General features: G+C 40.0%; 24 protein-coding genes and 2 pseudogenes across 26 annotated transcripts in view; 13 read left to right on the forward strand and 13 right to left on the reverse strand.

The window, feature by feature from the left end:
- Positions 1 to 2365: 2365 nt before the first annotated feature.
- On the reverse strand, positions 2366 to 10724 carry LOC146479630 (glutathione hydrolase 1 proenzyme-like). Its single transcript, XM_085110463.1, has 8 exons — positions 10525 to 10724; positions 8374 to 8816; positions 7685 to 7883; positions 6373 to 6677; positions 5916 to 6052; positions 4752 to 4942; positions 4065 to 4305; positions 2366 to 3347 (listed from the first exon to the last, which is right to left on the reverse strand). Exons 1-8 carry the CDS (start codon positions 10581 to 10583, stop codon positions 3081 to 3083), a joined length of 1842 nt encoding a protein of 613 aa, XP_084966589.1. The 5' UTR covers positions 10584 to 10724; the 3' UTR covers positions 2366 to 3080.
- Positions 10725 to 17530: 6806 nt separating this feature from the next.
- On the forward strand, positions 17531 to 18812 carry LOC146479631 (BTB/POZ domain-containing protein 6-like). Its single transcript, XM_085110234.1, has one exon. The coding sequence runs from the start codon at positions 17531 to 17533 to the stop codon at positions 18794 to 18796; it is 1266 nt and encodes a 421-aa protein (XP_084966360.1). The 3' UTR covers positions 18797 to 18812.
- A 5666-nt stretch (positions 18813 to 24478) lies between these two features.
- On the reverse strand, positions 24479 to 26057 carry LOC146479632 (BTB/POZ domain-containing protein 6-like). Its single transcript, XM_085110235.1, has one exon. The coding sequence runs from the start codon at positions 25802 to 25804 to the stop codon at positions 24533 to 24535; it is 1272 nt and encodes a 423-aa protein (XP_084966361.1). The 5' UTR covers positions 25805 to 26057; the 3' UTR covers positions 24479 to 24532.
- A 9181-nt stretch (positions 26058 to 35238) lies between these two features.
- Positions 35239 to 37103, reverse strand: LOC146479633 (BTB/POZ domain-containing protein 1-like). The gene is made up of 2 exons (XM_085110236.1): positions 36217 to 37103; positions 35239 to 36041 (listed from the first exon to the last, which is right to left on the reverse strand). The coding sequence occupies exons 1-2, from the start codon at positions 36461 to 36463 to the stop codon at positions 35980 to 35982; spliced, it is 309 nt and encodes a 102-aa protein (XP_084966362.1). The 5' UTR covers positions 36464 to 37103; the 3' UTR covers positions 35239 to 35979.
- Positions 37104 to 39528: 2425 nt separating this feature from the next.
- LOC146479634 (BTB/POZ domain-containing protein 6-B-like) lies at positions 39529 to 40299 on the reverse strand. Its single transcript, XM_085110292.1, has one exon. It carries the CDS (start codon positions 40297 to 40299, stop codon positions 39529 to 39531), a length of 771 nt encoding a protein of 256 aa, XP_084966418.1.
- Positions 40300 to 40455: 156 nt separating this feature from the next.
- LOC146479635 (BTB/POZ domain-containing protein 6-like) lies at positions 40456 to 43336 on the reverse strand. The gene has a single exon (XM_085110464.1). It carries the CDS (start codon positions 43250 to 43252, stop codon positions 41945 to 41947), a length of 1308 nt encoding a protein of 435 aa, XP_084966590.1. The 5' UTR covers positions 43253 to 43336; the 3' UTR covers positions 40456 to 41944.
- Positions 43337 to 43384: 48 nt separating this feature from the next.
- Positions 43385 to 44903, forward strand: LOC146479636 (P2X purinoceptor 7-like). The gene is made up of 3 exons (XM_085110238.1): positions 43385 to 43937; positions 44093 to 44240; positions 44699 to 44903. The coding sequence occupies exons 1-3, from the start codon at positions 43730 to 43732 to the stop codon at positions 44901 to 44903; spliced, it is 561 nt and encodes a 186-aa protein (XP_084966364.1). The 5' UTR covers positions 43385 to 43729.
- Positions 44904 to 44923: 20 nt separating this feature from the next.
- LOC146479637 (uncharacterized) lies at positions 44924 to 47118 on the reverse strand. Its single transcript, XM_085110237.1, has one exon. It carries the CDS (start codon positions 46802 to 46804, stop codon positions 44924 to 44926), a length of 1881 nt encoding a protein of 626 aa, XP_084966363.1. The 5' UTR covers positions 46805 to 47118.
- Positions 47119 to 63831: 16713 nt separating this feature from the next.
- LOC146479638 (glutathione hydrolase 1 proenzyme-like) lies at positions 63832 to 93804 on the reverse strand. Its single transcript, XM_085110472.1, has 11 exons — positions 93676 to 93804; positions 89249 to 89287; positions 87821 to 87886; positions 86844 to 87094; positions 79004 to 79300; positions 76956 to 77151; positions 68919 to 69223; positions 68328 to 68464; positions 67212 to 67402; positions 65604 to 65844; positions 63832 to 64757 (listed from the first exon to the last, which is right to left on the reverse strand). Exons 2-11 carry the CDS (start codon positions 89275 to 89277, stop codon positions 64491 to 64493), a joined length of 1980 nt encoding a protein of 659 aa, XP_084966598.1. The 5' UTR covers positions 89278 to 89287; positions 93676 to 93804; the 3' UTR covers positions 63832 to 64490.
- Positions 70879 to 72988, forward strand: LOC146479639 (uncharacterized). Its single transcript, XM_085110493.1, has 2 exons — positions 70879 to 71359; positions 72036 to 72988. Exons 1-2 carry the CDS (start codon positions 70879 to 70881, stop codon positions 72164 to 72166), a joined length of 612 nt encoding a protein of 203 aa, XP_084966619.1. The 3' UTR covers positions 72167 to 72988.
- A 6364-nt stretch (positions 93805 to 100168) lies between the features above and the next one.
- On the reverse strand, positions 100169 to 118123 carry LOC146479640 (glutathione hydrolase 1 proenzyme-like). Its single transcript, XM_085110495.1, has 12 exons — positions 117896 to 118123; positions 117303 to 117375; positions 113668 to 113706; positions 112811 to 112870; positions 111584 to 111735; positions 109808 to 110104; positions 107117 to 107315; positions 105210 to 105514; positions 103726 to 103862; positions 102689 to 102879; positions 101144 to 101384; positions 100169 to 100679 (listed from the first exon to the last, which is right to left on the reverse strand). The coding sequence occupies exons 3-12, from the start codon at positions 113694 to 113696 to the stop codon at positions 100413 to 100415; spliced, it is 1878 nt and encodes a 625-aa protein (XP_084966621.1). The 5' UTR covers positions 113697 to 113706; positions 117303 to 117375; positions 117896 to 118123; the 3' UTR covers positions 100169 to 100412.
- An 84-nt stretch (positions 118124 to 118207) lies between these two features.
- On the reverse strand, positions 118208 to 139157 carry LOC146479641 (glutathione hydrolase 1 proenzyme-like). The gene is made up of 11 exons (XM_085110494.1): positions 139012 to 139157; positions 136916 to 136954; positions 135600 to 135650; positions 133732 to 133910; positions 131568 to 131864; positions 128740 to 128935; positions 127797 to 128101; positions 125629 to 125765; positions 123167 to 123357; positions 120743 to 120983; positions 118208 to 120028 (listed from the first exon to the last, which is right to left on the reverse strand). Exons 2-11 carry the CDS (start codon positions 136942 to 136944, stop codon positions 119762 to 119764), a joined length of 1893 nt encoding a protein of 630 aa, XP_084966620.1. The 5' UTR covers positions 136945 to 136954; positions 139012 to 139157; the 3' UTR covers positions 118208 to 119761.
- A 4570-nt stretch (positions 139158 to 143727) lies between these two features.
- LOC146479642 (gametogenetin-binding protein 2-like) lies at positions 143728 to 162651 on the reverse strand. 2 transcript variants are annotated; one of them, XM_085110496.1, is made up of 17 exons: positions 162337 to 162651; positions 162163 to 162237; positions 161626 to 161735; positions 154590 to 154666; positions 154013 to 154079; positions 153538 to 153588; positions 152857 to 152904; positions 152498 to 152546; positions 151820 to 151881; positions 150890 to 150970; positions 150669 to 150791; positions 149881 to 149926; positions 148518 to 148646; positions 147544 to 147926; positions 146698 to 146902; positions 145819 to 145929; positions 143728 to 144791 (listed from the first exon to the last, which is right to left on the reverse strand). In XM_085110496.1, the coding sequence occupies exons 1-17, from the start codon at positions 162424 to 162426 to the stop codon at positions 144621 to 144623; spliced, it is 1878 nt and encodes a 625-aa protein (XP_084966622.1). In that variant the 5' UTR covers positions 162427 to 162651; the 3' UTR covers positions 143728 to 144620. The 2 variants fall into 2 exon arrangements, with proteins under 2 accessions (XP_084966622.1, XP_084966624.1); XM_085110498.1 differs by having other exon boundaries at positions 144470 to 144791; positions 149881 to 149923; positions 162337 to 162577.
- A 2599-nt stretch (positions 162652 to 165250) lies between these two features.
- On the forward strand, positions 165251 to 167141 carry LOC146479643 (synaptosomal-associated protein 29-like). The gene has a single exon (XM_085110500.1). It carries the CDS (start codon positions 165251 to 165253, stop codon positions 165989 to 165991), a length of 741 nt encoding a protein of 246 aa, XP_084966626.1. The 3' UTR covers positions 165992 to 167141.
- Positions 167142 to 170914: 3773 nt separating this feature from the next.
- LOC146479644 (SH2B adapter protein 1-like) lies at positions 170915 to 179995 on the reverse strand. Its single transcript, XM_085110499.1, has 8 exons — positions 179217 to 179995; positions 176794 to 176895; positions 175651 to 175763; positions 174927 to 175081; positions 174693 to 174827; positions 174140 to 174286; positions 173529 to 173731; positions 170915 to 172652 (listed from the first exon to the last, which is right to left on the reverse strand). The coding sequence occupies exons 1-8, from the start codon at positions 179847 to 179849 to the stop codon at positions 172281 to 172283; spliced, it is 1860 nt and encodes a 619-aa protein (XP_084966625.1). The 5' UTR covers positions 179850 to 179995; the 3' UTR covers positions 170915 to 172280.
- Positions 179996 to 186807: 6812 nt separating this feature from the next.
- On the reverse strand, positions 186808 to 194745 carry LOC146479645 (RPA-interacting protein A-like). The gene is made up of 8 exons (XM_085110512.1): positions 194605 to 194745; positions 193485 to 193670; positions 191861 to 191945; positions 190508 to 190619; positions 189629 to 189692; positions 188837 to 188898; positions 187778 to 187862; positions 186808 to 187038 (listed from the first exon to the last, which is right to left on the reverse strand). The coding sequence occupies exons 1-8, from the start codon at positions 194707 to 194709 to the stop codon at positions 187009 to 187011; spliced, it is 729 nt and encodes a 242-aa protein (XP_084966638.1). The 5' UTR covers positions 194710 to 194745; the 3' UTR covers positions 186808 to 187008.
- A 64-nt stretch (positions 194746 to 194809) lies between these two features.
- Positions 194810 to 218046, forward strand: LOC146479646 (protein CASP-like). Its single transcript, XM_085110501.1, has 28 exons — positions 194810 to 194916; positions 195074 to 195184; positions 196958 to 197005; positions 197548 to 197626; positions 198114 to 198172; positions 199876 to 199954; positions 200113 to 200180; positions 200553 to 200685; positions 201387 to 201453; positions 202703 to 202751; positions 202905 to 202976; positions 203079 to 203108; positions 205377 to 205442; positions 206238 to 206312; positions 207022 to 207075; positions 207443 to 207495; positions 208208 to 208265; positions 208626 to 208674; positions 209144 to 209194; positions 209349 to 209485; positions 210372 to 210429; positions 211734 to 211831; positions 212263 to 212379; positions 213534 to 213626; positions 213885 to 213941; positions 214108 to 214188; positions 214823 to 214887; positions 216641 to 218046. The coding sequence occupies exons 1-28, from the start codon at positions 194851 to 194853 to the stop codon at positions 216675 to 216677; spliced, it is 2010 nt and encodes a 669-aa protein (XP_084966627.1). The 5' UTR covers positions 194810 to 194850; the 3' UTR covers positions 216678 to 218046.
- Positions 218047 to 222610: 4564 nt separating this feature from the next.
- Positions 222611 to 232801, forward strand: LOC146479647 (BTB/POZ domain-containing protein 2-like). Of its 2 annotated transcripts, XM_085110503.1 has the most exons (2): positions 229556 to 229690; positions 230708 to 232801. In XM_085110503.1, exons 1-2 carry the CDS (start codon positions 229556 to 229558, stop codon positions 231914 to 231916), a joined length of 1344 nt encoding a protein of 447 aa, XP_084966629.1. In that variant the 3' UTR covers positions 231917 to 232801. The 2 variants fall into 2 exon arrangements, with proteins under 2 accessions (XP_084966628.1, XP_084966629.1); XM_085110502.1 differs by lacking the exons at positions 229556 to 229690; positions 230708 to 232801 and adding an exon at positions 222611 to 225438.
- A 6860-nt stretch (positions 232802 to 239661) lies between these two features.
- Positions 239662 to 286895, forward strand: part of LOC146479648 (BTB/POZ domain-containing protein 6-like) — a 74632-nt gene continuing 27398 nt past the window's right edge. The window contains exon 1 of the mRNA XM_085110505.1: positions 239662 to 241297. Within this exon, the coding sequence (XP_084966631.1) occupies positions 239836 to 241179 (1344 nt within the window). The 5' untranslated portion in view covers positions 239662 to 239835 and the 3' untranslated portion in view covers positions 241180 to 241297. The remainder of the gene's footprint in view (positions 241298 to 286895) is intronic.
- On the forward strand, positions 246211 to 252126 carry LOC146479649 (BTB/POZ domain-containing protein 6-like). The gene is made up of 2 exons (XM_085110511.1): positions 246211 to 246592; positions 250530 to 252126. Exons 1-2 carry the CDS (start codon positions 246226 to 246228, stop codon positions 251477 to 251479), a joined length of 1317 nt encoding a protein of 438 aa, XP_084966637.1. The 5' UTR covers positions 246211 to 246225; the 3' UTR covers positions 251480 to 252126.
- On the reverse strand, positions 248434 to 250495 carry LOC146479650 (uncharacterized). Its single transcript, XM_085110264.1, has 2 exons — positions 250268 to 250495; positions 248434 to 250111 (listed from the first exon to the last, which is right to left on the reverse strand). The coding sequence occupies exons 1-2, from the start codon at positions 250417 to 250419 to the stop codon at positions 248434 to 248436; spliced, it is 1830 nt and encodes a 609-aa protein (XP_084966390.1). The 5' UTR covers positions 250420 to 250495.
- On the forward strand, positions 257975 to 259595 carry LOC146479651 (BTB/POZ domain-containing protein 6-like). The gene has a single exon (XM_085110504.1). It carries the CDS (start codon positions 258000 to 258002, stop codon positions 259281 to 259283), a length of 1284 nt encoding a protein of 427 aa, XP_084966630.1. The 5' UTR covers positions 257975 to 257999; the 3' UTR covers positions 259284 to 259595.
- LOC146479652 (BTB/POZ domain-containing protein 6 pseudogene) lies at positions 263037 to 264788 on the forward strand (annotated as a pseudogene).
- On the forward strand, positions 268764 to 271009 carry LOC146479653 (BTB/POZ domain-containing protein 6-B-like). Its single transcript, XM_085110508.1, has one exon. The coding sequence runs from the start codon at positions 269066 to 269068 to the stop codon at positions 270386 to 270388; it is 1323 nt and encodes a 440-aa protein (XP_084966634.1). The 5' UTR covers positions 268764 to 269065; the 3' UTR covers positions 270389 to 271009.
- LOC146479654 (BTB/POZ domain-containing protein 6 pseudogene) lies at positions 279397 to 280867 on the forward strand (annotated as a pseudogene).
- Positions 283701 to 285103, forward strand: LOC146479655 (BTB/POZ domain-containing protein 6-B-like). Its single transcript, XM_085110510.1, has one exon. The coding sequence runs from the start codon at positions 283701 to 283703 to the stop codon at positions 285015 to 285017; it is 1317 nt and encodes a 438-aa protein (XP_084966636.1). The 3' UTR covers positions 285018 to 285103.

Genomic DNA, 286895 nt, shown 5'->3' on the forward strand with positions numbered 1-286895 from the left:
AGTATGGAGACGCCATGTTTGTGTCCCTCTGAGGGGCACAAACATGGCGGCCGGAAATACGAAAAAACATCTGGAGTTCACTTTTGCCCGAAAAGAGGTTAGTTTGCCCTTGTGAATTTTGGAATGTTTAGATTAATATTTCTCCTCAAACTTAAATTGTTTAGAATGCTGAAAATCACCCGAAGAGTCATTCTTAAGATACGGAAAAGCTCTGTCACAGCCGGTCCTCCTTATGTCACGCACGATGGAAACTCGGAAATTGAAACTGTTCTATTTTCAAAAGGAAGCACGACATGGAGCTAAGAAATTGTGAACAGACATATTTTTAGGTAATCTTTCCTTGAATGAAGGTAAAAATTTTGTAGGCCTCCCAGTTTTGAATTCTAGAATTTGGTGACGTCACGTGAAAACCGAGAATATCTCCGTTTTCAATTGCTCACGTTATGCAAAACTCGCTCCCAGGCTTTCATTATTGAGGAAGGGGATCTGGGTTCGATAATTACTCCGCTATTTTGTTTGGTCGTCATGGCGAAAAATAGCGCACAGTTCACATGTACTGACGACAAAGCAGAACTCCTGTTGAAAGTTTGAAAGTAACTAACGAGTACAAAGTAGTTAAAGTCAGTAAAGCCAGTGCTGCACTCCGTGTATACCTGCCAATTGAACTCTCACGGATTATGCTTGAGCCTCACTGACCTGCGGACTAAAGACATCGATCTCACGCATCAAGGACAAAAGCTTTCAAACGTCTACAACTGATCCGTTTGAATCGTAAGTGTTCAAAAGTCAAAAGTCCTGAAAGTCGTCGGAATATCTTCAGACATTTTCGGCATCTTTCGAAAGTCTTCGGAAAATCATCGGAAATCTTCGGAAGTGGCTCAGACGTTTTCGGAAATCCCGGTCATGACGCGACAAAAATCTCACGCGTTTGACTCAGAAAAAGTTGGCAGGTATACGAGGTTCACCATTTTGAATCTTAGCGCCCAAGTGAAATTTCGCGACAAAATAGTAACCGTATTCAAATCGATGCGGTTAACCGTATCGTTTTGAAAACGCTTCACTTTTGTCAGCGTTTTAGAATCGACACGGTTTCGGTAACGGTCTCGACCGGCGTCCTGTAAACAGAAGGTTTAACCGCATAGAAAGAGATGCGGTTACAAATGAAACCGCGTTCGTGTAAACGCTGCCTCATGGTCTACAGGAGTTCGAATGATCTCTCGTTGCTGACTAAATACAAAACGTTCCTGCTTTGTACAATAATGTGTCGATCACACGGCTCCTCAGTGCCAGAGTCAGTGCCGTCAGTTACGCCATATCCGTTGCAAAATTTAGGGCAACGAATTTACTTCGGAAAGCGAAGTTTTCTCCACTTAAACTTCTGAGCCCCTAGTCATTTGGCCCGCAGTATGTGCAAGTAAAACTGTCCAACTGAAGACGGCGGCGACGCCGGCTTGAAGGGTTTTTTTGGCTAACCAGAGTGAGGCACTCCAAGAAAACAGTTTCTTATACAATCAAATACAACTCCTTTAAATCCTGTGATATTTTGTAATATTTCGCAACAGTGACAGCTCAAACAGCAGAGTCACCGGACGGAAAAGGGGGCGAGAATTGGGGATACATGACGCGGAAAGTTAGTACCCCTGTCCCTCGTGTCTCCGGCTCACCCCCGCTTCTCCTCCCCCCACCCCCAACCATCCCCGCCAAAAAAAAAAAGTAATAACATAGAGAGAGGGTGACCAGTCTCCTTAGCAACCAACCTCGTTCCGAAAGGGGAAAGACCCTGGGAACGAGGTTGCTTAGAAAACATGTTTAGCGCGAAACACGAGGAGAGGGAACTATTGCCAAACCGGCAGAGATAATGAGACGCCAAACGCCTTTCTGCAGTCTAAGCTCGAGCTCACGCCTACGTTTTCGTTTTATAAAATATTTTTATCCACCTGCGGTAGCATTGATTCGTGTCCTTTCCTCCTCGGCTGGAATTTATCAACAGTGCAGACTCGTTTTAATTTCATAACTCATGCGGTCGATTGTAAACGACCTCAAATAATCCAGAAGAGTTCCCTATCACGTGTCCTTATAGTAATACGCTTTCACAAATGGACGATGCGCTTAGGCGTTTTCAAAATTCTATGCTTTTAAAATATTCAGCTTTCAAAGGGTTCTGTTTCCAGAAAGTGTTAAGTGCATCTACGGTCAGAGTTCACTTTTCAGTTTGGTTCATCAACCGAAATGGCCCTTAGTAAGTGCATGTATAGAAGGTCTAAGCGTTCACGAGCTTTGTCCATCAATTCCACCCCAAACGTACGGAGCCCTGTTTACATCGTAAAGATAGAGGTAATGTTGGGACATCAAAAGATTCAAGAAGTGAAATTTATCTATTCAGTTTAATTTAATTGCCCACTGTAAGTTTAACCTACGTAAACTGTAAGAATGCGATACAAAATCTACAAGTTTAGAAGTTCTTTTTAAAAAAAATTAAAACCTCTGTCGGCAGGAAAAGGTTTCTGGTCCAACACACAGTGCACATAGTTCTTCGCGTATATCAACAAACAAGTACAATCAAGTTTAGAGTACCGAAAAAAATTACGCTTTTGCTTAAGTTTTTTCTTTACTACGCTCCGTGATTGGTTAAAACAAAAAAACTCGCACCATTTTCTCAACCAGTGCCGAAAAAGAAAGACCAAAACTGACCAATCGTGTTTTGGCCGCACGCGTTTTCCCGCGCTTGGCGCCGGTAACATGTATTTAGTTCGAATTCTGATTGGGTTCATTGCGCTGTTTACGTCTGTTGTAATTGACTAGAGTAATTTTAATTTGTTTTTTCCGATTTTACGTTACTCAGTTGAAAAACCCTCACATTTTCTCCTGGTATATATTCTTTGGTTGCATCCAGTTCAAATCAGATAAGCTACAGAGAAACATTTTACAGCGAGCTGCAATTAAAACTCGGTAGACATGCTCCCAAAACGACCTTTGACTAGGAATGTAACAAAGATTATTTTCGAACATCGAAATTTACTTAAGATGATTAAGACAGTTAAACAAAAAACGAGCTGCGTTTATACGACTTTTAAGGCTACTCAGTACCCGGCGGCCCAGCCGTACTTCCTGGGGTCGGATTTTCCCGTCAGCGTGCCATCGTTGTTCCTAGCAACGGCCTGAACCACAGCGAAGCCGCTGATGTTCCTGACCTCGTGCCCAAGCCCCTTCAGTCCTGTTTGGATGGCCAGGGGCATCTGATAATCTTTGTCGATGCGAATGTACATTGGCAACAGTTGATGGTGCAACCTGGGTTCCACTACAGCTTGCGACAATGTTCGGTTGAACCACAGGTAGCTCATCATGACCTAGAAGACGCACTATTGTTAACAATTCACTGATTTAGGAAAAAAAAAAGCGTCGATCAGTTTGATGTGTTAAGCTGGAGGGGGAGGGGAGGGAGAAGTATGCTTGTGTGGCAAGAGAGGATGATCATCCTCTCTTGTTGTGTGGTGCTTTGTGGATTTGCACCCGGGGTTCTCTAAAACATGACCAATATGGTTCATTCTCCATACCCAGTTTTAGCACTGATGTCACCTAGCTAAAGCACAAAACACACTTAAAGTTTATAACGTTAAATGATAAATCTTGCTCATTTCTCTTTCTCTCTTTATTTCTACTGCGTTAGACTGAAGGAACCATAGCAATACCCAGTTTCAAGCCCGAATTCGCCAGCTAAAACGAAAATTCGCACTTTACAATGCTGCATCTCTCGTTCTACCTTATCTCCTTTGACTAATGGAAAGAAATAGACTCGCCCCTATACTTTCTCGCTATTCCCTTCAAGCCATAACGTGAAAAATTTCAACCTTAAAACCACCGAGTTCAACTATTTCCACTATAAAGGAAACAGAAAAAGAGAAATCAAAACATTCAAAGTTGCTATCAGTTTTTTTTTTTCGGGAAATTGAAGAAGATAGTTGGCAACTTCCAAAATCTCGTCAGTCACTTTTCGTTGGTTGTTTCAAGTGGGTCGTCACTTCAAGGAATTTTTATTAGTGAACCTATTTACCGTGTCATCTTACCAAGGAAATAGCGGTTGTTATTTTAGTTCCTCCAGAGGCTCCGATAACTAACCGAGCCACACCATCCTTGTCCAAAAATATCGCGGGTGCGGTTGAAGATTGGGGCCGTTTTCCAGGGTATATCATGTTGGACTCTGAGGGTTCTACACCATACGCGTTTTTCTTTCCCGGAATTGAAAAGTCGTCCATTTCATTGTTGTAGATTATTCCGGTACGAGTAGATCGATACTTTGATCCAAAGCTGACAATAAAAATCATGAAAATTTTAATACGATTCAGACTTCTACAACACTGAAAATTGGATTTTATTATCGCCTATTTTTGAGTATAAATTTTCTGCGCACCGCCATTTTGGATTCCATGGGGTCATATGGTTGCTCTTCTCGGCTCGGTTGCAAAGACTTCTTGAGATAAATGGGAGTTTACTTCTGTAGGTTAATTGTTCTCTGCTTTCCGAAGGATTACCTAGCGTCCTATATGAGTTTCCTCTCCTAAGCGTTCGAGAATCCTTCGGAACGTTAACGCGGAAAATGGTTGTGGAAAACACCCACTTATCTTGAGATGTTTATACAACCTTCACCTTTTTCTAGCAATTTAACGTCAATTTGTTGTTATAGAGGTTCCTTTCAAAGATCAAAATCCTACACAGTTAAGTGTTGACAACTTCGCAACACCCGTCATACTTACAAGAGATTTATCGTCGTGGTTGCAGAAACAGCGTCTCCGTTCTCAGCGATGACTGACAAGTGCGAGGTTCCTTCATGGCTAGAGTTGTGATAATAATCGCCATAGTGCTTGTAATCTGTAAAAGTCATATTGTCCAAAATCTTCTGGCGTAATGACTCGGCAAATTCTGGGTTGGTCATGTTCTTGACAATCTACAACAAGCCATTGAAGTTGAGTACTTAAAAATTAGATATGATTATCGCCTATTTTGGTTCTTAATCGCCATGTTGGAATTCATGACATCATACGGTTGCTCAGTTGTTTCACACAAAGCGGGAACCTTATGACGTCATAAAATCCAAAATGGTGGTACACGAGAAATTTAACAGCGAAAACAGGTGATGGTCATATCTAATTATTAGCACACTTGAATGATATTTCTACTTTTCAAACTAAAATTTAGAATTTAGACAGAGAGAGATTTAGAATGATCACGAAACCGCGGTTTAACCTATTTTTGCCGCTCGCTGTTTTTTGTTTCTAGGTAAAATTGAGTAGTTTTGCGTTAGCATCAAAAATCAAAATTATTTTTCACTTTTCTCATTATTTTCAACAGTTAAAGTCAATTTGTTGCCAGCGGTACCAGCTTTTAAGGTCTACTATAACCAGTCATTGATAGTAATCATCACTAATTCCTCCTTACAATAGAGCGGTTTCCAATTGAGTGTCGTAAAACCAAAACCAAAGTAATTACTTTGGCCAATCGCAACAGATGTAAACAACACAACGAACCAATCAGAATTCGAAGCAAATACATGTGACTGGTGCCAAGCGCGGGAAAACGCGTGCGGCCAAAACACGATTGGTTTTGGTTTGGATTCCCATTAGTTGAGGAAGTGGCGGGAGTTTTGTTAACCAATCACGGAGCGTAGTAATGCAAAACCAAAGCAAACGCGAAATTACTTTCGTCACTCAATTGAAAACCGCTCTATGGCAGTACTTCATCAAATGTGTAGGTTGTGAAAAATGATCACCAAAGATAAAATGGTTCGATTTAAAATAAATTCTCCCAACTAGTGCATAAGAAATAAATAGAAAACAGTGTGGAGAAAATGTATGCTGATATTGGGGCTGAGCTCTGGCCCCTGCCACCACCATTAAAAACTGCTGAGGAATCGTTGTTACCTCGGTGACATTAGCAAAGTCCTGGTCTCCCAGTAAAGCTCTGTAGGCGTACGCAAACTTGAACGCCTCCACTATACGGTGGTATGTCAAGGTGGAGTTTTTTGTCCCTTCTCGGTCTGAAGGCTTCATGTTGTAACCTTAAGGATATTAAATAAATGAATAAATAAACGAAGATAAATCAGTGAAGTAATGGAATGCTGACAAGGACAACAACAAAAACTAACGAAAATATCTGCCTAAAAGACATAAATTATGGTATAATAAACACAACAAATTAAAGAATTTGTTTAAGTGAATTCGGCCCCAAACAAGAGATAAGTTGTTGAGCAACTGTCCATACGAATTTTGACCGCGTTTTTTTAATAAATAGACCTGGAAGCTAGTACTCTTTTGGGAACGAAATTCCTGCTCGACAGAACAACAATCTTGCGTTTTTCCTCTATTCAGTCTCGCTTACCTTTCAAAATATTAAGGATAAGGCTTAGCACCACCCCACTTCCCGGGGGAGGTGTGGAGTACCACGAGTAGTTTCCCATCGTGCCTTGCATGGGCCGCCGGAATTTAGCTTTGTAGTTCTTTAAATCATCCAGGGTGAAAATTCCCCCGCCATCTTGACTGTCTTGAACGATATCCTTGGCTAGTTCGCCGTTATAAAAATCCTCTGGGTCGTCGCGGATTCGTTCGAGGGTTTTGGCAAATGTGGGCATATACAGAGTTTCTCCTAGTTTCTTCAGTTCACCGTCTTTGTTAAACAGAAGCGCCCTTCAAACAAACAAGTAATTCAGCTTACCACTTCAATATCACTCACCTATCGTGAATCTCAGTTTAAAGGTCCTGTTAATCTTATGTTGAACTTTCTAACTTTTGTATAGTTTCCTTTATATAGTGCTGTTCATTATGCTTGCTATAAGATGATTTTACTCTTGTTTCTGTGAAAAAAACTGATGTGGCCATTCAAATGCCTGTGAAAACATGTGCAAAGGAATGACTTTCCTGTATGTCGTTTATGATGGTGTACAAGTTTACTGTAACTTTTCTAAAAGTTACTGAAAAGTCTGTGGATGAAATCCTTATAGGTCCCACTACCTACTAACATATATCCATTCAAGTGAAAGTATTTGAAATAGTTGAGCATGCAGTACTTTCCTTTGGAACTGTCTATTACGCTGCACAAGAAGACATTGACTTCTGGGTCTGGATAAAATCCTTAAGTTTCACTCTTCAAAAAACCTGGTGAGAAGTCCTTTGGTATGGCCTTCTTTGTTTTGGAATATTTAAAAGTTGCTTCCATTTGGTTTCTTTACTCTCGAACTTAAAAATCTTCAGCAAAGTACAGGTCTTGAATCAGTCAAAACAAGCTTAACTGGGCACTGTCACGGAGATTTTGCTGTAAGTTGGCCAATTAAAACTGCTCAAATATTTGACAAAGAACCTCTTTTCTAACATTAAATTGCCCTTACAGCATTAGGAGGAAAATATGATATAACTTCTCCGTGAAAGAATAAAATATAATTAGTTTTTTTTAAAGCAATCAGTTCCAAATTACTCAGAAGGACCTTGAAAAAATTGGCCAATTTTTTCAAGCTGCAATCCATTTTCATCCTAGCCATCCGCAGCCACAGATGAATGAAACTAGCTTCTGTGCACTAGTAAGGTTATTGATAACAAAATTGAACCATTATTTTAACGTTTGCAACTATACAAATATGTTTCCTGGCTATTCAAAGTGACACCAAAAATATACGACACTGCCCCTTTAACAAGCTAACCTATGACCAGGATCTTTCTTGAGAAGTGGTGTATAACGCGTTCGTGTCGCAGCATAGTGAGCGGAGTAGCCGAACGGAAACCCGTTTCTCGCCATGTCGATGGAAGGCTGTACAAGATATTTCCATTCCATTTTGCCGTACTTTTTCCAGGCTTCGTAGAATCCTTTCACCTCCCCAGGTACCCCGGCAGCCGTCGCACCTATTCAACAGATAAATACAAAAGTTACGCTAGAATCTCAAGCTCCGGCAACACACATCCGTGTTCTATCGGTTTATTTTTATTTTTATTTTTATTTTTTTATTTAGACTCTATCAATCTCGTACCCAGAGTCCTCCGGCTTTTTGGTCAGCGGGTGGTCGCCAGTAGAGACTGGACTGGACTGGGCACTGTAATTTTTTAACCGCAGGTCTTCTGCGGTAAAACAATGGCAGCCGTTACGGGACAGCCAATCAAAAAGTCCCTACTGGCGATCACCCGCTGACTAAAAAGCCAGAGGACTCTGGGTACGGGATTGGACTCGTACACGTACAGTCTCAAGTAAGAATACACGTTGACGGGCAAAACAGACTTTTGACTAACAAAGACGGATCGAAACGCAACAATCACTCTTTTCCTTTTTCTGAGAGTCATATCAAGAACCGTTCCAGATTCTCAGATGGCCAGATTGGGTGATAACAACATAACTTACCTAATCTAGAGTCCATTTTCCCCCCGACATACATTGTTCTGTTGGCCTTGCCAGGAGCTTCTTCACGGAAGTCGATAACCTCCACAAAATTTGTGCTCTTGTTATACACAACAATAAATCCCCCACCTCCGACTCCAGCGGAATGCATGTTGTAGACTCCGATGCAAAACAGTGAGGCAATCGCCGAATCCATAGCTGTTCCCCCTTTTTCCAGAATATCCCGCCCAATCTCCGAGCAAGGACCAGCGTCTGATGCCACAACGGCGTGTTTATAGGGGCCATCGGCCCCCGGGGGCCCGGTTGGAGGGGGGTTTATAGGTTTTGGGGTTGGAACGGCTGGTTTGGACTTCTTCTCCCTTGTGAAAACAACAGCTAATGCAATGATGATTGCCAGAACTATGACGGCAGCCAAGACAGCAGCAATGATTAGCCACCTTTTTGACCTAAAAAAGAAAAAGGAGAAACATTTTAGTTGTTTGAACCGCAATTCGCTAACTTGCAAAGCTCGAGGAAAGCGCAGAATCGCTATTTCGAGAAGTTCGCGGTTAAATGATGATGATGATGATGATGATGAATTAATAGACCGCGAATAGTCTCTTGTTTTTGTTCAGAGATAGCTGAGCGAAGCTTCTGTAGTTGGACGTTGTTGTTTTGTCTTTTGAAAAGCGCAGGTTGCTATAGAAATTATTACGCATAAAGCATCAAATTCACGTTTACATTGTAATTAAATGCATGTAAACATATACACACAGAAATTCGCGTTAATTAAATGCATGTAAAAAAAAAACTTTTCGAATATTCGCGTTAATTTTATAACGCGTAGATTTTGTTCGCGTTGTTAAAATGTTTCGTTATATTCCTATGATATGGTAAGTAAAAAGGAATCTCTTCTAGTTTGGAAAGACTTCGATCATTTTGTTTATGTAGCACACGTGAGCAGATGGCCGGGTGTGAACGCAGACGTAGTTCCGGCTGTCGCTTCGACAGCCGGAAGTACGTCTGCGTTCACAAGCTAGTGAGCAGAAAGAAACTGTTTATTCTGTTGATATGCAAATGCTGTAGGACTGTTGTTTTGTCGCAAGAGTTATCGAACAGCTAATCGCTAATATATCAGTAAACCCGCGACTCCGGTTATACAAAAGTATAAGATCAAAATCATAAAGAAATATTAAAATCGAGGAAGATACCTACACCAATTCTTGCGCGTTTCTCTGGGCCCGAGAATAACGCCAAGAAGTTACCCAAATCAATACTTGTCGGTACATCGCAGAGATGTTCTTCAGTAAAAAGAATTTTGACATGAAATCTGCAAGTATGAACCCAGACTAGTACACGAGTAAGTTTACATGCCGTGAGAAGACTGAGAACGGTTTGAAAGTATTACACTGATAAAAGAGACCGGCCAGAACTCGAATGGACACGACTTCAGACCACCATGAATGTTTTCATGAAACAGAATGGTAAATATGGTAAATGACTGATTGATCAGTATACCGGTGAGAAGCACTACGTCGGTATTATGTTTAATATGGCAGATATGGCACTGCTGGAAAAAGCGAGAGATGCAGAACCAAAAACTGATTTCTTCCCCGCTCAAAAGGAGCTAGTCTTTCCCGTAAGGGAGACATGCAGTTAAAAGAAGATAAACATACAAGAGGTTGTTCAGATTTAAACAGAGCCGCAAGCACTGACAGCGCCAGTATGAAAACCAATCGGAAGTCGTACCTGGGTGATTTTGACCGTACCTGACCGATTTGAGATGATTTTCCGACCAGTTTCATATGCACACTGTAGCAAGCGTCAGTACGGAGACCGATTCCATGTGAAACCTGTGTAAGTTGGACGGCCTAGCTATAGTTCCTTGACTCAGTGATAGGCTCTTGTCCGCCGTGTGAAACTCAACACACTGTAAGCGATGTACGGTTGTTTTAACAACCGTACATCGTAATAACCGTACATGAAAAAGGCGATTGCTTGTATAATCACCTGTTAAACTGCTTTACTCTCCGCGAAATCGCCTTTTAGCAGCTCGACGACATAATTAAACAACAGTATTCTTAGTAAGATATAAGCAGCATCGGTGATTTTTGCATCGAGGCATCACAAAAACATGAAGCAGATAATCATGACTGACAACTCTGACTATGATACCTTTTGTGCTGGCTGTCTTCTTCAGTAAGTTTGTATTTGACGTCCGGATTGGAATTCATGTTGATCCCTCGGCGTTTTGAGGCTGATGCCAGATAAACAGTAAACACCGCTGTTTTTACCGCTGCAAAATCTAAGTGCGGAAATTAACTGGCGCGTGACAAATTTTATCCCAGGTATTAAACTTGTAAACTAATAATACACCTTCGCAAAGCGCGGGCACAGACACTAAATATTGCCTTAATAACTTTGTGTTTGACAAAACAGATGCAACTTGAACCTGTCGCAAATGTTATTCTTATGCAAAACGCTTTGTACTTCAAGGTATCTATTTATCGGCACAGATTTTGACACTAGGCTGAATTATATTTCATAGTAAAACATTTTTAGAGATCATTCGTTTGACGTGGAATAGGCCGTTTACGTGTTGCCTCATTACAAAAGCAAGGCTTAGTGCAAAGCTTTTGACGTAAAAATTAGTTTTGCTTGTATATGAATACATACATACTTTATTTAACGTGCACGGAAAAACATACTTAGCTATTCGCTAGTTTCCAGGTGCTCCACGATTTAAAATTAAGTAATGAACAATCATGATCTCTAAAAACATTTTTAGAGATCATTCGTTTGACGTGGAATAGGCCATTTACGTGTTGCCTCATTACAAAAGCGAGGCTTAGTGCAAAGCTTTTGACGTAAAAATTAGTTTTGTTTGTATATGAATACATACATACTTTATTTAACGTGCACGGAAAAACATACTTAGCTATTCGCTAGTTTCCAGGTGCTCCACGATTTAAAATTAAGTAATGTACAATCATGACTATAAAAAAAAACTTATTTACATCGAGCTTGAAATTGAAATTTAGAATTTAAAATTAGTCGGAAAATATCAAAAAATTCGACAAACTAAATGTGATAAATTATAAGTCAACGGGTATTAACATGAAAATCAGTTTGTCGAATTTTCTTCCAAAAGTCTTTTGAACCTGCCACGGAACGAATATCTCGAGGAAATGTGTTCCAGTGCTTTGAATTATCATGGGATTTTTGACCTCTTTTGTTAAAAATGGTGAAATAAGACTTTCACTTTGCTACGAAATAATTCTAGAACAACGAGAGGAGAGAAATCAACTCAATTCTTGACAGGAACAACACGTCTCTGTTCTAGCGCATTTTGGAAACAAAAATACAAAAACTTGAAAAACATTAAGCCTAATATTTTTCAAGTTTCAATCCATACCGGCCTACTCTGTCTCTGGCCAGAGGCACTAATCGACAGTTTTATTGCACTGGGATGATAATTTTTTAACAAAACTAGTCAATAACTTTTTGTTTCTGTTGTCAAACAAACATTTCTGGGTTTTGAAATGACATCAAATTTTCGTGATACTTCCCCTTTAAGTCCGTATCTGGTAGTGTTCACTTTAGGTATAGAAAGAATTGGTCGTACTCTGCTCTCTCTTCAGTTATAAGATTATTAAAGCTGGATGGGGCCTTGCCTTGATGAAAAATAACTTTAAAAATAAAAACTATGCATGAAGCCTCGCTTTCATAATGAGGTTCAAAGCAACTGATCCCTAAAAACGTGCGTGCAGTTTACTGTACAGGCTAAAATTAATCCCTTCAGGCGACTGATATATCCGAATTCAAAGATCGTGTGATCTGCATTCCATATGTGCAACACTAGATTTTCCTCAAAATTACATGCAGACTTTACTCGAGGAACAAATATCGATCGCGGATCGATTTGTAACGTGACAGCTTGTCCACATAGATTAAGGAAATCAAATAATTGTATACTTCTATGAAAGAAGTGTAAACCGGTTTATTCAAACGCATTGCATCCTTCCTATATATAATATTTATAAAATTATACAACCGTAATTTTACGGTAGAATTCTCAAAACAAAAAACACGCACACACACAAAAAAAACAAAAACAAAACTACAAAATACACACAAAACAACGTGTATAGTATTTGCATATCATGATCAACAGAATAAACGTTTCTTTTCTCTCACTAGCCTGCGAACGCAGACGTATTTCCGGTTGTCGCTTCTCTCCGCCGGAGAGAAGCGACCGGCCGGAAATACGTCTCCGTATTTGGAAGAATCTTTACTGATTAGGCATCAAACTCGAATCAAAGTTCAGGTAAATCCAGGATTAGCTTAATCGAGCTTCAAACAACTGGGCCCAGATGTCAGACTTGAGTACTCGATTATTCAAAAACCGTTAACTGAAAATCGATAGAAATTCGAAGATGGATTGTAAAAATCTAAAATGGTAAAGGTGCGATTTTTATCCAAGCCCTGCATGAAAGGAAATAATAGAGGCAATGATTACTTTGGGGACAAGCAGAGGCGTTACACTTGTAACAACAAAATATCATAATCTTCTTTTATTAGTTATTGTAACTTATTCCCTTAGTTCTTTTTTATTTTAAACCTCTTCATTTTTGGTTCCTCACTTGTCATTAATTTCTTAACATCATGACGTAATATGGAGGCCAACTAGAAAATCGGATGGTTAACTTGGCCTCCATCCTCAATCGCTACCTGAAAATTATTCAAAATAAATTAAACAAAATTTTACCAAACAAGAATATGGAATGTAATTATAACAATCTTTCTAATTAATCATGAGGAAAATAAAGGTTGTTGTTGGATCCAGAAAGAGGGAGCCAAAAAAAATTGTGGCGAGGGCCAAGAAACTTTAAAAAAAAGCAAGAAAAACGCGAGGGGCGGGGCCCTCTCGCACTTAGCGCACCTCCCCCACTCCCCCCCCCCCCAAAAAAAAAAGTCCGCCCCTGACAAATGATTACATAACGGAAAAGGATAGGATAGGATAGGATAACTTTATTTATACACGGTTTTTCCATCAGCTGCTTAGATTATTATTATCAACTAACTATCTATCTACCTAACTAGGATTATAAAAGTTAAAAAATAATAAATCAAAGCTAAACAATAAATGCTGCTTTTCTTAGAGGCCGTGTTTAAAAATCTTACTTATAACTGTGGCGTTTTAATTTAGTCTTAAAATAATTCAAGGAAGTTGCTTGCCGTAATTCTATTGGCAAACTGTTCCACAACTGAGCTCCACTGTATGAGAAACTTTTCTTTAAATAATCAGTGCGCGGTTGTGGAAGAGTTAGCGTGTCTTCAGTATTCCTTAAATGATAAGAATTCAAATTATCGCGAAAAACGATCTTAAATATTCAGGTGTCATGCCATTTAAAGTTTTATACATCATAATTGATTTTTTATCCAATCTTTGATGACAGAGGTTTCGCCAGCTAGTGCCCGGAACAAATCATCCAAGTTGCTGATCATATCCAGCGGACATCCATGGCCCACAGTTTCATACAGTCAGCGGCTCGACGTGTGGGCTCACGCAGTTTTTCTTTGCCTTTCATAAAATGCGTAAAAATCCGTAGAATTAACTATCAAGCGACAAAATTATATTATTTAGCAAATATTGAAATAAACAGCAAGTTGAAAAGAATAAAAACCCGTGTTTTCTTGTTATTGCATTATTGCGCAATCATTAGCCGTATTGTCACACCACTTTGTCACGCGAAGTCACACTCTGTTTGGAATAAGCGCGAAACCACTGGAAAAGTTGTACAGCGTACTTAGAAGTGAAGCAAAAATCTGTCATGTAAGCTGAACATAAACTGAACAGTTTCGACATGGCGGCCGAAACAAGACATGTTTTTACCGATATTTAAACCGCTTGGGAACAACGAATACAACTCGTAAGGCATTGTACCTGCGATTAAAAGTAAACTTACAAATCTAAACTTTGGAAGGCGATTTTTGGAAACTGACCAGCGCTTCTGAGAGAGAGACAAGTTGAGAATGTGTACACGCACTCCGGCTCTGGCTAGACAATGAGAAGAAGCAAAGTATGGCGAACCTGGCGGTTTTTACTGTGAATGATAAAGTTGTTCAGGAACCGCGAGGAAAGTTCAAAAGCAAATAATAATACGGTTCGACCGTTACTAGATATAATTGTCTCTACGTTCAGATTTGTGGAACGTGGAAATGTTGTATCGTTCTGACTTGGAAAAGACGAATAAATCAAGGTAGGGCAAAATTCCACTTATTTCTTTGTTGAGAATTTGATCGGCGTTTAAATTTTAAGACTGGATTCAGCGCGTGTGCGCCTGCGCGGCGGCCATGATGTATGGAATTGTAATGGAATTGTTGGAATTGTAATGGAATTGTACGCCATGCAAAATGCGGGCTGCGCGATTTTGAAGCTTTTGAAGCTTATCAGACAGGCCTTTGCTACAATTTCCCCACACCTCATTACAATAATCAAAGTGAGGTTGAACAAGAATATGACAAACATTGATTAAAATATTAAATGGCATTAGATGTCTTATGCGCTTAATTGCACCAATGGCGGAAGCAATCTTTTTAGAGATATTTTCAATATGACATCCCCAATTTAAAGTTTGGTCGATGTAGACCCCAAGAGATTTGGCTGATGCTACCTGTCCCACAGCCATGTCATTTATAGTTAGAGAGGGTCTCTCTGAAATATTCGATAACTTCTTGCCTAGATGCAATTAGCATAAACTCCGTTTTTGTTAGATTTAAAGTAAGCTTGTTGGCTGATAACCAAGTGTACGCTTTGCTTAGATCATAATTAAGACAATTATTTAAATGGTTAACGTCAGTACTAGCAAACGTCAAGCTGGTATCGTCAGCGTACATCCTAGTCTGAAAACTGCAAGCAATTCGGTAAGTCATTGATATATAACAAAAATAGAAGAGGTCCTAGAATTGTTCTTGTAAGCATTCTTGTAAGAGTTTTATACGGAATGAAAAAACAACTGGATTCCCCCATTCGGCAATAAATACTGAATACATTACAATAAATAACATAAGCACCACACTTCACTAATAACATAAAACTGTGTTGAGGCAGACACATAACTCGACTATCGGTTGTTATCCATTTTTGTCAATCGATAACAATCGATTGCCGTAATATCAATTGGTTTCCGATGTCAATTTCTATCAAGCATTTACGTCTGATTAGACGATGCGTAACACTGCACGTTTGATAACAAATGTCGGATGGGTCGGAAAGTAACTTGAATGTTAGAGCAATGATTCCTTCGAGTGCGCGCATTGCAGATTCTCCGGCAGTCAAATTCCGCTATGCTTATAGGATGTTTTATTGTCGTATTCATTGAACCAGTGCCAGTCCGGTTTTTACACGTACCACCTTTTTTATAGGGAGGGGGAGAAGAATTGGACCGGTTATACCAAAAAAATTCCTTCAAAGGTTTTCGGGAATAAAAGAGTCCATTCACCGCACAACAGGGTAATCAAAATGTTCAAGAACATTTCACGCATGACTTTTCGTTGCGAATGAAAAAAATGTGTACAGGACGGACATTTGCTCAAAACCTCCCTTCTCAAAATGAAAAAGTTATTTTTACTATCGACATCAACAAATCGTCCGAATAGTTCGAAGCTGAAGTCAAACAGAGAAAATTATTGACCTTGAAAAAAGATGTCTTCATCATAGCATGCAAAGTTTTCTCTTCGATCGGATGTCGGATGGAGTCCTGGACGATGAATAGAAAAACATTTCCTCAGCATTTATTTACTTAATTAGGGTTTATAATTTTGGAGTTTTACCCTTGCATATACTCTCATTTCCATAATTCTTTAAAAATAACTTCACACTTGACGGAAGTCTTTTAGCAAAAGTCGCCGTCTGGAGTCTAGAGTTCGCTAGAGTGATAATTCTTCTTTGTTTCAATTGTCAACGGATACATTGTGAGCGTCACGTTGTTGGCTGCAGGCCGTATGCGTGAGAAAAATGGCTTCGTCTTTTATATTCTGAAATAGAAAATAAAAAAACAAAAACAGACCCCAACAAAAAAACCACGAAGTTGGTGGTATTGCGTAAGAAAGCCAAATATTTGGCGCTGAACCCTGACAGAAAAATGCAAAGATCGCTTCTCAGTTCCATTCTTTCCCATTCCGCGTCGTCCACACCCATTCTTTACGCAGCTCCACCGATGAAATTTTCCCACATTCCTACGAGCCATGAGGGCTAGACTGAAAGTGATGATCGACTTATGCTATAACTTAACTTGTTTCGGCTGTGTTAGCGACAGGAAGTCTTATACTTTAAGTTAAGAAAAGGTTGATTTCGACCCGAAGGCCGCGGCGATGAACCGTGTAAAAGAGTTGAATATTAATGGCATGTCACTTACTTTTAGTATTAAAATAGTTTTCCAGTCCTGCGTAATGTTACGTTATTTTCGTAAAGCTTAAGGTCAGCATCAGATAATAAATTTGGGAACTAATTTCCGTCCCCGTTCCCAACAACTTTCTGCAACTTAATTTTCAGCTTTAGATTCCGCGTACAGATCAACCTATTTTAGCCCGTAAAAACAAATATGCCTTAAATGGCCGCGGCACAAAACGATCTGGAAACACAGAGGACAACATTAAGACTATTTTCCGTAAATGTTCTCGTTCGGCGGAGCAAAAATAGCCTAAGAACACAGACGTATTTTCGACTGTCAATTCTCTCCGCCGAAAAAGAGCTCTCATTTGAATTTGAATGTAGTTTTTGGCAAGTGTTTCTTTATTCGATGATTACATAATATGCGCATCAGATGGATAATTAATTCTTATAACCTTGAGAGGCTGCCCGTGGCCTGTTTTGTTTTGCAGTTATAAATAAATACCTGTACGTATATGATTATTTTTACCCCGCGCTTACAACTTCCTTTCTTAATTAAAAGTCATCATAATCAAATCATATCAGATTGATCAATGTTGCTTACACTAACACTAAGGCGTACATTTTCTTAGTATAGAAAACTCCAAACTAACTCAATCGGCGCTTAATTACGGTATAGCCTCAATGAATTGCCGCAATCACTCTCAATTCTCCGTCGAGCCATCCGCCAACCGCGTCTCTAACAAAAAACAAAGTGAATGAGTTCAATCTTTTGAAAAAGATATCATGGCTACAGAATTCTGGCAAACGACAAGACCTAGCATCAGAGAGAGAAACAAGTTTATGCTCAACAACCATCTCTTCAGCGATGTGCAGTTTGTGGTTCGTCAGAGCGATGGTGAAAGTAAGCAAGTGATTCCAGCTCACAAGTTTGTGCTGTCGATTGGCAGTGCAGTGTTTGAAGCCATGTTTTACGGTGAGCTAGGGGACACTAGAGACTCTATTGAGCTGCCTGACTGTGAGTACGAGAGCCTGTTGGAGTTTTTCCGCTACCTGTACAGCGATGAAGTGAATTTGAGCGGAGGTAATGTAATGGGAGTGTTATACTTGGCGAAGAAATACATGGTACCTTCAGTGGCTGAGAAATGCACGGACTATCTGCAAAATAATCTGGATCCATCAAATGTGTTCGTCGTCATGCAGTTTGCTCTGGTATATGAAGAGAAGGACCTGATCGATCGATGCTGGAAAGTAATCGACGAACACGCAGACGCAGCTGTTAAATCGGATGGATTTGCGACACTTGAGAGGTCCTTGCTTGAAGATGTTGTTGAGAGAGATACTCTAAATATCAGAGAAGTTGAATTGTTCAAAGGAGTGGTCGAATGGGCGTCAAAGAAGTCAGAAAAACGAGGCATCGTGGTTGATGGGCACGAAAGAAGAGGAATTATCGGAGAACGGATCCTAAAGGCTATACGCTTTTCCGAGATGAAAGAAGACGAATTTAATTCCGTGGTCGTGAAAAGCCAACTACTCACGTTTGACGAGGTAAAAAACATAACAAACCGTTTCAAATCGATGTCAAGTTTTTGCGAGGAGTTGTCAGTGATCACAAGATGCGGTCCTTCTCGTCGCCCAGATCGTCTTTGCAGGTTCCCTTCAGCAAAGTATGGTTGGATTGGCTTTGAAAGGGTCTATTTCTCCGTGGACAGTGACATAAGGTTCCATGGAGTGTACTTGTTTGGCAAGGAGGATAGTTCGCATTCCGTTGGGCTTACGCTTAAGAAGACAGAAGAAAAAAACATTCTTTCCTCTACAGAAGGTAAATTTTTATCTCTGCGTCACGAGTCAGGGGACTATTTTGGGTTTGACGTTTTATTTCAAGAACCAGCATTTCTGAGGAAAGACATCGTTTACTGTCTTCACGCCGTTATCAACGGTCCTAAGACTTGGTACGGTGTCAATGGAAACCGTGCAATTCAACGTTCTGGTGTGACATTTACTTTTTACGCTACAGAAGGCCAATTAAGTGAGTTCATTTTTAGCTTCTAAACAAGTGTAACATAGGCTTTTGTACATCGGATGTGACATTCACTTTTTACGCCACAGAAGGCCAATACTTTCAGCCTTTAAGGGAGAATAATGTGGGCTTCTGTACATTATGCTATTGGTTCATCATCATTTTTTTCCCACTACAATGATCGGAATCGAATCGGTGACATTTACTTTTTACGCTGCTAAACTATAATGCCAATTTAGCGAGTTTATTTACAGCCTTAAAACGAGTGTAATAGAGGCATTTGTCAGTATATCGGATGTGAGATTTAGTTATGCTACAGAACTAGAAGCCGAACGGCCAATTTAGTGTGGTTATTTTCATCGTTTAAGCGAGTATAATACGGGCTTTTGTACAATGTACATCAAGTGTGACATTTACTTTTTACACCACACAAATTAAGTGAGTTCCAATTAAGTGAGAGCCAATTAAGTGAGTTCATTTTGAGTTAGTGTAATAAAGGCTTTTGTACAAGACATTGACTTCAGCAGCCTGTACTGAAGAATTTTTAAGCGTTTAGAGAGTTTTTCAAAGTTTTGAACTCAGTTATTGTCGTTGAAACTCTTGTATAACTTTTTACTTAGTCTTACCTTATATTCTTTTACATTTACTCGTTACTTTATATTTAGTAATTATTTATAGACGACCCGTCAAGCTATCAAGCGTTAAATTTATCGAGTTGAAATAAAGGTTTTGGTTTGATTTGATTTGATTTAATGCTTTTGATTCATTACTTAATTGCTCCAACTTAATGCTTTCTTTTTTTTCCACGACAATAATCGTCATCTGATGTAACATTTACATTTTACGCTTTCGAACTAGAAGGCCAATTTAGTGAGTTTATTTTCGGCATTAAAGGCCCAGTGCAGACGCCGAACTTTTCATGAGCCGAACTTAATTTAAATAAAAGTTGGCCCAAATTACGAAAATCCCGCCTTTTGATTCAGACGCCAAACTAATTAGCCAAACTTAATTTACTTGAAGCAAAACCAATCGAAATGTCAGGAGTTTTTTCTATGTTTTAATTTTTTTTTATTTGAAATACGTTATAATAATTTATGCATTAGGTTCGGCTCATGAAAAGTTCGACGTCTGAATCAAAGCCGTTCCAAAGCCGAAATTCCCGGCTGAGCCAGGCGGGAAGAACGGCTGAGCCGTTCCAAATTGAAACAGCCGTTCTCAACTGATTAAGACGCCGAACTTTTCATGTACTTAATTCGAGGTATTAGGTTCGGCCAAGAGAAGATGAAGGTACATCCTCTCTTGGTTCGGCTCATGAAAAGTTCGGCGTCTGAACCGGGCCTTAGACCGTAAGAATCAGCCGTATGAATCAGTTAGGATCGACAGATTTGTATTTGGGTCGACCCGCCGTTCTATTCGACTGCGCCAGTCGAATAGAGCGACAAAAGTACGCCTTCGATTTATACGTCGAACTTTTACGTGTGCCGAACCAAATTGAGACGTAAGGTATAAATTATATTAATTATAGCTATCCCAGAGGTCTGCGCGTTCCATCAACTTGGTATGCGCAGTATGTTCAGTCTGAACAAGATGTCGGGAAAAGAGGAATGTGCTTGTTCTTCTTGTTTCGCAGCAACTAAATATACTTGTCTGAGATGCGAAAGATTTAAAAAAAAAAAGATTCTATTCTTGATTTGCACATGCACTTCAAACCGACAGAAACTTTCCAATACAGGCTATATCAAAGGCGTAGCCTCAGAACAAAATCTTCAAAAACAACATTTGAAGAAAGCATTACTCTATTCAAACAGAGATTACGCTGCAGAGGTTACCTCGATAATCTTTTAGATAAAACTCTTTCAGAAGTCAATTTCAGCGAAAGAATGTCGGTATTACAAAAAAAAACAACAAAAAAAACCGCCCAAAAACATTTTGCCGTTTGTTACGGAATATCGCCCTTCTGTGCCTAACCTAAAACCATTCAGATGAGTAAGTGGCACTTGATAATCAGCCTCTGCTAAGAGAGATCTACAAAGACCCTTTCCTGCTTTCGTACAGCATAGGGAGATCTTGAAAGACGTACTCGTAAGAGCAAATTAGCTTTGAAGGTCTTCCTATCGTCCAATAGGAGCCGTGTTTGGTCTGTCTTCATTATTTACTAAACAAGCTCTTCCATGTCAGAATTCATATTTTCCGCCATTTTGAAACTCGTTGAGTAAAAACAACAGCCGCTGACCACGAAAATCTATTTTCTCACTTCAGCTTTAAGTTCGACTTCAGTTAGGTTCGACGTCTGAATCAACTGCCGAACTTAATTATTTGGGTCGACCTTAATTAACAATTATTCACCGAAGTGGAGGTGAATAGTGGTGGATATCTACCGAAATAAATACAGTTGAACCTCTCCACAACGGCCACAATGGGGACAGAAGAAAGTGGCCGTTGTGGAGAGGTGGCCGTTATGGGGAGGTAGGGGTGTAATATGACACCTTTTTTTTCGTGGTTATTGTGCCAAGTTCATGCTTACTATAGCCTATAATGGCAATCCAATCTTAAATAATATATACAGATAAAATACACAATAAAACGTAAATAATGTTTCGAATCAAAATTCGACAAAATGTTAACAAGAAGAAACGAGCAAGGTTCGCAACATTCGCTGTATTATTGTACACAATTTATGCTTACTGCAGGACATAAATGGAACACAATCAAAATACGTATATCATTAAAATGGATATAGAAACGTAATGTTCCGAAGACAAATGTCGATCACTGCATCAACTTATAAAAAAGGTTTTTACAAAAAAGAGCTGTACTGGCCGTTGTCGAAAGGTTATTTTGGCAGTTGGGACGCACTTTAGTGGCCGTTGCCGTTGTAGAGAGGTTTAAACAAGAGGTAATGTATGGACTGTCCGCTGGGACAAAAAAAAGTGGCCGTTGTAGAGAGGTGGCCGTTGTGGAGAGGTGGCCGTTAGTGGAGGTTCGACTGTACCACACAAGCTGAATAACTAGCGGGCCAAAATTCCTTTATTTTTGACACTGTACCGACAAATGGTGGGAAATTTTAAAACCACGCGCGCCGCGCGGTAAGCGATTTCTTGTTGTAGAAAGTTCCGTCTCGCTTTTTTGCAAACAATTAAAACTTTTTGAGACACTTATTTAGTTGCTAAGGTATCATTTCTTTAACTGTTGTGTGAAATTCGTCTTGATTTCGAAACCATGCTCCTAAACATTAGATGTTTCATTGTCTACATTGAAATTATAGTGCTCGGCAGTTTTCGTAAACAAGGCATTGTAGTTTCATTTTTTGCCTTAGAATATGAGGTTGGAAAATTAAATAACTTACCATTTAATACCTTCAAACTAAACTTTGTTGCCATTTTTGTATTTTTCGTAACAGCTGCATCGTTTATCTAAAAAAATTCCTTCTCTTCGGTTGCTCGGAGGTGAGTAGTACTTGGCTAATCACCTCCGAGCTAGCCAATCAGCGCGTGCGAAAGGCACTATTCAGTTGTGTGGTATATACTAATTAACAATTAGACGGCGAGCTCGAGGTTTCTATCGGCTGATATCAAAGGCGGTAGAAACCGTGATAATATTGCGACAACTAAGCATAATTTTTCGCAATTCCTGCCCCGAGCGATTCTAGCGTGATTTTTGCCTTGCCACTTTTTTTCTTAGCCAGCAATACGTAATAGAGGGCGCCTGTACATTTTACCACAATACCTTTTGAACCTAACAGAGCCAATAGGCACAAAGAAAGCCGCATTTTTGGTGACGTTCGTCCCTGTACTAACATTGTGTATGCTAGGTTTGAAGTTTTTAGACCTTTTCTCTGCGTTTTTATAAGCATTTTTAAGGTTTTCGTACGCTAAAGCCTGGTTTACACGTACGACGCAAGCACAAGCATAGGCACAAGGATGTTTACACGTGCGATAAGCATAAGCATAAGGTGACATACGCAAGCGCAAAAGCATAAAAGTGTGGCACAATCGCACGACCGGACTGCCTTTTGGCGCGAAATTTGATTCCAACATGACGGACTAGAATGAACGCTGACTTGTCACTGTTTTTCAGTTCCCTCTCCTTGCGTTTTGTGCTTATGCTACGACGCAACGACGCAAGCACAAGCACGAGAGAATAAAATCATCCCATTCTCTTGTGCTTGTGCTTATGCTTGCTTCGTACGTGTAAACCAGGCTTAAGAATAATGGGTAAATGTACAAGTCACTATCTCTTTCGGTACGGTGGATCACTCATGGCATTATTGCCACCATTAGGACTACTCACCGAAGATTGAACACTCATCAGTTGGCCCTTACATGTGCTACCTTACTTAATACTACTACACAATTCAAAGAATGATGCAATCGATGTTTACAATACCAGATATTCCAGAAAATTACATGCAGACTCTAATTCGAGGAACAAATATCGGAAATTTTCAGTAAAATATCGAGGATCGAGTTGTAACTTGAAACATTTTGTCCACACAGATTAAGGAAATCAAGTCATTGTAAACTTTTATAAAAGAAGTAAAACGATTTATTCAAACTCATTATGATCCTTCCCATAATATTTACAAAATTATATAACAGTTATTTTACGGTAGAATTCTCAAAACAAAAAACAAAACAAAAAATACAAAATACAAAACACACACACAAAAAAACGTGTATACCAAGCATTTTATGAGCGGCTTTTTTCGGTATAGTAGCCCGATCCGATTGTAGTCGGAAGGCGTGAAGAAAACATTAAGTTGGAGCATTCATTAGTGGTGGACCAAAATTAAAGCATAATGCACAAAAGCCTATATTATACTCGCTAAAATGCCGGAAATGAACTCACTAAATCGGCACTCTAGTTCGAAAGCGTAAAAAGTAAATGTTACATCAGATGACAATTATTGTCGTGGAAAAAAGAAAGCATTAAGGTGGAGCATTTTAATGGTGAACCAAAAGCCAAATTAGACAGTGTAAAAAAGCCTATATCACGCTCGCTTTAAGGGCTGAAAGTGAACTCATTAAATTGGCCCTCTGTAGCGTAAATTTAAAAGTAAATGTCACATCAGATGCCGATCATTGTCGTTGGAAAAAAAAAGAAAGCATTAAGTTGGAGCATTGATTTAGTGGTGAATCAAAAGCATTAAATCAAATCAAATCAAATCAAATCAAAATCTTTAACTCAACTCGATAAATTTAACGCTTGATAGCTTGACGGGTCGTATATAAATAATTACTAAATATAAAGTAACGAGTAAATACGAGAGAATATTAGGTAAGACTTAGTTAAAAGTTATATAGGTGTTTCAACGATAACAACTGAATCCAAAACCCTAAAAACTCTCTAAACGCTTAAAGATTCTACAGTACAGGTTGCTGAAGTCAATGTCTTGTACAAAAGCCTTTTTTTACACTAGCTTAAGGCTAAAAATGAACTCACTAAATTGGCCTTGTGTAGCGTAAAAAGTGAATGCCACATCTGATGCACATTGTACAAAATCCCATATTATACTAGCTTAAAGGATGCAAATAAACTCACTAAATAGGCCCTAATCTTCTAGTTCTGTAGCGTAAAAAGTAAATCTTACATCCGATATACAAAAGCCTATATTACACTCGTTTGAAGGCTGAAAATAAACTCACTAAATTGGCCTTATTAATAGTTCAGTAGCGTATAAAGTAAATGTCACATTCGATTCAGATTATTGTGGTGGTAAAAAAAAATGTCACATCCGATGTACAAAAGTCTATATTACATGAGACAGTTTAAAGGCTAAAAATGAACTCGCTAAATTGGCCTTCTGTAGCGTAAAAAGTAAATGTCACACCAGAACGTTGAATTTCACGGTTTCCATTGAGACCGTACCAAGTCTTAGGACCGGTGATAACGGCGTGAAGACAGTAGACAATATCTTTCCTCAAAAATGCTGGTTCTTGAAATAAAACGTCAAACCCAAAATAGTCCCCTGACTCGTGACGCAGAGATAAAAATTTACCTTCTGTAGAGGAAAGAATGTTTTTTTCTTCCGTCTTCTCAAGCGTAAGCCCAACGGAATGCGAACTATCCTCCTTGCCAAACAAGTACACTCCATGGAATCTTATGTCTGTGTCCACGGAGAAATAGACCCTTTCAAAGCCAATGCAACCATACTTTGCTGAAGGGAACCTGCAAAGACGATCTGGGCGACGAGAAGGACCGCATCTTGTAATCACTGACAACTCCTCACAAAAACTTGACGTCGATTTGAAACGGTTTGTTATGTTTTTTACCTCGTCAAACGCGAGTAGTTTGCTTTTCACGACCACGGAATTAAATTCGTCCTCTTTCATCTCGAAAAAGCGTATAGCCTTTACGATCCGTTCTCCGATAATTCCTCTTCTTTCGTGCCCATCAACCACGATGCCTCGTTTTTCTGACTTCTTTGACGCCCATTCGACCACTCCTTTGAACAATTCTACTTCTCTGATGTTCAGAGTATCTCTCTCAACAACCTCTTCAAGCAAGGACCTCTCAAGTGTCGCAAATCCATCCGATTTAACAGCTGCGTCTGCATGTTCGTCGATTACTTTCCAGCATCGATCGATCAGTTCCTTCTCTTCATATACCAGAGCAAACTGCATGACGACGAACACATTTGATGGATCTAGATTATTTTGCAGATAGTCCGTGCATTTCTCAGCGAGCGAAGGCACCATATATTTCTTCGCCAAGTATAACACTCCCATCACATTACTTCCGCTCAAATTCACTTCATCGCTGTACATGTAACGAAGCAACTCCAACAGACTCTCGTACTCACAATCAGGCAGTTCAATAGAGTCTCTAGTCTCCGCTAGCTCACCGTAAAACATAGCCTCAAACACAGGACTGCCAACCGACAGCACAAACTTGTGAGCTGGAATCACTTGCTTACTTTCACTTTCACCATCGCTCTGACGAACCACAAACTTCACATCGCTGAAGAGATCGTTGTTGAGCATAAACTTGTTTCTCTCTCTGATGGTGGGTCTTGTCGTTTGCCAGAATTCTGTAGCCATGATATCTTTTTCAAAGATTCAACGCATTCACTATGTTCGTTAGTTGCCGGAAATTCGGTTGGCGGATGGCTCGACGGAGAATTGAGACTGATTGCGGCAATTGAGGCTACCGTAATTAAACGCCGATTGAGTTGGTTTTGAGTTTTCTATACTAAGAAATATACGGCTTAGTTTTAGTGTAAACAATATTGATCAATATTAATTAAAAAGTCAAAAGTTGGCTCGAGACAGTTCAAGCAATCAATCGACACGTGTTGAGACTGAAAATACCGGTCGCGCGCACTAGTGTACCATTTTTATATTAACTTATTAAAATAAGTTAATACATTTACTAAATCATGTTATGGTCATGTTCACGACTTGATTTCTTGATATGATGAGTTAATAAGAAGGGAAGCTATAAGCGCGGGGTAAAAATAATCATATACGTACAGGACGCGGTATTTATTTATAACTGCAAAACAAAACAGCAACAGGGAGCCACTCAAGCTTAAAAGAATTAATTATCCACCTGATGCGCATATTATGTAAACATCGAACAAAGAAACACTTGCCAAAAAATATATTCAAATTCAAATTACAGCTCTTCTGTATTTGACAACTTCACGTATTGAAGAGTTTTTTAGTATTTAAAAAGAAAGGTGGATTTCCACCGTCGTCGTCAATTTTACGGGCATACGAACGTGAATCTAAGAAGCTTTACTTACATACTATGAGTAAAATAAAGGACGATGTGTGAGCCGCTTTAATTCGCAAACGGAAAATTGAACAGCGCTCAACTTTTTGGAATAATCTGCAGAATACCCGGTCACTTCAAGGCTGTACCCCCCCCCCCCCCCCCCAAAAAAAAAAAAAAAAAACGTGGATACGTGGCGACGCACTCACATGGCTACGTGTCTACATGGGCTACGAGGTTACGGGGCTAAGTGGTTTCGTCGCTACGTGGCTACGAAGCTATTGTTTTAAATGTAGCTGTATATTTTTGAGGTGACCCATGTAGCCCACGAAGCCCACGTAGCCACCGGTTGAGGTATAGCTTTAAAATGGCCGGGTATCCTGCAGTTAAGCCATTTTTACGCCACAACGAGAAAATTTACGGAAAATGCGTGTTCCCAGATCGTTTTGTGCCGCGGGCATTTAAAGACATATTTGTTTTTTACGGGCTAATACAGTTTCATCTATACGCGGAAGCTTAAGCCAAAAATTTAAGTTGCAGAAAGTTGTTGGGAACGGGAACGGGATTTTTTCCCGAATTTACTGGCTGTGGTTGCAATTGACTTTAACTGCTTTACGAAAATCACGTAACATCACACAACACTGGAAAACTATTTTAATACTAAAAATAGGTGACATGCCTACATTATAATTGCCTCTTTTACACGGTTCATCGCCGCGGCTTTCGGGTCAAACCGCGGCCCCGCTGCAGTTGTCGAAACACTTACCGCGACAAAAAAAGTTCAAGACTTCCTGTCGCTAACAGGGAACACGTCCATTTTCGTAAAAAAAGTTAAGTTATAGCATAAGTCGATCATCACTTTCAGTCTAGCCCACATGGATCGTAGGATTGTGGCAAAATTTCATCGGTGGAGCCAGTGCGTAAGATGGGTGTGCAAGAAGAGAATGGGAGAGAAGCGAGCTTCGCATTTTTCTGTCAGGGCTGAGTGCCAAATATTTGGCTTTCGTGCGCAATACCACCAGCTTCGAGGGTTTTTTTAATCAGAATATAGAAGACGAAGCCATCTTTTTCACCCACCCAACGGCCCGCACCCAACAAGACCATTTCAACAACGTGACGCTCACAATATCCGTTTACAACTGAAACAAAGAAGTGAATTATCACTCTTATCTAGCGAACTATAAACTCCAGGTGATTTTGGCAATAAGACCTCTGTCAAGTGTGACGTTATTTTTAAAGAATTATGAAAATGAGAGTATATTGAAGGGCAGCACACCAAATTATAAACCCTAATTAAGTAAATAATTGCTGATAAACATTCAACATGAGGAAACGTTTTTCTATTCATCGTCCATGACTCCATCCGTCCGACATCGAAGAGAGAACTTTGCATCCTATGATGAAGATATCTTTTTTTTCAAGGTCAATAATTTTCTTTGTTTGTCTTGTTCACTACAAATAAGCAGGGCTTTAGCTGTTGTGTGTGAGAGAGAGAGTGGCAACCTTATTTTGAGGAGGGAGGTCTTTCGCAAATTTCTTTCCTGCCCACAAATTTTTTCATTCGTGACAAAAAGTCATGCGTGAAATGTTCTTGAACTGGTTTGCAAGATATTTCTTTACTTTGTTGTGCAGTGCATGGCCACTTTTATTCCCTAAAACCTTCAAAGGAATTTTTTTTTGGTAATTGTCAAACTCGTCTCCACCTCCCTGTAAATATGATGGTCCGTGTAAAAACCGGACTGGCACTGGTTCAATGAATACGACAATATAACATCATACAAGCATACCGGAATTTGACTGCCGGCGAATCTGCAATGCACGCACTCGAAGGAATCACTGCTCTAACGTTCAAGTTACTTTCCGACCCATCCAACATTTGTTATCAAACTTGCAGTGTTAGGTATCGTCTAATCAGACGTGAATGCTTGATAGAAATTGACATCGGAAACCAATCGATATTACGGCAATCGATTGCTATCGACTGTTATCGATTGATAAAATTGGATAACAACCGATAATCGAGTTATGTGTCTGTCCCAACACTATTTCAGTTATTAGTGAAGTGTGCAGTGGTGATTATACCATTTATTGTAATCAAGAGAGGATGATCTCTTGTTGTAATGTATTAAAGGGGAAGTAACACGCAAATTTGCTGTCATTTCAAAAAACCCAAAAATCTTTGTCCGTCAGCAGAAACATAAAATAATTGTCTAGTTTGTTATAAATTATCACCCCAGTGCAAAAAAGCTGTCGATTAGTGCCTCTGGCCAGAGACAGAGTAGGCCGGTATGGATTGAAACTTGAAAAATGTTAGGCTAATATTTTTCAAGTTCTCGCATTTTTGTTTCCAAAATGCGCTAGAACAGATCACGAGTTATTCCTCTCAAGAACTGAGTTGATGTCTTTCCTCTCGTCATTCTAGAATTATTTGGCAGCTGTTGAGGGATTTATGTCATCATTTTTTACAAAAGATACCAGAAAACCCCATGATACTTCCCCTTTAAGCATTCATTGCCGAGTGAGCCCAGGAATCCTGTTGTTTTCTCATTCCGTATACAACACTTACAAGAATGTTCTCCGTTATGTAATCATTTGTCAGGGGCGGATTTGGGGGCGGGAGAGGGGGCGAGGGGGCCGCCCCTCGCGTTTTTCTTTCATTGTTGAAAAGTTTCTGTTATCGTATTTTCAGTGGTATTTCGCAATCAATCGGGTTTTTTTTAATCCTTTTAAAGTCTGTCTTCCGAAGCTATAACTTTTGGTCCCAAATGCTCCCAGAATTCTGTAAGCTCCATGAATGTGAATTATTCATTGGAGGGAGGGGGGGGGGGGGGGCTCCCTTAGGTAATCATTCCCTCTATTATTTCCTTTCAGGGCGTGGATAAAAATCGCACTTTTACCATTTTAGATTCATACAATCCGTCTTCGAATTTCTATCGATGTTTAACGGTTATTGACTAATCGAGTACTCAAGTCTGATTAACATTATGTCAAGCGCACGCCAACATTGTGAAGCAGGGGGAGGGGGAGGGGGGGGAGAGTACTCGAGGTTTTGGGTGCTTAACTGATGTATTACTTGAACATATGAAATATGGAATTTATTAAATTTCAATGGCCAGTTTTACTGAAAAGTTATTGCTTTGTTTGTTTGTTCGACATATGCATCCGAACTACTGCAGTTGTGCCTCAGCAGGACTAATTTTTCCATCTCTTCACGGGATTAATCAATTATCCATTCATTTTTTGTTATTGAAACGCGCAAACGGTGCGCTTCCGAAAACAAATAAATATGTGTTTGCTGTCTAGCCTTCGTCGCAGACGTATTATTCATATCGGCGGCGCCGGTTGGCCGGATTAAGTCCGCGAGCTCTCGTCTTGAGATCAGCGCAAGATAAGTCAATTTAAAAGTTTCCTTCTGAAATTAATTGCACATTAGGGTGACATCTATCTAGCAAAAGATTTATCACACCCAAGGTTAGACCGGCTTACCTTTTGCGCGGGGTGTCCTCGGTGCTTTTGTATTTGACCTCAGGATTCGATCCCCTTCTCATGTTGATCCCTGTATGGGGGGTCCTGTATTTTTCAGATGATATTAAATCAACGCAAAGAGGTCTCGGTTTGTAATGCAGCAAATTCTAATCCAGCAAATGGCGCACGAGCGATTCTCCCGCATAGATGCAAAAACAACTGACAACTGAACTGATCCGGCCGTATCTCCTTACTTGGCCTTGTGTGCCTGTTAATAATAAAATAGGCGGATGGCCCAGGGACTGGGGGAGGAGGGTGGAGGGGGGGGGGGGGGGGTAGAAAAGTGGGTCCGGTTTTAAAATGTGTATCCGTCAAGAAGTCCCGTCTGGAGATGGAAAATCACAATTACATATCTTGGTCTCAAAATTGATGGAGGAAATCATGATGGTTTTTTATCTGAAAATCGGTAAGGAGTTTTTAGGATCCGTTGCCCGTCGACGGGTGTCAGGTGTCTAGCCGAGTGCAGGAGCTAGTGCTTTCACCTTACTCTGACAGTGCCTCATGATTTTTAATATAATTTCTCATTTCAAAAGAAATTGTTCTTGAAATCATTCGTTTCCATGGAATGTGAATATCATAAATAAAGTTCGGTGACAGTTTTACCAAAGTTGAGTATTTAGGGACCGGTCATTATTTATCGCCTGGGGGGGGTCGGAGTATTTAGGGGGGGATCACATGGTTTTTTGAAGACCTTTAGGGGGGATCAGCCGTAATTGACAAGCATAATGGGGGGGATCAGACCAAAAAAAAAAGGAATTTTAGGTCGCGTCGGGACCCCGGGTGAGTGCATTTGTAAATACTTTGGTAGGATTTGCCGCTAGGACTCTAAACCCCCAACCATATATTCAAGACCACGTTCAGTTGTATTTTGTATTATGTAACCTTTATTCTAGCCCAGACACAAAACCCAAACCCTTTTACAGACCCTCCATTTTGTAAAAAAAAGTATCACTATCGTAGTCTAACATACACGTTGTTAATCAGGCACGATCTATTGAAATTAGAAAGGTAATCAAGATTTTGAGAATGGAATACTTACAATTGCTCAAAATTGTTTCATGACGTTTCAGTTTGTTTTATAGAGAATCGTAATCTAAAATCATAAACGTTCATTATTTTAATACGCGGCCGAATGAAAACAACAAATAAAAAAGTGTTTATTTTGGTGAGGCTGTATCTTGTTCCGCTTCCGTGTCAGAATCTTCGGCAGCCCTCTCCACTGGCTCTTGCACAGTCTCCACGTCAGATTCATCGGAATCCTCCCCCGAACTTGACCCTCTTTCAGCACCATTGCTGCTATTCTCTTCGTTCATTCTGGCCACTACCACTTTCAAATTGCATGCCAGCTCTGTTTCAAACACGCCTCTTTCCAAAAGCCATAGCAGAGGATCCAGGTGGAGACGCTTGACAAATCTCGCAGTGAATCCTGCATTAATACTTGAGACACATTTGTAAGTATTCTTTTCGAGTGAATCGAAAACCTCTTTAGCTACCTCTTTTGAGGTAAGTTTTTCTAGGAGAATTGCTGCTCGCTGACGTAACCTTTTCTCCTTGATTTTTTTCACTTTTCTCTTGTTTTCTTTTTTTCTTCGGGATAGGCCGTTGTTCCCCATGGGAGATGGGAACTTTCTCTTCAAGCTCATGAGGGTGGTCGTGAGCGCATTGGAGGCTTTCTGCAGCTCTTGGTGTAAGGCCTTCACTCGCTCTTGAGCTTCCTGGAAATATTTGAGCTCATCACTTGCAAACGGCCTTAAGTTATGCTCTTCTGTATAAAGGTTCTTTCGTCTGTTGTCGATAAATGAGAGCAAATCGCATGCTGAATTAAAGGCCTCATTGACAGCGGTCAAGGAGGACTCACACTTCGCGACATCACCACTGCCCTTACATCCATCCACGCCTGACATGAACTTCGTGATGTTTTGGCACACTCCCCAATTCTCGTTTCTAAGCAAGTTGTTTTCTTTATCGGAAAGGGCTTTTATCTTTGTGTTTAACTGCCAACGCATTTGCTGTTGTTCTCACAATTTTTACACACATAGTGCTCTTGTTCTCGATAAGGAAACCCTGCAAGGTATCGTTACTACTATGGACTCAGAATGGGATAAAATTTGTCTTAGAGTTATATTGCGATCCATATTCTCTAGAGAAGAAATGACAGCCCTAGGCTTCGATCCTGACAATCTTCCGTCTATGACGGAGAGAGTTAAATTCGTTGTTGAAGAGGTAAAAAATGCTAATGAGGCAGCAGCCGACCTCGTTGGGTTACGCTTAAATTTCAAGAAGGAAAAGCTGGAAAAGGAGATAAAAGAGAAGGAAAACCTTATTCAAAACAAAACAAATATTTGGTCATCCAAAACGTTAGAAGAAATCCAAAGCGAAGTACAAAAACTCAAGGAAAAAGTTGAAGACACGGAGGGGCTTCTTCACAGCCAGCCCACCGAAAGCAATTATCAGAGAAAACGCCAAATGCTCAAGCGCCAAGCTTCAAGCCTTATCGAATCTAATCGACTGAAGAGGCGAAAGTTGTCAAACCAAGGTCCGAAGCCAAAGCTAGATGAGGAAGATGAAGACTTCATTGCAAAGGCAATTGAGGATAAATCATCCTATCATGGTAGACGGCATGATACGGTTCTCTATACCGGCCAGAGGGTGAAGAAGAAAAACCTTCTTTCAATCGCCAACTACCGACTAGCTCAACGTGGAAAGAAATTAATTCAATCCGCTACAACAGTATACAACAGGGCGAGACCGAGAAACAAAAGAAGTCTCCAAGCGAAGCGCCATTATGGCAAAGGCCTATTCTGTTGGAAAAAGCCACCAAAAGGCGAAGAAAACACAAACGAAAACACTCACTACCAACGAGCACACGTAAAAAACATAAAAAGACGATTCTGGGGTGCCAGAAATTCCAGCGCGAGAAAGTTTTGTTTCATGAGAAGCACCGATGACAAGGCTTACCTTAGACCAGGTACATCTGAAGGTTTTGACAAAGCCAGAAATCTTAGGATCTTAACATTATCAGATCACACTAAAGCAAGGAAGTTGCCAAAGTACGACTGGCCTGAGAAAATGGTATACGTGACCCCGGGTTCTCACCGTGTTTTTACGAAGTCAAGTGTAATGAATGAAACTGAAGAGAAGCTGATAACTGAGAACGATCGCCACTATGTATTTGTCAGGCCCAAAGCAATAGTGGGATCGTCAGGCACTGTATGGGCCAGCGAAACAGTTCGTTTGCGACATGAGGATCCATCAGCTTTTGAGGTTGACGAACCGACACCTGGCAGTCCACAGTACTCACTGGGATTTCGTAAATGCTGCGCGCGACTACACGATGACCTCTTTCTTTATTATGATATGACAGAGTCAGATGACCTAGACAAAATATCCGGAGAAACAGGAAGTAACTGTAAATTCTTCACTTACGAAAAAGAGAGAGCAGAGCACTTGAAATTAAGGATTGACAATTTGTTGCAGTTTTGCGAAGACACAGAAATGTCGGAGCACAATAGGGCTCTGTTTGCTAGTCAGATAATACCAGTCACGAAACGCATTTTAGATGCCATTGATGATCTGTTTAAAGAGGAAGTCGATTCAATGGAAAAAGATGCGAGAAAGGACAGGATTTTAAGGGTAACCAGTTCATGTAAACATGGTCTAGACTTTCTCGGAGATCTCTGCCTTCCACCTGTAAAGCCACGATGGGCTGACCTTACAGATGCTGGTCCGGGCGTAGGAGTTTCCAACTACGAAGTTAGATTTCGAGACGCCGAGTTAGCAAGGGTTCACAATTCCGATTATAGAGTGCGATGTCATCGTTCGAGGGGCGACAGCGGGCAAGGTGAAGCCGAAAGGACAAACTCGGCAATTTCTGATGCTCTTGTGGATGGCGCAACTCTAGAGTGGGAAAAATATAGGAGGTTTGAGGATCTTTCAGAAGAGGAAATCAAACAACTGTCTCTCCAGTCATACGAAGAGTACGAAAAGAAACGGATGGAGAAAAATGCCTGGTATGTCTGTAGTCAGGTAGCCGAGAGAATTGATGATGCCCCTGTCCTTAAAGATTTCATCAAGAGCAAAGTTAGCGAGTCCCCTGATGAATTATTCTTTTTCAATTCTGTTTACCTCGACAACTATCGGGGTGCATCAGAACGAAACAAAGAGCAAGCGCCCGGTGCAGCATACTTCCGAAAGATCGAATCGTTTATGGAAGACCACTATATTCGTGGAGAACTTTTTATGGAATTCTGTCGTGATGCCTGTAAAGAGTCAAGAGAAGAAAGTTCCAATCTCTGTTCCTGGTGTTCTAACAATAGATGGGTCGGTCCAGAAACGGAAAGAATTCCGCAACCTGTACCAGACTCAAACAATCCTGGACATTTCATGGATATCTATCAGACGGAATCGACGGGCAGGACACCAGATGATTACCTTCCAAGAAAATGTATTAAATATCTGTACGAGGAACATTCTGACAGTATCAGAAACGATCAGGATACCATGAAGAGCTTCTGCTCAAAATATAATGTGGAAGAGAAGCACGTCATTGCATATGTTAATCATTTGAAGGATATTGAGATCCGAAAGGACATGAGAACAAGAGCAGCTGAGGAGCGAAGAAGGCAAGAGGCCGAACGAACGTACAAGGACTTTCAATGGGATAACCTCATCGAGGGTGGCAAAGTTGAAAAGTTGCGGGTAAGAGAACTAGACCTGTATCTCAACAAGCATGGTTTGACGACTGTGGGTCGGAAACTTGACAAAGTTAAGGCCATTCGATGTCACTATTACCGACAGAATAAAGAGACTGTGATAACAGAAGAACTGTCGAGTGATGAAGATGACGTGGAATCCGAGGATGAAGAATCCGAAAGTGAAGAGGCAGAGAGCGACGATGACTATGTTTTCGTGGATTTGGATGAACAGCCTGAGATTGGCACTTCCGCGACAATTCAGTTCGTATCTGACAAGCAAATATCTACCGTTGTTGTTCAAGGTCCATGAGACGTAAGTACCACTATTAAAGATATCACTTGCATATTCAAAAAGTTATTTGGCGGTGGCTGGGAGAAAGGGGGGGGGGGGGGGATCATGAAACTTTCCACTACTAATAAGGGGGGATCTTTAAAAAACTAGATACTCTACGGGGGGATCACGTAAATGCTCCGATGTGACAACAAAAATACTCTGACCCCCCCCAGGCGATAAATAATGACCGGTCCCTTTAAAAGGGGCATTATCACGGAGATTTGCTATATGTCGATCAAAACTACCCAAATGTTTGATAAAGGAACTTTTCTCTAACATGATTGCTCTCAGAGCTCCTGGAGGAAAAAATGGAATTATTTCTCCATCAACTCAGTTTTTAACAATTTTTTTAAAATACGCAGGAGAGACAGACTGGAGCTAGATTTGAAAACATTGGCCATTTTTTTTTCAAGTTGCAATCCATTACCATCCAAACAATCAACAGCCAAAGATGTCAAAAATGAACGATTCTATAAGTAGGCGACAATACCTCTTTAAATCTGTTCATAATCTGATGCTCTCCCCTTTTTTTCACTATTTATCAAACCAAACTTCACTGAGCTAGACCCGGAACAACGAGGACCAGATCGTTTGGTCGCTGGAAATCCCACGGGAAGATTTTCCACTAAATTGATGTTTGCTTTGAACTTTACTTCGCCGAGTACGAGTATTTTACTTTTGAGAACGACAGAGTTAAATTCCTCCTGGGTCATAAGGGGAAAACGTATTGCTTTTACGATCCGTTCTCCTAAAATTTTTCTCATTTGCGGTCCATCTGCCACGATGCCTTGTCTTTGTGATTGTTTTGTTGCCCACCTGATGACTCCTTTGAACAATTCAACTTCGCCAATACTCAGGGTATCTCTGTGAACTACCGTTTCAAGTAAGGACCTCTCGATTGTCACAAATGCATCTGATTTCACCGCCGCTTCTGTGTGGTTGTCGATCATTTGCCAGCATCGGTCCACAAGATTTTTTTCCTCATATTTCTCAACCGCTGGGAGAATGCTGAAAACATTTGATGGATCTAAATGAATTTTTATATATCTCATGCATCTATCTGCGAGTGAAGGCACAATATATTTCTTAGCCACGTATAACACTCCAAGCACATTACTTCCGCTTAAATTCACTTTATCACTGTACATGTAACGAAACAATTCCAACAGACTCTCGTACTCACAGTCAGGCAGTTCAATAGAGTCTCTAGTCTCTGCTAGTCTGCCGTTAAACATAGCTTCGAACACAGGACTGCTAACCGACAGCACATACTTGTGAGCTGGAATCACTTGCTTACTTTCACTTTCACCATCGCTCTGACGAACTACAAACTTCACATCGCTGAGGAGATCGTTGTTGAACGTAAACGTGATTCTTTCCTTGATCGTGGATCTTGTTGTTTGCCAATTTTCTTCGTAAACGTCTGTCATGATATGTGTTCACTCCGATTTGGTGGGCTTCGTTGAAATTAAATGTCTCAGTCAACTTGCAAGTCCTGTAACAAAACGACGGAATGTTAAAGTGGAGAGGGTCCCAGTAACGTTTGCATCCGGATAACTCGTGACCTTCAAAAATTAAACGGAGTAAGTCACGCAATACAAGCATCAAGAGTTTCAGTTTCCGGTTGGGATTGTAGTGTATTGTGGGATGGAAAGTGAGCATCATTCTTGAATATCGGCCATATTTCCTCACAGTATGTTTCAAGGTCTTCTCCTTGATGATATTTGCTTTCTGAACCGGCGACGAAATAATCGAATGCACACTTCGACTACAGAACTGAATTGCTAACACTATCTGCCGATTTTAACACCTGTGTCATAAAGCTACCAAAATCACGAAAACATTTTGGGAGAAAAATTCACCATTGCAGACTGACTTCCAGTCCAGACATTATCGTCGACACCTTCATCCTGTCTGTGATTCAATCCTAAGGAAGTGTCAGTCGAAGAATCTATTTTGAGGCACTACAATCGTGGACAAAACGGTTAAGAAAACGTACCCTTCCAAGCGTTTTTACAAGCAAACAATCGAACGACCATATTTCCCGCCCCCTCTCCCCCCGACTCAATGTTGTTTGGTGGGTCACGAACAGTTTCCCGGCAATCAGCACTTCCCAAATCAACATTGTACAGGGGGAGGGGAGGAGAGAGAAGTAACTTGTAGAAATTCGAGGGGAGGAATAGTAAATAATTGTTTTTTGTGGGCCGCGTTCAGATATCTTAACGAGATTTGTCCACGATTGTAGCTGTAGCGCATAAAATTCACTGTAAAATATTCCATTGTCAAACTTTTCAATAGATTTTCCCAGGACTGGCAGTGGGAATACATGTATCGGAAAAGCATGACACAGTTTGTTGTCGGAAAAGTATCGGAAGTAATATAATAAGTGCGTGACTTGTAAACAAATCAATTAGCTTAGGATTTCACTCATCATGAAGACGTCAATCTTGTAACCTTGGTAACCGCAAACTTAGAATCTTTGTGGTTTTGTGATTAGAAGTTAGGAACAACGCGACGTGAGAAGACGGTTGTGACTATTGTCACTGAACTGAACTGAAACTATTGAGATTAAAGAAAGTGAAACAAAACTACGCGAGTGAATAGTGTTGCGGTACCGGTATGCCAACAATGCAACATTTATTAGCCCATTATCGCCTGAGTGATATTTTACAGTTTGTTGGGATGTCTGCATTAATGTAGTAATGGCCGGTAATTCAGTCAAGGCACACACTTTCAGTTTTGCGTTTCAGGGCTTGCGTTCGCCTACCAAAGCAAAGATGTTTAAAAGTAGCTTTATTTTCAGATTCTACAGTTTATTATTAGCTTCTCAGTGATATATAGTGTTCTAGGATTTCTCAGTAAAAGCGGCAATCATCCATTTTTTATAGCGTTTACCAAACGATGCACTTGACGTGTTTCATCCCCGTGCGGAAAAGAGCCCGTTGCAGAAGGATATGGTTAAAGTTTATGGTGACAAACCCTCTGGAGCTCGGGGTTGTACGGTCTTTAATACTTTTCACTTTTAAAGAAATGATTGCACTTAGGGGGCTTTCCAATTGTCAGAACTGGCCGTCATGCTCAACCTTTTTGCAAACGGAATACACCAATTTGAACGACAGTATATACACCCCACTTCTTATTTATTGTTCCAAATGGCGCGCACCACTCTCAGAATATGCCATTTTGAAGAATTCTAAGAATCAGTCCTTTAAATTGGTACACTCCAATGATTTATGGACCGAACGGTCTGGCCGGCTAGTTCTGACAAATTGAAAGCACCCTTAGTAAACACCGAGGATGAACAATTTAACGAAGTTAGTAAAAGTATTTACATTCGGCGGAACTAAGCAATGAGTGGCAGTGACAAAGAATGTAAATATTTTCCTGTTGGTATCAACTGTCGCGTATTAGAATGGTGTTAATTGAATCTTTTTTTTGTTAGTGTATATAAGGGTTTGTCGGTTGTAATTTATTCATCTCACGGCTATCGAACTTTCAAACTTTAGTTTTCAGAAGTTGGAATTTTGACACTGGAGCCTCGTTTAATATCTATATTTTTTTCTATATCTGTATCAGTGGAATTTTTACTACATGTTTTACTATAGTCTGTTAGTTAACCTCTAACCCCCTGAGGTTTGTGCGGCTGCATTTGGTTGGGGAACACGCTCCCATTTTTCCCACTGGGTTTTTGGGTTTTCGTATCAGGCAGACGCACATGTTTAGCCCGAGATCTACCCTTTTCATCTTAATTTGTTACTTTTCATGATTTTAGCATCTATTTAATTTGTATTTATGCATGAGGACGGCATTAAACACTCTGGCTCACAGTTCGAGCTGCACACCCACTCCTGTGATTGAGTCGTGATTATAAATAGCAATTAAACTAACCGAATTCGCTAACTTATGGATCCGTCCACCACCCTCTCTAGGCATAGAAGCAAACTTCATGTTTACGTGACAAGGCTAAAGATAAGTTCATTAATTTGTCCCTCTGTGGTATCCGTTCCATCAAGAGAGAATTCCGAGTCTTCCGAGTCTTTCAAGTTAAATGTCACACCAGTGGTCTGGCCTTGTGTACCGTACCAAGACTCGGGGCCAGAAATATGCGCTCCGAGAAAGTATGTGGTATCTCTTTTCAAAAATATTGGCGCTTCAAAAAGGACATCAAAGCCGTAGTATTCTCCTGATTTGTGTCGCTTAGATAAAAATGTACCCTCAGTTGAGGCAAGTAGTCCTTCCGCGAAATAATCATCGAGCGTAAGAGAAACTGAGGAAGAACTCTTCCTTCCGCCAAACAAGTAGACTCCATGAAATTGTATGTCGCGGTCCACGGAAAAGTCTACACTGGAACTGCCATTAACCCAGCCAAACTTTATTGAACTAAATCTGCAACAGCGAATGATGTTAGCAGAGGGAGTACATCTTCTAGAGACTGGAAGCCCCACAGGACAACTCTGCGATGAACTAAGTGTTTGAATTTTATTAGTGACCTCCGTTAACTGGGTATTTTGTGGTTGAGGAGTACAGAGATAAATTCTTTCTGGTTCATCACTGGAAAGTGCATTTCCTTAATAGTTTGTTCGCCGATAATTCTTCTAAGTTCTTTTCCGTCTGCGACAATGCCTCGTTTTTCCGATTCTTTCTTCGCCCATTTCACGATCCCTTTAAACAAGTCTATGTCTGTAATTTCCAGAGAATTTCTGCGTTCAACCAACGCATCAAGTAAGGATCTCTCGATTACTGCAAATGCATCCGAATTTACCACCGTTTCTGTCTGTTCAGCGATCACTTTCCAGCATTGATCCACCAGGTTTTTTTCTCCATATGCCTCTGCAGCTGGAATGATATTTAAAACATTTGATGGATCTAAATTATGCTGCAGAAATCCCATGCATTTGTCAGAGAGTGAAGGCACTATGTGTTTCTTCGCCAAGTATAAAACTCCCACCACATTACATCCGCTTAAATTCACGTCATCGCTGTAAATGTAACGACAAAACTCCAACAGACTCTCGCGCTCGCAGTCAGGCAGTTCAATAGAGTCTCTACGCTCCGCCAGCTCACCATAAAACATGGCTCCAAACACTGGACTGCCAATCGACAGCACAAACTTGTGAGCGGAAATTACTTGCCTACTTTCGCTTTCACCATCGCTGCCACGAACCACAAACTTCACATCGCTGAAGAGATGGTTGTTGAGCATAAATGTGGTTCTTTCTCTAATGGTGAGTCTAGTTGTTTGCCAGTCTCCTTGTAACACAGACATGGTGTCTTTACGATGCAGTGCACTTATTGAAAATTGAAGCTACGTTTACCAATTAACGAGGCAGAACGACACCGAAAGGCGGAAAATTTTACATATTAAGTCACGCGTCTCAAATGAACTCGACAGATCAGAGACAATAAAAATATGTTAGTCACGCCATCTAAAATTTTATTTTATTTTCCTTTTGTGTATCCAACTTGAACAAAATATGCTCCTGTGTTCCCACATCGTTTTCTGTCCTTTTAAAGACATTTTTGTGCAACTGCGTGATACAGATTGGTCTGTTCGGAAGATTTAGCTGACAGAAAACGTTTGAGTTACAGTAAGTATTTAGGAAACTGAATTTCATTTCCCGAATTATATTTTTTGATACGAACTGGTCAAAGGTTGTTGGTTTTACGAAAATGCCAGCAAATCTTTTTCCCGCATTTTTAAAGACATTTTTGCTCCTTCGTAAACGGATTGATGAAGTAATAGTTTTCCAATGCACGGAAGTTTGAGCTTAGTTTTGCCAAAAAAAAGTATACATTTTCTTTACGACTAATTCCCGAAATTTCCGAGACGATTGACACCGAATTGAACCTTTCGGATGTCCATGTTCACCACTGACCATTAAAGAAAAATAAGGGAACTGGTCATAACAAGTTTGCTCGAAGAGTACCCACCTTGTCTGGGATTGGGAGGTTATCGAAGACACCACCTATCTCATGGACGATTGCCAACAAAATTTTATTCAACGGGCTTGAAAATTTGAGTTGACACAGAAATACTCAGCTTGCAAGAGTCAGCATTGCTACGGATAAACAAGAAAAGTAAGGTCATTTTTTGTCTGCTGGATATTTGAGGAGTGGCTATACGATGAACTGATATAATACCATCTTCTGAGGTTGGGGAAGGAGGATGCAGGCGGAGACCACCATCTATTTTGAGGTTTGGTAGCTCCCGTACGAGCTAGTAGTTTTGATCATCTAATAGTTAAGATAAACAAGTTTGTGGCCAGACATACTGAAACTAAAACTCATCAGTAAAATGCGTAATAATATGGCGACAGATCCCTTCCAAGGTACACAGAAGATACGACAACCCAACGTTGAGATAAATGGCTAATTTATGGCTATAATTTGGTATTTTGAGCTGACTAAAGTGAATTTCCCATCAATGCAAAGTCAATGAAATGAGTTCACGTTCATGTTATCCAATAGTGAGCTTGGGTGGCCTGTGAGTTGTCCATTCTTTTCCATGTCTTAAAAACCGCAATTCCACTCCATCCCGAACAATTTCTGGTAGATATTGCAACACAATTGATGCTAAAGCGAGAAGGACAACTGAAAGATTCTAAAATTTCTGGTTTCACTAAAAAAAATGTGGCTCTTTTATTTTATGCTTATTGCGCGCATTCCATACAGATCCCTGTTAGTGGTTGTGCCTGTGTAAAGCGTCGGTCACCTGTGCCCTTTCTAGGGTCGTAATAAAAACGTTTTTCCATTCGACCAAACAACAACAACAACAACAAAAACAATCTGTAACTAGGATAGTAACCCTTATGGGTGATGGGCGTATACTGCAAATAAATGTTACCATAAACGATTGTCCCGCGGCCGCCTATGAACTTAAGAAGGGGGAAATTGGAGAGGGAGGCGAGAGATTAGGGAGAAGAAGGCGGGTTGAAATGGCTGCAAATGAACTCGCCAAATTGCCCTTCATTAGTAGACCAAAAAGTTAGAGTCGCATCAGAACATTGGACGGAATGCTTGCCTTGAGTACCATACCAAGATGGTGGACCGGAAATGCGAGCCTCAAGGCAGTACACTCCGCCTTTCCTTAAAAGTATCGGTTCCTTAAACAGTACATCAAAACCGTGATACTTCCCCGAAGTGTGCGGGACAGATAAAAATGTTCCTTCCCTGGAAGTAAGAACAGTTCCAATTAAGTCATTTTTTAACGTAAAAGAAATTGAATAATCATTGTCCTTGCTACCAAAGACGTACACTCCATGAAAACGTAGATCAGTATTTCGGCTCAGGGAAAATGGTAAACTGCAGCTTTTTCCATTATTTATCCAGCCAAACTTCACTAAGCTAAACCTGGAACAGCGTCTCCGAAGACCAACTCTTTTGGTCTTTGGAAATCCCACTGGAAAATTTTGCACAGAATTGAGATCTCTCTTGTAGAACACTTCGCTGACCTTGAGTATATTACTTTTAAAGAGAACGACAGAGCTAAATTCGTCCTGGGTCATAAGGGGAAAACGTATTGCTTTTACGATCCGCTCTCCTAAAATGGTTCTCATTTGCTGTCCGTCTGCCACGATGCCTTGTCTTTGTGATTGTTTTGTTGCCCACCTGATGACTCCTTTGAACAATTCTACTTCGGCAATACTCAGGGTATCTCTTTGAACCAGCGCTTCAAGTAAGGACCTCTCGATTGTCACAAATGTATCTGATTTCAACGCCGCTTCTGTATGGTCGTCGATCATTTCCCAGCATCGATCCACAAGACTTTTTTCCTCATATTTTTCAACCGCTGGGAGAATGCTGAAAACATTTGATGGATCTAAATTCTCTTGTAAATATATCGTACATTTCTCAGCGAGTGAAGGCACCATGTATTTCTTAGCCAAGTACAACACTCGCATCACATTACTTCCGCTTAAATTCACTTCATCGCTGTACATGTAACGAAACAATTCCAACAGACTCTCGTACTCACAGTCAGGCAGTTCAATAGAGTCTCTAGTCTCCGCTAGCTCACCGTAAAACATGCCTTCGAACACTGGACTGCCAATCGACAGCACAAACTTGTGAGCGGGAATCACTTGCCTACTTTCGCTTTCACCATCGCTCTGACGAACCACAAACTTCACATCGCTGAAGAGATCGTTTTTGAGCATAAATGTCGTTCTTTCTTTGATGTTGAGTCTAGTTGTTTGCCAGTCTTTTTGTAACACAGACATGGTGTCTTCACGATGCGGTAAGCTCAGTGAAAATTGAAGCTACGTTTACCAATTAACAAGGCAGAACAACACGGAAAGACGGAAAATTTTACATATTAAAGGAGAACTGAAGGCTATAAGACAGATTTTTTTGTATCCACAGATTATGGCCGATTATTATAGATACAACTATAATAAAAGGTAAACAATCGAAAAAACTGAGAATTTCGATGCGAGAATAGCATAAAACGAAGGGAATTCCTCAGATTTGAACGTCCGCCATTTTGTACAGATTCTCTTCCGGTTACTTCCAAAAAAGGAATGCGCGTTGTCGCGTTATGACGTCACTGCGCTCATGTGTTGTTGTTGCACCCAGACATTGCAAAGGTTTTGTTAGGGCTTTGTGCCGAGAGAATTTCGTGTCGTTTGTATTCCAGGATATTTTCGCGAATACAGTTGAAGGGACCGTGTATTTTAGCGAACGAAAGCGAAATTTTGATGGCGGCGGCTGAGATTGAACCATATTCTTTTGAACCCATGCGAGACCACTCGGATTCCGACGAAGATTTCACTGAAAATGCGGACGAAATAAGACGAGGAAACACTCTGTGGTGTAATTGTGGACGTTGCGAAAACTGGGAAAATCAGCAAGAAAGAGAGTGCCAATGTTGCCAGGAGATTGAAGAAGCTGTAACGAAAATATCAGGTGAAATCATTTATGTACAAAAAATGCGAATAAATTTTTTTGTTGATATTTGTATCAATCGTCTTATTTCTTTTATCAAGCTTAATATGTTCCGAATTGTACAATTATTGGTGTTTACCAGTGCTGCAATACATTGTTTTGGTTATTTGGATCAGATATGGAGACAGATCTTCATCCCCTTCGTTGTATTACCGAGCATCCTAGTTTCAATACAATATGCTTGCAAAGAGAAGTGCTGGAGACTGCCATTGTTGGCTTGAGCCAGACGCGCGGGACAAGAGCACCACGAGAAATGAATTATATGTAGGTATCCTGTCTGCCGGTACACCTGTTACTGTTTGTTTTAGTTTGCGGGTTCTGAGAAGAGTCATAATCTTGCTAATATCAAGCTCATAACAGTAGAACTGGAAGCCATTTAATTATAAACATTGAATGCGTGACCTTACAGTTAAATATTACCAACAGTTCGCATTATCGTTGGCCGAACATATCAACCAGAATCTCCTAATCAGAACTTACAAACGTGCCACAAGTTTATCCTTAAAACAGTTTACACAGCGCCTAACTCAGTGATCTTTGCAATCAAAGGCAGCCGCAAGGTAGTGCCATGATTTCAATAACAGACTGAACTGCTTGTCAACAAGTTACACTACAAGCATACCTCCTAAAGTTTGTTGTGATGTTACTCAAAATTGATCGGGAGAGTTGATGCCACCGACCCCTAATACGTAAAATGATGTGTAGATATTTCTTCTTTACAGAAATTATCGTTATGCCGCATATCGCCAATTTACTTGGTGGATACATAACAGACTGGGGAGGTATGTCAGAAAGGTAATTCCTGCATGCGTTGTAAAGGATATACGAGAAGCCTATCCTGATGCAGACGGAAATTACACTGGATTTCGTACACCTGACGAAAGTTATTCCGAAGTGGACTTATCCTGGATACAGGAAATTGTATGAAAGGAGCAATAAAACTTTGTTCAGTTTGTTACATTATTTGTATTAAAGCGAGATCTGTGTCTCTCTAGCAAGTTCTCTTTGGGTGGTCTTGCTGTAGGAGCAATGTTTGCTGCAGCAGGCTTAGCGGGAAGGGGAGGCACTTCAATTTGACCTCTCTTAAATGCAAGGAGATCAGCCATGAGATCATGCAAAAACTGGTAAGACTTATCCTTGTACTGAGGCTTTGCAACCCAGCCAGGACTTCCCTTGGGATGGACAAATTTGTGTTTTGCCACACCCTCTTTGGTCATGGCTTGGGTACGTCCCACATTATGATTGTGGTCAAGAATAGCAAGTTGAGTGCGTGCTCTCATGCCATGATAAGAGTAATGATGCAACTTATGACAGTATTTCTTTGCCATTAGACCGTGATACATCTCCAAGATGCCTGTGTGGATAAATTCTGCAAGCATCGCTATATCCTTTAAAAGAGACTTGTTCCAAGCAACCTCCTTCAGAGCATCATGGGCGGGGCTTCCAACTTTTAGCCACTGCTTCCTTCTCTCGGTTTCTTGTGGGATGGGTGGGTGGGCACACCGATGGAAATGCTGACAACCCTCCCAGTGGTGTATGTTTGCCGTGTGATAAACTATAGATTTCCATCTTTCCACACACTCAGTACCATTGCCTTGTGAAGTCTTTGCACACCACCAGAGGTGAGTTATGATGGCATGAATCCATGGTTTGAGAGCAGCGCATGGCTTTGCCTGGGCCTTTTTGCTCAATTTTTTTTTTACCGATTTAGCCATGTGCCAAACATCAAAGTTGTGCTTGATGTTTGGTCGTTCCTTTTTCAAGTGTGCTCTTACTTGGATATGCCTATCTGTTGCAAGTTTTGCAATGGCCACATTTTCTTCTTGTAAGTGGTCCAAGCAACGCTTCAGTCCTTCCAATTCCATCCCGTTTGAGTTTTTAACCTCTGTCACTTGAACTAATGAAAAATCTAGAACCTTTGATGACTCTGTGTCCACTATACTGTAAGTCCCGTATTTCGCCGAGTGTCCTGGACTATCACAGCGACCATCGCCTCCTGCCACAACCTCCTTGTTCCTAACTTCGCTTAACGTTTGCGCTTGATGTTCAGTGTACATTTTGTCAACAATTGGGAACAGATAGCTTGTCTGAGTTTCGTTGTAACTTCTTTCACTGAAAAATTGCATGTTTGTTGCTTTTGCAACACTGGCAACACTGCCGTAAGAATTTCCAGTGAACAGTATTCCAGCGCTAAGCAATAAATTTCCCGCTGCCATTGAACTAACAAACGGTTGTGTTTGCCACCGCAATGGCTTTTCGCAGCATCCAAGATTTTCTATTGTGGCTAAGGACCCTTTACTTTTAAGTGTTAGGTTTTTTACATTGCGTCCGCAGTTTGGACATTTGACACATTGAGAGAAAAGCTCTTTTAATTTACTCTCAAACACTAAGAACTTTCGCTCTTCGTGGACATCACCGCAGTTGTCGTCAAGCCAGTTGTTGGACTCCCTTTCTTCCTCGTCATCGTCAACTTCACTTTTTTTAAACAATTTAGTATCCTCGGAGTTGTCTTCAAGGTCAGAATTTTCTTCACCAAAATCGCTGTCGACGTCGCTTAATTCGGACTCATCAGAATCGGACATTTCCGTCAGCCATTCATCTTCACTTTGCTCCTCTTTGAAACTGACTGCTATTTCAGAAAAATCTAATTTTCTTACTGACTGTTTAGGTTGGCAAATAACATCTTCATTAGGGAATGAATCCTTGGACGATGCATAGCTGTGGTCATTTGATACAGCGTGGCGGAGGTCAGCTAAGGAAATCGATTTAATTTTCTGAGGGGAGTTTTGGGTATGTGGCATGTCTGTCTGGCATGCTTGATCCACCATCGTAACTTCGGTTTGGCTATAACAGTCATTAACCAAACATTTCGAAGAGGCTTGTATTTTTCTCTTTTTTCTTGGCGGTTTTTGCGTTTTGACGGATGTACATATGTGCGACGTCGCAGCTGATGTCACGAAATCTCCGTCTGGTTTCTGTGCGGCTTCTGAATTTGCATTACTGCTCTCCAAAATTTGATTTATAGTCTGTACGATTTAAAAACAAATGAAGAATTAAAGACCATTTGCCAATAACATTGAAACTTATTTAAACGAAAGGCGATTTTATTGGTAGATTATAGTAAATACACAGTTGTTCGAGGTTTTCTATATATAGCATGAAACGCGACTTACTTCTTCATGAAACGCTTTCCGTTTTCGGCGCTCACTGGCAGGCCTTCGGGTTGATCTCCTCTTATGTGCGAACAAGGTTGGAATCGCATCATCTTTTAAGTTGCGTTTTCTACCACTCTCAGGCATGAGTTTCGACCGTAAGTCTTCTTCGAAACACGAAGACTCAAAATGCGCTGAACATATGTGGCTATGTGCCAGTGGCGGCATATTTTTTCTCTTGATTTGGGCCAGCCATTCACTCAGTCGGGTTTCATCTTTTAAGGGAAATCGATGGAAACTTATTCCTTTCTTAGTATCTCTGGGAGACCTATGTGAACAATTTACAACAACGCAATGAACCATTTCGGATCTCTGTTATTGAAATTTGGCGCGTTCACGACTGAGCGCAGTGACGTCATGCTTGGTACCCACGCCTTCAAGATGGCGGACAAGATGGCGGACGTACATGGTGTAGTTTTACGGGCCTTTTTTTCTTGTAAAACATGCTTGAAATGGGAAGAAAAATAAAAATACTGCAACATTTACTCAAGGACTATTGTTTTCTTTGTTTTGAATTTCTTAAAAAAAATGAGATTTTCACCTTCAGTTCTCCTTTAAGTCACGCTTCTCAAATGAACTCGACATCTATCATCAACCATCTAATTAACAAATCGGCGGCAGTTTTCTATGGTCTATACTCTTACAGACCATAAAATGACGTCAAAAAATGTTCAAAACTCAAGTGGAACCACGAGCCGCAGGCGAGTGGTTTCACTGCCAAGTTTTGGACATTTTATGGCGTCATGTCATGGTCTATAAGAGTATAGACCATGGAAAACTGCCGTCGATTTGTTTTTTACAATAACATGGAAAAAGTACGAGCGGAAGTGACTATTTTTTTTCCTTGAGAAAGCGCGCGCGTTACGTCTGACGTCGTTTCTATTATCTGTGCTCTTATAGACAATAGCTACGAGCCAATCAGCGCGCGGAAATTTGGACAGTTATTGGTAAAACTGATTTCTTCAATTTTATTTTCCTTTTGGGCATCCAATTGGAACAAAATTATTTCCTGTGTTCCCACATCGTTTTCTGTCCTTTTAAAGACATTTTCGTGTAACTGCGTGATACAGACTCATCTGTTCGGATGCTTTAGCTGACAGAAAACTTTTAAGTTGCAGTAAGTATTTAGGAAACTGAATTTTATTCCCCAAATTATATTGTTTATTATATAATGCGAACTGGTCCGGCGAACGGTTGTTGGTTTACCTTTTCCCGCATTTTTAATTAAGGACACTTTTGCTCCTTCGAAAACATCGAACTGAACAATTGAATATTCATGTTTCATATCAAATTCACCGCTAACCATTAAAGAAAAACAAGAAAACTGGTCATAACAAGTTTGTTCGAAGAGTGCTCAACATGTCTAGAATTGGGAGGTTATCGAAGACACCACCTATCTCATGAACATAACGAACAAGTGGTTGGCAAGTGAGTTGACACAGAAATATTCAGGTTGCAAGAGTCAGCATCGCTAGATAAACAAGAAGAGTGAGGTCATTTTTTTCTGCTGGATATTTTCAGGGGTGATTATGCTATGAAGATACCATCTTTTGAGGTTGAGGTTGGAGGCGGCAGGCAGAGACAACTATCTTTTTTGTGGTTTGGTCTCATCTAATAGTTAAGAAAAAAAACGTTTGTGGCCATACATATTGAAACTAAAACTCATCAGTAAAATGCTTAATATGGCCACAGATCCCTTCCAAGTTACACACTGAAGACACGACAACGCAAAGTTAAAATAAATGGCTAATTTATGGCTATATTCTGGCATTTTGAGCCGACTGAAGTGAATTTCCTATACAAAGTCAATAAATTGACATCATGTTCATGTTATCGGATTGTGAGCTTGGCTGGCCTGTGAGGCATCCACTTTAATTTTTGAGAGAGAACGACAGCGAAAGGTAGAAAAATTTTCACCCAACGCAGCCGATCACAAAACATCACATACGGGTGAAAGTCCTTTCTCGTTCCCAGTGCCAAACATTGTTTGTAGTATTCAGTCCCTACCGGCTGACGTGGTTCCAAAAGCTTGAAAAGTTCTAGGAAGCCTGTTCCTCAATCCTTTTTCTCGCAGTTTGGAAGACAGAGATTAAAAGAAAAGATGGCCCAGCTCACAAAGAAGAATAAACCAGTTTGTACCGGCTGTACCATGTGGGGCCAGCGCTAGCCTTACTGGTAACATTTACAAACACTCTTCAGTCTCTTCAGTTTATTTTATTTTGCTCTTAAGTATATCATCAGATTTTCGTTGCGTTTCTGTCATAGAAAAAAATAAGTGTTGTTCAACAGCTTCTATTCCATCCTATTGATTAACCACATCCTAGAATCTCAACCTTAAGCTTAAATAAAGTGATTTTATTTACCTATTTATTTTCTAATTTATTTTCTTTAAGGCGGGATCTTCTGCAGATGTCCAACCTATGTGTATATTAGATTAATTGACATCAAGTTATTAGACAATGTTCGTAAGTTACGTCATTAGACCAATTTCAACGTTGTTGTCTTGTAGTTGACAATTAAGGCCCTGTTCATATGAGCACGGTTGACCGGGCTGGCCCAGTTTCCGAGATCTCGCCTCACCACTAAATCCTTTGTGAAAATTTAGATATGTTCATATGAGAGGGTGGGCTGGCTAGGTTGCCGAGATCTCGGTTTTTCCAACTGGGATCTCGTTAACTGGGCTGGAAATCTTTCTCATGTAAACACTTCAGCCAGGTTACCAAGCAATCTCGTTTTTTTCAACTACGCATGCCTTGTACGGTGGCGGCAAATGAGCAAATTTCTTCCGTCCTCGAATTCGAAGAGATTCCGTTGGGAGACAGAGATGCTAAGCCATTTGATCGACTGTTTTAATACTTGGCTACAACTGAGTCAACAGGGCGGCTCGGATGACATCATTTTGTCTCATTCTACTGTATTTTCCATATCGTTAGTATCCCATGTATGTACTTCGGCATTTAGCTGAAGTAACACAGCTACACGAGTTGACAAAGCTTTGATTGGTGCGATAGTTATGACTTTGCCTTTCGCCATGTTTATTTTCTTTCTCGGAATTTCGCGCCAAAACTCGTCCCCAGGATCTTAGCACCTTTTCTCATCTTGGTAACCGGGCTGATATCTCTTATATGAACCCAAGACAAAATTAGTCCCGGTAGCCGGGCTCATATGAAGAGGACCTGCTAAAACGTGCACCAAGATAAGCGCACGTGCAACGAAACTGAAAGCACGTGCACTTTGTCAGTTTGAAAATTTGTCATTTTCTCGCTATCCTCCCTCTCGACACTGCTATTTTCTAACCTTGAAATGTTGCAAACTAAGTTTCCTTTCAAATTTGCATTTTTGTGCTTCTCCTCACGTCCCTCAACTACAGTTTTCATTATTTTTTGCCATTTCCACATAAGAATGCAGATAACAAAGACAAGTAAAAACATACAACGATTGGGCCAATCGTTGTATGTTTTTACTTGTCTTTGTTATCTGCATTCTTATCATGCAATTTGAATTGCAAATATATACTGCTAAAACTCATCTTTAATTCATTTCTCATCTTCTTGCACATGGCTCCGTTCGCAAAGTTAACCGTCCACTTAATCCTTGTTTCGAAGCTTTTAAGGACTATTATCTCTATCTAAAGAACTTCAAGTCGACTGCAAAGCGCTGGGGAACCACAAGACTGTAAAACTAGCACCACTAAAGAGAGAACGACGCAGCGAGCAAGGCCGTTTGACCGGTTCATCAATGCTGTATCAACGAAAATGAAACGTCAAGGAACATTCATTCTATGACAGGTAATTTCGCTACGACGTATCAAGTTTTTATCAGTTAATCTTGAAATGTTGCAAGTTAATTAGTTTAATTTTCGTGGCCGGTCATTCGTTTTGTTAAATTTGTTAAATTTTGCTTCAATAATTAAGAACAGATGAACTAAGTCACAGCTCAATTAATATCATCAACCATTTAAGTTTCCCGGAAAGTGCAAGCCAGGCGATTTTTGTTTATTTTTGACAATATTCGATTGTTTGCTAAACGTTTTGTCGTTAATTGAACCTATGTTGAAATTTAGAGCGCAACACTGAACAGGATGCATCAGATTGAAGTAAAGTGGAAGTTCAACACAAAGCGAAAGAAGAAGCGTCAATCACAGAAGGTGAGTACCCCATTCCCTTGTTTATTTAGGTTGCTTCAAGTCAGGGTAGCAGAAATGTTCGCAGATTTTATTTGCCGCTTACGTTTCTGGTACTAAATACCAATGAGAGTCTGCCATCTGCTGGCTTTGACCAAACGATTGAACGGACATGGTCTCATTGGCAGAAAGGCGCGCGTGGGTTTTTCATGGTTTGGGGGGTTGAGGTTTCCAAGGACAGGATTTCGCCTAGTGAACAAATTGATCCGGGCATTCAGCCCTCACATGCCAAGTACTGTTTTTATCTAGAGCACTCTGTTCCCTTTTTTGATGGGTTTTGTTGGTATGCAACTGGTCTGCACCCCTCTACAGCCCACACTTCCTCGTCCACTGTTTAAATCGTCCTTAAACATGTTCTCTGCCACTAGAATCTTGACTAGTGCCTCACATTAAGAAATTATTCTTTATGATAGGAATTAAATTCAAGGAGATGATTGACCGGGGAAGGAGAAAAGAAGAAAATCAAAGATATTGCTGACAATGGTGAGTTTCGATAAAGTTGTTTTTGCCTTAAGGACGGTGCCTACTAATACCGAAGTATTTTTGTGCGGCTTATGACAGTGCGGGAAAAGTAGATCTCAGCAAGGCCTATTGGAATCCAAAAAGAAAATTAGGGGTAACCACGCACGCAAATTGACGCTTAATTATTTCTGAAAAATGCCTGGTTACCCCCAATTTTCTTTTGAGATACCAAAAGCATTTGCTAAGTTCTGCTTTCTCCGTATAGTTTTAAACCACGAAAAAATATTCCTGCATTAGAAGGCACCACCCATAGGAAACCTGAGTATCTCGCGATGCGCAGAACGTATGCGCAGTAACAATAGTAGGCACCGTCCTTAAAGGACCCTAATCAGTCTCCGCCATTTTTGATGCCATCGAAATTATTGATATTGCATGGTGAAGTGAAATCTTATTGCTTTACTGCAAGTTGTGTTCCTGAAAGTATGTTTCATTATCTTTAGTAGTTTCACAGTGATTTCGTTCATTTCGACATGCTCCTAATAAAATATAATAGCCAAACTCTCGCATATAAACAAAAACAAAGTTGTGACTGACTAGGGCCCTTTAAAGGAAACCTCCACTCTCGAAACATGTTAAGGTTACATTATCGAAAATACAATTTTCTTTGAAATTCCTTTGGAAATCATGGAAATAATATTTCAGTGTCGGAAAAAACATAGTTTGATTATCGGCTATTTTCGCTTTTAAATTTCCCGCGCGCCGCCATCTTGGGTTTCATGACGTAATAAGGTTGCTCAATTGTTTTACACAAAAGAACTTCTGCTGAATAACAATAGCGGCAACCATTACACGTCATCAAATTCAAAATGGCTGCCCCCAGGAAATTTAAAAGCGAAATTTGTCAATAATCATATTTAATTTTTACAACACTTGAATGTTATTTCTACGTTTTAGACAAATATTTAGAATTTCGCCCCTATTTTCAACGCTTACCCGTCAATTTGTTGTGAGAGTGGAGGTTCCCTTTAATATTAGCTGAGTTGAGTTGCTGAAGATGGTTTTCGAAGCTGACGGCCCGAAGTTAACGCGTCGCGCTTTTGCCCGGTTTAAATCATCTTCCACGTTCTCTTGTCGCGTGGCCTGTGCGTAAGAACTCTCATGAGTATCGATACCTTACGTCAATGACACCGAATATTAGTGTGACACATTATTTCATTTAACGATTTAACGTCAATTTGTTTGGGGGAGTAGAGATTCCCGATCCTTTCATCACACGCTCAAACTTTCTTGGACGCGATATTGTCTGCTAATGTTACCCTCGGTCTACGCCATGAGTCTCGGCCCTAAGAAAAATGGGGAAATTTTCGAAATCTCGTTAGTATGAAGCATCATGTAATTCCTCCGAAATTATTTCGGGCATGCGGTGAATTCAAATTTTTGCAAGAGTTCTCTGCCTACGTAGCAGTCGTTTTCTCCTTCCAAACGGGCATGAGAAGAGAAAGAAAGCTACTGGAGAGAAGTGGAGGGGAGGGGAAAGGAGGAAAGAGGAGGGGGAGGGGGAGGGGAGGTGAGGAGGAGAACAGAATTCCCAAATCACGCAAATCAGGCTTGTAAAATTTTCGCGAGTAAGATTACCATGTTATTCGCGTATAAAAAACAACTTTTTGTCGAGAAAGGTGTCCAGTGAATGACCAAAGGTATGGGATAGAGTTCATTGCCACCCTGCTTTTGTGTCTTGAACACCTCAGTGCTCAAAGCAATATGGACAACAGCTCTGATCTGGGAATGAATGGCCTTAGAAGCGTATCCTAATGCCCTGTAGATTTCAGTCAAGTAGATACACTGTACCTAAAACGACGCGTGTCTATACTCACAGTAACAAAATCACCAGCGACCAAATCTTCGTGGAGCTCTACATTTACTCATAAAACCCTGATTTAGTCGGGGTTTGCAGATTTTAAAGTTATTCAATTTATGACGTCGTCGATTTTTATCATGTAAAATGTTTTTGACCAGTAACTGTTGCAGAAAATAAAATAAAAACTTGCATTTCCGCTTATACTAAACTAGTTTTAGCCCCTTAGTTTATTAGATTTAGCTTTGTCTGACCGAAATATTGGGCAAACGTATTAAAATAACGGCTGCCAAACTGGCCTTGTATCTTGAAAGTTAATAAAATCAAAGACAGTTTACTAGAGTTATTTCGAAAACTAAAAGAGAGATAACCATAAAATCTGGGTTTGTCAGAGGACATTTTGTTCAGGTTACATGTCTTCTTGTCGATAGAGACGTTTCCGTGGACTGTTCAATTCCGTTTCATGGAAGAAAAAAATGGGATATTCCTCAATTGCGTATCAAAAATTTAGTCGTTATCGCTCTGATAATTCTAGTTATTAAAAACTGGATCATTGTATAATGCAATTCCAGGAATTTTATTGGCTTAGCGGCCATGGTATATGAGCCATTATACCCTGCCAGAGAAAAAGAGACCATTAAATTGTCTTCTAATTGTTCCTTGCGAAGCGGAATCGGCAAAATCTAGCAATATTTCGTGATTGTTTTAATAAAACAATTATTCCACTTGCGCTTATTGGACATGAGATGATTATAGCCTTTCTTTAGGGAGAAAGAGAAATGATGCAGTTGAAAACGCTCCGACATGCCCTTCAATACCCCCTACCCACACCGGAAACCAACCCTAAACAATGACAGGTAAATGGGAGCTCTTTCATCCTTATTGGGACTCCAGTTTCTTCGTAGCTGCCCAATTCAAATGTAATCCGCCGTAGCCAAAAAGATGGCAACTGGTACATTTACCCATAATTCTTAGCGTGCGAAAACCCTTAAAAAGCTCATAAAAACGCACAGAAAATTGAGAAAAGTTGTAAAAACTCCAAACCTAGGATACGCATTGATGTTGGTACACAGACGAATTTCGCCAAAAATATGGCTTTCTTTTTGCCTGTCGGATGTGTTAGGTTCGCAAGGTATTGTGGGAAAATGTACAGCCGCTATTTTTTTTTTCGTAAGGGGGATTTTGGCCGTGCACATACCAAGGGTTTGCACGTAGTTAAAACAAGTGCTAAATGCATTTTACTACATCCCTGTTGACTTAGAGCAAAAAGTAAATAATATGTCCAAGAGCTAGACTAGTCGTCGCCAAAGCAAAATTAATAGATTTTGAACCTTAAATGATGAACCTTGTTGGCTGAAGCGATATAAATAAATGTGATTAAAATTTAACTTTCTAATTGCAGATTTTGCTTAATTTTCAAGACGCTTTGTTGATGACAAGCCTTGACGACACAAGCATGGGCACAAGAGCAAGTCAAGCACTTTTTTAGTCAACAAGGTAGAACACAGGTATTAATTATTTTCCAAACGCCGACTAGGATCAATTTTCTTTCCAGTGAATCGAACTTTCTGTAAACACGAAGGCGCACTTTATCAAAAGGCCTCGATTAGCATTTTATTTTCCACGTGAATTTTCAACGCATTTTTTGTATTTTTTATCGCTTTGAAGTAATTTCACTCTTGGTAATTATAAGCCACATTGTTTAGATCTGGCGACAGAACGGAGGAAAATGTTGTTTTCTTCGTTGAAGAAACTATGAATTTTATGGCTGAAGCATGTTCGCTTTAATTTAAAATTATTGAAACTGTCTGCAGGTTTGGTCAACTGCAGAACTTTGAAATTCTCGAAATCTGCTTTGTTTGGTCGGGTTTTGAAAGCAAATATGTGTTTCAAACAATGACTTGATATATAAAAAGCAAATTCATACCGAAGCGACCGTAACTGAGCAAAATTCTTTGTGTCAATGTAAACTGGATTCGAATGTTCTCGCAGTTGTAGGCTACTTTAAGTCTTTTTCTTGACGGTTAATTTCAAATTTTAGTGTACAGCCGGGTTTGATAGAAGAAATCGTGAAAAGTTATATTCACCGGTAATTATAGTCAGTTAAGAAACTTTTTTATATATGCATTTTGCTAATTTTTTTACGTGAGCCAAAAACATTTTTAAAAGCAATCTCGGTTAAAACCATGGATTTCAAAATTAAGATTTCGACGAAATCACATGCTAATATGTTTGATTCGCTCGATATAACATTTCATGAAAACGTTTTGTTTAAAGTGCGCCTTCGTGTTCATTTTGCGAAGTTTAGAAAACTAACAGTTTTTCTATGAATCAATTGCACGATGTTTTTGGTAAAATTAGTTTATCGAGAAATGAAAATTTCCAGCAAAGTCTACGATATTACAATCGTCCATGCCTTTATCAAATTTGATTGACTTAACGCATGTTCAAAATTAATAAATTTTTGCGCAACTTAATATTTTTGTTGCTAACTTCTGTTCAATTTTGTGTAATTTTCCCGCCAAAAGACTTAGAAAAAATACGGGCGCCTAAAATACGCATGCGCCTTTTTTTTTTTGGTTTTTGTTTTTCATAGCCAATTTTTATATTTGCATTTAGTAAGTAAACTCAATGATAACACTATAATTAAGAACTTAAATTCAATAATAAAAGTCACAATCAAGTACACAATTGTTTCAGTTTCATTGTGTCCTTTATTTTCTGCCTTATTCCATGAATACTTTTCCTAATTAATTTAATTAAAGGGTGTGTACAAAACATTTTTCCTATATATACTAAGTCTTTTGGCGGGAAAATTTGGAGAAATTTGCACAGCGTTTCCCTTGGCAACAAATTTGGTCAAGAAAATTAAAGGGGTACTCTTTGAACTTTTCTCGCTCACAAAAAAATTCAGAGAGTAATCCTACAAATTTTGCCCGCCAGATAAATATAAACCACGTCGGATAGAAGCTTAAGCAATTGTCAATTAATGATCAATTCCTAGGAAATTTGAAAAGCGAAAGTTTAAAATTTTCAACGAAACGTTCGTTTTAGTGAAGTTTCATTTCCCAGGTGGTTTTTGCTTTAACAGGTCTAAAGTCAACTTCACAAGGCTAAATAAAGTTTGCAAACTTGAGTTGTCAAATTCAAGTTGGCGTGAAAGAACATTGCAAAAACAGCTTCCAAACATGCTGAAAAACTGTTGTTGTTGTTTTTATTTTTGGTGTGTGTGTGTGTGCAACGTTTTAACACGCCAAATCGTATTTGACAACACGAGATTGGAAACCTCAGTTTGCCGAGCGAAAGCGACTTTAGAAATAAAGAAGCGACATGGCAATTCAAGACAAAATTTTGCAACAGAAGAAGAAACGTTTTTGGATTGCAGCGAAATGCCAATTGTTTCAGGGACGTTTTAATTTTGAATTGATACTTCAATGTCTTTTCCTTCAAGCTGTTACAAAAATGTCTAACTTGCAATGTCGCTTTTTGTGACCTTGTTCAACCAGCAGAGTACTAAACTCCACGTCGATATACAGTGTTACACAGGACAAGACGTTTGTAGTGAAAGCATCTAGAAAATGATACATGTACAACCCTCAACCAAATTTCAAAATTATTCTGGTTTGCGAGTATCAAGACAATTCGTCCTAAGTGATGTTCGAAATATTTTTCAAGCCTCACCCAAATTTGAAAATTATTCTTGTTTTCGAGTATCAAGACAATCCTTCCTAAGTGATGTTCGAATTGTTTTTTGCTCTATTTTTCGTTTCTTTTCTCAGATTTTACTTTAGTGATCGTCAAAGACAATTTTCACGGGTAATCCCTTAATTGGCTCCTCTTGTTCTAAATCTTTCTGGTCAAAATACTAAAAAAAAGTTTCGTAGTTCCTTGGCAAACAATCTGTTGTTATTGTTATTTAATTTTCACTAATCGAGATAACCGATACCTTGCTTACAAGTTTGGTGAATCGATCTTGTTTAAGCAAATTTCCTTTCAACTATCAATTAAAAGAAGTTCTATTCATTCTTTAGTTTCACACAATTTTCACCCAGTTTCAGCACTGTCGTCCTTAGTAATTCTGTGTTTATTTGCTTTTTTTTAATTCGTCGCAATTTCTGTATGTCTTTTCCCCCTTCGTTTCTTTGCAAATTCTTATTGAAAATTTAACGTTTGAGCTTTCACCCATTCCTCTTGTCCAATGCAACACTAACATAGTTAAACAAAGTCTTAAATATAAAATACACTACTGAAACTAATGTCTGGTTGAGATAATGCAAACAATTCAAGCCTAAAACAACAATTAGACTGAGAGAGAGCCAAGGCCTAAACGCAAAAAACCAAATTTTTCATACATTTCTTATCTATAAGGTAGAATGGTTGTTTGCTTTTCTGATAATTTGTCAAGTTTATTTTCTCGATTTCTGACCACAAAAACATGACTAAAATCTGGTTCTTTCCGGAACACCAAGAAGATCCTTACATGCGACCGAAAGGTTCAATTTTGGTTTGTAAGTTTTCATTTTCATCCATATGATTTCTCATTTTGTTTCTTATTTCTGCAAATTTCTGCAAATTTCTTATTTCTGCAAATTCCAGAACAAAAGATAACCTTTTAAATGACTTTGTAGGGATTCCTTGCCACATAAGCCTATATTCCAACGAACGACTTGTGTAGGAATTCGCAAAAAAGTCTTACTTGAAAAAACACAAATTTCACTGGGGTACCAGAAAATGTCTGGTATGAAAAACATTTCTGGAGTAGGACTCCACTTTCCTTCAAATAAAATTATAACATTTTTGATATTTGAAATTTGCACTAATAGAAGCAGTAAATAGTCAAATGAAGGAAAAGGAACCTTTACAAATTGACTTGCGGTTATTAATCAATGGAAAGTGTTGACTGCCCTTGAGGAATTTTAGTTTCTTTTTTCGAATTTTCACATATCTGGAAACTCCAAAATCCAGTTTCAAATATTCTATTGCAATTGGGCAGCCGTAGGATGTATCTTTTCAAAACTTAAAATACATGGTTAGTAGAAATAAATACAAATGAATCCATGCATAATCTTGTATTCCACTTATGTGAAAGTCAAGTTTGATTCAAATTATTTAATTTTGTCCCTAGCCTTCCTTTCAAATCATAGTAGTTAAAAGAACAAAATGGTAAACGGCATAAAGCCCATTTTCATGAGTTGAATGACTAAATGCTCCCTAAATGAGGTACAATTGCCTGAATATTTTTTTTCAAGGAAACATAGCACTTTTAATTCAACAGTTTTTTGCGACCCTAAACCTTTTTCCCGCCTAATTCGAATGCCGAAGACCTTTAAAGGCGTTTTCGTAAGTATTACTTCCACCAGACACTAGTTTACTACCTGTTATAATATCTCAAGAGAACATAAGGGATTAAAGAAGCTTTTATATAAATCTATTGTCACATTTCCCCGAACGTTTTTGCTTACAATGGAAATAAATGATTTGGTTAAGTCACTTCAATTATTTGCTCATTAGGTACGTAATTTTGTACAAGGAGAAATATAGGGAGAAATGCTTATTTGCATCAGCTTTTCCCTGCAACAATTTGGTTATACAGTTTTCCCTTATTGTTAGATAAGGATTCCCGTTGGAACCTTACGTTCCCTTGACAACTACAAAAACTTACAAGGTGCAACTGCCAGGTGCCATGTCTAATGGTCTTTTATGATTCAGAGCTAATTTTGAGAGCCATGATTAAAAAACATCCAAACAGAAGAAAATAATATTTTCAACGCTGATGCATTCTTTGTCGTCTTCCCCTAAGGCCCCTATGAAAATCTGAAATTGAAGGTCACGCAAAATCTCCGCGTTAAAACTCACAAGGAAAGGACCTTGTACACGCTTGATTACTCCCAATCTAGGTAATCCTGGTTTTGAAATTACAGCGAGGCAGTACCTAATATAACTAGCCAAATTGAGAACAGGCTTGAAAACCCTATTTAAACTGGGTATCCCAACCACACCCCCACCACACCCCTATCCAAGGTATCCTAAATTCCACAAAACGTATATGACACAAAATATTTAGTTAGCCAAGAGACGCCCGAAATCGTTTTTCACCGTAGTGGAATTTAGTAGCCAAATTTTGCAGTTGCCGTTGAATGAGCAAGACCAGAAAAATAGATGCTTGTATTTATTCAGCGTTACTTTCAAGTTTTGCCACTCCTTGTCGTTTTTTGTAATTCTCAATCCTCTTTGATGAATTTTGCGTCACATTCTTCACATGTTCAATGACTATCCCTCATAAAACCCTCCAGATTTGGACCCCGCTGATTTAAAGGGGAGGAGTGCCGCCCACCACCCAACCCCCACCTATGATAACTCACTTTGGTCATTAACAGTCAGCGTTTTAAACGATTTAGTATAAATGCACTTTCTTCCGGTTTTGAAACGTTTTGTCCTGTTACATTCGACATGGCAGTAATATTTTCGTTTTCGTAACCATGGTATCTGGCAGTTTAACCTTGTAGTATAACTAGCTGATAAAGAACCCAAGTTTGAGCGATCGCTGTCTTGCTTATCAGCACTTTCGTTGTCGATTTTGAAATCGGTCAAGATGAAAAGATTCGTTGAAGTTTCAAGTTCTAACAAATGTAGAAATTTACGAAGAATTGTATATTCAACTGATCAAAGGAAAACATTTACGTGAAAGTAGAAGATCGCTCAAACTTGACGTTAACTGTTCGCCTCAATAAAAAAAATCTCTCTTTATGGACGACTGCAGCTAGTTTATCTGCACAAAACCAAGAAACGCAACCCCCATTTCCAATGGTTTAACAGCAACAACAAAAAATCGGTTAACTTTGCGAGCTGAAGTATTTTGGCTCAACTGTACGAGAAAATGACGTAAATTTGCTTCAGGGGCCTAATACCTCCCAATCGCCGTCAATATAAAAACGAAATTTTAAGCCTTATTTCCCAAAATTCTTCATTTAACTTTGCGTCATATGACCATCGTCCATCAGAGGTATTTTTTTAGCAAAATAACAAATCAATTTCCTTAGCTTAATTTTTATCCCGTTTCCTGCAGTCCATTCCTTGCTCCGTGATTCTTTTCGTCTTCTTGTGCAATTGTTCGATCCTCTGATGACTTCACCTTTAAGAGAGAAATAAAAACAAATGAACTATTTTTCAGAAAATACTTGTTACTATCCATGCTAAGGTATAAAGGCTTTCCTTCCTAGCTGTCGAGATTACTTATAGTTTGCCTCTAGAGGTAAATTTATGAATTTGACAACCAAATTTTCAATGACGCTTTTAAAGAAGTATTTCTAGAGTTCATTTTCAAAGCCTTCAGAATGTCAGCGAAACTAAAATACGAAATATTTTCATTGCAAAGAAGCCCGTGAAAGCCCAAGATGCCACGTCAAAGCACGTGCTCAGTATTTCGAACAAAATCGCTAGAACGTTGAACGGCGAACAAAACCAACTTCCTCGCAGCCTTTTCCATTCTTTCCTTCTCTTTCTCAGGATATAATTTTGTGTGATAGCAACTGAAATTGAGCGTTCGCGAATTCTGGTACTTCGGTCAATACGTTGAACTGAATCTGTTCAAGCTAGCGGACCAAAATTCGAGGACCTGCTCGCCTACTACGAGTTCAAAAGTTTGTGGGCTGAAGTCCTATGAAAATATACACTTACCATATGTATTTGTTTGTTTGAAGCGAAGTTGTCTTCCTTCCATTTCGGTACATTTTCAAGAGCAGAGTTCGTCCTCACACGTCTTCACTTGTCGGCAAATTCGTTACTTTGACAAGAAATGTGGAAGATGTAATGAATATGGATTACATGTTGCAACCAATCAACAACTCTGCTAACAACGTCACTAGTGCGAGTTTTGACAAGAATGAATGCCTCAATTGATATGTTTATGAATTAATATGATATCGCGCTTGGCCGTGCTAAACACCGGCCTATCCAGTGGTTCCTAAACCTTTTTCCAGTTTGTGCATAAACAACATTAATTTTGCTATAGAAACAAATATTTCTGAAATATAATATTTTCAAACAGAAAATTTCGCTTCCACCATAAAGTGTACTGTGTGTAACGACAAGGTTTGATTAAACTGTTATTTAATCACTGAGGGGGGGGGGGGGGGGACATATTGCGATCAGTTACTGATCAAGCTTTACAAAAGAAACGAGTTGGCTGCACAACGAAACGTATATATTACTTGGATATAAATACATAGAGGAAATTATAGAGGATATTAATTTAATTTTCGAGTGGTATAAACAAGCTCGCATAGTTCGTCACATCTTCCCTTTCACGGGCAACCTAAAGACAAATGAATAAGACAGAAAAAATAACGACATAACGTCTTCTCTGTCTTGTGGATCTTCTGATGACAGTTGTCGACACTTGCTCGCTCGAAACGCCTGTTTTTGGCGCCGATTCAGCAACGGGAAGGGGGGGGGGGGAGGGGGCAGCGCAGCAGATGGAGCCTCAGGGAGGTGTCGCCATGGGTTCAGCCACAGGGCACTGCATCGCGGGTTCAGCCAAGGGGACTCCCACCGCTGACTCAGGTCGAGTGTATTGGACATGAGTGACTTCTTCCGACGACTGCGAAGAAAAAGGCTCATATCAAGTCTCGTTAGCACGCCAGATATCTCTTTGATTTCGACGGCTAACATTTCCGTCGACTTAAACATCATGAGATCAGGTTGCAACTTCTCCCAGACACACACCTCGTTTCCAGGTTCCACTCATCGACCGAACACGAACAGTCTCGCTAGGCGATTAAGGGTCTTCCAAGCAGATATCTATTTAGTCGTGATGGTCCATTGACTGGCCCTGACTAATACACTGGAGTTCTGGCGAAAACCAGTATACCAGGCATTCGATACAACACATTTCATCATATCCCAGCGCTAGCTCCAAAACCAAATTACAGCCGGTGACAAGGGCAAGGTCAATTTAAAGTTAGCACATCTCAGTACGTACAAAGTGAATGACACGATGCGCCGTAGGATTACACTGTGCGGTTAAAATGTAAATACAGCAAAAAAACAAATTAAAAACGTACTCCGAAGCATAGATAGATGCGTTTTATTTAAATCAACCTGGAAACTCAAGCGATGAATTGCGTTGACGTTTAGAAACAAAATTGATAAAGGAAAGGTACACATAAGCTATATAAAAATAGAAAAAGAAATTCCTAATATTAACTATATTCTATGACAAAATGAATAAAAAAGGAATTCTTGAAGCGGTCCGTTCGATATTTAGGTATAGCCCTTCGCCTTGTAGCTATTGACGCAGGTCATACTTGACTATATTTTCTGGCGGAAAAAAGCTGTTAAGTCTACTACTTGGGTTACTTAGATTGCAAAGCTATGTACAACATACTCTTTCACTTAGCTTTGTATTGTACTCAATGAAGGCGACATTGCCTTAAAAGGTCGGAAAATTTGAATCAATTGCAAATAGCTTGGTTTTTTATGTAAAGTGTTGCATTTGAGGTCGTATTTATAGTCAAACCTCCGCTGATGCGGAGATCCGCAACAAGCGGACGCCCGTTTAAGTCGACACTCCGAGATGTGGTCCCACGGGTCCAGTGTCATTCGAGTGCACAGCTCAACGGTATTTATCAGAAATCGAGTTTTTTTGTTGGTGAATTTTGATCCCACAGCTGCATTCGTTAACAATTTTACCAGAGGTCTGACTGTATAAAGGAGCTTAAGACTTGTAAACGGTAGGCAGCTAAGAACACTTAACAATAAAACTTTGAAAACATATCGGCACTGGCATTTGGCATCACTACGTCAAATGCAAGTTTGCCAACACCAGTAGAGTATGTTTTCAAAAATGGAGAATACTTCTATTTCTTGCCAACAACTTAAATGATTTCCAACATGCTTGCTGGCTACTTGTTTTTGCAGGCTCGCACACGGCAACTTTAACCGGAGTTCCAATATCAATTTGCCAAACTTTGCAAAATCTTGGTTCAACGTATAGCGATTTCTAAAAATGTACCCTCTCATGAAAAATTGTAAAAAAACGCACAAGACAAGTTTAGCAAGTAAAACAAACGATAAGCAAATATGAATGACGACTGAAAAAACGTCGCTCAATCGATTAGAGGAATAAACTAGGACTACAACTGCTCAAACCTACGCTGTTTTTATTCCCTCTTAGTCTAAACGAAAATCAAAGAATTGCCTAACGACAAGATAAGTTAATGCAGTAAGATCCAATCGTACATATATGTTCGATTTGGGATGTGTTTAAGGAACAATAGCTGCTAAAATCTGCTAAAAGCTGTTTGGAGGACAGTAGCCGCTAAAATGTAGGAAGTTGAACAGCTCAAACCCAACCACGCTTTACAGACACCTCGTTATTACAAACAGTTTTTGTGGTCTCCACCCACACGTAGCTACACGTATTATTAAAACTAACACTCTCAACAAGAAAATTCCTTTTAAAACAGACATTTTGGCTTGTCCCAAAGATATCCGCAAATAGCGGGATTCGACTGTATTTACGTTTGGTGGAAACATGTTTGCATTAACTGAACTTGCACATGATTTTAATTATGGCTGCATTACAATCAAACCACAATAAACTTCTACATAAAATATAAACGCTCGTTTCATGATAGTATCATGGCTAAGTCTCTAAAGTTAGAAGTTTCCTAAAATATCCTAAAGGCTATAGCTGGTCGGGTACTTGGGTACCTGGCATATTTTTTAGAAGACATTCTGTTCTAGGAAAACTTACACGTCCTCGCTTACTAAGGGTAACATATTTGTTATTATTTCTTCTTTCAAAATCCCGCTGCATAAGACCTCTTTCTGGGGTCAGCCTTGCCATAAAGTTTCCCATCAGCACTTGTGGCCGCGGCCTGTACAACAGCATAAAGGCTGATGTTCCTAACCTCGTGCCCAAGCCCCTGCAGCCCTGTTTGGATGGCCAGGGGCATCTGGTAATCTCTGTCGAGGCGAATGTAGTTAGGAAGCAACTGATGGTGGAGCCTGGGTTCTTCGACAGCTTGTGAGAGGTTTCGATTGAACCACAGGTAGTTCATCACAACCTAAAACAAGAAAATTAAGAAAATCGGCATTTAACACAATCAGGTTTAAATTACAGCCATATTTCAGTTAACGTTGTCGTATTTTAAAGCCTCCAGCTTACGACTAGAAAGCCAAACTTGATGCTTGGGTATAGATTGAAATCGGGTAATTTGGCTGTGCGTAGTTGTGCGGTGGTTTGCGTCAAAGGATGGTAGAAAATACCATAAACATTTGCCTTGATGTAGAGCCGGAGGCATAACTAGCGCTGAGTTTATTAAAGTTATCAATAATTAAAATTACCTAAATCACTTTGCGGTCTTGTCGGGTAGACTTTCGACAACGTTATCGAAATAACTATAAATCGGAACTGGACCAATCTTTCTCACGCGATTCAAGATCTGATAATGGCGCTCTATGAAGTCCAACCATTCTTGAGAAACAGAAGAATTAAGTTGAAAGGGAAGTATCACAGGGTCCTTTGGACCTTTTGTGCTGAAAATTAGTTCACTTCACTTAGTTCAGTATAAAATAATTCTAGAACATCAAGAAAAAGAGATCAACTGAATTCTTTAAAGGAACAACTCATGACCTGCTCTAGTGCATTTCCGGAACGAAAACACGAGAAACTGCAAACAGTTAGCCTTACTCTTTTCAAGTTGCAGCCCATTCTAACCCAGTCCATCTGTGTCCAGAGACACTCATCAATAGTCTTAGTACATTGGGGTGACAATCTACAACAAATTTCAAATTACTTTTAGGTTTTTTGTTGATAAAAAAAAGCGTTTTTAAGTTTCGATTGATCAACACCAAACTCCCGTGATACTCCCCTTTAAGTTGAAAACAAGTAGGTTTACATGAAATCTCACCAAAGAGGTGGCAGTTGTGATTTTCGTGCCGCCAGAGGCCCCGACAACCAGACGAGGAACGCCCTTACTGTCCACAAAAATCGAAGGGGTCATTGAAGACATGGGGCGTTTCCCAGGTTTGATATAGTTGCTCTGTGACGGCTCAACTCCAAAAGCGTTCTTTTTCCCAGGAGTGGAGAAGTCATCCATTTCGTTGTTGTAAATTATGCCAGTGCGCGTAGAGCGATACTTTGAACCAAAGCTGACGAACATAAAGACATAAAAAGTTAATTAATCTCCCTCTCGACCGCACTTGTTATCACTGTAATTTTTTTCGTAACCCACAAATCTTAGGACGCTTTTAATTTGTCAAAAGTGGCCGGCCAGACCAGTCAGTTCATAAACGGTATGTACCAATTTTAAGGATAAGTTTTATCCTAGTCCTTCGCATTTCTCCAAATGGCGCCTAAAATTTTCTGAGTGATTATTTTTCAAGATTTTGTAGCACCATCCCTTCAAAATGACGCATTCGATTTACAGACTGGCCGACCAGATCAGCCAGTTTTGGCAAATTGAAAGCACTCTTAGTCATTTCCGTTGATGCTGATGACCGCTGCGTTCACATAAATCCGACGAACAACCACTTTTATAGATGTAACGCGTTAATACGACCACTAAAATGCAAGGTGGTTTATAGAACAGTTTTCAATTGAGTCTTAAAAAAAACAAAGTTATTACTGGCCAATCACAACAGACGTAAGCAGCACAATGAACCAATCATAATTCGAAACAAATACGTAACCGACGTCAGTAAAGCACGGGTAGAAATAGGGACCCAGCCCCACACCCCACCCAAAATTCCGTGGAGTACCCCCTCCCGGGTGGGGAGGAAGGAGAGGGTGGCTCCAATACCAATGCATCGATCACAATTTCGACTATCGATTACGGTCGCAATACTTTTCACAATTATTGGTAGTTTCAATAGTCATCAAAGAATCTCCTGCAGCCCGTTTCACGTGTTTGAAAAATACATCCCCTGTTTCTTGTTCACCAGTGTTGTCACCCAGCATAACCATGTAACCAGGAGCCGTAAAAATCAATTACAACTTTGCTTCTGTGTTAGTTTGATAGAAACTTGTTCCAGGGCCTTATCTGAATAAAGGAGATGGCAAGTAGTTGCGCTGTATCATAATGCAGGGTCTGAGATTGAGTGAAGTAAAAACTTACAAGATTATCGCAACAGTATCGCGATGGTATTCAACTATCACAATACTATCCAATTTCGTACCCAGAATCCTCAGGCTCTTTGGCCAGCGGTTGGTCTCCAGGTAAGACTCTGGGGAAATGGAATTTTTTTTACCGCAGGATTTCTGCGGTAAAAACAATGCAAGCCGTTACGGGGCAGCCAATCAAAACAATTTAAATACAATTCCAGTTCCCCAGAGTCTTTCCTGGTCACCAACCGCTGGCAGGAGAACCTGAGAACTATGGTACGAGATTGAGTACTATCGCAATAGTCAAAATGACATGACCTTAAGTTTAATAGGCACCCCTAGATTAAAGTGGTTCTGAGTTTTGCGTTTGTGTTTTGGGCACTGTCAAGTGGTCCAGAATTAGACGCATACTTACTAGAGGTTAATTGTATTCGTGACAGAAACTGCATCCCCGTCCGGCGAAATGATGGACAGGTGCGAGGTTCCTCCATCATTGGCCCTCGAGTAAAAATCTCCGTAGTACGTATAGTTGTCAAAGGTTCGATTATCATAAATCTTGTGCCGAAGAGATTCTCCAAAGGCGCTGCTGGTCATATTTTTAACAACCTGATACAGAGAAAAAACGGGAAGGTTCTACTATTTCATATGGGGAAAATATTATGGCTCTAGATTCAAACATGCATCATGACAATGACGGAAGAGTTGAATGAAAGAAATGTGATGTTACTTTTCACGCGGGGTGAATAAATAATAGACAAAGGCATGCTCGGAAAAAGAAAATCATAGTTCTCGTCTCTCAGAGCAGGACTCATCGGAAACGAACTTTCAGCGACGACCCACTTCTTGTAGCCTGTGATGAGGGGATGTCAATGAGGGGATAGCTTTAACAGTTAACGGTTAAATTTTGCCGATTTTGACGGTTGACGGTTATCAAGCGGAAATTTCTTCTATGAGTTAAAGTTAATGTTAACTTTTGTGGTTTTTGATATTAACAATTGCGTTCTGGAGGTTGCTTTTTAATCAGAAACACGTTATCAATGTAGTAAATCATTAATATTTTTAAACCGGAAGTACTTCCAGACGGAAGTGATGTCAGTTTAGATGCAAATGCTGAGTGAGCGAGACCATAAAGTGAGTATCTTTGGGAACATGGAAACCTGTTTACCAATCAGTAAAACGACTGTTTGAGAGCCAGAACTCCGGGATAAGCAGCTGAGATAGGGATATTTGAAAGAACTTGAAACCATTTGAAGGCAAATAATAACTCCTTTTTTGACGGTTGACGGTGGAAAAATTGCCCTTTTTGACGGCTGTTTGACGGCTGACGGTTAACCCCATTGAGTCCCTCTGTGAACAGGCTCCCAAGGGAGGAAGGAGAGAAAAATCGAGCTCGGCCTGGGGGAGACGGCCTCCAGGCCGGATTTAGCACAGAGTATTGAAAATGTTGGTTACTAAGAGAGGGGAATACCGGAGTACCCGGAGAAAAAACTTTCGGAGCAAGGACGAGAGCCAACAACAAACAACGGCCCACCTCCGTCACGTTCCAGAAGTCTTCGTCCCCAAGCAGCGCCCTGTAGGCATAAGCAAACTTGAACGCCTCCACTATTCGATGGTAAGTCAGAATTGAACTGTTAAGGTCTTTGCGGCTCGCTTCCGTGAAATTATAACCTGTATACAGAGGAGATAAGAGATTTCTTGGAACAGTATTTCGGGTAAATCCCTTTTGATCTGCCGACATCAGAAGGGTGGCAGGTGGTTGGGGAGACCTCGGCTCAAGAATAGCCAAGGAAATGAGCTAATAGTGAGATTTAGAATTAGTTTACCGCAAACGGCAGAAATGACTACGTGACCATGTTTATCCTACATTTCCAGCTCGCTATTTTCAGTTTCCCAGTAAATTTAAGCAGTTTTGTGTTAGCATCAAAGGCTAGAATTATTTGCCCTATTCTCAACTATGTACTCATTTTTTCAAGAAGACATAAACGCAAATCTCACGTTTCCCGTTCGCGTAAACGCTATTTTAAATCTCTCTAATACTGAAGAATGTAACGTTTAACAAGGGGAATGAAAGAAAGGAATAAAATGCGAAATTCAGGAATAATTTCCTCTACCCTGTATTTACCTTTCAAAATGTTCAGGATCAATGAAAGAACAGCTCCACTGCCTGGGGGTGGGTTCGTATACCACGTGTAGTTTCCCATTGTTTCAGAAAGCGGTGTTCGAACTTTGGTTCTGTAGTTTTTCAAATCTTCCAGCGTTATTATACCTCCGCCTTCTTGAACATCCTTCACTATATCCTGGGCCAAGCTTCCGTTATAGAAGCTGCCTGGGTCATCGCGAATTCTTTCCAAAGTTCTCGCAAACTTAGGCATTTTTAGAACGGTCCCCAACTTCTTTAAGTTTCCTTGGTCATCTATGAGAAGTTCTCTAACAGTAAATAAAAATCACAGTGTAATATTTAAACGGGAGGTATCACGCAAATTTGTTGTTATTTCAAAACCAAAAAATGTGCATGTGTCTGTCAGGTAGAAACAAAGAAAAGATTGTCAAGTTTGTTATATGATTATTGCCCAGTGCAATAAAACTGTCGATTAGTGCCTCTGGCCAGAGACAGAGTAGGTCGGTATGGATTGAAACTAATATGTTTTTTGAGGCTATAATGTTTTCAAGTTCTCGCATTTTTGTTTCCAAAATGCGCTAAATCAGATCACGAGTTGTTCCTTTCAAGAATTGAGTCGATTTCTTTCCTTTCGTCATTCTAGAATTATTTGGCAGCTGATTGAAGGTCTTATTTCACCATTTTTAACAAAAGATACGAAAATCCCATGTTACTTAATAGCTTCCCCTTTAAGCGATAAACTTGGTCTCGGAGACCCAAAAATTTGATTCCTACACTCTCCCCACAACAGAGAGTTATTTATTATGAAGTCTTCTCAAACTCATTAATAATTCATAAAGCCAAAACAAAGCAAATTACTACCGTGAAGGAGGTCTAGAAATGTGATCTTATCATAAAATTTTGTGAACTTTTGCTTCGAATTTCGAAAAGCTATATCAAACACTAGAAAGTGTTTCCTCCTATTTTCAAAAACCTCAAAGTTAGTTTAAAAAAAAACCATCGCCCAGAATGCAACGACATATCCGGGACCTTGACTACGCCGCCGGCGGTAAATTTAAAAGGTAATCAGCGAAGCGGGCGTCAAACAAAAGAGAAAATGATCTGAAAATGTTGAATATGGCTAGCGTTTTTCGAGTTTTCGTCCAAACTACTAAACATTTCATAGTTTTATCATATGGCTTTTACAGAAGAGGGATCAATAAAAAATATTTGACCATTGTCGACTTTTTAGTCCTTCTATAAACTCTGGCTATTTTAATCTAAATTTTGGCCATTTTAGTCACCAGTGGGTATGGGAAGTCGCTTTTGATTCACATTAACACTGGATTTCTGTTGAACTAATACCGCAATTTCTGTTTTATTATGTGGCTATGCCAGTCAAGCTTTTAAGGAAGCTTCATATAAATTTTCGTATGATTTTGACGGTTGGAAGTTCTAGCTTTAACAAATTTTCTGAAACATCTAGTCTGATCTCTCTAGTTTTTGCCTTTGGTGAATCCCATGAGAACGCACCTGACTTATTTCAAAACTCCCGCGAGTATACTAATGTATTCTAAGCTCCACCTCCACGAACAATAGCGCGTGTGGCATCGCAATTAACCATTCAAGTCGAAACGCTACCGCACAATTACTTTAATCTTGAATCGTTGTTAAATGTTTTCGAGTTTTGTTTCCTACTTTAAGGTACTTTGCAGAAGAATACGAGCCAGTCGTATTCACGTCACAAAGTGAGCTCAAATAAATAAAGGCATCGCTCTCTCTTAAACTCTCTAAAAGAACTTTCCATTATAACATGCTCTAAAAACTTTGTTTTAAGCGACAGGTTTGTTTATGCGTAACCACTGACGACGCGCATCCCAGTCTTTTTATTGTTGCACATTAAACTAATTTACATACACCATCTCCTGCCGCTGCAAGTGTGCCGCAGAAACGCACGAGAAAAGTTCAAAATCTGATATTGAAAATGTGTTCCGTGCAAGAAATGCAACGCGTTGATCGGGAGCTCTCTTCAGAGCTCGAAGAATCCCCGATCAATCCTTCTTTCTTGCACATGTCTGTGCCATTATTGAACGGCTACAACCCCTTGTTCTATCTGCAATTGAACGGAGAGCCTCTTTGGGAATGGAGGAAGCTTCGCAGTCCCAGCAAATTATTCGATGCGCTGCAATACAACTTGTCCAGGATCGCCGGTTATAGATTGTCGTCCTCTTCTCGCGGTCGCGTTGGCATCGCCGTGTACAACAGGGTTGAGTACGTCGCCAAAAAAGTACGCGACACTAAGATTACCAGTCATCGACGTCAAGCATTAAGATCACAGTACTGGTGTTCTATTGCTCTGCATCCGAACGAAATTACTCATGGTCCAGGAGAGGTGATAAAAGAGCTGAAAAGGAACGAAGAATTGCTGATTAAAGAATATCAAAGATTGAAAAATGAACTAGAAGGTAAGAACTTCATTTCAACCTAGTTTCGCCTTTAATTGAGTGCTACATGCACATGCCCAAAGAAACCACTCTAATTCTGATTTAACAATGGGCTATCATGATCCATGAAGGCGAAAGCAATAATACTGCTTTCATGCAACATAAAAAAAATAACCAAAATAAAATATTAAAAAAAAAAATTCAACACTAATCGGATGAGGCAAAACTATGAAAAGACTAGTAGAGACGGCTCAGTTTGTTTCAACATTCAGCTTAGCCCATTTCATTCTTGCTGCAAACAGGCTCACTAACAGTTATAGTTAAAATACAATCAGAAACACAGACAACATCAAAACGTTATTTCAAGTGGAATGAATTACTATACTGTCAAAAATAAAAACAACAGTGATCACAAAAATTTTTCTCCTCACAGTATCAATACAGCAGTCATAAGAAAATGTTGTGAGAATTAAGGAAGTGTTCCCAAAATATAACTGGTCTTGAATTTTAGACAGTCTGCCATCTAGTACTACAGGAAATGAATAGAGTCCAGTAAGGAAAATCTGTATGTCGACTTAACAGCCTGGTTTCACATTGGACATCCAATATTAACTTTATGAACCATTTCAGCCAACCTTGGAAAAATGCAGCTCTTTATAAGTGGGTTTTTACTGTATTACAATTTTTTTTCTTTAAGATAAAGCATCACAGCTTTATGAAGCTATGGCTGAGCTGAGAAGTGTCTCTAAACAGAATAGCCATCAAGGCAAGAAGACCGATGAAGTTGGGGAGCGACAACAACAGCGACATTTGAAGGAAATGAAGTAATTAAGCATACCATTTTTTTATTCCTAGTCTGCACAGCATTTTATTTGGAGACAATTTTCTTCATTCACTAATAATTATCAATGAATAGTGATATTTAACTACAGTCAACTCCCGATAACTTGAACCTTAATTAAGGCGAGGTTCAAGTTAACAAAGGTGTGAGTTATTGGGAGTTGACTGTACATGATACTGTTATGATGAACAAGAGTCAAACTAGTGAATAAAATACAAATACAAATACAAATACAAATGCGCCGAATATTGCTACTTTTAAGCGAAACATGTTTGCCAGGTTTTTTAATTAACCCTATCGGTAAGAATTTTTGTAGTTTTAGCTTTTTTGCTTTTATCATGTTTTTTATTTTTTATCAATTTGAAGTTTTTAACCCCATCGATGATCATTAAGTCTTTGTAGTTTCAGCTTCTAGTTTGAATTGCTGTTTTTATCATTTCGTAATTTTGTCTTATATATTGTATTTTTTAACCTTTTGTATATTTAATCTTTATAGGACCTTACTGAAAACCACATTTAGTGAACGTAAGCCTCCTAATAAAAGATTATTATTATTATTAAATGCACAAATTAACATTGTAGAGGTTTAGAGGTAATGTCCTTTATTCTGGGAAGAGTAATACAGTATATCACTTTATTTAGGGATCTACATGCAGAACACCTGATCCTATTTCATATCCAAATATGTGATTATGATTTTCTTTGTAGAGAGAAAGCAAAGAAAACACTGTGGTTTGCTGAGACCTATGGGTTTAGTTATATTTAAGAATCTGAATGTATTTTTCAAGGGGCGGGTGTCATTCGGACAACCCACACGTCCCCGCATGTACTAAGGTTTAGTTGTAAGCAATAAATATGTTTGTTTATAAGATTAGTTTGATTTCTTCCTAAAAATGACGCTAATAATAGTCATGTCATGTCATCGTCGACCATTGTCAGCCACTAGAACATGGTAGAAGTTTTCAGAATGTCAGTTTGCCTGTATATTACCATTTTATGTCATTTGTATGCAAACGATAGACAAAACTTAGGGACCGTTCATTTTTTATGAGCAGGGGGGGGGGGGGGGGGGGGCTGGTGGGATTTGGTTAATTGCCACTACGAAACTGTATGACCCCCCCCTAGCATGCAATTTTTTTCCACATGGCCCCCCCCAGCAGAACTATTTTTTTCTGATGGCCCCCCCCCCCCCCCCTCCCGCCCAACCAGAAACAAATCATACTCCTAACTTTAACAAAACGCTTATGTGCTGTTTATATCAAAGATAAACGTAATTGTTACTGTGATTTCTTTACAGTACTATTAACAAGTAACCGTTCTCTACTTAGGTAAAGATTTCTCTTGTTTAAAAAAACGTTTTATAGATAGCAACACGTTTACGGCAACGACAAACCCTAAATTTCCATTTAGATTCTCAAAGAAACTATAAAAATTAATCAAGCAAATGGTTAACGTGAAATTACTCCCCTTCGAGTAGAAACAATTAATACACGTACAGATCTGACTAACAAAATACGGATCGAAGCATACCAATCAACGATTACGAGTCATATTAAACAGAAAAAAACAGCGGACGCACAGATATCAGTCGCGTAGGTAAGGGTTAGATAGGGGTGTTCGTTGAGCCCCAAATCTTGCTTACTAGGGGGGTCCGGGGGCATGCTCCCCCGGAAATTTTTGAAAATCTAGGTTCCCAGAAACCTGATTTCCTGCATTTTGAGACCCATTTTAAACAAATCACAAATTTGTTTTACAGCAGCTTTTTGAGCTATATACATCATTCCTACGGCATAATTGTTTCAACTTAAACAAGAAAGTTCAATGTACATTCCGCGCCCTGTCGAGTTCTGATAGCTATTCGATCTGCTGATAGTCATACACCAAGCTGGTAAACTGCATCATTCTCGGGTGTAGGCCTTCGAAAAAATTGACTATCTCGTCAAAATTGACAGGCATATCATATTTGATATGCATTAGAACCAGGGCAGACATTCTACTCTCTCGCATGGTACACCTCATGTAATTGTTCAACCTCCTCATTAAGTGCTTTTTCTTCCGCCATTACTGATCTGTAAAGGGGGTTCGTTCGAACCCCTCGAACCCCCCCTCCTACGCGCCTGGATATTAAAGTACTTCTATTAAAAATGACAGTTACAAGCTTTTCTGAAGATGGCTTACGGCTCAGATTTACCGTCAACTGAAGTCACCAACAACAGTTCTATTATTAAAACTAATCTGGATGTTCACACTAGGCATACTACTGAGTCTACTGATACTCCTGGGTTCAAATAATTTACTAATCAACAGTCTTTATAAAAGTGAGTACTATTAAAAAGAACATTAAACAATCTATTGATATAGTTCATAGTACAACCACTTTGTAGAAAACTACTCCCCCAAGGATGATTCAATAGTGAGACTGATACGTTTTTATATTAATTTGAACTTGTACAAACATAGGTGCCTACCTCAGTTTATATTCATTATTGCTTTTCCAACAGATATGCTTCATTTCCTCAGTTGTTGTTAATATAAAATGCAGATTTCGACCTCAGTATGTAAAACAAATTAAAAGTGGTTAGGAAAATCGCATTAAATAAAATTGAAATAATATTCAATTTCTTCATCTGTTTCTGTGTTGAGCCACTTTCAATTTTCCCTACTAGCCAATTATTTCTGGTGACCCCCCCCCCCCCCCTCTTTCACTCATTTTTTTTTGGTAGCCCCCTCCTTTAGTGCCATTTTTTTTCTCGTGGCCCCCCCCTAAATCCCACCAGCCCCCCCATGCTCATAAAAAATGAACGGTCCCTTAGTTTCGCAGCTGCTCTCACAAAAACACGACACGAACGAAAAACAAAATAAAGTTATAAATACTTAGATGGACTAGTATAGCATTCCCGGATATATATGACTAATTATAAGGAATATAAGACCTACCTTTTCCAGGGTCTTAGACGTTCCAAAGGCTCAGAGTTTCCACATTTCGCACAGCGACCCACCATTTTGTTTCTGACGTAAACTGTGCGCGCGCAGAAAATCTTATGTAGCAACCGCTTGGAGTAATTATCGTGGTTTCTTTTTGTTGAGCTGCCGCGCTCTGGGGACGAGAGGTTACAGTCCAGCGCGTATCGCCCACGTTGGAATTCGCACTGAGATTATTTACCATCAGCATGTCAAACCCATCAGAACCAGATGAGTCAATAACGGTAATGCGGCTAAATTTCTTATGTTAACTTTTGGCTACAACGCCGTATTTTGGGATTAGTCTTGAACATAAAACAGTCTTGTAATTTCACCAAATATTTCATTTTTCAGCTCACATTCACAGACAGCCAAGTTGCTGATTTACTAGAGGAGCTGGGATCGTATGTGGAGGGGCATTTGGCTATGGCGGACTCTGTAAGTAAAATTTGCTCATTTAAGAAGAATATTTAGTGAAAATGACGACAAAACTTTGTAAGCAAAAATGAAAACGTAAGAGCTTTGTTTCACTGAGATTTTATCACAGCCGGTTTGTTTAGCATCCTCAGTTGTGAATTACAGAACTCTGACTTGTGAACAATTACACATAGCCCTTTAATAATCGAAAATGACATGTATCTGGATTAGAACTTTTTAACTTAGAAGTGTTATGATCTGTCTTGGTTTTTAGGACACACCACAGATGGATTCGTTAGAAAGATGGTTAGTATGTTGTGGATTTATTCTTTGCATTTAGAATTAGTGGTGGTCATCATTTCCGGAATTCATCATAGTGTTTTCCCAACCTACTTCTCGGTGTTTGGAAATCGGAGGAAACCAGGCTCTTCCTCGTGTTTGATATATTACTTGAAGGATGTATTTTAAAAGAGCAGCAATATTTCTAATCAGGTTTCACACTCAAGAGGTGAAGATGAGTGTGTTTAGACCAAGTTAAAGTTTTTAAACTACTTAAGGATGATGCCTCCTAACACAGAGATATTTTTGCACGGTTTATGACTATGCGGGAAAAATGGTTCTTAGCAAGAGTTATTGGAAACCAAAAACAAAATTGGGGTGGAACGACCGCAACACATTTTTCAGAGATACTTAAATAAGCAACAATGATTATAAAAAGCTTTAAAATATATAATAATGTATGGTATTTTTTCCCAAATCAAAGCCAAGTTAAGTATCGCTGAAAAATGAATGGTTACCCCTAACTTTATTTTTTAAAATGCAATAATCCTTGCCAAGATCTCCTTTTCCCGCCAAGTCCAAACCACACAATTTAGCAGGCACAGTCATGCGTATCTCGGACCATCCAAACATGCGCAGAACGTGTGCGCAGAAGCAAAAGGACACACAATCCTTAAAAACCCTCCAGAAAGCAGATGATTTGAATAAATAGCTCCACAAGGCCTAACAGTGAACTCGACAGCAAAAGAACCAAGGACATACTCGACAAGCTCTATGTGAAACCAGCACGACTTAACTGTTATAAACATTCTTTTTTCGTACGAACTGTGAAATTATGGAATGAACTACCTGGTGATATAGTGGAAGCTGATAGCTTTAAGCATTTTAAATCTAAGCTCAAAATGTATTTAAATTTTTGACTCTAAAGATCTCGATTTATGTATAATTATTTTTGTTTTTCTTTTATTTGAGGGAGTTTTCGCATAGGGCTAACCTCCAAACTTCCTTTTCTAGAAGTACTTTTCTTCTTAGTTTTATTTGTATATATAGTCTGCTTCTGGAATAAATAAAGTATGTATGTATACTAAACTTCCTAAAAATTATAACCTCTGTTGTTACCTTAATCCGGTATCATTTTTTATCCATTTTAACGAAGACCCGCTTGCAGCAGCATGAGCGGCGTAGCCAAATCGAAATCCTTTCTTTGCAAAGTCAATAGCAGGTTGAACAAGTTCCTTCCACGGTAATCTGCCATACTTCTTCCAGGCTGTGCGGTATCCACTCACTTCTCCGGGAACGCCTGATGCGGATGGACCTGTGGCAATGATGGAACAACGATGGAACAATGATGGAACAATGATTGGACAATGTGGGATAACTTCGTCATACCGGTAGTAAAGTTTACCCTTTTGTATTGCAGCTTACTTCAAAATACACCAGGCCCTTTTATTTTTAATGCACTCTTTTTTCCCTAGAATCTTGAAATTTTGAAACTAAGCAGGGTCTAGCAATTTGAGGTTGAAAACGTTCTTCTTTAAGTTATATTCTTGTAAAGGGATCCAGATATGACTACTCTAAGCACAAACGACCTCAATGATGAACAATGAGAAGATATGACAACACGTAGAAATTTTCTAGCTGTCTTGGAAAGTACACCACCAAAGCCACTACTCTTTAGGCACGTTTTTGCTAGTAGCCTTAAGATAGATTGAACAGCTAGAATCGAACCCAGATTTATCAACACTCATTTTATATGGATACGCAAAGAGTAGGGCATGGAGTTCCCGGTGTGCTGGTCTGGTCTTTGTGCTGTTTCATGATTTCATGGGTTGGGTGCATAGGATGAGGTCGCTAATGGACATATGCTGATGTAAACCGAATTTGAATACAGTCGAACCTGTTAATAACGGCCCTGTATTAAGCGGCCACCCTCTATTAAGCGGCTAGTTTTTAAAGTCCCGATTGTTTGCTCATACAAACGCTGTATTTCTTACCTGTATTAGGCGGCCACCTCGCCACCCTGTGGCAGTCCTATGTTTGTCTTTCTTTGTTATTTTTACCTGTATTAAGCAGCCACCGTTGAATGGAAACTAAGCCATACGTTATTTTATGCTGTATTTTATTGTGTTTAAAATGCGATCCAGCATCACTATAAAGAAATAACATGTGCAAAGCTACTGTAAACTGATACTCGGCCGTTTATAGTTGACGCTTTTCAGATGTCCGCAATGTGCTGAAGTACAGTACCATATCACGAACGCTAAAAAAAAGTTTGTTTTGAATATGCTTCACTCTTTAGCAAGAAATTCCTCTTAAATTAACTTGTTCTTCAGCCATGTGACATTGAACATTGAGCGTAACAACTATGAAAAGACGGACTGGGATATTTTGTTGTGAACTGTAAGTCATAGAAATAGAGCACTGTGCTCCGTAGAAGAGTAGAGGACAATTTATTGTATAGTACTTTTACACAATGTTACGTATATTATACCGTTAAGTTACAAGTTGTCACTGAACTTTGTTTAAAGTATTGATCACTTGAAAGAGTATTGATTGTCCTATTGTTTCCTTGCATGAAGTGTTTTTTGTATGATACGCCATTAAAATTGACATTAGACCACGCCCATTGAGTATTTTTAATGATCCTGTATTAAGCAACCACCTGTATTAAGCGGCCAGTTACTCAAGTCCCGAGGGTGGCCGTTATATACAGGTTCGACTGTATATATAAATAGAAAATGCGGTATATAAATGCATTACAATTACAATTTTCGCCGTCCAGAACCGTACATAGTCGCCTAAAATTACAATTAATAACTCAACACTATTGTCTGTCATCTATACTGCATCTACGAGCGGGCTAAATTTCGAGGAATCCATTTTTTCCAGGTATGCAACCGGCATACCTCAAGATGTTTTTCCCCACCCTTCGGGGGCTTAAAAATATACACCAATTTTGATCCTGATCATGCTAGGTAAACGTCTATATTTTACTGAACTTTGTGTCAATTACCATACATTTTTAACCTTGAAACTAGTGGAAATAATCAGAACATGAGTGAATCGCTTATAATTCCGTCATCAATAAATCGTAAAGCAAAAGAGGGTGTTCGTTTCTAATATCATATTATCAACAAATATTGCCCCAGGTTATGAGTTTATCTTACCATATCTAGAGCTCAGACTGCTGTTGACATACATTGTTGAGTTTGCTTTCCCAGGGGCCTCTTCTCTGTAGTCAAACACTTCCACTTTATTCGTGCTTCGATTATAAACCGTCATAAACCCACCGCCGCCGATACCAGCAGAGTGCATATTGATGACTCCTACACAAAATAGGGCAGCAATAGCAGAGTCCACCGCTGAACCGTTTTTCTTGAGAATGTCTCGGCCCACCTCGGAACACAAACCAGCGTCCGCAGCAACAACTCCGTGGGTATAAGGTCCATCAGCTCCTTCAGGAACTAAGTGGAAGATAAGCTCAACATAATTATTTGCTTTATAGCGAACTAGTGGGTGCCTACATTTAACAATGGATTAATCTTACTATTAACTAATGCACCTATCAATGTTTTCCCCGACCCGGGGGAGGGCGGGCATACACGGGCATTTGACTCGAGTTCTCATCCCGTGGGTAGGGATTTTGATTTTATTTGACATAGCCTGTTCCAGGCTCCTAGAGAGAGGCGCGAAGGAGAGTGCGAGGGGACGAAAACGAGGGGGGAATGGGGGAGAGAAAAAGAGGGAAAGAAGAGGAGCCTGTAATCATTTTCTTAAACACCTCATGCCGGTATACCAGCTCCCGGTATACCTTCTGATTGGTCAGTTTGACAGTTCACACATCACACGAAAGATATCGCCAAAGAATCTGAAAGAGTCAAAATGGCGAGTGTGTCACACGCGCGTGGTTTTGATGAGTTTAATGCAGTTTTAGAGAATTATCTTCGAGATTTTTCGCAAGTTAAAGTACTCAGGAAGGAGCAAATAGCTCTCGAAAGCGAGAGACAACAATGATAAGCTTTGAAAGACGAGGATCTGTTACACCCATATCCGTGATAAACAAACATCCTGCGGCAATTTAAATCTTCCCGCAGCGATATACACATGATAGCATAAAGAAATATTAATCCACGGATCCTGTGTCTTCACCGATAAAATTTATTTAGCGCTACCTGAAATCTTGCAGTCAATCCGAGCTGATAAACTTGAACAAATGATCAAAAGGGAAGAATGTCTTATACAAAAGGTAAATCGCTTAAAGACATGCTCGTAAAAGCAAAACTGAAAAGGCTTTTATCAAAACAACAGACACACAGTGGGAGTCGTGCAGGTCTGTTAACCCCATTTTAACATTAAACATGCCATAAATTCTGGCCAGGGTCTTTGCACAAGTGAGACAAAAAAAAAAGCTGGAAAGCTCTTCGCTCTTAAAAGCGTGCGAAGACACAACCAAGCGAAGACACAACATCAGCCAACACTAGAGTCTAGTCGCTCGATAACGTCGCGTTAATAAGTTTCTTATTTCGAACGGCGTTGAACAAGGACACCCGGGGAACTTTCGTTCCAAGACACGCCAATTTTTTGGCAAAATCTACAGGATTTTGAGGGTTGAAATCCCAAACCCGGAGAACCTTTCGGTGCCGCGACATCGAAGCGTTGTATGGACAACCGCGCGAACTCGAGAACTCGCGCGGGTAATCGAGACCCGTGACAATGAAAGGTTTGACATTTTGTCATGTTGACACATTTTGGAAAAAGTGGGCGGCATAAGGTGTTTAAGAAAATGATTACAGGCTCCTCTTCTTTCCCTCTTTTTCTCTCCCCCAGCCCCCCTCGTTTTCGTCCCCTCGCCCTTTCCTTCGCGCGTGTCTCTAGGAGCCTGGAACAGGCTATATTTGACATCACGGGCCATTCTCGTCCCTAGAGCCGCCTGGTCCTCTTAGCCGCTGGAGGCTGGGCACGAGAACCAAGTGGCTCTGGGGACACAGGATTACGGAAGTCCTAGATTCTAGGACTTGCGGTATTCATGTATGAAGTCTTGAAATGTCATTAAATTTAGTGAGAATAACATGGCGGCTGCCAGAGGCGATAAGGTTATTGAGATACTGGCGAAAGTTCTGCGTCTTCTTATTTTGGAAACGATTTCTCTTCGTAAGCAGCTTGGGAACGCAATTAGAATTATTCTCGAGAAAAGGAGGGATGTGTCAGGTGTCTCTGCCTTCGACAAATCCTTGATATTCCAGCTTTTGCCCTTTGTTTTGACTCATGGCTGGAGGTCAGTGACTCCATCATTTTGGTCGCATCGCCGTTGAATGCGCTGATGCGGGATCAGGTATCAATCTTGACAGCATGAAACTACCATCTGCAATGATTCTTTGAGGCGAATCGTTAGACTTCTCTGTATCCCAAATTGAAGGAATATTAAGTGTATTTAAGTTTATTGGAAAGAAATAGGAAGGTTTTGGACAGTGTTGAGATTAGGGAAAAGATCAAAGCAGCTGTAGTTCATGAGGCACATCTCATTGCAGAATGGTAACAAGTTTTATACTATTTCTTTTCACAATAAACATATAGCTACTCTAGAACTATATACTTTGTGATCAGCTCAAATCACACTATACAAACCTCTGAGGGTTAATCTGTCATTATATTAAAGTTGTACAATGTTATGCAAATCATTAATGGAAAAATGACTACAGTACGTTCGCATTTTTAGGATGGAACTGCTGTTTCAAGGGCTCGATTTATACCTGACACAGATGGACCATCTGATGGATCATTCAATAATTTGTTTCTATGATTATTACACCTATTTTAAAACCACTGGTGATCCTTGCAATCTGATTGGCTCTCAACAGTGTGGTTTATTCAAGAATCGCACTATTTTTTATCTCCAAATCGCATCCCTTTAGCGCATGAAAATAAAGTGAAATAATAATAACCACTTAAAAATCGGGTTTCTTGAAGCAGATCAATAAATATTAACATTAACAAAAAGAAGTGTGATGGGTGTAATAAATTATTAAATATTGAACTTTGCACTTCACTCAGTTCTATTAACAATTATGCTTTTAATGATTTTAATACATGAATTCCATTAGAAGGATATATAATCTGTGCCCATACTGTTATACACAGATGACTGATTATCAGACAAACTAGTAACACTCCATCTCTATTATTTATACCTGCAAATTACTGTAACTACTATACAGATTCATCGGGTTGGATTATCCATCTCTGCCATAAATTCACCCATTTTGACTTCAGCACTCATTAACTCATTCACTTATCATATTACACATTGACATTTGTGTGTTTAATCATGTTATGTGTCTGTAGCCTTCAGGAGACTTAGTTGGGTTCAATGAGTGTTCCAAATATTAAGTAAATTAAAAAGTTGTTCTAAAACAGACCAAATGTTGAATGCAATAAATTATTTAACCCTCTCCCCCTCCCCAAATAAAAAAAAATCAGAAGTTGCAAAACAACTGCATATTAAACACTGTTGATAATTAATAATATTTATAGGGAAATAATTATTTTTAGACCTGTTTCTAAGTATGCTAAGTGCCATGTTTCCAAATGCACTGACAGTAAGAGCAACAGAGAAAACAAGGGATATAATTTCAAATTCCTTAGGGATGGTGGATCCTGTCATCATATCATTGAATTGAACTCAAACAGAAAGAACGTATTTTACACTGCTGCTAGATACCAACATACATGAAATAGAGGCCTTTTCAGTGCTGCCTTATCAGTCGCAAAGCTAAAGGAGCTGAGGAGCTGTACTTTATTACAAGTTAGAAATTTGTGAGGAATGCTCCAGCCATGTGATCGCCACTTGGGCGAGAAGCAGTTTGCACCGATAGGCTCGGGAAATTTGGCCATTCAGTGGCGTAGAACTGCGAGCTCTTTCACTCTTGTCTCAGCCAACGAAAGCTCCTGCGAAGATGGACTCTTTTCCATTTAAGACTGCAATTCGTAATTTCTTTTATCTTGTAAAAACTAGGTTGACAGAGTTTGTTAGGAAAATTATCATCGAGCGAAATTTCCCTTCCCGATAAAAACCCTAAAGACTTTTGCCAACTCCACACCGTGTTCCCTTCACGAAACTATCGACAGAGTGGTTTCTAATTAAACCCGTTTGATCATAATACCCAAAGATGTTAAAAAATTTGCCAACGGCTTTTTTCAGAGAATCTTTCGCGATTTTTTAGCGTCCGCCATCGTGCTGCATTTCATTTTGTAGCTACTTTTATTTTTCGCGCCAGGCCGCCAGTCGCCCGTCCCACGCTCTGCCGCTAACATTTTCACTTCCGTTTTTGATTTCTATTGTTAGGAACTAGCCAATCAAATCCTGTGTCCCCAGAGCCTCCTTTCCCTCGTGCGAAGGCCCCGCCGGCTAAGAGGGACAGGAGGCTCTGGGGACGAGAATGATCACGGGCGATTTGACATTTACTGGTTACCAGTCTCCAATCTGTTTTAGGAAAGTGCCGATCGCTCGATGGAAGATTTACCGCGTCGCAATATATATGTTTGTATGCAGCTTTTTGTGACGCAGATGGTACATTGTCGAGTTTCCGTTTTAATACGTTTTAATCTTGTTGTTGTTTTATTCGTCTGCGATCGAAAGTTTTTATCAGTTGAGAACCGAAGTGAGAGGAACCGAGCTGCGGGTGTGGAACCGTGACTTTATATAAGTTTTATAAACTTCTTACCTCACCTATTGTGGTAGAGACAGCCCGAAAAGTCAAACAAGTTGTTCTCAACTTATACTGTTCGGGACACATCGATTCAATGAGCTCCAAATGGTTAAATGATGTTCAGGATAAGATACACGCTGACTAAAATACGCAAGAAAGTACCAGTCGGCCGACCAATAGTCTCCGGTAGCAGTGGCCCAACCGAGTGTATTTCTAGCTTTGTCGATTCACTTTTACAACCGATCGCAGTTAGTCAAGGATCATATTTTGAAAGACACTACCGATTTCATAAATTTCATCAAAAACACGCCTATAACGGACAACACTTTACTAGCTACACTTGACGTTAGTTCAGTCTCTTTACACAAACATCCGTCATTCTGAGGGAATGGACGTTGGCTGCTGTCAATACGAAATACACTATGGGCCAGAACCTCCAATTCCCTTAAGTCGATTAAGTTAATTAATACGACTCATTTTAGAGCAGAATTCTTTCAAATTTACTGAAAGACAATACGTTCAAATTCACGACATCGCAATGGGAACTAAAATGGCCGTCGCCTTCTCCGTCATTTTCATGGCGGATCAAGACTAGAACGACTCCTATCTGCTAGTCCTTTCAAACCCCCTGTATGGAAAATTAGATGACGTCGTCAGTTTGTGGGACATACCATCTAGAGAAATCCGAGATTTCGTTGACTTCGCTAACTCTTTCCATCCCACATTAAAATTTACATATGAGCTGTCATCTACAAATGTTGTTTTCCACACTAAGGTCTTCAAAAGGCCCACGATTTTCAACTCTTAAATTATTAGATGTACACACTCATTTTAAACCAACCGAAATGTTCCAATACACTCACTTCTCCTCCTGCCACCCTTTAAACACACAAAAAAGGGTTTATTAAAGGAGAAGCACTTCGCCTCCTACGGACTAACTCAGTCCAAGAGAATTTTGAGCAAACGAGACTTGAAACTACGTAGAACAGAGGCTATACTGAATCACTTATTGAAAATGTTCTTAATGAAGTTCAATTCTCGAACAGAAATGAGACTCTTCGGACAAAACCAAAGAAAAAGAATGAGTGTTTACCGCCACTACTTACAATCCGGCTTTACCAAATCTAAAAAAAAATTCTAATGAAGCGCTGGCACCTTATTCAAAACCAGCTTGGCTTCGCAAAAATATTTAAAAACGAAGCGATTGTAGCTAGCCTCCCACGCAGTCGTTTTCAGGGGACTCATGGGGAGGAGGTAATACGAGTCCCCTAAAAATGACTGCATGGGAGGCTAGATTGTAGCCTACAGGAAGGAAAAATCCCTCCCTTGTCCGCACAAAACTCCTTCCACCAAAACAACAATCATAAAAGACCCAGAAGCCCTACCTTTACAGTAATATGTACAATAAGGAACGGTTTACCCACCGTTACATCACAAAGCGGTAATTACAAATTTGTTTACTTAATTTAGTTGATCTCCCGACTACGAGCGTAGAAACTGAAGACTTGAAGACTTTATTAAAAAAAAATGTCTACTGGTCTTCAAGTTCATGTTTGTACAAGAGATAAAATGCAACACTTTGTTATTCTCTCTGCAGAAGAGTTCAAAGATTTAGATTGCTAGCTTTATTAATATGTTTATCACACAAAGGTCAAAGTTGACTTGTACATGTATTTCTAGAGTGAGCATTTCATAGTTTCTATTAAAACCAAACAGGAGCATTATATTTCAAATTCATGTTTGTACAGGAGATATGGCAGCAATAAAATGCGCATTAAACAAGAGCGTCTTAGTTTGCTCAAATACATTTACCACTGCCCAAACCCAGGGGTGGGGGGATTTGACCACAAAGTTGCGCCCAACAGTAGGGACTTTTGACACGAAAAAAATGAAAATGTCAAATGCCCGTGGGTATGCCCGCCCTCCCCCGGGTCGGGGAAAACATTGATAGGTGCATAATCAACAGGCCATTTCCGAGTTGCTTTCTGAACCTCGTTATGGAAGCGAGGCTAAGTGCAAATTGTGAAAATTAGTTTTCATTCATATGCAAAACAAAATAATTTTCGTATGAAAAGCTTTGCACTTAGCCTCGCTTTCGTAATGAAGTTCACAGAAAATCGGAAATAGTTTATTGAGAAATATTGATCTCGATTACAGGCCTTTTCACATTTTTAAAGAGAAAAGCACCCTGATTGAGATTGAACAAAAGTTCAAAGACAATACCGGAAACCGAAAAGACGGAAATGGCATCAACCTCTGTTTTCTCTTGACCACTGCATCGAGGTGCCGATCCTTAAATCGATAACATCAACAGATTAAGAATTGCGTCTACGACAAACGGAAAACGGCAGAAATGACCACGTGACCATGTTTGTCCTTCATTTGCCGCTCGCTATTTTCAATTTTTCGAGAAAAATTAGTAGTTTTTCGTTACCATCAAAGGCCAGGATTATTTTGCACTATTCTCGTATATTTACTCATTTTTCAAGAAAACATAAACGAGAATTTCACGTTTCCTGTTCACCTTAAAAGCGATTCTTAATCTCTATTGACAGGAACCAATTAGTTGTCGCTCCAAGAAGCTTCACCCAGCGTTCAAACATGTGGACGAATGCAACGTTTTCACCATAATTTTGCCAAAGTCAAATACGAAAAATGAGGAATTCTCTCCACTATAAGATAAAAACGTCCGTCTGTTACTACAAAGTTAAGCTTTTTAAGATAGATGCTTAAGTACGTCAAAGGTCAATAACAGCGAATAGCCACCAGTTTCAGTTTTTGCAATGCACTGCAGCCAGCATAATTTATACTTTGAGACCATAAATTGTGACAGTTTCTTCAAGTTCGAATGAGCACTCTCAGTTCACATGTTTTCCGCCTGCATTTGCTTAAGCCATTTTCGCCCCGGGGGAGGATCTAAAAGGCTTTAGGTGGGGGTTTGCTGCTGGGACTCTGAAAACCCCATACCCTAAACCAGACCAAGTTCAGGTGCATTTTGCAACCCTATACCAGACTCGCAATTTTCTTGAAACTCGGTCACTATCACTCAGTCCAGCCACAACAAATGTAATCTTCTACATTTACAACAACAGCTAAAACACGTTTAAGAAAATGTCAATTCCGAGGAAAAATAGTCTAGACTAAATTCTTCAAGCAATTGATCAATTTCCTGGAAAATGATACCCTATTGTAGACCAAGACTCTTTGATTTCTATAATTCTGTAAACGGTTATAAGTAGAAACGTCCGTCCCGTACGATAAGCCGGTCTTTTGCATTTGGTAAACACCTCTTTTACCTTACCTGCTGTGGGCAGTGGTGGTATAGGATATTCCGTAGTGAGAGAGATCGTGGTGCGTACAGTGGTGGTCCTGTTATCTCTAGGCGATGTTGGTGTTGAAGATTTCGTCGTGAGGGCTAAGGTGGTTGTAGTAGGTACAATTGCAGACTGTTCATCTTTTTTCTTTGTTAGCACCACGATAAGCACCACACAGAGGATGATCAAAAGAACAACCGCCACACCAACTGCTGCGAATATTTTGAACCTATTCGAACTGGAACAAAATGAAACAAAAGACTCAAAATATTTCGCAAATGACGTTAAGCAAAGTTAACAATCTACACAAACAAGATCTCCCAAACTGCACTAAAAGTTCCTGAAATCTGTCCAGAATTAAAATCAGTCGCCACTTGCACATAAACCTACCAACCTACCTACTGTGAAATGTTTTCTTGTTTTCCGAACTTTAATAAGTTTTGGTTCATATAATGGCGCTCATTACCAACCTAGTTACTTTTATTATACAGCTAAGGACAGCTGCCTAAGAAGGGAGGAACGTTACACGGGATATTTTTCAGTTTCACTCAGTTTACGAAATATCGCAGCCTTCGTAACCATCAAGTAAACATGAGTAAAACGTATAGGCCTCGAACACCTCCCGTTCTTTCGAATACGAAACGAGCTTCAGTTTGCATTAAAAGGCGCGAAGAATAATATCTTTGGAATTTCCCCCATTTGCTAAGCTTACGGCAAGTGAAACTGACTGTTGGCTGCGGGTCTTATATGGCAATGTTCTTTAGTAAAAGCTCTTGAGTTCTATCTGTAACAGAATGAGTCAAGATCTGCAATAAACACTATGTTCCTTGAAGAAGATCTGGTCCACTTGATGTAAAACAGGGCACCTCTCGCTCAGCCACAGAGCCAAATTCCCCAAAAGCCCCCGTTGCACAACAGAATTAACCTCCTACTGCATTTGAAAATGAAATTGGTTGTATTTTACCTGTGGCTGTATGTGATTACTGTCGTTGTGACTTCCTTGTCATCCTCTGTAACCTCTTTTAGCGCTCTGTAAATGATGAAAACCAGCACAAAATTTTAAATGTTTCCGTCTTCCGGAAGACAACGGTAAACGAAATTTTTTAACACATTTGAAGTCACTGCAATAATTTATATTCACGCTTGTGTGCATGATCGAGTGACAGTCAGGTCAAATATTTACTAATTTTCAGGAACTTAGCTGACATTGTTGTGGAGATAACGCTTCAGTCAGTAAGCCATTTCCGAGTAGACTGTTCACAGTCCCCCTATTTTTCCGTGGGATTCTCGAGACCGGTATGCTTCGATGGAGCTGCCGCCATCTTGGTTTGTAAAAGCGCGCGCGATCTGGGGAGAGTGTCTAAACTACCGAGGGGAGGGGAGCGGAGTACTAACACCCACTCCCGCTCCCCTCGGTAGTTTAGACACTCTCCCCAGATCGCGCTCGCTTTTACAAACCAAGATGGCGGCAGCTCCATCGAAGCATACCGGTCTCGAGAATCCCACGGAAAAATAGCGGGACTGTGAACAGTCTAATTTCCGAGTTGCTTTAAATCTCAATATGAAAGCAAGACTGACTACAAAGTTTTTATTATGAAAACCCATATCAATAACATTAACCGGTTGCTCACTTAGCACCTGTTAACGCTCTCTGAAATTTAAAAAATAAATATCGGGGTTCGGGGTTCTTGTTCACTACAAAAAAGAGAGGGATTTTAGGTAGGGCCAACTTTGTTTCAGAAATAACGCCGGTGAGTTTTCTTTTTTCTTTTTTTTTTTTTTACGTTTTGCTTGTTTGGTGTTTTTGCTTTCTTTTGCCGAAAAAAGTGATTCTCGTTCAGTTACTTTTCTAGTTTTCAAATTGATCAATCTTGAAAAACAAAATATTTAAACCTCTAATACTTGACTTCCAATGTAATGCAAATTGCGGGAATAGATCTGAAACATGTACAGTGATGAGATTACCCGCCTTTCACCAATTTTTCCCCATGTACAAATCACGAAATCGCCATCATATGCAGTGGGCCCAGTTTGTTGCACGCTGCGTAGCGAAGCGTAATTCCCGTGGGGTCTTCTGCGTTTTGCACCACATGAGTGACCGAGGGAGAGTTGGCACGAGAGCGAAGAATGGGATGAAAGAGAGAGGGGAGGGGGTCGGGGGGGGGGGGGGGGATGGGAGAGAGCTTCTATGAGTTTGCTATTGGTTCTCGTTTCTATTCCAAAAGGCTTTTTCCTAGATTCTCCAGGTGGATGTTTTTCGCTCCACAACTGAAAATAACTTAATTATAAATTTTAGTTCGACCTGGAAGCAGCGGATGGAAGTGAGCCGTTCTGGGGCTTTTCACAGAAATTATCCTGAATTTCTCATTATTTCATTTACATTGTTACTTACATCTGGCTTTCTCCCTTCTCTTTGTCCATTTTTTATTGCCTAAAAAATAACATAGTTATCAGTGATCTGCGATCAAGCAGTTAATTGAATGTTAGTATTAAACTGGTTCAGTGTCAGGTCGGTCATAAAACAGAAACAGGGTCAGAAACAGCTACCGCAAATTGTTCAAATGTCACAGCAATTACTGCAAACTTTCATATAAAACACTCACAGGAAATTGTTAAACGTTGACTGGAACATTTTGAAAAAAGAAGGCCGCGACGAAAATTAAAACTTTCTGTAATGTTTGATTTGACATCAGCAGTTTGAGGTTTCGTTTGCATTGTCATGATCTGATAAATGCCACAGTTCGGGAGCTTTGTGAAAATATACCCGCAACCATTTCGTCCTGTTCGCTTTCTCCGCGCCATGGTTTTCTGCTTGCTAAGCCTTGTGAGCGAGCATGCTCCTTATTCCAGCCGAAAAAACTGGTAACCAGGTCATCACGACGGTCATCTCGATAAACGTTTGCGCACGCGCAGTATTGGTGTTATTTTAGGCTGACTGAAAGAAATTAAGACGAGCAACTTTTCGACTAACCTAAACCGCAGGGTAAGATATGCCAAAATTCCCTCGTCTTAGTTTAACCGCGGCCTAAATGTCATTGTTTTATTGCATTTATACGCTGTTAAAAACCGCGGCTTATCGGTAACATTTCTATCGCATTAATGGTTTTATTGCATTGGATAAACAATCTAGTCGCCAGCAAAACCTCTTTTCCTTTAATGTGCTGTCGAGACTTGGACGTCAAAAGGTCAAACTTAAGTTTTTCAAGTTCCCAATGTAATTTAATTTGCATTCAGTGATATCACAGTTTGGCCGTTTCGCGGTACACCTTTCGTCCCCCCCCCCCCCCCCCCAGCCCGGGGGATCTCCCATATGAAAGTGACGGAGCCGATAGTCGGAACTTTTGAGAACAACCCTTAAAAAGTACCAGAATTCTGTTTTGTGGGCGTGCTCCGAACAATTTTTTACTCTTTAGAGGTAGCAACTCTAAACCAATGCACTGTTTGACATTCCTTCGAATGCCTACCCCTCGTAAAGATTCTTGGAAGTATTGTCATACTTCCTCACATAATTTTGAGCTCAATACTCTAAAATTTTGATCAGCAGGGATTTTCTGAAGCAAAAACAGGAAAGATTTATTGCTGTTCGACGTTTCGGGGTCATCGTGACTCCATTATCAAGAGACTAGTTAAATCATGCAAATATGGAAAGGTACAAGATAAGCATACCTAGTTGGAATAAACGGCCTCAACAAACACCTTGGCGCGGATGGAATCCGTTTGCACGTTCAGTGTTGGTTTACGCCTGAAATGAAATACCTGAACGCTTCATCGAGCGATTTCACTTCATCGTGAAATGTAGCGGCAAATTTGATTGCCTAGTAAAGAAATGCTATACATTCGCATGTGTAAACCAACACTGAACGCGCAAGTGGATTCCATCCGCGCCAAAATGTTTGTTTAGGCCGTTTATTGTAATTTATGCTTATCTTGTACCTTTCCTTATTTGCATGCTATTTAACAGTAGTCTCTTGATAAGGGAGTCAAGATGACCCCGAAACGTCGAGCAGCAATAAATCTTTCCTGTTTTTTTATAATACTCTAAAAGGTACCACTTTACGTCTGACGGACCAAACCACGAATTTTAACCCCTAAAAGTACGACGATTACTCCTGTCACTTTTCAGTGGGAGTCCCCCCCCCCCCCCCCCCCCAGCGGGCTTTCTTCACCTTGACGATCAATCCATGCAATTCTCGGTTTTCACTGTCACGCCATTGAAAAAAAAAATCGAAAACATTCCATGAATGAAGTCAAGAAATTGACATGGTATAGAGGATAAATAAATAAGGCATCTGTCCAAGTGTCAGGTCTGTGCGGCATTCCGTACTCGAGTTATTTGACAAAATGTTCCACATAAATTTATAGAGCTTAGTATGGAGACGCCATGTTTGTGTCCCTCTGAGGGGCACAAACATGGCGGCCGGAAATACGAAAAAACATCTGGAGTTCACTTTTGCCAGTTAAGAGGTTTGTTTGCCCTTGTGAATTTTCGAATATTTAGAGTAATATTTCTCCTCAAACTTAAATTGTTTAGAATGCTGAAAATCACCCGGAGAGTCATTTTTAAGATACGGAAAAGCTCTGTCACGGCCGTCCTCCTTATGTCACGCACGATGGCAACTCGGAAATTGAAAGTGTTCTATTTTCAAAAGGAAGCACGACATCGAGCTAAGAAATTGTGAACAGACATATTTTTAGGTAATCTTTCCTTGAATGAAGGTAAAAATTTTGTAGGCCTCCCAGTTTTGAATTCTAGTTTTGAATTCTAGAATTTGGTGACGTTACGTGAAATCCGAGAATATATGATCTCGACTAATCTTCTTCAAATGGATCAGTGCCAACCTATTGATGGCCGCATTTTATTTGATACCGCAATCCGACAGATATCTCGTGATTTATCGTCAGCGTTAATGTTTCGTTATGTCAGTAAATGTAAGGCGAAGTGTCCTCGTTTCATCAAGAAAACAGAAAGACAAACGAACAAAGAACTTGCCTAAGTGAAAACTTAATATTACCATCTGAATAAACTCTTTAAATTTCATGAGTTGTTAATAATATCGTAAGATCAAAGCAATGTGACAGATACCGAAAATTCTCGGCAATCAGAGTTGGATGAAAATCTAACAATGCAACCATTATGAATTGAAACAAAATAGAAAATAAAAGGAAACTCTCGAGTAAAATTGTAAACTTGATCGAAATAATTCGTTATTAGCTGATGTTCCGTTTACTATGCTGGTTTATTTTATATCCTTTAAAGAAGTAAATAAAACTGATGACGTTTTTAGTAACCCGAGGGTCAAATAATTCAAGTGCTGTTTAATCTATTTATGAACTTGGCTGCTTGCCGATGTATGATTACATGATTGTTTTGTTCCTTTGGGGTTTTCTTGCACGTTTATTCTCGCGTCTTTTTGAAAGAAAATATATTTTTGACACCATATTTTTCTCAAAATCTGTCTTTGGGTACGGGTGAGGTACTTAAGGATTCTTCAGCTGTTCATGCATGAGTGCATGAAACCGAACTAGACAGCCTACTTGAAATGAAAATGAGGGCCAGGACACCGTGACGGAACACAGTAGTTATGTGAGTTCAGAGTGGCCTGCTGGTTGTTGTATGTCATTGCTTGTACAAAGTTCTGGGGCCAAATTCCGGCGCTCTCTCGCGTAGTTCTCTAGTTTTACTTTACTATCCCAAGCAAAAATAAGGGAATGCTCGTAAACAAGGATAATTCAGTCAGCTCTTCGGCTGCTCGCCGTACGTTTTAGAATTACCTCTACTCAAAACTATAATCTGGATATCTTGTCCTCTGTCCTAGGCATGTAATCGAAACATAATGTAATTATGTAATGTGACGTCACAGAGCTGAGATAGCGTGATTGGGTCCCCTCCTCATTATATACGCGCCAATAATGGATTGTGATTGGGCCGTTTTTGTTGAAGACAATCAGAACAATAGATCCCTTCTAGGAGAAAGCAGAGTTTAATGCAGGTTTAACGAATGATTTATAGCTACCATGAAGAATGTACCGGGCCCAATTTTAGACACGGTCTGCCCTCAGGGCATCCTGCGTAATTAATGGATTTGCATCATTCATGTCTAGATGACTCACACGAAGAGATGTCTGCTTTGAATAGCTGAGTTGATTTTAGTAGATAAGTGTTTTTGTTTTACCACCAGCATTTGAGGTAGTAATGGTTCTTTTGAGACTCTGTATCCGGCGGCAGGTCTAAGACTTTAGTCGATAAAGGACAAATAGCTGCGAAAATAAACTGTCCTCTTTTAATATCGTGTTAGACATTCACAGCTTCCGCAATTGAAACTGGCTTCAGTGACAACGAAAACAACAAGAAAGCTTGAAGTGGCCTGTTTGACTTTTTAAAGTCAAAAATGCAAGATACACATCCTCTGTTTGGAAAATCATCGTGCTGCATGTGGCTATTCAGTAGCAAACACATTAAGTGTGAAGTACTTTGGAGTTCATGTTTAAGGGAATGGCCAACCTCAGCACAAATTTCCGTTTACAGGCTTATTAGCAGCGGAGATATTACTGGCGTCCCCGATTGGGATTATCAAGGGCCACGACCACTCTTTGAATTTGAATGCACATACTTGAAACGTGCGCAATATAAAGCATAAAAAACATATCATTACCCGGGTCTGTCTGCTGGAGTGATTACAACCAGCGCACTCGACTCGACGAAACTGTTACTGAAAAAAGCGATCAAGTAGCATGTCGAGTGACATGGCTCTTGCACAGCCAACATAATTAGTTTTGCTCTGATTTTCAGCGATACTTTTACAGCAAAAGTCCACCCACCTTCAGTGCTATAGTTTCAATGTTTTGCCAGTTCAGTTCTATTTCCTACACCCGTCGTTAGCTATCTTCTGCGTGCTGCTGAGAAACTGGAGGCGTGAACAACTTCGACGCAAACACGGGTCACACAATACTATAGAGGGCCACTGGGTTATCAGTTTCCCTACTGTCATGTGCTACCCTCTTAACATAAAGTCCATTGTATTGTATTGTATTGTATTGTACTGTATTTGAGCCGTTTAACCACAGATAAAATTATAGAATTTGTAAACGAAAACTAAAGATACATTCGATGAATACGTCAGACCTTTTGTAATACAAACGCAAACCCTCTTATCAAATTTTTTTTGCATATATATTACGTAGGCCGATCCGGAAAAAAATTTGCTAATGCTCTTAGCCACTTTTTCGGATAGATTTCTTTTCTGCGTCACGAGTGATTTAAATTTACTGAATTTGCCAATGAATTGGTCATTAGAAGAAGCGAAAATGTTATAAGTAAAAAAAGTGAGATGGTCGAATGCCTCGGGGTAATTGGGTGGAGGGCTAATGCCCGACCCCCGGGATGGACAGTGCGGGGAAATGCCCTACTGTTGCCGGGGGGGGGGGGGGGAAGCATAGCTGGAATTGACTGATGCATTCATTACTGTTTGAATGCATGACACGCGGAAAACTGATTTACTTAATAATTCTATTCTGAAGCATGTGCATCAGACATTTGGCCGCGGTGAAATTGTGAGACAACTTCTGTCTCGTGGACAAGACCAGCACTCTTATCATTGTTGAAATTGTCCCGATTAAAATCGCGAAATCGTGTGTGCTGTCAAAACTAATTAAGTAGACTTCAGAAAAAAACGTTTTTGTTTTTTTACTCTTTGGTCAAAACACCAATCTCGTCCCCAGAGCCCGCGCGCGTTTTAGGCCAGCGGTGGCCACACGTCCACGAGCTCTGGGCTAATCAGACACCGGAAGCAAGGATCCTGCTTCCGGTTTAAAGGGGGATATTGCTGACCGAGAAGAAGACAGCCTCTGGTAAAGAGCATCAAAGGCCAAGAAAACGAGTGAAAAAGGTGACAACCTCCATTTGTCCCGTCAAAACGCTGTCAAAACTAATTAAGTAGACTTCAGAAAAAAACGTTTTTGTTTTTTTACTCTTTGGTCAAAACACCAATCTCGTCCCCAGAGCCCGCGCGCGTTTTAGGCCAGCGGTGGCCACACGTCCACGAGCTCTGGGCTAATCAGACACCGGAAGCAAGGATCCTGCTTCCGGTTTAAAGGGGGATATTGCTGACCGAGAAGAAGACAGCCTCTGGTAAAGAGCATCAAAGGCCAAGAAAACGAGTGAAAAAGGTGACAACCTCCATTTGTCCCGTTTGCCAGTGATTGCCATTTATGTGACGGACTTCGAAAACAAAACAACCAAAACAATGGCTGCGTAAAATCTGGGTTTGTCGGCGATACGGCCTCTCTCTACCGCGACAAATTCATTTTGCACAATTTCAGATCGTTTTAGAAAACCAAACATTTTCCACAGGCAGGGGCAAAAACACATACATAGGCTATACCGATTAGAAACCATTTGTTGTACTATACTCATTTGGAATTAAAGTAAGCTTGTTTTCGCCTGTAAATTTAGTTTTTAAAACTTTAAAATGGGGGTGAATATACGCAGTCTACGCAGTATAAGTCAATTTTTTGTTATGACACCATGGTAAAGCTAATAGCGAAACGAAAATAGAGGCTGGTCGGAGGTTATATAAGCTTCAACCCGAATTAACTAAAACAGGGTAAAGATTATCAAACAACATTCGAGAAACTTCAGCAAGATACGGTTCCTAGCCTGATTGCCGTCGACGACAAATAGCAACAATTGTTTACAAATTTAAGCTTAATTTTTTCTGCCGTGAAATTTACAAACGATAGGTTTCACAAGATCAGCTTTTGCTTACCCAGATACAATGATCCCAGAATAAATACAATAAAATAGTAGAAGTACATTTAATAACAAGACACAACGGCTGTAAACGTTCAACCAAAATAACCAGCAACTTAAAAATCTAAGTTTCACAGAAAGATCGCCAATTTTTTTTTTCAATTTACAAACTCAGTGTAAGCCTAAGAAACTCATCCTGAAAAAAAATATTTTACCTGCACTCGAAGTGGTTTATCAGTCCTATAAGCTGCAAACTTACAAAGCACACAAATAAACTGTTGTGTATAGAGTGACAACGATCGCTATTCCGGCAAGTGTTAATATTTTTGTCTTTCTGTCCGTCCGCTTTCTGAACCACTTTTTGGGCCACGCATTCTTGAATACTCCGTTGGTTTTCCTTGTTCAAGTTCAATTATGTTTCTGCTGGGCTGCTGACAGGATATATGTCCCTGTTCAACAAAGTAATCTTCAATAAATTCTGTTCCAGTCAGATCAACTTGCAGACTACGCGGTGCGAATGGATTACAAGTTTGCTTCTTTCAGTTCCTTCAACAGCACGAGAAAAGCTGTTTAACTCTTATCCGCTTTAGACAATGTTAAGAACGATTTTAAACGGCCATCATTGACTATGAACCACATTTCAGAGTCGATAATTAGAGGAGTTTTTCCGAAAATTGTCAGGTCCATTGTTAACTCGACCGTCGCAAGTGTCAACTGTCATTCAGCTTTGTCAAACGCTGCAACATATCGGAGAGGTTTCCGCGCCTTTTCCGTTTAGTCATGTGATTTGACTTGTTATCTTTTTCGTGTTTAATCACTGCAAAAAAAAGCGTGTGAAAATTTAGTTGCATTTCGATTCTATGGCGGTTTTTGCTTCGATATCTTTGACAGTCACTATTTCATTTCTTGTTTGAAACCTCCGAAGACACTTTCGGTAAAATGTATTAGCCAATCAGATTTCGATTTCCTGGATTTTGACATTGATTACCCAGAGGTCTTGCTTCCTTGGTGCTGACCAAAAGGAACGCAGCCTCTGGGAACGAGATTGTCAAAACACACAAGGAATAATTACTCTACCAGGAATGACGTCACCCATACTAAAAGCATTCCATTGCACGCTAATGAGATTCCTCCGCAATTTAGTCATTAATTAAAGACAATAGCCTATCACGTTATCCACGTTAATTAGCGTGTTCCTCCTCAAATTAACCAGGAAGAGACCCAATTTATTCCGATTACATATACTACTAACGTTGGGTGGGAAACGGCTGCTGGCGTCCGTCGTTTAAATAGTGATTTGAACTAAGTTTTACGCAACTGGACCCAAACCCCAATTACACGATAGTTCAATCCTCTTCTGGGCCCAGTTGTTCAAAGCCCGATTAAGCTAATATTGGGTCTGAGCGTCAACTTTGAATGAAGACTCTTCAAAAAGATTTTTGTTCCTCAGTTTTGGCTTAGACTAACCACTAATTTAAAATTAGCTTTTAACATTTTTAATTAATCTCGGTTAATTGTTAATCGAGGATTAGCGTTAATCGTCTTTCAAACAACCGGACCTTGTTCTATAGTTCAGGGCCGGGTTGTTCAAAAGCCGATTAATGCTAATCCACGATTAAAAGTTAATCCACGTTTTCAGCTCGCTCGTTAAGAATGTTTTTAAAGGCTAATTTCAAGCTCAAGGTAAAGTAAAGTCTAAGTCAAAACTGAGGACCAAAAATCTTTTGGAAGTATCGTTATTGATTAGTAATTAAACTCAAACCAAAGTTCACGTTAATCCAGGATAAGCTTTATCGGGCTTTGAGCGACTGGGCCCAGATAAAGACGAGCTGAGTAATTCCTCTTTCAAACCTTATGTCCTAGTTAAAAACAGAGAAGATAGTGACACTGAAGATGGTGACATGCCCCTAAAACCTTCTTCGGTTGGCATGACCTATCATCAATATAACCTCACTTTATTGTGGGACAGGTGGTACTTAAAGCCCTGGAGCCAGATTCACCAAGCCCTCCTAAGATGTATCCAAAGTGTTGTTCCTTGACAAAGTCTATTGTTGCAATGACAAAAGCCTTTAGTTAAGAAACAATATCTAAGATATATTTAATTGACTTAGTAGGGCTTCGTCAATCTTTCCTCCGAGTCTAATGTCTCACTGGTTATCATTTATTACTTTATTAACGAAGTATTTCGTTCCTTGGTAAGAGCTCGGGGTTGCATGGGGCATTTAATTTGCAACCTCGGCGAGTGGTGGGTCAGTCAATGTTGACCCACCAGAAGCGGTTAGTAATACAATTCTACGTATTGGACATTCTCAAATGCTCCGACACTGCCCCGAATATTTTTTGAGTTGTGCACCCAAATAAATCCCATGCTACCTGCACCACAAACAGGTTAAGTAATAACCAGGTGCACAGAGACCTTGGGACGGGTTCCATAACCACTGTGTCAAGAACGCTTGCTGTGACCAGACAAATTGAGGACCTCTGAAGAATTAATGCTAGGGAGAGGATGCACAGGTTATAGTAAAGTAGTCGTTCGACCATCTTCCCAATGTCTGGATAAGGCCTCTGCTGCGGCGGTAGCACCACCAGTCCTGAAACTGTGAGATGCATAGAGCCTTTTTGCTATCAGATGCACCATTGGGTCAAAGTGCGTAGCACAAGAGGCCAACTTATCAGACGGAAGGGTGTCTGAAGCGTGAACTAACATTTCCTTGACCTGCCAGAAAGTGGCCATGTTCATAAGAGGGCATCCTCTGAACGAAATGCCCCATCATTATTCATCTAAATCAACGTACTTAGTCTAACTCGGTCTCAGTACTTGGTCTGTTCCTCCAGCATCGGTAGCATTAGGCCAAGTCTGGATTCCCTGTAAGAGACTGGGCTCTAGTTGATATTCCTGATAGCCTCCATCTTGAATATATATAGGGTCAGGGGTTTTTTCCCGATCCTACCTTTAGGACACCATCCGAGAAAGAGGATGTGCGTCGAGTGACGAATTTGAAGATTGGATGGGGCCTGTTCGTTGAGAGACAAAGGATTCAGCTGCCCATTCGCTTCTCCCTTCCAGCAACTTAGCCAGGTCCTGGACATGATCGTGGAATCCAGAAATGTTGCAGGTGCTCCTGAATTTTCGCAATTTGCTCAAGAAACAGGAAGGCGAGGATTTACATTTTAAATTTCGTAAGTGCCTTAGTTTTCATGTTCTAAGATATAGTGGGCCAGTTGAGTCTTCGTGCAAGTAGCCACGAGGTTTCGCGCGAGGTTAAAAGAACAGGCAATTCCTTGGGATGCAAACAGGTGGGGTGGATTCGCCGATTGAGTGAACAAGGCATACTCGAGAAACAAATTACCAATCTAAGAAGTAGTAAACTGTTTAAACTAAAAATACTAAAATTTCAGTCAGGGATAGACATCAGACTAAAAATTTTTTGTTTGTTTGGCACTGACTATTGTTAACGTTAGAAACAACGTTATTTAAGCATCAAAGACGTTTCAGCCAAACAACTTCGGCCTTCATCGGTTATTTTTAAAAGCCCTGTGAACCGTTACAAAGCCGTGATTCAGTTGGCTTTTAAAAATAACCGATGAAGGCCGAAGTTGTTTGGCCGAAGATGCCGAAACGTCTTTGATGCTCAATTAACGTTTTTTCTAACGTTAACAATAGTCAGTGCCAAACAAACAAAAAAAATTTTTAGTTCTGAAGTGGTAAACCGGTTTGTAGACTCAATGAAACGTGCGCCCAAAATGGGAACAAATGAGAGCTCGACTAGTTCTTGATTCTTGCCGATGGACCAAACTTATGCACTACAACATAGTAAAAATGCACACTGTACCGGGCTACAGTCACATAATATAAGACTTCATGGCACGTGAAAGAACAGTGAAAAACAGGTAAACGCGAGTTAGCCAACCAAACAAAAATATTGAAAAAGTTGGCAAAATGGAGATTACTTCGATTTTTTGCGAAGAGTTTCCAACATTTTTGCTAAGTTGTTGCGATGTTCAGGCAAGGTAATCTTAAATACACCGACCTGTCGATACGAGTTTCACTGACTTTGAAAAATCTTGGCTTAGTGGACCCCATTATGTAAAATGTACCAACAGGCATATAAATATGGGTGACGAATGATTGAAACTTCTTAAGCACAAAGTGAACAGAGACGTCTGTTTGAACCCGTTTCGTACTACTTTTTTATGTAAGCGAGAATCAAATAATTTATTTTCGTAACAGCAGACGGTACTTATTAGTAGCCCAAAGACTCCTTGCACAGTCGAGCCCCAATTTATATATGGACACCTTCTTAACAATTGCAACTGACTTGTTACGGACAGTTTCATGGTCTCCACTAATATATTTTTTCTTAAACTAGCCCAACAAATATAACCCAATAAATATAAGGACACCATGCGACTGTTTATGCGGATATTTTGGCCGGTCCCAACGGTGTCGATAATAGTGTGCTAGACTGTATCTTCGTTCCGGATGGAACCCTGCTTTGTCAGGCCAGTGAACCTTCTTTGGACACATTACTATAAACAAACCACAATAAACTTCATACGCTGTTTGTATCGTATTGCTAAATTTTTAATTCTAAAATTACAGCATTTAGAGGAATTTAAAATATCTCACCTCGTACCTAGATCTCACTCGGTCTTGCCGCGTGGGAGATATAGGTGAATGATTATCAGATATTTTTTAGGACAGTGGATTAGAGTAATTGGCATAACTTTTAAAAGGTATTTTGTTCAAGGGATACTAAGGCGACCCCGCTAAGTAATGGTTGAACATTTTACATTATGCCCCCTTTTAAAATCCCGCTGCATAGGAATTCTTTCGAGGGTCTGCCTTGCCATAAAGTTTCCCATCATCCCTTGTGGCCGCAGCCTGTACAACAGCGTAACCACTCATGTTCCTAACCTCGTGCCCAAGCCCCTGCAGCCCTGTTTGGATGGCCAGGGGCATCTGGTAATCTCTGTCGAGGCGAATGTAGTTGGGAAGCAACTGATGGTGGAGCCTGGGTTCTTCGACAGATTGTGAGAGGTTTCGATTGAACCACAGGTAGTTCATCACAACCTAAAACAAGAAAAACAAGAAAATCAAGGTCAACACAGTTAAGCTTTTCCCTTGTAAAGACATAAAATCATTGGAAACTGCTACTACATTTTAAAGGGGCTCTGTCACCAATTTTTGGAGTTATTTCAATAGCCAGAAAACGTACTTGTATCAAAAGGAAACGTAAAAATATAAAACGCGTCAGTTTCATTAACAGTTACTGCTCTCGTACACAGGAACTAGGGTTAATTATCTTTGAGCGCGGATGGCCAGGACGAAAATGGATTGCAACTTTGGAAGAAGCAGATAAAAATTTAAACTGTGTCTCGTTGTCTTTCCTTCGAGAAATCATCGAAAGTTTACTCATAGGACTCCAAGAGACATTCCATACTGCACTTTTCAAACGTTCGTGCAGTTTTCCCTAAACGTAGAAATATCATGGTGACAATGCCCCTTTAAAGTAATGAAACTACTAAAACTCTCACCAAGGAGATACCAGTTGTTATTTTCGTGCCGCCAGAGGCTCCGACCACCAGACGAGGAACGCCCTTATTGTCGACAAAAATCGAAGGGCTCATTGAAGACATGGGGCGTTTCCCAGGTTTGATATAGTTGCTCTGTGACGGCTCAACCCCAAAAGCGTTCTTTTTCCCAGGAATGGAGAAGTCATCCATTTCGTTGTTGTAAATTATGCCAGTGCGCGTAGAGCGATACTTTGAACCGAAGCTGACAGACATAAAAACACAAAATATCAATGGAGAGGACTCCTCCTTAGGGCCAATTGGTCGTGGTCCAATCAGAATCTGTGTAATTTTCTTATCTGAAAACCCCGTTAATCCGATCACCTTTAGGAGTTCCAAAGTGGAAGTTTCGACCATTGGAATTGCAAAAAAATAATGACAAAAAGCCTACTCAAATTGGCAAAGGAAACGTCCTTGAAGCTATCTTTTGCATGTAGATTTGATAACAAAATTTTCTCCTTCACGTTCATGCTTCCGGGTGCTGAGCTTTTTTTCAATTAGGAGTATTGTTTATCCCCCCTCCCCCCCCTGGATGGGACACTACTCTATCGCAAGGTCTCCCTTAGCAGTATGTCGCTGGTACCCATTTAAACACCTGGGTGAAGAGACAATGCGGAGCAAATTTTCTTGTCTTAGGAATCAAAACAACAATTTAGGGGGTGTTTACATGATACCGGCGCGACTTTCATTCCGATACGAGTTCACTCCAGTTGCCTCTTATGGCTTTGTATTCGTTTACATGATATCAGCACAAAATCTTGTACCGAAGCGAGTCATACCGGTGCGAGTTCACCCCGGTAACTGTACCGGGGCGAGATTTTCATTCCGGTACGAAAACTCGTTCCGATGCCATGTAAACGCGGTAAGGCCGTTCGCTCCAGCATGAAATCACTCTCCCGGGAGTCTAGAACGGATAGCGCATGAGCAGTCTTCAGTATTCAATTCAATATGGCGCCAAAATCACGTCGGTCGACAAAAAGTATCCCTTCATGTAAACACGGTATAAAATCACAATGTCATACCGGTATCAAACTCGCACCGGTGCGAGTTTTCTAAAAAAACACCCCCTTAGAGGCCAACCAGACCAGTGACCACCGACCCGTAGGAAAGTCTCAAGAAAGTCCGGCGCACTAACCACTAAAGCAACGCGCCTCCAGTATTGCCCATCCCGGAGTTAAAATTGAGACTGGGGACGAGTTTCATTTAACCAGAAATTGGCGTCCATCAAAAGAAAGATCACATTAAAATTTGTCAATTCCACTGGCCAAGGTTGAGGTTCTGTCGTTAGACTACAACCATGCAGATGGCCTTCAAATTTGGGGCACGCCATCTCAGAAATTAGAGACATCTAATTTGGGCGACCTTTACAGAACACAGCCTGGTTCCTACGCAATAAAACATAACCAAACTTATTACACTTACTAATTTTTATGAAACTAGGGCCAAGTCCCTTTATAAACTTCGCAACGGGTAATTAATTGTGGCACTGCGTTTTACGGGCTTACTTACAAGAGGTTAATCGTATTTGTGGCGGAAACTGCATCCCCGTCCGGTGAAATGATGGACAGGTGCGAGGTTCCTCCATCATTGGCCCTCGAGTAAAAATCCCCGTAGTACGTATAGTTGTCAAATGTTCGATTATCATAAATCTTGTGCCGAAGAGATTCTCCAAAGTCGCCGCTGGTCATATTTTTAACAACCTCAAAAGAAATAAAAAGCAATAACATTTAATTTATGAAAACTACTTTGTTACTTGAATCATACAACATGAGGACTACAAAAGAGGCCCACTTACTACTACTGGTGAACACTGATCATTTCAGTGGAAAAGGCCGTACTGTATCACTGTAAGAAATTGTCTACACTTATAATAACTTCATGAAACCGAAAACCAGATACACCGTAAGTGGATGAAGATCGACACATTCTCCGATTCTTATTGATGCGAGTGGAATATTTCTTGATGGTTTCCTCCTATCCGAGCAATTCGCTGTGAAAAAGTTATTTTCAGTAGGCCCCCTAATTATTTGTTACGAAAGAAAATGGCTGCTCCCTCCAAATTACCAAGCCAACCAGGGAAGAACTTTTTAGAGGTTCAATTCTTTAAGTGCTTCCTTGAATTTGGTTTTTTTCCATAGCAGACCCTGTACAGGACAACTCGAGTTATTAACGCTTTTTCGTTATCATAGTCTTTTGAAATTCAAGATAGGTCCCAACAAAATAATCCTCACACTCTTGATAATTTTTGTTTCAGGCGGTGTGACGTAATCCTTTGTGTTTCGTCCAATCAGCGCCAACGTCCGAAATTCGGACGTTCGACACAGACTTCAGAAAGGTTCTGTGTCAGGCCTTCCTCTCCTCTCCTCTTCTCTTCCTCCTCCCTAACTCCCTCTCCACTCCCCCCTTCCTTAGGAAGGCCTGATACTCAGGTTATGTTGGCCTGCTACAACCCTGAGTCAGCATAATTGCGTGACGTATCGTTGTACCGAAATACCATTTTTTACCGACGCTTTGAAATTTTCAATAACATTGTATCAGCTGCTCACCTCCTGCACGTCCCAGAACTTTTCGTCCCCAAGCAGCGCCCTGTAGGCATAAGCAAACTTGAACGCCTCCACTATTCGATGGTAAGTCAGAATCGAACTGTTAAGATCTTTGCGGTTCTCTTCCGTAAAATTGTAACCTGTGTAATGAGGGATAAGAGGGTTTTCTTGTTTTTGTTTTGCTTTGCACCTTTTAACACATGCATAACAATACTAACTATAAAATAAATAAAACACATGCATAACAATACTAATTATTAAATAAAAATAAAATAACATGTAAGTTCAAAACATTTCAGAGATCATTAATAGCCATGTCCATTTTTATCAAGACTGCACAGAATTATGGCAGTCATAGTCCAAGATCCAGATGAATTTTTGCTAGATTGGAGCCTGGGGCCCAGTGTCACGAAATGGGGAGGGGGAGGAGAGCAAAAATGTTGAACTCCAGAGACAGCCTGTGTAGCGGGCGTTGAAAGCGGAGAGAAAGAGAGGATTCACGAGGGCGGACACGAAAGGCGAGCGCCGAGGTGGAAAGGGAAGCTAACGTTTCCCTCTTCTTCGCGTTTCCCTCGCTTCGTGCACGCGCGCCAGATTCACTCCCTTCCCCCCCCCCCCCCTCCCCCGACCACGTCCTCTCTAGCGCATGCCATGCATCCACGTCAGAGAGTGATCGATGATATCACTAAGTGCAAAACTTTTCATATGAAAATTAGTTTTGTTTGCATGTGAATTTTCATAATAACAACTTTGCACTTAGTCTATTGTTTATAGCAACTCGGAAATGGCCTATTCCAGCATGATATTCTAGGCGTTTTCCATCGCACTTTTGGTAAAAGCTATGTTTATTGGGTCACTTCTTTAACGATCCGGTATACAGTCGAACCTGTATTAAGCGGTTACCCTCGGTAAGCGGTCACCCTCGGGGAATGGTTAAGTGACCGCTTAATACAGTTTGCACAGAATACATCACTTACTTGGTTAAGAAAGTTCGGCGATAAAATGGTATGACAAAAGAGAGCATGGTATTGAAACGGACAAGTAAAACAACGCCACGATTGTGCAGCTCATTAGAAACTCAATTGCCCCGCACGCTATTTGGTACCATATTTAAGTGGTTTTCTTTTACAAAGTGACCGTTCAAAACAGGTCAGGACAATAGAAACAGCTCGCTGGGACTTTGTTTAGGGTGACCGCAACCGCTTAATAGAGGTGACCGTTTAATACAGGTCAGGATTACAGTAATTAAGGGAAGTAATTTTCGGGACTTTGACAACTGACCGCTTAATACGGTGCCGCTTAATATAGGTTCGACTGTATTTGTTTCAGTAGTCCTACTGGAGATAGACATAGAGTCGGTATAGGATGGGGGGTGGCGAAGTTAAGATTAAACAAAGGAAAGGATCATGATACTGGTGCGTCAGTAAATAGAATAGATCGACAGGTGGGCGAAAATTACAGAATGATTTTAAAAAGTCGGTTTTTACCTTTCAAAATGTTCAGAATCAACGAAAGCACAGCACCGCTGCCTGGGGGTGGGTTCGTATACCACGTGTAGTTTCCCATCGTTGCAGAAAGCGGTGTTCGAACTTCGGTTTTATAGTTTTTTAAGTCTTCCAGCGTAATTATACCTCCGCCATCTTGCATATCCTTCACTATATCCTGGGCCAAGCTTCCGGTATAGAAGCTGTCTGGGTCATCGCGAATTCTCTCCAACGTTCTCGCAAACTTAGGCATTTTTAGAACGGTCCCCAACTTCTTTAAATTCCCTTGGTTGTCTATGAGAAGTTCTCTGTAATAATATACGAATGGAATGATGCTAAAATAAACTAGTTCCCTCATTAGTCAAACAGCTCAGCCTAACATACCACCTAACGTCTTCTTCCGGTTCGGGCTCAATTTTATGTTGGCATAAAATAGTTCCCTAGTTACAAACAACTTAGGCTAACATACAGCCTTGCGTCTTCTACCGGTTTGCGCTCAACTAGTTTATTTTGTCAAATCGAATTTTTTACTGGTTTACAAACTCTGCTATGATATTCTTACTGCAAGTACTCATTAACGCACGCACTCGAGGGATGCCCCCCTGAAGTTTAGGTCTCTGGTCCAAAATAAAAAGACACTAACTAAGTGGTGATGCTTGAAAAACATCTTTAAAAGAATGTGATGTCATGTTTTAAGCCTGGTGAAGAATAATAATAATTAACAATAATAATTATTAATTTATATTGCGCTTTTTAACATGTAATGATCAAAAGCGCATTACAATATTAAAATATACTAAATATGTACATGAACTAAATTTAACAATAAAAAAGTAATTTAAGCGCTAAAGGCTAAAAGCTAACTTGAAAAGATACGTTTTAAGACAAGATTTAAAGTTGAAAGAGAATCGACACTGCGCAGGCTTGCTGGGAGCGCGTTCTGTCACCAAACGATTTTTTCATTTTCCCTGAAAAATAGATGTAGGGTGTTGTGTTGTTTTTTTTTTTTTTCCCTTTTTTTTTTTTTTTTTTTCATGTAGTGAGACATGAATACTCGGAAAAAGAAAATTAAATCCGAGTTCTCAGAGTAACTGGTGTCGAATCTATGACCTTCCGATCGGATTCCGACTACTAGTTTGGATGCTCCATTACTGATCTACAGGAGACCCGTGGGAGTTAGGCTATTAAGCTAGGTTCATATGACTATTAAATTGGCCAGGCAGAGTACCAAACTACATTGCTACTCTATCCCCACGTGCACACTACGCAGTCAAATGACACAGTCATATTTAAAAACAAGCGGAAGTGTTTTACCAGGCTTAAAGCACAGTAGGTAAAAAGCGCTTTTAGACCTAACAAAACGAACGTTGTGAGTCTTTGAGACGACTAAAAAACATTCCAGAAGGCAGATCAGTATCGACTAGATATTTCACAAGAATGGTTCTGTAAAACTACACCTGAGAGAATGGAACCACTGGTCGTCAAACTCTGGAAACCTGTTGCAGTTTTTTAATACACACTGATCATTCCATTGATCATGAGTCTAAGGATTTAGTTAGGCGGCCGACGGACCGGTAGGCTATTTTATACCTCCTCGCAGGGATTGGTTCAAATAATAAGGTGTGTCCGCTACTGCGACCGAGAATTTCATCACTCGGTGGTTTAACGAAGATATCTGGCATGTCAGCCGAATGTAGGGAATTAAATTCGACGACCATTCCGCCAAGAGTTTTTGGGCGATTGCCTTGTGTGCCTGTTTCCGCGAAACATCGCCAACGATCGCTGCCGATCAATTTCGCTGCGACCCATGTATAAAAGCCTGGTGACGCGCCGGCTTGACCGTTGAGCCGGAGGTCTAAGACCCAAAGGGAGACCAAACTACCTAAAAAATTTAGAACGACTATTGTTACCTTAATCCAGTATCATTTTTTATCCATTTTAACGAAGACGGGCGGCTTGCAGCAGCATGAGCAGCGTAGCCAAATCGAAATCCTTTCTTTGCAAAGTCAATAGCAGGTTGAACAAGTTCCTTCCACGGTAACCTGCCGTACTTCTTCCAGGCTGTGCGGTATCCACTCACTTCTCCGGGAACGCCTGATGCGGATGCGCCTGTAGCAATGATGGAACAACGATGGAACAATGATGGTACAATGATGGAACAATCATTGGACAATGATGGAACAACGATGGAACAATGATGGAGCAATCATTGGACAATGATGGGACAATGATGGGACAACGATGGAACAATGATGGAGCAATCATTGGACAATGATGGAACAACGATGGAACAACGATGGAACAATGATGGAACAATGATTGGACAATGATGGAACAACGATGGAACAACCAACCATGGAACAATGATGGAACAATCATTGGACAATGATGGAACAATGATGGAACAACGATGGAACAATGATGGAGCAATCATTGGACAATGATGGAACAACGATGGAACAACGATGGACAATGATGGAACAATGATGGAACAATGACTGGACAGTGATGGGAGAATGATGGAACAACGATGGAACAATCATTGGACAATGATGGAACAATGATGGAACAACGATGGAACAATGATGGAACAACGATGGAACAATGATTGGACAGTAATGGGAGAATGATGGAACAGCGATGGAACAATCATTGGACAATGATGGAACAATGATGGAACAACGATGGAACAATGATGGGACGATGATTGGACAGTGATGGGAGAATGATGGAACAACGATGGAACAATCATTGGACAATGATGGAACAATGATGGAACAACGATGGAACAATGACGGAACAACGATGGAACAATCATTGGACAATGATGGAACAATGATGGAACAACGATGGAACAATGATGGGACGATGATTGGACAGTGATGGGAGAATGATGGAACAACGATGGAACAATCATTGGACAATGATGGAACAATGATGGAACAACGATGGAACAATGATGGAACAACGATGGAACAATGACGGAACAACGATGGAACAATCATTGGACAATGATGGAACAACGATGGAACAATGATGGGACAATGATTGGACAGTGATGGGAGAATGATGGAACAACGATGGAACAATGATGGAACAACGATGGAACAATGATGGAACAACGATGGAACAATGGCGGAACAACGATGGAACAATGATTGCACAGTAACGGGACAGTGATGCAAAAATAATGAGGCAATGGTGCGGCAAGGGTAAACAAAGTTAGAGTATGATAAAGGCTCGTTTAGAAGTTTTAGCTGCCTTGGAAGGTAATCGATCAGGAAGCGTATGACAAATCGAGTTACATGAGGTGGTCGGGTACAGGCAGTTCAACCTATGGCACTAGCGTCGAACCTCGCCTAACGGACACTCACTCAACAAGAACATGTCAGTATTCCAGACAGCGACCGAAATACTGTCCTTGAATAAACTGATAAGTTAAAAATTCAATGCTACTTAATCGTAATCCGTCATCAACCGGTTTGAACTCAATTATATTTCGAAGGTCGATTATTTGTTTTTTTCTGCTTTACAAATTAAACTCTATATTGAGACTTTAAATAGTTAGACTCCAGGGATACCTCCTCAAGTGGCTTGGTGTGGGGGGGGGGGGGGTGGGGAAGGGGGGTCTTTAACAGACAGGCACTAGCTAAGTGATAATGCTAGACACACATTTTTTGAAAGAAATTTGATTTTACGTTTTAAGTCTGGTGAATAAATAATAGATGTATCGCTGTTGTTGTTGTTGTTGTTGTTGTTTTTTTTTCATTTAGTGAGACAGGCATACTTAGAGAAAGAAATTCCGAGTGCTCCTACCAGGAGCCTAACCTAAGACCTTCCAATTACTAGTTCGGATGCTCTATACCACTGAGCTACACGAGACTGGTGGGAGCTAGGCTATTAAACAAGGTTCATATGACAAACATCCCGCATACTGCTAGGATTTGAATTTCGATGAGTAAATATGGGCATTGAAAGAAATGTGAAGTTATGTAATGTTTAAAAAACGAGCCGGAGACCTGATAAAACATGTGCTGCGAGTTTTTTGAACGGCTTCAAAAACATTCCTGGAAAAGCGTGTGTCAACGTAGTCCATAACAATTATGCTTTCGTGAACGTTGGAAATTAGCGTACGAGAAAAACACCGCATACTAATGAGGAGTGTTTTATCAGCTGATAAAACATCGCATACTAATACGGAGGAGGTTAATCAATATAAAGTCACTGCATGTGATGTATTATCAACCATTTAATAGGTCAATGAGCCTATGAATTATTAATGAGTTTTTGAAGTTATAAGCATAAGCTTGGTATTTTTTCACAGGTTAGACTCCTGCTGGGAGAGCACGGATTTTCTCTTTTGCGAGTACAGTATGCCTTTGTCAGTAACTTCAAAAAATGCATCTATCGAAACATCTTTGTTGTGTGTTCTTGTTAACGATTGCAGCCATGCGCACACTAGAATTGAATAGTTTCTGAAGTTACCAGTAGAATGATTGTCGCTGATCTGTTAACTTATTCGACGATAGGGTGTGTCGTAAAACAAATTCGTACACAGTTATGGCGTTTTCAACAACACAGAAAAAAAAAAGTTATCTTACCATATTTAGAGTTCAGACCGCTGTTGACATACATCGTCGAGTTTGCTTTCCCAGGCGCCTCTTCTCTGTAGTCAAACACTTCCACTTTATTCGTGCTTCGATTATAAACCGTCATGAATCCACCGCCGCCGATGCCAGCAGAGTGCATATTGATGACGCCAATACAAAACAGGGTAGCAATAGCAGAGTCTACCGCTGAACCCTTTTTCTTGAGAATGTCTCGGCCCACCTCGGAACACAGACCAGCATCCGCAGCAACGACCCCATGGGTATAAGGTCCATCTGCTCCTTCAGGAACTAAGTGAAAGATAAAGAAACAACTTTTTCTGTAGCAATAGCGGGAATCTTCAGAGTTAAAGGAACTCACTTTCTTTGTAACGACCATGTCTTCGTTTCATCCTTCAAATTGAATCTAAATTCCTCAACGCTACTTCTGATCCGAAAACTGTTTTACGCACATAATCTTCCACATTAAAGGGAGAATTGTTACCTATTTGTGGTGTCGCTTTGAATTAGCAACAAACTAAAGCACATTTGTGTCGATGGAAACGTTAACATATTTATAATGGAGAGAAACTAGTATTCTAGTACGTAGTTCTTCCTGTGTATTTTAGAGAAATGGTTAAAAAATCGATTATAGTTTGTTTTTCTTAGGATACATCACTTCATATTTTCATCTCGGTGCTCTAAGAACGATTTTATGTAATATATTAAACACGACACAGTGTTTCATCACATATCAAACACCGAGAAGAGAGTTGAAAATACGACGTGTAGCGGAGTATTTTTGACCAACTTCGAGGTTTTTGATATTGTGTTCTCAAACTCATTAATAATTCATCAAGAGAAAACAAAGAAAATCACTACCGTGACCGTGGTTTGGATATGTGATCCTAATTACCATAAAATTTTGCCAACTTTAGCCTTGAATTTCTCCAAGAATTATTGATCATTTGAGAAGCCATATCAAACACTCGAAAGTGTGTTTCATCAGATTTCCAAACACCTCGAAGTCGTTTAAAGAAACTCGGCTGCGCCTCGTTTTCTCACCCTACTTCTCAGTGTTTGGATATCTGATGAAACACGCCTTCTCGTGTTTGATATATTACATGAAACACTGTGACGAGTGTTTGATATAACCTCTCAAACAAACTGATTTTGAAGGGGAAATTAAGGATGCAAAAACGAGGAGTTTTTCATAAGATATCCCAACAGGTCGAGATGCATGATTTCCTTTGTCTTTGGCTTTTGAATTATTAATGAGTTTGAGAAGTTAGAGAAAAGACCGCTGTACCTTTTGACATTTTGATTTCGTCGCACTTCATTCAATTTATCTCGCGCAAGACTGTGGCTTCAAATTGCACGTGTAAAACATTCGCGTTTTCATTGCAATATGGCAGGAAGTTCTGAGAAATTCTGCACCAACTTTCAAACGTGTTCAAAACCTCTGAGATATTGTGGCGATAAATCGCACTGAAATCGCTGTTAGTTTACACAAGTGACCTGACAGCGACAAAAGTTGCGTTAAAAAAGTGCGATAAAATCGCATGCGTAAACGGTTCTTTAGATGTCAACATTTATTATTTCTTTGAAACTAAACTTTCAAATATATATAACCTTAAACAACATTTGGCAAGTTGGAACTGAAGTTAAATACAGCGATCGATGAAAAACGGATTTCAAAAACATACTTCTCGGGCCGGTCTTCAAGATACTCATTAAGTATTGACATTGCCCATGCCGCGAGTCCTAGTGTGAACACGTTTTGTACCTTACCTGCTGTGGGTAATGGTGGTATTTCACTTGGGGGTACCGTGGTGGGCTCTTTCTCTTTTTTGATTGGTAACACCAAGATAAGCACCACAATGAGAATGATCAAGAGAACAAATACTACGGCAGCCGCTGTAATTATTTTACACTTTTTGGAACTGCAACAAAATGAGAAAAAAAAAATCACCTTATGCACTCGAAAGAAAGTGAAAACAGTATGCAATGTACACTGCTACAAAATCCATCATGGGAAAACACGGGCGGAACTGGTGATGTCAAGCGCGGGAAAACAAGAAGCGGGAAACTCGGGTGACCGATGAAAAGCGCGGGAAAACTCGGGTGACCGATGCAAGCGCTGGAAGATGTTTTAATCCTCGAGAAAGGTCGGGTAGCCAAAGTCAAGCACTGGTTGAGACGCTGAAAAATTCGGGTACCTAATGCCAAATAGTCGCACCAAAGGCGGTAAAACGCGAGTAAACTCGAGTTTGGAAACGCTCAACACCTGCTCAAGTCATGTACCATGCAAATATTATATAAAACTACGGATGATATACTTCAACAACCATTTCGACAATTTCCAGGCTAAGAAACAAATGTACAATAAGTTTTAGGTTCCTAGCAGATGTGAAATAGGTGACAGTAATTACCAACAAGATACTCTTATCTCTGAGCATGCTTGCAAATGCAACATCGCTATTAAAGGAAAGTAATTGGCTTCGTAACGTAAGGACAGTAAAGAAGGTGCAGCAGAGCGAGCGCATGTGATAACATCAAGTCAAAGTTCTTTTCAGAGGTCCTACAGGTAATTTTTTAGTTTCCACCCAAATGAAAATGGTCGATCAGGAACACCAGTAAAATTTTATGAAGTCGGTAAGGTATGATAATGTCCTGGTTAGTGTAGTCCCGAGAACGACTACCCCTAGTGACATTTGCTAAGACTGCTAATGTTTCGACAACCTGGTCGAGCCAAGGGCAATCAGTGTCACCAAACAACAAAACAGTTTTTATCAGAACTACACAGACGCGTGCAATCTCGACTAAATCACGACATGACTCTTTGGCTCAAAGCGAACCGCACTGTTAGTAGAATGTTTTTGCAATAAACCGCCAAAATATATCCACAGTTAGTCGTTATGAGTAGTATTTAAGCTCAGTCGAAATCGCCGCAAGCTTTCACATTAAAAATCGCTTGTGTAGACTCAAGCCCTTATCTAAGAGTTTTATTTCACTTACTATTTTTGGCCAAACTCGATATCCACTTCCTTATTCTCCCTTGCATTCTCTCCTAGCTCTCTGCAATAGAGAAGAATCGATCATAATTTTTCTGCCTTTTCTCTTCTTAATCTTAGACTCAATGGCAAACGGAAAAATTAGACTTACCTAGCGGTACTCGAGCTCAGAACAAAGAAAAATTCCGAAAAGCAATCTTTTGCCAGATTTGTAAATGTATGATTTTAAACCGTGATTGGTCAACGTAACGATGACGTGTTCAGCTCTGTTTGTAAATGGAATCCCCAAGGCAGCGTGGCCATTCAAACGAAAGCTCTCTTGCGGTATTCAAAGGGGGATGGTTTTTAACTGTGGTGCAGCGTCGGTGGGGGTGGAGGAGGGGTGAAAACGAATGTATTTTTTTTAAGTTGTTGGGCTTAATTGGCCACCATAAAGAAATTCAAGAACTGACTTTCAGAGTGCTAGCCTTTCGTCAGAGCGTTTCCGACGGAGGGCTAACGTACTGACAGAGGGCTAATGCTCGAAACAGCAGCTTTTATATCTCTTTAAGGTGGCCTTAATATCAGGCCTTCCTAAGGGGAGGTAGGGCAAAGAATGAAGGGGAGGGGGTTAGGGGAAAGCAAGTTTTTCTTCCCTCCTCTTCCCCACCCCCATCCTCTCCTCCCAGACGTTGGAGAAGCCTCACAACAGCTTTCATTAAAATGGCCCCATAGAGGCAAACGTTAGGACCACCTTTTACACATAATAAACAGCACCATGGGAAATTATTTCTTGTGCCTTTGCTCCTTAATTTAATTTTGAAGTTTCAACTAATTTAATCTATTGTCAAATGTATCCTGAGTATTTCTTTATTCTCTTACATCTGGCCTTTTTCCTTCACTGGATCCATTCTTCTGCTCCTTAATGAAAAATAAAATGAAAAACAAAAAACAAAAAAAAAACAGATTTACGTTTTTGCATAAGTACTAGTGAATGCATTACATTATTTTGTCTTCTTTCGCATTTCCATTTCTATTTTTCCTGTACTTTCTGTAGTACTTGCTGTATTCAGGCACCTGTTTACAGGCGTGATCTCGTCCCGGGATGAGTTTTTCTTGGCGTCTGGTTGTTTGCTTCTTGGTGGGGGGCTTCACACTAGAGCTTGTAAGTATAATCTAAGTGCACTTGAAACCTACTTGAGTGTGAAGGGGTAAAACCTACCAACTTGAACTTTACTTGGTGACCATGGAAACGTTCGTAGTTCAAAGAAGCCGAAGTACGCTGCCAAGTATGGCCAACACCACACTTGAGAACGTACTTGACCAATAGGAAACGGGAAACCAACTGAAAGCCACGTGCTGCGGTGCCAGGACAAATATACATTTTGCCGTGAACTAAAATTACTCCAAAAAAATCAAAATGGATGGCTGGAGATACGCCTCGCAGTTTGAGGACTTCATGGAACAGTCTTTTTTGTAAGTAAAGATAAAAAAGAAGAAAAAGCAGATACAAATAGTTAAACGTACGATCTTATTTGAATTTCATCTTTCAAGATAGCCTGAATCATCGATTTTCAGTTCAGACGATGTCGCCTGTTCTTTTGTTTTGTCGCCAAGTTCTCGTAAACAATGAAGTACCTATGCATTTCCTGTAATGTTAAAACTCTCTGAGTTAAAACTAAAGACAAAATAAAGAGTAAACAACATAAAACGTTTTTCCGTTGCAAAGGCTCCATGATTTTCCGGCGAACAATCGCATTTCTGATTTTACTACGAATGATGATTGACAGTTTGTGTTTCAAGTGTATACTTTGTCACCAGGTGTGAAGCCAAGTTTTCTAAAGTGCGACTTGAGATTTTCAAGTGGACTTGAATCAAGTGCTTACTTGAAACTAACTTAGCTTGTAGTGTGAAGCCAACAGGTGTTTACACGATTCCTAGCCGGGAGAAATTTGTTGGTCGATTCCCGGGATGATTTCATTCCGGTTATCAGAACCGGGATGAAAAGTAGCCGAGACTTTGACGAAACACCGTTTTCATTGCACTAAAAACAAGTCATGATGAGGATATAGTAGCCGTGCGATGCAAACTACTTTAGAGAAAACTTAGTGCCTTAAAAAATCAGCGAATTGTATCCTGGTCTGTTGTCATTTGCACCCATAACCTCGCTTAGAATTCGATGCATGTTTTTCCTCCTTTTCATTGGCCGAGAGCAAACCACGGGAAAACGTGTCAAGTTCGCAAGTTCAACATTTGCAGCAAAAAGACTTCAGATGTTGAAAATTTAGACAAACCTCGTTGATCAAAAGTGTATTTTCGTGATTACTTTGTCGGATACTGTATTCAGAAATAAAAATCAAGGAGTTCAAGTTTACTTTGAGAAAACTGAGTTTTGCTGACGACGATGCCAAAAATTGCGTGCGCTATACTACGCGCACGCTTCAGTTTGCAAGCAAATTCACAAAACTCTGAGCAAAGGAACCACAAAGAACTAGCCTTCTCAAACTCGTTAATAATCCATTAAGAGAAAACAAAGAAAATCACTACCGTGACCGAGGTTTGGATATGTGATCCTAATTACCATAAAATTTTGCCAACTTTAGCCTTGAATTTCTCCAAGAATTATTGCTCATTTGAGAAGCCATATCAAACACTCGAACGTGTGTTTCATCAGATATCCAGACACCTCGAAGTCGTTTAAAAAAACTCGGCTGCGCCTCGTTTTTTCAACCTACTTCTCAGTGTTTGGATATCTGATGAAACACGCTTTCTCGTGTTTGATATATTATATGCGGGTTAAGAGAAACCTGAGCTAAAAATGATTCAACGAACCGCTTTTAAAGGGGCAGTGTCACCTATTTTTAGTGTCCCTTAGAATAGCCAGAACTTTAATATTTTTGTATCGGTCGAAATATTAAAATAATGGTTTAGTTTAGTTACCAATAACCTTACTAGTGTACGGAAACTAGTATGAATTAATATCTTTGGTTACGGATGGTAGGGTTGAAATGGATTGCAACTTGAAAAAAATGTTCTTCGTATGTATTTTGCATTGGAGAAATAACTAAAGCTTATACACTTAATAAATTTCTCACGGTACTCTAAGAACAATTTCGTATTAGAGAAAAGGGTCTTTGTCAAAAATTTGCGTGGTTTTGACCGAAATACAGCTAGTCCAACGTGACAGTGCACCCTTAACGAAGTGTCAAGAGGTACTTTGCACGCGCGCGTTACGTACTAAGGTACGTAAACGCGCGTGCAAAGTAGAGCTTGGAAGATCGCGCGAAAATGGTGACGCGACTGATATGGGGCATTATATAAACGCCCACCTCTGAAACTTCAGGCTGACGCAGTTCAGCTTGCGTGACATAGCGCATTTGAGACCTTTCAACAGATGGTAAGAATTTTCTCGTTTCAGAAAGGTCCAGTATAATAATGGCTGAAGAATGAAATAACAATCTCATATCCAACACTTCTTTTTCTTAATGCATGGCCGAGATATCGACGTAAATCGGTCAGATTTAAGCCCTGTAAACTTCTTAGACGGCTGTCTTGACATTTAGTGCCTTAATGTGATATCACAATTAGGCAATTCAGGTTGCATAACCAACCTTCACCCTTAATAATCATCAGTGCAATATCTGATCTGCCAAATATCGTATGAAGACCTCGAATGGATTAATGTCGAGGGATAAATTTCATTGGCTAAAATTTCTGCGCCATAATTCAATGGACTTCGTGTGTTTCAACGCGGGCAGTTTTCCGAAAAAAAAATCTCGAAAGGTGACGTTTTGTATGCATTTTCGTCGAGAGAGAAAGACGTATTTTTGTTCTGCAAAACCAGAATTTATTCACGGCACGGAATCTATTGTAAATGAATGTAATGACCTATCGTATTCATATGAATTGTATTCAAGAAAAGATTGCTTCTGTGAATAGTTAGATTGATCATGATGTTTAGATCACGAAAAATTATATTTAATAGTATATTTGTTATGACCCGGTTTATAATATATATGGTACCTGATGTTTACCATACTGCAACATCAGAACTGTGATTAAAAGCATATACGCCTTCCTTGATCCTCCTATTAAATACCGTGCCGTGTGTGCATTCGTTTAATGCAGAGTGACCACAAGAACAGTTCAAGCTAGTTTGGAGAGGAATGTTCGACTTTGTATTCAATATACACATTCTCTTTTTGGAAAATCCCCGTGTTATTGCAATAAAAGTGGATTCCTGTGGCGTTACACGCGACCTATCACTAATTAAATCCATCACGTTTAAAGAATTATAAAGCCGCGGATGAATTGCTGGTTTGCCTATCGGATTAATAAGCGCTAACCTGTGAAACTTTATATATTTGAAACTGCGCTATATAAGATATTCACCGATACTGGTTTTTATTCTGAACTAGTTATGTAAACTCGCTCGACTATAAAAGTTGTCACAACAGCGATCAATCATGTAAGAATAAGGCTCTGATTTTCCACGACACTTGAACATTTTAACCTACCTTGAGTTGTTTTGCTTCCAAAGTGGTCCTCTCCGTTAGTCCAGCACTGTTTTCTTTCGCGTGTGGTTAGCTTCTATCCGTTGCGTGTTGAAATGAAAGAACCAACCACGCCACTCGCTGCTGCGGCAACTGATCATGAACCGCACCAACGTCATACTCACGTTTATTATTGGTTACTTTACGTACATTGTCACGACACGCTTGAGTACCCGGAAAAAGAAAATCGCTTACTACAGTTTACTAAACAACATAAGAATTTACTATTAGATAATAACAGTCAGTTAGAGGTCATATAACACTAAATAAACAGAGGAGAAGATAACACTTAAAGTTTTGTTGACATTTCCAAAGCTTTTCTGTCAACCGGATTAACATGACCTCGGCTGAAAGCCACGCGAGTGCCACAGTGATATGACCAGTCATACTGATCTGACTACTATTATACTGGGTCTACACTAGCACAGCCGGACAACGTTCTCAAAAATTTGCGTTTCCACCGTCCACACCTGGATTCATTTTTAAAACGGTCTGCGTCTTCGAAGAGAATTCGTGCGGACGCTAAACAAATAATTTTCTTTCACGTCTGTTCAAACTTTAGCATTTTCAAGCTACCTCCACAATCCGTAGACGGAACTAAACGCTGGTTAATTTTCTCTGCAGCGCAGGCTATCTTCAAAGTAGACTGATTTGCATTGATGTGAACGAACCTGAAAAAGTTTGCATTTTCAAAATAAACGGTGAATGAATTCTTCCTTGTGAACAGGACACTCAGGCGCTTTGTGAACGGGGAAATCTTGCAAGTAGCAGCGCAAAGGTGTCGACAACCTCTGGGTGTCAATCGTCATGGCAATGCAAGGGAAGTGTCAACATACCAAGGCCAAGAGCCTCTCTCTTGAATCTAAACGCAGCGCGCAGGTGTGCGGGGTGTTGCCGTTTCGTGTCCAACCCATCAAGTTCCGTGCCCCTGATTTCCCAGTCTCTCCGCGAAATGCTTTGTGGCCTGAGGACGAGACAGTGTTTGTAACGGTCCTGCTTATCTCACAACACTGCGAAATGTATTTCTTTTAGTAGTTTATTAGCCTGTATTGTTATGTATTCCCACTGAATTATTCAGCCTCTATATAAACGACTCCTTGTGAATATCACACCACTTGACGGCGACCAGTTTGAGGCTATTTTTCCTTGTTTATTTGCTTAAGATAGTACGTAGTCAGTTCAGTTTTCCTTACAATATCTTATTTACTTTGGCTTGGTATGGTTGAGATTTCTACATGCTTTTGTTTGCTTCGTTTTTCGCTGCCTCTATTTACGTTGTCACTTATATTTAGCTTTCGCACATATCTCTGTACTTTATTGTTGTCAGAATAAACTACAAACGTATATCACTGTAACCATGCGCATATTTCGCTGTAACTAAACCTATATATCACTGTATTGTAACTGTTGTAATAAACTCGATCGCTGGCGGCTCCCTCCACATACTGTTGTATTGTTTGCGTATAACTTATAAAACAAATGTTTTCTAGTCGGCTGAGAGTAGCGAAAGAGAATAGAAGTCTACTTTAACTTATATCACAAGTTATATACCAAAACGTAACGCGAAGTTTTTTATGGATAGTTATCGATAAAGTCCAAGAGAGGATCCTCTCTTTTAAAGTCTCAAGAAGCTTAGCTGGTGCCGGTCTTAACGCTTCTCTGAGCTCCCAAAAGCCGTTTCGTTTTGAGCTACTTTTCTCTCAGCGCTTGGTCAATCAACGTTATCTAACCATGGTACTTAGAGAGACTCACCTGCGGAAGGCTGGGCAACGCGCGGGAATTTACCATTGTGTTGCAAGAAAAAATCGAGCGTTTATAAAGGATATTTTAGTGCTCCGTTTCGATTGTCAACTGAATATTGTTGTCTTTCACGCGATTTATATACCCCGATCGCGGAGAATTTGATCGCCGTGCAGCGAAAATCCCAAGCGAGTGACTATTTAACTTCGTTTTGAAAGTCATGCGCAATCGGGCATATTCGTTGGCGACTTGCACGGTATCACACAAGGTGCGCGGCAACTTTCGTATTTGGAGCAACGTTTCTCAGTTCGAACAATTCTTACTTTCCTAGCAACGTCTTGCCATTCTGAGCCTTAAGAATTTTTAGTAATATTGGCAGTATACTGAACGTTAATTAATAATAAAATATGAGAAATCAGTAATTTCTCATATTTTATTATCAACGTTCAGTATAATAAGCGGACAACAACGTTGCACGTGGGACCAGTAAAATAACTTTTACAATGTAACTGAAGCCGCTAGTCTTTGTTGTCTAGAAATGTAATAGAATAGCAACTGGGAGGGGTATTTGTACGAAAGGGCCATGCCAAGCTAGCGAGGCGAGAGGAATATAATATTAAGCTAAAAAACGTAAACAAACGCATAAAAGAAAAGTGCAGAGAAGCTTGATATTATTCCTCGATTTAAAATCCCGCTGCATAAGATCTCTTTCTGGGGTCAGCCTTGCCGTAAAGTTTCCCATTAGCACTTGTGGCCGCGGCCTGTACAGCAGCGTAACCACTGATGTTCCTAACCTCGTGCCCAAGCCCCTGCAGCCCTGTTTGGATTGCCAGGGGCATCTGGTAATCTTTGTCGATGCGAATGAAGTTGGGAAGCAACTGATGGTGGAGCCTGGGTTCTACAACAGCTTGTGAGAGGTTTCGATTGAACCACAGGTAGTTCATCACAACCTAAAACAAGAAAGCCATCAGTGAACCATAGCTTGTTTGTAGTTTTGGTACAGTGAAATATTGTAACTACTCAAATCACCCTGCGATCCAGTAGCGTAGGCTCTCCATTCCGACAATGTTATTGCAATACTGAGGTACGTACAAATCCTGTGGCGAAAAAGTCCTTATTCGAACTCGGCAATTTCAATCTAGCACTAAACCTGAACCAATCTTCTTCACGCGATTCAAGATAGCGAATTACTACCGAATCTGACCATTCTTGAGAAACCAAATTTTCTCCAACTTGAGTTTTACCGAGATTGTGCGAAGAAGGGGAACAATCACGAGGATTTTGATCTTTTGTGCTGAAAATGGTGCTATCACACCTTCACTTAGCTACAAAATAATTCTAGAACATCACGAAAAAGAAACCAACTGAATTCTTGATACGAACTCATAACCTGCGCAACTACATTTTGGAAACGAAAACGCGAGAACTCGAAAAAGTTAGCCTAACTTTTTTCAAGATGCAGTCCATATTCTAACCCAGTCCATCTGTGGCAAGAGACACTCATCGGTAGTCTTAGTACACTGGGGTGACAATCTACAACAAATTTGAGCAGTACTTTTAGGTTTCTGTTGATAAAAAATGGAGCTTCGAGTTTTTGATCAACACCAAACTCCCCTGATACTCCCCTTTAAGTTCAAAACAAGTTGATTTACATAAAATCTCACCAAGGAGATAGCAGTTGTGATTTTGGTGCCGCCAGAGGCACCGACCACTAGACGAGGAACGCCCTTACTGTCCACAAAAATCGAAGGGGTCATTGAAGATTGGGGGCGTTTCCTTGGCACGATATAGTTGCTCTGTGACGGCTCAACTCCAAAATTGTTCTTTTTCCCAGGAGTGGAGAAGTCGTCCATTAAGTTGTTGTATATTATGCCAGTGCGCGTAGAACGATATTTTGAACCGAAGCTGACAAAAAGAAAAACACAAAATGTTAATCCCCCTAACGACCGCCTGTTTATCACTGTCATTTTTTCGTGGCTCAAACAAATTTTTGTCATTTCCCTTGATATGACCGCCTCATTCATATAAATGCGACGAAACGACCACCTTTATAACTTTAGCTGGTTAATATGACCACTGAAATGGAGGGTGGTTTATAAAGCGGTTTTCAATGGAGTGTCGTAAAACCAAAACCAAAGTAATTACTGGCCAATCATGGCAGACGTAAATAGCACAAGGAACCAATAGGGACCTTAAGCAGAGACGATGACGACGACGCCGACGGAAACGGAACTTAAAAAAATACCTTCGCGTCTTCTGAATAAATTCGCGATGATTTATACTCTCTCAGTTTGTGTAATGTGGCCGAACTATCGAGGGGCTGACGTCGTAGGGGCGCCTTTAAAGTTCAGAAAGAGAAAGGAAAATTAATCATCATGCGCTCACGTTCTCCACAAAACCTTAAATTTGGTCATTTCACGTTGTTAGGGAGCTTAAGCAACGACGACGGCGACGACGACGACAAGGACAACGCCACAAACCAATAGGTTTAATGAGCAAAAACAATTGCTCTGCACCTGCGTTTTACATTTTGGTACATTTCTTTGCACACGACGTTGAATAAATTTTTATTTTCCTTCTTAACTTGAACGCCACTACTACCGCTTTAGCTCCTGGATAGTTCGCCTTTTCTCTAGAAGTTGAGCGAGTTGAAACAATCGCGAAGTAGCACAAATGAAATAAAGTTATATTTTCAAGTGACGTTTTCGTTGGCGTTGCCGTCGTCGCTGCTTAAGCTCCCTGTTGTCTTGCAGAGGACGACAAAGAAATGTACCAAAGTGTATAATGCACGTGCAGAGCCAGTTTTTTTCTAATTAAAACTATTGTTTTCTGACGTTCTCGTTGACGTCGTCATCGTCGCTGTTTAAGGTCGCTGAAACGTAGTCGACGTATATAAAGCGCGGGAAAACGGCACCATTGGTTTTTGTTTGGCTTGTCATTTGTTAAGAAAAGGGTGCGAACTTAGAAGTCAGTCTGAGGCAAAATCAAAGCAAGCGCAAGCGCGAAATTACTTTTGACACTCAACTGAAAACCGCTCTATATTTTGACAAAATGGGACTCAAATTAAATTGGCAAAGAAAACTTTTTATCTGTGTTTGATAACCGGCTTTAGGTTATTTCGCTGTCGAAATAATGCTGCCATCTACTGAAGTTTTTTTTCTTTTTGGGTCTTGATCTTTCCTTTTCGAAGGCTATCATAACTTGGCTTTCATTGTTTGGCGATCATTCCGGTAGTAATGAGCTTCAAATATGCACAACCGAAGCCAGGTAAACGTGAGAGCATTCAACAGGGTCATAAGCACTCAAATACACGAATTACTTTATTGGTACTTAATTTCGCGGGTCTTTAATTTCACGTTTGTCGCCATTGTAAAAAATCGCAACAAAAAACCCTGGGCGGAGGGGTGTTTCCAATACCAGTGCATCGATGAAAAATACATCCCCTGTTCCTTGTTCACTTTGTCCATTACTGTGAAACCAGGAACATTAAAAAATAATTACGACTTTGCTTCTATGTTTGCTGGATAGTGGCTTTTTATCTACATTTTAAGAGACGACAAGAAGTACTCCGTATCACAATGCAGGGTCTGAGATTGATTGAAGTCAAAAATTACAAGATTAGCGCAATAGTATATCCGTAATACCGCAACAGTATCGCAATGGTATTTCAACTATCACAATACTATCGCAATAAAGCGGGTTTCAATTGAGTGTTGTAAAACCAAAACCAAAGTAATTTCTCTGGCCAATCACAACAGATGTAAACAGCACAATCAGCCAATCAGACCTCAAAGCAAATACATGTAACCTGCGTCAAGCGCGGGAAAACGCGTGCGACCAAGCAGGATTGGTTTGGGTTTGGCTGCCCATTTGTTGAGAAAATGGCGCTAACTTTGCCAGCCAATCATAGAGTCTAGTAAAGCAAAACCAAAACAAACGTAAAATTACTTTCGATACTCAATTGAAAACCGTTCTAGTCAAAATGACCTCAATAGTCACCCCTAGTTTTAAGTTGTTCTAAGTTTTTCCTTTTTGGGGGGAGGGGGGGGGGGTGCTATCAAGTGGTCTAACATTACACCTATACTTACAAAAGATTAATCGAACTGGTAGCGGCAACTGCATCTCCGTTCGGTGAAATGATGGACAGGTGCGAGGTTCCCTCATCATTGGCCTTCGAGTAAAAATCTCCGTAGTACGTATAGTTGTGAAAGGTTCGATTATCAAAAATCTTGTGCCGAAGAAATTCTGCAAACTCGTCGCTGGTCATATTTTTAACAACCTGATATAGAGAAGAAACAGGAAGGTTCTAATATTTCATTTGGGAAAATATTATGGCTCTAGATTTATATAAACATCATGACAATGAAAGAAGAGGTTAATGAAAGAAATGTGATCATGTTAAGAATGCGATGAAATGAGATGGTTTTAAATTCTCACCGGGTGCCCCCACTCCCAAACGCCCCAGGTTGAGATAAGTTATGGGAAGGGGTGAGCTCGGAGGCGGAAAGGAGCGAGAGCTCAGGCACAAAAGTGAACCGTCGCTGCGGGGAGGAGGGTGGGGCGACAACCTGATATCTTGTGTCCGTTTTAACGAAGAGAGGAATAAACAGGATAAAACAGGTCTATTTATACTAAACTTGTAAGTATTATGCACAACCGGTTCCCCTGAGGATCCACAGATGCGCGGGAATTTGAGAATTTGAATACACAGGTCTCATAGGAATAGGGGGCGTTTGTGCTTGGCGGCCCCCAGTGAGAATAGTACGAAGTCGCATTCCCTTATGAGAGGTGATCGTTTACGAGAGTTTCCAACTATTGGGCTTTGGCTGGGAATAATTCGGTGTTTACGAAAGGTGGTCGCTTATGGGAAGTGGTCGCTTACGAGAGGTGGTCACACATGCATGGAAGTTCGACTGTATTTAATTTGTCATCGTATATTGTCAGGACGCAAATTTGAGTGGAGAACATAAAGAACACTTTCGCAATGTTTTGTTTTACTTAAAACAGGTTCATGGGCTATGGTGGTTTCGGAGTGTGTTATGTTCAAGCTTTAGGTCTAAGGTTTTTCAAGGCTAACACAGGCGTCCCAAGCTCACGTTTAGAGAAAGCGAAAAATTAATTATCTATTTATCCGGCTGCGTGAGTTGTGTGTCCGTTGTGCTTTTTCGTTATTTTCGCTGTTTTGTGCTTTTTATGCCACCACTGTTCTCCCCCTCACAGTGCTACAAAGCACAACGGACACACAAGAGGTGAGTTTTTTTTATTAATCATCTTACGTAAAAAATGAGAATATTTTAAAGTATTTAGCGTTCTAAATGAACGATATTTTATTCCCCATACAACGTCTTATAAAGCGCTCAAATTCTCAACTGTTCTCATGTAACCAGTAACACCGCGTAAGATGAAAGGACACGTTCCAACTCACACAGCCGTGACGCATGTATGAATAAATAGATAATTAATTTTTCCCTTTCTCTAAACGTGAGCTTGGGACGCCTGTGAGACTACCGATAAAGTGCAGGCAAGCACACCAGTATTTTCGTCTTTCTCAGTTGTGATTGTGTTGCTGTCATTCTTGACTGTACGGCTTCAATGTGCAATTTCTCGTTCTATTTCGATAGCGGTTAAATGAATTTAAATAAATAGTAAAGACCGCAGCTTCCTTATCAAGTGATATTAAATTGTACACCAATTTTGACTACAGTGGAACCTCGTTAAAAACGAACACCTTCGGGCCGCGAAACTGTGGTCGTGTTAACAGGATGGTCGGATTTAAAATTTAACCGGAGGATGTAAAACTAGGGAAATGACTGGAATTTTAGTTCGTTCGGGGCACAAAAATGTTGTCGTAAGGCGCCAGTGTAGTTGTTTGAAATAGGCCATTTCTGAGTTGCTTTGAATCTCATTACGACGGAAGCGCGAGGGTAAGTGCAAAGCTTTTCCCTGAAAACTAATTTTAATACATTGGAACCCCGTTTATACGACCCCCTTAGGGCCGTGAAAATGTGGTCGTACGGGAATAACGGGATGGTGTGATTAACGAGGTTGTAAAACTAAGGATATGACTGGACTTTCAATTCATTTGGTCGTAAGAAAAATTGCACACTGTTACTGAAAGCTATGCACGAAGCCTCGCTTTTAAAATGAGGTTCAAATCAACTCGGAAATGGCCGATAGACCCATTCGGCTAACGCAATGCTGTACCCAATTCAGATCCCCAGGGGTTAAGATTCTTTGTTTATTGCATTTGCTTTATAATGTAGCATTCACATTTAAATGATATGGAAATACTTAGAACAAAACATTTTATGCCCAAAGGATTTGAATTGGGTACAACATTGCGTTAGCCGAATGGGTCTATTGTCATAACACTGCAGTATCATGATAAATAAATAAATAAATAAATAAATCACTTCATTTAAGTGTAAATTAATTTAACACAGAGCACCAATAACTTAAAAACGTTCTTTTAGGAGAGTAGAATACCGGAGTACCCGGAGATTAAACTTCTCGGAGCAAGGACGAGAACCAACCACAAACAGCGGCTCACCTCCGTCACGTTCACGAAGTCTTCGTCACCAAGCAGCGCCCTGTAGGCATAAGCAAACTTGAACGCCTCCACTATTCGATGGTAAGTCAGAATTGAACTGTTAAGGTCTTTGCGGCTCGCTTCCGTGAAATCATAACCTGTATACAGAGGATATAAGAGATTTCTGGGACGACTTTTTCTGGTAAATACCTTTACAGGATTTTAAAAAAAATGCATTTTCAACAAGGAAATTCTTCTCTATGTCATCTATCACCCCGAGCCTTGCTGGGAAGCTCCTTAGTTACTATTTCTCTTTCAGCTTTTACCTCTTTTACCTACGCTGGGAATGATAGGAACACATTTTGATACTCATTACTACACTGTAAATGTTTTCAGATTTTATATTCTTTCTCTTTTCCATCATTTTTTTTCGTTAAATTCAGTTTGTCGGTTATTAAGTGCAAAAATTAGAATACATTTGTTGCACTAGCTTGTCTTGTCCTATTTTGAGGAAAGGCGGGGCCGACGTCAGAGGGGTGGCAGGGTTCAATTGGGTTGGGGAGACCTCGGCTCAAGAATAGCCGAGAAAACGAGTTAATAAGGACTTTAACATTGAGGTTTTTCCTCGTTTCCTGCAGACTGCAAACGTCTTAAAGTCACGTGACTCTGATCCTGCCGTCCCATTTGACGTTGAGGTTCAGGTTTCAACGTCAAGGACGCTGTCTAGTCCGTTCAGTCTCAGCCGCTAAGTGTTCGTCGTTAGACGTAGGCCTTCCCTATTGACCTCCACTGGACCACGTTTTGCACGACACGGTGCCAGTGCTTTAGGAAGCTATCTAGTAAGTCATCCCTCCATCTCGTCCTTGGTCTTCTTCGGTTCCTTGTGTGTCCCCAAGGCGTCCAGAACGTAATGCGGGTTGTCCAACGGTTATCTGCTCTTCTCGCTACATGACCAACCCAATTCCAGAGATAAGGGAATTACGGCAGAAGTTTTCACTTACAAGATTAACCAGCCTCATCATATTAGTGCACGCAACGGGCAGCCGCCGTCTTGTTTTCCTGCTGCGAACTCCGAACTGTAACCGGATGGCCGACGTTTGCGGTTTGCGGTTTTAGAGGATATCCCTAATCTTAAGGTCTCTAATAGTGAGATTTAGAATTAAAAAGCAAACGGCAAACGGTAGAGAAAATTCAGTTGTAAGTTTCGTTAGCATCAAAGGCCAGAGAATTACTTTGCACTATTCATGTATATAAAATATTTGCCTGCCAATAGAATTTTAATGCCTTCTCTCTCATGCTTGGGATCATTATATATAGTAGAGTAGTACTGGGGCTTGGGGAGGAGTCAAATTGTAATTATGCGAATCCCCCTCCCATGTTGTGCGGGAGTCATGTGACCAAGCAGGTCATGTGCTTGCCATTCGCTTCAATTGATTGCGGTTAAGAAATTTGCGTTTGACCTCCACCTCCTCCCCATGTTCCCTCCTCTTGTTCTTGTATTGTAGTTATTTTTCTGGCGTTTTTCTTGGCCCACACCTTAAACTGGGGAAAACTTTTGTATCAGAATTTATTCATGGATTTTATGCTTCAATAAAAGTGGCTATGCACCTTTTGCCCAGAGCCATATTCGTTCAATTTTGTATTGTTTTATTGTTGGCCAGTAAACAGAGCTCAGACAAGGCAGCAGTAAGTGGTACAGTTCTGAGTACAGGGTGAGAACAAAGGCATAAATACTAATTTTTTTTAAAGAAAACTTCAAAAACTCATAAATAATTCCAAAGCCCATTGACCTATCAAATGGTCGATAAAACATCACGTGCAGTGGTTTTAAAACCCAATAAAACCTCCTCCTTATTAGTATGCGGTGTTTAATATTTTTCTCGTATGCTTATTTCCAACGTTCACAGAAGCATCATTGTTATGAACTCTCTTGATACACGCTTAGCCCGGAATGTTTAGAAGCCGTTCAAAAGATTCGCAGGACGTGAACCACTCGGCTGCGCAACGCGGTTTTAAATACCGATAAAACACTGCTGCTCGTGTTTTAAACATTACAGAAACGTGAATATCACGTTTGCCGTGGACGTGATTCTAAATCTCTCGAATAAGGATGCAACGTTTAACACACGGAATGACAACAGAAAAAATATGAAATTCAGGAATAATTTCCTCTACAATGTTTCCAGTACCTGTCAAAATGTTCAGGATCAATGAAAGAACAGCCCCACTGCCTGGGGGTGGATTCGTATACCACGTGTAGTTTCCCATCGTTGCAGAGAGCGGTGTTCGAACTTTGGTTCTGTAGTTTTTCATGTCTTCCAGCGTTATTATACCTCCGCCATCTTGTATATCCTTCACTATATCCTGGGCCAAACTTCCGTTATAGAAGCTGTCTGGGTCATCGCGAATTCTCTCCAACGTTCTCGCAAACTTAGGCATTTTTAGAACGGTCCCCAACTTCTTCAAGTTCCCTTTGCCGTCTATGAAAAGTTCTCTAGGAAAAAAAAAACAGACCCCTTGTCACGGAAAGGTCAGTGAAATATTCAAGCGAATTAACTCTGCGGTGTACTGACTGATTGACCCATGAATTTCCGACTGCATGGGCGTTAGCCCTAGTTAGCACATGGGAGACCGCACGAGGCAAAGAAAAAATGTTCGGCCTACTCTGTCTCTGGCCATAGGCACTAATCGACAGTTTTATTGCACTGGGGTGATAATAAATATTATTTATAACAAACTAGACAATTATTTCTTTGTATCTGTTGACAGACAAACATTTTTTGGTTTTGAAATGACAGCAGATTTGCGTGATTTTTCTCCTTTAAGTATCTCTGGAAAAATGAATGGTTATATCCTTAATGCGGCTCTTTCATATTAGAATAATCCTTCCCAAGATCTCCTTTCCCCGCCAAGTCACAAATCACACAATATAGCAGGCACAGTCATGCGTATCTCGGATCATCCAAACATGCGCCGAACGTGTGCGCAGCAACAAGAGGACACAAAATCTTTAAAATCCTCCAGAAAGAAGATTGTAAGAATAAATAGCTCCACAAGGCGTAACTGTGAACTCGACAGAAAAAGAACCAAGGACATACTAAACTGCCTAAAAATTATAACCTCTGTTGTTACCTTAATCCAGTATCATTTTTCATCCATTTTAACGAAGATCCGCTTGCAGCACCATGAGCAGAATAGCCAAATCGAAATCCTTTCTTTGCAAAGTCAATAGCAGGTTGAACTAGTTCCTTCCACGGTAACCTGCCATACTTCTTCCAAGCTGCACGGTATCCACTCACTTCTCCGGGAACGCCTGATGCGGATGGACCTGTAGTAATGATGGAACAACGATGGAACAGTCATTGGACAATGATACAAACAATGATTTAACAATACCGGTAGTGAAATGCTCCATTTGTATTGCGGCTTACTTCAAAATACATCGAGCCCTTTCATTTTAATGTCGACTATTTTATTTCTCCAGCTAGAGGTATCAAAAGGGCCGCTACATGCTAAATTTCTAGAATTAAACCCAGTTTTGTGAACACTCACTTAATTATATTACAGACAGAATCGTACATAGTCCCCTAAAATCTGTCATCTATACCGTATCTACTAGCGTGCCAAATTTCGACAAGTTGATAGTTTAAACAGCTACAAAGTCGACTTCCCAAAACAATAGGACTTTTAAAATAAATGAGAAAAACGGTGGCCCGGTCTTGTACGTGCGTCATAAATTTTGCTAGATTTCTTTGCCGTGCTCGGCCAAACAACAACGTGAAATGACCAAGCTTTTGTGGAGAACGTGAGCACGTATGATGGTAAATTTTTCATTCTCTGTCTCAAGGTGAAGACCAGCAAGTCGAGTTCTCAAGTGTTATTGAATAGTTCGCTCACACTAGGGATTAGAGAGTTTAAGAAACGAGGACGGCAACGGTAACGAGAACGTCATTTAAAAATATGACTTCTCGTTTTTGTAACTCTTGCGCAATCATTTAAATTTGTTTAACTTGGAAAATGCTGGCGAACTCTCCAGGAACAAAATTAGTATCAACGACGTCAAAGTAAGGAAAAATAAAGAAGATTTTGCGTCATACGCTCCTGTTCTCGAGAAAACCTAAAATTTGGTCATTTCACGTTGTTATTTTGCAGAGAACGGTAAAGAAATGTACCAAAATGTAAAACGCACGTGCAAAGCGATTGTTTTCGCTCATTAAGCCCATTGTTTTGTGGCGTTCTCGTTACCGTTGACGTCCTCGTCTCTTAAAGGCTGGTTTCCATATGATCGCGGATCGCGGATCGCAGATCGCAATAAGATCTGCGATCGTCTGCGATCATATGGAAACCAGCCTTTATATAGAACATGGTTCTATCTTCTGCGATCGTCTGCGATCGTGATCGCAGACGATCGCAGAAGATAGAACCATGTTCTATCTCCTGCGATCGTCTGCGATTAATTGCGATTGTTTGCGATCTGCGATCTGTGATCTGCGATCCGCGATCATATAGAAACCAGCCTTTAGATAGAACATGGTTCTATCTTCTGCGATCACGATCGCAGGATCGCAGACGATCGCAGAAGTAGTTTCCATATGATCGCAGACGATCGCAGACCTTATTGCGATCTGCGATCTGCGATCATATGGAAACCAGCCTTTAAACTCCCTGTTAAGCAGCGGCGACGACGACGTCAACGAGAACGTCAGAAAACAATAGTTTTAATTAGCAAAACACTGGCTCTGCACGTGCATTATACACTTTGGTACATTTCTTTGTCGGGAGAACGTGAACGCATGATGAATTTTCCTTTCTCTTTCTGAACTTTAAAGGCGCCCCTACGACGTCAGCTCCTCGATAGTTCGGCCACATTGCACAAACTGAGAGAGTATAAATCATCGCGGATTTATTCAGAAGACGCGACGATAATTTTTCAAGTTTCGTTTTCGTCGGCGTCGTCGTCGTCTCTGCTTAGGATCTCTATTGGATAAGGTGAACGAACTGGAATATTCGCGAAGTAGTAGTACAAGAAACGCAAGGAATAAACTTATCCTCGGGATGTTTTTATCCACCCTTTGGGGGCTTTAAGATATACAACGATTTTGATGCTAGACAAAATCCCCCAAAGGGTGGATAAAAACATCCCGAGGATAAGTTTATTCCTTGCGTTTCTTGTAGTACTTCGCGACGGAACTAGTAGAAATAATTAACATTAATCAGTCATAAATTATGGTGTGAAAATGATGTATTAATCAGTAAAATGACACAGGCAAACTTGGAAAAAGAAATGCCGAGTGCTCCTATCAGGAGTCGAACCTAAGACCTTTCGATTACTAGTTCAGATGCTCTACCACTGAGCTACAGGAGACTCGTGGGAACTAAGGTCATTAGATTAGGTTCATGGGACAAACATCCTGCGCACTGCTAGGATTGGAATGTCAACAAGTGGCGTATACGAAATGGAAATAACGTGATGGAATATGTTAAGCCTGGTGAATAAATGAGAAGGATGTATTGATCAGTAAATGACACAGGCAAACTCGGAAAAAGAAATTAGGGTGGGTGTTCGTAGGCTCGATTTCCAGCCGCTGTTCGGGAAACGAGCCCGCGCTCCTCCCCCGAAAAGAGGAACAAAGACCAATCTCGTACCCAGAGTCTTCAGGCTTTTTGGTCAGCGGGGCAACGCCGGGAAGACTCTGGGGACATCAAATTTTATTACCGCAGGATTTCTGCGGTAAAACAATGGAAACCGTTACGGAACAGCCAATCAAAAAAATTGAATTTTTTCGATGTCCCCAGAGTCTTCCCGGCGTTGCCCCGCTGACCAAAAAGCCTGAAGACTCTGGGTACGAGATTGAACAAAGACCGGACTCGAGAGAGCGGCGGAAATCGAGCCTAGGGTGTTCGTTAATGCAGTATGATATTATCAACAAAAATTACCCAAGGTTATGAGTTTATCTTACCATATTTAGAGCTCAGACCGCTGTTGACATACATTGTCGAGTTTGCTTTCCCAGGGGCTACTTCTCTGTAGTCAAACACTTCCACTTTATTCGTGCTTCGATTATAAACCGTCATGAACCCACCGCCGCCGATGCCAGAGGAGTGCATATTGATGACGCCTACACAAAACAGGGCAGCAATAGCAGAGTCTACCGCTGAACCCTTTTTCTTGAGAATGTCTCGGCCCACCTCGGAACACAGACCAGCGTCCGCAGCAACGACCCCATGGGTATAAGGTCCATCTGCTCCTTCAGGAACTAAGTGGAAGATAAAGAAACATCTTTTTTTTTCTGTAGCAATAAGGAACTCACTTCCTCTGTAATAGCCATTTCTTAGGGCGCTTTGGACTTATCAGAACTGGCCGGCCAGACCGGGTGTCTTGAAGACATTATTCTGCAAAATTTTCAAACTTGAACATTCCGAAAATGGTACCGCTATTCTAAAGAAATTCGAAGGATTAGCATATAAAAAGGATTTAAAATTTGCGCATTCCCTTTCGTAAACTGCCATGGTTTGGCCGGGCATTTCTGACAAATGTGAAGCGCCTTTAGTTTCAGCTTTCAAACTGTATCTACATTCCTCAACGTCACCACTGGCCAGGAGTCCGTAGCTTATTGAGACCGGAAACTATTTTACGCGCATACCGTATTTTCTCGAATAAGCGCCGCGGCGCTTATTTAATTTTTCGTGTCTCCTGTGCGGCGCTTATTCGAGGGCGGCGCGTATTTGAGGGCGGCGCTTAATAAAGGGCTCATACCACATAGCCAAAACATTTTGATTGTACAAGGAAAAACGCTGACAATCTCCTTACTGCAACAGTTACAGGGAAGAGAAAGAGGGAGGTTGGGCTTGTCGTACCGGCGAAGTTTACAGCCTTCACGCAAGAACTGAAGAGCGCGAACATTTTGAAGAGAGAACTGAATGAAAGAGCATCAAGATATACTCACTCCGAACTGAAAAAAGATCACTATTGATGAAAATAAATTCCCATTGCTGGCTTAGAACCGCATTGTAGCGATTACAGTGTATTTTTATCATCTTATGGAAATACTCGAATAAGCGCCGCACCAGAGCTGCGGCGCTTAATAGAGGGCGGCGCTTATTATTTGTACCCATGGAAGCGTAACATTCTAGTGCAGCTGCATGGAAACTAGTATTTTTAAAAATGATCTTCACTGTAGATGGCTTGCAACTTGAAAAAAATGGCCAATTTTTTCAAGTTCTTCCTGTGTGTTTTTGGGAAATAACTCAATAAAGATCATAGTTTGTTTTTCTTAGGAGATATCACTTAATATTTTCATATCGGTGCTCTAGGAACAATTTGATTTTAAAGAAAATATTTCAACAAATCTCCGTGAAAGTACGCCTTTACGTCCCGTTTACAAGAGCCAGTTTGATGCAACTTTCATCGCACTTCACTTCAATCTATCTCGCGCAAGACTGCAACTTTTACTCTGCTAGCAGAGGTTTCTTTATGACAAGTCTTTAAGCATGTAGTCGTTCGCGAGCGTCTCTGGTATTTCGCGTAGTTAGCAACCCGTGAATGAGACGCGAACGACTATGAACATGCTAAAAGACTTGCTGGAAAGAAACGCTTTGCTAGTATGGTACTGCGTCTTCAAATCGCACGTGTAAACAATCCGGGTTTTCATTGCGATATGGCAGTACATTTGCTGAGAAATCCTGCAATTTTGCACTAAAATCGCTGTTAGTGACCCGAGCACGACAAAAGTTGCGTTAGAAAAGTGCGACAAAATCGCATGTGTGAACTGGGCTTTAGATGTCGACATTTGTTATTTCTTTGAAGCTAAACTTTCCAATATTTATAATCTCAAACAACGTATTAACCGGCAAGTTGGCCGGAACTGAAAGTTTAGACCGATCGATGAAAAACGGATTTTAAAAACATATTTCTCGGGCCCGAACGTTACGAAGACTTTCAAGAAACTTGCCCTATCTTCGAAAAACTTTCATGCTTAGAAATAGAAACCGATCTTCAAGACTGACTTATAAAGTATTGGCATTGCCTATGCCCAGTAGCTGCTCGTGTAGACCGTTAGAAACATTTGCCCCAAAAGACGCATTTACGGACGGGTTCTAGTGTGAACACGTTTACTGTCTTACCTGCTGTGGGCAATGGTGGTATGTCACTTGTAGTAGCTACCGTGGGGGGTACCGTGGCGGGCTCTCTGGTGGGCTCTTTAACCTTTTTGGCTCGTAACACCAAGACAAGCACCACAATGAGAATGATCAAAAGAACAAATGCTATGGCAGTCGCTGTAATTATTTTACACTTTTTGGAACTGCAAGGAAATGAAAAAAATATATATATATCACCTTATGCACTGGAAAGGAACTGAACACAGTATGCAATCTACACTGCTACAAAATCCATCATGGGAAACCACGGGCGGAACTGGTGATGTCAAGCGCGGGAAAACAAGAAGCAGGAAACTCGGGTGTGGGCCGACCTATGAAAAGCGCGGGAAAACTCGAGTAACCGATGGAAGACACTGAAAGATGTTTAGTAATCCGCTAGAAAGGTCGGGTAGTTCAAGTCAAGCGCTGGTTGGGCGCTGAAAATTTCGGGTACGTTATTCCAAAGAGATGTACAAACTGCGGTAAAACGAAAGTAAAATCGGGTTTGGGAACACTCAAGTCATGCACCATGCAAACTATACAACTAAATGATATACTTCAACAACAATTTAGATAATTTTTAGGCTAAGAAACAAAGGCACAATAGCGGGTTTCAGGTTCCTAGCAGACGTGAAATGCAGTCAGTATAACCAACAAGGTACTCTAAAGTGTTTGAGCATGCTTGCAAATGCAACATCGCCCTAAAAGGAAAGAAATAGGACATTTTCACTATGGCGTCATTTTACTACAACTACCATAATCCTTCTGATTTTTGTTTTCTCATGCTAATTAGAGCGATTGTTTTTTGCTGTCTACTAGGATTACAAAATTTGAGTTTGAAAAGGAAAACAAAATTAATTCTGGTAGCCATTTGGCCTATTGGCTTCGTAACCTAAGGACGGTAGAGAAGGTGCAGTAGAGCGTGCGCCGTGTGATAACACCAAGTCAAAGTTTTTCTAGGGGTCCTAAAAGTAACTTTTTTGATGCCACCCAAATGAAAATGGTCGATCAGGAACACCAGTAAAGTTTTATGAATTAGGTAAGGCATGATATCGTCCTGGTTAGTGTAGTGTAGTCGGCCTGGGAACAACTGCTCCGAGTGACATTGGATAAGGTTTCGACAACTTGGTCGAGCGGAGGTCATTATCAGGTTGTCGAAACGTCAGTCAGTGTCACCGACAACAGTTTTTATCAGGGTTACACACAAGCAAGCAATCGTACTTCATAGACTTAAATCGTGACATGACTTTGGTTCAAACCGAACCGCACTGCCATGATCAGTTGAATGCTCTTGCAATAAACCGCCAAAACCATGCGAAGTTGGTCATTGGGAATATAGTATCGAAGAACGAAATCGCTGCAAACCTTTACATTAAAGGGAGGGGTTCACGGTTCTGCGCATATCCATGAATCAAAATACTTTTTCGCCTTTGCTCGCTTTGACCCAAGCCTGATTAATTTAATTCGTTGTTTATGAACCATTCGGAAAGGAATAGGTAACTCGGGTGGTAACTTTTTCATATGATTGCGTTATTTCGCATGCAAATAACTGTAAACACATCAACCGTGGAATAAATTCTACAGGTCAACACTAAATTCAATATCGACAATATGATGTACATGCAATCCACTGGCATTTTTTGTGAATCTTGGTCATCAGTCATTTTGCTTGGACAAATTATAGAATGTGATTACTGAAGTACATGTGAGTGGGATTTTTTAAGGCCATAAAGTTGATAAGAAGGAGAAAAAAGCATTTAGATTAATGCACATGCGCTGAAATGTGAACCCCGCCCTTTAAAAATCGCACTGTGTAGAAAAGCCGTCATCTAACAGCGTTAGGTTTCACTTACTACTTGGGGCCCAACTTCACATCCACCGCATCGATATCCTCTTTTAGCGCTCTGAAAATGAAAAGAACTAATCAAAATTCTCGCTAACTTTTCTCTTCTTAGCTTGGACTCAACGGTAAACGGAAATTTTGTTTTTAACAAATTGGACGTCACCTAAGCGCACTCGAGCTCGGTTAGTGTTGATTGACTTTGATGTTACCACGCCAACCAACTTTTGACAGGCAGTTTTTTTAAGAAAATCTCTTTTAGAAATGAAGAAGAATCACTTTTCTTCCCGTAACTTCTTTGTTTTTAGCTCATATAAGTGTTCCTTTATTTGTTTTGATTTCTATTCGTTCAATTGCGGCGCTTTCCTGAATCTTTTAGGAAAATCTAGAAATGCATGCAAGATGGCGGTTTCAAGATGGCCGCCGTTTGTTAATCATGACCTAGTAAAACCACGTCATATGACGTCATCACTTCGCGTTGTGCACCTAAAAGGAGACATATTTGGTGTTTTAGCTTTTGTACTTGCGAAGTTATGGAGCGAAGTAAGTGGAATCCACCCCCCCCCCCCCCCCCTCGTCCACAGAAGGCAAAAACAAAACAAAAAAAACCCATAACGCTTCTGACATGTTACTTATTCCTCTCGAACTCATCAAATCTAATCGTGACAATGTAAACCAAGCTAGAGAGATAAACCTCAACGACAGAGGTCAAACTCTTGAACCTCAAGGACTTAATAGGGGAGGTGAAACATGAACATTTTTCCCGTCTTTTATCCTCCTAAGTTATGTTACTTTCTCAAATTTCTTATTGGTACGTTTTCTGTTTTCGTTTCCCATGTGGTAACGTTAGCTATTTTGCTCATGCCTATTGACAAGTTGTATTTTTAAATTTCAAATTGTAACGTTTTTGTTTATGTATTGTAACAACTCTTGCCACAGGGCCAGTCTCAAACATACCCTGAAGAAGAAAGGCCGTGCCTTTCGAAATATTGGAAAAATATACTTCCCTGACCGTGAAATCAGCCTTGCTCTCTTTTGGATTATTTGTTCCACAATTTAATTCTAATTAGATCCTTTACTACGGCATCCGGTACTTTTATTTTGTCGCGGTGGTCCTTGCAAACACAGTTAATTACTGTTTTTTACTGAAGAAAAATGGGTTAAAATGGCCCCATAAATATAAACGCAATTGTTTAAACTTCCTTTGTACGCATACTTAACAGCACCAACGGAAAGTTTTGCGTCTTAATTTCATTTGAGGTTCAACTGCACTACATTGTAATTCAATCTATTGCAAAATATATTCTGAGAATTTCCTTAGCCTCTTACATCTTGCTTTCTTCCTCCGCTAGGTCCATTCTTCTTCACCTTCATAAAAAAAAGTAATAGAACATTTGTCATAAGTATCTAATGGATGTATTCCATCATCAGAGAAATCTCGAATTACGTTTATAGCAAAAACGGCAGAAATGATCACGTGCAACATCCTTTCTTGTCACGTGACCATGTTTATCCTTCATTTGCCGCTCGCTGTTTTCAGTAAACTGAGTAGTTTTGCATAAGCACAAAACGCCGGAATTATTTTGCACTATTCTCATCCATGTGCGCATTTTTTCAAGAAAAACAAAAACGGCGCAAATCTCACTGATTTACCGTTTGCCGTAAACGCGATTCTAAATCTCTCGGCTAATTTGGACTTATTTGTTTTCTTTCGCTTTTCCAGTCGTATTATAGCTACGTTCAGTAACCTTTGCTGCATTCCACCTATCGTTATGTCTGGTTATTTATAGAGTTTACATGATCCACTGGGAGAAATGTGTTCGTCCCGGCCGATAAAAATCTAACCACCATACCGTGAGAAACCTAAAGCCCAAAGGTAAGCAGATTCCCACAACCATAATTGGCAGGTTGGCAGACTGTTAGCTAAACCGGCGCGCGGACGCAAGCGGGAAAAAACGAAAATAGACTACCAGTATCTTCGAGCCTTTGTTGAAATTTTCTCGGCACCGCTCTAAGCCCCACAATCGGAACGTCTCGAACAAGCTAAAAAGACAGTTGATACCCACGCAAGAGCACCCCAGGTTGCTAGTCGACTAACTTGGTATCCGTCTATTAATTATTAACTACAGATTCTGATTTTAAAACTTCACTAAATTATCAATATTTCTTATTTCTCTTAATTTTACTACTCTTTTGAGAAAAACCATCTCCTCCCAAATATACCTAAAAATCACCCAAAACTTTACAAAACACCCCAAAACATTGATTTGTGTAATGAGCATAGGGTTTTGTATTGCTTGAAACGCGAACGAAATATTTCGGTTGAACCGATTTTAAGCGGCGTGAAAACGGCTCTCATGTAGACCATAGGCCGAGTCATTCTCGGCCCCAGGGCCGTTCGGCTTTGACTACGTCATACACCGGGAAGAGCTCTGGAGTCGAGAATGTTGGCTAAAATCAGGGACTCTGCCCAAATATGGTCATGGTGCACTGAACATCTGCGTACACAACAGAGGAGAAAATTGGCAGAGCGTTGTTGAATAATAAAATTGGCAGAGCGTTGTTGAATAATAAAACAATTATTCTGCTCAATTTTGCGGAATATCCATAATGATCTAATAATCTAATCATCATGGTTAATGAATGTCATGACCTTTCGTTGTCAGATGAATTGTTGTCAGTCATCGATTCCAAGAAAGATTACCTCTGTGAATACTTCGATTGATTTTAAGTTCACGAAGGTTAGTCATTTTTTTTAGGCATAAGTGGTTATTTAGATGTTCAACATTCCGGGAACATCAGACCTGTGAATAAATGCATATATTACGCAAAGTGACACCAAGAACAGTTCAAGTTAGCTTGAAGAGGAATGTTGGACTCTGTAGTATTCAATATACACATCCCCTGTTTGGAAAATGCCCGTGTTGTTTCAGTAAAAAGTGGATGTATTCCTGTGGCGTCACAGGCGATGCACATGAACACCTACCACAAATTAAATCTAACAAATTTATCTGTTTACGGTAAGCGGATGTATTAACCGTCTGGTTTTCCTCTCGGATTGGATTAATAAGCGCTCCCAATATTTGAAACTGCGCTGTACGGGATACTCAGCGATACCTGTTAATACCCTGAGACCGAGGTAGAAAGCTTTATCCTAAAAGCTCTAGTAAGTGACCAGCTTCTATTGTTACAGCTTTTGGTCGCTTACGAGAGTGCATTCACGAGAGCGCATACTTTTCGTGAAACTTGTCTCGCAACGGAAGGAAAAAGTTTCACGGAACCGACCATGTTGTAACACGGTGTAAACACGGTGCAACGCGTGCTGAAACTTGTTTCGCAGCGCCGTTGCACACAATTTTCAGCTAAATTTTCAACGTGTAACGGCGGCTTTTAAGGTTCCGGTTTTTCACGACACTTAACCCTACCTTCAGTTGTCTTATTTTCACAGTTTTCAATAGCTCCTATCCGTTAGTCCAACACTGTGTTCTTTCACCTGTGGTTAGCTTCTATCTGTTGCGTGTTGAAATTAAAAAAAAATAAACAACCAAGCCACTCAAAAACACAACAACTGAACCGCATCAACTAACGTCATATACCTTTTATTATTAGTTATAATTACTTTACATAGATTATCACGACATGCTTGAGCACCCTGGTAAACAAATCGCTAGCCTGCAGAACAGGCGTTAATTTTATTGCTTTTTTCAGGCGAGCGGAGGCAAGCGCGAGTCACGCGCGACGGGAGGGGCGCGCGCGCCAAAAAATAACTATGTATTTTTCGCGCCCCTCCCGTCGCGCCTGACTCGCGCTCCGCGCTCGCCTCTGCTCACCTGAAAAACGCAAAAAACAACGCCTGTTCTGCAAGCTAACAAATCGCTTGCTACAGTTAATTAAAGTGTTACTGAAACCAAATTTTCGTATTCCAGTTTTTAACGTATTAATTAATATAGTTTAGGCTTACCTTCGAGAGTTGTGATGTTGTCGGTTGTTGTTGTTTGTTTGTTTTTCGATTACGGTGCCCGCAAACGTTTGCAACAGCCCGCTCAGTTCGAACAATTACATTGTCCGCCATTTTGCGAGGCCGAAATAGTCTTGTGACGTCACTGGTTGTATACTTTGTGTGATTCGTCAAAAAAAAATGGGAGGGAAGGAGTCCTTGGGGAAATATTGCGTTGCTGGTCTCCATGGAAATGTGAGCTGTGGAGGAATTTCAATTCATCAGGGCCAATTTTCCCAAGCAACGAAAGTTTCAGAGAAAAGTGGATTTGTTTCGTGCAGCGACATCGCGTGAAATGGAAACGTTCAAATCTTTTTAGCTTCGGCGCTGTGTTCACCACATTTTGAGCCGTCTTCCTTCGTTCAGCGACTTGAACACAACCTTGGAGAGGCGATTTTGGCACAAAAAGATTTTTGAGGAAAGATGCCATACCGACTGAATAGATTGCCTGGAAACATATATAAATACAACAAACTGAATTCAACCGATAGAGCGAAGACAGAGCAAGAGTGAAGAACGGTAAGAAGTTTTTATTGTAATTGTATGCGATAAGGTGAATGCTTTGCTTCGAAGAAACGGACGACGTTCATTCCTATTCCCCTCAACTCAAAGTCAGTTGTTATCGTCTTTCTTTAGCTTCTAAGAACTGATACAATGAAGCCTGCTTGTACACTGAATAAAGCTGACACTAGTTAGTTGTACGGCGGAAATTCCCACATCAAGGGATGAATCGATTTCTTATTTTGCTGGGGACACGACACGGAAATACCTGAATTTTTTTTTATGGGAAGATAAGACCATGCCATCTAACGATCCTTCTCCAAGCACAAGTGTTCCCGGAATTAAACGATTGCGAGAGATCGGTAAAACATACATTCTTCGTCAGTGTAGAGCAATCGCAAGACCCTTCTAGAAAGGTAAAACGAAGACGCGCATTGCTCGAAAAGGAGTTCGACATCTCCGGACAATGCCGGAAGGAGAACAAAGAGCGTCGGAAGGTAAGCATATGCATCCCAGTTGCTTTTATCTAGTATAGTTAATTCCTATTATTTTCTACTAGTTCTCGCGCATTGTGTTAAGTTCGGGAGAATTAGTCCAAAAATAAAAACAAAAATAAAATAAAATAAAATACTTATGAGAGGCCAGATGGCTATGACGTGGCAGACGAACATAACGCAGAGATGAAAAAATCGAAAATGCAAGAATGCTATTACCTACGTATTTTTTGTTTGAAAATTAGCAACTTCAAGACGTCACCTTGTGTGAATCTAGTCCGGATGACATTTTATCTGATGACGAGCCAGACTTGGAGGAAAACTCTCCTGAGACAGATGAATTGTTGGACTATCCTCTCGACGAGACAACGGATGAAGATGACCACGATCCCAAGTGGAGCTTGTTAGTGGATAAGGCTGAGGACCAAGAGAGTGGAGATGGCGAAGGAAAGGAAACTTCAGAATCAAGAAATACTGTAAGGTAACGACATCGTGTTTTCTTAGCCACAGCTTTCTTTTGGTTTACCACTATTCATCAAGACTAGTTTCTGTTCACTTTTAACAGGGCGAGTTAACGTTACTCTAAAGTGTTTCTTCAAACTAACCTGAACATTTTTGCGGAGTAGTCAGTACTGCACTGTTCAAGTGCATTGAAAGACGCTCTTTCCCTTTCTCGTTCGCAAACCACGGCAGAATCTTCCCGACTGGCATTTAAAAAATTTACCAAAAGCATATACCCCCAAACTCACCGCCCTTTTTTTCGGCCCTTTTCACGAATCCCAGTTGCAGCAATTTTCCTCACTTTTCCATTAGGAAAGTGAGCTTAGAACATGATTTTTTTTGCAGGGGTAGCTCCTGGTGCTTTCAGCTTCATAGAGGGAACAGACAAAGTTTATAGTATTTTACAGTGCACTTATGACAATTTTCTCCGCGTTCTGCTTCAAATGCAAGGCTAGTAGTCCAAAGGTTTCCATGGAAAGGAATGGCACCATGGCCAGGGTTGTTCAACATTGCGATGTAAAATGTCAAAAGAAATTTGACTGGCAAAGCCAACCATTTGTGTTGGGAGATAACCTGCTGCATGGGAACATCCTTCACAGCTTTGCTGCATTATTGGTTGGCTCTTCCATTAGCCAGTGGCCTTAGCTCCCACGAGTCTCCTGTAGTGGGCAGTGGTAGAGCATCCGAACTAGTAATCAGAAGGTCTGAGGTTCGACTCCTGATAGATGCACTCGGATTTTTTTTCCGAGTATGCCTGTGTCATTTACTGATAAATACACCATTCTCAAGTTACTTCTTGCTTTCAAGCACATGGGCCTGTGTGTCTACGATTCAAGAACGTATTTTTACCACCAAAGCAGATTTCTCTTTCCCTCGATCCTCACTTACCGGGAAAGTAAGCTCTCCCTTATCGAGAAGATCAGAAATATGACAGATGTTGTATGGCCTGGAGAGCGTATACACTTCTTGTCCTCCTCTAATGAAGACTGCGCACTTTGAATTTAATTAGTGCAGGTCTTTCTAATTTCAAGGTATATCCTAAATTTAGTAGCTACTGACCTGGCCGAAGGTCTAGTCAATTAACGTTAATTAATGTTTTCAAAGACTTTTTCTTTGGTAAATGTTGTTTCCAAAGCAGTAATATCAGCCGTCCAGAACAAAAGTAGCGAGCGACGTTCTGGGAGACTTGCACTAATATTGAAGCTCGTGACCATCAATATATGTCAGCATTATATTTATGTTTATCATAGGCTAATTAAACTGGGAGTGGTATTGCCATGGAGCTTGAAGGCGCAAATCATGCCTGGAATGTTTGCAGAGAGCAGGGCTTGCGATTAAGGGTTTCGTGTCTGATCACCATCGAGGAATTGCTATAAAGCAGACCAAGGATAACACAGTGGCACATTGCAAAGGGACTGCATGGTTTAAGAACCTGCTCGCTGTTAGCAAGGCCGGAGAAAGGATGTGAAGTAATTGGAGAGCGGATAAAGGCTGTTAAAAACCATATCTATTGGTGCTCGACATGCAGATTTTGATTGTGTTATCCAGCGATGCTTACATACAGGCGTTATTAACCGTTTACAAACTACGTCCTTCTTGGCGCCCGAAAATTAGCATGCTGCAAGATGAACTAAGAAGGAAGAAATTTTGGTACTTGCTGGTGAGCTAGGTGCCGTTGCCATGGCAACGCAGCGAGCTATTAACCGTCCTTAATTTTTAGGACATGCACTCCTAAGATTTTTTCCATTTTTTGTCTCCAGAAAAATAGTGACGCTGTTTTCATGTAATTTTGACAGAGATCTCCTGTAAATATTGGTTTTGCACTTTAATGTTTTGTGAAGATACCCTCTGTCAGATTTGGGTTTTTGTTTGTAGGCGACGGCTACGCTTTTAGAGAACTACTGTTTTGTCAAATTTCATGAAATTCTAACGAGCGGTTCCTAAGAAAACAATTTATTTCCACTACAACCAGTCACAATTTTGGGATCGCTCTATCGACGCCATATTGCTTACCACAACCCTAGGGCGCGCTTACTAGCATCATTAACAACATGAACCTGTCAAGCTCGCACGAACTGCGTGTGGCCACCTTAAATCTACAGTAGAGACATGCCGTAATTCTGCTATGCCCTTAACCTATACTGATTACGTTTCCCTCTAATTCACAAGAAGATAGAGATCAGATTTCTTGTTTCCAAGGGAAAGACTCTTGAACCCTCTGGGATGATAACTGAAAACTGGGCCCTTATCGATGACGCCACATTTCGATGAGCTTATAAATCCCGGGAGAGCACAAACTAGGCAAATAACGGTGAATGAGACCTGTAGCTGCGGCTAAAATCACTATCACAGAAGCACGAACAGCTGGCGATTTCGCCCATCGCTTGGTGTGAACATGATCACACAAGTGTCGCTAGCTTTAAGCGTGAAACAACTAAAATCTTTCATTTCGTGAACCGTAATCTTCTAAGTAGCCAGAACTTACCATAAAAATTTCCTGTGAAGTTGTTAGAGGAAATGTGCTTTTATAACCACGAAACAAAGCGAACTTGGGCTTTTTCAATCCGCTGAATAAGGCCATGATTTTACATTTCAGAAAATGCCAAGTGCCGTGGGGGAAGGAGGAACGGACAGAAGAGAAACAAGAATTACAGAATTATTCAAACACCAAGTTTTTTAATTCCATTTATACCAGTTCGAGAGGCAGGGCGGTCACTAAGATGTACTCCATGTAGTATCAAATCAAACACCTCCAGACATTCCGGGTATAACAATTCAAACACCCAAGTACATGGCACTTTTCTTGTACAAGCCATTTCAGGTTTTAAAGCAGTAGATAAAACGAACGCTTCGATCGACGAAGCCAACAAAAGTAGAATGTTTAGAAACTAGGGATTCCAAGCAACCTCGCACTGGAACACCCAGATGACCATTTGCAGCGGTTCCTGTGGTCTCCAATCTCGGCATTTCGGAAGAACCACTTCTCAAATCCAGTTTTCCTTTTCCAGACAATTCACTGCAATTACTTTAGACTTCATGTGGCGCGGAGACCGTCACTTCTGGTGATCGAGGGCCACATTCACGAAGCCTTCCTACGTTAACATGCATCTAAAGTATTGTCATTGTAACAATGGTCTATTGTCATAGTTACAATAGTCCATTGTCACTGCAACAATAGACTATTGTCATTGTAACAGTAGCCCATTGTCATTGTAACAACAGCCTATTATTTAGAAGCAATACTTAGGATACATCTTAACTTCAGAGGGCGTAGGAATATGGCCCCAGATTTCTTGGCATTTTGGTGGGTCGCTTTCAAGATGTTTGACTCTTAACTACAGCATCCAATAAAAAAATTCCAAACAAACTCTCTTGTTCGATTCACTATACAACGGGGTGGGGTTTGGTGCGTGTTGATGTCTAATAAAAATAAATTCCGTGGGGACGAGAGAACGGCCAGACCATTTCGCGCACACCAGTTTAGCTACCAACGTGGCCTGTTCCCCAACCTTCCCACCAACCCCTTGAGTGTTTTAAAAGCCTAGTGGACAACGCCAACGTTCAAGCCGTCTTTGAGCGTCATATTGTTGAACTGCTGCCGGAGTTTCTCGCGAAGCTTGTGCCGTTGCTGTAACACGGACGAGTGATTGGCCTTGAACCGAAGGATCTCCTGTTCTGAAATGTAGAGATCTTCCTCGGACGAAACACAATCCTGAGAAATAGAGTGAATACGCAAAGTGCATCAGTTTTAGCAGATTCAGATCTTACCACACAATGAACTTATCCCTTTCGAATCTGTGGATGAACTCTTCCAACACGTCAATCTGGATAAAATCAATAATGTGAGGGTACTCGCTTCCCACAATTGTGAACTGGGCTGAAGTTAGCTACCAATTCACCCGTAAGAAGTTTGTGACCAATTCGATTAGCTTAAAGAGACACTGTCACGGCGATTTTGCTATATTTTCGTCAAAATGGCTCAAATATTTGACAAAGAACCTTTTTTCTAACATGAAATTGCTGTTAGAGCACCTAGAAGGAAATATGAAGGTATTTATCCGGGGAAGAACAAACTATAAGCAGTTTTTAGCGACTTCTCTACAATACACAGGAGGAACTTGAAAAAACTGGCCAATTTTTTAAAGTTGCAATAAATCCATTTCCATCCTAGCCATCCCCAGCAAAAGATAATTAAAACTAGTTTCTGTGCATTATTAGGGTTATTGTTAACAAAACTGAACCATTATTTTGACGATTCCATCGATTCAAAATGTTTTTTGGCTATTCAAAGTGACACAAAAAATCGGTGACACTGTCCCTTTAACATTTGAAACAAACTTGTTTTCGTTCCCACACTCCGTGCCGTGTGTAGGTTGAGTTTGTTGTTGGTTCTCGTCCTTGCTCCGAGAGGTTTTTCTCCAAGTTCTCCGGTTTTCCCATCTCCTAAAAAACCAACACTTCTAAATTCGAATTTGATCCAGAATCCGAGCGCGCCAGTTTTTTTTGTGTGTGTGTCAGAAGCCTACTTTTTGGCGACACATCCCGTTTATCTCGAACAGAAACTTGATCCACGGTAATTTACTCATAACTGTCTTCAACTTCCACTTCAGTCTCAGAGATTCCCGCTTCTCAAGGACTTAAGGACTCCGAGCCAGCAGAAGCCTTAATTCTAGCCAAACTTTTCCCTTATGGTAATTCGATACCCTCAAAATAAGAACCATTTCCCTAGCTCGTCTTACCTGTGACTCTGTTCCACCGTCTTTCCAACCCATTAACTTTAACAGCCTTTTTTCTTCATCGTCTATGCGTTCTACTGGTTTCTCTTGTTTCTCGTGTCTGGGTGAATTCGGCTAAAGGAAAACACAAGGAATTAGTCACTATGAGATTAAGGATTGAAAATAGCTGGTTCGTGTTCTAAAAAAACTGACAAAAGCAAATATTCAAACTTTGTTTCAAAATATCGAGCGCACGACAGACGTTTAGGAAAGTAATTTCGCATTTACTCAAATTCGATCAGTTGTTTGACTGTGTTTGCACCAGGTTATGTCACCACAAAACCATCATTTTGCTATGTTTGTTTTTCTAACGTAAAGCTAAAGACTCGTTACAAGACCACACATCATGCTTACTTAGTCAATAAAAGCTTCCGTTGTATAATAAGATCATTATTGAGCCACTTCACGGTCTTTTTGTCCTGCTTTGACAACGTTGCAAAGAGGGTATTTACATGGACGTTAAAACAGACATTCAGAAACTCCTTATTAATTCATAAGCCCATTGACCTATCAAATGGTCGATAACACATCACGTGCAGTGGTTTTAAAACCCGATAAAACCTCCCTCTTATTAGTATGCGGTGTTTAAAGTTCTTCTCGTATGCTTATTTCCAACGTTCACAAAAGCATCATTGTTATGAACTCTATCGACACACGCTATTCCAGGAATGTTTTTGAAGCCGTTCAAAAAACTCACGGCACGTGTTTTATCGAGACTAAAACCACTCGGCATGTTGTAAATCCCGATAAAACACTGCTGCTCGTGTTTTAAAACATTACAACAAAATTACCAGTCAGACTTTTTCAATACCAAATTTAAACAAAACATTACGTTCTTCCTACCTTCTTGTCTTTACTTTTGCTCTTCTTCCTCTTGCCCTTCCCATTTACACTTTGACAGGATCCGCCACTGCTGGGGCTCCCAGACAAACAGTCCGTACACGTGACTTCATCCTCAGCCTCTACCCCGCAACTATCCTGGACATGACTACAAGTGTCCCCCTCCTGGTGTACCCCTCCGGACCATTTGTTGTATTCTGCCACATAACTAGGGAAAGAGAAACCAGCTATCAACCATAAGGAATACTGCACTGCTTCACAAAGCTGTCACTCGAGGTGGAAAAAACAAAACAAAACCAAACTAAAAAAAAAAAAAAAAAAAAAACCCAGGACTTTCAATAGCATTTTCATGGAATTGGATACGAGATTGGGGACGAGTACGAGTTTTCGAGTGCTTAGATAATCACTTGTCATAGCAATCTTGCTTTGTAGATAAGGGGTAATGCAGTAATACGCCGGTGGGGAGTAGAGACGAATGTTTGGTTTATCACCAGAGTTGATAATTGAGGGTAAATTGGCCACTGTAAAGAGATTCGAATCTCTTTACAGTGGCCAATTTACCTTTAAATTATCAACTCTGTTGATAAACCAAACATAAAAAACCCACATCTCGCAGTCAAAATGACTTAATTTACATTACATACATGTAGGTTGACTACAAAATAGCTAGGTCAAATCAGGAGGCGACGAACAGCGAACTTAGAACTGGCAGTGAGGGGAATCCGACTGTTTAATTAAAACAAGGCATTGCGATGGCTGGAAACGGTGTTGACGCAATGTGATTTCTGCCCAGTGCTCTGAACGTCAAAGACAATTTGAATTGTACTGAGAAAGTAGCCAGTCACTCACCCACAGTCCCCGTTTCTGTAGCCCGTCCTCTTTGACTTTCCCCGCTCACAATTATTCAAGTCGTCACAGCTACAAGGTGACCCATTACTATCGGCATCATCCTCGTCATCCTCCCAGCAATCTCTATGGCCATTGAGTTCCTCAGTCTCTTCCACAATCTCATTCACACAAACTTCTTCTTCTTTCGGTGATTCTTCCTCGGCTTTCAGTTCAATGTTTGTTGTTTGAGTTATTTGCGAATCGCATTTACATTTCTCCTTGCGCTTTGCTTTCTTTTTCAATCTTTTTTGCTCTCTTTTTAGCTCCTTTACTCTCTCTGCCTTAGATATCTCTTCAACAACTTGTTCTAGCCTTGAAATGCCTTGCTTTTCCTCGACAGCTACCTGTGGAGTTGTAAACATCATAAAATTTTGCATCAGTGCATACAAAGAGCACTGTTCAAATGGCAACCCTAGTCTGTGCAAGTTGGTAAAAACCTTTTTCAACAGACTTGCGTGCAAATTTTGAACCCAAATGCCATCAAACTGTATGCAGATAAACGTACGTGGATACTAGTAGTGAAGAGGGTTCATTTGTAAAGAAACTGTATTGCTACATCAGTGGGGAGTGGAAACTGTAAGTTGGAAAGTTGTATCGGTTTACAAGTCTCCTAGGTCACTGCTAGTATTGAATATTTGGTTTTATCAACTCAGCTGATAAGGTAATTTAGCCCCCATAGAGAAGTTCTAGGGCTGACATTTCAGGCATTAGCCTTAAAATTCACTTTCAGCTATTGATGGCCAGGACGGAAACAAATAAACACCTCCATAGAAAGCTAACTAGTGGTGTCCGTAATAACAAACAGAGCATAATTATTTCTGAGGTTCCCTGGTTAATAATCCAATCTCCCTGTTAATTGAGCCCAAACCTTGTTCTCCAGCACCCGACTGCAAGTTTGAAATCTCATAAAAACTGTAAGTTTCCTACAATCTCACCTCAAAACTTTTCCTAAGGGCATCAACACCCAGGTAAAAAAGCATTTGCCAGGTTTGTTCTTCAGCCCTCAGTTTCTGCCAAAGCCGATGGAGCCTCTCCCAAAGGTGAATTCCAAGACATGTCAACACCTAATAAAAAGGGAAGAATGAAATGAAACAAACCCTAACCCTATTACGATAATTCCTAAAAATTCCATTAGATGGTATTCTAACATTTGAAATTCGACCTCAAACGAGTTTCTCATCCTCTAAAGGCCCACTAAACAGTTTCAATACTTGACCAACATTCATTCAACAAAGGTGGAATGGATGTTGGTCAAACGTTGGACAAATGTTGAATAGAGTGCTCAAACAGCTTCAACACCATTCAACATTTTTCAGAGCAAAGGAAATGTTGAATCAATATTGAATGAAAGTTTAAACCAATTCAAATTTGATTCTAACTCACTTTCAACAACATTGAATGACCTGTTCAAACACCCCAGACATTTGGTTAAAAAAAATGTTAAATGCACGTTGCAGCAAATGTTGAAACCGTTTAAATGGGCCTTAATATGAATTTGGGTGATGCTTTACAGAAATCACTGTACTTCAGTGGGTTTTACCATCTTGAAAAAGAACAAGTAAAGTCAACTCCCTTTATTGCAGACACCCTACGGACCGTGAGGTAGAATTCTTAATAGCGAGAGTCCGTAATAGCAGGAATTTATTTCAGTTTTGCCGGGGATTTAGCCTTAAGCTAATTTTAAGCTAGTGATAAACAAAAGTCTATGTCAAAATTGAGGAACCAAAAATCTTTTTGAAGAATCCTTATTGACTGGTAATTAAACTTGAATCATAGTTCCATTAACCCAGGATAAGCTTAATCGGGCTTTGAACAACTAGGCCCTGGAAGGTGAATCTGCTTCCAGGCCAAAAAGGTATGTTTATTTACCAGTCTGTATGAATACACATGTATAATAAAGTACTTAAGTGTGATGTCATAAATATTTGAATTTTCGAAATTATGGAATTTATTAAGATGTTTGTAAAGAGCGAGATGAAAATGCCTACTTGCCAAAATTCAGCACCTTATTTCAATAAGGGAGTGAAATATTGGGACTTTTATGCTCCAACGAACCCATACAAATCCTTTTAACTTTGTCTCTGTTCTAAACGTTTAGAACAGAAACAAATTTACAAGGATTTCAATGGCGTCGTTGGAGCATAACAATACTAATATCTCACCCCCAAATTGCAATAAGGTGCTGATTTTTGGCAAGTACGCATTTTTCATCATGCTCTTTCAGAATATCTTGGCAAATCCTATAATTTTGGAAATTTAGTTTTTGCAACATCATCACATTAGGGCTCTGTTTCTTACTTCTTCCTGAGCAATGTCCAGTGTCTTGGCATGCCTTTCTCTCCTTCTGAAATGGCAATTGAGCAAATTAGCTGCAGGCTCTGTACGAGATGTTTTACTGCAGATCAGTCACGTGGAACATAACGGACAATCAGGGAGACATAAGTAGAAAGGTTTGAATAGGTAATCTTGGCTGAAATTTGCTTCTTCATGCCCTGTGGGGGACATTTTAATAGCAGGGTCAATTTAGGATGTTCTTCATAAAGATGTTGGCAAAAATTAATCATCACCTGAACATATTTTAAGAATGGTGCATCTTTTACTACTAGCATAAGTTCTGCACATCTTGAGATGGCCTCTTAAGGAAGGCACCTACTAATTCAGAGGTATTTTTGCATGCTGCTCGACTACATCTTTGTAAGGGCTATTGAAATCCAAAAAGAAAACTTGGGGAAGACAAAAATTTTTCGGAGATAATTAAGCTTCAATTTGGAAAACAATGCCATATATACATGATGTATTTTAAAGCTTTTTGGAATTATTGTTGCTTTTAATGATCTCTGAAAAATGTGTAGCTACCCCAGTTTTCGTTTTGGATTTCAATAGCACTTGTTAAAATCTGCTTTTCCCACATATTCATAAACCAGGCAAAAATACATGTACCTCTGTATTTCGAGGCACTGTCCTTAAACTGGGTGTACAATATAAACTTCCTTTTGCAATACTATGATTTGTTAAGTTGTTGCATGAGTAACTTTTACAAATTAAAGCACATGACAAACTAAATAAATCACTTTTATGAGAATTACCCTCCTGCGAGCTCTGGCTCTGCTCGACCAATCAGATGAGCGATATAGTCTGTATCACAAAGAACATGGACATGCCGCTCTTGGGGACAGCTCTTGAGACCATCGTACAAGGCTGCACAATAACTGAGGAAAATAATGTATTATTGCATAAGCTTCTGATTTAAATGTTTAAGTTGAAAACTATGTAGTTCTTCAGTTGTTAGAATGCTGATAACACTCACCCCTTTTCACTAGGTCCATCTAAATCTCCAGCCAAAATGCTGTAAGCTCTTAGAACCTTTGATTTGCATTCTGTGCAAAACCTGAGAAGGTGAAAAAAGAAAAAAAGGTTTCAAAATTACACTATGTAATAATCATTACCAAACCTCGCACAGACGTAAACTACAGTCTGGCGCACTGGTACAGTAAGGATGTGTACAAGTCTTGTATTGGTACAGGTTGGAGTTGTGCAAATTTTGAACAAATATAGTGTGAATATAACCTACATGTAAGAGTGCACAATGTTATGGGTATTTTATGCGGGTAGGCACAGGACAAGGTTGAAATGGGCTGCAAATTCATAAGGGAACATACTTTAAATAAGTATTAAATCAAAGATGCCCAATGAGAATATTAATTATTAAGCAAAATACTTAGAGAATATTACATTTTCTATTCAGAATCATTAGCTGAATATTTCACATGACAGAAAATCTACTTAGAAGACAGAATCTTTATCATCTGAAGTATTTTCTTAGCTGCTACACTGGCTCTGTGAAAATCGTACATGTAGCTGGCTTTGTTCTGTACCCAGAAGGAGATTTTTATCTCTCCAGAAACAAAAGGGTTTAAGGAAACTAAGAAAAATTAAGAAACGTTTTTCATCACAATTCAATCTGAATATGCCATGCAATTAAGGCCTTCTGAGGAGATAATCCACCCAAAAGATTTATTGGGTGTTAAATGCAAGGAAAGTTCAAATGCTTGATTGAGATTTTATCAATAATGGGAACATCTATCTCATGAGGGTTTTTAAAGTTTGGAGATGTGAAGAGAAAAGAAATGAATCACCCAAAAAAATTAACACCACAACAAAGCTTGTTTTCTCTCTCTGCGAATTTCAGTTCATCTTTTTAACATTTTTCTTTAACGCACAACGTCACATTACTCACCTATGTTTTCTAAGATAATTCTCTAACGTGTCCAAAAGAGCATCTGAATCAATCAACACCACCTAAATGTAGCAGAGGTATGTTAACAGGGACTATGCCATGTATTAAATGCAGCTGTACAATAAATTATTGTGTAGTTATGAAATGAAGGGAAGTCCAGGGCTAGAGACTAACTTTTTAGCTTACTAGCCCACTGGCTAGTAAAAGGTCTGATTTCACTAGCCAAAACAAAATTTACACTAGCCGCACTTTTCACTAATTGGTTTTATGAAAAGGGGAGGGAGGTCATTTTTTATTAATGTGTAATAATTAAGAAAAATCTCCCACACCTGTAGAGGATTTTTCACTGTTTACAATTTGTATTATTTGTGATTGAAATTTCAAGTTGACCTTAAACATGAAAAAGCCATAACTCTAGCCATGCAGCACGAAAAGCACCCGAACTTAGGTCTTGTTCTCTTGATTTGCATTTGTGATTATTAAATAATTGTCATCTTCATTTTCTGTCTAGCACTCCAGTGCTTCCCAATTTTTACTACCCAAAATGGCTAGTGAAAGCACAAAACCTACTAGCCAAAATGTCTGCAGCTAGTTGGCTACCATTAGTATTGAGCCCTGAAGTGACAATTTGAATAGCAGTGGATGGAGAGTTAAGCACATAATGCTGTGCTACTATACCTCATCTCGACACTCCTGAGATAATAAATCCCACACATCTATCCAGCTTCTAAAAATGGACAGGAATGATGTGAATATCAGTGAAGGTGAAAAAAATAATGTTGCTGTCTTCTCTTACTTCCATATCATCAAGATTTAATATTTTACAATGACAATTAATACAGTTTGAAAATGTATTCAACATGTTATGTGATGTTTATGACATCCAATTTTACATGCAATTCAAGACATCAACTGTATTTTACATACATGTAACCAAGAAGTAAGCTAGCTGTGTTTACTTTTTGTACCATAGTTAACGAACTTTCACGTGTGACCACAAGCAATGTACATTGTAGTATTCTGCGGCTTTGACTTACCCAGATGGTCTTGATTTGTGAGTTTCCAAGGAATGCAGAGGGCACCGCCTAAAAAAAAGGAATTAAGAAACAAGACAGTTAGTGATGAAGAAATTTAACATTGAAAAGCAGCCATCAGTAACATCAGTCTTCATGTATACTATTTCCCCTTGCCAATTGATCTAAAATGACGATTGCTACATCATAAAAAGATAATTAAAACAAAGGAAATCATCACTGCAAAGGAGGTTTGGAAATGTGATTTCAATAATATATAAAAGTTCACCAAGTTGTATAAATCATAATGTAATAATAATGTTTAATAATTAGCCTTGATACATAAGCTGTCCATTTGTTCAACTTAATTACAAACATGACTTAACTTTGTAATAGAGTTGAAATATTGTAAGTTTTTTTTTCTTGTTGTAATAAAACAAAACTTGTAATTATCTGTAATTATTATGATTTATTCAATTTGGTGAACTTTTGCTTTAAATTTTGCAAGAATTATTAATCCCCTGCTGCCTGTACAAATGTCAACCCAGTGACCATTAACGAACCACCAAACCCTGGTTGCAGTAGGGGGGTTCTAAACATAACAAGGCTACTAAGTGGTCTTTTCGTCAAGCAAAAAGAGGGTGGCAGTCATAATGTGAGTTTCAACGTATTGCTTTCATTGCATCTGAAACCTGTATACAGTACCTGTTACGTCTGCACTTAGGAATGGATTCTACCATCTCATTCAGTCTGGATCTAAAGAGCAATGCAGACAAGGAGAGTTACAAAAACTGAAATGATAAAAATATTAATGTACTTGCCTAATGCATCAGTCAATTCCAACAGTGCCCATCCCCAAAAAATAGGTCATTCTACAGCTCTAGCGTCCCATTTTATGTCCTATCTAGACGTATTCAATAAGAAACTTACTGTATTTGCCGATAAATTTGTCATTAAGGAAGCGACAATGCTGTAGGATGAAAAAAGTGAGCTGGTCAAATGCCCTGAGGTACTTGGGTTGAAGGCTAATGCCTGACCCCCGGGATGGACAGTGTGGGAAAATGCCCCACTATTGCCCCAGGGAAAGGGGGGGGGGGGATGGGCACAGCTGGAATTGACTGATGCATAACACAGACTAAAACATCTGCACTACACATAAGTAGTGTCTAGCTTGACTTACCCGTGTACATAAAATAGTGCATACACAAGTTTTGGGTCTTGGAGGAAGGGATCATCGATTGTCAAAACTAAAGAGGAAAAAAACAATTATAGAAAGTCATTTTCAAATAACAAGCTTCATTTCAATACTGTCTCAAATTTAAGCACCCAAGTTCTAGTTCAAAATCATCTTCAATCTAATTGGATATAACCATACCAATAGAACAATGACCTTGTGCAAAAGCCAATCACAGAGTGTACTCAGATCTGGGTGTGCCATAGACCTTTTTCATAAATGGCGGGCTGCCGATTTATTATTCCTTTCAATATGTGTTAATTTAAGCCCTAAAAACCTCGTTTTAGAATATTGAATTTTGCACATGCTAAAGAGGCTAGTAAGGCTAATTTCCATGAAAATAAAAAATAATTAATCGGCTGCCATTTATAAAAAAAGGTCTATTGAGATCTAGAACAAGGATTTGGGTGCTAATTCGCAGATGGTATTTTGCAGCGGTTGATTCCATCTGTGGTGCAGGTTAACCAAACAGTGAAATGCCAAAATTATTCCCACATCTGCTGCAAAATAAGCATTAGCTTACCTCCACTGTTTGTAATCATCAGAGGCTCCAATGCAGGCTGACCTGACTCGACCAACTGGTTGTACAATCGCTCAACACTTCACAGGGACAAACAATAGCTTTGATTAATGGCTAAATCATTTAACTTTAATGAGGTTCAAAAATCTGTTTCAAACAGATTAATGAATAATATTTGCAAGATAACTCAGGTAAAAGGACGCCATCACGACATTCCCGTATAATACCATTGTGAAATAATTTGTCTAACTAAGATGAAAATATTAATATTCTGCCTTTAAAATTAACTTACAATATACAGTTACTATGGAATAACTATCACCAGAATTATCGTATAGAATTGTGACATAGTTTCAATTACCAGACAATAAAAATTTTATAGCAAGCTTTAATAAACTGTTACAAAATTTGATGGGTTACATAATCCATTTCTCCAGCACCTACTTTTTCAAACTACCTGTAGTGATTTGTATTATGGAGGTGCACATGCATGTATGCGAGAAGAGCTTCTGGTGTACATGTACTTTTGCTGAGAGCTCATCAGCTCATGAGTGAAATATATTTATCAGACAGTGTTAAACCAAACAATTCAGTGCCTGTCTTTGCATGTCCCAAAACATTCAGATGATTTCTCTTAAAAGCACACATGATCATGTACTGCTTTGCCAACAAAGTAGGACATAAACATAAAATTTACCATCTTTAGATGTAAAATGGGAATAGCTGGCAACTGCCAGATTGTAAGTGACATCAAGTGTGAATGCTTTATTAAATTGGCCCCTGGCTCAAGCTCTAAGTACAACTGTGTCTGCATGTCCAGCACCCTTTCATTACTTTCAATTTATCACCCAAACGGTGAGTAGCATAGCCAATCAGATTTACAGCACACTTGTGATTATAGCAAGCTGGTAAGTTTATAATTAAAAAGGCATACAGACACATGTCAGAGTATTACAAAAGTTAGGAGAATGAGAAACAAGGGAGTGGCCAAATGTTTCCTAACTGATGTTACAAGTTCTTATAAACATGTACAAGTGCTTCTTTCAAAATTATCTATATACAACACACATCAGACAAATGTTTCCTACTTTCTTTAGGAAATAACCCATACAAAACATACCATGTTCCTCAAGATTTATACAAACATCTTTAGATGTACTATTTATACTCCAAGTTTCATTGCCATAGCTTTAATAATAGTCATGGCGTTATGGAGGGAAGGAGGGCACAAGCATGGCTTTAAACCAATTTCAGAGAACCAATTTACCAAATGTCATTTTCTAAATCTGCTCTCTATCTCAAACAGAAACTGATTTCCTTCTGCAGTACACTCTCACCTTCACCTAGGTAAGGGGAACCAGTCTGTGAATTTCAGAGTGGGGATGTGCCACTGCAACTCTTTGAAACCCTCAGCTCACACCAGATTGCATTCAGTTGCATTTTCCAACCCTATTCTAAACTAGACAATAAAAATTCCTACTCTATCCCAGACTCAGACTCAATTCTTATTGCAGACTTAATTCTTCACTGATCAGTTCACCATTCAAATAATGATACATGTAACCAACAAAAATTATTCGATTCACTCTACCAGAGGGCTAATATATAACACGCAAAACATCAGCACTGGAATCTTTGCACGGCGGCCAATTTACATTGTACCTATTTTAATAGTTATTAACTCTCTTGGTAAAACCAAACATTTGTTTTAGACCAGAACTGTCTAATTTCTATACCCCACCTCACTGCCTGAAAACCATACCCTTGACAGCCGTACCAATTCTATAACTGATCCTGTTATCTTGAAAAGAAAATTTGTTTTTTGCACTTGCAACTGGGGTGTTTATAGTAATAGACTGTACTGCAAATCTTTGGAGATTGTATGTATTAGGGAATGTCCTTGATGGGGCTAACATCAGGTGTTTCCTTTTATGTTCTTTTATTATTGACCGCACTGCATTAATAAACCGATGCATACAACAATATTGCTGCATGCAATGGTTTATTAGCCAGTGCAGTCAACTCTCTTAGCAAGCACCACTGTAAGGCCTCGACTAAAGAAGACAGCTACAGCAAGTCCAGGCACAAACTCTCTCAAAAGGGAACAGCTCTCTTAGGTGGATAGATATGATAGGGCTAGTACCCAGTTAGCTCAGTTGGTAAAACACTGGTCTGTTGAGCATGTGGTCGCTGGTTCGAACCCCTGACGGGACCAACACTCAGGGTCTTAAAATAACTCAGGAGAAGTTGCTGCGTTTACTTTGACATCTACAAAGGGTTAGAATTTCACATGGCTCAGAGAACAGCGTAGAAAAGGCACCCCCGTCTAGAATTCGGGAAGACAAAAGACTGAACTACTGGGGATGTAACGAACCCTGGCAGTGACCACCCTCAGCATGTGATCAGCTTGGTATTTGTGATTCTCTGAAACACTTCTGAGTGAATGAGACCACAACTCTGTATATCAACCAGAAGTACAGTCAACTCCCTTTATTGCGGACACCCTCGGGACCACGAGTTAGTGTCCTTAATAGCAAATAGCAAGAGTCTGTAAAAGTGGGAATTTATTTCAGTCAAAAGTCTGTTATTTATTTTTTCCGCGGATTTAGCTGCTGTCCGTAATAGCGAGGTGTCCTAAAGCAAGAGTTGACTGTAAATGGAATTTGCTGAGCGCTGGGAAACAACACATAGATGTAGAGTGTCAACCTTAAAGAGTTCACTTTATGCTATTCTCACAGTTCATAAACTAAACTGCACAAACAACAGTTTACTTTGTACACATCTTGCAGACGGTGCAAAGGGGCAACGTGCAGTTCCATAAAATATCCATACCCCCTCCACGGAAGGTTTTTTTTATTTTAACCCCCCGCCACCTCGGAATTTCCGTTCCAGAGGGTTTATGATGACCCCCCCCCCCCCCCCACCCCTTCGGAATTTCTGGGTTTTTAAAATCCTCCTTCCTGAACCCCTCAGAAGTTCGAAATCCGTTTAAACTAAGAAAATTGACGACGCACACTATTACGGTCAATTTTTTTTTATTATTGAAGCAACGTCGACTACTCTAGTTTTCAGCTATTAACAACATGTTGCTATTTTACTTGTTTATCCTTTTGCTAAAATTATATCCGGAAAAATTGGAAAAAAAACTCTAAAATGGTAACTTGATTTTTTACGTCAATAAAACACGGCTTAATTCTTTGTTGTTGCATAGTTTACGTTTATAACTTTCTCGAGCGCTTAAGAAATTATCTCTATCACATTACAACTTTTCTTTTTCACCTAAAAACGACTGGCCTTTGCAAATTCCATTTTCGTTATGCAGGGCTGCAAATAACGGCCGGTCAACGGACAATGTCCGGTCAAAATTGGATATTGACCGGACAAACCCTTGGATTGCCGGACATCTTGTCCAGTCCTTTACCCACTCGTTCAGAGAAATTTTAATTTTTAACTATTTGATAATCACGAGGGACAACATTCATGTTTCCGAAAGAAAAAGAAAGCGAATATAAAACTAGACAAATTAGTGGTCGAAAAATTCCCGGTAGTCAGAAATTTCCACGACGTTATCAAGTCCTATCGCAACCGCAAATCATCGTGTCTTCCGTTACTAATTATGTACTTTAAGTGTTCCCAATTAGTAGAAGGTTTTACCTTTGGCTAGATACCATGATTGATTATTTGATTGATTGAATGATCGGAAAGTACCCTCACACGAAGACTAATCTCGTGGCACCAAGAACACTCCACATAGCATTTGTTGCAAAAAGCGAACAAACCGTACGTTACTTCCGGCACACCCTGCAAAACATGCTTGGTTACTAAGCTTTCTGGCGATTTCAATTATCGATGCAACTCAAAAATGGAGCGTATAAAAGTGGAAGAATAAGGTCGTCTTAAAGGAATTCTAAATGGAAGAAAGTCAGCGAGCGCAACGCTTGTACTTGGAACTAGAAATACGTGACTCGTCCATACAGTGCTGCCGAATTTCGAAACCCTAAGACGATAATTTATGAATTAAAGTTAAGCCAAAGTGCGATATTTCATTGATTTTGCCAGATGTAAAGTAAAACGGACAATTGCGGTTGTATCTTGTGTAAGCGTTCCACGTATTGGAGGCTGCTTCTGCAATAAAGAGTAGTTAAACTATTAACTTGTAATTTTTGTTGCCAAATCGACTTAGATTCAGTTGTTTTTTAGTTATAAAAGGATCTGGGCTCACTATGGCAAGAGTTACAACAGTTAAAATTTGACCGGCCAAAAACGGGTAGTGTCCGAGCAAAAACATGTTTGACCGGACAACGTGACCGGCGCCTGCCTGTTAGTTATTTGCAGCCCTGTTATGACCTCCGCAGGAAAACGTTTGCTATTACCGCGAAGAAACCGCTATGAACATAAGTTGCACATTGAATATACGATGCTGGATTTTAATTTATCAAGTAGAATTTTGAAGAACTTTGAAAACCCAGTTGAAACTGGCTACCTGCACAAAGCCGCCTTTGTGAACAGTTTCAAAAGGTTCTCCTTTCAAAACTTCAAAATTAATTAGTCCGTTCAGGGCTGCAAATAACTAACGGGCATCCGCCGGTCACGTTGTCCGGTCAAACATGTTTTTACTCGGACACTACCCATTTTTGGCCGGTCAAATTTTAACAGTCGTAACTTTTGCGATGGTGAACCCAGATTGCACAGTAATCCTTTTATAACTAAAAAACAACTGAATCCAAGTCGGTTTGGCAATAAAAATTACAAGTTAATAGTTTTACTACTCTTTACTGCAGAAGCAGCCTCGCATTCAGTACGTGGAACGGTTACGCAAGATACAACCGCAATTGTCCGTTTTACTTTACATCTGCCAAAATCACTTATAATTAAATATTACATTTTGGCAATCGCCACATCATTTCTACAACTGAACCTAAAGTACTGTAAAATGTGCAGATTATTTGAAAGCTGAAGGGTTCAATCGATCTCTTAACTACTTTGAAAAAAGAAGCTAACTGAAATGTAAACATAAACAAGAAACACTTAACTTTAATTCATATATCGTCTTAGGGTTTCGAGCATCGGCAGCACTGTATGTAATTGTATTAAATGCCTTTCTTCCGTTAAGAAGAATCCCTAAAAGACAACCTTATTCTTCCACTTTTTGTGTTATACGCTCCATTTTTGAGTTGCATTGAGTGATGAAATCACCAGAAAGTTTTTAGTAAGTAACCAAGCATGTTTTGCCAGTGTTTTGCAGGGTGTGCCGGAAGTAACGTGTGGTTTGTTCGCGTTTAGCGCTTTGCAGCAAATGCTACGTGGAGTATTCTCGGTGCAGCGAGATTATTCTTCGTGAGGGTGCTTTCCGATCATTCAATCAATCGAACAATCAATCACTTTATTTAAGAGTCAGTCATGGTTTCTAGCCAAAGGTAAAACCCTCTACTAATTGGAAACACTTAAAGTAAATAAAATAACGGAAGACACGATGATTTGCGGTCGCGACAGTTAGGGCTTGATGACATCGTCGAAAATTGCGACTACCAGGAATTTATCGACCACTAATTTATCTAGTTTTATATTCGTTTTTTCTTTCTTTCGGAAACATGAACGTTGTCCCTCGTGATAATCAAATAGTTAAAAATTAAAATTTCTCTGAACGAGTGGGTAAAGGACTGGACAAGATGTCCAACAATCCAAGGATTTGTCCGGTCAATACCCAATTTTGACCGGACATTGTCCGTTGACCGGCCGTTATTTGCAGCTCTGCCGTTGATTCACGTCTTGGCACTGAGATTGTGAATAAAATGAATTCGAGAAAGAAAAGAAGTTTGTGTTTTCAACGCTTTATGTCAGGCTTTTACAAAATAAACGTCGCTGTTTCACGTCCAACCGAATTCAATCTTGAGCAAAATTTGCACACATCGGAAAAGTTACACATTTGGTGCCACAGGATCAAATTTCAACTCCAATGTCCATTAATATTCACTGGATGGAAATATCTCTGCAGAATCTTTTCCCCTTCTTCCAGAAATCTTTTTTGTGAAAAATTGCATTGGAGAAATTACACGTTTTGTGGCCGCGGTTAAATAATTTTCCGTAGGAAGTAAATTCATCGAACATGACAGCGCTGCACACCCGTTGTACATTTCGTGGTGTCAGAAATAGATTTCAACCGCAAACTAGCCTGTGGAACTACGAGAAGGCCATGCTCATAAAAAATAGTTGCTTTGTTCAGAAACCTTTTAATCTCCTCATTTGATGCTACAATACAAGTAAAGAGGGCTTTTATTTAATTCAAATCTCGAACTTCAAACGATTGTGAAGTCACAGCCATGCACGGCATGATACTGATTGATCGCGCTGCGAGCGAAGTCGAACTTCGCAGAACAGAAGGATAACAACAGTTCTAACAAAATGACTTTTTCCAGAATGATTCATAGTTCACGCTGCTTTTGTGCTGGATTATATTTATTTTTCCGCAGTGGCGACTGAAAATTCTTGTCAGCCAACTTTGTGCCTTGCTTACGATTTTTTCGTGAATTTCCTTACCCTCTGGAGAAATTCTTCATAGGACAACCCCCCAACCCCTTGGAAATTTCCGTCTATTAGCTCCCCCCCCCCCCCCCTCGGAATTTCCATTGACCTTCCGTGGAGGTGGAGAGGGGGGGGGGGGGGGGTATGGATATTTTCTGGAACTGCACAATAGACGACAAAGATATTGAAAACAGAAATAAAAGATGTTTGTATGTTCCAGGTATTATTTGCGTGCTGCTAAGTAATATTGGGTAATGAAGGCACAATATCAGAAAGATTCAGCCAACAACATCACAACCCTCGTTAATTATAACGAAGATTTGTATCCTTTCTATCATCAAATCCAGCATGTGCTAAGAACAACATCAATAATTTTACATGAAGCCATTTAAAGGCAAATAAAATTAGAAATCAACGATGTAAGTTACAGAGATTTCTCCTGGAATGCTAAATAATTAATCTCCAGGCGATGAGGAAATAATATGAAAATAGAAAAGTGCGTTAATGATTCCTTTACCTTCTACGACATCCGACACACGGTACAGAGTGAGATAAAAACGATAGAACATCCTTCTGCCGTACCATCGTAGCGACGGCAAGATCATCCGCGCTGAGACACTGAAAACGCTGCAAATGACAAGAAATTCGATCAGAACAACCTACCAAACGTTTCCTGTAGCGATGTTTACATCATAGACGTAGACAACTTGAATAGTAATTACCGAGTATTGTGGAGAAAAACCAAATTAGTTCAAAATTTTCCAGCGAGTTCTTCTGCGAAATTTTTAATTTCATTTTTAAAGTGTACTGCTTGATAATTAACGCTGAGACTGCAAGTTACAGCGGTGTCGATGGTTCTCGCACCAGTTATTTTGGACATGTTATATTTATTAAATTTGATTTATATCACAATCTATCAAGCGACTATTTGGCTTAAAAGAGGCACTTCTGCTAAATTTAACTTCTCCAGCGCAAGGACACTTCTCAGAAGATAACAATTTTCTTCAAAATAGCGCGCAAAAACCACGTAAATTTCAAAATATTCGACCCTGACCTTGTTGAAAGCTTGAAGTTCGTCTTCGTTGACTTGGCGAGTTGAAATCACGGTTTCGGGAATTTCCATTACCATCTATACAAAAAAGAAACAGAACTGACACTAGACAAAAAGCTCAAGGAAACCAACTATCTTCCGAGGAAATAAGAACACAATAAGCACAATGTACAATACCGTTAAGGTGTCTTCAATATTTAGAGGGATTTGTCTCCGCTCGAATGCGAAGTCAGCTTCGTCACGGCACACCGCTACGAGTTTCGCCATTTTTATCCACTTCAAACAGCGTCAATACGCCAACAACGACTACTTGGGATTCTCAAAAGGTAGATAACACTCTCTGAACGTTGTATTTCCCTGGAAAGCGCTCAGAATTCTGTTTCTGAGCGAACAAACTCAAGGTAAATATAAATCTCACTTCCTACACCATTCCAATCTTGTAATCCATCTATACCAGCGAACTTAGCGCGCCGAGAACTGCAAGAATTATCCAAGATTCTTCGCGATGCCACGTTGCCTTGAAGAGGACCGAAGAAGAGAGGGCGACGCGGGGTGTAGCCGAAATTATACAATGAACTGTGTAAAACTCGCGTTTTGATTGGTCTAGAGGAGTATGTTATTAGAGTATAGACGTGACGTACGATTGACGTCATGGAGTGGTGCGACCGGCGCACGTGATTAGAGTCTAGAGTCCAGCCAGAGTGACTGGTCAACAAAGTTTTGCAAACTGTTTTTGCGAGTAGCGGGACAAAGACAGGCAAATTTTCGGTGCAGTGAAGCGACTTACATGCTGGGGTCAGGATTTCCTTCTGGAATAAAGGTTAGTTTTGAAACTATTGTTAATGAAACCTTTTCGGATTTTACTCCAATTTAGAAGATCACAATTGCATGTGTGTAGTAGTCTAAAACTGAGTTTGCTGGAAAGTTTTTGACTCAGTTCAGGCAACGCGATGCTCGCTCACGAAATGTGTTGAAATGTCTTGGTTATGTATAACACCAAGAGAAAATAAGGGGACAGAGAAGGGACCCCCAGTATAGCCCTTGGGATATGTTAATTTCACTTCAGCTATTTTTAGACGTCGTGAAAACAGAAGTAGTGACCATCCTCGTTCCCAGTGTCTCTCCTCTTCACGTCCAGGGGGGCGGGAAGAAGAGAGACCCTGGGAACTAGGTTGAAGTAGCTACGACGACGACGTCAACGAGAACGTCAGAAAACAATAGTTTTAATTAGCAAAACACTGGCTCTGGACGAGCGTTTTACACTTTGGTACATTTCTTTGCCGTCCTCTGCAAAACAGCAACGTGAAATGACCGAATTTAAGTTTTTATGGAGAACGTGAACGCATGATGATTAATTTTCCTTTCTCTTTCTGAACTTTAAAGGCGCCCCTACTACGTTAGCTCCTCGATAGTTCGGCCACATTACACAAACTGAGAGAGTGTAAATCATCGCAGATTTATTCGGAAGACGCCAAGGTAATTTTTTAAGTTCCGTCTCCTTCGCCGACGTCGTTGTCTCTGCTTAAGGTCCCTAGTCTGTTTACCGAGACGTACGAAAACTTATTTAGACGCCTGTAAATGCCACTTAAGAAAGTCATACTGAATATTCAATTAACAGCCGCCATTACACAATGGGACGTTAGCACGCTACGATGACCCCTGTCCCCTTATTTTCTCTTGATAACACAAATAGATTCCATTTTGCCGTGGGTCTGTACTCTGATAACGCACAGAGGACGTCAAAACGTGGTGAGAACATCAGTCATACTTCTTTGTTCTCACCACGTTTTGACGTCATCTGTGCGTTATCAGAGTACAGACGCAAGGCAAAATGGAATCTATTTGTTAAATACCACCATGCACCACCTCAGGAACTGATACAAAAATTAGTTAATCACTAATTAACCATTAACCGCTTAGTATTTTCACTCAGATCTAACTCTAGCCCTGAAGAAGACTAGTGGTACTCAGTCAGTTGAAACATTATTGGCTCAAATATAATATTAACCTGCCGTGCGGTAGTGTCTATCAGTCTTAGCCCTGCAATCAGTTTGGTACAAGTTTTGAATAAATTTATTACAGAGAGGTATTAAACAGGCTTCAAACTTTAATTTCCACCGTATGAATGATAGGCATTTTAGTTTATATAGGTGTGAAAACCAATGCCACCGGTCCCTGTGAACAATTCATTCCTGGAACAGTTTAATCAGTAAAAGCTTCAATACGGAATGATACGTTCGCGATGCTTCTAAACTCACAACAGGTCTAAGAAATAAGAAACGTCCGTCAAAAAGAGTCAGTTGACTAAATCATTTCAGTTAACGAACGCGATTTCACCAAAAAAGTTTCAGAAACCCCTTAAGTGAATCGTCCTGCGTGATGGCACCCCCTAAAGGTTGATGGCACCCCATAAAGGTTGAATAAAGGTTGGATCGGTTATCCAGATCGTACACATTCAAACAGAGAGCAGAGACAAAGCACAGGCCAGTCTCTACATAGTTCGCTTAAAAAAGTAGCTTTTTTTTTTTTTAGAAAATGGTAAATTGATAAGACTGAAGGGCTCGCTCAAAAATTAAACCCCAAAATTAGAGTGCGGACACTCGAACCGTGAACAGTCAAGGCTTTTTTTCGCCTTTTTTTCAGTTTTTTCAAATGCTGTCCAATCAGAAACTCCCTTGAAAACGATGATTCCGACCTTTTTAAACAACATTGAATCAGAAAAAAGATGTACAGTTCAAAGTGAGTGATAAATTTTATTTAGTCTGTTTATATTGCAGAGAGAGATAAAGTCCAAAAAAGCCTTAGCCGTTCACGGTTCGAGTGTCCGCACTGTAACGGAATTTTCTATTTTTTTTCTTTTTTCCGTTTGATCTTGTTTATGGTCTTTACGCCTCGGGAAATATTAACCGTTCCTTTCGAAAAGTACTTTGCTCCTTACCCTCTCTAGCCTACAAGGGCCTGCAAGTAATCTCTCCTATTCGACCAACTGCTCTCTCCCAGGGTCCTCTCCAGAGGGAGGACCCTGGAAACGAGATTGTTTCTTTACGTCAATGACGTAATACGAGGTCGTCCAAAAAAGGATCATACTAGCATGACGTCATATTCTAAGAAACACGAAAAAATGGCGGCCTACAGAAGGAGAAGCGACCGTGATTTTAATCGCAAGACAAATCCGTTTGACGACGACTCCGACGATGAATTCGAAAAAGTCAACGGAGATGACATTCGTACTCAAATGCAGATGGCAAGAGAGCGGACACTGGATAGTACAAAGCGATCTTTGGCTCTCATAGAGGACTCGCATGATATGGCCGTTCGCACAGGCGAAGAACTTCAATGCCAAGGCGAGCAACTGAATCGAATAGAGCGCAATCTGGATAAGATACAGAACGACATGACCATTGCCAACAGGCACATCAAGTCGGTGAACAGTGTGTTTGGAGCTATTGGTAACTATTTCAAGAAAGCTCCCAAGCCTAAAGAGAGTGTGCCACAGTCGAGCCCCAGCAGTGGCATAACTGACTTACAAGCCGACTCTTCGTTATATTATCGCGGCAGGGATGAACCAAACGGCTATGGAACAGGAGCTAGAGGAAGCGAGAAATTGCAGGGAAACAAATGCTCTTCGCGTGATCCACGTGAAAGAGAAATTGACGCCAATATAGACCTCATTTCTCGAGGTTTGGGGCGTTTAAAGGAAGATGCCTTGATTCTTGGCGGTGAAATCGAACGACAGAATGATCAGTTAGACAGACTTGATTATAAGGCAGAAAGAGCTTATAAGACGGTGGATGAGTCAGATAAGAAAGTAAGGCGAATCTTGAGAAAATAACACCAACGTTGACTCAGCCATCATTGCAAACATTTATTGTATATATTAAAGAGGTGAAGAAGGTTGTAGTATAGGGCGGTTTTCATTTGGGCGTCGTAAAACCAAAACCAAAGTAATTACTTTGGCCAATCACAACAGACGCAAACAGTGTAATGAACATCAGAAATTGAAGCAAAATACATGTACCTGGTGCCAAGCTAGGAAAATGCGTGCGAGAAAGGCACAATCGGTTTTGGTTTTGATTCTAATTGGTTGAGAACATGGCGCATGTTTTGCTGGCCAATCACAGAGCGAAGTAAAGTAAAACCAAAGCAAATGTGAAATTACTTTCGACACTCAACTAGACTTTATTACTTACTACTTACTTACTAATTATTCGTGTTTAAAAACCTGTAAACAAAGGGGCCAAAATTTGCCCTGGTTTTGTTGGGGTGGCAAATAGTCTTAATTAATCAACCGGAGTCTCGGAGTTGCCGTCATTTTTTTTGCAACACTATTAATGAAGTCTCGGGCTCAAACAAGGATGCCAGTTTTGTCACCAGTTTTGTCAACATTTATCACATTTGCCACCCTTCTTTGTAATAAAGGCTTAACCCTTTAATCCCGGTATCAAAACTGAAAATGTATATTCTCCTCACTGTGGTCCATACATTTCTTATGGCACTAGTAATAGTTGGGAGAGATTTTATCTTTTGTTGATCATTTACTTCATTCTCATAACCTACATGTTTGATCAAGTTGTGACATGTAGGTAGAGATTAGATGTTGACACTGACCGGTAAGTCCTGTTTTCATATAAAAAAAAAAAACAGGAATGAAATACAAGAAGCTTGGCACTCTTTCATTACTCATTCCTTTTAAAGTGATGATCTGCTGAATTATTTTGTAAACCATTCATAGCCATTATACTTGGCAGACATGTAACATATGTATTAATTCCACAAGCCGACAAAGTGGGACAAATTTTAGAAAACTTGCCTCAAAAACATATCATCCCTATACTTATTTTTACAAAAATTATGTAATGTGCAGAAGCACAAAGTGACAAATTGTGATGTTTTTTTCTATGTCAACCTTTGGAAACAGTTTGTTTTGTCTTGATTTTTTTTCCAGTGTTAAGTATGTTTTAATAAAAAGAGGATCTTTGTGAGTAGTATTAAAGCCATCACTATACAGGCGCAGCACCTTTAAATGACAGACTGCTACAAAAATTATGGTGATTGCTGGTTGAATAACGTCAATGACTTGCACTGACACTAACTCTTGCGTTTTACCTTGTGTAGAGCCAAAGCAGGCTTGTAAAAACTGCAATTTGCCACACAGTTCCAATCTTATTTAATGGTGATTTTCAATTATTATACCAGGTCTTGAAATAATATCTGCAAATCCACTGCCAATAGGAAATGGGGCCACTGGTCATCAATTAATTTTAATTCAGAATTCTGGAACAGATTAGATCCCGCGATAAGGGAAGCAGAGTCACTGACTGCTTTTAAACATGGACTGTCAAAAGCCATTTTATGATCCCTCTAGTTCTACTTTTAACTTTTGTGTATATTTTTTTTCATTTCTGGTTTCTATGATTAGGTTTTTATTAATTTTGTTCTTGGTAATTTTCTAGTCAGAGGACTCTTCTGAAAACCACTTTTGTGATGTTGGCTTCCTCATTAAAGATTACCCTCTTTTATTCAGTTTATATTATTGTGCAGTTCCAGAAAAAATCCATACCCACCCCATGGAAGGTCATTGGAAATTCCTAGGGGGAGGGGGGTTCTTAAAGCCAGAATTTTAGAAGCAAAGTATGAAGCTAAACTGGAATTTCCTGGGGGGAAGGGGGGTGCAAAACAAAAAACCTTCCGTGGGGGGAGTATGGATATTTTCTGGAACTGCACATTATTACAAAAGAACAAGATTTTTTTTGTCCAAGACTGCTGGCTTGCACTTGCAATGTGTGTTACAGTGATGCAGTGCAAATGCAATATATAGACACTGGCAGTGATGCTGTTGCTGCAATGTTGATGTACTCTCAACAAAAGGTTATGATTGAATCTCTAGGGATTGGTTGCATAGTCACTCCATATAGAGGACTCAATGGGAGTTACCATTACATTACAGTACCACTCACAAGTAAGTGAACAATACCTCTTGTCTCGAGACTCAATTCTTGAAAATTTCAAGGATCAAGTCGAGTTTTGAGACTTTTGGGGCAAGTCTTTCGAGTTGAGAAACAATGAGCTTGTCGTATATAATTTATGTACCCGAGATGCAATACAACAGTTTTCAATGTGATTTTAATTTGCCATAGTTACATCATGTACATGAGGATTATCAAAAATACAAAAGGCTCACTAGCTATTACAACCTGGAAATGATTTTCTTTAATTTAGTTCAAAGCACAGAGGTTATTCAGGGAAAATTAACGACTTTTTAGTTATTCAGGGGGGAATTAACAACTTTTATGAAAGTTTCTCCCAAAAGCACCACGCTTTGAACAACTTTTCAGACAGAAGAATTGCCTGAGTGTTAAATCTACTCTTTCTCAGTGAACAAACCTCTGTGTAAGTAATTTGTTGACATGTCTTTAGAATCCCAATGAAATTCTAAAGTGTTTCAGAAAATATATTCCCCTTCCCCCAACAATGCTACAGAAAGTTTATTTTCTATGACCCCTACCCTATGGAAATTAAAATTCTGTGAGTCATACTTTCCTTTAGATTACTAATTTTGACCTTTGAGACTGACCCCTCAAACCACTGGGGGAGGCGGGGGAAGAGATAGACATTTTCTGGAACTACACAGAGCTCAGTAGACTCCCACTATCTCAAACAGCAGCTCAGAAGACATTTTTGCCAGCTCTTGTTTGCTGTATGTTTACTCATTTTCCTTGAATAAATTTTTACCAACAGTAAATGTTTGCTATGCTTTCTCAAATAACCACTTTCTTGAACAATAAATAAAAAATTTCTTGTCTACCTTCCAGATAGCAGGGGCCTAGCCAGTTGCATGCATTCAGATAGTGGGCGGCGGTGCAAAGATTCATCTTGTTTTTCTTAGTTTAGCTTTGTAGTTTTCTTGTTTTGTAACTTCAATGTACTCATGTTAGCCCTGTAAATTAGTCCATCTCTGCTGTGTGTTTATGTGGGTTAGTTGATTTGACGTAAGCTCTCTCGATGAGCACTCAGTTGCTGTTAGAGCAAATGTTGTGTGCTTTGTGAGCAAATGATAGTTAGGTGTCCCAGTCTCTTCTTGTTTGTTTGTTTGTTTGTTTGTTTGTTTTTTTTTTGTGCATATCATTTTCTTCATGCCGCTGATCTCCGCAATCTGAACACATAGAACAGGCTTAAGCAGGCTAGGGGTCTATTAATATTGTATTACCATACAAATATCATGAATTAAGCTCTTCACTCTTTGGCTACACTTTCTAATTCCTGTACTGATGATGTTCATATTAATTTTTGCAATAATTTATCAATCAAAATAAAATTTGCATAATTTCTAACTAAGTGCTCTTGAGAGTGGAGCAATCTTAAACATGGACCCACATTTATAAAAGGAACCTTGACCTGGCCAAGCCGCAAGTCATTTCATTGTAGACACTGAGCTGTAAACATCGCACGCGCAGAGTCCATTCACCAAGAAACAATAGAACATAGACAGAATAAATTTAAAATTTGTATGTGTATTGACCTGAGATTTGCTAATTTGTATTTGTGGCTCAAGACACAATTGGCTTCATTTCTTGAAATACTGATTCCACAACATTTACTCCCTACTTGCTCATTATGTCTGCCATCCCTATTGTGACGTTAAAGCGGTGTCAGACTCTGTGACAAAAGCGGGAGGAGCTATCCCTTTTATAGTGCAGGTCCCTGTTTAATAACAATCAGTATCTTACTGCTTTTAAATACATATTAAATGATCATGACGGCAGTGATGACAATGATGATGAGTAGGGTACATGTGATCAATATTATGGTGAGAAGATGTGATGACCACAAAGATGATGATAATGATGACTTTGGTGGCGGCGAGAATTACTATGATGGTGACGATGACAATGATGATGATGCTGATGATAATGATAATGGTAATGACAAGGATCATGATGAAGAACTGCTCAAAGAGACCTTTAGTCAGAAATTGAAAATATTTATTGCGTGTCCAAGAGGAATAGATTTTTTTTTGATAATGAAAATGTTTAGAAAGACTATTTTTCCAAAACCCTACCTGGCTAAAACCTGGATTTTTAAGCACGTCTGTTGGTCAGTTAAAAAACAAACAACCTTATTTCTGTATCTCTAATGCAAAATATAAAAGTAAATTAACATTCTTTTATCACTAAAATTACTGTCCTGGATTAATGGAGATAAAATTATGAATTAAACTACAAAACATGTATCAGCTCTATAGTAAGAACATTTTTCCCTCAACTGTCATAGACTTGAATCAAAGAAATGTTATTAATAATCATCTGCAAATAAGAACTTCATCATGTGGAGCTTTAAAGAAAAATTGAACCAAGAATGTACGCAGAAACACAGTAATCCATCAGTACCTTTCTGGGAGTTGAGTTCTTTAAGTCTTCTTGAACATTTAACCTCGGGTACTTTAAACTGGACAGGAAAATTCTTTGCATGTTACGTGTACTTGAAACATGTCACCTTATGTTTACTTCCCCAATTCCAAGTTGTGACAGAAAATTAAAAATTGTACAGAGTTCTATTCAATACTAGAAATTATTGGTAGTATTCTTTGACTATGATATTCAAAGAGAATGATTTATATCCAGATCTAGGTCTAAGTTGAGAAAAAAATGCACTCACTTCCCAAATAACAGTTTTAAAAAATAAAATTGAAAATAATATTTATTTAACTTACTTTTATAAAATTAATGTCAAGTTTTTAATTAATTATTGTGCTTGAAAAACCAGCATACTGAATTGTTCTGTTCAACATATATTTGCTATTTACCAAACAGACAGTAATACTACCACAGCATAATTACATGTATTATATTAAAAGTTACTGCACTGAGAACTCTACTTCTATTTCTGGCACATCTTTCATTATCAACATACTAACAAATATGCTGATATAACCAATCTCTACAAAAGCATTCAGACAAAAAACCGTTGTCTATTTACACTGTACATAAAGCAAGAATGTCATTAAATTTAATTTTGATTCCATAGACATCACAAGGCACTGATGAATTCCCTGATAAAAGTTGATCTTGTTACAAGTAGATATATAATTTTATTCTACCACACTTGTTCTGTTGAAGGAATTTCATTGTTTGGCTAGACCAATCTGGAGATGACTTCATGAAGCTTACTTTCCTGTGGCAATCTCTCTGTTATCAGTTTTCTCAAAGTACTAATGATGCTTTATAATAAGAAGCAGACTATTGAATTGGTCACCCGGTAAGGGGGGCGGCGGGAGTACTCCGCTACATAAGTTATATAGATTAGTGCTGGCCCAAAGGGTATGGATTTTGAGCCGTTTTTGTCTGAAAATGCAGGGTATAGATTTTGACCATTATGGTCTTAAATCAAGTATGGTTTTAAAGGAACCATGAGAGCATATTTGTATTTGTCTTTTCAACTCCAAATGAGTAATAGAGAAAGAGAAGTATCCAAAAAATATCATTCGAGTTGAATTTTTCCAATTCTTGACTTCGGCACTGATGTGAAGATTAATAATTATTACTCTTCCTGCCAGGTCTGAAAACAGGTGTCGAAAATGACATGTTTTGGTCTGAAATAGAGTCAGTATTTGGAGAACTGGGCGGCACACCCCTACTGAGAATTCCAAGGACTAACCCCTGGGATTGGTCAATTACCACCAGCAAGAACTGGCCCTGTTAACTATCCTTAATATGGCTTCAAAATTAAATAAGGGAAGTAAATTCATTTCACTGCTTATTACATGCTTACAAGCATAGACATGCCAGTTACAATATAAATGTTATTTATTAACAAAAATAAGGAAACAAACAGAATCTATGTTAAAAAACTCTAATCTGCTACATTATTATATCTCTTAGTTAGTACATGCTGGCCATATTTCACTGTACAGTGGCTAAACTTCAACTAGTTTCCTTTCCTGTGTGCCCGATTCACCTCAGAGATATAATAAAAATTAATATCTTACTACCCTTGTTTCCTTGGTCCGTACTGTAAGTAGGATTCCTTGTTTTTTCCCGTTGATTTTTGGCACATAAATCAAGGGGAAAAAACTCAGTCCGTAACTTACAGTATGGACCTCAAACTTGGATGGTAAGAGGTATTTATACAAAAGCATACTGATTTTCCACTGCTCTTGAATGTCCGTTAGCATTTGCAGTAGTGGTTGTAATTCTTACTGAACCACCTTGTATTGTTGCTGGCCTTGTTATTCTGTTAACCTGCAGGCTGTGTGAGCGCCGCAGCCCTTCTCCAACAGCAGGCGAATGAGAACGCGGCAGTGAATTACTTGGTTGCTGTGGTCCACTGCCTGAGTTGACATGCACCACAAAATTTGTCAGCATGACATCAGATGGTCCACCACTTTCAAGAGGAATTGGATTGGCTCGAAAATGTTCCAGCATCTCAAAGATACTTTGAAACCAGAGGTGCTGTACACGGCATTGGCCTTCTACATTAAGTGCAAGTCGGAGATGCTGAAAATAACAAAAATGTTACTAACATTAGACTCGGGGTATAGAATGGTCCTTGAAAACTGATGGGTCTCTGCAAATTTTCGGGGAGTCTCAAAACCTCAGCGTCTCAAAATAGTCTTGAAATCTCTAGCTTGCAAAAAAATAAAGCAGGTCCTGGAATCTCGTATTTTGAATTTTGAATCTCAGAGTCTTGCAAGCAAAGCTGTTAAGTCTGAATGAACATCATAAAACAACAACAAAACAAAGAATAGTGAAAAGCGGTTCAACATCGCAATCGTGCAGGCTGTGAAACATGTAGGCTTGGATAAATTCTGCTTACAAGTAGATTGCCATATTATGCCTAAAAAAGAGCAATGCTGATTTCATGGTGTCTCGGACTGGGATTTTTGATTCACATTGTCTTAGGTTCAGATTTGAAAAAAATAGTCAAGTTTCGGTTATTATTGTTATTGTTGTTGTGGTTGTTGTCTTTTGAAACAAGTGACACAATGGAAGAGAGAAGAATGTCAATCACAAACCTTGTAATAACTAATAAAAGAGTTTTCTTATGCCCCATTTATATTCACACCAAGGCTTAAAAAAATCCGAAAGCAGCTTTTATGAAGGAAACAATAAATTATTGTTTCCTTCATAAAAGCTGCTTGCGGATTTTTGTCGACTACAGATTCAGCACAAATAAAAGCATAAGTTAACCTTTACTTGAATCCTATGTCAAAGTCAATGGTTCAGCTTTCTTTTACCAGTTTTCATTTTGTTAAACCTGGTTTAATTAAACATGTTTTGTTGGTGTTCATAATGGGGCTTTAGTTAGTCTACATGTAACTTTAGACTAACTAAGAAAACCAGTCAGAGTTAAATTTATGACAATTTACATACCTTTGCTCTCCCCTGGTAATTGAAAGTTAAAACATATTCTCCTCGTCTGGTTTCACTCTGCCTTATAAGGAAAATTCCATGCCACTGTTGGCCTCCCTGTGACACAAGGTGTGATGCCTCTATCCTTGGCAAGGTCCCATGGAACCATGGGTAATTTGCAAGTGGGTGATTTTCAATTGACGCTGTGACCCAAACTGGGTTTTCTGAGAGGAATACAGAAATGTCACATTTCATTACAATTATAACCAATAAATTATAATAGTTATTTAATAACTAGTCGAGTAATCTACATGCATGTGGACTAAAATTATCTATGGATGTTGGAATTCCAGACTGAGATTAAATAATAAAAACCTGATGCCTTTGAAGATATTATTTAAAGATATCTTGTGGTTAGGTAAAATTTTAACTTTATAAGAAAGGGGCCAACTCAACTTTTGATTACTTTGCGACTGATGATCGTGCAAATTTTGTTTCTATTAAGACATGCTGAAACTTCTCAACTGTGCTTTCACTTTGAATGCTAAATACATGTAGAAGGTCAACAATATCAAAGACGTTACCTGTGAATAATTGATACTGTACATAATTTCAAAAGTACAAAAATTTACCTTCACTGTTTGCCTGTGTCTCCCCTTGAGCAGAAATCTGTCGCAATAGGTCGGGTTGATTAGAAGGTAACGCGGGCCCAGGGGGCTCTGTGCTGGTAGGCGATCTTGGAGGAAGTTCAGGGGGAGGACGATTGTGTGCTGAATCAGCTGCAAGACAGACATTCAACAGCTACTTTCAGTAATTCATTGCACAATCACAAGTCAATGGAATTGTGGGGTAGGTCTCGTGAAACTGAAAGCACATGGATCAAGAAAATTCATGGTTTTTTACTGAGAAATCCAATTACAGTTTTCAAGTTGGTACCGGTAATTGAGTCAAATAACTAAGTATTTCCTTGTTGTACTAACAGTGCATTCACACATTCACAAGACTGGAGGACTGAGGTTGGGGGGGTGGGGGGATGGAGAGGTGCTAAAAGATTGATTTTCAGATGTGTTAACTTTGTTCAATGTCTCAACAATTCCCAGTTTATTTTTTAATTCTTGTTATTACCACTCTATGAGAGGATGGGATAAGGAGGCTTTACAGAGAAGGGAGGAGGGGGTTACAAACCTTGGTATGTGGGTGTCTGTGGACCATGCTGTGAGTTAAAGGATCCTGAAGCTTGGTTTTGTAATCGGAGTGATGAGGGAGTGTAAACATTCCTTCGTTTGGCCAAATTTGACACTGCCTCCGTAGGTTTATTATCTGGATATCAAAAGAGCACAGGTAAACAACAAAAATCTGAAATGCACCGAACCCATCAATAAAATATAATTTTTTTTATGTATGGTAGTTATAACTAACCTGCTGGGTAACTATCCAGTCTCACCCTAAGTGATTGAATGTTTCCAAGTTTTGCTCCTGTCGTTGATGTATTTGCAGCAGCCATAACTTCCGTAGCAGCACTAGGAAGTGGAACTGCTGACGCACCTCTCTCTTCAGAACCAGAAACAGATCCACTACAATGGACAACAGTGGAAAAAATAAAATGAGCAATCGATCATAACATTCATAATGTCTCACATTGAAAACAGCATTTATTTAATATTATGAATTCAACTGTTGTGCCAATAAATTGCACACTATTAAATTAAGCGGTCATCATGCATGTGACAATGCCTTTCTAGAACAATCTTAGTTTATTTTTTGTCTTTTTCATTGTCAGTTCATATTCAACATGCCGCCAAAGTTTGAATATAAACCCTTCCAAAAATTATTCTCTACCCCCACCCCAACCCCAATCAGTTAGTCAGGGGAAGGGTAGGCTAGGCAATTTCAAATCAGTTAGGGATTTCTTGTTTTGTTTTCTTAAAGTCAACTTTTCCTCAATAGACTCCTCTTAGAACTAAATAAAAATTGTGTTTGAAAGAAAGTAATAACAATCCAATAAATAAATATAATAATCCAATGTTTACCACCTACACCAAACTTTTTGCAGTAAAATCTGCCATTTTGAAACTGGGTGATATATGAAGAAAACTTTCTAGACTACCCCTTCCCCCCGACCCCAATGCCTGTTGCAGAATACCTCTGATTTGTTGACCCCTGATCTTCTTCCATGCACTTTTTGATCTCATTAAGCCATTCATCCATCTCTTCCTTGTGATTGGTAGCCAGCATGTATTCTCTCTTGTTTACTGCCTGAAACAATAACACTGAAATAGTTACAATCTCAAATTATGTTCAGTGGAGGAGAAAGCATACTATTTGGGTCTGGATGTCAAGCGATTTCAGAGTTTGAGCACAATCTTAGTAGGGTTGGATCAAATTGCCTCGATCTTGTGTAGTTACCATTCACGGCTAGGTAATTAATGCATGCTTAGCAGTGAAAAGATTGCAGGATCAAGGCTCAAACACACTTTTCTTATCTAGGTCTTGCTTATTACTAGTTTATTAGATGTAAAGATCGCAAAACATATGGTCAAGGAAGAAATTTTGACAACTCCACAGGCCTAGTGGCTTTAATAACTTCAACTGTACATTTCCTCCAGGTTCTATGCTACTTAGTCTGTCACAGTTGAAGTTGTTCCAGTAGGGATGCAATCTTTTTGTCTTTAATTTACAGGTTTGGTTGGACAAGACAAGAGTAAAGAAAATTATAAGTTAAATTACCATAAATTACTTATAATCATTCACAATATTTAAACACATGGAAGACCATCGCTGTTAAGTGTTCAACTTGAGCAGTTGTGAAAAAAAAAGAGGCCTGATGTATGAGGCAAAATTGGAATTACCAGATGGGTGGTGGTGGTGGGTGGGGGGGGGGGGGGTCCCAGAAACAATCCTTTTCCTGAGGGTGAGAGGGGCCAGGGGGAGAGTATGGTTATTTTCTGAAACTACACAATAAACAATTATTCCACGAGCGCACATTGGATATGAGATGATAAATAGACAATGAGGTTGATAGTGCCGAGTTGGCCATAATCATCTCATATCCAACAAGCGTGAGTGGAATAATAATCAAGAAATATTGTTAGATCTTGCTGATTTCGCTTTGCAAGAACTACATGTACCAATGGTCACTATTTCTTGGGTATGGTATAATGGCTCATATACCATGCATGCACGGCTGCTAAGCCAATCATATCCCTAGAATTGCATTATAAAATGATTCGTTATATTTAATAGACATACATATTTCTATCAAAATTGCTTTTGTTATTGCACATACCTTAATAACAAAGACATTTTCTCCTCCAGGTAGCTCCAACTCTGTAGCAGGCCTTGCCTCATGAATTAGGAAGCAAAATATCCCTGTTTTTGGTTTAGGAGACTGGAGAAAAGAGAAATCATCAGGACATAAAGGTCAATCAACTCAAAAGGGAAAGAAGTAACTCAACCACTGAGCCACAGGATACCCACACTGACAGCAAACAATTTTAGTTTCCATAACATGGAATAATGAGGAGAATTAATACTCTGACCCCACCCGCACCATGCCCCTAACTGTCAAGCTAGTGAAAAGTTGCTTGCCTGCCCGTCATAAAAAATCCCAAGCACAAGGTTTTTAACAGTCAAAAGGGTCTCGATACAGTTTTTGAATAAGGTCACAGAGAATTCACATTTTTTGAAACATCTTTCTTGGAGGCAAATTTTCAGTTTCTAACTACAAGTCTGCCCCTGCCAGAATTTTTTTTCAGTTTTTTAAACGGTTACCTGCAACCCAGTTACCCCTTTCACTCCCAGAATAAGTGTTTTGACAACAGTAGAGCCTCGTTATCTCACAAACCAGCTTTCTCAATGCTCTTGCAATGTCAAACATGTACATTGACTCATTTTCTCTGAATACTACATGTATTTGCAGAAATTGGTGTTTTCTCGTGCACTCAGGCTTCCTAAAATGAATGTTCATTTCCATGAGTGTTTGAGCAAGCAGGAATTCTATGTACAATTTGTACTAATACTTAATTATCAATAATCATGGATCTAACTTTTAGGATTTTTGGATCTAACATGCAAGCACTCATGCAAAAAAACAACCCAATAGACAAGACTGAGAGTAGGTCAGAACTCAAGCCACAGACACAGTTACACTTTATACACTACATCATAACGTGGCCAAACATCAAAAAGCTTTCCACTTCTGGTTTAGAGATTGAGAACCTTGAAACTTGTATCAGTTCGGAGGAAACATTGCAAAATCAGAAGTATACCAGTAAAAAGAATCAGAGTCTGACACCGGTAAACTAAGGGCATGGCCTGTTTCAGACTTTGTGGTACTGCCATGCAAACAATCATACTGAATTTGACTTGAGTGCAATTCAAAATCAAGTTGTGTCGCAGTTGTGCATGATTGAAAGCTCTCAGGCTACAAAACACAGTAGACGAACTCTGTTTCACATAGCAGATGTTTCAAATGTAGTGCTATTGCCGTGCCAAGCTGGTCTGACTGTTACACAGCTATAGCGCGACTCATCAAATTGAATTCAGTCAGATTCAACAGGTTCCATATTCCAGAACAAAAGCATAAAATAAATGCATAAATAAATGAAATTTAAATTGCATTTATAACTATTATTAATTTTAATTCGTATTCACTTTGGAATGGCGGCAGCTAGCACAGTTTAATCTTGTACTGTACTAATACTAAATAGAAAAAGCCCAGGTCTTCAAACAGTAATATTTTGGGTTCAGTGTGGACGATTCCACAGTTGTCAATATTTTGCTTTCCAACCAAACAGAACTGCACATGTACATGTGTTGCAAATTTCACAGCTGTGAAGAAGATCATGAAAGCTAGACTACCAACTGTACTGATTTTAAAGAAACTGCAGATATATTATATATTTTGCTGCCAAACAATTTAATGCCATGGGCAAATATTATACAACCATTTAAATCACAGAGAAAAATGAACAGAGAATTGAAGATTGAGTAAGATATTTCCCGAGAGCAGTGAACTACAATGTACCGTGTATGTGTTAGGTACCAATATTAATTTTGCACAAACAAGATAACAATCTCTGTGCATGCATGTGTCAATTCTTATAACCACATGCCTTATGTACATAAATTATATATTAAACAAAGCCCATCATAAAAATTTACAGTAGCTCAATGCCAATATGAACTAATAAAAGCACCTTTGTAACTAAAGTAATCCCCTTAAAACATCATTCCTGAAAATTTTTATTTGGCTTTCGACTGATTACGAAGAGATCTAGAGCTATGATCATTGATATCTCGGAACCAAATTGTCTGTTTTTCTTGCTGAAAAATTCATTGCGCGATCAAGGAACTGATGATGCTCGCTAATTTTTGCATTAAATGAACAGATTAAAAATTGCCAACGGCTAAATCGAACAGGAGATAGCAAAATACCGGTATATTTCATTGTGCAAGCATGAAAAACATTGATTTCCTTTCTGATTTCGCGATCGGTTTTGACACCAATATTGTCGACTCCTTTGAGGAATTATCACCCTCAAAAACCTCAAGAGACAAAATAAACACACAGGCTATACTGTAAATTAGCTGACTGATAGGTGCAAATGGCACCAGCTGGAATCGACACGACTCGATGATCCTTCTCGCAGTGTGTTTTCACATGACGAATCAAACCGAAGGTTGCACTAAAAATCTTACTTTCCCTACCTTTGGAGGTGTGTAAAACTCCAGCATGTATCCTCCAGGTGCTTTAAACAGCACAACTCGACATTTCTGCCAGAAAAAGTCCTCTGTATTCACGCCACTTTCTAAGTTCATCAGATAATTCATGACTCCTTCTCGCTTGATAGTTGTTGTCAGTTTCGCTTCGTGTAACATTGACCTATCTTCACTCTCTCTTCTCGCTTCCGCATGTTTTACTGATCCTGAAGATTCATCGTTCACGTTCCGTTTAAAAAATCCTTTCACATCTTTGAGCTTGCCAAAGAACTTAAAGCTAGACTCATTTGTTTTCTTTTCAATTGGCTTGATGGTTCCTGTTAGATGGACGCTCGATCCCCAGTCATCGGGACCGAAGACATCCGTGGGTGATTCCGGGGCATCAAAATCCATAAAACCATTTTTATGCACTTCGTTATCAAACGATTGTAAGAAATATTCCACAAATCGTTTAGAGAAAGTTGTCGAAGCTCCTGAAACATCGTATACTGGGTTGTCCCCTAAAAATTGGAGGAATTCATTGGCGAATTGCCTCGCAGCAACTTCGGCCCTGTCCTTACAAAATTCTTCCCAGCGACCGCTTGGAAATTTTGTGCCGATTTCGCCATTGAAGCAAGCCATCAAGGCAAATGCAGTGTTAGCTCACCATTTTACAATAATGTTTCACGAAGAAAGGGCAGCATTCGCGAAACAGCCACGATGAAATGACCATTTCCTTTCTTTTATAATTTTTTGACTTTCGTGATTATGCGGAAAACACCAAAACAAGATGCGTAAAGTGTGATCACCGGATGCGCACCGCTTTCGCTGGGATTGCCTCACTTTCAAGACACAGTTAACTTCCGGTTGTGATTAAAACGTGATGAAGGTAAGAAGTCGAATGGAATCTTCTCGGTGTGTAATGCTGTGTAAAATGATTCTCAGTATTGAGTGTGAGGATGAAATCTTAACTCTAAGCTGTGGTGCTCTTACAAAGCGGTTCCAAGATTTGATAAACTTGGACAATTGCGTAATAACTTTATTGTTGAATTAGTCCTTGACGCCCACTTCTGTAACAGGAATTACGAGGAATCTTTACAAAGGTTCAGCAGAGCTTGCTTAAGACTTCCTTGACTGATAAAAATGAGTGTCATAACGGTTAAGGACGGTGCCTACTATTGTTACTGGGCATACATTCTGCGCATCTCGAGACACTCGGGTTTCCTATGGATGGGCTTTGGGAACGAGATTGCTATGGATGGTGCCTACTAATACAGGGATATTTTTGCGCGGTTGAAAACTATCCTGAACTATGCTGAGAAAGCAGAACTTAGCAAGTGCTTTTGGTATCCAAAAAGAAAATTTGGGGTAACCATGCATTTTTCAGAGATAATAAAGCTTCAATTTGGATAAAAAATGCCATACATTGATTTGTATCTTACTCAGGCTTTTTAGAATTGTTCCTTAATTATCTCTAAAAAATGCGTGGTTACCCCCAGTTTTCTTTTTGGATTTCAATAGCCCTTGCTGAGATCTGCTTTTCCCGCATAGTCATAATCCGCGGAAAAATACTTCTGTATTAGTAGGCACCGTCCTTAATCTAGGCAAATAAAGAAACTTCTCAAGGAATGTACTCCATAACCATAACCATTACCTAAGCCGTGGCTGTTGATGCTGTACGAGGTAACCATTTCGTTTCGTTTGTTTGTTCTGTTGCCGTTTAATATGGCAAATAATGTATGTGTGGCTTTTAGGGTTACGCAATAATTTGCAGGGAGACTTTTAGGGATCAAGGTAACCACCGACCGAAAATTGATAGGGACTGATAGCAAAGCGAATTACAGTTTTAGCTACAACCCCGATATTAGGGGTAGTAGCCTTGATAAATGAATGATTTTAGGGATAGAGCAGTTTTTAATTGAGTGTCGAAAGTAATTTGCGTTTGCTTCGGTTTTGCTTTAACGACGCTCTGTGATTGCTTAATAAAATTCGCGCCACTTTCTCAACCAATGAGAAGCAAAACTTAAACAGATCATGACTTGCTATTACCCGAACACACTTTTCCGCGGTTGACGCCAATTACATGTACTTGTTTCACATGAATGCTGCCCCCCCCCCCCCAATAACAGAAAGGACTTCATCAAATTACAGGGCACAAAGAATTGGAATTGTGCCGGGAAGTGGGTGGGTGGGTGGAGAGAGGGGAACGCCGTTTGGCATGGCCTTTGCACTTGAGACTTATGGATCCGATGTTCCGCCCGGCCTACTCTCCACTTCAAGTCTGGAATAGGTTATCTACTAGGAAATATCGAGTGTTACTCTCTGACCTGGAAAATGGGAAAGGTTTTTTTAGACGTAAATCTTTAAAAGGGGTGTGAAAATTCAGGCGACACCCATTCGCCTTACGAAGTCCCAGAATTTTGTTCTCATGTTTTCCCCAAACATCAACTCTATTACACTGTAAGTGAACGCCCAGGGCTATAAAGAGGGCAAAATGGTCGGTTCTATTCCCGATCAAACTGAGATTTAAACAGGCGGACATCGTCATTGTAACGTCACTTCGCTTATGTTACGACAGCAAACCGTACAATCAAAGTAAACATGGAAGGCGCATGCGTATGAAGATTTGAATCAAAGACAAGAGCATGATTCAGAGACGAATACGCATGTTGTAACTCATCATCGCGCAACTGGCGAGACTCTCCTCCAATAAAGTAGAAATAACGATAATAAACGTACATAAAAAAACCTTTATTTGTTCGAAGATATTCCACAATTATCCTTCGAAATTGCGCGGAATATAACAACAACAACAACAACAACACTTTATTAAAACAGACAGTTACAAGTTAGTTATATACCTACCCGCAAATAGCTAAAGCTAGTCGAGGCGGGTAGGTATGTAGGATAGGATAGGATAGGATAGGATAGGATAGGATAGGATAGGATAGGATAGGATAGGATAACTTTATTTATACACGGTTTTTCCATCAGCTACTTAGATTATCATTATCAACTAACTATCTATCTACCTAACTAGGATTATAAAAGTTAAAAAATAACCAAAGCTAAACAATAAATGCTGCTTTTCTTGGAGGCCGTGTTTAAAAATCTTACTTATAACTGTGGCGTCTCAATTTAGTCTTAAAATCATTCAAGGAAGTTGCTTGCCGTAATTCTATTGGCAAACTGTTCCACAACTGAGCTCCACTGTATGAGAAACTTTTCTTTAAATAATCAGTGCGCGGTTGTGGAAGAGTTAGCGTGTTTTCAGTATTCCTCAAATGATAATTCAAATTATTGCGAAAAACAAAGCTTGATCTTAAATATTCTGGTGTCATCCCATTTAGAGTTTTATACATCATAACTGATTTTTTATCCAATCTTTGATGACAGAGTTTTCGCCACCCTAGTGCCCAGAACAAATCATCCAAGTTACTATCACATCCAGCGGACATCAAAATGCGAGCTGCGCGATTTTGAAGCTTTTGAAGCTTATCAGAAAGGCCTTTGTTACAATTTCCCCACACCTCATTACAATAATCAAAGTGAGGTTGAACAAGGCTATGATAAACATCGATTAAAATACTAAATGGCATTAGATGTCTTATGCGCTTAATTGCACCAATGACGGAAGCAATCTTTTTAGTATGTCTATACTAAACTAAATACAAATCAATTTGGTGTTTACAAATTGACAGCCACAACTAAAATAAAAGTTATATCGCCTGATACTTAGCCGACGAGGTCCGAGTAGGCCGGGTTGGCTAAAACTGAGACGAAATATCGCAAGATTGGCAGGATAATTGTTTTATTATCCAACACATTGATCACAAAGTACGATTTTATTGCAGAGAAACAGGAGACGATCTTCCGAGGTCTTTACTTGTTATAAATATAAAGCGAAACTACATATATCGCGGGATATCTGTTGAGTACAGACGACGACGTGTACATGTTGAATAATAAACACTAATACCTGTCCTTAGACCGTTATCTGTTCTTTCGGACTCACAGTTTCTCTCAAACGCCGCTATCTCAGTGAAAACAGCAGACGCTCGCTTCTCGTAGCACGTTACAGACGAATCCTTTGTTGATAGTGACCGGCTTCCGTACTGACGTAAATCAGGAAGTAGAAGGATCGGAAAGTGAGTGGCTTACGGAAGTAGACCCTTGACGGCGGAGGATTGCAATTTCCGCCCTCCCTATTTGCATGTAGAGATATTTTAAATACGTTCCCGAAGTTTTTAAGTAATCGTAATATGTATACAGCAATACGTTAACTAAGATTTCATATATAAGTTTTGATTTCTTACTTGGTCGCCGTTGGCACAGAGGCGTAGCGTGGTTTTTCCGTTTAAGTACGTTCAGGAGGGCGTAGTTAAACGAGCGCCGAATTAGGCGCGAGCCTCGAAGGGGGTGTGGCGGCATGCTCCCCCGGAAAATTTTTATTTTTAGGGCCTAGGAAATGCCATTCCCCATTTTTCCAGGGAAAAGTTTCATAAATCAAAGCATGAAAAAACGCTAACTTTTCAGTAACAGTTTGTTGTTTATTTGTCAGCCTTTGGTACAACTGAAATAAGTGTATAAATTCGTACCCTGATCTCAGTCGGTTCGGAAATGTCGAAATGTGAGGATCTCCCTTCCGCCTGACCGTGGGAGATCAGGGTACGAGATTAATAAGTGTATATTGGACTTGTGTATTATAAACTGTAAATGTGGCTACAGGAAAAGGGCGAGACGTCTCCTTTTATGACGGGAAAATTCGGAAACTAGATTGTCAATATCCACATTCTTGTGCTTGTGTATGTGGAGTATTGCCAAAGAGGACAGCCTCCCCTCACTCATAGTGCTTCGAAGAGAGGTTGTCAGTCTCTTCATGCCGCTAAAACTGCGTTCGGCAGCGCAGGTTGACACAAGTGTCTCGACCATCATCGTTGTGATGACTGGGTTTTTAACTCCCATATTAAAATGAATAGTGCAATATTCACACAGTTTTCTTTTCGTAAAATAGAAATAATAATAAGAGAAAACTCTTGCATGTATGTAAGTCGCTTTTTGCCAAAAAAATCTATAAGTAAATAAATAAATAAATAACTTGAGTCAAATAAATAAATAAAATATTCCTTTTTTAGATTTTCGAGGTACGCAAGTGCATACTTGCTTATATGGTCGCTACGCCCCTGGTTGGGTGATAAATTCGTCCCGTCGGAGCATCAACTGAATATTGACGGGAAAAGAATTCAAAACAATTGACCGAACCAGTCCTTGCGCAGAATCCTAAGAATTCACTGGCCAGAGACTATCTGCAATGAGGACTTCTGGAAAAGAACAGAACAAATTCTAACTGATGAAAAAGATTCTCCGAATAAGGAGATGGGATGATTGGGTCTGGAAAAGTCCTTCAGTGGAATCCACAGGGTCGAGGAAGAGAGGAAGACCACAGGAAACCTAACCTGCCTTGAATCAGACATATTTCTTTTTTCAGTTTTGAGATGTAGGGAGGGGAGGGAGAGTATGATCGTAGGTAAAGGAAAATTTGGTAACTGGATCTCGCAAAGGATATGAGGCGTTGCAAACAACAACAATAAAAATGCAACAAGTGGATTTATTAGACTCATTACAAATTACTCTCTTGACACTTAATGCACCATTGTTTACTGCAAATTATAATAAAGGAGATAGTTAGAGATAATTAAGGAGATAATTTAGAGATAATTAAGGAACAATTATTCTAAAAAGCAGTAAAATACAAAACAACGTATGGCGTTTTATCCCCAAAATTGAAGCTTTATTACCTCTGAAAAATGCATGCTTACCCCCAATTTTCATTTTGGATACCAAGAGCACTTGCTGAGTTCTGCTTTCTCCACACAGTTTTAAACCACGCAAAAATATTCCTGTATTAGCAGGCACCACCCATAAGAAACCCGAGTATTTCCAGATACCCAGAACGTATGCGCAGTAACAAAAGTAGGCACCGTCCTTAATATAATTCAAAATTCAGATATAAGATCGGCGGGGGGAGGTACATAGTTTGGAAAAGGGTTGGCAAATACTTGCAAGCACCCTGAATAATTTTGCCGAACCCTACCCCCCAGTCGTAATAAATGAAAGCCCCTTAATCCAGACATCTCCATCTACGGTTCGTCCTAGCTTATCTACTACACCCCCCAAACAGGGCAATGACTGAAACTAGTGCAATTTTTATTTCAAGGGAAATGATATTTTTTATCTGTCATGGTCCTTTTCCAATCTTACTCTATTTATTGCGGTTTCAGATGTCTTCTTAGGCTTTTCCTATGTTATATTCCTAACTTTTTAAACAGGAGCTTTGGTTTGGAAATATTAATTTCCCATTGCTTTTCTTTTTGCAAAGTCAAGTAACTCGTGAGTTTGTTATTCGGGGGCATGTTTACTTTAAAGGCGCTGTTTGGGACGGGTAGTTACTATGGAAACGTTACAGTATGCTGCAGTTTTGGCAGGTACTTGAACGGCTAATGACTATAGAATTAACTGTAGGCGTCTTTGCTAACCGAAAGCTGTAACTCGTGGCCCTAGAAAGTGTACGTCGATTACAAATTAAGATACCCTTAACTATAAGCTAACCAGGTTCGTTACTAGACTCCCATAGGAAAATCCAATACCGTGTAGCATGAAAATTTTGCGGGTTTTATTTTTTGCGGATTTTGCGGATTGTCCTCGATCCGCAAAAATTAGTTCCCGCAGAAAAAAACACCCGCAAAATAAAACGCCGCAAAAATTAACTCCCTTCAGTCAAATTAAAAACTCTACTTTTAATAGACTTGTGCCAGTGGGCGATATACATTGGACTTAAACAAGAACATTAACATTAACTTTCCATTAGAAAAAGCAACAAGAGCTGTCAAGAGAAAAGCAATTTAGTACATTATATTGGGTCGAATGTTCTGCTGCGTGAACAGAGCACCGTAAAAATTAGTTCCCAGGAGAAATTTTTGTCATCTCGAACCGCAAAAATTTGTTCCCGCAAACCAAAAAAAATCGCCAATCCGCAAAATAAAACTCCCGCAAAATTTTCGTGCTACACGGGTACTCGCTCAAGCCGCGCAGGAGCTGGTAGTACAGGTGGTTCTGGAACTAGGCCAAAATCCGAAAGTTCGGATTCGCTGAAGAAGGGTTAACGCTCGAAACGTCAGCATTCGAATCTCTTTACGGTGGCCAGTTACCTTTAGTTATCAACTGTGTTGATTGAACCGAACATCCCTTTCTACTCCCCACCGACGCAGCATCACAGATTCTTAAGAAACTATCCCCAATTCGAAAGTTCGAGTCGTTCTGCCCCAGTTGTTTGACGACTTTACACGTTCAGATATCGTGCTTGTAGTACTAGATCCTATTTAAAAGAGGGATTTTTCCCTTCCATTTTCTTTAATTTCGTCATTAATCGGGAGCTTCGTCAAAAAATCAGGAGAGCAGGAGATAGCAATTGAAATCAGGAGGGTTGGAATGTCTGTAACTTGGACAATTTTGCCAGTTTGATCCTACCGTTTTGATCAATGGGTTGCGATTTTAATCAGTATTGTTTCAAAGTGTTTAAAACAAAAAGAAGTCAGTAATATTTAAAGCACAAAAATTGGAGAACTTTATTTCATTTATCTCATAAAAATATCTTACAAATATACACAACTTGATACTACAGTTTAACATAAACTCTATATTAAATAAATCTACACATTTGACGAACGATGTTTAGTTTTCCGCGGCTTGATCAAGATAAAAAAGGTGGGATTTGCTCGAAGGCTGCTCTTAACTTCTTGCATCAAAGAACGATGTACATAAATTCACACGCCTAGAAAGAAGACAAAATGTTAATTTGTGAAGAATGAAAGGAAACCAACATGGTTGAAAGTGAAACGTTTTTTTAAATGCAAATGTTTAAAGTAGCGGTTTCTAGTCGCAATCACAATCGTTCAAAACAAAGTTTCCCCATCATTGTGCACGTATTTATGTTTGGTGTCAATACCAATAACGTAAAATTCTGGTTTCTATGTTTGTTGTCAAAACGAATAGCGTAAACTTCCGAATTAGATTAAGAGAATTACCCAACTCAAAACTGAACTCATTCGCTCTGACGAAGGGCTAACGCTCGCAAAGTCAGCACTCGAATCTCTTTACGGTGGCCAAATTACCTTTAATAATCAACTCTTTTGATAAACCAAACATTCGATTCTACTCCCCACCGACGCAGCACTGCAGTTCCTTAAGGAACTAAACCACCCCCCCCCCCCCCCAGCTAAAAAATTCCCCTTCCCCTCCCTCAAATCTCAGACGTAAACTACCATCTCAGTGATAACAAGCCTTGCCGCGTATAAACCCATGGACTGTTAGCATTAAGCTGTTTAAAGCTGTTTGCTTGGTGTTTCGAAACGTTTTAAGCTGCTTTCATGGTAAACCCTGTAGAGCTTAAAACGCAAAATTCCCTCCAGTAACAACTGAGCCTTCTCAAAAACAAGCCGCTACGAAGGCTTTTGAACAAAATATAAGCTCGGAATTTTACGGAACCCTGACAAAGATCATTAGGTTTGTACCTTGCATAGCGAAATTAGATTGCTTACTCCCAGTTCTTTCACGAATGATAAACAGAATTCTGGCTCTGCTCTACAGTGCTCTTCTCTACAAAATACACACACAAAAAAGAAAAATAACATGACATGAAATTTTGTAATGTAAAGCAGGAAAGGTAAAATAAAGTAAAAGTAAACTAGGCAGGCAGGTAGTTGAGGAGTACTGTACTATTTTATTTTAAGTTGTGCAGTTAACATTATAAGATGACCAGAGAGGGACTAAGAGACTAACCACGGCAGCGTGGTCGAGTGGTTAGAGGTGTGAATTTGTAATCCGGAGGTTCCAGTTTCAAGTCTCAAGTTTCAAGTGGATTTGTTTCAAGTGGATTTGTTTCATGGTAGCTCCCTGTTCCAAAGCCTTGACTGCATTTTGTGTTTAACCAACTGGTAACCAACTACTCTGGGTGCCAGAGACTTTTTATAGGTAGTTTCCGGTTTCGGTCAAGCCGAAAAAGTGTTACCGCCGTGCGCGAGAAAAAACCTGTGTTACCCAGGGTAGTGACCAACCAACTGGTTGTTATAATAATAATAATAATAATAATAATAATAATAATAATAATAATAATTATTATTATTATTATTATTATTATTATTATTATTATTATTATTATGCGCAGTGTGAATGCATATAAAATGACATAGGGCCCAAAGCATAACGTATGTTGCTCTACAGGAATTAAACACTAAAAAAAGATGATAATGTCCTACAAGCCCACCCCCCCTCCCCCCCACAAAGATTAATACAAGGCTAAATGAAATTCTTCAACAAGCGTAAAACTACTATACTCTACTATGACATCAGGGTCTGGGGCATTACTTGGCAATAACTTTGAATGTTTGCTCAATTATTATTATTATTATTATTATTATTATTATTATTATTATTATTATTATTATTATTATTATTATTATTATTATTAATAGAATTGCACCATTATTTTCATAGCATTAAATGTACAATCTTGAGACTCCAACAGAAATTATTTCTTACAATAAAACCACAGTACTGTTTATACCAGTTACCTGTGCACTGCAAGTGCCTCATTAATTTGATCCCTCACATACGTCAGGTTGACAGCATCATGCTGAGACAAAAGCAAATTAACATTTTTGCTGAATGTCATATGAATTGAATGTTGATTTTTATTGCTTTCTGCACTGCTTTATAAACAACTATGTTCATTTTCAACTCTTTTCACAATAATGACAGAAAATTCCAACTTTCTTTGTCTGTTTTGCTCTGGTCAGGAAAATTTGGTAATCGTTATCTGGGGGAGGGGGGGGGGTTACTCCCTTATATGGGCTATATAGGTATGTGCGGTGCCAGAAAGTATGGTTTTTCAGCCACTTTGGTCATAAATAGGGTATCGATTTTTGTACTCTAGTCTTGAATTCGTTCTTTTTTTTAGAAGAAACTACTTCTTCATTATGATGTTTACGGCAACTGTGTACGTGCCGCAACGGCTTGTCACGCGCTCCGGTCACGTGCTGGGCTCCAGGGGAGTTTTGAACTGAAGTTGACCAGACACTATCAGGTTATAAATAGGGTATCAAATTTTTGGTCAGGTCATAAATAGGGTAGGGAAAATCGCAGATTTTGGTCATAAATTGGGTAAGGGTTTTGGGAAGCGGGCCGCACACCCCAACCCAACTTTTTTGGGAGTACCCCCCCCCCCCCCCACCACGGGTAGTTATCAAAGCTGATGAGGGTTGTTCCCTGCTAATCACTGTCTTATTTTGTACCACTTGTCATGTTTCATCCAATGCAGGAGAATGCAGGGGGTTATTGGTGGGTTATAATGCTTGATGTCGTACCTCAGTATCAATTCTCAATCCACAGGCACAGAAGATAACCTGTTTGTTTTGATGTAATGGATTGCTGTTAAACAGGAAAGCAAAATAACTTTAAACAACAAAATTTGACTAAATGGAATAATAATATTACTGCCATTTAGGTGAGCAAGTGCAAAGCAAGCAAGAAAGGCAGCTCTCTAATCAGTGAATAATTATGTACAACATAGAGACCTTCATGTCATTTTCCTTTCAATATGCAACACATTCTGGTTATACACGAACAACAATATTATTAATATGCGCAGAGACCACAATGGCAATGCACTATTTTAGTACCTACACAGGGGCAAGCTTAAACAGGTTTTCAGTTGAATGCTGAGGGCAATTTGTCTTTGCTTTAGCTCTGATTAACATAGTCTGGTTATTCTGTCACTACTTTTGGGTGATATACATATTAATATGAAGTCTTTTGTCAGGGTTTGTACCCTTTTTCAGAAACAAATTTCCAGGACTTTTCCAGGCCTCAGAACGTTTTTTTTTTTCCAGGACACATAATCCATATATGTTGGATCTTCCCATCTGGCTGCTCCTCAGTGTCTTTCAAGATAACTTTATTACTTGAGTTTACAGATTTCCAGGATTTTCCAGGACCTCCTACCATTTTCAAGGACTTTCCAGTCCTGGAAAATGCTAGTCAAGACTAAAAGTCCACTACTTTCAAGCATTTCCAGGTCCTGTATGGACCCTGTATTGTGTTACTGTGTAGTTCTATTGTCATTGAATTCTCCTGTGTTGTTGTCACAGTTATAGTCAGAACCTGGGTATCCATTCATCTTACTAATCAATGCCCACATAATTGAAAATAGATGGAAAGTAAATAACATGATGGGAACCACCCACCTCTTACAGACTGGGCAAATAACATCATCAGTTCTTAGACAATCAATCGCTGCACACAGGGAGGCCTCCTCAAACTTAAGACTCTCTTCATATTGTCCAAGAATATTATGCTCTGGACACAAAACAAATAAAATGTTAACACAGTTGCTAACACTGAGCAAAGACCTACAAAATCCTGATTGCCACAAAGTAACCCCCACTCTTTATTTTATTAGACAAATTAACATTTTAAAATTTTAAACTAGATTAATTTTTAGGATGTCCTCTTGATAAGGTCATGGAGCTTGATTATTCAAATAAAGTTTAAAATAAGGTTAGGAAAGTCGTGGTGACATAGTTACAAGCCTGGACACGTACGGCTCCTCATCATCTTTGCCATGCAATCACTGCGCTTCAATGTCTAATCGTGATGCCAGATGAAGCAAGAACAAAGGACATGAACCCATGTGAATTTAGTATTTCAAGACATAAAACCAAACATAGCTTTTATATACATGCACAAAGATAACCAAAGGTCTTCACTTCACTTCACTTCACTTATTTCCTTGACCCCAAGGGGGAAATGGGCCGGAAATTCTTCTTTGCTATGCCACATGGTCACATGCAACCACTGCCACTTCACTCCAAGATGCAAAACACAAGGCTGTCCTTTCTTTCTCTGCACGTCTGCGCATGCAGGACTCTGTTGGTCTGCCACGACTTTGCTTCCCCTCCGTTTGGTTGGCATCCATTCTGAGAATGTGTCCGATGAACCTTCAGTGCCGCTGGTAGATTTGCTCACTGATAGTGCTGATGTTAGCTCGGTTATGGACCTCTTCATTGGATACTTTCAGAGGCCGATAGATCTTCATTAGCCTTCTCAAATTCTTACGTAGGAACACACCCAGTTTGGTCACATCGTTCTCAGTCATACACCACGTATTACACCCGTATAGTACAACAGCTACAGTACAACGTTTGACTTAAAGACCTTCAGCTCAGGGTTCAGTTCCTGAGTTTATTGGATGCTGTTCTGGCTTTTCCAAGTCAGCTTTTGATGTCTTCTTCTGAACCTCCTTTCTGAGTCACTGTTCCTCCTAGATAAACAAATTTCGATACCTCTTCCAGCTCTTCTCCATCAACTTAAACCTTTCCACTTGTGGGGCTGTTCCACCTTATCATCACGGTCTTTGCTATACTGATTTTGAGGCCTGTCATTTTTGCTTATCGTCCTAAGTTGCTGACTTTAGTCAATAAGGTCAATCGATCATTTTTGATGAAACAAATTAAAAATTATCCTTATTACTGACTGGTTAAAAAGTCCCAAGTTTATGAGTACAATGTAAATTCTACAACATATTGATACATTCTGACCTTCCTCCATGAGCTCCCTTTGTATCTCATCCATTACAGAGAGAACCTCATCCAATGAGTAATCTTCTGGACCATCTAGTCCAACCTGAAAACAAATAAGAGCACCTATAGCTAGTGTGTATGACAAAAAGTGATAACGTTTGCAGTGTTCATGTGCCCTTATCCTCTAAGCTGATTCCTAGTGTTGCTTGGATCTACAGACAATACAAACAATAATTGAAGGGGTGCGTGGAATAAGGCCCTAAGTGACTTTTGATGTAACGTCAAATTCTCCTTTTGTTTCAGAAGTGAATACAAGGCAATTTGGAGGGAGAATCTAGCAATTTATCAGAAGTCACTTGAGGCTTTCTTTCAGGCACCCCTTCAATTAAAGGGCTGAGAGTATAACCGACCCAAATGACTTTTAAGATCATTTTTTGTTGTTTTACCTCAGGCATGTGGCCTTGAATTCCTTCAGGAAACATTTCTCCATTGTTTTATCTGCTGCTTTGCGTTTTGTTTTGTGACAAAAATGGAAATCCTGTCCAAAATCATACGTCAATCTTTCAATCAATCAATCAATCAATCAGTCATGTAATATATCAAACACGAGACACGTCAGTGTTTCATCACATATCAAACACCGAGAAGAGAGTTGAAAATACGACGCGTAGCACAGTATTTTTGACGAACTTCGAGGTTTTTGATATTGTGATGAAACACTGTGACAAGTGTTTGATATAACCTCTCAAACAAAATGATTTTGAAGGTGAAATTAAGGATGCAAAAACGAGGAGTTTTTCATCAGATTTTCCAAACACGTCATGGTGCATGATTTCCTTTGTCTTTGGCTTTTGAATTATTAATGAGTTTGAGAAGTAGGTTTTACATGTAGGTTTTAATTGCAAACAAAGCAAAAAGCAGCAGATAAAACATTGGAGCAATGTTTACTGAGGAGTGACTGTCGGAAATTTTGAAAAGAACCCCTTAAAGGTATCAGAATTTTGTTTTGAGGCCATGGTCCGAACAATTTTTTACCCCTAAGAGGTACCAACTCTAAAACAATACAGTAACTGCCACTCTAACAATTTATAAAGGCCGATTTAGACGGTACAACTTTTGCTTACGTCTGTTGCATGCGATTTCTAAAGCGTGTGCTGCTTGCATCATGCAAAAAATTGCACACAACTCTAGTCATTCAACATTGCCTATACTTACGATACTCGTAGGATTTTAAAACATGTTTTAAAATCTTACAACATTTTTTGTGACATACACAACAGTCGTAGGCGAGTTGTAGGTTTGATTTACACGAAACAATTTGTGTCCTAGGCCTGCCGTAAGCCTGTCGCATGCGACAAAGTTGTACCGTGTAAATCGTCCTTAACAGCAATAACACTATTCCTTCAAATGCCTTCCAGGTCGTAAAGATTTACTGTACTCCTCTCCTATTTTTCGGCTCAGTCAGAATTCATTTTAGATTTAGAGCGCCATAAGGGGTACCAGACCGCAAATTTTAACCCCTAAAAGGTACGCCGATCACCCCCTTCACTTTTATAGTTGTTAATGGGAGTCTCTCACTGGACTCACTGGATACCAGTCCATCTATTGCCTGTTGAAAATCCAGGTTCTACATAGCACTAACCTCAGAAAAAGGTGTACATGTTTCCCTTCTTGGTCGCCATTGTGGAAGTTCACAATTCTCTTGACTAAGTCTTAACCATTCTTCATCCATCACTTCCTTCACTAGAGAAGAATCATCAGTCTTCGAGCTTCGCCTGAATCGGTCCACAAATTTCTGTCTACCATTTTTCAGCCTATCCAAACATCTCTGCAAAAAGGAAATAAAATGGAACAGCCATTTACAACAAAATATTTACAAACTGGAAATACATGGGGATTTAAACCAAAGCCAAATTGGTGGCACTGTTGCTGTCAGTATGTACATTTATTATATATAGTTTCTTAGTATCATATTGTGTTACCAAACTGAATTAGATAGCAGGAACACTGATCCATCATTGGTATTCAAATCTGTCCCTACATAAATCACACTGTAGGTTTATTGTAAAGGGCTACTGGACAGAGATAGAAATGACACTGCATCAAAAAAAAGTATTGTTATTATCATATTTTCATTGCAGTTAACCTTCACCTCATTCCTGGTATAGAGGGGGTGGGGGGGGGGGGGTACTCATTTCTTGGGTATATTTTCCCGAAAAAGGAAAAGGATATATATAGAGAGAGTGATGGAACTAAAACTCACTGGAATCGCGCTAAATCGCTCTAAAAACCACATAGGAGGCAAGAAATACACAAGAGAAGTAAGGTGGCTGATTTTTATTTAAAAATTTGTTCATATTTTTAGCCTCTAAAATAAACCGTTTTTCTCCCATACAAATCCTTATATTTTTCAACCGTTGCTTTACTAGCGCTCATATTTCAAGCTTGGGCTACCTGTGATATTAGTGACTGAAAGGAGCAAACTGAAGACCTTTTTTGTCTTTCTCGAGTTTCAAATTAGCAATTTGCAATTGGGGACCTTCTGGAGGGCAAGATTTCCGCACATCCCCATATATTAACTACTTATACAATACGTGACTCAAGCTCTACTCACGCTTGTCGTTTTTGGAAGAGGGTTAGTATATGGTGCAAGTGTTTATTAATAACTTATATGGGTCTGTGCGGGAATGTTTCCCGATTTCATGCCATAGAAACAATAACTCACTAACGAAATATCAAAAAGAAAGCAATGCGTTCATCACCTTTCTGTACTGTTCTTTCCAGGGCGGTGTGCTGCATTTGTACTGCGAACGGTGGCGAGAAATAGGGTCTGGGCTTTTTGGAAAGCAATCTGGCACGGCAGCCATATTTCTTCTTCCCGCGAATGTGCAGAAAAGTTGTCAAACTGTTGCTTATTGGTGAAAGAGTGGACCAATCAGAAACACTGTTATATAAGTGACAACATTTACCACTGCGCATGACGCCAGTTGGCGATTTTAAAAACAAAGATGGCGGCTTCTTCGTTCCTTTCTATGAGAAATTTTTGGAAAGAGTTTTCCCTCCCAGAGCTCCAGGTAAGACCTGTGAGAAAAATAGAGTATGTAATTCTGTGTAGATACTATCGATAATTGGAAATTTTGTTTAAAAACAAACACAGTAATGATGTTTATATGATGAATGTATCAATATTTTTGGAGAGTGAAATTAACATGTCAGCTCTTCTTGTCTCAGAAATCATTAGATACAACCGCAGCAGAGCTAGCTGATCGCCAAGATGAATCAGATACTTCCAGAAAGAAGCTTGTTGAGCTGAGCCGTGATTTTAAAAAGAATACCCCAGAGGTAAGCAAGGCAATATTTCACTTTATTCCTCGTGTATTTAAGCTTATTATTAGTCATTTATATGTTTGACTTATGTAAGCTCGTTATATATGCAAGTCATGGTAGATTTATTGATGGTTTGCATGTGACATCATGGCGGCCATGTTGGTGGACAGGAACAATAAGATTTTTCTCTTCTGGGAGGTTAATAACTGCCATTTTTATGCAAACTATGTCACTGTATGAACAAATTTTCTTTTGTTTTGCCCACTAACATGCCAGCAATGCAAACCATCTATACAGTGGAACCCACGTAATATGGTCACTGGTGGCATAAGTGGCCATGATATGATAGTTTACAAGAAGGTTCAAGAAGGATTGACATATTTCTCAACTTTCTTTCACAACAAGATGACGACAACATGAGGTTTTGTTGATTTTTTTTATTGCTCAGGTTTCTGTTGACAATATAAACTATTTACAGGTGAATACTAGACCTGTGATGATGTGGGATAACTTGGGCAAACAGAATACTTGAAATAAGACTTGGATTATATTCCAGAAATTCACAATTATTAATATTCACCATGTGTTTGTCATTTATTACTGATCAGCAAATAAAGATTGTACCTTAAGTTCCTAGCATACTTGAACATCAGAATACCATGTAATGACTACTTCACATGCTGCATTGTGTTTGTTTGTTATTTAGGATAAGGTGGGAGGGGGGGGGGGGCAGTTTTTCTATTCACCTGACAAGAAACTGATATTCCATTTTCATGCTGTTGTAAGTTTCCTTCTTATCCCAGTTGACAAAATTTCAAACTAGTGCATGTATGCTAGCTCTGGTTCAATTTTTTTTTCAATTGGTTTAAAAATTTTCACACCAGTTTGAGTTTTACTTTCCTTTGTCTCAGATTATGCACAAAGGGAAATAAAAGTTAAAATAGTTTGAAAAAGTTTAAACCCCCAAAAAATTAAATTACAACATATACAAGAATTACTGTTATTACCAGTATATTGGATATTGCTTTAAAGACAATATTTAGCATCATAATCATTGTCATCTTCATGTACGATAAGCATCATTTTTTTCTCCACTTGTGTACTTTACTGTCTGGTAATAAAGCGGATCTTGACTGTCCAAATTTCCACGCGCTGATTGGCTCGTAGCTATTGTCTATAAGAGTACAGACAATAAAAATGATGTCAGATGTAACGCGCGCACTTTCTCAAAGAAAAAAGATAGCCAATTCCGCTCGTACTTTTTCCATGTTATTGTAAAAAACAAATCAACGGCAGTTTTCTATGTTCTATACTCATATACCATAAAATGACCCCATAAAATGTCCAGAACTCGGCAGTGAAACCACTCACCTGCGGCTCGTGGTTCCACTTGAGTTTTGAACATTTTTTTGACGTCATTTTATGGTCTATAAGAGTATAGAACATAGAAAACTGCCGTCAATTTGTTAAATTAAAGGCCCACATTCACCCAAGATGTATTGCGCGCCGAGGAACAGTTTTCATATATGTAAACCCCCCTATTTTATTTGAGCGGGAGTCGAGTGAGAAAGCAAAAAGCGATCACGAATAGTCTTTCCCTCCAGCACGAGTCGTAGAGGAAACCCGTATGAACCTCTTGAGCTCGTACAGCCAATAAGACCACGCGTTTGGACAATACCGCATTTCAAAACAAAAACAAACGACCGCAATGACTCTTGGGTGAAGGTGGGCCTTTAACATGCTCCCAAGACTTTGGTAAAATTTGTTTCAATCTTTTGTTCTTTGCAGGACATCAGGAAAAAAGTGGCACCTCTTTTAAAGAGTTTCCAAGCTGAGGTTATTACTGATCATTGCTTGTGTACTTTTATTCAGTAAATAAATGTACAATACACATGTTTAATTCTTAAGATCTTACAAAGCTCAAATAGATTGAATTTAACTGCGTTCTTGAAAAGTCTATTAGCCTTATAAACACATGTAGGTGCTTTGAAAAGAAGGCCCGAATTGAAGCTTGTGAAACAACTTGTTTTAGTAAACATATTGTTAGACTGTATACACAATGTACAGTGTATGCCTGTGCCCCAAATTCACCGTAAATGAATAAAATAAATGCCAAGGAAAATTTGTGGCCCCTTGATAACTAATGTTTTGAGGCCTGGGGCTTCAAAATATTACTTACCGTAGTATTAAATATTTATTTTGTTGTAATTCAAAAATCCTGACAAAGAGAGTGTAAGGTTGGATTTTGTTACATTTTATAAATTAAACTGTATGAACCATTAAACAGAAGTGTTAACAGCTTTTAGTATACAGTGCAGAGTTCAGTTACTGTTTACTAATGAACAGTATTTCTAAATGCAAATGGTTTTCTTCTTCAGATTGATGCTCTTTCAAAACGAAGTAAAGCTTCGGAAACCGCTTTTCTTTCAATTTACAAGAAATTGGTGGATGTCCCAGGTACAATCTTCATGTGTACACGTAACTGAAAATAATTTTAAAGAACAGGAAGCTAAGGGTTACTTGTAATATCCCTCATGTAGTATGAGTGAGAGAAACATACTTCTGAAAGCCATGCAATGCTTTCAACACCAAGCTAGTACCTGTGGAAGGTTGATTTAAACTTACATGTATTATGGATATGATAATTTCCTGAATAAATTATTGTACTCCAATATCTGTGTTCAGTGCTTTCCAGGACTCAGTCAAATGTTTACATTTTCAAGAAGTCAGCTCTGTAAGGAAAGTCATCAAAAATTTTTAAGAAAGCTTCCCATTCTTGTTACAAACATTACTGTCTTTTAGTCATCTTCAAGTTCTCAGTACCTGGCTGTCTTCTTGGTAGTCTTCAGGTGGCTGCTGTCTACAACCTTTGCTAATGACAGCCCAGACATTAAATTTGCTGTCAATAATCTGTAACAAACTTCCTGATTCAACTCTCTTTCAGATCCGTTACCAATACTTGAACAGTCTGTTGTTCAGCAGCAAAAGGTTTCTAAACTTCAGGTACAGTAAACTTTCAACCTCAAGAGTGCCCAAATGTGTTTGCTTAATATATTGTGTGGTTCCAGAAAATATCCATACCCCCACCACGGAGGGAATTTCACATAGGACCCTCCCACCCCCCAGGATTTTCCATTTTTGAGGTATTTTTTTAACCCCCCCACCCCTTCGGAAATTCCATAAATTCAGAATACACCCCCACCCCCCTCTGGAAAAGTTTTATTTCAAAAGAACGCCTCAAAAATCAGTTTGCTGTGAACATTTCAGAAATATCAAGAACTGCCTACACGAGGAGAAAATATGCGTTATCGAAGAGCGTGCGCGCCGCTCAATTTCACCCCAGGGTGCCCACACAAACTATGTGACCGTTTGTATTTTTATAGAGGCAATGTATGGGAATATCGAAAATCCTCGTATTATCGTACTAGATTGCGATAGATATTCTCATTTAACATCAAAATAAACGTAGTTTTACCTTAAATGTTGTGTGTTGTCGTTCCTGAGGTTGAAGATGGCGATTTTAGCCATTTGAAGGGTTCGGCGTTGAACGTTCACTCGAGCGTAATAGAAGAGTGAGCTCACTCTTAAATTAATTTAAAATTAAGATTTTAAATTTTGTTGGAATAAGTCCGGCAATGCAAAAATGTGTTTTCATTTAATTTGCATTTGTCATGTTTACGTTCCTATGCAAATTTTAGGAGATTAAAAAGATTATCGCTTTAGTTCTGCTCAGTTGATGATTTTTCTCCTGGTAATCATTCAGTCTAGTTATTTTAGTCAATAGTTTTCCTATTGAATCGGAATAGCATGGACAAAATAAGCATTAGCAAGGCAGGGAGACAAATAGAGCTTTCAGATCGTAACTTGAAACCGCAGACGAAATAAAGCCGCAAAACGAAATTAGCATGTTCACGTTCTTATGCAAATTTTGTATGAGATCAATAACGCATTAAAAGAATGTTGAATTGGCTCTATTTTGTTGAATTTTGGCATAGAAACTAAGTTAATAGTTTTGGACTTTAACTTGAAATACTTTGGACAAAATAAGTTTTAACACGGGTCAGTTTTGACAAACCAGTTATAATTGACCTCGGGAATTGACCTTTGCCCGTAACTCTACACAGCATACAAAAATAACAAACAAATATTTCAATGTTTTATGTAAAATTGGGGCTTTCACTTTTTAGCCATACAAAATTTTCCCTTTTAAACAGTGATACAAATTCAATTGTTGCCAGTAAACAATATTTTCTACGCAAGAAAGTTTTATAATAACTGAGTCACGCAACGCAGACATAGATTTCCTGTCTCAGTTGGAGTACTTCGCTCACAAAGGCTTTTCGGAGAAGGGAAACATGTTTTTAATGTAACAAGGGTTTCTTTAAAACAGTTAAAAAAAGTGATGTCTTCAAGAAAGATCTACGAAGTTGCAAAGTTGGAAAGTTACAATTTTGAACATTTATGTCTGACATGAACGTGAAGTTGACCCTCTGGAAACTTATCCAACCATTCACCCCTCCTCCCCTCTGGAATTTCCTGGGCCATTGACCCCCCCACCCCTCTGGAAATTCCAATTCCCTCCATGGTGGGGGTATGGATATTTCCTGGAACCACACATTATTTCTTTTAATTTATAGTCTTAGCCTTACAGTTGTTCTAGATAGGAAGGCGCCATTTGAAATGTGCATTATTTTGTTTGTTTTTAGGATTATGAGATTGAAAACAAGCAACTAAGAGAGACGTTAGAAGAATACAATACAGAATTTGCTGAGGTGAAAAATCAAGGTACAGTGTATCATATTGTTAGGCACTAATTAATATGTTGCAGTTTATAAAAGAACTTGATTAATTGCTTGATGTTTATTGTACAGGATACTGTTTGTACAGTCATGTTGTCATCCATTTCTACTAAAATATAATATTATTATGAATTACTGTTTTAGAGGTGACCATCAACAGGCTAAAGGAGAAACTGAGAGAATATGAAGACAAGATGGAGGAAAGAGTTCAGGTATGTGTACAGATAGTTTATAGGGATCATGTAGTACCTATATCCGTGCCCTTGGTTCCACTTCAGTCTACAACACCATCTTGTATGGTCTTGCAAGGACTGTGTGCTAATGGACTACCCTGAACAAAAGGTCGTCTCTGTATGACTTAGCAATGTACTAATGATGTATTCAAATGTTACTGTGATTTCTGTTTAGGGTTATCACCTCGTCCAGAGACTCTTAAAATAAAAGAACCTTCAAAATTATTTTGAATTCAAACATTTAAAATAATTTAAAGTTTTTCACTCAGAACTTCATATATTAAGTACTGTTTTGTTTGTATGTAAATTAGTTTTTGTATGTTTAATATATTTTTTTTAATTTATCTGTAGGCGAGAGTAAAAGAAAAAGAGAAGGACATACAAAAGCTGTTTTCTGATAAAGAAAAGACTCTCCAGGAAACACAGGTGTCTGTGGCTAAAAGGCTGGGAGAAGCAGAACACAAAGCAGCACTTTTACAAGCTGGTAAGGGCATCATTGCATGCATTCGCTGGAGAAATAAATGATACTAAGATGTGGCTGTTTCATAACATTATTACACTACTGTATTTCAACGGAAGGTACTTTGTATTCATCGGGGAAATGTCACTGAGATGTGGGCCTTTACATTACGTTATTACTCTATTTCTAGGTCCTTTGCATTTGTCAGAGAAATGCAAAAATGCTGAGATGTGTCCGTTTCATTATGTTGTTCTTTTGCAGAGGGCGGCAAAGTAATGTACAAAAATTTACAATGACTAGTTGTGCAGAGTGATTGTTTTTTCCACATTAAACCTATTGTTTTGTGCCGTTCTTGTTGCTGTCGCTGTCGTCGTTGCTAAAGTTCCCTAATGAAAAAAAGTGAAATTACAAATTTACTAAAACAGGTAGTATACATACATGTATGACTTGTGGACTCATTCTGAATGAAAAGCTGAGTGCAACTTAATTAAAAAAATTCTGTTGGAACACTGCCAAATTCTGAAGGAACACCATGCAGTGTTGATGCTCTCTCCCAGTGACCATTCCACCCAATCTCATATATACTTTAATTTTAATACAACTTGTACAAAGTGGCTTCTTCAACCTGTTTCCTTCACCAAAGCCTGGATGGATTTTTCTTTGCACTACCTGTAATTATTATAAGTTATAGTAATAATAATTTACAAGTGAAAATTAATTTTCAGCATTGGACAGCACACAGTCAGAACTGTTTGACGTGAAGGCCAAGTTTGATGAAATGTCTGCCGCAAGGTATCTACACCATAATAATCTGAACCTAACCCCATACGAGACTAGGATTTGAAACCAGGGGCCAATTTAGGAATTCAAAACTTTTACACTTGTAGGTAACCAACTGTGCCCTTGGAATTATGTACATGTTGTAGGTTAAAATGAATCTCAGGTTAAAATGATTTCAACCTAGGTTGATTTGTATTTTCCTTTGTTAAGGTTGGGTAATTTACATCTGAAACAAAGGAAAATACAAATCAACCTAGGTTGAAATCATTTTAACCTGGGATTCATTTTAACCTACAACATACACACATGCAAAAATGATCGTAACAGACATTGTCAGAAGCCTTAATGAAGATTACTGAACTAGTTTTTTAACTCTTTATTGAATGAAATCTTTCTTGTGTCTGCACATAAAAGTTAGGACCCAACTTGTAAATTACAGGTGTAAGAGTTTTGCTAAATTGACCCCAGTACATGATGGTTGATGATGGTCCATAATCGCCATCATTGTGCCTCTGTAGTTGTCATTTTCAGTAACATTGACTGACTGATCATAAATCTCACCCAAAGAGATTTTCTTCCCTCTACCCAACAAGTCTGCACCCAGGTTTTCACAACATAGGAAAAAGTTATCCAGGATCATTCAAATTTTGAATTTAGTTCACTACTATACACCTGTTCGTGCACTACTATACACCTGTTCGTGTACAGTAGTAACAGTGTGGATTTCTTCCTTTGTTTTTGTCATACATTTCGTCTTTGACTTCTCTGCAACTGTCACTTACCGGCACACTTGTCTGTACAATTGGCAGTGGGAATTGTTATCTTTCAAGCAAGAGTATCTTTAGCCGTAATAAGCTTTAAAATCGAGATTAAGTTAACTATTGAATGGACCTACTGTACTTGAAAGTTTTGTTTAGAAAGTGTGGGTTGTGGAAAGTTAATTCCTAATGAATTGACTTAAAATTCAACAAGAAATCAACGCAGCAAGTCAGAAATCAGGTCCATTTGACAATTAATATTACATTTGAAAACAACCAGTCTGATTTGTATTGGATAAGAATGGAATTCAAAAGTATGAAATAGCATGAACCTTGACAACTGTTTCACATATATGAAAATAAAAGTAATGATCAATTGGGGCTGTTCTCGGGAAACTTGAACTGTGTGATGTACAAGCACATTGTATGCCAATAATTGTTGCAGTTGTGATCATAATTTATGATCGTATGTATGGCAAATGAGTTTTTCTCTGCTTTTCTAGGTCTTCAGAAATTGAAATTTTGGAAGCTGATGTTGAAAAAGCAAATCAGGTAGAAATTATGAGAACTTTGTTGTGCTTGTGCATGATTACACTGAGGTACATGTACTGTACATATCTGTAGAAAACTTTGCTTCTGTTTCTCTCCGTTTTTACATATTGGTTCACACTTCTCTAATAACTTGCTGGTGTCATTTCTATTTAGAGAGCATCAAGTGCTGAACGACAAGTTGAATCTCTACAAGAAGAACTTGTTGCTGCACAGAATAACTTACAAGTTAGTTACTTTTCCAATTTGTTGTTGTTTTGATTGTCAGTGAAGTCTTGTATACTAAATACAAGAAATGGAAAAGTAATGTTTTTGACCATTGTGTTTCAGAATGCAAGTGATGTACAGCGACCAAACATGGTAAGATTGCACTTACAAGTTAGTTAGTTACTCCCTCCCCACCTTGTCTCTCTTTTCCACAGCTTCCCCTCCTCTCTCTCCTTCCCACCCTTTTTCATTCTTCCTTCCCACCTTCTTCTGTCCCTTCCTCCCTTTCTCAAATTTTTCCTGCCTCCCTGTCACCCAACTCCACCCCACCCCTGCTCCGTACCTCCTTCCCTCCCTCCCTTCCTACTCCTAGTTTGCTTGCTTGCATCCTCCCAACCTCCTTTCTTCCCTCCTCCCTGTTTTCTTCTTTTCTTCCCTCCTTCCTGTCTTCCTTCCTTCCTCCCTACCTCCTTCCCTCCCTCACCCCTGTTTTGTTTCCTTCCTACACAGTACCTTCCTTTCTTAAACCCTACCTACCTCCCTTTCTCTCCCTGTTGTTCTACTTCCATACCTTCCCACCCTCCTTCCTGTCTTCCTTCCTTCCTCCCCACCTCCTTCCCTCCCTCACCCCTGTTTTGTTTCCTTCCTACACTGGTCCTTTCTTTCTTATACCATACCTCCTTCCCTTCCTCTCCCTGTTGTGCTTCCTCCATACCTTCCCCCCCTCCTTCCTGTCTTCCTTCCTTCCTCCCCACCTCCTTCCCTCCCTTACTCCTGTTTTACTTCCTTTCTACACTGGTCCTTTCTTTCTTACACCCTACCTCCCTTCCTTCCTCTCCCTGTTGTGCTTCCTCCGTACCTTCCCACCCTCCTTCCTGTCTTCCTTCTTTCCTCCCCACCTCCTTCCCTCCCTCACCCCTGTTTTACTTCCTTTCTACACTGCTCCTTTCTTTTTTACACCTTACCTCCTTCCCTTTCTCTCCCTGTTTTCTTCTGTCCCTCCTTCCTGTCTTTCTTCCTTCCTCCCCACCTCCTTCCCTCCCTCACCCCTGTTTTGTTTCCTTCCTGCTTTGGTCCTTTCTTTCTTACACCCTACCTCCTTCCCTTCCTCTCCCTGTTGTGCTCCCTCTGTACCCTCCCACCCTCCTTCCTGCCTTCCTTCCTTCCCCCCACCTCTTTCCCTCCCTCACCCCTGTTTTGTTTCCTTCCTGCTTTGGTCCTTTCTTTCTTACACCCTTCCTCCTTCCCTTCCTCTCCCTGTTGTGCTCCCTCTGTACCCTCCCACCCTCCTTCCTGCCTTCCTTCCTTCCCCCCACCTCCTTCCCTTCCTCACCCCTGTTTTGTTTCCTTCCTACACTGGTCCTTTCTTTCTTATACCCTATCTCCTTCCCTTCCTCTCTCTTTTGGTTGTACTTCTTTCTTACCTTTCCACCCTCCTACCTGTCTTCCTTCTTTCCTCTCCACCCCCTTCCCTCCCTCACCCCTGTTTTGCTTCCTCCCTACACTGGTCCTTTCTTTTTTTTACACGCTACCTCCCTCCCTTCCTCTCCCTGCTGTGCTTCCTCTGTACCTTCCCACCCTCCTCCCTGTCTTCCTTCTTTCTTCCCTACCTCCTTCCCTCCCTCACCACTGTTTTGTTTCCTTCCTACACTGGTCCTTTCTTTCTTATACCCTTCCTCCTTCCCTTCCTCTCCCTGTTGTACTTCCTCCGTACCTTCCAACCCTCCTTCCTATCTTCCTTCCTTCCACCCCACCCCTTTCCTTCCCTCACCCCTGTTTTGCTTCCCTCCTACACTGGTCCTTTCTTTCTTACACCCTACCTACCTCCCTCCCTTCCTCTCCCTGTTGTGCTTCTTCCTTACCTTCCCTCTCTCCTTCCTTTCTTCCTTCCTTTCTCTCCACCTTCTCCCCCCCCCCCACCCCTGTTTTGCTTCCCTCCTACACTGGTGCTTTCTTTGTTACACTCTACCCCCTTCCCTCCCTCACCCCTGTTTTGCTTCCTTCTTGCACTGTACCTTCCTTTCTTACACCCTACCTCCTTCCTCTTCCTCTTCCTGTTCAATGCTTCTTCTGTACTTTCCCACCCTTCTTCCTGTCTTCCTTCCTTCCTTCCTCCCTACCTCCTTCCTCCCTTTTTCTTTTTTTTTTTTCTTGTTTGCTAAATCTTTTGTCCCTTCCTTTCTGCTCCTTGTTTTGCTTTGTTACGTGCTGCCTTCTCCTACTTCTGTTTCTTACCTTCTCCCTGTTTTGCTTGCTTGTTTCCATCCCTCCTTCTAGGCCTGTTCCTCTTTCCTTTTATCCCATTTTCTCTGCCTCCCTTTCTTCCTTTCTCCCTACCTCCTCCTTCTTTTGCTTTATTCCCTTATTCCTTCCTTCCATGTTCCTCCCTTATCCATTATTTTTTTATGAACTTCCATCTAGTCTGAGACCATTGATGCAATCTCCCGCTCAAGCCTGGAACATGAGTTAGCAGCCAAAGAGAGGCAGGTTAGTTTAAAGTTACTTTACACAAATGACAATGTGGATGTGTACCCTTTTGTCACTTCCTTGTGCAGTACTTTCATACATGTTTAGCTACATGTTAAATTGAAGTTCAGATATGCTTATAACAAACTTGTTGTTTATGATTGAAATGAACCTACAGACATTCGAGAAGGGTATTTAGCTATAACTTATATACAGCTCCAAGTTCATGTTGTGTTGTTGTTTACACCTTTGGTCTGGATCATCTTTAAATCAAGGCCACACCAAGAGTATAATTTACGGGGTACACCTGTTCCCCGTTTCCAAGTCAGATAAGCACTTTTTTAACAAATTAAGGAAGGACAAAGATCACCCCTTATTTCAATCACTTCCTAGAATCAATCCAGGTGCACTTAGGCTTAGAAGGGTCAAAGCTACTTTTCCATACTGCAATACTTAGCGCTCTAAAAACACTTTAATTAATAGACTTAGTTTTAATCTAATCTAGCTATTAGTAATTGATAGACAAAATGTTAATTTTTGCACCTTTGGTTTTTTATTGACTATGTATTACACTTGTTATGTATCTTCATCAGTGAAATAAAGATTATTATTGTAATTATTATTTTTATTTTTTGAAGGTGTTATGGGCTATGGCTTTTATATAATTTATTATAATGACACCTCTGATGGTTGATCAACCTTCAATATATTTCCATTTATTGCTTCTTAATTTTTGTTTTGTTGCTTTCATTACAGCACTGTTTCGTTCACTTTCTGACCTAGTTACTAAGTTGCCATTGCGACGTTGCTTTTCAGATCTCTCAGTTAGTAAGTGATGTGCAGCACTTACAAGTGACACAAAGCAAGTTAAAAGAATCAACAGCAAATGAGGTAAGACCTATGTAGTTGTGTCATAAATTGAAGGGCTGAGTGCAGAAGGCCTATGCGCAGTTTTAGGCCAGATTTGCTGGGGTAGAGTTAAAGCATTTCTTAGCTGAAATCAGCCCATCAACAAACAGATTTATTTTACTTTTTATTGTTAATTGGATAAAAATTAGATGATTCGTTCCATATTTGTTCAAATTGGTTGTATTTTAGAATTTGGCCCCAAAATGCACATGTATCGAAAGGCCCTTTTTCCCTCAGCCCTTTAACAATTTTTATTTCATCCTCATAAAGTGAACAGGGAACTTTGCAAACTGGGATTTCACCTTGAAGACAGAGCTAACATTTAAATTTGTCTCCTCCTTCAATTATAAAAATTCACGTTTTTTGGAGTTCAAAATTAAAAGAAATAACCTAAAGAGTACTCGACTGATGTAAATAGTCTTCGTAGGTTTTTATTTTGGTGAGAAAAGCGCCGCATTGAAAGCTGCTCAACAGAGATTTCGAACAAAATGGAAGGAGAAAAGACGATGGAGAAACGTCTAAGGGTGTTCCCTGCTGCTTGTTGCTATACACAGAATACCTTACATTCTATTCACTTCTGTAGTCACTTGTTGGCTCGTAGGACTTGTTCTCAGTTTGTCTTGGTAGTCCCTTTTCCAAGCTTGAAGTGTGACTTCAAAATAACTGTTAATTTGTTTAATTTTCTTTCCAGATCAGCCGATTAGAAGACCTACTAGCTAGCAAAACAACTGCACTTCAAAAACTGGTAAAATTTTACTACCTCATGTAATTTCAAAGTAAATTGTTTTTAAAATATTCCTGTTATTTGGTGAACCATTCACTGACAACTCAGTTGTTTTTGTGAAACTGCAGCAGTTCTTCATTAAAAATTTGTGCTAGGCAAAATATTTGTTCATTTGCCATTTTCTTCTTACATTTTTTACAATACAGTATGCTGCAAGGTGGTTGAAACACAGTTATTTAGACTTTCCGGAATGAAGCTTCTTTATCAATACCTAATGTGGAACTGTTGCATCATTTTCAGCATAAAAGTCTAAAACTATCAAATATTGGTGGGAGTTTTAAGTACAAAATAAACTTACAGTACTGTTGCGTTGTCCTTACTTCTTCAGGAGGCCAAACTTGACGTGCAAAGTAACTATGAAGAAATCAAGAGAGAGCTAAGGTATGCTGCATCGATTTGGATTTTCCTCTTGAGTTAAATAGTCAGGACTGTAGAGCGTTCTCTTTTCTGCTCCCGGCCACAGACAGATAACCCAAAGTCCAGTCTCCAATAGTACGTCATTGTGTGAAAATTTTGTAACACCTGGAGTAGATCTACTGTGCATTCCCTTTATCTTGAACATCTCTTATCTTGAACTTCCCAGTATCTCAAACTGTTACGGCTACAATACTGAGACAAATGTCACCTTAGCCATCCTAGTACTGCCTTCTCGTCCCCCTCTCCTCCCAACCCCCGTGTTGTTTCCGCAATTCTGCTAGTGAGTCTTGCAAACCAACATTGAGGGGCATGTTCGCATGCCTGGGTATTTTCATTCCTGTTATGTCCACGCCCCTCATGGAAATCAGCAATCCCCAGTGCTTTTTTACAGGCTTCGAAGACTATCGTTGTTATGTACGCATCTTAAAGTGTCGCTGGCTTAAAGTAGTGGCGAAAAGAAAGGCTTGAACGGGATGGCATTTCGATGGACAGTCGCTATATTCTCTGCTATGCGCGTAACACTGAAAGTAGCTGTAATGCATACATGTCCACAATTTCAGCCCATTGTTAGTACATCAGTGTAAACTAGCTGAAATGAAGTTTGTGTTTGAAGTCCAGACGAGTACTGATTAGACTTATGATATTATTTTCCATTTTTCCATATTTTCTGTTGCAGCATCCTTAAGTCTGTCGAGTTTTCTTCGAGTGAAGGGGAAGCAGTAGGTGACAAAACGGTGTGTTCTCCATGTTATACTGTTGTGCTCAGTTACCCGAAATTGAAAGGCAATTCATTCAAGATTCCTGCTCATATTATACATCTTAGAATCGCCAAGTTTACTCATGTCTGGGCTAATTGAAGTTGTGTTCCCTCTCTAGGTTATGTTCAAATACCATCAAAGTCAAAGATGTTTTTTTTGTTTTTGTTGTTGTTGTTTTCTTTTTTTAAAATGTTATGAACAATTTCTTGTCATTGGAGAATGAACATGCAAGCAAGATCAACTTATAGTGTCTTCATTTTCCCATGTTGCCAATGCAAAGTCCAAGAAATGTTTATTGCTGATTGGCAGTTTTCTGATTTTGCGTTGTATTTTCAGGGATCAACTCCCAAATCTTTAGAGATGCTACTTCTTGACAAGAATAAAAGTAAGTACAGTGTCAATTTGTGAATTGAAAATCTTGAGAATTATGTATTATTCAGTGAGTGACACAGGCAAACTCGGAAGAAGGAATTCCGAGTGCTCCTATCAGGAGTCGAACCTAAGACCTTCCGATTACTAATTCGGATGCTCTACCACTGAGCTACAGGAGACTCGTGGGAGCTAGGGCCATTAAACTAGGTTCAAAATCTTCTTCCCTCATTTCTATACCCTTGTCTCTCTTGTCTCAGTCTCGCCATCTGTGGCTGGGACCCGTCTCAAAAAAATGCAAGAAACGAGAATCAAGGAAGGAAAATCGAGAGGTCTTTTGTAGAATCATAGAGTATTTTGTCATGCGAATTTGGTGTAAGGGTTACGACTACAATGCAATTTCTAGCTATAAGGGGGTAGTTAAGTGAGTCTTCACTTCTTTGATAGATTTTAGTGACAGTTGTGGTGTATTTGCATGTCAACAGGGCTCCAGTCTGAAAATACAAGCTTGAAAGTGGAGAATGTCGACTTGACAGGTAAATCAAATTGTAATTAATGATTTCCCGCACCAGCCAAAGCTACGTCTGTAAGCACTTGGGCATAACCCTTGCAACCAAACCAATTCGTAAGAAAACTGAACTTTTTCTGTACTTCTTTGCCACTTACAGTTTCCTCTCTGTTGGTCCCTAGGTCGCTATACTGAGCTGCATTCTCGGTACAACGAGGCAGTAAACACTGTAAAAGAACAGAAAGAGCTTATCACTCAACTGGAAACGGACCTTCTGAGTGTGAACGCTCTACCCTCTGCATTCCGTGGTCAGGGAGAGGTAGGAATTGTTTTTTAATGAAACGGAACTTCAGAATAGGTCATTTTCACGATGGCGTCATTTGACTACAACTGTCAGAATTCATTTCGTTTTCCTTTTCAAATTCAAATTTTGTTATCCCAGTGGAGAGCAAAGAACAATGGCTCTAATTAGCATGAGAAAACAATAAATTGAAGGATTCTGGTAGTTGTAGTCAAATGACGTCATAATGGGTTTTTTTTTGGGGGGGGGGGAGGAAGGGGGGGGGGGGGGGTGATTTGACACCCAGTACACAGTACGCAGATTTGTTCGTTCCTTTGTCGTCGGCAACAACTAAATCTCCTTGTACATGGATGCCTTTTCAAAAGTCCCAGTTTTCCTCCAAAACGGAACATTAGTTCTGCGCCCTCGCTATCTTTTTCAGATCATTGAAACATGGCATCATTATGCGCAGTTGTCTTGATAAGTTCGCTTTTTTGCTATTCACACCGATCGCGATGCGCTTTTTAAAATTTGTGCTTGTTTTCTAAAGATCACACCTTGGAGATTGTTCTCAATTTTTTTGCGGTTTCGATACGCATTTGTAATAACCTGTGAGAGGCGTCCTATTCGATCTTCCTGGGAAAGAAAAGAAAACGGGAAGAGAATGGGGACTATGCTCGCAGAGTACCTTTTCGAAACTCGAACGTATTTTGTGAACGGGACAAATGGCAGTTGTTTTTACGTCGTGGTCAACTTGAAGATGTTTTTTTACCGCGATCACAAGACGTCATCATCGTGTCGAGAAAATCCTACCGAACAGTACTTTCCCGGCATCAATTATAAACCGGTTGTTTATTATTTTCCCTGTTTTGAGCCTTGCGGCCCTTGCAAGTAAAAAGCGTAATTGTGGTTATGTTTGCCTTAGGGTGAAGCTGGGCCTCCATCTGAGAAGGAACTTGTACAGCAGGCTGTCGCATCGACGGGTACGTGGTACTGTTAGAAACGGCTTTGAATGGCTGCATCAGGGAGCAGGGCTTATTACAAGTCGAGTGCAACATTGCGAGATTCCCAGCAATGAAAACAAATTTTAATTATTGGCGCAGAAAAATGAGCGCGTCAAAGTATCGCACAAAGTTTGCTAAGGTCGCCTGTAAGTTTCTTTGTTAGACGCTATTTACTTGATAAGTGAAAGGACGCCTTGAATAAATGAATTAATGAAGTCGAAACTCCCAAGCCTAATTTAACTAGTGGAGCTCTGCAACCAGTGTTATAAATTCCACTTCCCCCCATTTTATTTGTAACTGCACAGAGGTAGTGACCAACACGAAAGCCTTGCTCCTTTGGCCACCACGCACTTCTTCCCTAGAAGGTAAAATCACTTAAATAAATTACCCTGCATGTTTAATTTTTTTTCTTACTATAAAATATATTGTATTTCATTCGAATATGTGTGAATAAAATTGAATTGAATTGAAACAAGGTGAGTAAAGAAAATTGAGTCCTCCCAATGAGACTCGAACCCATCCGTTGGCCACAGTACCGAACAAGAAAAGCCTGTGGGGCCAGATTTATGAAGCTCTCCTAAGTTAGGATGTATCGTAACTCGTAAGTGTTGTTTGTTGACAAAAGTCTGTTATTGGATTAGCAATAACCTATTAGCAAGAAACAATGGAGGGCTTTGTGAATCTGGTGTCTGGCACCCAGGATAGATGCTCTACCGTTGAGCTGTATGGGAATGTTATGGGTTCAACTCCCATTGGGCGGACTCAGAATTTGTTTTTGAGTCTGTTTCGATTTGAGAACGCTTCTTCACTGATGCTCAATTTACTTGCCTAACAAAGGAGACTTGTACAAAAGTGATTGTCATGAATGCCCAACGTATACCTTGGCCAGACCTCACGCGCGCTGAACTGTAATTTAAGCGTTCTTTAATAGCCCCCAACAATGCTGGATGAGAATTTACTTTCGGAACAACTCCACTGGACGAAAGTGTATCACTCACAATAATGGAAACAAAGACTTTGCCTAGAGCCATGACATTTCAATCAGGACGGGAATTCAATCGGGAACACATACATGTTCAATTTCTAGAAGTTCAAAGGCGTTTAGGATCCTTTCAGAATTATTTGTGTATTGCGTAATTTTTGTAATTTATTCATGTTGCTACGGACGCATTCATAATTTTCTTACTGAGGAAGACTGCAGTACGTCGACGATACCTTCGTTTAAAACATTTAGTCAACTTCATTAAACAAGTCATTGTTATATTCTTTTTATGTCTATTCAGGTGGCCTTGCTGGAGAGAATGTAGCAATGGAATCACTTCTTCCCATTGTGGCGAGCCAGAGAGAAAGATTTAAAGTCAGAAATATGGAATTAGAGGCGGTGAGTTATCTGCTCGGTATTATTCTGATTATTTTGTTTGAAGACCTGTTATTGTTTTGTAATGGCAAGTGGTGACCGCGGGAAACCCCGGTAACAAGAGGTAAGCGCGGGAAAACTCTGGTAACAACAATTGGCGAAGGCGGGAAATCTCTGGTAATTAGTGACAAGCGCGGTGAAACTCTAATAGCACTAATACTTGTAGCTATTGGCAAGCACGGGAAAACTTCCGGTAACCAGCGGAAAACAGGAAATGTCAGGTGACGGCAAGCGCGCATAAAAGCATGTTATTTTTTGGTTGGACTTGCAAGAGCGTTTTTAACCGATTGCGCGTCTTATCACTCTAAACAAATGCAGCGGAACTAAATCAAGTACATGACTGTTTTGGAAACACTTGAAAAATCTCTACAATGTCTTTGTTGTTATTTTTATAGCAATTACGTCATAACCAGCAACAGATAAGTGTGCTACAGAACGAAGTGGACACCTTACGCTCGGACAATGTCAAGCTGTACGAAAAAATCAAGTTTCTTCAGAGCTATCCTACGAAGGTAACCTTTTGATTTAACCATTTTAGGAATAGCTTAAAAATATCTTGGCTGCAAGTGTCTCTGCTCGCTTTCCAGTCGCCAAGGGCGTTCGCACTCGAGCAGCCAAGAGTGTAACTCTCGTAGCTGGTGGTATTGTCCGCGCGGGCAAATATACGCGATTATTAAACACTGGATCATTGTATGATTCAATTCCAGTGATTTGATTGGCTCAGCGGCCATGGTGTTTGAACCATGATACCTTGCCCGAGAAATAGCGACCATTTAATTGTTTTCTGGTCGTTCTTGCAAAGTGAAATCAGCAAGATCTAGCAATATTTCTTGATCGTTTTGAATAAAACAATTCAATTCGGGATAGCTGAAATCGTTGGCTATCCCCTATCATCTTATACCCAACGCGCGCCAGTGGAATAACTGTTAAATATATTATAAAGTTTGGCGGTTTACGTAATGAGCGGCGTAAGCCCCGAGAAAATATCGGATTTCAAACCGCATTTCGCCATTCTCCTCCCGGCTTGGCTGCTCGTTCGCTCGACTTACGCCTTCGCCCAACACCCCGCCAGCTTCGCAGGCAACCCAGAGTGATGCAAACAAGCGGCAGTATTCGGTGGCTAAAACTATTTTCAAGGAGAGAAGGCTATAGAAGAGGACCGGTCGTCAAAACTGTAAGGCTTTGAACAGTTTCCTTTCTCTTAACGGGAGTTGCAATCTTGTAAAGAGAAGGCTCACTAGGTTTGGCCATTTTACGCGAGAGTCGCCTGGTGGTAGAGACGCTTGTTTACTCGCGAAACATGCTAGTAGTCTAGACCTTGACTTTGAGCATACTCGTTTATAAGTTATGTGGATTATCAAACGTCCCGTACTGCTTTTGTGTGCCAAGAAGATGTAGGACATCAGCTGTGGTGCAATCACGTGAACTGAGACAAACTGTCGACTTGAACGCAGCTGTTATGTTCTTACTCGGCTTGAAGATCCTGGTTTGTGGTGTAAACGGAATTCAAACCCTGAACAAGCAGACCGGCCTTCTGTTTTGTAGTCTGGTGCCTTGCCAACTGAGCTAACCTGAAGGCATTAAAGGGGAAGCGTCATGGTGAAATAAGACCTCCACTTAGCTACAAAATGAAATGCACTAATGTGTTCTTGTTGGTTTGTTCCAGGGTTCAGCGAGTCGAGATGAGGAAGCGGCAGTCAGCAGATACTCGTCACAGTACGAACAAAGACTGGATCCTTTCTCAGCTTTCAATCAACGGGTAAGTGACTGTTAAGACTCATAGTAACAGTGTAGTCTCCTAAGCGCAGCAGAGGATCTGTGGCTCGTCACGTCTTGTCACGCACTCCTCCCCATGGAGGCGTGCATGACGTGCTTGACGTCTGTGTAGGAGTCTATATTACAGTGCGGCTAATTCAAAGTTTAATGGCTGTATAGCCCATTGGTGCGTTCTCATGTTCCACCTGTTTTGTTGTTTCATAAGGGCTGATTTTAAGTTCATTTGTTTCATTGTGTGTAGGAAAAACAACAAAGGTACCTGGGGCTCAGTCCACATGAAAAAGTAACTCTCAACCTGGTAAGTGCACAGGTCACCCAAGATCTTACTGGCCAATTTACCTTTAGTTATTAGTTTTGTTGATAAAACCTAACACCCGTTTCCACTCCTCACCGAGGAACTAACCCCCTTATCTATTTGTTAATTACTGTTTGTTTGTTTGTTTGTTTGTTTGTTTTTTCTTCAGGGCCGCTTTATCATGTCAAACAAAGTCGCGAGGACGATCGCATTTTTCTACACTCTACTTGTTCATTTGATGGTGTTCCTGGTAGGTAATACTGTGATGGAGGCAGAGGACGGGCAATCTCGTCCTTGCTATTCTCCATGAAAGTGGCATTTTCTTGGCAGTGTTGCGATCAGCATAAAAATGATTCCAGAGATAAGTGCACCAAAACACAATAGCTAAGAAGCAAGGGTTTTCGCAATACCAAGAAATGTCCTCGAACAATGTAAATTGAGCGTTTGCTGTCACGTTTGCCCGGTGTTTATTGTTACCTGAGATAGTTATAGGAAAATCGTTAAAACCGAAGATGACACGAGTGAGTTACTTAGTAAGGTCAGATTTTTTTTGGAGTTGTTCTAACACACGGTTGGGGGGGGGGGGGGAAGCAAGAGAGAGCCTCTCTTACAAAAATGACAGGGGTGGTCGTTGGAAATTAAAAAAAGAGAAAGTCCCTAAAAGTTCCCAGAATCAAGTTTTGTTGGTCTACCGGGTTCAAATTGATTTTCACCCCTAAATGGTACCAAATAAGTTGGCTGGCAAATAGCTCCACTTCCAGCCTTTTTTTGTTTTCCTTTTTTTTTTTTTTTTTTTTGCTGACTACTCAAACGGTGGCCATTTCAGATTATTACTCACAGCAAATTTAACTAAAACCAACTGTGCTATTCTAATCCCAAAACAGGTTCTTTATAAGCTCGCTTACACAGAATCTTGCAAACGCGATGTGGCCACAGAGTGCGCGAAACGGTAAGACACTTTTGTTATTTGAGGCAGAAGCTAAATAGAAGTTAATATCTACAGTTGAAATCGGTTCCTGTCGTACTTCTGACATGTCACTGAAAGTTTAAAGGGGAACACCGTTGACGAATCCAATCCAGTATGTCTGTAACTTGCAGCTCCGACCTCGTACGCGGTTAATCTGATAAGACCTATTTATTAAAAACTGGATCATTGTATAATGAATTTCTAGGGATTTGATTGGCTTAGCGGCCATGGTATATGAGCCATTATACCATGCCCGAGAAATAGCGACCATTAAATTGTCTTCTGGTTGTTCTTGCAAAGCGAAATCGGCAAGATCTAGCAATCTTTCCTCATTGGTTTTAATAAAACGATTATTCCACTCACGCCCGTTGTATATGGGATGATTATAGCCAACTTGGCGCACTCGACGCTGCGCGCCTCGTTGGTTAATTTTATCTATCATCTCATATCTAACACGCGCTCGTGGAGTAATTGTTTAGTATTACACTTTCTGGGGCATAAGCTGTTTAATTTACGTCATACGTGTATTCTGAAACAGTGTAAAGTGGATTCATATTTGTACTCGTTTTGTTTGGTATTTATACTGTAAGATGCCATGTCGTATAAAACATGATTTAATAATAATACACTTTATTTAGAGAGGGGGGCACGGAATATTTGAGGTAACTAATAAACTTGTGGCCCTCTACCTAAAACATTCTTACAAAACTAATGCAATGTAATAGGAAGTGTACATAGAAATGTGAGAGCTAAAAAACAATGTATGTCAAATTCTAACATGACTATCAATAAAACTAAAAATATCCATCTGATAAGAAGACGAATTATGAATAAAAATAAAACATAACTTGTGAGCAAAAAATGAATCAAATGTTAAACTATAAAATGATGTAGTTTCTGTTGTACATCAAAAAGGTTGTTTCTATAATTGTTCTTAAAAAATTCTAATGACACAGAATTCCGAGTTCTAGACTTAGGCTGTTCCAAAGTTGACAAGTAGTAACTGCGAATGATCTACCGCCTTCAGTCATACTGTAACAAACAAACAAACAAACGGAACAGACAAACTTCACAAGATACGTAGTCGGGCTATTTTTACCTGGTAAGATGCTGGCTGTTCATGAAGAGCATTGTCTGAACCCAGATAATCGCGACTTTGGGCTGGGATGTTAAGCCGTTAGCCTTCTTTCCTACACCTTGTTTGTTATGTTCTACCTATAGGGGACGTTACGAACCTACACTCTTCGCAAAGAGAAGAGGACGTCGTGTCTGTGGTCTGGGCTTGTTTCAGTAAAGGCGACGTCTGTGACTTGTACCATCACTGATTGTGAAATGTAGGGCTGCAATTTGCACCCACAAGCGGTCTTGTAAAGCACCCTGCGCAGTGTTGTTAAGCGTGTTGTTATTCTGTTTTAGTATAAATCTACTAGCGATCCATCACGAATGCTGTTCTCTTATTGGCTGCGTTACTTACTATCTATTCTGTTGTAGATAGTGAGTAGAGTGAGTAGCCTAACAATGTGCGGTGGCGTGACCTGTTTATATCGTTATTCAATAAAAACGTGAACCTATCTTGTTAAGTTTTGAACGGCAAGTAGCTAAAACAATTGGATTTATTATTCGCTCTCGATTTCTATGCGTGATAGTTGATAGAAATCTCGAGCTCAAAATTTAATTATTAAATAGAAAAGTCGCAGTATCAATGCACAATCAACCTTATCTTGTTGTTTTGCAGGTTCGCTGAACATATGCACGAAGTTCACGGACAATGATTGACAAGTGGTGTACAAGGGAACATCTGGAGCCGAGGGTATCATCAACGTGGACTGTCAGTGTAGAGACGACACAGGAAGGCCTTTATAGGCACGGTATTGCTGTATACATGGAGGATGCACTCTTGCAGCAAAACGTCGTATCCACAGATCCAACAAAACATTAATCCTTAACCCCTAATATGAAAGAACAAATTCGTTTACCTTGTCCCCATACTTTGCTTATGAAAGTACTGGGGAGAAGTTATTAAAATATCAAGAAAATTCACCTAGGGTGATCATATCCTCAATTCTCATGACCTCAAGGATTGAATAAGCATTGATATTACAAGGGAAAATTTGATGGTGATCACCGTTAGGGCTTTAAAAGGGTTAACTATGGTGTTGGTTGTACTAGAAAACCATAAGGTGGCTTGGCTGGTCCATACTCTCTTTTCAAACTGTTTTAGCACTGACTGGCACCAGTATATACAAAATAGGAAAAGCCTTCTGTTCTTTAGCTGGCATTTCTAGAAAACAAATTCCTGTTTAACGATCCTTTTACCATTTGAAACGCTAGAATATTCAAGAATCGATTGCGTAACCAACTCACATACAGTGGCCTTTTTGCAGTTTATCGTCGACGAATTGGTGAATTAGATGTTTCCGAATACTTTCGTTTCCGATGGGCAAGCAGAAAAGGACTTCTTAAAACGTTTCTTCCATTTCTAGGGAACAAATTCTTGTTTAATAGTCCTTTTACCATTTGAAAACACTAGAATGTTCAAGAATCGATTGCTTAACCGCCTCAAGCTCGCAGTGGCCTTTTTGCAGTTTATCGTCGTCGAATTGGTGAATTAAACGTTTCCGAATACTTTCGTTTCCAGAACGGAGGCGAGCGGAAAAGGCCTTCTTCAAACTTCTCCTATAGAAAACGAATTAGTTGATCAAAAAGATTTCATATTGGGTCAGAATGTGGGGAACAACGCAAATAGGAGTTTTATTTGGGATATTTAAATAAAACTTTGCTCGTTCAAGAGTTAAAGTTGAAAAGAAAAAAAAAGTGTTCCTAGTGAACAGCTCATAGAAGGCACCAGATTACCAATTGTACGTATTTTATTTTAAGGAAATAAGTGAACTGAAATAGTTTTGCCTTTGGCCTAATCTGATTTTGTCCGTAATTACTAAAAATGTGGTATTTGAGGATACATGTATGTGCCTCAGGGCTCGAGAAAAGGGCGTCAAATATGCTTACTTCGAGCGTCCTTTAAAAAAGGAATATTGATATCGTGTAATTCGCAGCTGTACAGTACATGACTTTGAATTGGTAGGGTACAATTATTGTAAAGAGGAGAAATTGTAAATAAAGCTCACAACATTCTATGGTGAATTTACTAGCTAGTTTACCCTGTTACGAATGGAGATACTTTAGAAGTGCCAAAATGCCACAGGTCGACTAGAGGTTCAATGTTGGTTTAAATCTCTCACTCCCACCAGGAAATACCATATTATTGGAAAACAGCAACTGTGAACCCATATACCAAATGTAATATACCAATTGAAAAGTTTTGTCTGGGACATTGCATATATCATTCTAGCAAAGACAACGTAAATAACAGATTAGATTGAAAAGTGTCCGAAAAAAAAATTACCTTAAAAATAAGTCATTTCTCGTGTATATTGGTATACCCCTAAACTATAGCTTAATTTGCAGATCTCAGTACAATTAGCTTCTTGTCAAATGTTGACTTGGTATTAAAAGTGTAATAGGAAAAAGTTTCAAAAAAAGAAGGGGTGGTTAATCATGTCTGGTATGGAAGGGGGGGTGGGTTATGAGTTCAATGTAGAGATCTCGCCAAGATCTATTTGGTGTCCAATTTTGACACGAATTGACCCAATATTGAGCAAGTAATGACTTGTTATGCCATATGGCACTCTTGGGAGTAAGAGGATTAACCATAATTCATCTTAAATCTATCAGATGCAAGCCTTTCAGTTATCCTCTACAGATGATCTCACCAAGATCTGTTTGGTGTCCAAATTTGATACGAATTGACCCAATTTTGAGCAAGTAATGACTTCATATGCCATATGGCACTCTTGGGAGTGAGAGGATTAACCATAATTCATCTTAAACCTCTCAGATGCGAACCTTTCAGTTATCCTCTGCAGTTGAAATGCAGGAAATCTTTGAATGACTTTTAAATATAAAAACTCCTCCTACTGACGAACTTGCAAGGGACTGTTTACGCCATGCGGACCTATCCGACGTCGGTAACTTTTGAAAACCCGTAGGTGGATTTAAGTTCGTTTTTCGTTTATTTTTCTTTGTAAGATAAAAGAAATGACAATTTAAACCTCAGTCAGCATTTTAACACGGTTGTGTGTACAATGTGTCTTCTACAACATGTTTGTTGTGTTAAATTTCAGTTTCAGGAAAGTGGTATTCGTCTGCGCGAATATTAGTATTTTGAATAATATTAGCGTGCAGAACAAAAACCCCAGAACCAATGTGGTAAACTGATACTTGGCACGTGACAACTGCAGCCAGAAGTTTTTTGATATTTGATTCGTTATTTGAAATCCATTAAACAGTCGCGCTTATTTTCACTTACTGTTTTGTTTAGTTTTATGCATCAGTCAATTCCAGCCGTGCCCACCCCCCTCCCCCGGGCAATAGTGGGGCATTTTCCCACACTGTCCATCCCGGGAGTCGGGCATTAGCCTTCCACCCAATTACCCCAGGGCATTTGACCATCTCACGTTTTACACCCTTCAGCATTGTCGCTTCGTTAATGACAAATTCATCGGCAAATACAGTAAGTTTCTTATTGAATACGTCTAGATAGGACATAAAATAAGACGCTAGAGCGGTAGAATGACCTATTTTTGCACTAACTACGGGAAACAAGACCCAGCTAGGACTTAATTTGGCCTGAATTAGCTTAGATTTTACTGAAAGTAAGACGAGAAACGAAGAAAATAAAACATTTTTGACATGTTTGAGCCCCTACCCCGGGGCATTTGAACAACTATTTTGTCCCGGCGGTGAGGCATTTGCCAGTTTATTTTCAAAAAATCCTAATTCCCGGGGGTCGCCCCGGGGTGCATGGGCACTGTTGGAATTGACTGATGCATTACCTGTTTTAAGGACGGTGCCTACTAATAAGGAAGTATTTTTGTGTGCTTTTTGACTATGAGAGGAAACAGATCAAATCCAAAAGAAAATTGGGGGTAACCACGCAATTTTTATAGATAATGAAGCAACAATTATTCTTAAAAGCAGTAAAATAAAAAGCAATGTATGAGTTTTTTTTTTTTTTTTTTTTTCAAATTGAAGCTTTATTATCTCTGAAAAATGCATGGTTACCCCCAATTTTCTCTTTGGATACCAAGAGCACTTGCTAAGGTTTGTTTTCTCCGCATAGTTTTAAACCGCGCAAAAATTTCCCTGTATTAGTAGGCACAACCCATAGGAAAACTGAGTATCTCGAGTTGCGTAGAACGTATGCGCAGTAACAAAAGTAGGCACCGTCCTTGATTACAGTCGAACCTCCACTAACGGCCACCTCTCCACAACGGCCACCTCTCTACAACGGCCACTTTTTTTTGCCCCGGCGGACAGTCCATACATTAGCTCTTGTTTAAACCTCTCTATAACGGCCACCTCTCTACAACGGCAACGGCCACTAAAGCGCGTCCCCAACTGCCAAAATAACCTCTCGACAACGGCCAGTATACAGTTTTTTTTCATGTGCAAAAACCTTTTTCTATAAACTGATGCAGTATTCGACATTTGTCTTCGGAAAATTACGTTTCTGTATCCATTTTAATGATATACGTATTTTAATTGTGGGCCATTTATATGCTGCGGTAAGCATAAATTGTCTACAATAATATAGCGAATGTTGCGAACCTTGCTCGTTTCGTCTTTCCGGTTAACATTTTGATTCAGCAAGCATGAACTTGGCACAATAAACATGTTGTACTTCCCGAAAAAAGGTGTCATATTACACCCCCACCTCCCCATAACGGCCACCTCTCCACAACGGCCACTTTCTTCTGTCCCGAGGGCGGCCGTTGTGGAGAGGTTCAACTGTAGGCACAGGTCAATTGGGAAGGACACAAACGGGACTTGGGGTCCTATTATGTTGAAGGTGATGATGATGATGATGATTGCAAACTTAATTATTGCCTCCTCTAGAGGGGCTTTTCAGCACTAACGGAAACCAACCAGACAGAAATAAATATTTCAAATAGAACATAACAGAGTTAAGGATCCCAGCTGGCTTATTATTTACAAGCGTGGCTGACGAGTTGACCTGATTCCGAGAATTACTCCAGCAAGCAGCCACAGTAGGACTTACGATTACTTGTCCGACCCCCTAACCGCAAGGTCACGGTGCCAGATCCCGTGCAAGGTGTCCATCCAATAGACCCCGACAGCTGATGAATTAAAGGCCAGGCCTCGCTGTCAAAGAGCGGACAACCTTATCCATCAGTTAAAATGTACTTCATATCAATACATTTTATCGTTGGAAAGCGACTTACACGCCTGATAAAGTTATCCGCTCTTTGAACAACTGGGGCCAGACCACAAACTCCGAGGCGGGGACTACGTCTCCCATACTTTTCGGATAGCGACGTCTGATCCCCTACTAATTTAGTGTGAGAAGCTGTAAGAGACAAAGCCAACGGCCCCCTGTTGCCCGATATCAACATACATATTCTCCCAACCGTCCTCTGTATTATTGCCCCTACCCTCTGGGCCAAAACCCGAGGAGGCACCCCAGGATTCCCCGCGTGTATACATATAAGGAATTTCAAAATGTAAGAAAGTAAGTACTGTATACGTAAGTAAATTTGTTAGCATGCAAAAAAATCTCGATTTGATCAAACTAGGCGCGCACGGTGGTCTCGGATGATATTTCAGTAAAAGCGCGCGAGGTGCTGTCGGGTAGCTGTCATTCTGCAACTACGAGGTCTTCGAGCAGCATTTCGAGTTCTTTCTAGCAGTGTTTCAAGGTCTTGCCAACCGTGAGTTCGCATTTCGCCATCATTTAGCAGCAGTTCAACCGCGAATTCGCGTTTTGCCATCTTCTAGCAGAGTGTCAAGGTCTTGCAACCACGAAGTCACGTTTCGCCATCTTCTGCATCTTTAGCAGCCTTTTCCCGGGGGGGGGGGGGGGGCTACTCCAAAAAAATTGGGTAGGGGTGTGCGGCCCGCTTCTCAAAACTCTTACCCTATTTATGACCAAAATCTGCGATTTTCCCGACCCTGTTTATGACCTGAAGTAGCTTCTTCTAAAAGAAAAAATGAACCCAGGACTAGAATGCAAAAATCTACACCCTATTTATGACCAAAATGGCGGCAAAATGGCTAAAATCAATACCCTATTTATGACCAAAACAGCCGAAAAACCATACCCTTTGGCGCCGCACATAGCTATCTAGCCCATATAAGGGAGTACCCCCCCCCCCCCCCCCGGGAGCCTTTCAAACCACAAGTTCACATAATTATACATGCAATACGTTGCTGTGTCACAAAACAAAACTGTATGACTGTAATAGATTTCAATGTCAAATTTACAGAGAAATATGCTAACCAGTAACATGGATGTTAACTTCAATAAATAGGCCCGGTTCAGCCGCCGAACTTTTGCGAACCTATAAATTATTATAACGTATTTCAAATAAAAAATAATAATAAAAAAAAACGCTGACATTTGGATTGGTTTTGCTTAAATTAAGTTCGGCAAATTAAGTTCGGCATCTGAATCAAAAGGCGGGATTTTCGTGATTCATGAATAGGTTCGGCGTCTCTGACGTTCTGAGCAATCGTCGTGAAACTTTTCCTCTCGTACATGACGTACCAATTGAAATCGTGATGTTCGGTGCAATTCAAAAGGATTGCGGGCCGTTGTAACACTTCTCCTCCATTTCCACGTGCGACCTGTCTCGGCCACCAAACGATCATGTCTCGTGAGGTTAACTGGCAAACAGTAAGACACACCATCAGAGAAAGAACCAAGTTTATGCTCAACAACGAACTCCTCAGCGACGTGAAATTTGTGGCTCGTAAGAGCGATGGTGAAAGTAAGCAAGTGATTCCAGCTCACAAGTTTGTGCTGTCGATTGGCAGTCCTGTGTTTGAAGCCATGTTTTACGGTGAGCTAGCGGAGACTAGAGACTCTATTGAACTGCCTGACTGTGAGTACGAGAGTCTATTGGAATTTTTTCGTTACATGTACACTGATCAAGTGAATTTGAACGGCAGTAATGTGATGGGAGTGTTGTACTTGGCGGGGAAATACATGGTGCCTTCACTGGCTGATAAATGCCTGAAATTTCTACAGGATAATTTAGATCCGTCAAATGTTTTCAATATTCTGCCAGTGGCTGAGAAATACGAGGAGAAAAACTTGATGGATCGGTGCTGGAAGGTGATTGACAAACGGACAAGGGAAGCCTTACAATCGGATGGATTTTTGGCCATAGAAAGATCTCTACTTGAGGCAATAGTCCACAGAGAAACTTTGGCTATCAAAGAGGCCGATATTTTTGTAGCTGTTGATTTGTGGGCAACAAGACAGTGCGAAAAGCAGGGTTTATCAGCCAATGGAGAATCGAAAAGAAGAATCCTTGGTGAGCAAATTATTAGAGCAATACACTTTCCACCGAACAAGGTGAACATAAGCTTGAATTTCCTGGAAATGAAAAATGAGTCATTAGTAGGGTCAAACCTTGATTGGATTGTAGACATGGTGTCAAGCAAAGGAAAGGAAACACCCCAAACTATTATTTTTTGCAAGACTTTTCACATAGTGTCTTATGTGTTGAGTTTCTTGCTTGTCGCATTAGGTGGAAAAGCATTTGTCGACACTGACAACCAAGGTAAAGTGAGCCTTATTGGTATTTGCCACACAAAGAGATGGGCCAAGAAAAAACATCACACTGAAGACATGAAAAGGGTGTTAATTGCAACATGTTTCCAGGGAGTGCACATAGATTGTCCTGATGTCAGATATGTTGTCCAGTATACCCCACCTAACAGTTCGTTCGACATGATGCAGCTTGCAGATCTCGGGGGAAGAGATGGTTTGCAAGCACACTGCATTGTGTACTACACTAGGCAGCAGCTGTCCCAGTGCAACAAGGATGTTGAGAATGCTGTGAGCTGCAAGGACTGCCAAAGGAAGGAACTCTACAGTTACTTCAGTGATTCAGATTCATCTATTGAGCCAGGACACAAGTGTTGCTCAAACTGTAGAAAGGGGTGCAAATGTGATGGAGACAAATGTGGTGACGAGCAACCTTTCCTCACTCATGAAGTTGGCAAATCTCCTCCCACATCAGAGCGAGTGAGAGAGCTTAATGAAAGGGATCTTTTAGACGTGAAACTTACCATGAAAGAACTGCAGGAACGTTACTCTCCCATTGGACGATCTCTATTCCACCCAGAGTCCACTCATGGATTTAGTGATCAGGTGATTGAAAACATCTTACAACATGCACCATTCATTTTTTCTCCCAAATACCTTTACAAGCACATATCTGTGCTCTCCATTCAACAAGTCATGGATGTGATGGAGGCATTCCAGGAATTGTTTGAAGACATAAACGACTTCGAGGAGCAAATGGAAGAGCTTTTCTTGATTCGTCGTGAAGTTTCCCAAGTTGAGGGTTATGTATTGCTGGAATCATTTATGTCATATGGTCTGTCAGATGATGGCATCTGGGATTGTAAAGATCATTGTGAAGATTGCTATTAAATTCAGGATTGGTGTCTGTGATTTTAAAGATCCTTGTGAAGATTGAGTTGCTATTGAATTCAGGAAATTATTGAACTTTTCATTTAAATGACACAGGCTCTGTTTTCACAGAATGAAAGTTGGCCAAAGCAGCCACCTTACAAAATTTGCTATTCCCCCCTCCCCAACCCCACTTGTTCCTTTCTAAGCAGACAGCATATCTGAGCATTTTTAACAAGGTCATTTTGTTATTTTCATTTACCAGTGTCTGATAAACAGTTGACATTGACAGCTGTGGTATTAGTGGTAAAATTTGGAGCCCATTGTAGTACCACTTTGACTGGTAGAATTTAAGGATAGTTGGTTTGTATGTAGGATAATTTTTGGTCGGTTTTTATTTAACCCAAATTATTAAGTACTTTCTTCCTCCTTGGAGTCCCAGGTTTTTGCAGATGAATGAAAAGAAAGAATATTAGTTTTGCACTAAATTAGAAGGTTTTTTTCTTGTCATTCCTGGTGATTTTTTTCTGACTGTGACCAGTAACTATTGAGCCATTAAGCTCCCCCCCCCCCCCTGTCCTGCATCATCAATTTTAATCAGCCCTCCCCCGCATCAGAAACCATAATTTCATGTTGATAAATGTACAAAAACGTGTTTTAAACGATTGAGGTGAATCTGTTTGTAACACACTTACATGTACTGTTTACCTCCCTGTTAATTCTTAGCCCCTTGGTCGAAGATTGAGTGAAACTGGCAAAGTTAGAGCTTCCAACTGAAGAAAGATCTGGGGACAGACATTTTACTCAAGTCTGGGGGTGGGGGAGGGGTGCTTGACCCATGTTTGGGGATAGGGATGCTGCCGGGGAATTGAAACCCTGGCCTTGTTTAGGACAAAAATAGCCTTAAATACCAACCCTGTGTAGGACAATGCCCTCTATCTTAAGACCCTATTTAGATACTGAAAACAATAGTGCTAACTGGTCCTGAAAATGATATAATATTGAATAATGACCTGTTAAATAAATTCATATAAACGTTTCTGATCTCAGATGATTAAATTCTCTACCTCAGTATTGCAGCCATCCTCGGAGACCCAGGGGCAGTTAGTCGGGTAGCACACGAAAATTAACTGTAAGAACGGTACGAGCTTGTACCGTTCTTTCAATAAACTTTCGCCCACGAAAAACCCTGCCATCCGACTAACTGTCCCTGGGTCTCCGAGGATGTATTGCAGCCATACCCTGTCTAGGACAGATCAAGACCCTAACTAGGACAGACTCGCTGCCCTGTTTAGGGTAGAGGGGTCATACACCATACCCTATCCAGCGGCACGTCCCCGTATAGGCCATATAGGAGGGATTCCCCCTCCACCTTTTTTTTTTTTTGGAGGGGGGGGGGGGGTGGTGCAACATTGATAATTCTGGGATTATTGAACACATTTTGAATTAAATGCTGGAGTAATAATAGCCTGCGTGCAGACGTCTTGTTTTTCTTCTAGCTTATTCCTAGACTCAATTATCTTATTTTTCTTTTTGTCATTTTAACATTTGACTTTCCATAATCCACAAACACGTTACACATTAAGAACAACAATGCCTCAGAACAGTTTGTCCTTACTCTGAGGGCCTTAAAGTATGAGAAAGAAAGAAAGAATAAGAAAGATAGGAAGGTTGATGAGTGTCCTGGCCTCACCGTATACCGCTGTTTCGACAAAGGTTGTGAAAAAAAGCGTACACGACAATGCCGAAAGAAAGGCTGGAAAATACCCAGTAAATTTCAATAAAAGCTCAGAATCCAATATTGCTGCCTTCTCAAGAATTCGGTAGAGGCATTATGGATTCTGAGCTTATTAGTTATTTCCAAGACTACCTTTCGGCATTGTCGCGTGCACTTTTACGCTTTTTTTACCTTTGTCAAAACAGCTGTATTTACCTGTTAAGCCACTTCCCTTCATCCAAACGCTTGCTTGGAAGGGATTATGTTTGTCTTAGGTTTCAGTTTCAGTATCTTCATGCCTTGCCATTTCTCAGAAAACCATTCAAAAAAATCAGTTCCAGTTATAGGTTAAGGTGAAAATATTTGATATTTCTGTCACGCCTTACTCTGAACCCTTTGGAACCAATGTCACTGTTAACCCACTAACCCACAGGGGCCGTTAGGGGGAGGAGACGGCTGACATTTCAGACTATAGGAGTGCCTACAGCGGCCACTTCATAAATTTTTATAAACAAACTGCCTCGCTTAAGTGGAAGGTGGGTGCCTGGGATACAGAGGGACTTCCATTGTGGCCAGCCAGCCCCTAGATAGAATACTGCCCCCATGGCTGGCAAATCCCCGCAACCCAGCCATGAGCCTCCATCCTAGCTATGTACAAAGCTACCACGTACCATGTGAGCCTGCACTTATGGGATTGACCGCTGGATACAACCCGCTCGTGGTGGGTTAACCAAAAGAACACTTTACAGACTGGTTTAACTGGTCGAAGTATTGCATTAAACCCGTCCTGTCCTGTCCTGTACTGTATTAAATATGTCCTGCCGGTTTTTTTTTCCGTTGTACTACTGATATATAAACTAGCCTGGAAGTTTTGTGTTTCTTTAGCTTGAGCGACGTCGATCGACCAGTGCTGATAATCTCAGGCGTTGGTAATGTTGAATGACGAGTATTCCGCGTGGTCCTCTGCATTCAAAATTTAGTGCATCTTGCACAATTCAACTGAATACGACATAAAAGAAGTACTTTTTTAAAGTGGATAATAGCTCGACTGGACACAAATCGACAAAATAGCGTTTAAACCGGCGAGGACACACCAAGGGACAATGAAATAAAAGTGTATTAAATACATTTTATTTTTTCAATTACTCTCTAGATACATACCATTACGCAACCTACAGCTTCAAATCAGCAGTAAATAATCCAGGGAAACCTTGTCTCACATAGTACGATTGTGCTGGCTGTAGTGTCAGTAGTGTGACTCCACTGGAACGAGAAGTAATCAGCCGTATCTTCTCGGAAAACTACGCAATAAAATCCGTTCCGGTCTGGTGAAAGTAAAATTAAAATATTTGATATCTCGTGAAACTTTGCCATGAAAACTTATGTTGGCAGGGCCACGACAGTGAACAATCCTTTGTTTGAATGTTTACACTACGGCTGAGTATCTTACCACGAACGTTTCTACTGGTCAGTTGCTCTAACAGATTTCAAAATCTATTGTGTGGGGGGGGGGACAGGGGGGTCAGAACCTCCCGCCTCCCGTACCTGTGCCTCCCGCCTCCCGCCCTTTTTCGCGTTTCTCCCGTCCCCGAGTAAATTAGAAGGCTTCAAAACCCGTATTAGTCACAAAGCTGTACCAGGACGTACCATTCGTAGGCCTTTCATTATTCAATTTTTTATATTTTGAACAACGTTAACATTATTGATAGCTTTTGTACTCTGAGTTAATGGAGTTTTGACTAACATAAAGACTTTTGTTCTTGAGCCATCGTAGCTTGATCAGAAATAAAATACAAGCAGCGGCGATAAACATAATAAACTTGCGCATTTTATGTAACTTGATGTTTCATAAGCTACGTCAAGTTAAAATGCGCAAGTTTTATTATGTTTATCACCGCTGTTTGTATTTAATTTTTGACTAACATGTTCGTCTTGTTTGACGGTTTAACCATTCTTTCAGTGACAACAGTCTTGTCCATCGTGCAGTGTAATAGTTGTTGCATTTCTTAATTATTCATTTGTTGGGATCATGTAATTCAAATAGGGAAGTAGGACATGGCGAGCTGGCAGCCAAACGCCCCAGTTTAGAGTTCGGTACATCTCCCTAATTCTCGGCGCCTTATTGCGGATCCATCGCGTTTACTTGATACACTAATTATAATCTTGATATCTTTCTCGATATCCTTACTCCCTAAAACGGCGTGAAAAAATTGCTTTTAGTTCGGGAAAAGGTAAAATGAAACTTTAGGACCTTCTTTCAATCCAAGGTTTAAATCTCTGGGTTACTGGTGGTGAATTCTAAGCTCGTTGCTACTGCTCTGAGGAAAGAATTACTGCATTAAATGGAAAAAGCGTCCGAAATTAGGCCGGACAAACTGTTCATCAAAAAGAAGTCTTCATCAATGTGCCGAGGAGGCTGCACTGATCTCCTCCTACTCCTAATCCTACTCCTCTTTTCTATAAAGTCGTTCCTGATTGCTTCCCATGCTGTTTGGCTGCCTATTGTAATAGGAATCGATTTTGCCTTGTCCATTAAACGAAAAACGGTGTCGTGAAACGAACCACTCCGCACTCTCCACGTGCTCATTGAAACAGCATTCTGTTCGTAAATTCCCATACACCATGCAGCAAAATCTTTAGTACGGTCCCATTGACGGTCATTGGGAGAGGTCGTCCATGCCCCAGATTTCTCACTACCGTACTGAAAAATACTAAGAACTACTAAAATGGACACCACATTGAATCTCTGATACTAAATTTACAAGACGCGTACTTGCTCGCCTTGCTCACCTCTTTTGAGACTTCTAAAAACTTGCGCGGCACTCACATATGTGTACACATGCCACGCTTGACATTTCATAAGCTATGACGTAACACAATGAAAGGGTTTACAATTTCACCGGAAGTAACCCTGTTTATCGCCTGAGCACGAATTTTCGTGTGCCCTCGGATATAAAATATTGCGTAAAGCCTCGGAGGACGCTAAATGGAAGTCAAATAACATTGTACAACATTGTTGAGTTCTTTTTTTGATAGTATTCTAACGCATTAATAAGTAAAAAAATTCACCGTTTTGTATTGCTCTCCCGCTTCCCGTCCTCTTAGAACTCCCGCCTCCTGCCCTTTCCTCTCCCGTCTCCCGTACCCCTCCCGCCCCCTATTCTCCCGGGCTCCCGCCCCCCTGTCCCCCCCCACTATTGTCGTCTGTGCACTGTCAAGGCCAAAAATGCTAACAAAAACATATAACAAAGAAATTTGTCAGGCTTCACCCATTGCCTTTTATTAACTATGCGCAGACTGAGCATGGTGAGTATGCGTAAACAGGCGCTGTTCCACTGCTTGACTGCCGAACAACGGCTGTTGATAGGATTGGCCACAGCAACCAACGAGAAGAGATATCGTGAAGTTTTTGATACCTTCCAATATCCAACATGTCTGTCCAAGAAAACTGGGAAACAAAGAGAAACACCATCAGAGAAAGAACCAAGTTTATGCTCAGCAACCATCTCTCCAGTGATGTGAAGTTTGTGGTTCGTCGTAAGAGCGATGGGGAAAGTGAAAGTAATGCGCCGATCAACTCGAAACTTCAACATCCCCCCCCCGGGCAAACCCCGGGCATTTGAACTTTTGAAGATTGGATCGTTCAAATTCCCGCCCCCTCGGGCCAAAATGGTGTTCAAATGCCCCACCTTATCGTCGGATTTGTCTGTCAAATGCCCCTCCTAAAGAACAATCGTTGTCGGCTCCTGTCATGAGTTACTACAAAAACCACAACTCTGACAACTTTAACATTGAAACTAATGATTGGAAATTGAATTTATTAAGTTAAAATGAGTTACCCGCTACGTAGACTGTTCGAGTGGCAGGGTATTCTGCAGTTTAAGCCAAAGGGGCGGTTTTTCATTCGACAATGTTTTTTTTTCTTTAACTGTTCACTGCTGTTAAGTGTTTTATGGCTATTCTAAAAACCTCTGCAGACACAAATGCGGGAGAAAGGCGCAGCTTGACTCATTGCATAAAAATCTACATCGTTTAAAGAACTAGAAATACATATTTTAAAATTAGTTAGCCGGCTACGTAGAATGTTGTTCGAGCGGCAGGATATTCTACAATTTAAGCCAAAGCGGTTTTTCATTTGACAGTGTTTATTTCTTTCACTATTCACTGCGGGACAAGGCCGCAGCTTGACTCATTGTATAAAAAATCTACATCGTTTATATACAATCTATAAAAATAATTAATATTTAAGCACTCTCACTTTTAAAGACCTTTTTTGTAAGCTTTTTTTGTAATGCTGTATCTCTTCCTTTAAAACTCTTCCATCTCGTCCAAACACGTGTTTATAGCTGTTAGCGACTTCGGCGCCCCCCCCCCCCCCCCCCACAAAAAAAAAAGCGATTTGAAACCTTGACACTTCCGGTTCAATTTTCCCCACCCCACCCAGGCAAGGTCAAATTCCCCACCCCCGGGAAGGCCTTACCCGTCAAATTCCCCACTCCCGGGCACAGAAAATAGTCAAATGCCCGGGATTTGCCCGGGGGGGGGGGGGGGATGTTGAAGTTTCGATTTGATCGGCGCATAAGCAAGTGATTCCAGCTCACAAGTTTGTGCTGTCGATTGGAAGTCCTGTATTTGAAGCCATGTTTTACGGTGTGCTAGCGGAGACTACAGACTCCATTGAACTGCCTGACTGTGAGTACGAGAGTCTGTTGGAGTTGTTTCGTTACATGTACAGCGATGAAGTGAATTTAAGCGGAAGTAATGTGATGGCGGTGTTATACTTGGCTAAGAAGTACATGGTGCCCTCACTCGCTATTAAATGCACGGAATATTTGCAAAACAATTTAGATCCATCAAGCGTTTTCAACATTCTACCAACGGCTGAAAAGTATGAGGAGGAAGAATTGGTGGATCGATGCTGGAAGGTTGCTGACAATGAGACAAAAGTGGCAGTGAAATCGGATGGATTTGCGACAATTGAGAGATCCTTACTTGAAGCAGTAGTCTCAAGAGATACTCTGACCATTGAAGAGATCGATTTGTTTAAAGCTGTTGATCAGTGGGCAACAAAGGAGTGCGAAAAACAAGGTTTAGCAGTAAATGATGACCAGAAAAGAAGGATTCTTGGCGAAAAGATTATCAAAGCTATTCGCTTTCCATTGATGGAACAGGACGAATTTGCTTCTGCTGTCCTTGATGCAAGCATTCTTTCTCCAAATGAAGTGGTGACCTTTTTTAAATTCTTCAGTTCATCACTGACATCACCTGTGGGATTTTTAGATACCAGACGGTCAGTAGCAAAAGCCAAGACTGTAGTCATTTACCGATGTGGAAGATTTGAATCAATGTCAGTCGATGGCTGGTATAACGGTGGTGTTTTCAAGGACTTCCTTGGTGTTACTGTGAACAAAGATATAACGTTGCATGGACTTTGTTTATTTGGCAGCAAGAATAATAGCTACACTGTTTCCTTAGAGATAAAAGATGCCAGGAACAATTTGTGTCTTGTTTCAAAGTCAGGAACATTTTCTTCAAAACTTCTGCAATATAAACTTGCTGACTATCATGGATTTGAGGTTTTGTTTGATTCTCCAGTAAATTTGAAAAAGAACATCAAGTACCGGATAGAAGCCTTAGTATCTGGTCCAAAATCTGTAAAGGGAGAAAGGGGCTCCTGTACTGTTCAGTGCGATGGTGTGACATTTACATTTTCAGACTACACTCCAGGAAGGGGTAATAACGGAACGTCTCCTACACAAGGACAATTTCCTGAATTTCTGTTCTCGGTGTAGGTCTTTTCTTTCGGACATGATCATCGAAGTAAAGATAGAAATACAACACAAGCAATCCACAATACCACAGGTAACCCAAGCCGTACGATTTATGTTAATCAACAAACGTAAACAACGTAAACGCCAGCATCAAATCTTTTGAGCGGTAAGATGACCATTGAGTAATAGCTAACGTATAAGAGTTTGTGTGGGGAAAAAGTATCGTATTTGAGGGCAAAATTAAGAACGATTATTGATTAACAAATATTTCACCTGAACTTCGATCCTCTGCAGTTATTTTTATGCGCTATGTGGTTTTTGGATACAGAGAGAGAGAGAAGCCGTTGGAACTCAAACTCCACGAAATCGCTTCAAATCAACCCAAAAACCACGAAGGACGTGATCAGAGAAGTAAGGATAGAAATACAACACAAGCAATACACAATACGAGAAGCCTGTTACTTAAAGATTTTGATAATACAGTACCAGTTTATTTGTTTAGTTATTGCAGAAACAATTGACATACAGTAAAAAAGCATTTAGTTGTTGATAATAGAGAACGGCTGTACTGTATTTTGTGCAGTGTATTAGTTTCTAGTATCGGAACTGTTACTCTAATGATGTTTAGCTGGCTGATGCATGTAATTCACAAATTAAAATAATGAACAGGAACAATACTAATAAATAAGTGTACGACACGGATAAATTAGTCAAAATGATTGCAATATACTTCACTCTTAACCTAATTAGCCGCACTGTGAAGACAATCATTGTAAACAAAGTTCTCTCGCAATTCAGTTGAGGTGAATTTATGTGCATGCACTTTCCTCTGGTCACAAGCGGAACGAATTTATCAGTTCAATTTATGAGTCAGTTTAATCTAGTCTTAGTGAAGAGAATACAGCTGTAAATCACGAGATTCTCTCCATTCAGTTGTGAATAATTTATGTGCCGTTCCTCTGGTCCAAGCGGAACGAATTTATCAATTCAGTGCTGAATCGAAGTTCAGCCATTAGTGTCTTTTAATTTGTCTTTTTCTTATTTTTGACAGCAAGAAACTGCGATGGTTCTCGGCCGATCTTATCGTTACTTAATTTTGATAACTTTACCGATAAATGCATGAATCGTCACTCTGATACAAGTGAGATATCTTGTTATATTAGTTCACGATCTCTCAAGCCCCTACTCGACCCCCGCACCCCCACCCCCACCCTCCCATTCACTGGAAAGTCGCTCCTCCCATGCCCACTACTCTTGGTTTCTTGGTTTTCTTATCTTTTCCAACCGTAAATCGAGATCTCGCTCTGTTTAAGGCGTGATGAGCGGTGCAAAGAAAATTGTAATGTGTTCGAAAATAAAGGCGAAAGAAAATATTTGAAGTGGGTAAAAAACGAGAAGAAACTGCGGAGAGGGGGCAAAAGAGCCAGGGGCAACTATAAGTAAGCGGCAACAAGGCGTCCTCTCGCGTTCGGCCTCCTCGTCTTTATTATTTGCTCGCATCGCAGTTTTCTTCGCGCGGGTCCCCACTATGTGAACGCCTGAAACAGAATGGCAGAGCAGGAAGCCACTGCAGATAAACAAGAACTACCAGTTCGCGGGTAAATTTAGTACGGAAGCCTTGATTTAACTATGTCACGGCTCTAATAACGTGAAGAGCTCCATTGGCTTCCTGTCAATCAGTGGATTGTTCAGTAAGATTTTTCCGTGCGTTTCTTTTTTTAAGCGCTGAATGGGCTAGTGGTTTCTTAGCGATGATACGGCAAACACTTATGGCGATTGCTTATGAGGTTTTCTCTGTGGAAGAAATACTTGCTTTCAACATTTAAAGACCTTTAATTTAAGACTAAGCTTAAGACCTGCTCCATGTAGACTGTAATATCTCCGAAGTTTGTAATTTGTTTGACTTTCTACTTCATTCGAGACCTTTTGAAATGGGGCGCCTTTGAGTCGCTACAAAAAAATGCCCCAGATTATGCGCCCACGCGGCTTGTCACAGCCTCGCATCTCGCATCTCGCATATAGCATATAGCATATGAAATATGAAATATGAAATACTGTGAGGGCACTTGTCCAAAGTATGGTGTTCGTGGGGTTTAAACTTCTATTGTGCTGTGCTATGATGAAAACTGAACCACATACTTGACCAAGTACTTTTGCTCAAACATGAAATGGGGCTTGGGCTGGGTTTAGGGCACGAGAGGTGGGTAGGGGGGGGGGGAAGGGGGAGGGGGGGGGGAGGTTGGAGATTGCAGAGAAGTTGGATACGGCTACACCATTTACAATTAGTATTGTTGTAGTTACATACGATATGAAAACAAAGAAGTCACTAGGCTGAATTGACAGTCTCACATTTAAAAGGCAGCAAGGGATAAGTGCTTTTTTGCGCTTGTCCATGGATTACCTCGAGTGTGACCACTTGAACTGAATGTGAACTATTTAGCAGTGCTTACCCGCTATGCTAGAAGTGTTAGACCTTTTACTGGCTTTATTCATAGTTATAGATTTTCTATGGCTCCTGCAGGTTACATTTGTCTAACCGAAGGGCATCCTTCAAGTTGTTTGAGTCCACTGCTAGTACTATTGCTGATCCTGGAGTCAGGCATGAGGTCCCGCTACCGTGATTACTCCCCGGGGGGGTACTCCTCAGAATTCTTGGTGGGGGTGTGCCGCCCAGGTCTTCAAATCCCGACCCTATTTCAGACTTAAACATGCCATTTTACACACCCGTTTTCAGACCTGACCTCTAAAATTCATACCCGTTTTTAGACCTGATATTATTCATCAGTGCCGAACGAAAGTTGACGCAAGGAGTAAAAGTGAGCTGGAATTGACATAGTTTATCTATTTCTTTTTCTCGCTATCAGTTAGTCGTTCCAGCGGTTACGTACTGAGAAGAAAAAATGGTTCTAAGCTTTCGTAAATATTCCCGGCCCCAAAAACGCGTCCCGATTTCAGACCGTAATTGTCAAAATCTATACATACATACATACATACATACATACATACATACATACATACATACATACATACATACATACATACATACATACATACATACATACATACATACATACATACATACATACATACATACATACATACATACATACATACATACATACATACATGCATGCATGCATGCATGCATGCATGCATGCATACATACATACATACCTAAACTTTATTTAGATACGTTAAAAACATCAGTTACAAGATAAAAATTTAAAATTAAAACGGATTTACATGTTTGCCGTGTGGGAGTACGAGGACGACAATTGGCGATCTATCTCATTTCTAAAATTAGTAAAAGATCTAATGGTTCTGACGTTAGATGGAAGGCTGTTCCACAAATGTGCCACATGGTAGCAGAAACTACGTTTCAGAAAATCGGTACGAGGCTAAGGCAGAGCCAATTTGTTGTCACTATTTCTAAGTCCATGCATAGTCCGTGCTGAAGGGCTTAAATAGGCCTTTTAGGTACTCCGGAGACTGATCATTTAAAGTTTTAAACATGATTTTCAATTTTTGCTTCTTCCTTCTGGTGCAGAGATTATCCCATCCCAGCTTAACGCGTAGGGCGGTCGCGCTGGAATAGTAATCTGACTTTGTTATGACCCGAATGGCGCGATTTTGTAGATTTTGTGATTTGTCAGCTAATTCCTTGCTGAGACCGTCCCACACAGGACAGCAATAATCAAAATATGGTTCAATAAGGGCTCTATTTAACAAATAAAGAAGCCTCGACTGCGCTCTGTTCTGTTGTAAAGCACGCAGGAAGCGGTTAGAGCACGAAAGAAGTGTAGGGGGAAACACGAGACGTAGTCGAGTGTTTCTCCCAACTTCTTAAGTGCTCTAGCCGCTTCCTAAGTGCTTTACAACAGAACAGGACACAGCCGAGGCTTCTTTATTTTTTTATGATAAAGAATTCTTTTATTCCCCCCCCCCCCCTCCCAACTTCTTAAGTGCTCTAGCCGCTTCCTAAGTGCTTTGCAACAGAACAGGACACAGCCGAGGCTTCTTTATTTTTTTATGATAAAGAATTCTTTTATTCCCCCCCCCCCCCTCCCCCGCATTCACCCTCATTTTCAAAACCAAATTCATTTTCCGAACAAACAGATCTGGCGTCAGCGTGCATCTGTACCCTGATAAAGCACGCTAAAATAAGACAATCACAATCCTGGTTAGAATGTTTCAAATGATTTGATTGGTTGAACAACACGAAAGCTGTCAGACATCAAAGTTTACAAACTTTGCTCAGTTCGAATGTAACGCTAGTAGCGTCAGCGCTTCTTCACTTTTCCCTTTCAAAAATCAGGATGGAAAAGTAAAATGTTCATTGAAATCAGGTGGGTTTGTGGCTCGTGAAAATCTGGACGTCATCAACATGGCAATTCGAAAACAAACTGCTTTAAAGCTTGCGGCCGGTAATAAACCAACTGCTGCGCTGTGTTTTGTGAATGAACAACAGTCGAATTCACGGGAGCAAGAGGAGTGCTCGAACTGTTGACACCGTTAGGAAAAGGGCTGCTGTGACTGCTGTGGCTTCCCACTCCATGGTCCAGAGAGGATATCTGAACAAGCTGTAAGTTGTTGACTCGAAGGGCGAACGTTGTAATTTCTGAGGCTTGCTTCACTGCGGTGAGCGGAGGTGGCCATGATGTGGCGTGATAGAACTTGCACCAAAAATTTAAGGATCTTGTAAGCTTATATATTTGTATATTCGTTAGCTAATTAAATTTTCAGTTCTCTCAATTTTTTGTTTGATCTTTTTGTACGAAAATATAGCTAACGAGCGTTTACGTCACAAGCTTGTTTAAGCTTGTGACATTTTTACATCTTTCGTTCTAAAACTTGAGCTGTTCATTTTATGCTATCTTTGGTGTTTATCGTCTCTGCCTTCGATGTAATTCCGACCATTTCGTCGGTTGACATGTTTGCAAATCTCGGTTTGTTTATATTTCTACTTGGCTCTGTGTTTTAGTCGCTAACTTCTTCGGAAACTTCACTTTCAATCACTGTGTTATTTGTACTGTTTTTTTACCTTGTATGCGCACAGGATGGTCTATGTCCAGCTCATTTACGTTTTCTAGGTTATAAAAGACGTCTGGATCGAAAAATTATAATAATAATAAATAAATAAAACCGAGAGAGAAGTCCAGGAATTTCCCAAACGGGTTGATGGCGTGACACCGTTGCTCCGTGCATCTGTACTCTGATAAAGCACGCTGTTTCAACCAATCAGCGCGCGCGTTTTATCGAAATTTTATTATAAATAGTACTATTGTTGTATCGTCGCAAATAAACGGCCTCAGTCTTTTAAGTGCACCTATACCAGAGGAGATAATCTTGGCAGTCTCATTAACATGTTTGGACCACGAAAGATTTTGATCGATGGAAAGTCCTAAGGATTTGGTGGCGGACACTCTATCAATTTCATGATCTTCAATTTGTACAGTAAGTGAATGGCCAATTGTAGTACTAGCAAGTCTCTGCCCTGAGCCTATTAACATTAATTCCGTTTTGGCAATATTCAGGCTGAGCTGATTTACATTGAGCCATTCATGAAGGTTAGCTAGTTCAGTGTTTAGTACTGATTCAAGCTCTGGTAAGCTGCTGGCGGCAATGCTGATACTTGTATCGTCGGCGTACATTCGTGGTAACGCCTTACTTAGACAGTTCGGCAGGTCGTTAATATAGATCAGGAAAAGAAGCGGACCAATGAGGCTTCCCTGTGGGACACCACAGGTAACAGCACGCGCACCAGACAGCTCACCATTAACTACACACTTTTGTTGACGATCGCTTAGATAGGAGTCAAACCACTTTAGGGCCCTATGATCAATGCCATAACTAGCTAGCTTTCGTAAAAGAATCTTGTGGTCAATGGTGTCAAAAGCCTTTTTTAAGTCTATGAAGATTACACCATTTATAAGACCGTTCAATATTGACAGACCAACTGTTAGAAGCTTCAAGCAAGGGCGTTACTGTGCTATGAAGTGATCTAAACCCAGATTGACAGTTAACTAAAAGATCGTTATCGTTAAGATATTTGAAAAATGGGTCGTAAATTATTCTTTCGAACACCTTAGCGACAGCAGGAATAATCGAGATTGGCCGGTAGTTGTTTACATCTTGTCTTTTGCCCTTTTTGAAAATTGGCGTCACTCTAGCAAGCTTCCATTCAGTTGGAACAGGAATGCCAGGGATGGTGCCAGAACACCGGCCGCCATTTTAAGCATCCTGTCCACAGAGTCCAGTCGATTTCTCAGTGTGTAATTTTTCAAGTAGTTTACGTACTTCATTGGAGCTACAACTTTTGAAAGAGAAAGTCGCATTAGTTTTATACCCGTTTTCAGACCAAAACGGCTCAAGATCAGAAAAAACAAAACAAAACAAAAATACTGTTAACAAGCTTTATTGCGGACATCCCCGGGACCGCGAATCAGTCCTTAATAGCGAGAGTCCGTTATAGCGTGAATTTCAGTCAAACGTTTGTAATTTATTTTTGCCGGGGATTTAGCTTCTGTCGGTATTGTCGGGGTGTCCGTAGACTCTGAGCGAGGTGTCCGTAAGGCAAAAGTTGACTGTACAACACAAGGCTCATTTATTTATCTATTTATTTATTTATTTATTTATTTATTTATGTATTTATCTATCTATCTATTTATTTATTTACCGGGTAGGTCTGTCACTTATTTTAAATCGCTCTAAATAATAATAATAATAATAATAATAATAATAATAATAATAATAATAATAATAATAATAATAATAATAATAATAATAATATTAATAATAATAATAATAATAATAATAAATAAATAAATAGATAAATAACTAAAAAGGTCAGTAGATATTAAAAATTGCGTTTTTAATTGCAGCCAGTCAACTGGAGAATACAGTATCACATAAAACAAAAAGGAATTAACGCTTGTGGATGAAATACCTCGAGTGTGACCATGGTCTGCTATAATTAGCAGCATTTTCCCGCCCTGCAGTTTCTCAGAAATCCATGCAAAAATATTTGCGAACAGCTGACAATCCGTTCCGGTCTGTAACGCAAACTTAGCCTTTAGCGATGCGAATGAACTATGCATAATGACGCGTATACTGCTTCAATGTTCAACAACTGTTTGTTAGGAACGTCTACAGCGACCAAGGAGAAAAATATCGTAAATTTCTGAACGCGTTCAAATAAGCAGCATGTCTGTCCTGTCTTGTCATGTACTGTATTCAACTCAACTCAACTCATTGGAACTCATACAATTCAATTGCATACAGGTACCAAGACATTATTAGTACTTGTATAGTGGATAGTACCTCGAGTGGACACAAATCGTCAAAATGGCGTTTGAACCGGCCAAGTAAGAAGGCTTTATTTCGTATTATTTTCAGTTTCTCTCCCGGCGACTCAGTCCAAGGACAATCTCACTAATATGGCTGATGCAAACTACTACAATTCCACTCAATTATCTGCACATTTGATGTATAAACTGCCCCGAAATTTAGCTCTTAAGTACGCACAACATCTGAGAAAACAACAAAGTAAAGAGCAATACATTTTTTATTTCAATTACTCCAGATACATGTACATACCACTACCATTTACAGCTTCAAATCAACTGTAAATAACCTTACACTACGATTGGTCGCGATTGGGGTGCATGTCGTGTGACCACTTGAATGTAAAGTATTTAGCAGTATCATTTCGCTGCGCTCTAGTTTCTCAGAAAACCATCCCATAAAATCCGTCCCGGTCTGGTGAAAGTGAAAACATTTGATATTTACGTCACGCAAACTGAGCATGGTGATGTGAGTATGCGTAAACGGGCGCTGTTCCATACTGCTTGACTGCCGATCAACAACTGTTTGATAGGAGTGCCTACAGCGGCCAAGGAGAAGAGATATCGTGAAGTTTTGGACGCCTTCCTATAACCAACATGTCTATACAAGAAAACTGGCAAACAAAGAGATCCACCATCAAAGAAAGAACCACGTTTATGCTCAACAATCATCTCTTCAGCGATGTGAAGTTTGTGGTTCGTAAGAGCGATTGTGAAAGTGAAAGTAAGCAAGTGATTCCCGCTCACAAGTTTGTGCTGTCGATTGGCAGTCCTGTGTTTGAAGCTATGTTTTACGGCGAGCTAGTGGAGACTAGCGACTCTATTGAACTGCCTGACTGTGAGTACGGGAGTCTGTTGGAGTTGTTTCGTTACATGTACAGCGATGAAGTTAATTTGAACGGAAGTAATGTGATGGGAGTGTTATACTTGGCGAAGAAATACATAGTGCCTTCACTCGCTGAGAAATGCACGGAATATTTAAAAAATAATTTAGATCCGTCAAATGTTTTCAACATTCTACAAACGGCGGAAAAGTATGAGGAGAAAGAACTGGTGGATCGATGCTGGAAGGTTGTTGACAAGGAGACAAAAGCGGCTGTGAAATCGGACGGAATTGCGACAATTGAGAGATCCTTACTTGAAGCAGTAGTCTCAAGAGATACTCTGACAATTGAAGAGATCGATTTGTTTAAAGCTGTTGATCAGTGGGCAACAAAACAATGTAAAAAGCAACGCTTATCAGCAGATGGTAAAGCGAAAAGAAAAATTCTGGGTGAGCGGATTATTAAATCAATACGCTTTCCAGTAATGAAACAAGAAGAATTCGCAGCTGTTGTCATTGACGCCAAAATTCTAACTCCAGATGAAATAATCACCTTTTTCAAGTTTTTCAGTTCGAGTTTAACTTTTCCAGTGGGATTTCCAGATACCAGGCGTTCAGGAACAAGAGCCAAGACTGCAGTCCTTTACCGATGTGGCAGATTTCAATCGGTGTCAGTTGGCGGTTTATGGGGCTATGATAGTAAGTGTAAGGACTTTCTTGGTGTTACTGTAGACAAAGATATAGCGTTGCATGGACTTTTTTTATTTGGCAGCAACAAAAATAGTTACACTGTTTCCTTACAGATAAAAAATGCCAGTAACAATTTGTGTCTTGTCTCAAAGTCAGGAACATTTTCTTCAATACTTGTGCTATGTAAACGTGTCTACTATCATGGATTTGAGGTTTCGTTTGATTCTCCAGTAAACTTGAAAAAGAACATTAAGTACCAGATAGAAGCGTTAATATCTGGTCCACCATCCGGAAAGGGAGAAAGTGGCTCCAATACTGTGCAATGCGATGGTGTGACATTTACATTTTCAGACTGCACTTCAGGAGGGCCTACTAACGGAACATCTCGTATAAAAGGACAATTTCCTGAATTTCTGTTCTCGTGTTAGGTCTTTTCTTGTCATGTCAGCGGGCATGATCATAGAAGTAAAGATCGGAATACAACATAGGGAATCCACAATACCACAGGTAGCCTAAGCTCTACGATTTGTGTTAATCTGAACAAACGTTAACGACGTAAACACCAGCAGCGGTACGATGACCATTGCGTAATAGCTAACTTATAAGGGTTTGTATGGGGAAAAAGTATCGTATTGAATTTGAAGGCAAAATTAGGAACGATTTTTGAATAACAAATATTTCACCTGAAGAGAGAGAGAGAGAGAGAGAGAGAGAGAGAGAGAGAGGAACTCAAACTCCAAGAGATCGCTTCAAATCGACCCAAAAACTACAAAGGACGTGATCAGAGAAGTAAGGATAGAAATACGAAACAAGCAAAACGGAATAACAGAAGCCTGCAAGAGATTTTGATCATACACCATCAATTTATGCGTATAATTATCGAAGAAACAATTGACACAGCTGTTGACCTACAATAAAAAAGCATTTAGCAGTTGATAATAGAGAACGGCTATATTTTGAGCAGTGTATTAGTTTCTAGTATCCGAACTGTTACTATAGTGCTGGGTTTTGTTGGCTAGTGTATGAACTTCACAAAAAAATGAACAGGAACAATACTAATAAATAAGTGAATGACATGCTTAAATTAGTCTAAATGATTGCAATATACTTCACTCTAAACCTAATTAGCCGCACTGTGAAGGGAATCATTGTAAATAAAATTCTCTCGCAATTGATTGAGATGAATTAATGTGCATGCACTTTCCTCTGGTCACAGCGGAACGAATTTATCAGTTCAACTTATCAAGTCAGTTTAATCTAGTATTAGTGAAGAGAATACAGTTGTAAATAAAATTCTCTCGATTCAGTTGTGTATAATTTATGTGCCGTTCCTCTGGTCACTAGCGGAACGAATTTGTGAATTCAGCGCTGAATAGCCACGTACGGTGGTCCAGATATGCAATGCGCAAATAACAATTTCAGTGCATAAATATTAATCTCAATACATTAATTTAACTTATTCAGTTCACAATTTCATTTTCTAATACACGGGCATGTTTCTCAGTGCACAAATTTATTTTTCAGTACACAAATATGTTTCAGTGCACAAATGAGTTTCCCAGTGCACAAACTTATTCCTGGCACCCAATGGGCTAAAAATGGACGAAAGACCCTGGGACTACACTGTCATGTAGGCCTGGTCGCGTTGTTTGCCACGATTTCGATCAGTTTTGTCGCAAATAGAAGCCATCTTTGATCGATCAAGCATGTTTTGCCAGAATTGCGGAAAAGGTTTGGAATCGTCATTTGCTTTTTGCCCAAATTGCGGGGCAAAATTCGAAGCGAAGACATGCCCGTGTATTAGAGAATGAAATTGTGAACTGAATAAGTTAAATTAATGTATTAAGATAAATATTTATGCACTGAAATTGTAATTTGTGCATTGCATATATGTGCCATCGTAGCCACGTCTCAGTGTCTTCTTTTCTTTTTCTTATTTTCAACAGCAAGAAATCACGATCGATGGTTTTCGGATCTTATCGTTACTGAATTTTGATAACTTTACCAATGAATGCATGAATCGTCGCTCTAATACTAGTGAGATATCTTGTTATATTAGTTCACGATCTCTCAAGCCCCTACACGTTCCCCCCCCCCCCTTCCCCGCACCCCTACCCCTACCCCTACCCCCACCCTCCCATTCACTGGAAAGTCGCTCCTCCCATGCCCACTACTCTTGGTATCTTGGTGTTCTTTTCTTTTCAAACCGTAAATCGAGATCCCACTCTGTTTCAGGCGTTGAGGTAGTGATGAGCGGGGCAAAGAAAATTGTAAAGTGTTCAAAAATAAAGGCGATAGAAAATATTTGGAGTGGGTAAGAAACAAGAAGAGACTGCGGAGATGGGACAGAAGAGCCAGGGGCAACTGTAAGTAAGCGGCAACAAGGCGTCCTCTCGCATTCTGGCTCCTCATCTTTATTATTTGCTGGCATCGCACTTTTCTTCGCGCGGGTCTCCACTATGTGAACGTCTGAAACAAAATGGCAGAGCAGGAAATCGATGTGTGGGCCACTGCAGATAAACAATAAGAACTACCCAGTTCGCGGGTAACCTTAGTACGGAAGCCTTGATTTAACTATGTGACGGCTCTAATAACGTGAAGAGCCTGTCAATCAGTGGATTGTTCAGTAAGATTCTGCCGTGCGTTTCTTTTTTAAGGGCTGAATGGGCTAGTGGTTTCTTAGCAATAATACGGGTAAAACTTATGGCGATTGCTTATGAGGTTTTCTCTGTGGAAGAAATACTTGCTTTCAACATTTAAAGACCTTTAAATTAAGACTAAGCTTAAGAACTACTCCATGTAGACTGTAATATCTCCGAAGTTTGTACTTTGTTTGACTTTCTACTTCATTAGAGACCTTTTGAAATGGGGCGCCTTTGAGTCGCTACAAAAAATGCCCCAGATTATGCGCCCACGCGGCTTGTCGCAGCCTCGCCTCTCGCCGCGAAGTCTGCGCGCTACGTAGTATAGCATATGAAATACTGTGAGGGCACTTGTCCAAAGTATGGTGTTCGTGAGGTTTAAACGTCTATTTTGCTGTGCTATGATGAAAACTGAACCACATACTTGACGAAGTACTTTTGCTCAAACATGAAATGGGGCTTGGGCTGGGTTTAGGGTACGAGAGTTGGGGGGGGGGGGGGGTTGGAGATTGCAGAGAAGTTGGTTACAGCTACACCATTTAAAATTAGTATTGCTGTAGTTACATACGATAAGAAAACAAGCAATTCACTAGGCTGATTTGACAGTCTCACATTTAAAAAGTCAGCAAGCTAGGTATTATTGCTTTTTTTGCGCTTGTCGATGGAGTACCTCTAGTGTGACCACTTGAACTGAATGTTAACTATTTTAGCAGTACTTACCCGCTATGCTAAAAGTGTTAGACCTTTCACTGGCTTTATTCGTAGTTATAGATTTTCTATGGCTCCTGCAGGTTAGCTTTGTCTAACCGAAGGGCATCCTTCAAGTTGTTTGATTTAGTCCAATGATAGTACTATTGCTGATTCTGGAGTCAGGCATGAGGGTCCCGCTACCGTAATTACTCCTGTTTGGAGAAGTAGTCTTGCTAAGTCAACAAATCTTAAAAAAAAAAAAGAGAAACTCTGGTATAGACCCTTGATCAGAAAAACAAAACAAAACAAAAATACTGTTAAGAAGCTTTATTGCGGACATCCCCGGGACCGCGAATCAGTCCTTAATAGCGAGAATCCGTTATAGCGTGAATTTCAGTCAAGCGTCTGTAATTTATTTTTGCCGTCGTTATTGTCGGGGTGTCCGTAAACTCTGAGCGAGGTGTCCGTAAGGCGAAAGTTGACTGTACAACACCAGGCTCATTTATTTATCTATTTATTTATTTACCGGGTAGGTCTGTCACTCATTTTAGACCGCTCTAAATAATAATAATAATAATAATAATAATAATAATAATAATAATAATAATAATAATAATAATAATAATAATAATAATAATAATAAATAAATAAATAGATAAATAACTAAAAAGGTCAGTAGATATTAAAAATTGCGTTTTTAATTGCAGCCAGTCAACTGGAGAATACAGTATCACATAAAACAAAAAGGAATTAACGCTTGTGGATGAAATACCTCGAGTGTGACCATGCATGGGCAGCTATAATTAGCAGCGTTTTCCCGCCCTGCAGTTTCTCATAAATCCATGCAAAAATATTTGCGTACAGCTGACAATCCGTTCCGGTCTGTAACGCAAACTTAGTCTTTGGCGATGCGAATGTACTACGCACAATGACGCGTATACCGCTTGAATGTTCAACAACTGTTTGTTAGGAACGTCTACAGCGACCAAGGAGAAAAATATCGTAAATTTATAAACGCGTTCAAATAAGCAACATGTCTGTCCTGTCCTTTCATGTACTGTATTCAACTCAACTCAACTCATTGGAACTCATACAATTCAATTGCATACAGGCACCAAGACAACTACTTATATCATAGTGGACAGTACCTCGAGTGGACACAAATCGTCAAAATGGCGTTTGAGGCGACCAAGACACACCAAGGGACAATGAAGTAAAAGTACGGAGGCTTTATTTCGTATTATTTTCATTTTCTCTCCAGCGACTCAGTCCAGCGACAATCTCACTAATATGGCTTATGCGAACTACTACAATTCCACTCAATCATCTGCACATTTGACGTATAAACTGCCCCGAAATTTGGCTCTTAAGTACGCAGGACAACTGTGAGAAAACAACAAAGTAAAGAGCAATACATTTTTTTTTCAATTCCTCCAGATACATGTACACACTACCATTTACAGATTCAAATCAGCTGTAAATATCCTTACGCTACGATTGGGCTGCCTGTCGTGTGACCAATTGAATGTGAAGTATTTGGCGCTATCATCAGGGGCACCCAACGGATCGTTTCGGTAAATTATCTGTTTGAAAGGCCCTTAATCCCCTACAATTTTCTTAAGGGAATTTTCACCTCGAACTTTCGTGATATGGGAAATTTAAGGCCTAGTGTTTTCGGATTGATAAAAATGTCGTTTCTGATACCGAAAAAAGGTCAGCTAAGATTTTCGGAAAGGAAATAAAACCTAAGGTTTTCGGAAAATGGACAAAAATGCCCTAGTAATTTCGAAAATACTCAAGTTCCCCTAGAATGACCGAACAGAAAAAATATTATAGCGCGGCCTGAAATGAACCCACAGAGCTTTAAAGGTACTCCAGATAGCCTTAAATAGCGTTTAAAAGGATCTGAGAGAAAACTGTCGTTGGGTGCCCCTGTATCATCCCGCCGCGCTATTTCTCAGAAAACCACGCAATAAAATCCGTTCTGGTCTGGTGAAAGTGAAAACATTTGATACTTACGTCACGCAAACGGGCGCTGTTTGATACTGCTTGACTGCCGATCAACAACTGTTCGATAGGAGTGCCTACAGCGACAACCGAGAAGAGATATCGTGAAGTTTTGGACGCTTTGCTATAACCAACATGTCTGTACAAGAAAACTGGCAAACAAAGAGATCCACCATCAGAGAAAGAACCAAATTTATGATCAACAACGCTCTCTTTAGCGATGTGAAGTTTGTGGTTCGTAAGAGCGATGGTGAAAGTGAAATTCCCGCTCACAAGTTTGTGCTGTCGATTGGCAGTCCTGTGTTTGAAGCCATGTTTTACGGTGAACTAGCGGAGACTAGAGACTCTATTGAACTGCCTGACTGTGAGTACGAGAGTCTGTTGGAATTGTTTCGTTACATGTACAGCGATGAAGTGAATTTAAGCGGAAGTAATGTGATGCGAGTGTTGTACTTGGCTAAGAAATACATGGTGCCGTCACTTGCCGAGAAATGCACAGACTTATACACCGTATTCACAAATGGCCGCCAACCTGGGACGAGCGCGCGGCCAAACATGGAATCGAGGCGTTTTAGGATAAATATTTGTTTTCGTGGAAACTTTGGCCAATTAACAGGCCAACTTACGTTGAAATTATCGGTCATCTAAAAGCGATTTCTTTAATGCGACAGTTTTTTTACTGCTAATTTCATTGGGGATGAGTTCGAGTTCAAATATTAATTGCTGTGTTCCTCTTTGCAACCAGAGAGGAATCGTAGACGCCAACGGAAAGAGAGTCGGCTTTTTCAATTTTCCGAAAGATCCAAACCTTCGAGCTCAATGGCTGCAGAAGATTCGAAGAGACGTTGGAACGAAATTCAAACTGACGGAAATTACAAAAGTTTGCTCACTGCACTTTCGTGAAAGCGAAATCAAAAAAGACCTTGGAGGAAAGAAGATGAGTGTAGACATCAGCGCAGTTCCTTCGAAATTTGCATGGCGCACTTCACCGCGAAAGAGACCGCCACCGTCTGCAAGATTTTTACCGAAGAAGAGAAATCGTCGACTGGAGGAATCGTTCACGGAAGAATCATTCACGGTAAGCAGCGACATAACATCCGAAGCGGACGATACAGTTTCTCTCGAAACAGCTGAAATCGTAAATACTGAATCACAAGATTCATGCGAGTCATTACGATTCCAGTTGTTACAAGCTCAAGAGGAAACTGCGCGGTTAGATGAGGAAGTATCAATTTTAAAAGAGAAACTAGGAAATGTAGAAGCCCAATTGAGAAATGCTCAGGCAGAAATTAAGCGTCAACTCGAGGAGAACGGAGAATTAAAGTCACGCATGTTTTGCATAGATAATCTGTCTGGAGATGAATCTATTTCGTTTTACACTGGGTTTCCAAACGTGCAGACATTCCAGGCCACGCTGGTCTACTTAAACCCAGGGGAAAACGGACAAAACATCCGCTACTGGCGGTCGACCGACAAAAAGGTCCAGGCACATAATTACGATGGGGACAATCAGAAAAACAAACCTGGGCGAAAGAGAACTCTGAAACCCGAAGATGAATTTTTTTTAGTCATGTGCCGATTGCGACAAGGGTTTAATGCATGAGGCACATTTGGCATTTTTATTTGGCATCTCTCAGCCAACAGTCAGCAGGATTTTTGTTTCCTGGATCAACTTTATGTATCTTCGTTTTGGCACTATAAATATTTGGCCCAACCGAGAGGAAGTTGATAAATCTATGCCTGAAGATTTCAAGTCTATTAATAAAATTAAAAATTTCCACATTTGGGACAGAATAACACAGTTAACTTCAATTCCTCTGGTCAACCAAATGTGGACGGTTTGTAGTTTCTTATGTAACGTTCAGGATCCCATTTTATCTGAATAATAATCTGAGGACTCACGACCTAATCACATACTCGAAGTTAAAGTTTTCATTGTTTTTTTTTTAGTCTCTGAACAATCTTGTTGCAGTTACAAAAATATGACTAATAAATCAGTATCAGTTGCCCTTTTCTTGTCTACATTAAATAATTATTACTTCCTGTTGATTGTATAGACTCGTGTTAAACATGTAAAGGTTTTGTTAGCATAACAACATCATTAGCAACAACATTATTTTCGTCAACTGACATATACACCTGTGGTTTGATGGATGGGGGATGTAAGCTCGTGAAACCCCAAGAAGAAACCTCCACCAAGCCCAATATATGCCTAAGTGTACATAACATTGGGGCTTACAAGGCTTCAACAATAGCAAAATCAATGAAATGCCCATAATAGTACAAAAGTAGCTTGCCTTCCAGTTCATGCCAGTACTGGGGATCAAAGGGGATTCTTTCTATTTACATTCCCTTGTTGGTGTACACCACAAAATCACACCACTTGGAACCCGTAATTCCCATTTGACCTTGTACCTGTGCATAATAGGGATGGGTAATTTTCAGTTTGCAATGTCCATCAACGTTTTCACAACAGAAGTTGCTGTCAGAGCTAGCATCTAGTGGCGTCACAAGAAACTTCGTCTCAGGACATTTTACTTCAAGTAATCCAAACGGTTCTGTACAGCCTGGATCGATTACTTTCCCGTCAGGTGTACAGGCCAGGGTTGGTTCTTTTTGGGACACAACAAGGCCAGATTTATAAACATCAACTGGCATTGATCTATTGGTCATATGCTTCATGTAGGCATGTATTGCTTCTGGCTCGTACTTAATTCCGTGGCTTGTATGCCTTGAAGTGAAAGCTTTGGGATGTATATGAGTGTTAGCAAAATTTTGATGGTTTCTTTGTCGGTGAGAAATTAAGTGAAAATTTGAAGCTGTAAACCGGAATCGACGTTCGGATCTCCACAGCTCACTACTGGCTTGATCTCTTGTGGCGCCCTCTAATGCGTTAATCTCATCCTCGTCCAACTTTAGTCGGTTAACAAACTCCTTTTTATCATCACTCAGGTTACGTTCCTCACTTTCTCCTAGGTTTTGTAAAGGGAAACGAGGAAACTGATTTATTTGAGGATTGTTTGTGTCTGTATCAATTCTCTGAACTGCAGACTCAACGTTAATATAAACATCAAAGTTTGACTCAGTATGCGACAGCTGGTAGCTTGAGAAGGATCCTACAGGACTTTTCCCATACTTAGTATCAACCAAGTTATCATGATTGCTTGAGACGTTTGCTAATCCCATTTTAGGATTTATTTCCCTTAAAGTGTCCTTAAATCTTGTTTCTTCGTCCTCTTGGACTGCGACATTATTTCTTGCTTCGTAAAGTAGACACTTCAAGCCCGGCTCTCTTCGAGGTTCACTGTCGCTCAGTTTGGTTTTTTTGACAATTAAATCCATTACTGGTTCTGACACAATAGTGTCCCCCCTCCCCTTTCGGTGCCAGGTTTGGAGCCTTGACGTGCAAGCTTCAGTTGGATTGTCGGCATCATCATGCAAATCAAGCGTACTTGTACTCTCAAACAAAGAATATTTGCACATTTTCAGCATTAGTGCCAAAGAATGATTACAGTAACCAGTTTTCCCTGCAACGCAAGAACACGTTGATTGCACAACATCTCCTGATAGAATGCATAATGCAACCCTAAGAACATGCGGTTCGTCGTTTTTCCGGAAGGAATGATAACATTTGCAGCGAAAATAAAAGTGGGTTTCATCACTTGTGCATTGAACATCTTTAAGATATTCGTCATCTAAAAAAGTTTTTGCTTTTCTCCAGCTGGTCGGTACGGAATGGTGACTGCTTCCTACGTGTTTGCCACTTTTTTCAATGAATCGATTCATCTCAGCTTTGGTAAAAAGCGGCATTTTTTCCAAGCGATTGCCCCAGCCATGATTTGGAAAATTCACCGTTTGCTCCGAACTTGAAGCGACAGCAGAACTACTGGAACTAGTTGGTAATACGTAATTTTGCCCAGCAGTATCACTCCGCTTGGCAAGTTTTCGTTTCGTGTACAGTGAATTTGGATCAGGAACAACAACAATACCGTCCTTTCCTTGACTGATGTATTCTTCAACTCTATTCAGAAACGCAAAGGAGTATTTCAGGTTGATTGTGTCAAACGTAAACACCGATCGAAGAATACTATCTTACTGCTTAGAAACACAAAAGAGTATATTAATTTCAAAGTTTATTGTGTCAAAAGGATGCATCGATCGAACAATACAAGCTTACCGCTTAACGAGTTGGGCTTTTGTGCGTAAACCTTTGGCGGGATCATCACGGCATTTAAGCCAAAAACGTAACTCGTCGTTTTTCAGCTCCGATGGATTTCTTCCATTTAAAGAGGAACCAGGAATATCGCTTTCCGAAAGGACTACAGACATAATTTCACTTGTTTCCTACAATGATCTGGAAGTTTTATCCTAAAACGCCTCGATTCCATGTTTGGCCGCGCGCTCGTCCCAGGTTGGCGGCCATTTATGAATACGGTGTATTTTGCAAAACAATTTAGATCCATCAAATGTTTTCAACATTCTACCAACGGCTGATAAGTATGAGGAGAAAGAGCTGGTGGATCGATGCTGGAAGGTTGTTGACAAGGAGACGAAAGCGGCAGTGAAATCGGATGGATTTGCGACAATTGAGAGATCCTTACTTGAAGCAGTAGTCTCAAGAGATGCTCTGACCATTGAAGAGATCGATTTGTTTAAAGCTGTTGATCAGTGGGCAACAAACGAGTGCGAAAAACAAGGTTTTGCAGTAAAAGGTGAACTGAAAAGAAAGATTCTTGGCGAAGAGATCATCAAAGCGATCCGTTTTCCACTGATGAAAGAAAAAGAATTTGCAACTGTTGTCCTTGATGCAAAAATCCTTTCTCCAGATGAAATTACCCTGTTTTTCAAGTTTTTCAATTCAGTATTGGCTGCTCCAGTGGGATTTCCAGAGAACAGACGGTCAGGTGTGCCTGCTCACCGATGTGGTAGATTTGAATCGGTAAATGAGAGGGGTTGGGGCTACGGTGGGCAAAAAGACTTCCTTGATTTTTCTGTGGACAGAGACATCATGTTACATGGACTGTGTTTGTTTGGCAGTGAAAGCAATGGCTACGAGGTGATATTAGAGATAAAGGATTCCAGTAATAATTCTACTGTGGTGTCTAAGGCAGGAAGGTTTTCTTCACAGCTTATGCAATACAAAAGTAGTTCATACTATGGGTTTGAAGTCCTGTTTGACTCTGTAGTTGATTTAAAGAAAACCAAGGAATACCGAATCGAAGCCAAAATATCTGGTCCAAACTCGAGGGTATCAAAAAGCGGCCTTTGCACGGTCGAGATGTCAGGCGTTACGTTTACTTTCTCCACAAGCCAAAAGGAATATGCTGATGCTGGAAATGGAACGAAATATTCAGAGGGTCAATTTTCTGAATTTTTGTTTTCCTTGTAAGTTTCCATGGGCATGATTTAATTTGTTAAATAATTAAATCTCCTGAACATTCTTTTGTTATAATTTAACCTAATCGTTTCCTTTAAGTACGGTGGCTCCTTTTGCTGCTTGCATACTTGCTGCGCGCATGTCGGGGTGTTCCGAATTATTCTAGGTTTTTTTTTTTGAATCTCAACAACCTTTTGACTATAATGTGCTTTCCCAGCATGGTCGTACACCGCGCAAAAATACTTTTGTATTAGAGGAAGCATCGTCCTTAAAAGTTACATGTTAAGGTTATGCCACAAAAGCACGAATTCTTACGGTTTTGGTTGCACAAATTTAAAATGACATTTGTCACTTGAGATGTAAAAATGATCACCTTGCACTCAGTAAAGTCTTAACTCTTTAAGGAAGTGATCAAAACTACTATACTCGAACAGGACCCACCAAACCACAAAAAAGATGGTAGTCTCTGCCTGCACACCCCTTCTTCAACCTCAAAAGATGGTGTCTTTATTGCATAGCCACCCCTCTAGCCAGCAGTAAAAAATGGCAATGAGATTCAAACCTCGCTTTTCTTGTTTATCTAGTAACAGTGATTTTTGCTAGCTGAATATTTCTGTGTTAACACAAATTTTAAAGCAAATAAAATTTTGTCGGTAATGTTCATGAGTTAGGTGGTGTCTTCGATAACCCCCCTAATCCAGACAAGGTGGGTCCTCTTCGAATAAACTTGTTATGACCAGGGTTTTGTCACAGGAGTTTTACTGGAGGTTTTCAGAGCTGTTTATATTCAAAATGTCGTATAACAACAAGGAGAAGGATTTAGGGTCTGGTGCGTTCCGGCGATTGACCAGTCTTACAGAATACGATACAATCCCAGTCATTCGATGATTGACAAAAATCCCTAATGGGAGGTTGTTTGAGTTGTCGGAATTCAAAATGGTCTCAGTGAATATCTTGTACCAGCGACAGTTTTCGAATTTGACGCTCAAAATTTGCAACAAACCAGAAACCCGTTATTCTTATTTCGAAATCGGTCAATGGATCGCGACCTTAAATTCTCGTGGAAGAGCAAACTTTAGTCAGTTTTCGAGGTGGCTAATACCAAGTAAAATAACCCCATTATTATAGCTTTTTTAAATTAGTGCTGTAAAAATCAATTAAATTTTGATGATTTAGTGTTAATTAAAAGCACGCGATTAAATTGTTATGATAATAATAATAAATTATTAAAATTAATTTCTTGTCATTTTAATAGTTAGTAGGAAAACAAAGAAAAAAATAGGCCTTAAATTGGCCGCATCTTCTTGTCTATTATTGCAATATCCAAATTGATCTAAAAAACAGTAGAAAAACAAGGACAAGAAAAGCAACAACCTTTATCAATAATTTCTTTAACGGCGTCCTTTTTGTTACCCACATTTTAGAAGAAACGAGGCCATTACTCAGAGTATTCGCACAATATGGCCATTCTGTTGTCTGAAGAGGCTTATTAAGTCGGATGAAATAGTTTTCGTATTAGAAAGTAAAAGGAGAAAGACTTCATTGAATGAATGGTCCACATTGTGCATTTCCCGTCGAGTTTAAATCAAATCTTAAACGTAGGGAATTTGAATTTGCCCGATACACGCTTTGAAAGCTGCGGTATTAATATTCGTTGTCAATCGATCTAGCAACCCTATTCAACATACAATTGAGAACCCAACGATATCGCTAGCTTGGTTCGACTGGCGCTTCACGCGTTCCAATCTCCGAACTAATAATTCTGACTGAGACGAATGGTTTCGATTGTTATTATGTAACAGAGTAACCTGAGATATGGTTGTATCTTCGTTTCCCTTGGTAACATGCACAACTTAAGTGAAAAGTTCCCGTTACTTCGGGATCACTCATAGATTGCACATCATGATCAGAGGAAATAAGAGGGCTGCTAAAATTCGGTCTCATCGCAGGTTATTGACAGTCTTCCAACTGCTATTTGACGTTTCCAGCGTTGGCCTTTCGTCAGATTCGCTCTGACGGAGGGCCAGCGCTCGAAACGACAGCACTCGAATATTTTAACGGCGGCCTAATTACCTTAACTCTGTTGATAATACCAAACATTCGATTCGTTTCCACTCCCCACCGACGCAGCAGGGCAGTTTCTTCAGAAACTTTACCCTCCTCCCCCCTCCCCTAACATATACTATGTTTAGTTTAATTGGTTCCGCCTTTAGTTATAATACTTCCGATTGTGTCCACATCTATTACATCTATTACATTAGTACCTACAGGTGTAATGAATTTCCCGGGTTTACTGCGCCTTTCAATAACATACGGACTCTAAATCGACAAACTGGATCGAAATCCGCCAATCACAGCACGCGAACATAACCGTTTGACCCCGTTGTGCCAATTGTCGTTGTTTTCTAAGAGGTCCGCTCTAGTGATTGACGGCAGTGAAAAGCGAAACGGTTGGTTAAATGTTGAACTTCAGAGTCCGCATGTTATTGAAAGGCGCAGTAAAGGGGCTTGTCAAGGGAATTTTCTGCGTTATGGTGAAAGCCGTGCCACATACTGAATCAAATACTTTTCCTCGAACATGAAATTGGTTCTAGTAGAAGGAAAGGGGCGGAGAGGGGGAAGTTTTGTTGGGGGGGGGGGGGGGGAAGTTGGTGAGAGTCACGCTACTTGCACTGATTTGCCCTACGTTTGACATATGCGCGTGAACTTGGGCTTCTTTACTGGCACTGATCCAGCTGTAAACGCCAGAAAGTTGACATGATAAAATCTCAGTTGTAGCACAGTATAAGCAAGTATATTGTAAGCATTGTTCATTCCTGCTCAAAATTTTACCCTCTGTCCGTTTTTTACGCCCGGTCTGGAGTCTGCGTTTTACACTGATCGATTAAGTAATAAATTTTAGACACCAATAAAGGTTCTGACAGTAAAATCCGAATTTTCAACCTATTTGATTGCATTCGTGTCCATCTTGTGTTGGCTTCATCCCCCCTTGCTAAAGGTTTTGTTTTTTGACAAAAAGGAATTCTGATTGAAATTGGTGTTTCGTGGGAATTTCTTTTTGACAGTATGTTTGACCCTTTGATTACCAGCCGTTTCCGGAGGTTTTCCAAAATTCAGCCAAATAGGCAAAGTCGGGTTATTTCCAACCCCATGACCTATGTGCAGTAAAAATATACAACTTACAGGGCAAAAAAACCAACACCCCTTTGGTCTAAAATAGTTAAAATTACTAATTATGGAATAAAATACACAAGTTGCCGATAAATGTTTTCCAAAAAACAAACTCGAAAGTAAAAATTTCGATGAAATTTGTCCTCGTGTCACATGGGTGAAATTTGATCCGTCTCGAGGGCATGTGCTTGTTTGCGCAAGATTACGCAGTTGTCATGTTTTTTCAATGAAAATAGAGAAAAAAACGGACAAAATGCTTTCCTAAATGAATCGGTCAAAAGAATCGGTCAATTAGAATAGTATTTCAGTACAAATTCACAATCAAAACTGTAATTTTTTTGGCTCTTGAATTTCCAGAAGTACTCGAAAATTTCGCAGAAAGTCGGTGGCCTGAATAATGATTTGAGCTGTCCGCTAGCTTGTCGCCTGGATAAAACAACAACTTGCACTCGAAGCACAATTTCTTCGCCGTTATTTCTCGAAACTTTTGTGTATTCCTTGGTAGTTCTTCAATTTACCACTTCGAAAAGGGGTTTTTCCCTCGGAAAACGCGAAAATCGACGACTAAAAATTTGGTCTTTCCGCCCCACGCGGCGACAAAAACTGAAATTTGAGCTCGCCTGCGTAGACAAAAAAAAAAACTCTTTGGTCCAGGCCCCCTAAGATCTATAAATATCTGCGCAGAAAGTGGATTCTGATTGGCCAGTCGTTTTTGAAGACAATGCAAACAATAGGGGACAAAAAAAATCCCTTATAGGGGAGGCAGGAACCGATGCTCTCTAATCATGCGCATGCGCAGAGACAATAAGAGGGGACGCATGCGTTTTAGGGTTCATACGGCGAATTGTACTGAACGCAGAAAACAAGAAAAATAACGAAGGGCATTTTTAAACTTGGCCCCCTTTGGGAATCGAAGCCCAAGTAATTAATTAAGCCTTGGCAAGCCTTAGCTAAAGAGTTACCGCTACTTGTTACTCTACGTTCGAAATTTACTTGTGTGTTTGTGCGCTTGTGAAAGAATACCGTGAATGTAACCACTTAAATGGTAAGTAGCAGTAACTTCTTGCCTTGCCATTTCTCAGAAAACCATGCAACAAAATGCGTTCCGGCTTGGTGATAGTGTAAATAATTGTTATTTCTGTCACGCACTGAGCCCTTTGGTACCAACGTCATACTGCTTGGCTCATCTGATCTGACAGCTGTTTACTAGGAGTGCCCTCATTGGCAACTTCAAAAATTTTTAGAAAATTTTAAAGACCGATTCGACAAGTCGAAATATTGCATTAAATCTGTCCTGTCCTGTCATGTACTGAACTCGACTCATTGGAAGTCATACAATTCAACTGCACTGACAGGCACCAAAACAACTATTTATATTATAGTGGATAGCACCTCAAGTGGACACAAATCGTCAAAATGGCGTTTAAACCGGCCAGACACACCAAGAAACAATGAAGTAAAAGGAAGAAGGCTTTATTTCGTATTATTTTCCGAGTTTATCTCCGGCGACTCAGTCCAGCGAGAATCTCAATAAAATGGCTTATGCGAACTACTACAATTACACTCAATTTGACGTATAAATTGCCCCGAAATTTGGCTCATAAGGACGCAAGACAACTGTCGGAAGAAACAACAAAGTAAAGATAAATACACCATTACGCGATCTACAGCTTCAAATCAGCTGTAAATAATCTTGTTCCACATACAGTCGAACCTGTATTAAGCGGCACCGTATTAAGCGCTCACCCTCTATTAAGCGGTCAGTTGTCAAAGTCCTGAAAATTACTTCCCTTAATTACCGCGTAATCCTGACCTGTATTAAACGGTCACCTCTATTAAGCGGTCGCGGTCACCCAAAACTAAGTCCCAACAAGCTGATTTCTATTGTCTTGACCTCTTTTAAACGGTCACTTTGTAAAAGGAAACCACTTAAATATGGTAACAAATAGCGTGCCAGGCAATTGAGTTTTTAACAAGATGCCCCTCTAATGGCATTACACGGAATGCTTAATGTAGCCCCAATTATTCCCCATTGTATGTTTCGTAGATATTTAAAAAATATCCTCCCTTGGCCATTGAAATAATTGTCTGAATGGTTTTATTCAGATATATTGCGTGATACTTTTCGTTGTGTTACTAGGAATCATACCAGAAATAACTATGCAATAACGTCATGACCCCGCTGAACTGGTCTGGCCTCCTCTAGCTCTAATCCTTCGCGTTGATCATTCGATCTGTTTTTTAAAGCGGATTTTCTTTGCTGTGAACTCTCCCAATTTCCGCCGTTTCAACTGTCGAGTACTACCTAGAAGTTATTATTTCGATTTACTGCTTGAAAAAGGTTGGTTTTCTCTCTGAAAACGGCAGATCCGGAGTCTTAAATTCAGACATGTGGCCGCCATTGAACGAAAACAACTTTTCCAAATGATGATTTGCTTTGACGTCACACAAGTAGAGCTGAGTGGGTCCCCTCCCTCGTGATATACGCGCAGATAATGGAGTTTGATTGGGCCGCTTTTGTTCAAGACAATCAAAACAATAGATCCCTTCTGGGAGAGGGAAGAATTTAATCTAGTTTTAATGAATAAATCAAATGATAATTTGACGTCACACAGAAGTGATGAGTGGGTCCCCTCTCTCGTGATATGTGCCTGAAAAATAGATTTTGATTGGGCCGCTTCTGTTGAAGACAATCAGAACAAAATATCCTTACTAGGGGAGGACAGAGTTTAATGCATAAATTAATGTGCACATTTGCGACACCGATGAAAAAAAAGATACCCGACCGAAACCTAGACACGTCATGCCCTGCGGGCATTCCGCGTAATGAGCTGCACAATCGTGGCGTTAATGTTTTACTAGTCCGTTTCAATACCATGCTCTCCTTTGTCACACCATTTTATCGCCGAAATTTCTTAATCAAGTAAGTGATGTATTCTGTCCAACCTGTGTTAAGCGGTCACTTAGCCATTACCCGAGGGTGACCGCTTAATACAGGTTCGACTGTACTACGAATGGGCTGCCTGTGGTGTAAACACTTGAATGTGAAGTATTTAGAAGTATCATCCCGCCGCGCTATTTCTCAGAAAACCACGCAATAAAATTCGTTCCGGTCTGGTGAAAGTGAAAACATTTGATATCTCAGTCACGCAAACTGAACATAGTGATGTGAGTATGCGTAAACGGGCACTGTTCCATACTACTTGACTGCCGATCAAGAACTGTTTGATAGGAGTGCATACAGCGACCAACGAGAAGAGATATCGTGAAGTTTTGGACGCCTTTCTATAACCAACATGTCTGTCCCAGAAAATTGGCAAACAAAGCTAAGAGATCCACCATCAGAGAAAGAACCAAGTTTATGCTCAGCAACCATCTCTTCAGCGATGTGACGTTTGTGGTTCGTAAGAGCGATTGTAAAAGTGAAAGTAAGCAAGTGATTCCCGCTCACAAGTTTGTGCTGTCGATTGGCAGTCCTGTGTTTGAAGCCATGTTTTACGGTGAGCTAGCGGAGACTAGAGACTCTATTGAAATGCCTGACTGTGAGTACGAAAGTCTGTTGGAATTGTTTCGTTACATGTACAGCGATGAAGTGAATCTGAGCGGAAGTAATGTGATGCGAGTGTTATACTTGGCGAAGAAATATATCGTGCCTTCACTCGCTGAGAAATGCAGCGAATATTTGGAAAATTATTTAGATCCGTCAAATGTTTTCAACATTCTACCAACGGCTGAAAAGTATGAGGAGAAAGAGCTGGTGGATCGATGCTGGAAGGTTGTTGACAAGGAGACAAAAGTGGCAGTGAAATCGGATGGATTTGCGATAATTGAGAGATCCTTACTTGAAGCAGTAGTCTCAAGAGATACTCTGACTATTGAAGAGATCGATTTGTTTAAAGCTGTTGACCAGTGGGCAACAAAACGATGTCAAAAGCAAGGCTTATCAGCAAGTGGTGGATGGAAAAGAAAGATTCTGGGTGAGCGGATTATTAAATCAATACGCTTTCCAGTAATGAAACAACAAGAATTCGCAGCTGTTATCATTGACGCCAAAATTCTAACTCCAGATGAAATATCCACCTTTTTCAAGTTTTTTAGTTCGACTTTAACTTCTCCAGTGGGATTTCCAGAGACCAGGCGTTCAGGAACAAAAGCCAAGACTACAGTCCTTTACCGATGTGGCAGATTTGAATCGATGTCAGTCGACGGTTGCTGGGACTATGGTGGTGGGTGTAAGGACATTCTTGCTTTTACTGTGGACAAAGATATGACGTTGCATGGTCTTTGCTTATGTGGCAGCAAGAATGATAGCTACACTATTTCTTTAGAGATAAAAGATGCCAGTAACAATTCTCGCCTTGTCTCAAAGTCAGGAACATTTTCCTCAAACCCTCTGCAATATAAACTTGCTAACTATTATGGATTTGAGGTTTTGTTTGACCGTCCCGTTAACTTGAAAAAGAACACTAAGTACCAGATAGAAGCTTTGATATCTGGTCCATCATCTGGGAGGGGTACAGGTGGCTTAAGTACCGTGCTATGTACTGGTGTGACATTTACGTTTTCAACCAGTGATTCAAGTCCTGTCAGTAACGGAACAAGTTGTGCGAGAGGACAATTTCCAGAGTTTCTTTTTTCCCTTTAAATCTTTAGTCAATTTAGATTTGTCATTGCATCAAATGTCAAACTGCGTTACCGTAAATATCAAGATACAAACATATACTTAATACCAGAAACCTGTAAAAGGTGAAAGAGAATTAGTTTGTTAGTTAAGAAAAGCAAAAGTTGAAAAGTGTTAAATCAAGGCTATTATTTCAAGTATGAAATTGTAGGTTTATAAATAATCTAGAAGGTCTGTCGGATAAAGGTGCTCTGATTAGTTAGACAAATGCTGTTTAGTTGTCTTGTGATTCCCAAACGAATATTAAACAGGACTGAATAATTAGTAATAATATAAGGTCACGATTGGTAAATTAAAGGGGAAATGCTTCAAAGATTGAGCGTCCACTTCAACAACATCATGATTCCCCTAGGACTGATTGGGTTGTTGGCTGCAGAATTTAACTATAAAATATAACTTGAATCTACACAATAGTTTCGCACGACATTTCTGAAAAACGAATATTAAAATAGGACTGAATAATTAATGATAATTTATGGTCACGATTGGTAAATTAAAGTAGAAATGCTTCAAAGATTGACCGTCGTCCACTGCACCAGCATCATGAATTCCCCTGGGACTGATTGGGGAGTTGGCTGTAAAATGTAACTATAAAATATATATTGAATCTACACAATAGTTTTACACGACATTTCTGAAAAAAAGAGGTTTTTTTTTAACCATTTCAATTTGTATAAGTACTTCTATTGTGTTGTAATGCCTTTCAATTTAATATCTAGGGTGCTTAACATTAAGCCCAAACATTCCGGAAATTTCGGTTTGAGGTCACGTGGTAAGGTAAAGTGGAAATTGTGGAGTACCTTCAGAGGTATTCCTCTTTTTCTATTCAGAGGGAACGGCGGAAAATTCCTTACCATTTGAATGAATCCTCCGTTTCCAGGCCTTTTCCGGCAAGCACCTGATTGATAAATCAAGCGCAATCTCATCCGGTTGGTCGGTCGGATTCGGAAAATACCTTATCATTACGGACCGGTTTATACACTAACCGAATTTTCCTACAAATGGTAAGCACCCCTACAAAAGTAGATCTTATGTTTTGTTTCCTGAGTGAAAATACTGTGTATTTAAAATAAAGTTACTGAGTAAGGTTATCTCATCTTATCATGTAAGTGGACATTGAGTTTTGTAAATTATAAGTCATGACATCTCTTTGCAACCGAACCTCTTGCTGCGACAATACCCCTAAGTGACCCCTTTTCCATAGATTCCAACATTTTCCCAGTCAATTGACGCTATAGTAGCAACCTCATGACCATCGTGTTGTTAGCCTACGTACGTTTAGCAGTACCCACCCTCCTCCCGTTTTTCTTTGGCGGGTGGGTACGGCTACCCGTAGGCTACCGTGTTATATCTGCTGTTTCGAAAGTTTCTATTGAAGGAAAACTTGACTCGGCTTAAAACCTGTTTGTTTGAGCAATGCCTTAATATATTGCACTTGTACACGTGAACCACAACTTGGGGGTAAAATACAAACTGCAGAACAAGGATAAAATGGAGACGTTGGCGAACAACATTAACTGTAAACCGGATCGGGGCAAGCAGCGAGGGGTGGAATCGAGGTGACATGATTGCGCGCCCGAGTGGGTTCTTAGAAAGGCAATTTGTTCTGCAACTTGTCTCGCAGTTTCAGCACTGAATTGAAGTTCATGATCAGCCACGAGTGTCTTCTAATTCTTGTCTCTTTCTTATTTTCGACGGCAAGAAACTACGATGGATCTCGGATCTTATCGTTACTGAATTTTGATAACTTTACCTTTGAATGCATGAATCGTCGCTCTAATACTAGTGAGATATCTTGTTAGTTCACGGTCTCTCAAGCCCCTACCCCCTCCCCACACCCACTGGCCCCCACCCTCCAATTCAATGGAAAATCGCTCTACCCATGACCACTACTCTTGATAACTTGGTGTTCTTTTCTTTTCCAACCGCAAATCGAGTCCCGCTCCGTTCCAGGCTATGCTAGAAGTACTAGACCTTTCACCGGCTTTATCCATAGTTATAGATTTTCTATGGCCCCTGATGAAGGTAACTTGTGTCTACCCGAAGGGCGTCCTTCAAGTTGTTTGATTTAGTCCACTGATAGTGCTATTGCTGATCCTGAAGTCAGGCATGAGGTCCCACTACCGTGATTACTCCTGTTTGGAGAAGTAGTCCTTGCTAAGTCAAAAAAAAAAGAGAAACTCTGTTATAGACCCTTGATCAGAAAAACAAAACAAAACAAAACAAAAGTACTGTTAACAAGCTTTATTGCGGACATCCCCGGGACCGCGAATCAGTCCTTAATAGCAAGAGTCCGTTATAGCGTGAATTTCAGTCAAACGTCTGTAATTTATTTTTGCCGGGGATTTAGCTGCTGTCGGTATGATCGGGGTGTCCGTAAGGCGAAAGTTGACTGTACAACACTAGTCTCATTTATTTATCTATCTATTTATTTATTTACCGGGTAGGTCTGTCACTCATTTTAGACCGCTCTAAATAATAATAATAATAATAATAATAATAATAATAATAATAATAATAATAATGATAATGATAATGATAATGATAATGATAATGATAATGATAATGATAATGATAATGATAATGATAATGATAATGATAATGATAATGATAATAATAATAATAATAATAATAATAATAATAATAATAATAATAATAAATAGCTAACTAAATAACTAAATAACTAAAAAGGTCAGTAGATGTTAACAATTGCATTTTTAAATGCAGCCAGTCAACTGGAGAATACAGTATCACATGAAACAAAAAGGAATTACATTTGTGGATGAAATATCTCGAGTGTGACCATGCATGGGCAGCTATAATTAGCAGCATTTTCCCGCCCTGCAGTTTCTCAGAAATCCATGCAAAAATATTTGCGTACAGCTGACAATCCGTTCCGGTCTGTAACGCAAACTTAGCCTTTGGCGATGCGAATGTACTATGCATAATGACGCGTATACCGCTTGAAAGTTCAACAACTGTTTTTTAGGAACGTCTACAGCGACCAAGGAGAAAAATATCGTAAATTTCTGAACGCGTTCAAATAAGCAACATGTCTGTCCTGTCCTGTCATGTACTGTATTAAACTCAACTCAACTCATTGGAACTCGTACAATTCAATTGCATACAGGCACCAAGACAAGTACTTATATTATAGTGAATAGTAGCTCGAGTGGACACAAATCGTCAAAATTGCGTACACACCAAGGGACAATGAAGTAAAAGTAAGAGGGCTTTATTCCGAATTATTTTCAGTTTCTCTCCGGCGACTCAGGCCAGCGACAATCTTACTAATATGGCTTATGCGAACTATTCCACTCAATTATCTGCACATTTGACGAATAATTTGCCCCGAAATTTGGCTCTTAAGTACGCAGGACAACTGAGGAAACAACAAAGTAAAGAGCAATACATTTTGTTTTCAATTACTCCAGATACATGTACATACCACCACTATTTACAGCTTTAAATCAGCTGTAAATAACCTTACGCTACGATTGGGCTGCTTGTCGTGTGACCACTTGAATGTGAAGTATCTTAATAGCGCTATCATCCCGCCGCGCTATTTCTCAGAAAACCACGCAATATAATGTCTATAATCCGTTCTGGTCTGGTGAAAGTGAAAACATTTGATATTTACGTCACGCAAGCTGAGCATGGTGATGTGATTATACGTAAAAGGGCGCCGTTCCATACTGCTTGACTGCCGATCAACAACTGTTTGATAGCATTGCCTACAGCGACCAAGAAGAAGAGATATCGTGAAGCTTTGGACCCCTTCGTATAACCAACATGTCTGTACAAGAAAACTGGCAAACAAAGAGACCCACCATCAGAGAAAGAACCAAATTTATGATCAACAATGCTCTCTTCAGCGATGTGAAGTTTGTGGTTCGTAAGAGCGATGGTGAAAGTGAAAGCAAGCAAGTGATTCGAGCTGACAAGTTTGTGCTGTCGATTGGCAGTCCTGTGTTTGAAACCATGTTTTACGGTGACCTAGCGGAGAAAGGAGACTCTATTGAACTGCCTGACTGTGAGTACGAGAGTCTGTTTGAATTGTTTCGTTACATGTACAGCGATGAAGTGAATTTGAGCGGGAGTAATGTGATGGGAGTGTTCTACTTGGCGAAGAAATACATGGTGGCGTCACTCGCTGAGAAATGCACAGAATATTTGCAAAACAATTTAGATCCATCAAACGTTTTCAACATTCTACCAACGGCTGAAAAGTATGAGGAGAAAGAGCTGGTGGATCGATGCTGGAAGGTTGTTGACAATGAGACAAAAGTGGCAGTGAAATCGGACGGAATTGCGACAATTGAGAGGTCCTTACTTGAAGCAGTAGTCTCAAGAGATACTCTGACCATTGAAGAGATCGATTTGTTTAAAGCTGTTGATCAGTGGGCAACAAAGGAGTGCGAAAAACAAGGTTTAGCATTAAATGGTGAACAGAAAAGAAGGATTCTTGGAGAAAAGATAGTAAAGGCGATCCGCTTTCCAGTGATGAAAGAAAAAGAATTTGCAACTGTTGTCCTTGATGCAAAAATCCTTTCTCCAGATGAAATAAGCCTGTTTTTCAAGTTTTTCAATTCAGTATTGGCTGCTCCAGTAGGATTTCCACTGAACAGACGGTCTGGTGTGCCTGCTCACCGATGTGGTAGATTTGTATCGGTAAATGAGAGGGGTTGGAGCTACGCTGGACTAAAAGACTTTCTTAACTTTTCTGTTGACAAAGACATTATGTTACATGGACTGTGTTTGTTTGTCGGTGAAAACAATGGCTACGAGGTAGTATAAGAGATAAAGGATTACAGTAATAATTCAACTGTGGTGTCCAAGGCAGGGAAGTTTTTTTCACAGCTTATCCAATACAAAAGTAGTTCTGACTTATTACGGGTTTGAAGTCCTGTTTGACTCCAGAGGTTTGACTCTGTAGTTGATTTAAAGAAAACCAAGGAATACCGAATCGAAGCCAAAATTTCGAAGGTATCACGTAGCGGCCTTTGTACGGTCCGGATGTCAGGTGTAACGTTTACTTTTTGCCAATATGCCCCTCGTGGGAATGGAACGAGTTATTTAGGGGGTCAATTTTCTGAATTTTTGTTATCCTTGTAAGTTTCCATAGGATTGATTCTGTTAAATAATTAAATCTCCTAAACATTCTTTTGTAAGAATTTAACCCAAGCGTTCTCTGAGGACAGTGTCTCCTTTTGCTACTGCGGATATCGTCTGCGCATCTCGGGATGATCCGAAAAACTGTGTCTGCTTAAGGACGATGCCTTTTAATTCGAAAGCATTTTGCGCGGTTTCTGAGTTTGCGAGCAAATAAGATCTTCGCAGGTGCTAGTGAAATGTAAAAAGAAAATTGGGGATAACCAGGCATTTTTTTTTTAGAAATAATTAAGATTTCATTTGGGAAAATAAACATACAATACGTTATTATGTATTTTAAAGCTTTATTGGATTATTCTAGCTTATTCCTTTTGGATGTCAACAACCTTTTGACTATGATGTACTTTTCCAGCGTGGTTGTAAACCACGCAAAAATACTTTTGTATAAGAAGAAGAAAAGTTACATTTTAAGGTAATGCCACAAAAGCACGAATTCTTACGGTTTAGATCTATAAGTTTAAAATGGCATTTGTCACTTGAGATTTAAAAGTGATCATCTTGCACTCAGTCAAGTCTTAACTCTTTATAGGGAAGTGGTCAAAACTACTATACGCGAACAGGACCCACCAAAGCACAAAAAAGATGGTGGTCTCTGCCTCTACCCCCCCCCCCCCCCCTTCCTCCCTTTCCTCAACCTCAGAAGATGGTGTCGTTATTGCATAGCCACCCCTCTAGCAAGCAGTAAAAAATGACAATGAGGTTCAAACCTTGCTTTTCTTGTTATCTAGTAATAAGGACTTTTTCTACCTGAATATTTCTGTGTCAACTCAAATTTTAAAGCCAATAAAATTTTGTCGGTATTGTTCATGAGATAGGTGGTGTCTTCGATAATCCCCCGACCCCAGACAAGGTGGGTCTTCTTCGAATAAACTTGTAATGACCAGGGTTTTGTCACAGGAATTTTACTGGAGGTTTTCAAAGCTATGCTAAAATAATGATGAAATTCTCTTGTTTATACTCAAAATATCGTATCTGATAACAACAAAGAGAAGGATTAAGCGCCGGGTGCGTTCCTGCCATCGACCAGTCTTACAGAATACGATACAATCCCAGTCATTCAACGATTGACTAAAAATCTCTAATGCCGGGTTGTTTGAGTTTTCGGAACACAAAATGGTCTAGGTGAATATCTTGTACCAGCAAACGTTCGCGAATTCGACGCCCAAAATTTGCATCAAACCAGAAACTCGTTATTCTTATTTCGAAATCGGTCAAACAGGAAAGCGACCTTAAATCCTCGTGGAAGAGCAAACTTTAGTCAGTCATCGAGGTGGCTTTCCAAGTAACAAGCTTTAAACACTCTTTCAAGCCGCTGTAATATCACTCCATTGCTATAGCTTTTTTCTTTTCTTAGTGCTGTAAAAATCAATTAAATTTTGATGATTTTGTGTTATTAAAAACACGCGATTGAATTATTAGACAAAATTTTTAATAATAGAATATAAAATTGTCTTTTTGCCCCCTTTAATAAATGTAGGAAATAAGCACAAATTGGGCACGTCTTCCTGTCTACTATTGCAGTATCGAAGTTGATCTAAAAAAGTAGAAAAACAGGGACAAGAAAAGCAACAACCTTTAACAATAATTTCAACGTTTAACGGTGTCCTTTTTGTTACCCACATTTTAGAAGAATTGAGGCCATCAATCAGAGTATTCGCCAAACATGGCCATTCTGTTGTCTGAAGAGGCTCATTAAAACAGATGAAACGGTTTTCTTATTAAAAAGTAAAAGGAGAAGGACTTTATTGAATGAATGTTCCAGATTATGCATTTCCCGTCGAGTTTAAATCAAATCTTAAACGTAGGGAATTTGAATTTGCCTGATTTACGCTTTGATAGCTGTGGTATTAACATTCGTTGTCAACAGTCGATCTAGCAACCCTATTCAACAGACAATCAGTTGAGAACCCAAGGATATCGCGAGCTTAGTTCGACCGACGCTTCACGCGTTCCAATTTCCAAACTAATAGTTCTGATTGATTCGGGACGAAAGTTTTCGATTCAATTCAATTGTAAACAGCAAATGTATTTGTATTTAGTTAAGTATAAACATACCTACCCGCCTCGACTAGCTTCAGCTATTTGCGGGTAGGTATATAAGCACCTCGTAACCGTCTATTTTTAATAAAGTGTTGTGTTAAAGTGTTGTTATTGTGTAACAGAGCAACCTGAGATATGGCTGTACTGATCTTCGTTTCCTTTGGTAACATGCACAACTTATAAGTGAAACGTTCCCGTTGCTGCGCGATCACTCATTCATTGCACATCTTGATCAGAGGAAAAATAAGGCGGGCTGCTAAAATTGGGTCTTATCGCAGGTTTTTAGCAGTCTTCCAAATACTATCTGACCTTTCCAGTGTTAGCCTTTCGTCAGATTCGCTCTGACGGAGGGCCAGCGCTCGAAACGACAGCACTCAAATCTGTGAACGGTGGCCAAATTACTTTAACTCTGTTGATAAAACCAAACATTCGATTCGTTTCCACTCCCCACCGATGCAGCAGCACAGGTTTTTCAGAAACTTTACCCCTCTCCACCCTCCCCCTAACATACACTATGATTAGTTTGGTTCCGACTTTAGTTTTAATACTTCCGGTTGTGTCCACATATCTTATAGCTACAAGTATAAAGAATTTCCCAGGTTTAAAGAGGCTTGTCAAGGGGATTTTTCTGCGTTATGGTGAAAGCCGTGCCACATATTTGATCAAATACTTTTGCTTGAACGTAAAATTGGTTCCAGTAACATGGAAGGAGCGGGGAGGGGGGGGGGGGGGGGGAGTGTGGGGAGAATTTGGTGAGAGTCGCGCCACTAGCTTGCACTGATTTGATTTGACCACTAATTTGCCCTGCGTGTGGCGGTGATAACAATACTAGGCTGATTTGATAGAACGCGTTAAATGTCAGAAGTGTACAGACTTGTGTTCGAGAGCTCTCGACGCTATACATTAAGTTGTCCCTTTTTCTTTTTTCATTATGACCAGGAGCGAGAAATTGCCGGCGGAAACTAGAGAAAATTAAGCCTTGGCAAGTCTTAGCTAAAGAGTTACATCCACTTGTTACTCTAGGTAAAAAGTTCACTTGTGTGTTTGTGTGCATGTGAAAGAAAACCGTGAATGTAACCACTTGAATGTAAGTAGCAGTACCTTCTTGCCTTGCCATTTCCCAGAAAATGATGCAATAAAATCCGTCCCGACGCACTGAACCCTTTGGTACCAATGTGACACTGCTTGACTCATCTGACAACTGTTTACTAGGAGTGCCAGCTCACCAGCAACTTCATAAATTTTTAGAAGATTTTAAAGACCCCCGGATTCAACTAGTCGAAATATTGCAATCTGTCCTGTCCTGTCATGTCATGTGCTGAACTCGACATATTGGAAATCATACAATTCAACTACATACAGGAACCAAGACAACTACTTATATTATAGTGGATAGTACCTCGAGTGGACACAAATCGTCAAAATGGCGTTTAAACCGGCCAGGACACACCAAGGGACAATGAAGTAAAAGGAAGAAGGCTTTATTTCGTATTATTTTCAGTTTATCTCCGGCGACTCAGTCCAACCGGAGAATCTCACTAATATGGCTTATGCGAACTACTATAATTCCACTCAATTATCTGCACATTTGATGTATAAACTGCCCCGATAATTGGCTTTCAGGACGCAGGACAAATGAGGAAACCAAAAAGTGAAGATAAATACATTTTATTTATTTTGTTTTCAATTACTCTAGATAGTGATAAATACAATTACGCGATCTACAGCTTCAAATCAACTGTAAATAATATTTTTCACACACTACGATTGAGTCGCTTGTGGTGAGACCACTTGAATGTGAAGTATTTAGCACTCTCTTTCCTCTGCGCTATTTCTCAGAAAACCACGAAATAAAATCCGTTTCGGTCTGGTGAAAGTGAAAACATTTGAGCATGGTGACCTGAGTATACGTAATCAGGCGCTGTTCCATGCATGCTTGACTGCAAATCAACAACTGTTTGATAGGATTGCCTACAGCGACCAAGGTATTATGTTCAGTTTCTCTCCGGCGACTCAGTCCAGCGACAATCTCACTAGTATGGCTTATGCGAACTACTACAGTCCACTCAACTATCTGCACAGTTGACGTGTAAACTGCCTCAAAGTACGCAAGACAACTATCGGAGGAAACCACAAAGTAAAGATAAATACATTGTATTTTTTCAATTACTCTAGATATATACCGCTTCCACTTACAGCTTCAAGTCAGCTGTATTAATAACCTTGCTTCATATGCACACACTACGATTGGGCTGCCTGTCGTGTGACCACTTGAATGTGAAGTATTTAGCGCTATCATCCCGCTGCGCTATTAATTCTCCAGAAAACCACGCAATAAAATCCGTTCTGGTCTGGTGAAAGTGAAAGCATTTGATATTTACGTCACGCAAGCTGAGCATGATGATGTGAGTATGCGTAAACGGGCGCTTTTCCATACATGCTTGACTGCCGATCAACAACTGTTTGATAGGAGTGCCTACAGCGACCAAGGAGAAGAGATATCGTGAAGTTTTGGACACCATCCTATAACCAACATGTCTGTACAAGAAAACTGGCAAACAAAGAGACCCACCATCAGAGAAAGAACCAAGTTTATACTCAACAACCATCTCTTCAGCGATGTAAAGTTTGTGGTTCGAAAGAGCGATGGTGAAAGTGAAAGTAAACAAGTGATTACAGCTCATAAGTTTGTGCTGTCGATTGGAAGTCCTGTGTTTGAAGCCATGTTTTACGGTGAGCTAGCGGAGACTAGAGACTCTATTGAACTGCCTGACTGTGAGTACGAGAGTCTGCTGGAATTGTTTCGTTACATGTACAGCGATGAAGTGGATTTGAACGGAAGTCATGTAATGGGAGTGTTATACTTGGCGAAGAAATACATGGTGCCTTCACTCATTGAGAAATGCACGGAATATTTGCAAAAAAACTTAAATCCGTCAAACGTTTTCAGCATTCTTTCAACAGCTGAAAAGTATGAGGAGAAAGAGCTGGTGGATCGATGCTGGAAGGTTGTTGACAAGGAGACAAAAGCAGCAGTGAAATCGGATGGATTTGCGACAATTGAGAGATCCTTACTTGAAGCAGTAGTCTCAAGAGATACTCTGACCATCCGAGGGATCGATTTGTTTAAAGCTGTTGATCAGTGGGCAACAAAGGAGTGCGAAAAACAAGGTTTAGCAGCAAATGGTGAACAGAAAAGAAGGATTCTAGGCGAAGAGATCATCAAAGCGATCCGCTTTCCAGTGATGAAAGAAAAAGAATTTTCAGCTGTTGTCCTTGATGCAAAAATTCTTTCTCTGGAAGAAGTAATCATCTTTTTTAAGTTTTTCACTTCAACATTGGCTACTCCAGTGGGATTTTCAGAGATCAGACGGTCTGGTGTGCCTGCTCTCCGTCACCGTTGTGGTAGATTTGCCGAGTCAGCTGTAAATGGGGATGGTTGGGATTATTTTGATGGGAAAAAAGAGTTTCTTAACTTTTCTGTTGACAAAGACATCATGTTACACGGACTATGTTTGTTTGGCAGTGAGGGCAATGAGTACGATGTGATATTAGAGATAAAACAATCCATAAATTGTTTAACTGTAGTGTCCAAGGCAGGAACGTTTTCTTCGAAGCTGATGGGATATAAAGGCAGTTCTTATTATGGATTTGAAATTCTCTTTGACTTTGCTGTTTACTTAAAGAAAACCACTAAATACCGAGTCGAAGCCAAAATAACCGGTCGAAGGTCTCTGGGATGTGATGGCCCATGTGTGGTCCAGATGTCTGGTGTGACGTTTACTTTTACTTCACGTTCAGTGAAGGAACATACTTGTTCAGATGGTCAGTTTCCTGAATTTCTATTCTCAGTGTAAGTGTGGCAGTGATAACAATGAGTATGAGGTGATGTTAGAAATAATGGATTCCAGTGATAATTCAATTGTGGTGTCCGAGGCAGCAACTTTTTATTCAAAGCTGATGCCATATAAAGGCAGTTCTTATTATGGATTTGAAATTCTCTTTGACTTTGCCGTTTACTTAAAGAAAACCACTAAATATCGAATCGAAGCCAAAATTTTTGTTCTAGGCGCTTGGGTAGGACGTGATGGCCTCTGTTTGGTCCAGATATCTAGTGTGACATTTACATTTTCTATAAGTGCAGTGGAGGAGGAAACGGAACCAAATATTTAGATTGTCAGTGAATTTCTTTTTTCAGTTTAAGTTTCTATGTGGATGATTTGTTAATGAAAGCTGTAGACAAATAAAAAATACTGAAGTTGTTTTTATCTGAAGCCGAGAAGAGCACTTAGAACAATCCAGATGGCATGCTTATATTAAGTCTTTCTTTTGGAATAACGTAAAGAATCTCAGAGGAGCAATTCTTTGCCTAAGGTTAAAACCACATGAAACGGATTGAAATCCACAGTATATGCTGCTTCCACAGCTAAACAAGCTAGTTCAATGACTAATATCAAATTATTTAGACAAGAAGTACCAAAAATTTCATCCGTTTCGGATAACTCTTTCACTTAATTACATATGTACATATTATTTGCTTTTTTCTCGGCACATTAGTATGTATTTTGGTAGAGACCGAAACAGCGTCAATCAGATCCGAGGGTAAATAAAGTTTCATTCATTCATTCATTCATTCGTTCGTTCGTTCGTTCGTTCGTTCGTTCGATGAGACGAGCATCGAGACAAAGCGCATAAGCGAGAGCCAGGGAGAAATAGAAGGTTTTATTAAGAACCAGAGAAGTGCCAACACTACTAAGAAGACTTCAACGGACATGAACACTCTCTCCCGCTACATGGAAACAATTGGCATGAGTGGAAAAACCGTCGAAAGCTTACCTGCGTCCGAATTTGACCACCTCCTGTGCAAGTTCCGGCTTCATGAATATCCGGAAGAAAAATGGAGAACAATACGAACCAGACTCCATATCTGGTTTTCAACGAAGTATCCAAAGATATTTAAGTGAAAAAGGTTCTTCAGTTAACATATTGAAGGACAAGGATTTTGAAAAGTCGAGGAAAGTTCTCTCTGCGAAACGTAAGTCGCTTGTTCATGAACACGGTAAAGGTAACAAACCGCAAGCTGCCACGGCACTCGAAGACGATGAAGAAGATGCTCTCTTTGAGACAGGAGAATTTGGTGATTCTAATCCAGTTTCGCTGCAGCGAACAGCTTGGTGGCTCTTGTTTCTTCACTTCAGTTTTCGGGCGAGAGACGAAAGCCGAAAGCTGCGCTGGGGAGATGTTCAGCTCCAAGAACATAAAGATGGTGGAGAAATGCTTGTTTGGCTTGCAGTACGAGGCACGAAGACTCGTTATGGTCAAGAAAAAGGCCACCGAAGGGCTTTTCAACCAAAGGTTTACGCTATCAAGACAGAACGATGTCCAGTTAAGTTCTACAAAACGTTCAAAAGTCACAGACCAGTAGAAATGAACAAACCAGAGTCCCCATTTATTTAGCAGTACGGCATAATAGAAGCTCGCAAGATAATGTTTGGTACATGAAGTCGCCTCTCGGAAAGAATGAAATCGGGAAATTCTTGTCCACAGCAGCCCTAAAAGCTGGTCTTTAAAGAGAGGGAAAACAAATTACCAACCACTCAGTGCGTAAAACGTGTATCTCCAGGCTGCTCAATGCTGATATTCCCGAGAACTTTGTTGCTCAGCCTCCAGTCTCCAGTCGTACAAGTCGGCAAGCTCCACTCATCAAAGAAGAATGTCGTTAACACTCAGCAGGGCCCATTCGGTAGTGAAGAATCGACGGTTTCAAGTGTTCAAGACCTTCAAATGGCCTCGTGTACGGCCGTAAATTCCATGATGAAGTCTAGCGTGGATCTCCTACTATCCTCCGCCGCTCCGGTCTTTGCAGGAGCTAACATTGGTTCCATCAGTGGCTGCACTTTCCAGATCTTTCATGGAAATGTGAAATTTGTACAGACCGAAAAAAAGCGTCGACTTGTTATTGAAAGTGACGACGATGATTGACTGTCGACCGTTTCTTCTCACAAGAAGTCAGTTTTTTTTACTCTGTAAACTTTACATTTTCAAACTCCGCTGATTTCCTGTTTTGTGACTTTTTCCCTTTCTTAAGTCAGCAAATGCTTGATCTTTTCAGCATAAAATAAACCACACAAGTGTTTTAGAACTAGTGTTATAAATCGTTCTTTTCGTTTCTGTGATGCTCGCGTCATCAAAAGCGGGAAAAATCCCTCACATCGCTGACATCACGCCGGAAGTTGACTTGAATGAAACAACCGGAAGTGTCCGTTTGGCCAAAGAAATGATGCCATATAATAAACTACTTACTAACCTAGCTTGCTCGAGCCGTACTGGGGAACATTGGCCCTCGGTCGCTTTTGTGCGGACCTCGCTGCGCTCGGTCCGTACTGTCACGACCTCGGGCCAATATTCACCAGTACGGCACTCGCGCTCGGTTAGTAAGAGGTTATGAACACAAAGAATAAAATATGCGACCAAATTCAGTGAATCTGTCTACTGTTCTATACTTCTCCTAAATTCCTAATTAATCCAAAAGGGTGGACAAAATACTGTACAACTGATATTTGATCAAGTAGTACCTTAAACAAAAAAAATTGATTTTAGTAGCGAAACTGACGAGGGTGGGGAGAGGAGGGGGATGTGCACAGCTTCACTACTTTGCAACATTTTGCTGCAGTTACAGTCGATAAAAAAACGAGGAAGCCATTTGTTTGCTGCATAGCGATGCGAATGATACCAGGCTGATTTGGCAGTATCACATTGTCTTCAACAAAAGCAGGCCAATCAAAATCCTTTTTTGTCGATTATATCGCGAGGGAGGGGACCCACTCACCCCTACCTGTGTGACGTCAAAGCATTTGATTTATTTATCAAATCCGGATTAAATTTGGCGCCATATTGTTAACATGTTGTGGACTCAAGTGTGCCGTTTTCAAACAGAAATTTCACCATTTTGAAGCGGTGAATCAAAAGAATAACTTCTAAGAAGCACCCGACATTTGAAATGGTGGAAATTGGTGAGTTCCTGGCGAAGGAATCGTGCTTTGTTTGACGGTCTTAGACCACGACGCGAGACTGAAAAGAGGTCATTGACAAGCTTATGTTATCGTAATGGAATTTCAAAAATTCCCGGTGAAAGTCTGAGTCGCGTAACACAAGGGAAACAACGTAACGCGATCGTCGTGACTCAAACTATTCCATTAGCAAGAATAGATTTATCAATCGGCGAAGCATACAGTTGGAATAAATGAATCGGCCCAAGCATCACGCGTAATGCCAGTATAGCAGGCATCTTTTTACGCGGGATGCCCTGAGGGGGCATACCGTGTCTAAAAACGGGTCGATTTCTTTTTTTTCTTTTTTTTTTTTTTCTTCCTCGTAGCTACAAATCGGTACATTAATTTATTCATTAAACTCACCCCTCTCCTACTCGGGGTGTATTGTTCTGATTGTCTTCAACAGAAGCAGGCCAATCAAAATCCATTCTTGTCGCTTATATCGCGAGGGAGGAGACCCACTCACCCCTACCTGTGTGACGTCAATGCATCATTTGATCTATTTATTAAAGACGGATTAACTCGCGCCATATTGTTTTAACATGTTCTGGACTCAAGTGTGCTGTTTTCAAAGGGAAATTTCACCATTTTGAAGCGGTAAATCGAAAGAATAACTTCTAAGAAGCACCCGACACGTAAAACGGTGGAAATTGGTGAGTTCTTAGTGAAGGAATCGTGCTTTGTTTGACAGTCTTAGACCACGACGCGAGACTGAAAAGAGGTCATTGAGAAGCTTACGTTATCGTAATGGAATTTGACAAATTTCCGCTGATAGTCTGAGTCGCGTAACACACGGAAAACAACGTAACGCGATCGTCGTGACTCAAACTATTCCATTAGCAAGGATAGTTTTATCAATCGGCGAAGCATACAGTTGGAATAAATGAATCAGCCCCAGCATCTCGCGTAATGCCAGTATAGCAGGCATCTTGTTTTTTTTTTTTTTTCTTCCTCGTAGTCACAAATCGGTATATTAATTACGCGGGATGCCCTGAAGGGGCATACCGTGTCTAAAAACGGGTCGATTTCTTTTTTTACGCGGGATGCCCTGAGGGGGCATACCGTGTCTAAAAACGGGTCGATTTCTTTTTTTTTTTCTTCCTCGTAGCTACAAATCGGTACATTAATTTATTCATTAAACCCACCCCTCTCCTACTCGGGGTGTATTGTTCTGATTGTCTTCAACAGAAGCAGGCCAATCAAAATCCATTCTTGTCGCTTACATCGCGAGGGAGGGGACCCACTCACCCCTACCTGTGTGACGTCAACGCATCATTTGATCTATTTATTAAAAACAGATTAAATTTGGCTCCATATTGTTAACATGTTGTGGACTCAAGTGTGCCATTTTCAAACGGAAATTTCACCATTTTGAAGCGGGAAATCGAAAGAATAACTTCTAAGAAGCACCCGACATTTAAAACGGTGGAAATTGGTGAGTTCCTGGCGAAGGAATCGTGCTTTGTTTGACAGTCTTAGACCACGACGCGAGACTGAAAAGAGGTCATTGAGAAGCTTACGTTATCGCAATGGAATTCCCGCAATTTCCCTTGAAACCCTGAGTAGCGTTACACAAGGGAAACAACGTAACGCGATCGTCGTGACTCAAACTATTCCATTAGCAAGGATAGTTTTATCAATCGGCGAAGCATACAGTTGGAATAAATGAATCAGCCCCAGCATCTCGCGTAATGCCAGTATAGCAGGCATCTTGTTTTTTTTTTACGCGGGATGCCCCGAGGGGGCATACCGTGTCTTAAAACGGGTCGATTTCTTTTTTTTTTTTTTTTTTTCTTCGTAGTAGCTACAAATCGGTACATTAATTTATTCATTAAACTCTCCCCTCTCCTACTCGGGATGTATTGTTCTGATTGTCTTCAACAAAGGCAGGCCAATCAAAATCCATTCTTGTCGCTTATATCGTGAGGGAGGGGACCCACTCACCCCTACCTGTGTGACGTCAATGCATCATTTGATATATTTATTAATGACGGATTAAATAGTCGTGCCATATTGTTTTAACATGTTCTGGACTCAAGTGTGCCGTTTTCAAACGAAAATTTCACCATTTTGAAGCGATAAATCGAAAGAATAACTTCTAAGAAGCACCCGACACGTGAAACGGTGGAAATAGGTGAGTTCCTGGCGAAGGAATCGTGCTTTGTTTGACAGTCTTAGACCACGACGCGAGACTGAAAAGAGGTCATTGAGAAGCTTACGTTATCGTAATGGAATTTCACAAATTTTCCGTAGCCTCCCACGCAGACGTTCTTGGGGGTTCGTCACGCGTTCCTGCCCTAAGAACGTCTGCGTGGGAGGCTAAAATTTCCGGTGATACTCTGAGTCGCGTAACACAAAGGAAACAACGTAACGCGATCGTCGTGACTTAAACTATTCCACTAGCAAGGATAGTCTTATCAATCGGCAAAGCATACAGTTGGAATAAATGAATCAGCCCCAGCATCACGCGTAATGCCAGTGTAGCAGGCATCTTGTTTTTTTTTCTTCCTCGTAGTCACAAATCGGTATATTAATTTATTCATTAAACTCTCCCCTCTCCTACTCGGGATGTAATGTTCTGATTGTCTTCAACAACAGCAGGCCAATCAACATCCATTCTTGTCGCTTTAATCGCGGGGGAGGGGACCCACTCAACCCTACCGGTGTGACGTCAACGCATCATTTGATATATTTATTAAGGACGGATTAAATTGTCGCGCCATATTGTTAACATGTTCTGGACTCAAGTGTGCCGTTTTCAAACGGAAATTTCACCATTTTGAAGCGGTGAATCGAAAGAATAACGTTTAAGAAGCACCCGACATTTAAAACCGTGGAAATTGGTGAGTTCCTGGCGAAGGAATCGTGCTTTGTTTGACAGTCTTAGACCACGACGCGAGACTAAAAAGAGGTCATTGAAAGCTTACATTATCGTAATGGAATTACACACATTTCCGGTAATAGTCTGAGTCGCGTTACACAAGGTAAATAACGTAACGCGATCGTCGTGACTCAAACTATTCCATTAGCAAGGATAGTTTTATCAATTGGCGAAGCATACAGTTGGAATAAATGAATCCAAACGGAAATTTCACCATTTTGAAGCGGTGAATCGAAAGAATACCTTCTAAGAAGCACCCGACATTTAAAACGGTGGAAATTGGTGAGTTCCTGGGGAAGGAATCGTGCTTTGTTTCACAGTCTTAGACCACGACGCGAGACTGAAAAGAGGTCATTGAGAAGCTTATGTTATCGTAATGGAATTTCAAAAATTCCCGGTGGAAGTCTGAGTCGCGTAACACAAGGGAAACAACGTAACGCGATCGTCGTGACTCAAACTATTCCATTAGCAAGGATAGATTTATCAATCGGCGAAGCACACAGTTGGAATAAATGAATCAGCCCCAGCATCACGCGTAATGCCAGTGTAGCAGGCATCTTGTTTATTCATTAAACTCTCCCCTCTCCTACTCGGGATGTAATGTTCTGATTGTCTTCAACAACAGCAGGCCAATCAACATCCATTCTTGTCGCTTTAATCGCGAGGAAGGGGACCCACTCAACCCTACCGGTGTGACGTCAACGCATCATTTGATATATTTATTAAGGACGGATTAAATTGTCGCGCCATATTGTTAACATGTTCTGGACTCAAGTGTGCCGTTTTCAAACGGAAATTTCACCATTTTGAAGCGGTGAATCGAAAGAATAACGTTTAAGAAGCACCCGACATTTAAAACCGTGGAAATTGGTGAGTTCCTGGCGAAGGAATCGTGCTTTGTTTGGCAGTCTTAGACCACGACGCGAGACTAAAAAGAGGTCATTGAAAGCTTACATTATCGTAATGGAATTACACACATTTCCGGTAATAGTCTGAGTCGCGTAACACAAGGTAAATAGCGTAACGCGATCGTCGTGACTCAAACTATTCCATTAGCAAGGATAGTTTTATCAATTGGCGAAGCATACAGTTGGAATAAATGAATCCAAACGGAAATTTCACCATTTTGAAGCGGTGAATCGAAAGAATACCTTCTAAGAAGCACCCGACATTTAAAACGGTGGAAATTGGTGAGTTCCTGGCGAAGGAATCGTGCTTTGTTTCACAGTCTTAGACCACGACGCGAGACTGAAAAGAGGTCATTGAGAAGCTTATGTTATCGTAATGGAATTTCAAAAATTCCCGGTGGAAGTCTGAGTCGCGTAACACAAGGGAAACAACGTAACGCGATCGTCGTGACTCAAACTATTCCATTAGCAAGGATAGATTTATCAATCGGCGAAGCACACAGTTGGAATAAATGAATCAGCCCAGGAGCTTATCAGCCCCAGCATCACGCGTAATGCCAGTGTAGCAGGCATCTTGTTTTTTTTTACGCGGGATGCCCTGAGGGGGCATACCGTGTCTAAAAACGGGACGATTTCTTTTTCCTCGTAGCCACAAATCTGTATATTAATTTATTCATTAAACTCTCCCCTCTCCTACTCGGGATGTATTGTTCTGATTGTCTTCAACAAAAGCAGGCCAATCAAAATCCATTCTTGTCGCTTATATTGCGAGGGAGGGGACCCACTCACCCCTACCTGTGTGACGTCAAAGCATCATTTGATTTATTTATCAAATCCGGATTAAATTTGGTGCCGTATTGTTAACATGTTCTGGACTCAAGTGTGCCGTTTTCAAACGGAAATTTCACCATTTTGAAGCGGTAAATCAAAAGAATAACTTCTAAGAAGCACTCGACATCTAAAACGGTGGAAATTGGAGAGTTCCTGGCGAAGGAATCGTTCTTTCTTTGACAGTCTTAGACCACAATTGCAGACAGAAAAGAGGTCATTGAGAAGCTTACGTTATCGCAATGGAATTCCCGCAATTTCCCTTGAAACCCTGAGTAGCGTAACACAAGGGAAACGTAACGCGATCTTCGTGACTCAAACTATTCCATTAGCAAGGATGGTTTTATAAATCTGCGAAGCACAAAGTTGGAATAAATGAATCAGCTACGGCATCTCGCGTAATGCCAGTATAGCAGGCATCTTGTTTTTTTTCTTCCTCGTATCCACAAATCGGTACATTAATTTATTCATTAAACTCACCCCTCTCCTACTCGGGATGTATTGTTCTAATTGTCTTCAACAACAGCAGGCCAATCAAAATCCATTCTTGTCGCTTATATCGCGAGGGAGGGGACCCACTCACCCTTACCTGTGTGACGTCAACGCATCATTTGATTTCTTAATTAAAAGTGCATTAAATTGTCGCGCCATATTGTTTATAACATGTTCTGGACTCAAGTGTGCCGTTTTCAAACGGAAATTTCACCATTTTGAAGCGGCAAATCGAAAGAATAACTTCTAAGAAGCTGTCGACATTTAAAACGGTGGAAATTGGTGAGTTCATGGCGAAGGAATCGTGCTTTGTTTGACAGTCTTAGACCACGACGCGAGACTGAAAAGAGGTCATTGAGAAGCTTACGTTATCGCAATGGAATTTCACAAATTTCCGGTGATAGTCTGAGTCGCGTAACACAAAGGAAACAACGTAACGCGATCGTCGTGACTCAAACTATTCCATTAGCAAGGATAGTTTTATCAATTGGCGAAGCATACAGTTGGAATAAATGAATTGCTGTTTGTGTGCTTGCGTCCTCCCGCTGCGCGATTTCTCAGAAAAACACACAACAAACTTCGTTACGGTCTGGTGAAAGTGAAAACATTTGATATTTGAGTCACGCAAACTAAGCATGGTGATGTAAGTATGCGTAAAAGGGCGCTGTTCGATACTGCTTGACTGCCGATCAAGAACTGTTTGATAGGATTGCCTACAGCGACCAAGGAAAAGAGATATCTATAAGTTTTTGACAACTTCCTATAACGAAGATGTCTGTACAAGAAAACTGGCAAACAAAGAGACCCACCATCAGAGAAAGAACCACGTTTATGCTCAACAATCATCTATTCAGCGATGTGAAGTTTGTGGTTCGCAAGAGCGATGGTGAAAGCGAAAGTAAGAAAGTGATTCCAGCTCACAAGTTTGTGTTGTCGATTGGCAGTCCTGTGTTTGAAGCCATGTTTTACGGTGAGCTAGCGGAGACTAGAGACTCTATTGAACTGCCTGACTGTGAGTGCGAGAGTCTGTTGGAGTTGTTTCGTTACATGTACAGCGATGAAGTTAATTTGAGCGGAAGTAATGTGATGGCGGTGTTATACTTGGCTAAGAAGTACATGGTGCCTTTACTCGCTGATAAATGCACACAATATTTGCAAAAAAAATTAGATCCGTCAAATGTTTTCAACATTCTGCCAACGGCTGAAAAGTATGAGGAGAAAGAGCTGGTGGATCGATGCTGGGAGGTTGTTGACAAGGAGACAAAAGCGGCAGTGAATTCGGATGGATTTGCGACTATTGAGAGATCCTTACTTGAAGCAGTAGTCTCAAGAGAAACTCTGTCCATTGAAGAGATCGATTTGTTTAAAGCTGTTGATCAGTGGGCAACAAAGGAGTGCGGAAAACAAGGTTGAGAAGTAAATGGTGAACAGAAAAGAAGGATTCTTGGCGAACAAATTTTTAAAGCAATCCGCTTTCCTCTTATGAAACAGGAGGAATTTGCATCTGTCGTCCTCAATAAAGATATGTTCACTAAAGGTGAATTGGTAGAGTTCTTTCAGTTTTTTAGTTCACCTCTGGTTACCCCAGTGGGGTTTTCAAAAACCAAGCGCTCTTCAGCTGTGTCTTTTTTTCGTTGTGCCAGGTTTCGATCGATTTCTGAAGATGGTAAGAGTTATAATGTTGGGTGTAAAGACTATTTAATTTTTTCTGTTGACAAAGACATCATGTTACATGGACTGAGCTTCTTTGGCAGTGAGAACAATGACTACACAGTAACACTTGAGGTAAAAGATATTGACCGGATAACCGTAGTGTCCAAGACAGAAACAATCGGCTCTTCAAAGCTTATGCAGTACAATAGCAGTAATTATTATGGATTTGAAATCGTGTTTGACCCAGCAGTTCCTTTAAAGGAAAATACACGGTACCGAATTAAAGCAGATATATCTGGTCCACGTTCTTCGTATGGATGTAATGGTTTTAGTAGTGTCCAAAAATGTAGTGTAAATTTTACCTTTTCTTCTAGTGTATATAAAGGTAGGAACGGAACAAGTGAATCGGTCGGTCAATTTCCTGAAATTTTGTTTTCTGTGTAGTTAACCGAAGGCGATTTTAATCACCTTTGGTGAAAGTGAAAAGTTTCAGGAGAACATGATCGCAACTTCCGAAACAAGACCATCTTTAATCTTTAATCTTTAATTAGCATAATTGCCATTAGCAAAGCTAATCCGGCAATGGAGCGGCCAGCGGACGCAAAATAGGTTAAATTATATATGTTTAGAACATATAAAGAACTGATAAAGTCCGAGTAAGAGTCAGACTTGACGATGTCAGGTGGTAACACATTCCATGTTGGGATTGTTCTTACATAAAGTGAGTGTTTGTAAGCGTCGACTGAAGAGAACGGTAGACTTATCTTAAAGTCATGACTCGCCCTGTACGGCTGTACGCCGGCACAGAGATCATGTAAGCTCGCGGGGGGGGGGGGGGGGGGGGAGATGTTAACGTGACCTCTATGTATTTGATAAAACATGCCGATGTCACATATGCTACGTCTTAATTGCAGTGAGGGCCAATTTAGGTCCGTGAGCATAGAGGATACACTACTATAACGGCTATAATCGTTGTTAACAAACCGCGCGGCGCGGCGCTGTACAGACTCAATGCAGTCAATCCCTTTCTTTGTGTGTGGAGACCAGGCAACAGTGGCGTATTCAGCAATCGGGCGCACTAAGGATAGATAGCAATGTTCTTTAACAGATCTGGCACACGATGAAAGGTTCCTCTGAAGGATCCCTAGGACTCTCATGGCCTTCTTTTTGGCTTCAACACACTGCATTTGCCAGCTCAGCGTACATGTTATGTAGACACCGAGATACTTTTGATAGCAAGCACCGTCGAGCTGCACATTACAAAGGTAGTAGCTAAACTTAAAAGGAGATTTCGTTAAAGTAACTGACATAACAAAACATTTTGTAGGAGCAAATTTCATCTGCCACGTTGACGCCCACGTATCTAGTTGATCGAGGTCTCGCTAGAGAGCCAGGTGATCTTCGGTGGAATTTATCGGACGATAAAGTACACAGTCGTCGGCAAAGAGCTTTATGCCAGATGCAATATTGTGGGGTAGGTCGTTTATAAACATCCAAAAAAGGATAGGGCCCAAGACGGTACCTTGAAGCATCCCGGATAGTACTGGAGACCACGTAGAATTAGAACCGTTAACCACGACGCGTTGGCTGCGCTCAGTTGAAAATCATCCACCATCATCACATATACACAGAGAAACAAAAATCCAAACAAAAACAAGACAGGAACTACATATAGCCACTACGTACCTTTTTTTTTGTCTTGGATGGAATCCCTTTTAATCTAGGGAACAATTTTATTTCCAGCAGTGACAGGCCATCATCGCCTTGAACTTCAATTTTTGGTGAAGCTCAAAAGGACCTTGTCATCGGAATTTTACTGGAGTTTTGCTATGCTCAGTAATAAAAATAATGATTTAATATTCTTGCTTATACTCAAAATACCCGAAACATAAAGAGAAAGAAACATTCTCAAAAAGAGGTGGAGGTAGTTGAAACCATTGTTATCATTGTGTTATTATAGCTTTTTTCTTACCAATAAGTTGTATATAATAGTGAATTTTAATTATTCTTGTTTATCGAAAAACCAGCAATCGAAATGTCATCACACAATTTTAACAATAACATACAAAAATTGTCTTCTTACCACCTTTACGTGTAATTTTTTGTATGAATACAAAGAATAAAATTTGCCACCAAATTCAGTGAATCTGTCTACTACTTACTCTTCTCCTAAATTCCTAAAAGGGCGAATACTATATAACAACCTTTATCAATGATTTCTTTCTATTTTTTCTTTGCATGAGAATATTCGAATTTTATTAGAACTAAACAGGCCATCACTGGGGTCACCAGACTCTGAGTATTTATTGAAATTGTTTCTATAACAGAAAGGAGAAAGACTTCATTCGTTCATGTTCCAGATTGTTTGTAAGCGTCGATATAAATCAAATCTAAAACGTGAAGGGAGAAAAAAAACTCGCAAAATTTTGAGCTTTCCTGATGCACGCAGTGAAAACCGTGAGAAATATTCGTTGTAAATCTAGCGGAGCCCTATTCAACAAGCCATTGAGGAGTCACTAAATAAAATGTCTCCCAAGGATATCGCGGCTCAGCTTTGTCGACACTTTGCGTTTTCCTAATTCCGAGCGAATGATCCTAATTGATGCCTATTTATGGCTCTAGTTTCGTTTCCCTCGGCAACTGACCACCGGCGCGCGCGGAAAACACGAGCCGACCACAACACCAGAGGAAACAACACTGCTGCGAAAAATTAGGGCTGATAGCGGGTTAGTAACAGTCTTAAAAATATTCGGTTTTCTTTAGTTTCAATTTCGCATTAATATTTCCGGTTGTGTCCACAACTAGTATAGCTAAAGGTATAATAAATTTCCCGGGTTTAAAGGGGGCAATTTCTATAGTAAAAACTGTACAATATATTTGATCAAGTACTCTTGCTTAAACATAAAATTGATTTTAGTAGCGAAACTGGCGAGGGTGGGGAGGGTAAGGGGATGGGTCACAGCTTCACTACTTGCAACATTTTGCTGCAGCTCTACTCGATACGAAAACAAGGAATTCATTTGTTCGCTGCGTAGAGGAGCGAACGATACCAGCCTGATTTGGCAGTATCACATTTAAAGAGACAGTAACGAATTACTGCTTGTGTGCGTGCGTCCCGCACGCTATTTGTATTTCTCAGAAAACCACGCAATAAAATCCGTTCCGGTCAGGTGAAAGTAAAAACATTTGATATTTACGTCACACAAGCCGAGCGTGGTGATGTGATTATGCGTAAACGGGCGCTGTTCCATTCTGCTTGACTGCCGATCAACAACTGTTGAACAGATAGGATTGCCTACAGCGACCAAGGAGAAGAGATATCGTGAAGTTTTGGACGCCTTCTCCTATGACCAACATGTCTGTACAAGAAAACTGGCAAACAAAGAGACTCACCATTAGAGAAAGAACCAAGTATATGCTAAACAACGATCTCTTCAGCGATGTGAAGTTTGTGGTTCGTAAGAGCGACCGCGAAAGTGAAAGTAAACAAGTGATTCCAGCTCATAAGTTTGTGCTGTCGATTGGCAGTCATGTGTTTGAAGCCATGTTTTGCGGTGCGCTAGCAGAGACTAGAGACTCTATTGAACTGCCGGATTGTGAGTACGAGATTCTGTTGGAGTTGTTTCGTTACATGTACAGCGATGAAACGTGGTTGAGCGGAAGTAATGTGATGGGAGTGTTGTACTTGGCTAAGAAATACATGGTGCCTTCACTCGCTGATGAATGTGCGGAATATTTGCAAAATAATTTAGATCCGTCAAATATTTTCAGCATTCTACCAACGGCTGAAAAGTATGAGGAGAAAGAACTTGTGGATCGATGCTGGAAGGTTATTGACAAGGAGACAAAAGCGGCAGTGAATTCGGACGGATTTGCGACAATTGAGAGATCCTTACTTGAAGCAGTAGTCTCAAGAGATACTCTGACCATTGAAGAGATCGATTTGTTTAAAGCTGTTGATCAGTGGGCAACAAAGGAGTGCGAAAAACAAGGTTTAGCAGAAAATGGTGAACAGAAAAGAAAGATTCTTGGCGAAGAGATTATCAAAGCGATTCGCTTTCCAGTGATGAAAGAAAAAGAATTTGCAACTGTCGTCCTTGATGCAAAAATCCTTTCTCCAGATGAAATCACCCTGTTTTTCAAGTTTTTCAATTCAGTATTGGCTACTCCTGTTGGATTTCCAGAGAGCAGACGGTCTGCTATGCCTGCTCACCGATGTTGTAGATTTAAATCGGTAAATGAGCGGGATTGGCGCTACGGTGGGGCAAAAGACTTTCTTAATTTTTCTGTGGACAAAGACATCATGTTACATGGACTGTGTTTGTTTGGCAGTGAAAACAATGACTACGAGGTGATATTGGAGATAAAGGATTGCAGTAATAATTCTACTGTGGTGTCCAAGGAAGGAACGTTTTTTTCAAAGCTTATGCAATGTAAAGGTAGTTCTTATTACGGGTTTGAGGTCCTGTTTGACTCTGTAGTTGATTTAAAGAAAACCAAGGAATACCGAATGGAAGCCAAAATATCTGGTCCAGAGTCGAGAGTATCAAGTAGCGGCCTTTGTACGGTCCAGATGTCAGGTGTGACGTTTACTTTTTACCAATATACCTCTTGTGGGAATGGAACGAGTTATTCACAGGGTCAATTTTCTGAATTTTTGTTTTCTTTGTAAGTTTCCATAGGCATGATTCTGTTAAATAATTAAATCTCCTAAACATTCTTTTGTTAGAATTTAACCCAAGCGTTCTCTGAGGACAGCATCTCGGGATGTTCCGAGAAACTCTGTTTCTTGAGGACGATGCCTACTAATTCGGAAACATTTTGCGCAGTTCTGACTCTGCGAGCAAATAAGATCTTCGCAAAGGCTATTGAAATGTAGAAAGAAAATTGGGGGTAACCAGGCTTTTTTTTTTAAATGATTAAGATTTCAGTTGGGAAAAAAACATACAGTACGTTGCTATGTATGTTGAAGCTTTTTAGAATTATTCCAGCTTATTCTTTTTAGATCTCAACACCCTTTGACTACGATGTGCTTTTTCTGCGTGGTCGTAAACCGCGCAAAAATACTTTTGTATTAAAAGGAAGAAAGGTTACATGGTAAGGTAATGCCACAAAAGCACGAATTCGTATGGTTTTGGATCCACATGTTTAAAATGAAATTTGTCACTTGATATGTAAAAATTATCACCTTGCACTCAGTCAAGTCTTAACTCTTTATTAGGGTCAAAACTACTATACTCGAAGAGGACCTACCAAACCACAAAACAGATGGTGGTCTCTGCCTGCAAACCCCCCTCCCCCCTCCCCTCTTCGTATAGATGGTGTCTTTATTCCATAACCACCCCTCTAGCCGGCGATAAAAAATGACAGTGAGATTCAAACTTCGCTTTTCTTGTTTTTCTAGTAACAGTGACTCTTGCTAGTTGAATATTTCTGTGTCAACTCAAATTTTAAACCTAATAAAATTTTGTTGGTAATGTTCATGAAATAGGTGGTGTCCTCGATAACCCCCCTACCCCAGACAAGGTGCATGGGTCCTCTTCGAACAAACTTGTTTTAACGAGGGTTTTGTCACAAGAATATACAGTGGAGGTTTGCCAAAAAAATAATTTAATAATCTTGTTTATACTCAAAATGTCGTATAACAAATACGAAAGGATTTAGGGCCTGGTGCGTTCCGGTGATTGACCAGTCTTACAGAATACGATGCAATTCCAGTATAAAAATCCTTTATCTGCTAATGGGAGGTTGTTTGAGTTGTCGAAATACAAAATGGTCACAGCGAATATCTTGTCGTTTCCCTTGGTAACAACTGAAGTGAAAATTTCCCATTTTTGCGCGACCACATTCATTGCACATCATGATCAGGAAAGAAGAGGGCTGCTAAAATTGGGTCTTATCGCAGGTTTTTAGCAGTCTTCCAAATACTATCTGACCTTTCCAGTGTTAGCCTTTCGTCAGATTCGCTCTGACGGAGGGCCAGCGCTCGAAACGACAGCACTCAAATCTGTGAACGGTGGCCAAATTACTTTAACTCTGTTGATAAAACCAAACATTCGATTCGTTTCCACTCCCCACCGATGCAGCAGCACAGGTTTTTCAGAAACTTTACCCCCCTCCACCCTCCCCCTAACATGCACTATCTTTAGTTTAGTTCCGACTTTAGTTTTAATACTTCCGGTTGTGTCCACATCTATTATGGCTATAATTATAAAGAATTTCCTTGGTTTAAAGAGGCTTGTCAAGGAATTTTTCTGCGTTATGGTGAAAGCCGTGCCACATATTTGATCAAATACTTTTGCTTGAACATAAAATTGGTTCCAGTAGCGTGGAAGGAGCGGGGGGAGGGGGGGGGGGGGGGTGGAAGTGCGGGGAGAATCGAAGTTGGTGAGCCTCGTGCCACTAGCTTGCACTGATTTGATTTAAACACTAATTTTCCCTGCTTGTGGAGGTGCAAACAATACTAAGCTGATTTGATAGAACGCGTCAAATGTCAGAAGTGTACAGACTTGTGTTCGTGAGCTTTCCACCCTTTACATTAAGTTGTCTT

This window comes from Pavona decussata, unplaced genomic scaffold (assembly GCF_977016875.1).
Source record: "Pavona decussata unplaced genomic scaffold, jaPavDecu1.1 SCAFFOLD_58, whole genome shotgun sequence".
In the NCBI taxonomy this organism is placed as follows: domain Eukaryota; kingdom Metazoa; phylum Cnidaria; class Anthozoa; order Scleractinia; family Agariciidae; genus Pavona; species Pavona decussata.

Coding starts and splice junctions, on each gene's coding strand:
- LOC146479630 (XM_085110463.1), bottom strand. CDS start 10,583: ATGAATTCCAATCCGGACGTCAAATACAAACTTACTGAAGAAGACAGC. Junction 6,053..6,372: donor TATCCTTAATATTTTGAAAG/GTAAGCGAGACT, acceptor AATATCCTTAAG/GTTACAACATGAAGCCTTCA. Junction 4,943..5,915: donor ACTTTGCTAATGTCACCGAG/GTAACAACGATT, acceptor GGCTTGTTGTAG/ATTGTCAAGAACATGACCAA.
- LOC146479642 (XM_085110496.1), bottom strand. CDS start 162,426: ATGGCGAAACTCGTAGCGGTGTGCCGTGACGAAGCTGACTTCGCATTC. Junction 150,971..151,819: donor AATTATCTTAGAAAACATAG/GTGAGTAATGTG, acceptor TCACCTTCTCAG/GTTTTGCACAGAATGCAAAT. Junction 148,647..149,880: donor TGGACATTGCTCAGGAAGAA/GTAAGAAACAGA, acceptor CCTTTTTATTAG/GTGTTGACATGTCTTGGAAT.
- LOC146479632 (XM_085110235.1), bottom strand. CDS start 25,804: ATGGCTACAGAATTCTGGCAAACGACAAGACCCACCATCAGAGAGAGA.
- LOC146479637 (XM_085110237.1), bottom strand. CDS start 46,804: ATGGTGGATCAAGCATGCCAGACAGACATGCCACATACCCAAAACTCC.
- LOC146479635 (XM_085110464.1), bottom strand. CDS start 43,252: ATGTCTGTGTTACAAAAAGACTGGCAAACAACTAGACTCAACATCAAA.
- LOC146479631 (XM_085110234.1), top strand. CDS start 17,531: ATGGCTACAGAATTCTGGCAAACGACAAGACCTAGCATCAGAGAGAGA.
- LOC146479633 (XM_085110236.1), bottom strand. CDS start 36,463: ATGACAGACGTTTACGAAGAAAATTGGCAAACAACAAGATCCACGATC. Junction 36,042..36,216: donor CTCTATTGAACTGCCTGACT/GTGAGTACGAGA, acceptor AAATGTTTTCAG/CATTCTCCCAGCGGTTGAGA.
- LOC146479638 (XM_085110472.1), bottom strand. CDS start 89,277: ATGGACAAAGAGAAGGGAGAAAGCCAGAT. Junction 79,301..86,843: donor ACCACCACTGCCCACAGCAG/GTAAGGTAAAAG, acceptor TCTTCCACTTAG/TTCCTGAAGGAGCTGATGGA. Junction 64,758..65,603: donor TCACAACTGCCACCTCTTTG/GTGAGATTTCAT, acceptor TTCTTGTTTTAG/GTTGTGATGAACTACCTGTG.
- LOC146479650 (XM_085110264.1), bottom strand. CDS start 250,419: ATGTCTGTAGTCCTTTCGGAAAGCGATATTCCTGGTTCCTCTTTAAAT. Junction 250,112..250,267: donor AAAGCCCAACTCGTTAAGCG/GTAAGCTTGTAT, acceptor GTTTCTGAATAG/AGTTGAAGAATACATCAGTC.
- LOC146479643 (XM_085110500.1), top strand. CDS start 165,251: ATGACGTCATATTCTAAGAAACACGAAAAAATGGCGGCCTACAGAAGG.
- LOC146479655 (XM_085110510.1), top strand. CDS start 283,701: ATGTCTGTACAAGAAAACTGGCAAACAAAGAGACTCACCATTAGAGAA.
- LOC146479634 (XM_085110292.1), bottom strand. CDS start 40,299: ATGTCTGTGTTACAAGGAGACTGGCAAACAACTAGACTCACCATTAGA.
- LOC146479636 (XM_085110238.1), top strand. CDS start 43,730: ATGGCGGCGGCTGAGATTGAACCATATTCTTTTGAACCCATGCGAGAC. Junction 43,938..44,092: donor AGCTGTAACGAAAATATCAG/GTGAAATCATTT, acceptor TATTTGGATCAG/ATATGGAGACAGATCTTCAT. Junction 44,241..44,698: donor CCACGAGAAATGAATTATAT/GTAGGTATCCTG, acceptor TCTTCTTTACAG/AAATTATCGTTATGCCGCAT.
- LOC146479644 (XM_085110499.1), bottom strand. CDS start 179,849: ATGGCTTGCTTCAATGGCGAAATCGGCACAAAATTTCCAAGCGGTCGC. Junction 176,896..179,216: donor AGTTTTACACACCTCCAAAG/GTAGGGAAAGTA, acceptor TCTTTTCTCCAG/TCTCCTAAACCAAAAACAGG. Junction 172,653..173,528: donor ATTACCAGGGGAGAGCAAAG/GTATGTAAATTG, acceptor TGTTATTTTCAG/CATCTCCGACTTGCACTTAA.
- LOC146479651 (XM_085110504.1), top strand. CDS start 258,000: ATGCTCAGCAACCATCTCTTCAGCGATGTGACGTTTGTGGTTCGTAAG.
- LOC146479653 (XM_085110508.1), top strand. CDS start 269,066: ATGTCTGTACAAGAAAACTGGCAAACAAAGAGACCCACCATCAGAGAA.
- LOC146479646 (XM_085110501.1), top strand. CDS start 194,851: ATGGCGGCTTCTTCGTTCCTTTCTATGAGAAATTTTTGGAAAGAGTTT. Junction 199,955..200,112: donor TGCTGAGGTGAAAAATCAAG/GTACAGTGTATC, acceptor TTACTGTTTTAG/AGGTGACCATCAACAGGCTA. Junction 208,266..208,625: donor AAGCAGTAGGTGACAAAACG/GTGTGTTCTCCA, acceptor TTGTATTTTCAG/GGATCAACTCCCAAATCTTT.
- LOC146479645 (XM_085110512.1), bottom strand. CDS start 194,709: ATGGCTGCCGTGCCAGATTGCTTTCCAAAAAGCCCAGACCCTATTTCT. Junction 190,620..191,860: donor AAGGGAGCTCATGGAGGAAG/GTCAGAATGTAT, acceptor TTTTGTGTCCAG/AGCATAATATTCTTGGACAA. Junction 188,899..189,628: donor GATTGAGAATTGATACTGAG/GTACGACATCAA, acceptor CTTTTGTCTCAG/CATGATGCTGTCAACCTGAC.
- LOC146479640 (XM_085110495.1), bottom strand. CDS start 113,696: ATGGATCCAGTGAAGGAAAAAGGCCAGAT. Junction 111,736..112,810: donor ATCGAGTTTGGCCAAAAATA/GTAAGTGAAATA, acceptor ATTTTGTTGCAG/TTCCAAAAAGTGTAAAATAA. Junction 105,515..107,116: donor AAAAATGATACTGGATTAAG/GTAACAATAGTC, acceptor ATATTATTACAG/AGAACTTCTCATAGACAACC.
- LOC146479639 (XM_085110493.1), top strand. CDS start 70,879: ATGTGTTCCGTGCAAGAAATGCAACGCGTTGATCGGGAGCTCTCTTCA. Junction 71,360..72,035: donor ATTGAAAAATGAACTAGAAG/GTAAGAACTTCA, acceptor TTTTTCTTTAAG/ATAAAGCATCACAGCTTTAT.
- LOC146479641 (XM_085110494.1), bottom strand. CDS start 136,944: ATGGACCTAGCGGAGGAAGAAAGCAAGAT. Junction 131,865..133,731: donor ACCACCATTGCCCACAGCAG/GTAAGACAGTAA, acceptor TCTTCCACTTAG/TTCCTGAAGGAGCAGATGGA. Junction 125,766..127,796: donor GATCCTGAACATTTTGACAG/GTACTGGAAACA, acceptor CTCTGTATACAG/GTTATGATTTCACGGAAGCG.
- LOC146479649 (XM_085110511.1), top strand. CDS start 246,226: ATGTCTGTACAAGAAAACTGGCAAACAAAGAGATCCACCATCAGAGAA. Junction 246,593..250,529: donor TGCCGAGAAATGCACAGACT/TATACACCGTAT, acceptor GAATACGGTGTA/TTTTGCAAAACAATTTAGAT.
- LOC146479647 (XM_085110502.1), top strand. CDS start 222,632: ATGTCTCGTGAGGTTAACTGGCAAACAGTAAGACACACCATCAGAGAA.